At 40.9% G+C, this 268,562-nt stretch overlaps 3 protein-coding genes and 1 long non-coding RNA gene across 11 annotated transcripts; 1 reads left to right on the top strand and 3 right to left on the bottom strand.

The window, feature by feature from the left end:
• Positions 1-30,661: 30,661 nt before the first annotated feature.
• Positions 30,662-42,435, bottom strand: LOC142078836 (uncharacterized). Its single transcript, XR_012672361.1, has 3 exons — positions 42,357-42,435; positions 32,935-33,295; positions 30,662-32,390 (listed from the first exon to the last, which is right to left on the bottom strand). It is a non-coding gene; the product is annotated as an uncharacterized LOC142078836 (long non-coding RNA).
• GREB1L (GREB1 like retinoic acid receptor coactivator) lies at positions 42,103-190,856 on the top strand. The gene is made up of 33 exons (XM_075142009.1): positions 42,103-42,682; positions 108,585-108,688; positions 125,140-125,299; positions 125,524-125,721; positions 134,343-134,519; positions 137,260-137,436; positions 142,973-143,107; positions 145,034-145,171; positions 145,495-145,614; positions 147,354-147,491; positions 149,248-149,433; positions 154,186-154,512; positions 155,363-155,491; positions 156,055-156,189; positions 158,750-158,947; positions 160,834-161,014; positions 162,334-162,526; positions 163,944-164,077; positions 166,273-166,612; positions 170,770-170,885; positions 171,248-171,492; positions 172,543-173,105; positions 173,596-173,698; positions 177,363-177,518; positions 177,714-177,853; positions 179,582-179,743; positions 180,070-180,274; positions 180,979-181,144; positions 182,103-182,330; positions 183,765-183,906; positions 185,006-185,206; positions 186,398-186,536; positions 188,069-190,856. The coding sequence occupies exons 3-33, from the start codon at positions 125,143-125,145 to the stop codon at positions 188,230-188,232; spliced, it is 5,793 nt and encodes a 1,930-aa protein (XP_074998110.1). The 5' UTR covers positions 42,103-42,682; positions 108,585-108,688; positions 125,140-125,142; the 3' UTR covers positions 188,233-190,856.
• Positions 190,857-191,811: 955 nt separating this feature from the next.
• On the bottom strand, positions 191,812-226,454 carry ESCO1 (establishment of sister chromatid cohesion N-acetyltransferase 1). Of its 7 annotated transcripts, none has more exons than XR_012672358.1 (13): positions 226,124-226,454; positions 223,359-223,462; positions 222,957-223,155; positions 221,003-222,374; positions 220,238-220,349; positions 218,839-218,902; positions 216,474-216,588; positions 206,704-206,835; positions 199,726-199,848; positions 199,041-199,130; positions 196,473-196,616; positions 195,366-195,553; positions 191,812-192,818 (listed from the first exon to the last, which is right to left on the bottom strand). XR_012672358.1 is itself a non-coding variant. In XM_075142006.1 (12 exons), exons 3-12 carry the CDS (start codon positions 223,151-223,153, stop codon positions 192,671-192,673), a joined length of 2,562 nt encoding a protein of 853 aa, XP_074998107.1. In that variant the 5' UTR covers positions 223,154-223,155; positions 223,359-223,462; positions 226,124-226,454; the 3' UTR covers positions 191,812-192,670. The 7 variants fall into 7 exon arrangements, 3 of the variants coding, with proteins under 3 accessions (XP_074998107.1, XP_074998108.1, XP_074998109.1); XR_012672357.1 differs by lacking the exon at positions 199,726-199,848 and adding an exon at positions 193,624-194,523 and having other exon boundaries at positions 192,732-192,818; XM_075142006.1 differs by lacking the exon at positions 199,726-199,848.
• A 6,162-nt stretch (positions 226,455-232,616) lies between these two features.
• On the bottom strand, positions 232,617-258,421 carry ABHD3 (abhydrolase domain containing 3, phospholipase). Of its 2 annotated transcripts, XM_075142003.1 has the most exons (9): positions 258,098-258,421; positions 256,281-256,444; positions 253,575-253,757; positions 251,802-251,847; positions 248,827-248,939; positions 243,756-243,929; positions 243,039-243,087; positions 242,789-242,954; positions 232,617-234,763 (listed from the first exon to the last, which is right to left on the bottom strand). In XM_075142003.1, the coding sequence occupies exons 1-9, from the start codon at positions 258,242-258,244 to the stop codon at positions 234,585-234,587; spliced, it is 1,221 nt and encodes a 406-aa protein (XP_074998104.1). In that variant the 5' UTR covers positions 258,245-258,421; the 3' UTR covers positions 232,617-234,584. The 2 variants fall into 2 exon arrangements, with proteins under 2 accessions (XP_074998104.1, XP_074998105.1); XM_075142004.1 differs by lacking the exon at positions 243,756-243,929 and having other exon boundaries at positions 258,098-258,383.
• Between the last annotated feature and the right edge of the window lie 10,141 nt (positions 258,422-268,562).

The following is a 268,562-nucleotide window of genomic DNA, read 5'->3' as shown; positions in this document are numbered from 1 at the left end:
AGGAAAGGGCGGGAGGGGCTGCCGCGGCGGGAGCGAGTGGGCGGTGCGCGCCAGGCGGCCGCGGCGGTGCGCGGGGGGAGGGGGCGCGTTCGAAACGGCCGCGGCTCCGGTGGGGGCGGGGCGGGGCGGGTTTGACAGCCCGGCGGCGGCGCTGGGCCCTTCCGGGAGGGGGGTGGAGCGCGCCCCCCGTCCCCGTTGTCTCTGTGTTCCCCCTCACGGCCCCCCCCCGGCGGTTCCGGCGGGCGTTCCGCGCAGGCGGAGGTGTGCGCGGAGCCGACGGGCCAGCGTCTCGCTGGGGAAAGCGGCCGTTCCAGTCAGGGGTCGGGCGGCGGCGGGCCGAGGGAGGATGTTGCCCGCCGTACGTCTGCCCCGGCTCCCTGAAGGCGCCTCAGAGCTTCCCGTTCCTTCCTCTGTGGGAAACCGCGGACGGGCCCCCGCCACGGTGGCGGGCCCGGCTCTGCCGTCAGGCGGGCGAGCGTTGCACAACACGGGCCTCTGCTCGCTGCTGGGAGGGGACAGGTGCCTGCGAGCCTGTGCGGGTCACCCAGCTCAGGTGCCCAGGGAGCTTCTGGGGTCTCTCCATCCTTGGAGATCCTCAGCCGTCTGGACAAGGCCCTGGGCAGCTGGCTGTAGGTGGCCCTGCTTGAGCTGAGGAGCTGGAGAAGTTGAGCTCCAGAGGTCCCTTCCAGCCACAGTCACTCTGCGATCCTGTGTGCCCGGGAAAGGAGAGGCCACCTTCCCCAACACCAGAAGTCCAGAGCATTCCACTTTTGTCCTGACAAGAGCCGTGTGCAAGGTAGCACACCTAACTCAGAACGAATAGAGAGATGCAGCATTAAACATGTAACCCGTGCAGCGTGTCTTGGTGTTTCCAGTTTAAACCTTCCTCTCAAACTCCAGCAGGGACCGTTTCTTCAAATAAGGAAACTCCAGTAAAGTAATGATTTCAAATAATATTGGACAGAGGCCGCTGGTTCAGTTCTTTGACTTCCACTGCAGTTCCAGAAATGGCAATGGCATTTTTACAAAGATCTCTAAAAATTACGTAGAGAATGTCAAGTCATTAATCTCTGGTCACTGAACAGTTGCCAGTAGCAAACCTGAATCACTAGCACTATGAGTTATTCTCAAAGTCATGGTTAAGAAACACATGATCTATAGCCAAGTGCCAGGGCATTTGAGGTATTCGATCCTGGATATTCACTACTTGCCATCTTGCTTTATTCAGAGAAAAAAAGAAAAGGCATTCTACATTTTGCTGCTTCTTGCCCGCAGCTGCCTGCATCTTTGTTTTTGTTTTCTAATGAGAAGTATGTACGGCTAAAGCAAAAATACATGCTACAACAACGTTACACTCATGTTTACTTTCACTCGTTTTGTGCTGGCTATTACCACAGCCCTTTGATTCAGAGGGTTTGGTCGCTCTTGGAAATGCAGATGTTCCATTTCAACAACCACAGTCCAAAGAGAACATCTCGTGTACTCCGTAAGCCACAGTGTGTAGGCTTGGGATCGTTTTATATGTGATGCAGCAAGTGTTCCTAAAATACAAAGAAAATGCTTCTTACAGTCCTCATATTAAACAAGATGAAAACCATCATTAGAGATACAAAGCCTAATTCGCAGTGCTCTTGGGCACCTGGTTTAGGCATTAAAACGTATACAGGGATGATGCCAGGCCTCAGCAGGGTGATTCGAAGCACCTAGCTGTAAAGAATGCAAAATTCATGAGGCCTGTAATAGAGTAAGGAAGAGGAAGCCTAAAGTGACACAGTCCTGAGCCGTGTTCCACATGCTGCTTACATGTTTTATCTAATGTTTATGGGAAAACGTATAGGTTGTCTTGGAAATGCAAAACTTCTTCCATCCTCTCCAGGCCTCCTTGCAACAAAGCTACATGGGTCTTACTCTCACTTTCCCTTCGCAGCTTTGCATGGCTTTTTTCACAGCAAGCTTCAGCATTTTTCAACACAGTAAGTGGAGAGAAGCACCATCCCATTGTCTCGGCAACGTGGAGAATTCAGAGAGACACGAGAGCTGGGCGTCGGACAGGCCCTGACTCACACGTTTATTTGCTAGTGAAGGTTCTTGCCACTAGAACAGTACACCCGAGTACCTCTTCCAGTGTTTGTGGTGAGGGAAGCTGCTGTGTTTGTGCTCAGCTGCGTGCAAACTCAGTGTGTTTCAAACACGTCTGTCAGACGGGGCTTTTCTCACGACTATGGTGGAGTAAAAGCGCTTGTCTGTCTGTCTCAAATAGATCAGAATTTGTGTGGGAGGTATGTCACCCAGCTGTCTAGGAAACTGAGCACTGCTTTGAAAATGTAAAAGGGAGGCTTTGGTTACAAAGAGCAAAAAGGAAAATAAATTCTAATTTTAAAAGCAGTCATGGGTTAAGTGTCCGGTGTGATAGAGTGCTCATGCAACTTGAGAGTGTAATGTAATAGCTTCTAATCCAGTGAATGCTCATTCATGTGCTGATCGTGAAGCACATTTTCATGAACTTCAGTCAGACTATTGTACCTATGTGATTAGGAACTTGCATATTTCTAGCAGTGACCACTTAGAAATCATATGAAGTTCCATCCTACGTAACCAATCATAGTGCATTGAACACAATATTTTAGTTTTTTTTTTCCTTCATGATAACAAATAAACTAAAAATGGGTAATTTCTTCTTCCTGCATTTGTTGTGTCACGTATTTTGGAATTTAGCTAGCTTTTGTTGAGTGAAATGGAAATTAATCAACATATGCATGACCTGATAACATTGAGCTGATCAAGCATGCAAGCCTGAAAGATAATTTTTTCTCTGTTCAAAAGCATATAGTTTCTAATTCTTGAAAGTGTCTCTATGTAAACTCATGTCCATGGTTAGTAAACAAGCGAACTGATAATCCTTAATAAAACAACAATCATAGCCCTCATATCCATGTTGTCTTGCTTATTTTATAAGATATTTAAATGCTCTTGCTTTTAGTGTGATACAAATATGACAAATTGACATTGACAAGAGCTGATTGTTTGTCGGAGATTGCAATTTCCTATTAAATACAGAAAATCAGTAAACTATAGAATTACTACTCTGGCTTCCTATAAAACATTATACCATACTATACCATACTGTAAAAATCACATGTAATAGCATTTATCACGCAGATAGTATTCTTGTACATTAAAGTAATAAGACTGTGCATCCTAAGAGGTTTCAGTAGTGCCCGTTTCGGGAAATGAGCAAACAAGAACACGAGAGCAGCGCAATACTCGGCAAGTATTAGCTGGGCCCTCTCTGAGCAGGTGCTGTTACCCCCATCCTCTTGCGAAAAAGCTAAGAAAGATTAAGTGAAAGAGCTTGTAATAAAGTCAAAGGACATCGAGATTTTTTAGGTAGCTGAGTGTGCATCTTTAAAAGGCATGCACTCTCAGAATGAGAGAAGAGGCTAGGATACGCGAGTTTCTGATGTAACTACTGACTTCAGAAGAGTTACACAAGGCAGAAATGAGACTATATCCTGTTCACCATATTAGGCCAGGTTAGTAATGCGTGATCTACCTTCACGTTCAATTTCCTATTTAGTCAACATGAAACCTACTGCAGTTAAATCACATTATGTTAAGCCTGCCTTTGGTCCACTGCCCTCTCTCCTTGTTTGCCATGCAAAACTGGCTCGGGTTTGCCTCAGCTCTAGTCCTCTGGACACTTAATACTACAGGCCAGTATTGCTCGAAGCTCTGAGGTGAAGACTGTGGTCAACAAATCCAGTCCCTGGGCACAACATTTTACCATTGCTAAAGCTCATCTGTGCAACAGAAAGGCCTTTTGCAGGAGCTCCCTACTTCAGGCAAGGAATGATGGCTGCTCATGCAGACATATCTAAACTGACTTTAGGTAATGATAAAGTCACACCAACATAGATCTCGGTCTGCTTGCAAAATCTGGAAAAAAAAAAAGGGCTGCATTAGGTGATGAATGCTGGTGGCTATAGGTGGCTGATTTAAAGCCACAGTCACACTGTTGGCTGCAGTGCAGCCCCCTCACCTCCCTTGGGGGCTCAGCCACGCACTGAAAAAGCTCCTCAAGGAATTATAGACTGTAAGCTTGAGGTGCAAGGTGCTCTGAGTAGTGAGCACATTAAAATGCTCTGCCAATAGGAGGGAGAAAGCAAAGAAATGTGACAGATATTAGTCATACCATTTAGTACACTGAGAAAAGGCATGTTGGTTCTTCCAGGACGAGGCAAAATGTAGGAACTGAAACAGAATAGAAATAGAATAGAATAGAAATTACCTAGGCAATAAACAATTGCTAGCAAAAGAAGACAAATTTGGATGTAATTGATCAAAAGAGAATTTTGCATGGATATACTCAGCATCTGAGGATGCTGAAACAGTGCAACATATATATATACACACATATATAAATATGTATGTTTTTCATGCTTGTCACTAGCTTTAATAAAGATGTAAGGCTTCTGGCATATGACCTTGCATATTGCAGTGTATCCCAGCTTCTCGACAACGGGCAGCGCTGGAAGCCTGGGGAGAAACTGCTCCCACTGCCTGCGCATGGTGAGTGATGAATAAGAAATGGGGCACCCAGATCTTTGCTTCATTTTCTTGAATGAGCTAGAAATAGGCAAAAAAAATCACCTTTCAGAACTTTTGCAATGGCCCAGTTTGATGGAGAGGGTCGGGTCTGAAAACAAACTGTTGCAAGGGAGGAAGTAAACTGGATGGGATTGTCGGCCCCAGTGCAAACACAGATGCGTTTGCTGCCAGCAGACAAGGGCATAGTCATATAAACAGCGCAGTGTAGGCACTCCCCAAGTAACTTTTGCTGTATCTGGAAAGGAGGGGAGCTGTAAGCCCAGAGATAGCTAGCAATCCACTGGATAAATATCTGGTCACCATATGGCTCAGGCCAATATCAACCACGATTGCATATACAGTGCAGGCTCCCTTTGCTTTTATGCTTTAAAAGTGCAGAAAGAGAGCCTGTGACCAATGTATGGCAAAAGCTCACAAAGTGATTTGAAATCAAATCAAAACAAAATTCCACTGGAATGCTGAAAGCTTCATACCTCAGTAAGGACAATTTCCATGGCAAATACTATTTTCCCACTGAAGTCACTTGGTGGGTACAGAAAATGTTAAGATGCCAGAAATTCTTCTTTTACCCTGGGAAAAAGCTTTTTATTTTCACTATCCCGGAGCTTAAAAATGGCCCAAATACTTCTTGCTCGAAATCTTCAAAAACCCAAACAAACTCAACTCTAAGTCAAAGAAAAACCATGGAAAAATTTAGCCTGAAAAAACGAAGGTTTCAGAAAGTTAGGAGTATGTTAAAGCAGAAGCTAAAAATGAATCTCCTGATGGTATCATCCGTCAGGATATAAAACAGCGGGGAATTATTTGTGTCCTTTTATTTCCAGTATAAGTAGAGTGATTACCATCATTATAGACCTCTTCGTAGATTTAGCTATCATGAATCTGACTTTCTGCTCTGCTATTAATTTGTTAGCTATGAATCACCTACAGGAATAAGAATTTTTCTGCTTATTTCTCCAGTTCTTAACCCTAAGTGCTCTCTCCCAGAACAGATTTCTCCCACCCCACCTTACTCCTACTTCCCTCACATACACAGATCACATTTCCTGTGGTTGGATTAGTTTTGCAGTCCTTGCTCAAATAGTTGTTCTTCTGAAGACAAAAGTTAAAAGTAAACTGGGCTGAGTTTAAAAGTAAACTAGCTTTGATTCTCCTGGCTTTGGTTTTATGTATGTTGTCCTAAATATCTACACTCCCTGTAAATGCTTTGCTCTGCTGAAGACTATGTCAATCCATAAAAAGCCATGTTTCTATCTTGGGCCTGGGAAATATTTAACGGTTTCAGACTCTAACAGATAATTAACTTCTAAATGAGACATTTCATAACTTTTCTGGAATAAATGGAGCGGGCTTCATATGATCCTTCTCTGAGCAGAACGGTAGAAGTTGCAGTTCTGGACACTCACAGCGTAAAGTTTTGCAACACAAGTTATAGACAACTTCTTTTATATCATGAAGCTTCATGGGATTCTATATAGCTTGTGTCTTAAATTTAAGGCACTCAAATGGCACTAAATATGCAGTGTTTAAAAACCCATGTGTTTCATATGACTGTCTTCCAGATATTAAAAAAAAAAATTTTAAATGTTTAGTCACCAACAAATTCATTGCAACTGCAGGAATTATAAATCAGTCAACTTAGTCATTTTTGGTGGCTTTTAGTAACTAAATCACAGAAGCTGAATTACTGATTTTGTTCACACTCTGGATATTTTCAAATTCTTCTGTTAATCTCATGCCACTAGACAATAGACTAGCAGTTATTTTACACCAACACTACCACTGTTGTTATGTTTGTAGAGCTCTACTACTCTTAGAGCACCCCTGTAAGCTTTGAGAGAGTCTAGTGTTAGAGGATAGAGAGGATTTAGATTTGATTTTTATTATGATTCAGTTTTCATTCAGCCATAACAACCCAAAACCCACAAATGGAAGTTTTATAGATGTGATCACAGACAGAAAACTACGTGTATGAAAGTGTGAGCAAGCTCCTTCTCAGGTCTAGAACCAAAGGGTTAATCTCTTTCTTCTTCTCTGCCTCCCCTCCTCAAAGATAAAAGACACTAAACTTCCTACTTCTTGTTGCAAAATGCTATGCGGGTCTGTTGGGTAATTCAACTCTTAATACTTGGAAGGAGGCAATTTTATATCAGTTTTACCCCATTATTATGCTGATTACTTCAAGCGATACTGCCTTGAACTGGTTGGAAATGGAGAAGCCAGCCCACAAACTCCTAACTTGATGAGAGCAAAAATAACCTGTCAAAGGGACAAACTAAAGGCCAGGAACGGGCCTCTTGCTGAGATCCATTTCAAAAGTGTGTTAGACCCAAAGTAATACCCTCTCGATGGCGAGTTTTCAGGCAGAGGGAAAAAAAGAGCCAACTCTGCCTACTTGTCCACAGAGTCAAATACAGCCCGTCCACCAGGACGGGAGAATGGCAGGATCGTCCTAAGCTGGCTCTGAGCAAGCACCTGTGCCTGGCACAGGTTAGGAGAGCTTCCAGCGTAGCTGAGGGTGTAAGAAACTCTTTCTACAGCACGGAGCAGGATTTCAGCCCAGCAGAGAATCCGGCCCTGCAAACCCAGCGCAGTCTGCGCACAATGCAAAATCCACAGCAAACCCTGTGAGGGGTGTTACTAGACTTGCTGATGAATTGTGGGATTTCCCTCTAGATGTAACTGTGTGTTGAGTATGTGGGGTGGATGAGAGTGTGGATAAAAGGCATTATTATGAGCTTGGAAATATGGAGGATGCAAGTAGAAAGAAAAAAATTTACTAGAAACACTCTAAAATATTTATATGAGCTTGTTTTTGTGTGTCTTACATTTCATCTGTAATGTCGTCTTCTTTCTGGAATGACTGTGTCAGACAGAATTTTTTTTTTAGGGCAGAATTACATTTTAAATCCTCTGTCCAAACCTTGTGCTGCAATCTCCTGAAAATTCCTGTTTGCCCTTTTCTTCACAGTAGGTTTGTAATGACACTCCTAACATATCACAGTGCGCAGTAAGAATAGATGAGGCTGCTCTGTAAAGCACTGGATTAAAAAAAGTACAAGGTGATTGACTCATACATGGCCCGTGGCCATACGCATGCTTGCAAAATTGCTTCCGGCCGATGTTCTAGCACCTTTACCATAGAAACAAGAGGTAGCGTGGCAGGCAGAGCTGTCCCTCAGGAGTCTCATGAAATGAAAACATAGCTGTGAAAATGCGTATGCAAAAGGAGTGTTTGTCAAGAGTTACATTATTACACCTCTGCAATCACTTACTCCTCTTTGTGTGCTGAACTTTGGTGAAACTATGGAATAATTCAGAACTAGAATAAGTGCTTTTAAACAAATTACTGAAACTACAAGTACCATGTCCAAATTATTATGGAGTTTGGGTTTGCTTTAATGAAAATGTCTTTTGTTTACCTAATTTTATGTAGTTCCCAGCACTCTTTTGCGGTGACCATGCCATCATTTTATACTCCTACGAAGGTAGCAACATTATACTGCCTACACTGTAAAATGCCGCACCGCACTGGCAGATGTGATGGCGTAATCCAGCTGGCTGAAGTCACAGCGGTTGCATCCTCTCACCCCAAGCCTGAGTTGCCTGCTAGCCCCAGGATGTAAAACCAGAAGTTTGTCCTTTTGCCTGCAAATGTGCCTGCAGAAAAGGGACATACAACTCCGCACCTCCAGTCTTACCCGAGCTAGTTTCTAGCCAGCTAGCTGAGGTACCCACAGCGGCGAAATCGGCCTCACTAACCATCGTGTTGCTTGCCCAGGCCCCGAAGCCCGTGTTGCCGCAGCTTCGTGCAGCTGTTCTTCAGCCAGCTGGATTACGCCATCACATCTGCCGAGCGTGGTGCGGACGTGGTCTGAATTGCTGTGGGCATTTTACGGCACAAGCAGCATAGTGTTGCTGCCTTCGTATATGAATAAAATGATGGCGTGGCCACTGCAGAGGAGTGCTGGGAACTACTTCAGACTGGATAAACACAGGACTTTTTTCGCTGAAACAAACCCGGACTCTGTAATAGTTTGGATATGGTACTTGTAGTTTCAGTAATTTGAATATAGGAATTGCAAGTAGAAATCCATCCAATTATAAAAAATCATGCAATTATAACAGTCAGTGGTCACTGATGTTATCTGCACTGCGGGTAAATATGGCAAGAATGTCTTGTGGCCAATATTTCTACTATTTAATGACCACATGATTATTTTTGGTTAGCTGTTACTATTTCCTTCTTGACTCATTCCTAAAAGGCACTGAAACATCGCAGTCTTATCACTCAGACAGCAGTTACTGCAACCGTCTTTAAATCAGTTTTGCAAACCTGCATCCAGAGCATCTCCTACCAGAAGGGTGTGCGCTCTGCGTCTTGTCAACTTGAAATCCCCCCACTTTGTCTGAGTGAGCCATGAGATCCAGCCTTTCTTTCAGGCTCGTTGAGAGACCGAGTCCGAGGAAGAGCCATCTGCACTGGAGGTAATGCCACACCTCGGGAAAATGAGGAAAGAAACATTGGTCTTGTGCTGTGGGGGAGATGATCGGCTATTAGCCGCCATTCTTCTCAGCTGGGTGGAGGTTTTAATCCTCCCACCCCCGGCAGCCGGCAGATCATCTCACAGCAGTCATCTTTATAGCATCTGTGTGAATGTGGTGGGGTGCCATGTACTTCTGAGCACACGCTTTGTTACTGCCTTCTCATGTCCTGATCAGACTATTGCAAAACCCCGTACACAGACTCCCCAAAATGAGTCACGTCTGCCGGCATGGATGTCTGCCGGCACGGATGTCTGCAAGCCGCCTCTCTCTGCCCAGAGGTGCGGAGCTGTGTGGGAAGCATGGGAGAAGACCACCACAGCACAACAGCATATTTGTTAAAGAGAACGCCTTAGTGGAACAGAGAGGAGCTAGCAGGTTGTCGATTAGCTTCCAGGTAAAATTTAATGGGTTCGTTGTGACCTGCAAAGCCCTACATGCCAGCCTGGCTGCCACAGGGGCTGCCCCTCTGTGAAATACGTCCCCCCCTTGGATCTGCAGAGAGTTTGAAGCTGTGCTCTGGAAGGGTAATCCCCCAGAGGGACTCAGGATGCTGGAACGTGATCTGCTCTGCACCTCCAGGTCTCCAACCTTTCTTTGCTTGTGGCATAGTCTGATTTGTCTGGTTTTAGACCCCATCATCTGCGAGGCTTTTCCTGTACGTCAAATCCTACAGCGGGAGAAGGAGCTGCATTACTCATACATCGTTTCAAAACTGTGGGTAAACTGGATGGTTTCTTGCTCCCATAGACATATGACTTCATCCTCTCTGTCTTCCCAACTTCATGCACTAGCACGGCTAGATTTATAAGATGATCCTCTTTGCTTCAGAGGCAGATCCACGCTGCCTTATCACCAGCTGAACAAGAACTCCTTCCTTATCATCTGTTAAGTGGAAGGATCAGTGTGTGTTGAAGTGGAGCAGCTATGTGGTATCTCTTGTTTTCTACCTGTCAGTAAATTAACTGCATTCAGTTCAGTAACTTGTCTTTTCTTAATATGTTCTTTCATTTCTTGTTATTTAAACAGGAAAAAAATTGGTTGGTATGGCAAAATTCAAACCCTCTAAAGCATAGTAGGCTAATACAATAATGTCTTGATACTGAACAAGTGAAAAACATTTTCCATTAAATGACTCCTGAGCCTGCCACAGCACAGGTAACTGGGCAATTTACTCAGGTTATTCATGAGGAAGTTGTGATTAGCAGCATGCTATTAATTGCTGAAACCCTCTGGTTTGCTGCTATTGTCCATAAAGGATAAAAAAATCTTAGGCAGCCCAGTCCATTTCAAGCCCTACAATTTCCACTCACTAAATTACTAGGACCAAATCTATATTCAGAAATTGTTCCATCCTACTCCGAGTGCTTCCTTACTCTGTTTCCTAGCATCTCTTTCCAAGCCTGTATTGGACACTACCTTACATGCAGAAAATAACATCTGTAAGACTTATCTTGATTTTTTAAATGTTTATTCTCCTGTCATTGCTCAAAAAAACAAATTACAAAACTATGTACAAACTGATATTGAAAAATGGTAATGCAAATTTACACATCTTTCACACTCAATAGCTGTTTCTAGTACTCTGCCTTTGTCCTTAGGATTTAATTAAATCTCTCACAGAAAACAGAATTTGCTAGTACTTGACCTTTGTTTTCAGAGCCCCAAAACACAAAAGGCATTTAGAATCAATGACAATGCACAAAACACAACGCACTCCACTTAGCGCTCAGAGCAACACAATACTCATCCTTTATATGGAGAGACCCTGGGTTAAAAAAGGATTAAAATTAAGCCACAGTATTCTTTTCTAGGTCATCTCCTGGAGAATCACGACCGCTGCTTCAAGCTGATTATACGCTGTGCAGTCCACCAGCACATGACGCCCAGCGCTACTGCTCAAGTAATCTCTTTTTCTCGCTACATAAACTATATCACCCTCCACTTTCTATTTGCCTTCACTGGCTTCCTTCCTGTCTCTTAACTCCTCACTTCAAGCTCTGCTTAAAGACCAAACATAATCTCCCCGCTCCCATTTCTGCTCCCGCTTCCCCTTCCTCCCAGCACGGCCGCCCACAGCCAGCTTTGCTCCAGCAGCCTCTCCGCTCTTGTTTCCCAGCTGCTCTCTCCTGCGTCCTCTTAGCTTCTCTTTACACCACTTCCATCCGTCTCCTATGTGGCTTTTTGCAGAGATACTTACACTTTTTCTTTCTTTTCTCACACCGACTTCACTTTGACGTTAATGGCGGAGATTAGGTGGATTTGTGATGAACGGTCACTGAAGAAAAAGTGAGTAAAATTTTAATTCTTGCAAAACTCATTGAAACACACCAGAAAATTAACACTCTCAGCTAAAATGAAAACTGGTGGAAAGCTAATTAAGGGAAAGCATGATGTTCAGTGGCCTTGAACTGTGTAGAAAAAGGTCACTGAATGAGAAGCTACAGAGAATAATTTTGCTTCTGGTCATGTTAACAAGGTTCAGTAAGCCACACATAAAATATACTCCTTGAATTAGGAGCAGTTTCAAGCCTGAAACTCTTCTTAGCCCTTGCAGGGAGGCCCGTAGTAGGAGAAAGGTGTGCTCTTCCTATCGCCCCAGCCAGCCGGCCCCGCAACATTTCCTCCTGTTACTCTCTTAGTCATTTACCATCCCACCAGCCGCAAGGAAGCCCAGTCACAGCTTCTTCTTTCCCAGCCAGCGGCGGGCTACACCTCTCCCTGCTATTCATAGCTGGGGAAAGCTTGTCTGCTGCCTTGAGCAAAAAAGTGTCTTTCTTGTGTCTTCTAGAGCAGTGTCGCTCGGCACAGCTCGCAGCCCCAGGGTTCACAGCCTGGCTTTTAGCTTAACTAGAACCTGGGCATTACTTGTTTTTAATTTGCTGTGGGAGTGGAAGAAGCAACAAAGGCAAGCTAATATATTTGAGGGAAATACTTGAAATAATTTAAATTATATTGTAACTGTTGTTTTTGTCACCAGTATCCTGCAGAAGGATCGTCAGGTTTGCTTTGGCATTTTCAGAACCCCTGTAATACTGCTCACGACTTACACTGCCGAGGGGCCTCCTACATTTATGGCATCTGGGATCCCTGGTTCTGGCCCATACGGTACAAATCACATATTTTGAAGCCTTCTGTAGGAAAAGCGGATGTCCACAACTTACAAAAGCGAGTAAGGCTGGGGGAGATGCACTCCACAGACAGGGTGGCACTGGTCCCATTTCCTGTTGGTTAAACTGGAAAAGACTTTTTTTCAGAACAGATTATGCTCGTAGGTCATTTACACAAATTCCCATAATCTCTGCACTAAATCTAAGGACTCGCTGTGGCTTATGCGTATGTATGTAGGGTGGAATCCACCTCTGCCTCTGCTGGGGCCTCTCCAGCGGCTCCGCTGGCAGGAGCTGCTGCGAAGATGTGTGAATCACTAAGGTGTTCCCAATTTCTGCAGGCTGCCAGGCAAGTTGCAGTGCTGCAACCCCCTGCCTCCGGGACTCTCTCTTGCTCGTGGCCCTCTGCCGGGCTCGGCGCAAGCAGGGGCCTGATTCCGCAGATGGATGAAGGAGGGAAAGGCAGATGTTCTCCCGAAGGAAAAAAAAAAAAGGCGCGAACTCGAGACACATCCTGTACCGTGACTGCACATGCCTACAGAAAACGCTCCGCGTTACTCTGCTACAGAAGCTGCCTCTCCAGGGCGTGCTTTTCCTTTGATTTTCCTATGACCAGAAATAGCAAATAACAAATTGGGAGTCAAAACCTGTACCCACCCCTGAAGCCCTCTGCATTCAACAGAAACCAGTAAAAGGTTGTTTTTCTCCAGCATTTTTACAGTAATCTCTTAAACTATTTCCAGATTGCTTGAACCAAGAATAGCCAGAGAATGTCAAGTCCCCCAGTACCCTGGGCCGTACCCTTCATTTCTCTGAGAGGTACATTTCCAGGCAAGTATACAGGCCTCGACAACGACATCAGATGTTCAGATCAAAAAATGTTATGTCCAAGAGGTAGATAACTTCCCCCCCTGCCGTGTCCAGAAATAGGCAATATTCTACAATCCAGCTCCTCTGCTTCTTCCCATCACATACGCCAGTCACCCTTGTTTTCGTTACTCTGTCTTCGTCCAGAGTTTTGACCTCTGATTGACTTTGAAGTTTACATATGAGGAAAAACAGTCAGGCAGCTGCTAAAACAAGTGAGGAGAGATCAAACGGTTCCGAGAGAATTAAAAACAAACAACTTTTATCTTTTTCTTTTGTGTTTACCAATACGTTAACAGATCCAGATAGATGGAGAGATACACAAACGTGCATACATATATTTAAATGATAACGTAAAAAAATTACATTAAAAGAATATTGTTTAGATTAGCGCAGCCGAACATTGAAGGAGAAGGAAATTAGGAAAATTAGGAAATACCAGATTAAGATTGCTATGCTAATTTATTTCTGCCACTGGGTGTGATTATCCTGTGTTGTACAGAATGAGGCATGCATCCTGTGGGAAAGTCTAAAATATGACTGTGTCATGGAAGGGTTTGTAAGAAAACATATGCGCGTGGGGAGGGACAAAAAAAGATTACCCAGAGAGTCTTAAATCTGCTGTTTTCTAATGTATCGGGAACTGATGCTGTAGCTTACGTGACACTGTTTTAATGACTGGGGCATAGGGAATCGGATGTCCTAGCTTGTTTTTTAGGGAGAAAAAAGCTAGAGGAGGGCAGCCTCTAAGCGGCCTCTAAACCACTCATTCGTGACAAATATGGATGGAGAAACACAGATTCTTGCCATTCAGCTGTCATTGCAGGCATTTATTTCATCAGCTTTGGAGTGGAGGTATAATGTCAGGCAAAAGTAGGAGTTATGTGGTCCAGATCCTGGAGCTGGAAAACCGCTTAGTAGAAATCAGGCTTTGTTTCCTCTACCTTATTAAACCTTCCTAACCCTCTTCTCTATTAAATCCAGAAATTTCATCCTGCTTTTGCTGTACAGTTTCTCCTAATGCTTCATCACCTATTACGCTTTTAGTGTCAGTGAGAACTCGGGTCTTTAAAACAGTGATGTTGTCCAATTACTATATTGACAGACTGCCTTGACCTTTCCTGGAGAAACCAAGAAGAGAAAAGCAGTGGCAGTTCCCAACAGTTGCCATTTCAATGAATCTCACACAGAAATTCACAGAACACAGGAAAATTTTTGGCCCTGAGATGAATGGCTTTGACTTCCAAAGGCCTGCTGAAATGTTAAAGTTCCCAAAAGATGTTAAATTTCCCAAATACCTAAAAAAATATTTCTATAGATATCATACAAGTATGAATAATGATCTAAACCAGAATGCTTTTATTGAAAATAAAGCTCTACTTGCTTCCTTAGAAGCTTCCTTTTTTTGATTTAGTAAGATTACCCTGGCCTGTATAATCTGTACTCTGAAGTGCTCTGTAACTTGGGACAGAGACAAACCTGTCTGTGCGCTCTCCTGCCCCTTGATATTGCTTATACCGTTAAGATAATTTCCACAGTCAGCTAATTCAAATCTGCTTTCTTAAATGCTTAAATAGTGCTAAATTATAGGACGCAAATCCTACCAAATGACAAATCTCTGCGTGTCATTTTGCCTCTCTGCCGTAGATAAGCCATGATCTCTCATGCAGGTCATAGTAAATTATAAACGGCCAGTTTGTATAAATGGAAATACATTTTCCTGTAGTTTTTTTAATGCTGAATTTCACAGATTGTTAGGATAGGCTTTGTAGAGCAGAGTATCACTATAAACAGAAGTAGAATTATCTTTTCAGTATTAGCTTCACAGCTGAAGCAGTTTGCGTACAGCTATCTTCTCCATCTATCCCTTGGGCATAAAGGCAGTGAAAGAATTTCTAAAGAAGGGAAGGAAATTGCGTTGGTCAAGATCAAATTGCAAGCATGCATAATTTGACGTACTAATGACTGTCCACCAGATACCGCTGCAGGAGACTCGCCAAGATGTTAATTGTCCTCAGGACTGGAGTCTGATGCTTAAGAAACATCTCCTCAGTTTCGTTGTGGAATGAGAGTTATAACAGCTGCAAAGACTGCTTGTCTTAGTTGAATGTGCAGTAGTGAGCGGCATTGAGAGAAAACCCAATCTTAAATGAAAATCTCTGCTTGCAAACGGTAGCTATTGGTAGGGTTGCTGCAGAGGTAGGAAGTGTAACTCCATAGCTTCAGCATGTGGAGTCAGTACAAGGCTCCAAGATTAATTTTGCGGCTTGAAATTAACTCAGACTCTAGAGGAGCATGTAATTTTGTATAGCTCTTTCCACTTTTGACAATGTCAGGTTGTATCACAGCACAGTGAAGTCCTCCTTGTGTAAAACAACTCAAAGCTGCATTTCACGGTCTTTGCACCTGTGCTGGTTTTGGCTGGGGTAGAAATTTCCTTCATAGTAGCTAGTATGGAAAGGCTATGTTTTGGATTTGTGCTGGAAACAGTGCTGATAACACAGGGATGTTTTCGTTACTGCTGAGCAGTGCTTACACAGAGCCAAGGCCTTTTCTGCTCCTCACACCACCCCACCAGCGAGTGGGCTGGGGGTGCACAAGAAGTTGGGAGGGGACACAGCTGGGACAGCTGACCCCAACTGACCAGAGGGATATTCCACACCATATGATGTCACGCTCAGTATATAAAGCTGGGGGAAGAAGAAGGAAGGGGGGACGTTCAGAGTGATGGCGTTTGTCTTCCCAAGTAACCGCTACACATGATGGAGCCCTGCTGTCCTGGAGATGGCTGAACACCTGCCTGCCCACGGGAAGTGGTGAATGAATTCCTTGTTTTGCTCTGCTTGTGTGCGCGGCTTTTGCTTTGCCTGTTAAACTGTCTTTATTTCAACCCACGAGTTTTCTCATTTTTACTCTTCTGATTCTCTCCCCCAGCCCACCGGGGGGGGAGTGAGGGAGCAGCTGGGTGGGGCTTAGTTGCTGGCTGGGGTTAAACCACGACAGTCCTTTTTGGTGTCCAACGTGGGGCTTGAAGGGTTCGAGATAGCGACAGGTTTGATTGGAATATGCTGGATCGAATTTATAGCTATTATTGCTGTTTAGCTATTAATCGGCAGGTTCCTGTGCTTGCCATGGGGCTTCCTTGCCTCACTGTATATTAGAGTTTTGTGCTCGTTAGTGGCTGCTTTTTGCTTCCGCTGCTCGCTGTGCTGCTGCACTGCTGATCATCTCACTCTGCTGTGCCTGGGAACAGTTTGATAGCAGCAGTGGCCATGCGCCTGGGCTGGCCCGTGGCCTGGGCATCGCTGCTGTTTCTGTACTGCTGTACTGGGCAGGCTGGAACTCCAGTGTGAACTCCAGTCGAAGGGACCTGTGGATGAGTCCACGTGGGAGCAGGACACCCCGAGGCGTCTGTGGCCATGGTTATGTCTGTGCTGCAGCAGGTATACCTCTGAAGGGATTATGGCCCAAGGATTAGTCCACAATGGAGAAGGTACACCTCGAACCATCTGTGACTGTGCATGAGATCATGCTGGAGCATCTCAAAACGTGTGACCGTGGATAAGCCCACAACAGAGCAGGTACACCCCTGGAGGGACTGCAGGCATGGGTAAGGCCATGTTGGAGCAGGTTTACTTCTGAAAGGACTGTGGCTGTGGGTAGGGCCACTCTGGAGCAGGTATATCTCTGAAGGCATTGTGGCCCATGGAGAAGGCCACCCTGGAACAGGTGCACCTCAAAGCGACTGTGGCTGTGGATAAGTCTATGCTACAGCAGGTATATCCCTGGAGAGACTGTGGGTCATAGGTAACACTCCACTTGGAGAAGGGACCCCCCTAAGGGACTGCAGTCTGTGGATAAGTCCAAGCTGGAGCAGGGGCAAGGGGAGGAGTTCGTTGCAATATTGAACCCAATGGTCTGGTCCAAAGGGACCGGGGTGGAGATTGTAATGGAAATACCTTTAAATTGTTGTAACCCGGGATTTGATTTGCATGTTATAGGAATTACTATAGCAGGAACCACCTGAACCGATGGAGGACAAGCCTTACAAGAAGCAGCGCAAGCGCAGCAGTGACCCCACCTGAGCTGGCTTTGGTGCCCAGTAACTCCACGCAACACACCACCTCTCCTGACCTGAGTGACCACCATAACAGATGGAGCCCAAAGTCATGGACTAAATGAACTCAGTGGACACTTTGTGGGTATTTGTGGACATTTATGGACATTTTACAGACATTTCACAGGTCCATTAAATAGACTTCTGGTGAACAAAATATTTCTAAGCATAGGAAGACTCTTCTAATCTGACTTCTGCTTGGCAAGCTTGCTATTCATCATCCCAGTGCTGAGCAGCATACATGAGAAGAAATATTTCTCCATATAGTACACAAAAATGTCTCACCTCGATAGCTAGGATTTCATCACAGATATTAAGAAAACTCTGACCACACTAATTGCTATCTGCATAGATCTGCTGCTCATGGAGGAAGCAATAGCCTCATACCAGCCAAGTAATTGTTGTCCAGTTGGCGAATGATACGGCCTTTCTCGCTGGTATTTCTCCTTTCCACTGGACTGAGAAGAATCTTTCTAAACATATGTTAAAACATCTGATTTGTTGTAGATGTTATTGTGGAAATTGTACACATGGGCTTGGATTCGGCTTTTGGGTGAAGAAAGTTAGACTGCAGAGGGAATACTCAGAATTATCCAACAGTTATCACACATATGCTGGATTACAGAAGCATGTAGGTGATCAGCATTTCCCACGGGCACCAGTAAAAAGTCAAGTACTTTTCCTGTGACAATCTTAATTTCCTACCAATATTCTTCTGAAATAAAATCTGGTAGCTAATGTTCATCCACAGCCTATATCTATGATTGTTTCTGTTTCCTCTCTGTATAAAACGACGCATAAAAAAACGACCCAGGATGAGATACGTGAATTACTTTCTTTGCTGAAGATACTGTTATCTTTGCTATGATATTCCTAGACAGAGATCTTGGAAACAAATGTAAGATCAAATAACAATAAAAAATGTTGAGAAAAAATAAAGATATCAAAACAAGAATTACTGAACTGCAATGGTCAAAACCTGAATTTTCATCAGGAATACATCCAGATGCCTAAAAATAGCGTGCGCTTCAAAGCTCTGTGCATCTATCTAGATGATGAGAAGTAACAGTCATGTCACGGCCATTCCATAATTCCTGAAATCCTTGTGTATCTCCAAAGGATGCTGTCCAGCGATCTCAAACTGTTAAGCATTTTTCTCCAAAGCAAGAGAACCTGGCAGCAGCCTGGAGCTCAACCTGGAGTAGGCTGGATGAGTTGTGAGGTGGGAAGAGCAGCTGCTGATCCTGTTTTTGTTTCAACTGCTGCTTGCAAGGAGGTATTTATCCCGCTACACTTCACAGGCTGCTCCAACTTGCCATAAGGCTTTTCTTTCTTTCTGCAGCATTCAAAAGAGTCAGGACTGTAAATTGTCTTTTCGGATTACTCTCAATTGCATTCGCCTGCCGTATGCTATATAAGAGTACCCCGTAGTGACGGAGGAGCTCGGGGTGGCTTTATCGGCCAGGCGACGTTGCTGCGCCTGCCCTTCCCCGTGTGCACCCAGGCTGCTGCGTGCAGCCCCCCTTGGGGAGCACGTGCCAGGGAGCGGCTTCACCCCCCGCGCCAGGGCAGCTCTCGGGGCTCCCCTGCTGCAAGAGCAGGGAGGAACACCCCGCTCCCCCGCCTGCCGGGGGATGCACGGCCAGCGGAAAGCGCGACTGGTGAGGAGCCTACGCAGCAGGCAGGCCCTCTTCTAAGAGAAAAATCTCCCTGGACACTCGGAAACATTTGCCAGGGAAAATACTGACATTTATCTTTGGTACTGGTGCCAAGTTACATTTTGGCTTGCTTATGCTGAGGAACTTTCTGGCTTGGAGAGAGAAGAAAGCAGGTAGGCCACAAGGCTCCTCGCTGCCTTTTATTTTGCCCACCTCTGGGCTGCTGCCTTTCTCCTGACTCTGCAGCAATTCATGTGGGAGGGGGAAGAAGCGACCGTGGCAGCAAAGCACGGCAACGCACAACAGAAACTGGAAACAATAACCTGCGTATTGGGGCATGGTGACCAGCAACTCTGCCGGGAGCCAGGGATAATAGCCAGGGCACGGTAACCCACACTAACAGCTGGGAAAACTACTTGATGTGCTTCCAGGTTTGTTGGTCTGTCCTCCTCTTACACCTTCCCAGGGAAAGGTGTGGAGCTGCTGCTTGCTGTCAGCCTCGCCGTGCACCTCGAAAGAGTTTCTTCGTGTGCTGAATACTTGCCTCTGGGAGGTGAAGAATTTTGGTTTGCATAAATAGTTCATATTTTATTATTATAACTTACCCAATCATACATCGCATTCATTATTTATTTTATTATTACAAGGTGTTATGTAGTTTATGTAAATGTATTTGATTCTCTAACTCCGATTTGGACTGCTGGGAGGGACTTCCTAGGGAGGAAGAATCCTTATTTTGGGAAAGTATACATCCACCCTCAGAGGAATCACCAAAGGTTTGAAACCCAAATGCTGTCCTCCTGCACTGTACAAAGTGAGGAAAATGCCACTGTGATTATTCCCTTGGACTGAACTGAGGATGAGCAACAAAATCCGAGGAACATAGCCTGAAAAGGGGTGAATTTGTCTGCTCTCCCATCCTGGTCTCCTCTTTGCTCTCTCTTACAGAAGATGTTGGCTTGGGTCACTTTCTGTGTAGACAAGCTTCTTCTGAAGGGAGCTTAGCCTGGGACACTGGGGTGGCTGAGAACAACTGCTGAGCAAGAACTTTCAGCACTTTATTTTGAGCAAAATACTGTTTACCCCTTTCTCACTCATTTGCCTCTCCCATTTCCCTGTTTCTCACTGGAGGTGATGGCTGCCTGAGGCATGGGAGTACCAGCAGATCCCGCAGCTGCTACAGCTGACGGACCAGGAAGGGCACGCGAGCCCCACAGAGCGGCCACCGCACACCCAGGACCCTTGGAAATCTGCTCTCTTTGCTACATGGTCCTGTTACCGTGCCCAAAGTATCCCTGCCCAAAACCCCTTACACACAGGGAGATGCCATTGCATGGTCTGACCTTCTTCATGCACATATCCCACCCTGGCCGGGGCACTCTGTCATTTACTTCCAGGTGCCACTGCACAGCATGCTTATGCATAGCCAGAGCTGATCCCCTTCTTACCACCACCATGTCACTGCTTTGAGACAGGAGCAGAGGACCCATATGGATACCTGCAGAGGGAGGTCTCTGACTGTGGTTTCTGGTCCTAGCTGTGCTGGTGCCAGCACAAGTGTCCTTCGTTCATGGGAAAGCAGAGAAGGAAAAGGCTCAGCAACTAGACCTGTAGCTGCCTGTGCTCAGAAAGTCTCAGGGGCTCAACTGTGGGCACTCAGACTTGCCTTTCTCCGGGTGTCTGGCCCACTTCTGCTCGCCCACAGCTCTTTTTCAGTCTTGCCTGTCTTCTTTGCAGAGTAGACCGGGAGGCTTGGGCCAACTAGTCGTGCTTACACTGGGTGAAGTGGCATGGGCTCTGGTTCATCAGGACTGGTTTCTGCATATCTGCAAGGTTCCTTACTCATCACAGACACCACCACCCATGGTGAAATCCCAGGTCCTCACAGTGGACCGTGAGGGAAACTACAGCTTGCCACTGGCCAGGCCAGATTCCTCAGTGAGACACTTGATGCCAGCAAGAGCAGGAGAGCTCGGGAAGGGGAGCCCAGCTAAGCAGCCCTGGGCATGGCACACCCTTGTGAAGGTAACTCTGGCCTGCATGCACAAAGGATTCCGACTCCCCATGCGTGTGTTTTCTGATTCCTCCCCATTTTAAATCTGACATACAAGATTTGCTGGACCTGTCTATGCCGGCTTCATGGTGTACAGACAGTGGATCCAACCCACCTAGCATCAGACCTGTTGTGCACTGGTAGCTGCTGTCAGGGCCTGCCTTTCCAATTGGGAGCCGGACGCTTTTGTCTGTGGACTTGTACCTTAACGTGGCATTGGAGCCAATGTGCTGAGGGTTGTTTCTACTGCAAGAAGAAATTTGTGGTGGAGCCACTTTTCCCTTGAGTTAGTTACAAGACTGTTTCCTCGGATGCAGCAGAAGCCAAACAGCAGGAGGCAGTTCCTTTGCTTGTCCCCACCAGCTCCTGCCACCCAGAGCTCAGCTGAAGAGGCTCTTAATTTCAGTTTTCCTCAGAGACACGTTCCCTGGTTTCCTCCCAGACCACAGGATCGAATATACCCTTGTTGCTTTGTCTCACAGATTCTCCTGTCTTTTCTGCTTTTCTTTCACATGTTTCCAACGTGCACTGAACATTGGCCATAGTCGCTTCTTCTCTCTCACGTGTCTTGTATGTCTGCTCTGCTACGGGCATGGACATGCTCCTGTGTTTGGGATGGAGATTGCTGCTGTTTGTACGGTCTAGCTATATGGAGATCCCTTTTCATGGAACTGGCTGAAATGAGGGACAGCGGTTAGTCAAATACATAGCTATTTAAAGTATAAAATAGACAAGTTCTTTGAAAAAGCCCGCTCCTAACCGTCCCAGACTGCTCACCCAAAGCTAAAAGAAACTTTTGGCTTTGATCCCCATGTTCTGTTTCACATATAGGGATGACAATCCTTCACCTCACTAGTATATTAGAAAGATAAAGAAATATATGTGTATGTGAAGCTCCCAGGTATTGTAATAGTGAGAAGCATAGGAAAGCCTAGGAATAAGCTAGTATTTTGTCCTATGAAAATGGGGCTTGGGTCAGGGGAAAATCTGATGCAGAAAAACTCAGTTCTACCATAACGTTTTCTTTCTTTTCCTGCCAAACGTTCAGCCCACCTCCCGACATTGTGGGACACGGGGGAACGACGGGGGTAGAAGCGATTGCACCGCCTCCACCAGATTACAGCAGCAGAGATCCCCTATTCACCAGGGAGAATCTACTGTGGGAATCTCCAGTCGGTTTAAGTTCACGCTCTGCTTATGCGTGCATAAGCAGAGCAAACTTGGCAGGCTAAGCAGTCTGTCCCTTAGGAATATTGACAGATGAATGTAAACTCAATTACCTTGCTTTTTCATTCCAGTCGGGTTACTTGCGCTGTGTACTAAGTACATCAGCATCTGGAGTCACTTTGAACAACAGGAGAAAGCATTTTCCGGTGTCAGAAGCAGAATTTTGTACAGTATTTATAACTTGCAAAAAGTCAGGGGTTTGGCTGTGCTTTGTTTCCCACCATCCTGAAACAAACAAACAAACCAAAACCTGTGCAGAAGGTTCGTCATCTCCAAGGGTTGGGGTTTTTTTGGAGGTATAGCTAAATGGCTGATAGCCATTTTGCCTATGAGCCTGTAAAACTGAAAGATGTAAAACCAGCTCCTGAAATTTCCCTTACCATTCTCCCCACCACCACCATCTTCACTATCCATTAACCCGGCTCATTACTGAAAGCTGAAAACACAAAAGAAGTAAACATTAGTTAATGAGGTTTGCACCTGGGGGTGGTAAACAAAGCTGCTCTCCATGCCTGTGAGCTCTTGAAGGGAAACTCGCTGCTGTATGAAAGCAAATGTCAGCACAGAAAGGACAGGTCTGCCTGGGGCAGGGGGTGTGTGCAGAGAATGGGAAGAATATTTTCATTTTGCTGATTTCATAATTAGACAGGGAATGATGAGGAACAAAATCTTTCCTAAATTTGTCCCTCCAGTTAGAAAATACATATTTGCCTTACCTCTGTTTTCATTGTAGCTGGAAGCAGAAATTGATGCTAATCTGATTCCTTACTCCTCTGTAGTTTGGGATGTTTCAAATCCATATTTTTCATCCTCGGGTTTCATCTCAAATGGAGAGAACCGAGACTTTGTCTTGGACTTAAAGAATCAAGACTTTGTCTGAAATGCAATAATATGGTGCATGCTAAACAAAACAAGTCTTTGTGTACCATTGTTATCAAAACATAGCACGAGGAAATAGCTAGACATGGACTTTCCTTTGCTAGTTAACTGCTACTATAGATCTGTTGAAGTTCAACTCATTTTACTTTTAAATCCTATTGCAGTAGCTGAATGCTTTGGCAAAGAAAGAAACAGCCTGTAAGATGGTTCTTTACAAAATAGTAACGCACATGTTAAACGAGCACGTTTTCACCTTACCGTTTCCTTCATTCAATCCCCACTTCTCCGAATGTGACTTTCACTCCTGCGGCCAGGCGTGACCTCCCTCCCGCCTGCCCGCTGGAGCATCACCGGCGAGCAGGCAGGAGCCCTCCGGCAAACCGGCCCCTTCGGGAGCTGCGCCTCAGGGCCAGGCTCGCCCCTTCGGGCATCGCTCGCCAGAGTCAGCCCCGCTCTTGAAGATGCTGCTGTGAGTTGTGCAGTGGCAGAAACGTGCTTCGTGGTTTAATTTCCACGGCGGAGTCTGCTCTCTCTTTCGGTGCTTTCCCTTGCGCAGGGCTACGGTCTGAAGGAAAAGCAAGCTCTATAAAAGCAGACCTCCCTGGGCATACATTCAGGGATGGATTTGCTGCTTCTCTTCTGTGCTCAAATCAGGGTGAGGATTAACTCCACTGCAGACAATGGAGCCAAACCAACGCAAGTCAAAGGAGAATCAGACTGTAGCTCCAAGAAACATCTATTCCCATTACTTCCCAGACTTTTATTGCTGCAAATATATAAATCTTTGTATTAACCGACTTCAAAGATCATAAAGCCCTAATTGTGTATGCAGCCTACTAGTAACGCAGTGTGCTGCTGATGCATAAAACACACATAGATAGTACACAAATACACTCAGCCTGGGCTTAAATTTAGCTTCAACCACACAAAAGATATCTTTATAACTAAGAATGATGGGAAGAAAGATCTCATTCCAGACCAGATGAACAACTCATTTTTTCACTGATCCTGGATTTGGCGGATCTGACTTAAATGTGACCTAAGACATTTCTTAATGCTTTGGAAATTGCATCAACATACTTGGGTTGGAGATGCCACAGTCAGAAAAAAATGGGGATTCTATTTTTAAAATTCTGCTGTTCCTTTTTAAAATAGATCAGTGAAGCATAACTTTTCCTATAGCTGTAATTTTTCAGGCTAAGCAAACTCCAGTAATTTCAAAGGCAGTGGGAACAAGGGGTCACTTGGGGCCAGCCAGAAAAAAATTAACTCTCTGTTTTTTTCCAGTAAAGCTTTCGTCATGTTATTATTGTTGAAAAGAGTCAGCTTATAAATTAAAAGGTAAGCTTTTCCTTGCAATAAAGAACAAACTGAAAAAATATGTAGCAGTAGCGGTCTCGGAGGTGTACGAGAATATTAATGAGGGAAGAGAAACACCATCAGAAATTCAGCTATGTGTTTGCTCAGTACCTACCACTAGTGCAGGACTAGATTTTGCTAAATGACGACTGTCACTAGATAGCTGGTGTCAACAGGAGACTGCCAGGAGCTACAAACACCTTTCAGCAGCAGGAGGCTATGAGCCACGCAGTGCACAAGCTTTTCCTGACATTACCATCGGTGCTGAGAACTCCAAAGCCTTCCCCTAATAACACAGAGCTGAAAGTCTTCAGATTTAGAGGGAAAAAAGCCACGTTCCAGCAGCATGACCCCCTTGAATACTTAACACGAGTAGAACAGATCCTTGTTTCACGGTTGTTTTGTATCGGACAGCTAGACGTGTTTAGCTGAAGGATGGACTCCCGGCCTGAATTCACACCTTTGAGAATCGGCCATCCCACAGAAAAAGTCCCTCGGAGTAAAACTCTGCCCTTGCTTGACCTGTCAGCTGTAGCTCAGGTCTGCTGATTTCAACAGGGACTCAATTCACATTTATCTAAAAGTTATTGGCCATCCTCCTGGCAAGTCATAGGGTAGATTCATTTTTTTCAATACTTTTTGGGTATGGGAATGGCATTAAAAAACCCCAAACAAATCCCAAGTGGCTTCCAACTGGGTGAAGTAATAATAGTCTGGAACTGGAAAGGCTTGGCCTCTGTAGTTTGAGAGCCAAACTGGGGAAGCTGGGGTAGACATTCAGGCTTTGAAAACACCAGCTATCTTCTGTTTGTTTGTATCTACATTTACGTTGGGATAAACAGCTCTCAGCAGAAGAAAATGCAATTTGTTTAAGTATTTCAGCCAAAGGACAGCAATTATAACAATAAGACACTCCTTTCCCTACCTTCAAAGCATTTGCTAGTATCAACAGTGGACCTGAGACCAAGTCCTGAGGCTTAAATGTCTTCCAACTAAGCCAACTTGACACTTCAGAGAGCTGCTATTTGGGGTAGACACTGTGAAAAGTTACAAACATTTTTTAGCTAGAGCATTTTTGTCCCATTGATTACAGAACAGAAGTTACTTTGGTACACTGCAATGATGTTGCAAAGTCCTTTTTGAGAAATGAGTTTCTTCATGCTGTAATTTGGGCAGAGTGTGATCAGTAGACAGACTGGACACCAGTAAATCTTTAGTCTCAGGCCACCCGAATAGTTCAGCAGTGCCCTCTGAAATGTCCACGGTTCCTTAGTTGTCAAGAAATGGGTTGCCTGACTAAATCACTTAAATGTTTATATGATATTTTAACTTACACAGCACTGAGCATGCATTGTTTCTAGGAAAAAAACCCAGATGTAAGGATTTGAAGTAAAAAACCCCTTGGTGGTCTGGAAGCGTATACCAGGAAGGAATACCCTGTAGCTACAGCTTACAGTAGCTCCTCATGTTGGCCTTGACAAAACGAAAGGGAGCCTTCCCCACTGTTCCTGAGATTTCCACGAGTTGATCGCAACATGCAGAGTCCTTTGAGCAAAAATCTCTTCTACTTTCTAAACAACTGTCTGCAGTATACAAACTATTATAAAGAATAATTTTTAAAGGCTCAGTCAAATTTAAATTTATTACATGGTTTAAAAATGCTAAAGATAACTTTAAAAAAAGAACGGTGCGTTTGATTTATGCAGTGCCGTTTGATTAATGCAGTAATATATTTTGATCCTCATCAGGGTCTAAAGTGCATAGAGAGCATTTTTTCACCTTTCCATCTCAGTATAGATAATATAATTACAGCAGTGAGAGTCAGTGCAGAGAATTAAGGGACAAGACAGTTGATAGCATTTAATTCTGCTTTTGGCTCTTTGGCAGAGCTGCAGCAAGTAATTCCACTGGGTTTGACTCAGTTTTTCTGCCAGTGATACTTGAGCGCTTTTGTAAAAATCTGTGGTTGAAAAGTGCAATATAAAGGTTAATTGTTCATTTTGTGTCTGTTACTGGAAAAGCTCTCCTGCTAAAGGAAAAAAAAAAAGCAGTGCCTACCTCCTTTTTTCTTCCTTTAACTTTTCAAGTATTTCTAAATTTTCGTTTTGGGATTTTGTTTCTAAAAAAGCATCTTAAATATTGTGCCATCATTACATTTGTGAATGACCCTAACTGGTGCAATCAAGTAGCTCAATGCAGACTGTTTGTCACGTTCAAAGACTGCAGCTAGATCCTACATGACACACTTCCCTGAAAATCTAGTCACCTCAGGCAATGGCTATTTTGAATTGTATAATCTAAATAGCACCAGACCACCAGTCAGATGAGAAATATGCAAAGAAAAAAACCGAAGATATTTTAAGGAACTGTAGTTTGGGGACACGGTAAATTTGGCTTTCGGACTTCCAGTATCAGATCAGAAGTTTGCAGTCACATACTGTAAAACATTTTGGTAAAAAATCATTATTTTAGCTGAATTCTGTTTGAAACAATGTTAACTTTGTGCAGGTGGATCTTGGGCTTGTTCTGATGCTGTCAGAACAAGTTCCATCAGCCAGTTCTTGATTTCTTGTCATTTTTTCATCTCCAGGTCACTGTTGCTGGTCACTGGTGTCCTTTAACTGGAGATTCAAGTCACAGCCTCTTTAATCTCTGTGTTGCAGCTGCTCCCAGCTACCTACCTCACTTTGCCTCAGATGTCTTGCACGCTCTGCTTTCAACCTCTTCTTTTGCATCCACCCTTCACCTCCATCTTCGTATGCTGAAGATGGTGAAGCAGTGTGAGACGATCACAGAGCCAGAGCCGGGTTTGTATCAGTAAAGAGGCGTACTACGAGTCACGTGCACCCTTTGTATTTCCCTAGCCCTGTCTGCCAAAATCCAGCCTGGACCCAGCTGAGGAGCTGGACAGATGTTGGCAGAGTACGTCATGACGGAGTTTACAATGCCATTTCCATGCGGATATCACAGGGTGGACACCAAAGAGACTGCAGCGGTGCAGGGGCAAAGCTTTGAAGTGTGACTACAAAACGACTAGTGACAGGAACGGGTGGCCTGATGCAATAGCGTGCTGCTGGTTCCTGAGGAGACCTGCTTATCCAAAGTGGGTACATTGGCGACTTGAGGGCAGACTTCCCGTTGTTTGAGCCTAAAGGATCTCTCTTCAGAAAAAAAAGGGGGATTCAGGGGTGGTGAGTGGGCTGTCCTAGCAGATGCAGTCACAGGGGAGAAAGGTAGGTAGGCAGTGCCTTCTCTGTCCTTGGGTGTTGCTTACAGGAGGACTTCAAGGTGAAAAAAATTAAGTAATCTGCCTCTGGCCCAAGTAAGGAAGCCTGTTTGAGAGGTCTTTTCTGCTTGCATTTTTTTTTGTTTGTTTGTTTGCTTTACTTCTTTTGTGGGGTGCTCCAGTTTTCTGGGCACGTTGCCAGGGGTTGTGTGCTTTGCCAAGCGGCAGCCTCGCGTTCTTGGGCAGACAACATCCTGGTTCCACCCTATCCTGAACGGGGTGTGCTCACACACCCGCACGTACCGTCAAGCACACTTTATTTCAGACAGACGTTTGGTGAACAGAAGTTAGGCTAAATCTGCATTTTTCCCATGAACTGACCTTAGTTAGCATACCGGCAGCTATAAAAGCGAGCTGTAGCTTGACATAGCAGTGTTGTATCCTTTGGGGAGATCCCAGGCAAAGAGATGCTCCCCAAGACGTGCACAGGCTCTTTCCACGGTCAGGTTCACAATATCTCCTCAGGCAGCATTTGCTGTTGCTATATTGTGGCATACTTTGACTTGAATGACAAGTGACTTCAACCGATTAAAAATGATGTGGATCACTGTCACATTCTCCAGCAGGGCAGAGGTTTCACCTGCGGACCATCGCCCACAGACATTTACTATCACCAGGGCTGGCCTGGACAGGGAAGGAAAAGACTAGCGATGCGAGGGTCTAAACAGAAAGGAAAATGTTTACTTACCTGTGTAGTGGAGGAGAAAATAAGAACTGCTTAAATTTTACAACAGTGCCCCAGGACAGGGATGTATAATTCAGGGGAAAGATGGCAAGTTTGCAGCGGTGAAAGCCAGGGAGGAGGAAAAGGCAGCTGGGGCAGCGAGGAAGGACTCAGCTCAGCAAACACGCACCTCCCCAGAGCAGAGCCCTGTCCCAGGGCAGCCGTGAGCAGCGGCCAGGTTGCTCCTGCAGCCCCTGCTGCACTCACACATCCTTGCGTACACCCTAAGCTTCTTCAGGGCAGTGAAACTCACTCCCAGGAACGCCACGGGTCTCCTCATCCCTAGCAGAAGCGGTGCCACCTTTGCCAGGCGGCAGCTGGGTCTCCGAGGCTCCCGGGGAGACGGCAGCCCACGGCAGAGCCGCCCGCAGCCCGGTGATTTGGGCGCCCGGCCTCTCGCCCCCCGCGGCACAGGCAGCCGGTCTCCGGACTGCCAGAAGAGGCCGGCAGCGGGACACGCTGGGCGCCCCCCGCTGCCCCAGGGCAGGCGGGCGCGGCGGGGCAGGGCGGGCGCGCAGGCGCCGCTAGGCGGCACTGCGGCTGCGCGGGTGCCGCGGCGGGCGCGGGCGGGCGGCGCTGCCGAGGGGCGGTGTCGGGGCAGAGCTGTCGCTCGGCTGGTGCCTTGTGTCCTTAGGAGGCAGGGGCGCTTGTGGGCAGCTGCGGAAATCTATAAAAAAAAAGTTCTATATTAAAAAAAAAAAAAAAATCATGCTTTTAGGCGCAGAGGAAAGGTTTCGTGCGAGGATGAGGTCCTTGGCGCTGCTCGCGTGTGGAGGTGAATCCCCGATGACCCCCTCCCTTGCCCCGGGGCCCCGGGCCGCGGGGGTGCCGCCGGGCTCGGCAGGCACCGCCGAGGGATCCCCCCCGGCTCCCAAGGGCCGCCCCTTGCAGCGCTGCAGGAACGCTTTAATGCGCCTCCCACGGTGAGGCTGTGCTGAGGGGTGTGAAGCGCTCTGGGGGGGAAATAAAGGTTTCCACGGGAAGGGGCGGATGGCAGGCGGCGCACGGGAGAAGGGCTGCCTTGCTGGCAGCCGGGAGAAGGCTGCTGTCATGTAGAACCACAGAAGCGCAAGGACGCTGCAGAGATGAAGAGCAGCAGGAACATGGATAATAACAGTTTTAGAAGAATGCAGGTTTAAAATTACAGGAACAAGGTGATTTTAATAATGTATTAATGTTGCTATATAGGAACAGCACAAATGCCATCAGTGATGTAGGCAGCTGAGCAGCTTCAACATCACTGTGCTCTAGTTAGGAAACGCTTCAAGGGGATTTGTTAAGACTCTCCGTTTTGACTCAAGCTTGCCTGGGATTTTTGCCTATGCACAGTATAAACCGTAAGATGAACAAAGGTTGGCAGTGGACTTCTTTTAGGAATTTGAGTAAATACTCCAGTTCTGCATTTGAGGGAAAAAAGCCAGTGGTCTTTCCTCCTGCTGCGGAGGAAACAGTAGGTGCCTCAAAAGGCTCTAAACAACAGCCACTGACACCAGACATCTTAACATCAGGAAAAGTGTATTGTTAGCATTCCAAAACTTTCTAGGAGCTGACTGAAGAGTACTTTGAGTCACTAAAACTCACTTGCAGAAGAACTGGAAGTCCAGGGGATCTCCAGGGGATGGGAAGGAAGTTCACGTTGGAACAGTATTTTGAAAGGTATACAGCACAACCCGGACAATTCAGGCTGTGAACTTCGGTCCAGCCCGCAGCCTGACTGGCTATGGGCCTGATGGAAGTCCATAGCCTGAAATGCGTGCTGCCCAAAATGACTGTGTTAATACATACCAAAATAAAAGGAAGTACGTTATTTATGCCAACTGACATGGAGTTACAGAAAGTAGATTTTGCTGAGATAATCTTCTTTTTCAGAAGAGTAAGACCTTAATTCATAAAGACAGTTATTTTCATATAAAACTACTATAAAGCATGAGGCTTTAGTTTCACATAGTTCTTTGATCAAGAGGTTATAGCAAATTAATATACCAGATAGTTCAAAATCCAGTGGTTAACTCAATTGTTAGTCTCAATGCTAAACAATCATTGTTCAGTATCATTCATTGTTCAGGGGTGTTCACTGGTGGAGCTCCACCTGGATTGTCTCCTGGCTATTTCCCGTTTTGATCTGTGATACAGAAGAAAACATAAACTCATCGTATTGCAACAGACCAGAGGAACAGAAATGAAAATAGGTCACTGATGTAATCAGGTGGTAAACAGAAAGCAAGCATATAATGTATTACTTTATTACAGGTAAACTTTATTACAGCTATATATCTAAGCACAGAGAATGAAGGCCACAGCAGTAAGATGAGAAACTGTACTTCGAAGCGGTGGCTCTGGAAAAGACTTAGAAAAGAGGGGCACAGCAGCTGAACAGAAAGGGGTAATGTAATCTTTACATGTACAGACAGCAGAGTCGGGCTAATGAAGTTATGCTGTTGGGATTTGGTACTAATCTTGCCGTCATGCTGAAATGCTGAGTCTAGTTCTCTTAGGCTGCGGTTAGGGAGGATGTTGCCACATTAGTGGGGGGGAGAGGTTGGTATCATTTTGCTGTGTTAGACCCAGAGCACATGAGAAGGAGCTCCTAATGCTCCAGGGAGTTCACCTATACAAGAAAATGGTGTAACATAGCGACCAACATGATAAAATTTGTGAAAGCAGAGCTTTTCATATCTGAAAGATTGATTTCTGACAGTTATCAGGGATTACTTTCCTGGAACTGAAACCGTTCAATATAATTAAATTTTTCTTATAGATGGAAGTAAGTACCTTTGAAGTCAAGGTTTGCATGCTTCTCCCCTGTGACTGGAGACAAAATTACATCCCCTAGCATAGTTATCTTAAACATGGAAAATCTTACACTTTTCTGAGGATAAATGCGAGACTTTCTTTTACTGAACTTCTGAAAATACCAGACTAAATGACTTGATGGAGTTTCCTCCATTCAGGAGAGATAATTTATTTTGTCCCTCTGGCACCTCTTGGAAAGGAGGTGCAGAAAGAAAGGGTTTAGCATGTACATGAGTTGTGCAACCAGCTCTCAATGCTAGTTATATTACCTTCCATTAATTCAGAACTCTTGCTCGGTTTGCTACAGGGACTCAATTCAAGCATCTTGGAAACAAAATCTGGCAAGAACAAGAATTCATGCTTTTTCCAAGGGTTTCTTCAACCTCAAGCACTCCTCCTTCCACCCTCATATTTTGCTGTTACACTGCTTTCCTGCAGAGCAGCTAACGCCAATCCTTGCATGTGTCCCTGTGTGTGGGTTTATGTGTATGCACGCTACCTGCATCTTAACACCTCACCACTGTATTATTTTTTTCATCTTAGCTACAGCAGCACAGCCTATGTTACTGGGAAGTTAAAAGTACCTAAAAATGTCCATTATTTTTTACTGAGCCAGTATGCAGTTGCTTACTGATGATAGAAAAAAGGAACCCCTGGAGAGCACCTGCTCCAGCCCCCTGCTCAGAAGGGGGCCGAGTTAGCACATGCTGCTCAGGGTCTTTTCCAGTCAAGTTGTAAATATGCCCAAGGATGGAGATTCCTCAGTCCCTCTGGGCAACCAGTGCTTGAAAGGCTTTTTTCTCCTAACGTTGTGGTGGAATTTCCCTTCTTGTTCCCCGATAGGCAAGTGTCAACTGGTGTTTACAGGAGAAGGCAGTATACTTGATGGCAATGCGATGAAGGACAAACTTCTTTGCAGGGAGGTGGCATTTAACATTCTTCAGTGTGCCCTTGGTCTAACTGGTTGCTCAGCAACTTGTCTCCAGTGAAACCAGATAAGATTTGAGCAGCAACATTGTTCTTCGAGTCATCGAGCAGTTAAACGACCAGGTAGTTGACCAAAGTGTTTGATGAAGTCAAAGTAGACTCTCTTTCGATCAGTACTGTCGTGGTTTAACCCCAGCCGGCCACTGAGCACCACACAGCCGCTCGCTCACCCCCTCGCTGGGTGGGATGGGGGAGAGAATCAGAAGGGTAAAAGTGAGAAAAACTCGTGGGTTGAGATAAAGACAGTTTAATAGGGAAAGCAAAAGTCGCGCACGCAAGCAAAGCAAAACAAGGAATTAATTCACCACTTTCCATCGGCAGGCAGGTGTTCAGCCATCGCCAGGAAAGCAGGGCTCCCTCACACGTAATGGTTACTTGGGAAGACAAACGCCATCACTCTGAACGCCCCCCCCCTCCTTCTTCTTCACCCAGCCTTATATGCTGAGCATGACGTCATATGGTGTGGAATAGCCTATTGGCCAGCTGGGCCAGCCGTCCTGGCCACGCTCCCTCCCAGTCCCCTGCACATCTGGCAGGGCATGGGAAGATGAAAAGTCCTTGACTAGCCTAAACATTACCTAGCAACAACCAAAACATCAGTGTGTCATCAACATTATTCTCACACTACATCCAAAACACAGCACTATACCAGTTAATAGGAAGAAAATCAACTCCATCCCAGCCAAAACCAGGACAGTACTTTAGTGATCATTGTGTTTACCTGTCTCCATTTCATGTCTGTCTTCTCATGCCAATTTTAGTAATTACTGGTTCCCTCTCTAGTAGCATCTCTTGAAGGATGTTATAAACTACCCCTAGTATCCGTCTGCTTTCAACTCCGACTTGCTGATAGCACTGGACTCCTTCCTCAAGTCTTCCATTCACAAGTGATATGCTTTTCCTCCCACCCTCAACTTCATTTGGAATTGAAAAGCTCAAAGTCTTGTGATTTTCAAGTTTCCTTTTGCATAACGTTCAAGTTCCTGATGCTGATGATCACGGCAGATGTAGATAGGACCCAAGCACCAAAAGTGTACATGTCTCGCAACACTCAAAGTTCCCGCCACAGCTGGAGCCACCATCTGTAAGACACCACACAGTACATTTGGTACTTCAGGAAAAGTGTTACTCTCACGCGGTCCCTTGAAGAGGTTCCTGCTGAGCCAGACAGCAGTATGCCTTCTTTTAATTTTGGTGTGCCAAGAGGAATCTTCTGACTTTCAACTACAAAATGTCACATAAAACTGAATTTACCTATAAGGAAACTCCTTCCTCAAGGGCTAAGGGAAAATAAAAAAAGCAAGCAAGGGTGGGTGGAGATACCATATGTGTAGGATTACTGATCTGAAAATGCTACTGCTATGGAAGCAGAAGTCCAGTTTCTGTGGCCTAATATTTTATTTCAAGTTCATAGATTGCTAAGTGTCATGAGTGAACGTAGTAAGAGACTTAGCTGGCTTTTTGTTACTCCAGATGAACAAAACCCCTTGTAAACAAACTAGAAAACCCAGAGGGATTTGTTTTGCATAACCTGGACCTACCCTTTCTCTGGAGCTGCTGGGACATGGACCATTCTATACAAGAAACACATAATAATGGAAATGAGTAGAGATTAACTATTTTTATGTTAAAAATAACCCACAGCATTAATGAGTCCAGTTTTTGTAGCCCTCGGGATTTTCTTCCTCTTTTTGGCTGACTGGACAGCAACTGGTTTTGGAATTGTTTCTAACCAGCAGTGCAAACAGGCAGGTTTCCTTCCCTCCTGACAGCAATCACAATCCTGTCTGTTTAACTGGCAGGAGGTACCGAGAAACCTGTACAAAAAAAACAGTATGTAAATAAAACATGACCTGAAACCTCACATTGCAGTCATGAAGATCTAACCCTGTCTGAGTTGGGACTGGGGACTATATATTGGCTGTTGCGGGTTCCAAGGGAAAGCGATGCAGGGGGTTAGTGCAGCAGCAGCCTTCCCTGCTGACCAATCCAAGTCCTGCTGACCAAATCCCAGCCCAGACTGCTTTCACAATGCAAGTAGGGGCCCTCCACTGATTCCCTTTCACTGATGCTACCAGAAGACCCACAGAAATGCAAAAGCTGTACAACAAGCAAACATAACTCCCTGGGCGTTTGGTAGTGCCATGTGCTTGAGAGACAGTAACATAGTGAAAGACAGCAAATGATACTGATCTTGACAAAACAACCAACTTCCCTGACACCCAGATGAATGTAACTCAGTATTAAAACCGGTAGTTTTACAAGACATTAACCTAAATTAATCTCCCAGGAAAGTTACACGCAGAGAAAGAAAAAGAAGAGAGGTAGTTAGACAAAAGTATTTGCAATTAATACATTATACCTCATAAACAAATCTGGTTTTGCAAGGAGGTTTGTAGGCATATAGATCCTGCAGCATTTAACTTGGTGGGTTTTTTTTTCCTTTTCTTTGAGAAACAAGAGAAACAGCTGGGACATGAGTAGCTAAAATATTCTGTGTCTGCACACCTGCAGAGTGCAGGGGACATGAGTAGCTAAAATATTCTGTGTCTGCACACCTGCAGAGTGCAGGTTAAGACAGCTCAACACCAAGACCCTAGAAGCTGCCTAAGAGAGGCGTGGCGGCTCTTAGACATGTTTCTGAAGCTCTGTGGGAAACCTTTGCTGTGGAAAAGCCAGCTGGCAGGTCACACCCTACAGTACACACCTACCTTCCTTTCTGTGCTTCGAGAGAAGTGAGCCAAGCTGTCTCTGCATTCACATACATCCATAAATTCTTTTGGAGAAGATGGGGAATTTATAAATACGGGAGTAGATAGCTCTGTAGCCTCGGAGATTTACCTCCGCAAGATTAAGAGAGAGATCTGCTGTTGACAGCACTTGAGCCCCTTAAGATACAGTAAATGCTGGACTAACTTCACTTAGCAGCTAAGCTTTTCATTAGGATAAAGTCTGGTCTACCATGATGTGTGGGGACCTGGTAGGAAAACTGGGAGGGGAATGAGTGTTAGTTCTGGCAGCTACACAAGCCTGGGGAATTTACCGTAAGCTGCTTTAAGTAGGAATTCTGTCTGTGTAAAGGGAACAGTGACAAAACCAAGAATGGTTAGGGCTTGTGCAGTCTTATCCACCTCACCTCAAAAATATTTTCCATCTGTAAAAACCCCAAAAGCTCAAACACATCTATGACTTTGTGGCAAAAACAAAACAAAGTCACAAACCAAGATGAAAGTTTGATACCCTAGATAGATAAACCTCCATAGATTCTAGTAGTGAAAAATGCAAAGCAATTTTTAAAACACTAAAAATGCCTTGCACTAAGGCCATGGGTAGGTACTGTAATTGTGAAATGTCTGTTTTTCACCTTTAAAATGCCAAATTTCTATGGCTTGTCTCCAGTATGGATTCAGGGCCATTTTCTCTGCTATTGTTAATATTCTTCTTAGTTCATGGGCAGCACCTCTTATGAAGAGCAAATGACTATTTAATAAAAGGCAGCAAAAATAAAGTAGCAAGTGAACTCGCTGCCATTCCCCAGCTGGATTCAGAATAAATATCCCAACATCAGCCAGCACTGACATCGTGACTTCTATGAGATTCGCTGCTCTTACTGATAACAGCTATAGGAAACATTGCAAATTTGGAATTTAAAAAACCTTTACCATTGAGCTTCACTCATCAAACCACGGCAGTGCCATGAAAAAAAACATCTTTGTAAGCTCTAAATTTAATTGCTTATATGAAACGGCCATTTGTCCTTTTCCTGCATATGACTAACAAGCCAGGGGACTTACAATGCCTGTGAGTGGTTCTGTTATGCATGTCAAATGGAGAACAGCGGGGGGAATTTTTTTATATCCCTGTAGTAAGTGATCGGGTGACCACAAGGAGAGGGACTGCATTCACCCCATATTGGTGGTGTATAGGTGTGCAGTCTCATCTAGGTCTCTAAGCTCCTTCAAAAGTCAGTGAGAATGAGGGGAGAGGGGTTGCCTTTTGAAGGTGTTTATTTAAGAATGAGATGAAACTGCCTGCTGGAGCTGCCAAGTTATTTTCACTGTCTTTAAAGATTGATTAGAGCTCAAGATTTAGACAGCGTAAAGTTAGGCAAGACTACCTCCTCTGTAAGTAAGCCCTATTTAAATGGATTATTTCACTCTAGGCTATAAAATAGTTTATTAGATTATGTGTTTGGCAATGGAGACATGTCATTTAGGGGTAATGGATCTAAGTTTCAGTGGTGTCTCTGAGGAGGCAACGCAGGGGATGGTGAAAGAGCCAGAGTACAGCTGAGTATTTTATAGACTAGTCAGTACTATGCATACTTTTCCATTTTGTTGAGGTGTTTTTTTGTATGGTATTGCCCTTTGAAAACATTTAAACAGAAGGTAATACTCCTTTTTATTATACACAATTATCTAAGTAGCCATGGCAAAATTCTTTTTTTATAATATCTCCTCATGAACAACAGACTAACCTATATCTAGATATCCCTAGGGGAAAAAAAAAGTCTTCAGATCTATGGACCTCATGAGTGTCCTACCCATGCTTTCAAAGATACATGGAAATTCTTTATAATCTAGTTAAAGTGAACAAATCCAACTACAATCAGAAAACTCTTCTTGAATCATTTAAAGCCATCAGTTACCATGCTTTTAATTTTTAAAATGATTTTAACTTCTTAAAATGCTTTTTAACTTTTAAAAATGATGGCGTATTAATAACATTTTGTTGTATAGTAAAAAATCAGAACATATCTTCCCATTGAAAGAGGTCAAAATGCATTGTGCTAATTCCATGGTGTATAAAAACCAGGCTCAATCGTAAAACCCAAATTCACACTGTATGGTTCATTTCAATCAGCCACAGTCTAAAGTAATACACAGGTTAGTTACTAAAAAGGATTCCACTGAAAGATTAGTGAATTTTGAAAACGAATTATGAAATCAAAATTTATACAAGGAAAAAAACCATAAAAACTATGTAGAGGCTCAACTTTGACAAACGCTAGCTTACCGAGTTTTCCTCAAGACAGAACTTACTTTTTCAGAGTAGCTCTGCTAGTACTAAAAAGGGATAGTCCTTTTGCACTGCCTAGTCTGAAACAAAATTGAATTTCACAAATTATTTAGAAAATTATAAAGAGAAACACTGTTACAGACTGTCTCATGCAGCACAGTTATACAGGTGCCAAAAGTTCTTCCTGTTCAAAGAATACCTTTGATTTAGGCAGGGTAATGCATTTTCCCTTTTGCTGGCATAGAGTCTACTGTTAAGGGCATGTTCTTAGCAAAGGAAATGGCATCCCACTGTGTCTTGCATGGTAGATGGGGTACAGTTGCCAACCTGTTAACAAGAGCTGACGTTGCAATACCAAGTTATAGAAACTTCTAAAAAAATTGACAATCTAGCTATGGTTTCTACAGTCAGGGCAACTGAGATTCTAGTGATTAGCTCTGGGACTTTTATACAACCGCCTGTTTATGTTTGTGAAATGATTATCTCATAACAGTGGTCAGTCTGAAAAATCCAATCAAAATAAAGAAGGAATAGAGAGTATACGTGTCCCACTGACTATGTGCTACTGCTGAACTTCCAGGAAAGCCTGATGATTGGTTGCTCAATTTCTATGGAGTGAGTAATGGAAAGATAAAGCAAGTATGTTCTTATTAGTTGTAAGAAACACTCTGTCTCCTTCATCTTACTGTGCACTATAAATTTCTTTGTGTAGGAGGTGTGCTAAATATTAATGCTAAAACTACTGATGCCAAAATATGTATTTTAAGAATATTTCAGTAAAAGAATAGAGGTAAGAAAGCTTAGATATAATGACATAATGACATTGGAATTACAACAGTGTTTGAGCATCAGGAGATCTGAATTCAGTTCCTAGCTCTACCCTCAGTTGCATTAACAACATTTAATTTTACGTACTTCAGCTCCCCACCTCCAGCACTGCTTCCTGTTTCATCCTATCTACCCATTTCATCCATTTAGAATAAACGTTTTTTAGGGAATAGCTCTTAAGTATTTGAATAGTACTCATTTCATAGGTGCCTCGACGTTAAACAGACCCAATACAACTTTACAGTATTACAACTAGAGCAAGAATAATTCACATCACAATAATAAAGGGATAAAGGTATAATGAATCATAAAAGACCACTGGTGATTCATGCAGAAGGATGAAAGTTATTTAGAAGGCTCATACCAAAATTACCCATCAGGATGGTGGGATTCGCTTTAGCCCCAACAAAGGAAGTCAAAGCAAAGTTTGCAATCAGCTTATAACGACGGCAAGACCAGGTCTGTGGAATTCAGACACTTCATTCAGGCGAAGTTTAATATCAAAGGTTTGGTAGCTTGGATCAAATAAAACATTCATACTAATGTTTCTAGGATAGAAATTACTGGTTTTAGTATGTATGAAATCGATAGTTCATGAATAACAAGAATTAAAGCAGAGAGTTCCCTTGTGTGGCTATTTATTTGTTTGTTTATGTTTTTTGAAACCTGATTTCTGAGGTTGGATACATCAAATTATCAGTGAATATTTAAATGTAACAGGCATGACAAATATAAATACAAGCTCTAGTTCAGAGAATGATCTAGGATGAACTGAGTACCTTCACTTTCAGGAAAAAAAAAGGTTGAAATCTGTTTGCCCTCATGGCTAGGAAGGGGGGAACTATCCACAGTATTTAGAACACTATATCCAGAAGGATCGTATTCCTATTGCTCTCAAAACCAGAAAATAGGAAGAAAGTGAAGAGATACCTAAAGGCAGGGGGAGGGGGAAATGCAATCCATTATGAAGGCTCAGGACTGAAGGATACCTATCAACCTCTGTGGTTCCACTGGGGGCCCATCAATCTTTGCACAAACTGTAGTGTCGTATTATGTTCTTACACAGTCCTTTATAACAGAAAATAATATTGGTGATGGTATCTTGCCTTGTGAATATGAGAATGGCCAAAACTCAAACCCTGAACGACAATTTTCTTCTATGTTGCCTAGTCAGGGATCAGAAAATGCTGCCTGCTAAACCAGGTGCTTTTTTGATGCTGCCTCTTTACCTCAGTATTAATTGACCTTGCTTCCCAAAGCGAGCCTCTAATTGCTGTGTGACTGCATGTCTGCTGTCAATATTCCTAATGACTGACTCCAATTTCTTACTGCTTGAAGTTGCACTTTCTTGTTCCCTCAGACGTTCTTTTGTTCTCAATGCCTGTAAGTTCCCCAAACTGTGTGGTCTCTCCTTTATTTCACTCCAGCAGCTGCTTTGGCATTCTGCCTCTTCTGTTTCAGATACATGAGTGGCTCCGCACATTCGTGTTGTGAATATCATGGCTTCAAACCCTGAAAGACTTTATGTCCCAAAACATTCTTGTTACAGATTTTATCCTGCCATCTGATGTGCAATATGGCCCGCAGGTGGTACAGATGAAACCACCCTACAAGCTGTAAATGTTGATAGTCAAAATAGAAAGTTAGAAGAAAATGATGAATGTTTCTTCCTTTTCAAAAAAGCAAAACAAAAAAAAGTCCAAATAAGAAAGAGTTACTGCATTAAAGCTACCAGAATAATTCTCACTCATTCAGTAGATACCTCTAAGTAAAATTACACAGTTTGAAATGTCAAGGTAAATCTGGACTGAAATTACTGGATCAACTTAGATATAATTAAGTATCTAAGTTAGAATGATCATACGCTATAGCAGGTATTCTACAGGCGCCTTGATATGCTTTCAAGTCTCTCATGAACTTTTAACAGTAACAATAAAGTCACTGTCTAAATCTGTCCAGGTCGCATGGCAACATTATCCTAAGGGACTGACACTGATATTGCTTAATTCCATTACATTTTGCAAAGTATCAACAGCACAATTGACATATACAGCATACAAGCAGACATATTAGCATGGCAGCCTAAACTCTTTTGCAGCTATCTACTTCCAAGTTTCCAGAAAAATTAAGCGTACAACTTAGAACAGGCAAAGTAGCAAAGCTTTAGAACTTGATCCTAAAGCCTGATCTGACTTGGCAAAGTCTCTTAAATTCTGCTTCAGCTAAATTTTTAGCTATCTATTTTTAAGGGTCATATTATTAGCAACTTTATAAATACACAGCTACCAAGACAGTTAGGCTAATGGAGGTAGCATGTCTTCAGGTAATCCACAGCTGAAGCCCAGCTCTAAGCAATTCAAGTCCTGTCAAAGATCAACTGATTTAGCTATTCACATAAAACTTACATAATCTCAGGATCAAAGTAGCCAATGAAAAACTAGTTGCAAAGCTTTATTTGGGAAGTACCTTGTTTTCTGAGAACAACAGTGTCATGAGAATATATGTAAGAAAAGTTTTGGAGCTCATGGCTATAGCCATGGGCTAAGAAGTACCAAAGTACTACAAAGAAGTGCCAAAGAAGTTGGTAGGAAACCAACTTCCTTTGGTATTTCTTGCCTTTATATTTCTTTCTTATAGAAATATAAACTCATATGGATGCAAAAAAGGCAGTGATGTATATATTTTCTATATATATATTGCATAATCTGAGATGGCTTGAAGATTCTTTCCTGGCAAGTTTGCTATGAAGACTGCATAACGATATGCCCCAACCTTTGGTCTCTAACTTATTTACACAGACACTCGCACCCATTACTACACTTTTGCATCCCATTCAATGAAATGAAGTGCAAATCAGCATGTCATAAAACATCATTGCTCAAATTAAAGTAAACCAAAACAGAACCAATAGTGAAAACCTCCTTAGTGCCTATCAGAAAGAGTGTGATTAATGCAGAAAAAGGCTAACTTTGTTGAATGTTCAAAACCATCTACATTATCTATTAGACAGACCTCCGTTTCTCATTTCTGAACCGAGCAGCATTACTGCAGTGCCACATCATTGCTGTGCCATCTCTACTTTCTCCAAGAGACAGGGACAGTTTTTTCCCTTCCACTTTCTGATGGAAAGTCTCATTATCTCCGGTAATGAGAACACTCACTAGGATGCTAGAACTTAATATTTTAACCAGCAAATACAAAAGAAAAGGACATGAGAAAAGTACCGGACATCATCTTTTTCTCAATGTCACACAGCAGCAGGTTCCTGTCAAAGAAAACAAACACTACCATTTTTTTCGTCACTATCACTTTTTTCTCAGCTATTGAGGCAGAAAGATAGGACACTGTGTAAGACTGATCCCTCTAGTCCTGAGAGAAGAAAAAAGTTTTTTGAAAGGCTCTCAAGAAATATGCCCTTTGAAAAGCAAAAAGTGAAAAAGAGACGAGATGGTTCATATGGTAGCTTAATCAATCAGAGGTAAAGGGAAGAAAATGCAAAATCATTTTTCCCCAGTTCAATGGATATTTACCCTCAGAGCACCCTGCTGTATTTCTAGTCTCCTTCCCACACTCCTGCTGAGTCCGACCTTCATCTTTACACACACTAAGAATCCAAACCTGCTGCTTCCCCACACAAACTCGCGCTCCATTTACAGCTTTTAAATGTTCCAGATCCTTCTGTTTCCATCCCCTCCAACGCACTCAGATCCCCTCATCTCTACCCGCCTTGCATTGAGCCCTGTTCAATTTAATCTCCGACACAACGCCCTTCTCTAGTCCATCTCCAGCGTCCTCCTACCATGCTAAGCCCTTTCAGCTTCTACTTTACCGCTCTTGGACTAGCTCCATTGCTAACTAAACGCAAAACAAAAGGTAACCCCTCCAACTTTAAACTCTGCCCACAGCCCTGACTGGCCCGCACCGCAGATGGCACCCCCAGTGCCATCTTCTGCCTCCCCCAGCCACTGAGCCACGCTGGATTTCTGACAGGGTTTTGATGCTTCCCAGCTCCCTCCTTGGCTCCCCTCCGTGCAGGACCTCGTCCCTTCACTCCCAGACTGGGAGCACCGCAGCTCGCCCTCTCCTCACCGAGCCTCGGCCGCCATGTCCCAGGCCTCACTGCCCTCCGCCTGCCTCCTCCACTAACCCGTATCTACCACAGCGCCCGTTCCCGACCCATCACCTCAGTCCCCGGCAGGACGCGGCCGCCCCCCTTCCCAACCCCGCCGTCCTGGGGCCTCGCCCGGCTCGGGGAGGCCGTTCCTCAGCCCTGCCGCCCGTTGGACACCCCCTCACCTGAGCGCGGCTCCCCCGCGGCCACCGCCCGGTCCCCTCACCGGCCGCCCCCCGACCCCTCTCCCGCCCCGCTGTCAGAGCAGGAGGGGCGGCACCTGCGGGTCCGCCCCATTCTCCTCCCCTCGCCTCCCCTCCCCTCCTCCCGCCGGAGAGAGAGAGACCGAGACCCGGAGAGAAACGGCGGCACCGAGGGCGCCGGGCGGGACTGCCGAACGCAGTTGCTCGGTGTGAGTGGCGGGAGGGGGGAAATTAAAAAAAAAAAAAAAAAAAAAAAAGAAGTGAGGAGGGGAAGGAGAGCGCTTCAACTTCTCTCTCTGCCCATCAAGGTAAGGGAGCGGCGGGGGGCGCGGGGCTCTCCTTCGCCTTCTCGCCGGTTTCTGGGGAGGGCACAAAGGTAGCGGGTCTGGGCGGCAGCAGGGCGGCAGCGGCGCCCCGCTCTTTGGGTCGCGCTCGGTGTCAGTCAACCGCAGAGCGCAGCACCGGGGGTGGCGGCGGGGGGCTGCGGGCTGCCAGCGGCGCGGCTGGCTGCGGCTGGTGCCACCGGCGGGCTGCCGGTGTCCTCGCCGGTGCTCCCCCGGGTGGGCTCCAGCCCTTTGTTACCATCGTTTTGGACCGGGGGAGAAATGACACCGCTCCGACGGGGCAAGGCGGGGGCGGGAGGGCCCTGGCCGGGCGGCTGCGGGAGCAAAGCCGCCCCTGCGTGCAGGCGGGCGGCAGGCAGCAAAGCCCCGGGGAGCGGGTGGGCGCGGGGGGGTGCAGGTGGTTCTGCTGGAGAGCGGGCGGGCTGGCGGTGAGCTCCCCCCGCCCCGCGCTGCCATGCGGGCGGCCGCCGGCAGGGGGCTCGGCTGCCTCGCCCTCCGCGCCCGGGGGAGGCTTCGCCTGAGGGGGGGGAGCGCCGGCGATGTGCGGCCTGGGGGGGTGGGGGGTTGTTTGGGGGGCATTTCTGGGCATGTGCAGGCTGGTTTTGAGGAGGGGAGGACTGGGCGCCGGGTCTCCTTCCCGGAGACCTTCCTTCTCATTCTCCTGGGCCCCCCCGCCTGTCCCTGTCGGGGAGGGGCGGCGGTGTCCCCTGGAGACGCGGCAGCCCAACGGGCAGTAACGGTCGGGCTGGCGGGCACCGAGGGCAGGCTGCCGTGGCGGGCCCTGTCACAGGCGGCCCTTCGGTGACTCCCTTCACCGTGGTGACGACCGATCGACAGGACTTGTTTGCTGGTGGGAAGTAAAGGTAGAGGAGGAGGAACCGGCTCCGACGGACCTAGCGCCGGCTCTCCCGGGCAGCTGACAGGTTTATAAAGGGGCGCCCCGCCGCCCTCGGCAGCCGTTAGGTACCGGCGGGATTCGGCCCTTCCCGCCCCAGCGCTTCCCCTGGCTTTCCTGAAGTTTCCGAAAGATGAAAACTCTGTTTAAACCATAGGATTTCGGCCAACCCAGAGGGTGGGCCAAGTGTTGCAGTTTGTTGAGGCCCCAAGCCTGCAAATATTTATCCATATTCTGAAATTTAAGAATTATCAATGGTCAGATGTGCTTAAAGTGCAGGAGACTTTTTAAGTTACCTGGTGGAAAAATATTTCCCGTGTCTACTGCTTGTCAGTATGTTTGCTTTAAATACACTGAAGATGTGACCTTTTTTACATAATTTCATTTGGCTTTCTTTGAATTGGTGACTCTTACGACTTTTCCACTGAATGATATTTTAAGTATTATTGAAATGATATTTCATATTCTTCATACTTCATGGATACCTTGTTACAAAGAGCTTTTTAAAAGATTGAAATAAAAGGCTGCTGAAGAAGAAAGTGCTGTCTTTTGTTTCTTGACTAGGAATAACAAGCATAATTTTCTTGTACAATTATTACTGTTGTTTAGAGCTGAGAGTGAAGCGAGTAGGTGCATATTTCAGTTGCGGATATAGTTATATATGTGACCTCTGAGAGGACAGCTAAAGCTTTCTGCACTTTTAAATACTGTAATGCACACTTTAGTTTGGTTTTTGTTAAGGGATATGCCCTCTAAAGAAAAACAAGGGTGGGTCTTCTATTGATTGAAAAGCTTATTGTATATGCACTAGTGGGTTTAAAAAAAATTTCTTTGAAAATATTAAACTTTATCCTGAAGAATTTGCTTGTGAGTAGGACAAAAGCACTTATGGAGCTGGTGGATTAACTTTTTAAATACCTCTTTAAAAGGAAAAAGGATTGTGTGAGGATTCTCAGAGCTGTTGAGAAACATTTATTTATTTGTCGTTTTAACACTTGTGGATTTCGAACATATGCATACTTTTTCTCATATATTCTCAAGTATTTCCAAAAAAATGCTCCAGAAAGTCAATGAATAATGTTCAGTGTGTGCCTACCTGTTTAAAGGGTTGGGCTCCAAACCCTGAAGCTTTAATTATACATCTGTTAATACAGATAACAAATACAGTGTATGTTTTTGTTTATTATTGGTAGTGTTGTGCAAAACGAATTTTTGGCTAAGGTGTTTAACAGAAAAAGAATTTAGTTATAAAAACAAATATGTACACACCAGGAATTTTTATTATTTGGGTTTGGCTGTAGATAATGTAACGATCAGAAATAGTGATGATTTTTTGGTAAGGCAGTTTTTAAGCCCAGGCAGTTTTTAAGTTTTTATTTCCTGCTAAAGGAAATAAGTAGTAATAGGCAACCTGATTACTGAGCTTTTACTGGAATCATTAAAATATGTGACGTTTCTTAAGATCTCATGAGGACATCACAGATGAAAGGAGGGGTGATCTGACTGTGTGAAAAGTTTGTCTAGAATTCAAAAAAGCATGTTTGGTTCAAGGTCTTCTTAAACACATAACTATTGGCATTGATATTTGGCAGTTTAACAAGTCACATCCAAAGTATTTTGCAGATACAAGGAAGAAGAAAACTTGGTAGTGTAATTTAGGAGACTCTAAGTAGTCACTATGGGATATAGGGGATGAAGCTATTTTTAAGGGAAATCTGGAAAAATCTCTGTACCGTAAAGTCTATTGTATTATGAATGCTGGGCTGTTCATTCAGTGTAAAACTAGACTCAGTATAATGTCAAAAATATACTCTAGGAAATCTTACTAATGATAGCTAAAAAAAAAAGATCGAATGCATTTCTCTATAATTTTCAGTGTTTCTAGGAAATTTTCAGTGGGCATAGAACTGTAAAGATTTTACTTCCAGTGGTGTAACCTTTTGTAGTATCTTTTATATTAAGCATTTTAGAGTGGTTTTTAAAAGTGCTTTTATGCTTTGTATGGTTCTGTACCATATGTTTTGTATTTAATTCTTTGAATGACCACTGAAGTGCAGCCAACTTTGGGTGAATGTGGCAACTGTTAACTAGCGCTTAGCAACAGTGCACAATAATCAAGACGGGAAGTGAAGAAGAATACCATGTCTAATTGAAACTACAGGGGGCATTTAGGTAGGTAGGATGTAATTAACAAAACCTGGAGCTTGGGCATGATATTAAGGCATTGCATCTTTACTCTTGTAAAAAGGTTTTCACAATCATTAATGTAAAAAACATTTCAGATTTTTGGTTTTATACTTCAGATGGATAGCCTCTTTGAGACATAGGTGTTTTGCCTATTCTTGCATAATAATTTCTCGCACATAATGCAAAAGACACATTTTCCTTTGCTTCTAAAATGGAATTGTGAAAAGGAGGACTGTTGGGAAGACTGACATATGAAAGAGTAATAAGCCTTGACATTTTGACAATGATGTCTTTTAGACAATTAGTCCCGTGAACTAGTGTTCATTAGATATAGTAAGTGATTAAGATATCTCTTAATATTCTGAAACAGATTACAGTGGCAGTCATAAAACAACTCTAAACTTTTACAATTAATGTGTTGTTATTTTCTCTAAGAATCATTGACTTTCCTCAAATCCTGTCTTGTCATGACATTCCTTAAAGTGTTGTGGAAAGTGTTGCTTGTAAGAATATTTGTTCAAAACACTTTTGCCTAATATAGTCTCAGTTTAATTTTTTAAAAATTCCAAACCTGATAATTTTGTTTCATGCTGTATTCTGTCTAGAGATTTATTCATGGATCAATTTTATGTCTTGTATATCCTGAGCACATCTTGTTTCTAAGAACTCTGAAAATATCCTCATATTTTCTCATACGAGAGAAATAGTAAATGAATTTTCAGTGAATCATTACAGAGGCTCATTTGCAACTCTGAGCCTGGCTAGTATAGCCTCCGTTAATGGATTCGAACTTGCAGGTAGGTAGTGAAGATGACCCAAAATTAAGGAGCCATGCTGTGAAGGTGCTTATAGTGGTGAACTATCTGGTAGCAGTAGGCTCATAATATTTTAATAGAATAATTAATGTTTTTATAATCCAAAAGAAAAACCACAGAATATCTCTTGGAGGAACTTGTGGATGACAGAAATTTGGAACAGTGTTTATTCACAATGGGAACAGCCAAATTCTGTACACTGCTGTGGTTCGCTTGGAAGTATCAAATAGAAGTATGAAGTTCCTTATAGAAATGGTGCTAAAATGTAATTATTTTTGGTTTGGGTGACTCCTGAATCCATGTCAGCTAATTTCTGTTGTCTTGCTATGTTACATGGTAATATCACGGCTTCTGTGAAATTCTTTTGCGAGGCCATAGAGAGGCCATAGAGAATTGTGTAAATGACTACTTTCATTGAAGTGTATTTAATGTAATTCTCATTGAGTTTGCATTTTAAGTTCCATGGTACTTCAGAGGTTTAATTAAAAAACCCCATATACCTGATCTGAAGGTCTTACATCATGTATTGTCAAATGCTTTGGTTAATTTGCATTTAATCAATGTTTAGATTTTTTTATTGCAGTTCTACTACAATAACTAATAGAATTTTCATACAATATAAAAGATTGGAAGAACTGTATGTTGTGACATAAAATGACCACAAGAGTAAGATGGTAGGGAGCAGCCTGAGTCAGTATGACAAGATCTGATAGAAACGGTCAATTAATATTCCCTGTGTAAGGTTTTAGAGAGGTTATTCTGAAGTATTTTTTCAAACTAATGGAGCTATGAACAGCAGAACAGTGTGGGCAGACTTAAGATACTGTTACTTAAGAGATTACCCAACACCTGTTGTAGTGGTTCCATGGACAAGCCTGGAGTGACTAGTTTTATAAAATGCTGCACAAAGATCCTCCTGTTCTCTATCATAGTCTGTAATTAGCTCTTTTCAAGACTGTTGATGTGATCTGAGCAGAGCACTTTGAGGCAAGTGAAGAAGTTAGTTAATGTAACTGTGGTCTGAAATGCACTCTATTAATACTGTTCTTTTTCTTCTTTCTTTAAATGAAGACTCATCTGTGCATCTCACCAAAAGTAATAGGACTTCCGTGGAACGCACAGTGTGAAGTTGTTAAGGTTAATTAGATGGCTGACTATTTTAAACTGATGCATTTAGGGTGGCAAATGCAACTGAACATTTTGCTAGTACCTCTGTCTTTTTGCACTGAATTGTGCTGCATCTCCCTCCGCAGCACCAATTTTTCTGTTGAATGGAGTGTACACCACCACCATTTCAGATAAATCAGCAGCCTTCTTTGGAAGACAGTTTAGGCTGCTGTTTTTCTCTAGAACCATGCAGCATTTAAATTTGGCTTCATAAAGAAGTGTTAGTGTGCATATGGAACGTTTTCCCTCTAACTTTCTACATCGTTGAGAGATATTAGGCTTCCCCTCTGCTTCTTTTTATAATGCTACCTCCAACTTCAAAACTTGCTTTCTTGTAGACTCTCAGGTCTCTAGACATAAGGAAACCTAAGGAGACATTTTCTGGGAGTTTGATAGTTAAATTATGCTTTTAATTTGGTGGGATTTTTTTCCCCCTGTTAATTCCAGTTGTTTTTTAAAAGATAGAGTTCATATGCAATTCTAATGCCAGTGCTCAGTAAGACTATGTATATCCTGAGTTGTATAGTCCCTTCCTTCTTGTGTTATCAGTTGAGAGCAATTAGTATAAGTGTTTGGAAATTGCTGCATGCCTGATCCTCCACAATCTTCTTAGTAAAGAGGAAATGACCACTTTTTAAAAACTGACATGTGGCACAGCGTCCTCGGTTTAGTGAGATCCGAGCTCTTTGCAGCTTCCTCCATTTTACCCACTTTTAAGAGCTGTTGTGGTAAGGAAGTTCACCTGCTTTTGACGCTGTAAGGAATCTAGGCGACTACCTCTTTACACTGGAGTCACTGGTGAAGTAGGGATGTTCACAGCAGAGTTTTATAAGCATTACTGTTGCATACCCATGTTACTGATGTCTCAGGATGAAGAGCATACGTGGCAAAACCTTGTCTTGATGGCTGTCAGTTTGGGATTTGTGGAGAGCCAAGTGCTCCTTTCCCTGTCCCAGGAGCCTTGTGTCCTTCCACTGTTGGTATAGTACTTTGTTGCTATTAGTTCTCTGCTTACTGTCTCCTTGGGGATAAGGTGTTGGTTGTAGTATGGTGTTTCACAGCGTACGATTGCATCTCAGTCTTGCCATTCAGGAGATCATGCCATCTACTTTTACTGCTTTTGTTCCTGCCTCACTGACCATCTCTCTGTGGCTTGTCAGGAAGCCCCCCTGAATTCTGTGTTCCTTTAGAGCCTTAGGTGGCTTTATTCTCCTGTCCTTTCACGCTTTCAGTCCACTTTGAGAACAGCTGTTTCATAAGGGAAGCTTAATCTTGTAATTTCTTTAAACCACTTATATAGAATCAAATTCTTAGTGCAGCTAGGTGATTCCTTCGAGAAGACTGGGAATTAGGTCTTGATTTTTACAGCTACAATGCCCTTCACTGCATCAAGAAAAGGGAAACAGCTTCCTGCCAATCATGCTGTATGTGACATTTAAGAATATGGTGGTTTCCTAGTCTTGTAAAAAACACTTTAAAAAATCTATTTGAATACATGAAATGTTAAGACATTGTTGTTATTACTCTTTCTAATCTTAATCTCTTAGAGAGAAATTTCTGGCTGTGGGAAGAAGAAATTAGGTGGGTTAGGCAAGTGATCCATACCAGCTCACAGATAATTTTGAAGAAAACATAAGGGGAGGGGGGGAAAAGGGCAAAGCCATCCGAGAAGACTTTAATGCCTCGGAGAGAGACACACAGAACTACTGACGGCATATTTAAAAGCAGAAGTTCAGAGTGAAAAATACGCATGTCCTCACAGTCCCAATTGCAGCAGTTTCAGCAAATTTTGAAGGTTAGCTCTTGCCAGTTTTTTTTTTATGAGGAGAGTCAGATCTCAGCTTCCAAGCCTGTCAAGGAGGGGGAAGATGACTTGCCTGCCAGATTGTTATTTCACCTTCTTCCTCCAGGTCCATAATCATGATTCTAGCAGATGTGGGAGGCAAGCTGGATTTCAAGGGCATCAAGATTAAAACGTTAGTTGTCGCAAGCTTTTGTCAAGAGCTATGGAGTCTTTCCTAATGAAACAGGAGGACATCTAAACATACAGATTTTTTTTGGTTTTTAGCATTAACTCAGTAATACCTTAATATTACTAAGTTCTTATTATGTGCCTGAGAGTGTTTTGGGTGCTACATGGAAAATGCGTGGGCAGTTGCCCCCTCCAGAAGTCCTCTAAGCTGTAGACTTGACAAACTAGGGAGGATAGTGTGTGTGTGTGCATATGAATGAAAGAGAAAAGGATATGAATTAGAAATTCTGGGGTCTAATATCATAATGGTCCAATGTCTTAATGGGTCATAGGATTCTTTTTCTTTAATGATTGCTTGGCTGAGATGGCTTATACTGGTCTAAACTCTAACATTGTATTCACAGTTTGCCTTTAAATGTGTGTATGACTAGACCAGGAGTTCTTAGTGTGTAGTAAATATGCCACTAGTAATGTTATTCAAAACAGTATGCCTCAGAAGCTCTTAAACAAAAACTACCACCAAAAAACCACTTTAATTTTGAACAGCAGATGTGACCTTGTGGCAGAAAAGCCTGAGGAAAAAAAAAAAAGCATTCTTCTGGCTGCTCTCAGCTATCGTAATGAACAGTGTTTGCTTGCTGACTGTCCAGCATGGTTGTTTTATTGAGAGATGCCTTGTGCCTGATGGCTGTGCAGATGGATGCTCAATTTTCATCTGCAGCACAGCTGGCTGGCTTTCTGTCAGGCTTGGCTTTGGGGTGATTCCAGTTGTGATGTGGATTTGGTGTAGAAAGAGGGAGGCTGTGCTTGTGATAGGGGTTAAGCACCCCCCTACACAGTGCAGTGTAGGTTTTCAGCTCCATTTGCTGTCACTGTAGTAAATCCATTTCTGATTATGTGCTAAGGCCAGACAGATTAACTGCCGAGTTGAACTTGTGAAGTTGCATGTGTGTGTGTTGCCAGAGTTCCTCCTGTTGAAAAAGGCAAATCTATATAACCTGTAGGTTCAGAACAGCTGAAAATTCATCCTAACATTGTTGCTTTGATGTCTGTTAAAGGGAAAGAAAAGGTTTGCTTTTGATCACCATGTTTAAAGGATGCTGTCCCAGCAGTGTAATGAATGAGAATTGGATCTGGGACTTACTTTCAGTAAAATACAGTATATTCTTCCAGATGCTTTTTAATTGAATTGTCCTGTGAAAATGGGCTCAACTTTGAATTCAGTAACATGCAGTTCAGGGTCTTAGGGCTGAAAAAGAGAGAAGAATGCAACAGATGCTGCATAGTTTTGATACTTCTGATGTCTGATGATACTGATATCTCTAAGCTTGTGTTCTCTATTCTGATTCACTATATAAACAAGTACAGCATGAACCTCAATGTATAACCTTGACACATGACTAGATCTTTGCTTTGTAGTTCATTAGTAGTTTGTCCAAATTGCAAAAACTCCATATTGGGAAACAGATGAAGTATTTGCATTGATAAAACAGTTAATTTTCTTTGAGAAAAACTGTATTTTGTGCCTCGGACTTTTTATTTTTAAGAAATGGACCTTCAATTCTTGTTTCATTGTAGTCTAGCTGAGAATAACTGAGAACCTCACATCTAAATTTGACAGGTTAATAAGTCAAAACTATTGATGGAGCTCAGCCATGCACCAAAATACATCAGAACAGTGTTTTACTTTAACAGGATTTCTGATGTGGCCCTGCCTTGAGTGTGAGGATGGACTGGTAGACCTTCAGAGATCCCTTCCAACCCGAATTATTCTGTGATTCTGTTGTTTGTTGTAAAGTGGGGTATTACAAAACCCATAAAACTAGGCAGTATTACCTATTGGTAAGATACAGCTTCCTGAAACAATTCACCAGGCCCGAGGGCATTGCAAACATACTCAAGGAATAGGCTACTGGCAGCATGAACAGTTTTGGTAACCCGCTTTCCACTGTCGTCTTTCTGGCCGTTTTTCTGCTGTGTGCGAGATGTGCTTTCTGTATGTCATCAGAAATACGTGCTGATTGCGTACCCAGTCACACAAATCAACGGAGAGACACAGTGAGTTCTGTTACTGGCAGCTGTCTGCAGGTCTTGACATGTTACTGGATGGCAACCCAGAAATGGTCTGATGATCGAGGCATCGCTGGGCATATGTTAATAGGAAGGCTGCAAAACTTGAGTGATTCCGTAAGAGGTTGTTTGGCCTGTCCAGGATGGAAGATTGAGCATCAAAGGGTAATAATGATACCTGATGGATTGACTTTGATGCATTGTCTAAAATCAGTCTTTCTAGATTAATGGTCATAATCAAACATTCTACTCTAAGGAAACTTAAAATAAGCCCAGTACTATTAATTTTAAACCTTTTCAGGACTAAAAGAAAGCATGCATAAAAAGGAGATATTTGTTTATGTTATTTCAATCAATCACTTCACTATTTTGTTAATTGGTGAGGTATGGGAATTGCTGTTCTCAATTACACGCCCTTGTGCATCTTTCTGATAACTGAGTTGTATGTGTGTCGATACGTTTTATTTTTCTGGACGTGTTGATGCTTATGTGATGGCTCAGTATGTGGGTTGCGGTTTCCCTCTAGCTGCCATATTTCTAGCTGAACATAGTCCATATGTAGAGGAAAAACAGCCAAGTGTGGAAAGAAGGGGGTTGTGCTTTTTAGTTCCAATTATGAAAAGAGGAATGGAAGCTGGACGACAACATACCTTTTCCTGCTCCAAACAATTATCTGAATAAACCGTGGGAAGTTGAGGTTTATTATATAAAAAACACAGCAGGGGGGGAAGAAGAACTAGAAACTGGCAACTAGAGATTGGATGTTCTTTGAGAAACTCAATTATAGGAAGAAGTTGACTGGCAAGTTAACAAGGGCCAGAAAGCAGAACTGTTTTATGATTCATAACTAATCCTTTGCCCCAAGGATAGAAAATGAGGCCAGTGCCTGGAAGAAGGCTGGCCTTAGGATGAATTCATTAAAACAGTTCTGTCCTCCCTGTTCCAAAGGGCAGCTCATGCTGAGAGGAACTGATAAATTTCTCATTAAAAAATGCTTGTTGAAAATGAGGTCTATCCTGTGTGTTGTCACAGTGCCTTTCTGATCTGGAATAAATCACATAAACTGTGTTTCTTTCAGCCAGCGTGCAGAGATAAGAGAATACACTGGTGAATTTTCTTGTGTCCATACTGTCGTTATGTGTGCCAGGAAAAATAGCCCCAAACTATGAATACATAAGGAGAAAATAGTTTAAGAGTGATGGCCTCTTTTGAAATGGGTTGATGTCAAACTGTTAAGTGCAATGTCACCATATAGCCATATGAAGGATAATATTCAGATTGTGATTATCTTTGTTTTGGAAATGAGGCTTGCAATGATCTGTCTGCAGTCATTGCTGGCTTACCTATCCCTAATGTTTTGTAATTCCTTCTCTGTTTCTACAGCTAGACTTATTTTTACTTAACAGAGCTTTTAACTGATGATCACTGTTACTTATCATTCTATTCCTCTTCCCATCCTTTATTGGAGAGAAGCACTATTATGATTTTAATAAGATTTTTGTATTCGATTGATCTTTGGATTCCACTTCTGCTACTACTGAATTACTTGCTATTGAGAAAAAATGTTTTTGTAACTTTAGCTTAAGCTTCATACATCTGACCAGGGCAGGTCAGAGGTAACTGAGGATTGTTCTTGTGTTCTGAACTTGGCCAGTTGCTATTATGTTCCATGGCAAAAAAGATGGGGATTTGTTTGGATCATCTGCAGACACACGCTTTATTTTGCTGGAGAATGGCTTAATTCAAGGTAAAGAGTCAAGTTAAACTTAATATAATAATAGATTGAGTTAGAAGACCTAGAGTTATAAACTAGCAGTTTGAGAGCTAGAGAATCCAAAGAAAATCTGTTGTGACTCTTTTTAAGAATGAGATACTGGAAAGCAGGCTCCTTAGACCTCACTTCATAGAAAGAATCATAGAATTATGAGGGAGATTTGACGTAAACTTGTGTCCTTTTACATTTCGACAAAAACATGCAGCGTGTCTGGGGATTCCACCTTGGCCAAGTTTCTTTGGTCACTGAAGAAAAGCATACTTGGCATACTTAAGTGGGGATAAGGAAACAACCTTTCTTTCCCCTTTTAAGTGGTTATCTCTCTCTTATCATGGCAGAGCAGCATAAAGGACATATATTTGTGAATGTAAGAGAAAAAGCCTCTTCTAAAACTGTGAAAAACGCTTATGCAAAACTACAATGTAGGTTTTTTTTCCCCATACGATGGATTATGTACTAGCACGTGAAGAGTATGGGGCTTCTGTTGCCACAGTATATTTCACACCATTTGCACTGATGTTGAAAAGAAAAGAAACTGTCGCTGTTCATAATTAATTTAATATGCTATAGCCAAATTGCTAACATGCATTAGAGAAAAATTGTAAATTTTTCGTGTCTTATTTAGCCAAATTCTGAATGTGTTAGAAAAACGGGTATATCTGTTCCTGGATAACTCTGGGATAACTATCATTGCCTGCCTGATCAGAGAGCCTAGTTTCAGTGAAGAAGCGGATTTCAGCTACAGGGCTCTCACTAAGCTGTGAACAGGCAAGGAAAAACAGCTGTAAAAATGTTGATGTTGGCCATGAATTTACATGAATAACAACTTGCTTTCATTTGAATGCTTGGGATGATATTACAACGTGGACTTGGGTCTGCAGAAGATCTGGTTTTACTTCCGAATTCTGCCATGGAGGGAAGACCCATGGCTTTTCCGCACCTCAGTTTCCCTATCTCTAAAACAAGGATGGTGGTCATCCTGGGAGTTTTTTAAGCACTGTATTATGGTATGATTATCCATTACAATCTTCTATGGCTGAGCCTAGAGGGTCCTTAATTCAAGTCTCCTGTCAGGACCTTGGGCTGCTGAGCTTCACGCTTCTGTCAGTAAGCTTTAGACATAGTAGACCAAATTGTGTTCTTGGCATACATACAAACAGTTATTTATTTGGCTTTTGTGTTCAAACCTTCTGTTTAATTTCAATTAACTTAATTTTAATTCATTTAATTTAAACGTCTCAGTCTCCGGTTTCCCTGCGAGATCTGGTTGCCATGTGCGGAGAGCCGGGGCAGCGTCTCCACCGAGATGGCTTTGTGGTGAAATGGATTCGAAAGTCCAAGGCCCTTTGCCTGCAAAGCAGCCCACAGCCGGGGCTGTTTACCCATGGTAGTGGTGCTAACCGGTACCTGCGTGGGTATTAAAGGAGTATATGAAATACCCAGTGAAAATAGGCTAGGCTGTATCTTGCATAACGTCTTCAGCTGGCTAAAGCAAGCGGTAGTTGAGGAGGGAGTAAATAAAGCGTGTGCAGGCCACATGCTGTCACAACCTTTCCCCTCCCCCCATACCCCTTCTGTTTTTTGTTTTTCTTTATTTGGCCATATGTTTTAGTAGTCTAAGTATGTGTTAGTGGTAATCCGGGCTCTGCGCTTTTAAAGGATGATTACCCAGTTTGTTGCTGAAGTGAGACTTTTTCTTCCCCATTTAATTTTTGTGAGGGTCATAATTGTAAACCTTTTTTTTTTTTTTTAAGTTTTATTGCAGATTACTCTTTGTGTGACTAAATTTAACTACATCTCTTTTTGTGGCCAGCCGGCCTGTTACCAGTTTGTATGATAGAGGGTCAAACAAACCGGTTTGTTCTCTGGATGCTAATCTGAATTTCAGAGCCGCTGTCCTTTACCCCCTGGCTCTCTGCTCCCCTCCCCCTCCTCCCTGCTCTCCGCACACAGCCACATCGGGTCTCTTTCTCCCCTCCACCCCCCCTTCCCCTTCTTTCCTCCCCTGGTCCAGCAGAAAAGTAAATGTTGATTATCTTTTCCTACTCATCCCTTACCCCGAATAGTTGATTCTGACTTAGGGTGGTCGATGTACTAGAGAATTAATGCTCTGAATATTCAAATGATTTGAAAGTCTGCTGGTCTGTATGCTACATTAAAGATACTGTGGTGCTTTTTGGGGATTAAATTTTATGGATTTTTATGGGTTAAAGCAGGTACAGGGTTTTATGATGACTTTTAAAAAAAGGTCACCTCTCTTGTCAGAGTGTGATCAGGGTCATGTCGGTTTTATATAGAACAATCATCAGGAATTGTGCTCCTCGGGGGAGTAATTTCTCAGGTCTCCAGTGAACCTTGGCCAAACACGGAGGGGTTACTAACTAGCATTGAACCCCTGCTTGTAAGCCACCTTCATGGTAGCTCTCATGGCATGGTTACAGTTAGGCACCTTCTTGCCTAAAAAAAGGAAAAGTGGCTAGCGGGCACACAGAAACGTGTTGTCATTGAACAGAATAAACCCTCATACCTGTTATTTAAAAAATAAACAACCCACAAACATACCGCCCTAGTAGATTGAAATGTTTGTGTCTCGGGGAGGAGGGGAATAACACATAGGAAAAGATTTATGCCTTCCTTTGGGCTGTTGCTTGGTAACAGAAAATGCCTCTTAAGCCTATTTTTGGAGAGGGGAGGGGTGAAACTTGATTCAGTGACCATCTGTCCCGAGCTGGTTGATTTCCTGTTGAGCTCTCCTTTGTTTCTGTCAAACAATTGATTGTTACCCTTTACAGATAAGAATACTGTTGGTGACATTGCCCTGAATCAGCAGGTTGGCTTGTGGCAACCACAAAACAGACCTATTAATTTTTAAATTTTTTTTTTTTTAAATGTCTAAGGGGTTTTGGTTCTTCCAAGGCCACTAACTGTGGTTTTGCTGGGGTTTATTTATCTGTGTTGTGGTTTTGGTTTTTTTTTTTTTTCCTATTGGGGAGTGCCCATCAGTACAGTAGGCAAGTGTAGTAAATGTAATTGAAGCATTTTTTAAAGAGGATGCAATAATGCCCTTTTTTTAGTCTGAAATTGTTGGGGGAAAAAGCAGCCATGGTTTTGGGCACGTTAAGCCTTTTGGCAGCGGGGGGAGGGAGCAGAAGTTAATTAAAGTCACTATTGAAGAAATCCCCTCTGTTTCTGTGAAAACAAAACCCAGATTCTTAATTGCAAATGGAATATTTGCTATTGTTCTTGCTTAACTGTCAGAAAATCATTGGGAGTACCTCCCAATGTTTGCTTAGTAGTAGGGTGCTGGATAGATTTGAACTCCGATTAGATTATTTTTAAGTCATCTGCTTTATTTATATTGTAGAAGCCTATATTTTTCCCTTAGTTTTATGCATGCAGGGTACAAGGGGCATGCACACGCAAATATGTGCTTGTCCTCTGTAGCTGCCATTATTTGTTAAGCATTCCAATACTATTTTCTTCCCTGCCCTGAATTTCAGCATTCAGAGAGGAGGTACGTAGTTCCAGGTATCTGCTGAAGAAAAAGAAAGGCGCGTGTGTGTCTAGAGGAGACAGGTAATATCTGCAAAAAGAGTGAAGTCCCTCAGTGCAATAGGACAATGATAGTCACTGTTATTTCCTTCAGTTAGTGAAACTCTTACCTGGAGTATTTCCATGATGCTGCATTACAGAGGAGGGCGGGAAGAAGAGAGCTTCAGTACAAATGTCTTGGCATCTTACAGGTCTTTGCTTGTTTGAGTTTAGCCTACTTATCACTCAGTAGATGAAATTTGGAGATAATTCCCAAAAGTCACTTCATAGAGTGGAAGGTGTTAGAAAAGTTAATTTCCCTTTCTCTTCTATTTTTCCCACATGCTCTCCAGGTTGCTTTCCATAGGTAGAAGAGGTGTAGTCTGCAGCTCTTCAACATGGTCCTGGATGTATGTTGGATTCAGCTCTTTTTGAAGCTGGTGGCAAGGTGCCTACTGAACATAGATATAGTGGATGTTGGGTCAGGTGTGCTTGTGAGATTTCTTTACTTTCTTTATAAAGCATGTGGTAATTAAAAATCTGTGATTTGGCTTAATAAGGAAGGTTTATATCAAACTATGTGAATGAGCCTGTGTGACAGCACTGTGGCTTGCTAGTTGATTAGCCCTTGCATCCTCCTTCTTTGTTGCCCATTTCCTCACCCCTCGCTCGGCCTTTCCCCCTATTCTGCTGCTGTTTGTTTGGCATACACTGGGATCTGGAGAGGAACTCATCCACTTGAAAAACAACTTCTTTTTCCAGGTTACTTTTTAGGTGGATCAATTCCTTTATCCAGTTTACCAGTAAGTAACACACCAAGCTTGGCCAGTGCAGTGGAACATGTGGGGGTGGAAGCAATCAGTACTGAGTAGAATTTTTTTTGTCTGGCGTTTTTTGTTTGTGGTTTTTTTTTTTACCCATTAATACCAATATACTGTGAGGTGTTTTTAAACATGCATCCTCTGTAGATCCTACTTTGGGATTAGTTTGGAAATTTTGTAAACTGGATGGGTGTGCAGATATCACTTCTGTAAAATTAATTGAACATGCATATGTGCTACTTTTTGCCCTTTTGGTAGAAAGCGATAGGTACCACCAACATGCCTTTCGGGTATTTTCAGTCTGTCTTGAAATTACACTGAGATCAAAAAAAACATTTGTAGAACTAGTGCCACCTAGGTTGATGTTTGGGGCCAGGGAATTTAATCTTGGCAGTGAAGAAACTGTTCTGAACTGGCTTGAGAACTGATTCCATTTTTTTCTTCCTGCTGAACTGAGTTTCTGCGAGGAAAAAAAAAAAAGAATGGGGGAATTTTATTTCAGGCTTGAAAACTCTGTTCTAGATATTCGGAATTCTGTGTCTGGCATAGAGAAATTGATGAGTGGTTGTTCTGATCCAGATTTTTGCTGCTGTTCCCTTAAAAGGGCATTACTAAGCTCAAATTGTAGGGAACTGACAGAAAGTCCAGTTCTCCCAGCATCTGGGGTGAGCAGCTGAGTCCATGGCCTGTGCAGATGACAGAGCAGTTAGAGTACAGGCCTGCACTTATCTTCGTGCTTTCTCGGGTCAGGGTCGTACTGCATGTCTCCCATTAAAACAGATCTGATGAGTCCTCTGTTTCCAAATAAAAGCAGCTACAGATCTGCCAGTCAGAAGGCACAGTGCCTGTGGCTTACCTTACATACAGGAGGACAGTAATTCTAGAAAGGGAACTAGGTAGAAGGCTGGCATCTGCTTACATGCACTTTCTCATGTTGCTGTTGCAAAGATGGAATTTATGTATATTTTTTGCCTTCTCCTGAATGCAGTCAACCAGAGCAATGCTATTCAACATCAGAGTGTTCTGCAGGGGTTTTCTTCTGGGGGGAGAACACAGAGGTAGGGTCATGGTCAGCTGCTTTTCCATAGTGGGTGAGTTCATGTGTCCTCCTCACCTATGTCATTGTTACAATGTTCCTATTGCAGCTCTGACTCAGCCTCCATTTACAGAGGTGGTAGCAGTGCCGTCCTTAATACGACTTTGAGAAATCTTCCTCTCCTGTGATAAAAAGGCCTGTTTGTGGTTTGCAGGAGAGAGTTTGGACACTGTAGCAATGACTTCCTGCTGTAAGAAGAATGGTGCTATTCTTTCCTCACCAGTTCCAAAACCATGTGCATCAAAGGTGAAAGTGCCAAGGTTCCCTTCTCCTTGGAAGGTATGGCTGTCAGTACCACTGACAGGCTTTCCAGAGAGGAAGCAACAAAACAAAGGTTTTTAGGGAGCCTTTTGTTTCTGACAAGTGGCTTTCTGCTGAAGCTTAACTTTGGAAAGAAAAGCCACATGTTCTCAATGGAGATATGTGGCCAACTACTTCATAGTCCATCACAGCCCTCTTCTGTGTTAGAAGCTATTCCCCAGGTAAACACTCGCCTTTAGAAGAGGTCCCAGCCTTGGGCATGCTGGACTGTGCTTATCCTCTAGTCTTGCTTTACATTGGCTTGGCTACTGACTGAGCTGCTCCACTTAGACCACTTCTGGAAGCTTTATTTATTTTTAACTCTCTGAAAGTGCATGGTAGCAAAATAGTCATCATGATCAGTTCTGCCCTGTAGTTTTCTGGTCATCTAACATGCCTCTTGGATAATAGCTGTGGGTGGTGGGACTGCTTAGTAGTTGGCAGCAGTCTCTGTAAGAGGTTGACATTTCTGGGACTGCTTATAACTGCTGCTTTAGTCACTTTTTCATCTTTTACAGTGAGGGAGCAAGATCCATGGAGAAGCTTCATGGGGGTTAGATGGAATCAACTGATTTAAGTTAACTTCAGTTGCTTTTCTGCTTCTTCACAGTAGAGTCATTCTGGGTGTAGGTACTGCTGGGAGAGAATCTGCCTTCTTCCTTGCTGGAGGAACCTTTTCAAGGGCTGGCCAAGCAGTGGCAAGCAAGCTGACCTGGCTATGCCAGGCCAGGCAGAAACAGTGTGTGTGAAACCAGTCTGAAGGCATGAAGCAACATGTGGTAGATTAGACAGAAGCTTGGAAAGAAATAGAATTTCTGGTGATTTATGCAAACTTATACCTCGTTCTAATAATATGATTCTGAATATGGTTTGTATGCTAAAGAAATTAATTTAAATAAATATTTTGGGAAGCTTTTTTTTTCCCCCTCAGAATTTATGGTTTCCTCTGACGGCTGGATAAAATGTGCTCTTTTATAACCTGCTGGCTCATTGCTGTTGTGGATGCGCTTACCATTGTAGAGATGAGCCTGTTTCTGGACACCTGATTGCACTCAGGAGTGGGGAATAGCAACTGCTTTCTACATATATAAATACAAAATGTGTGAATGAATAATGCAAGAGGTATTCTTCCATACATAATGACTAATTGGATTTAATTTAGATACTCTTTTTGATTTAACTTGGAGGTTGCAGTTGCCTGGAGAAATACTGCTGATTTGCCCTATGAGCAGATGAACCGATCTGTTAAAGTGGGCTTTGAGGGTGTAACTTTGGTGTTTATTAATGACCTTTAACATGATCCTGACATTCATATAGCACGGTGTAAAAAAGAGAATCAGGACTATTGCATGTAAAATGGAGGTTGCCACTGTGTGGTACTGCTTTATATACATGTGTAAATGACTGCAGAAGACTGCAAATAAACGGAAGCAGTAGCCCCTACATGTATCAATGGTGTCCTCAAATGGCAATTTCTGTGAATGGAAAAGAAATACCTTATCAGTTGAAAGAGAAGTGAGCAAATGTAAGGCAAGGTAAGACCAGTGTCTCTGAACGACTGTTACCTTCCAGACTTTTTGATGCAAAGATTTTTGTCATCACATGATGACCACGTAGGCCATTATTTCTACTTCTTTTTTTCTCTTGCTGAGCAAAAATATGTTCCTTTCCTTCCCCTCCCTTTTTCTCGCTCTCCAACACCACTATCCTTTATCATTGTATCTAGAAAGTTGATCAGGCTTTTAGAGAAAACTTAGTTTTGATTAATAGGCAGATGTTTTGGTTGGCTATATTGCTGTGTATTTGTAATTTGTAGTTGACTGCAGAATTCGCGGGTGAGGAGAGTAGCTGACTTTCTCTAGCTTTCTGAACAGGCCTGGTTTGTACTCGGTGGGGAGGAAACTGTGTAAAGTTCAAGGAGCATTTAGGTGTCTAGGGGCTGGGTCTAACATAATCCAGATGGTTGGGTTTCTTGCTCATTTTTCTAACGTTTTTGCCTGGAGCTTTTTTTTTTTCAGATTGTTTTCCCAAGTGACCAGATAGCAGCAAAGAGCAAGGGGATGGAGCTGGAATTAAGCTGGCTAAAGCCAGCGGTTGGGAGATCTTTGTTCTGTTCTGTCTTGGCCACAAGCTTCCCAACAGACCTCAGTGGGGGTGGGGGCAAGGATCTCAATTCTTTATCTTCTGTATTTTCTTTTCCCCCTTCATGAGTAAAATGGAAATATAGTGTTACTTAAATGAGCAGCTAAATTCTTCTTAGTGTTGGTATTGAATTAACATATACCTTAAAGCCTGTAAATAAACTGTGGGTTTACAGAAATGTCCGGGGTGGATATGTTGGCTTTTTATTTTTCTTGCAGTATGTTTGTTTAAAGTGAATTATCTATTAAGTCCAAGGAAAGTGGCTCTTCATTTTACTCTTCTCTTTGGAATGCGATTTATTAGTGATATCCAGAGGGGTCAGCAGCATAAATAATGTTTGTTTCGAGGCTTGTTGGGTGCAAAGACGGGGGGGGGTTCACAGTGAAGAGAGCTGTTTTGTTTGGTGTGGCTAATCAGGAGTGAGGCTGGAATTGCTCATAGCTGTCATTCAGGTTTTGTTTCAAAGTCCAAGGACCTACTGGGAAAAACAAAAAGCTAATGAAAGCTGACTGTATTTCAACCCAAACCCTGTGGAATCCAAAATGATGTCCTGACACTCCGAGTATTCTTATTCTCCTGCATTCCCATGGTTACTAAGGTAACAGGTTTTTAGAGGCTTTACATCTTCATTGTCAAGTATTTGCTACACTTATTGTTGCTGTTTGCAGATTAGGGCAATTTAAACAATGCCTTTTGAAATGGGGACCAAAAAATACAAAAAGAAATATAGTAGAAATAGATGTAATGAATCAATTACCCTCTCTTGTTTAAATTTTCAGTGCTACTTCTCAGAAGCTACATACAAAATGTCATACTGTGTGGGGATTTTAGGCATGGAGAAATGCTTTTTTTTTTAAGGTGTGTTCATTACAGGACTCTTTGAATACAGATGTGAAGAGTACCACATGTGACTTACTGCCTTTTCCAACCAACAGAACTGTCGTGAAGAAACTTAAGTTCATATTTGCATCAGAGTGTTGCTTTTCTGCTTATAATACATCTGAGGCAGTTACCTGAATCTTGTAAGCTGTGTTACTTTTGCATTACTGTGTCTGTGAAACTATACTTTAAAAATTAAGCAGCCAGGGAAAAATACAAAAATACTTTTTCTAAAAAAGTTTAACTACATGCAGAACTCTGTAGCCAAACATGAGTTATTGATACTCCTCTGTGTCCATTTAGCTCAAGCAGAAATATGCTTGTTCACATCTTCCCTGGAAAACTAGATTGTGGAGGAGGTGGTCAGGCTTGCAAATGTGTCTCCAAGAAGAGAGAACTAAAATTGATTTAGTTTCTGCTGGCTTCTTGAAAGTTCGTGCGTTGCTGCAGCAAGCATCTTCTGCATCTGTGGTAGGAGAGCTGTTTGTTTAAAAAATTGGTGCAAATGTTAACTCTTGAAACCAGTGAGGACTTTACATCACACTGATTTGTGGGTTGACTGTTAGATGAGTAATTTTAAACTTCTTGGGTCATAGTTTTCTTTCTGTAAAATAAGGATAATGCCCAGATATGAGTTTGGAAAGAAAACTGTAGCTCTTAATCTGTGCATATGAAGTGCTATGGGAGGTTTTGATGCTGTATATGTAAGATTACATGCTCAGATCATGACATGCAAAAGATAAGGTTGGAACTCTTCCTATTAGTGATTTCCCAATGTTTCAGTTAAGGTACAGTTTTAGTTATATAATTAAATAGTTTTAATAGTTTAATGACAATTAAAATAATTTAATAGTTTTGATTATATATGTGCTTTAATTTAAAAAGCATAGAATTCATTGCACTGATACACAGCCAACTAGTGCTATGATTGTATATTTATAACATAGTTTAAATAACTGCTATTTTTGTAAAAAAGATGAAGTTTAAATCTTTATTGTTTCATTGGTGTTTTTCAGTATGGTTTCTTTTTTACCCCCTCCACTCTCCTTGCCTCCTAATCGGTTTTTTGCTCTTTGCCTGCTGCAGTTTAAAAGCTTTTAAAGCATCAGAGTTTGTTAGCACCTTGCTGTAGAGCTGCTTACAGCTGATGTTGCTAGAAAGACAGTGTGAACAGAGTTGGAAGAGGGAGGGAGGGGAAACGCTAAAACTGTTGTTAAAGTTCTTTTAGATTAAAACATATTACTTCATACACATTAAATCATTCACATTTCTGATCTTTCTCATTGCTAGTAACTGAGTTTGTTGCATCTTTTCATGTAACAAACTGAGCTGCTTATTATATATTCATGTATGCAACCTGTGCTCATCTGTAATTCTGCAGCTGGCAGTAGCATTTCTGACCCTGCATAAAAGCCCTTGTTTAAACTAAGTTTCGTTAAAACAAAACCTCTTTTCAAACCGTACTATCTACATGTCAGAATAAGAAATCCTACAGAGTAATTTTCTAGGAACAGACAACATTTTTCCTGTGACTGAATCAGTGTTTTTAATTTGTCGACTCTTCTCCCTTTATAATAAAGCTGCTTCAGAGTAATCACCTTAAAGATTAGAGTTTCTGTGAGACTGAACGTGTGAAGTGGGCTTGGGATCGAGTTTGGGATGCAGTTTGTTTTGTAGCTTTCCATGCTGCTGTCTCGGACATCACAGCTGTTTTAATGCTGACTTGTGCACGGTCTGAAGCAGAAGGCCTTGTTGAGCGCCATTTTATTACAGTTTTGCAGATGCTGCTGACGATGGTTTGTGCTTAGCTGGGCAAGTAGTTACCCATGTTTGGTTACAACCGTCACTACCCTCAATGTCAGAATGAGGTAACTTTCTTGAGGTAGATGAGACTTAGGAGGCTGGTGTGCAGATACTCTTAAGTACAGAGCAGATTATCCTAGAAAAAGGGAGGTGACAGATAGGTGGCTGACACCGGAGGGGTGAAGCTGAATGCAGACTGAATTATTCCCTGTGACGAAGGACAGAAGGTGCTTGGCAAGCATCTCTCATAAAGCATCATTTTGAAGTGTTTGTAGGGAGACCTTTAATTTGATTAAGTCATTTCCTTAATAGTTCTACACGTGTGGTTTTTACATTGCCCTGGACAAAGGTGTGATTTGACATCAAAATGTCTGTGAACATTTAGCTTTATAATAAGCTATTTATAACACAAATTAAATCTTTCTGGTAAATAAAAAAAGCTGAACAAAAGAATGTGAATATGAGAAATATGTATACATCTGTGAGATTCCAGAAGGAACGGACATCTTCTTTCCATCTCATTTAAAGGTATGTATAGTGCATGATAGAAATAAGGCATGCAACTCAAAAAAAAAAAATTATACTATGTGCCATGGCATTAGAATTATTAAAATTTTAATTTTTGTGTTCATGGTTTTTTTTTAAATTTGTTTAAACCTATTGTCACATTTGCAGGGTGGCTTTTATTTAAATTTCTTGAAAGTTTTATAAAGAGAGGAAAGATAAAGAGAGGGGAAAAGAAATTCTTTATACCTTGTGAAGCTTTTGAGATCCAAAGCTACCGGTATTCAACATGCAGCAGTTGTAAGCTTACTAGGAGAGCTTGTAAATTCCTTAGTTGGGGGGGAAAAAAAAAAGTCACCGGAGTGTTAAGATGATAAGGACAGACTTGAATGCAGGGGGGTCCACAAGAACTTGCCTTTTTTTTAAAAAAAAAATGGAAAATTCATATTGCTGTTTTACAAACTTGGAATAATCATTGAAAGTTAATGTGGCAGGAAGCTGTAATGACCCCTTGACAGAATTTTTCCATGCTGTAATAAGTACCTTCCTTCCCTGCTGGAGAAGGGATGAATGTTCACCCATATCCATCTCTGGTGTACGAGCCCCTCAGAGGAGACCGGAGGGGATCTCCACCATAGGGCATGGGGAGGATGTCTGCATGCTTTGTGTATGCTCTGGCATTCCAAATATAGCCAAATATAATATAAAAGCATTTGGGTGGACCTCAAGGGATCCTTGCACTTTGTGAAGGGATCCTTGCACCTTGTGAATGAAAACCAGCCTTCCTCCTTCCCTCTTCTGCTCCCCCATCCAAAAGACAGGAGCAAGTCTTAAGCAAAAATGGATTTTTTTTAACCCATTTTTTTCTTATTTCTACCTCTTCTGGGTTTTTCAAGTAATCTTTTTGTATTTAACAGTAGACTTCATTTACTTTTTTTTTTTGTTTAACAGTAATTTTATGTTCTAATCAAACTGCATCGTTAATTGCTCATCAGGCAGAGGAAATAAATGGAGAAATGCAGAACTGGAAGCATAAAACTGTAATAGAATCAGAATTAGCAGCTGTTTCTTACTGCACCTCAGAGGGTACTTCAGGCTCGCGGGCTTAGATCAACATGTCCAGTGGAGGCAGATATTGTTTGTTTCACATCTGGGAAATGCAAGCTTACCTGATGGTTTGTAAAAGCAATCAAAAAAAGAAAATGTCTAGCAACAGAGAGAAACTGATCTTCATAAAATTAATGAGTATAGAGAACCCGTGTTTAGGCAATAAGAGTAGGTAAACAGTGAGTGTGCGCAATTTAAATTAGGCTGACGGAAATACTGGTTTTATTTCTGGGAAAAAAACGGAGTAGGGAAAAAGAAGCAAATTTATGAATGAAATGCTTCTTGAAAATATGCAAAGAGAATCTGAGCAGTTAAAACTCCTTACTCCATATCCTGGATTTTTATTGTTGTATGTGTTACCCTGTTTTGAGCTGTTCTAGGAAGAAAGTTGGTAGGTGAAAGGTAGAGGGGATCCCATGGCTGAGGCTGAACCGCGAGTTTAAGCAGGCCAGCCTGCAGCAGGTGGACACCGTGCTGCTGCCCCTGTGTGGGGTGCCCGGCACAATTCTGCTGCTCTCTTACCGTGCTGGCAGCAGGGGGGCCGCTGGGGCAGGCAGGGTCTTCTCTTGCTGTCCCTGCTCTTTTGTTTGGGATAGGGAGCTAGGTTTAGCCTAAGGGCTTTGCTTGTTGTGCTTGATTCTGTCATGTACAGAAATTAAAGAGTTGTTATCTGAGGAGATTTCATTAGTTTTTATGAGAAGTATGCGACTTTACTTTTTGGAGAAAATGGAGTTGCCCAGAGCCAGAACCTACACATTTACTTAGGCCAGTTGTCAATGCAGCAATGCTGCCTTGGGCCTTGTATGCAAACAGTCTTCAAACACAACACAAAGCAACATCCATTTATTATGTGGAAGTTATAGTCTGAATAAAAAAAAACAGTAATAGAAACCCTATTTGGCTCAGCATAAATTCACAGCAAATCTTATACGCAGTTAAATGGAAGAGCTTTCCTTTATCTAGAAATCTGTGGCCTGTGTTTAAAGCAAGTGTGACCTTGCCATCCCAACAAATACAGTATTTAAACTCAACAAGAGGCAAGGAGAATCGATATGTTACAAAAGGCAAATGTTACGTATGTGGTAAGCATCTTGTAATATATTGCAGGGGCCAGATAAGCTTCAATAATGTATATTTCATTAGGGTATGAGACTGAATTTGACACAAAGTATTTTGGACTGGGAAATCCTGAGGACAGAATTCTTCACTTCTTCATGCTGCCCTGTTCTGCTTCCTGACTACGTCTGTCACATTTTAAAATGGTGCCAATATCTTCTGTTAAGGTTCTCATTGCCTAGTTTCTAAGCAATTACACACAATAACTGGCACTTCAGCCAGTTGCCTTTGGAAAAAGAGTGAGAAAGGATAGTTATGCTAAAAATGGGTGTTTAAATAACAAACAAACAAAAAGCTACTTATTTCTGTTTGAGATTTTTCTTTGCTAAGCTTCAGCTTTGATTTCTTTCCATATTAGATTGATAGGTTGGGTAGTGCCCACAAGTATTCCAGGTGTGGCTCTTAAAAGACACAATTTCCATTTCTGTTTATGAAAGTTGCAATAAATCATATACTAGCATATTTAATACAGAGTCTAAGTGTGCTAGCTAAAGAGCTTGTTCTGCTCTTCTTTCCATATAGGAATTACTTGACTAGCCCAAGTAATTTCCATATAGGAATTACTTGACTGCTTTTCTGTCAACTTTTTAGATTCCATTTTAAATTCCTTCTGAAAACTTCTTTTTCATGATAATCTTAAGAAAGGAGTCTATCCAATGGAAACCTTTCTCTTCAAAATAAGTGTTTTGGACAAACTGAAACATGTTAATGCAATCATAAGAAACTTATACTTTCACATGAGGCATTAAGTATGTGTTCTTCCCTTCAACACGCTGATCACTGATTACATTGTAGAAGATTCTACTACGAGCTTCATGTGTACGTGTAATGTTTCTGTATATATCTATCCAGAGCTATGTAAGTAGCGGTGCCAACCTTGACTGAATGAGAACAGAATTTTGCAACATTGAGGGCTTTTTTTTTTTGTTGTTAAAAAACATTGTGGGGTTTTTTTTAAATGGAAGATGTTTGAATGCCCTTATTTATAAACAGCAGTCAGAGGATTTAGTTATTACATGCCTTTTTAGATCTTTCAACAGTAAGATACTACTCTTCAGTGCGGTAGAGCATATTTACCTGGGTAAGATCCAGGGGTGGTTGAGCACCAGAGAAAACAGTTGTAGATCAAATGCCAAATCTCTTGAATTGTGTTTTTTACACATAGTTTGGCTGTTTAAAAAAAAATTAAAGTTAAACTTTGAGTTGACTCAGCTGTTTGCATTCTTACTTATTGTGTACATTTCTGTGGTTCTCTTAAGAGACACTGAAGACTGAAAGTATGGGTAAAACCAAGATGATGATTTAATTGCTGGAATGTTTAGGGTGCTCCTCATTCAAATAAGGGAATAACTTTTATTCGTTGTGGGTAAAACCAACCTAATGCTTTAGCAGATGTATAATTTCTAGAGAAATAGCCACTATGAAACTTATATGGGTTATAAATTTGCATAATCTGAAACTGAAGAAGATCTAAATTCTAGTAAGTTCCTGTTTGTGATACTTCAAAAGAACTATTCACATGAGAAAAGGCTGTTTGCCTGAGCCATTAGGCAGCCTAGCAATTTATTCCCATCGACAAAGATGACTAATGAAGAGGCACAGACATTGCAGGATCAAGCTATAAACTTCATTCCTGGCACACTGGCAGCTCTTCAAAAGATGTCTTTTGTTGACAAACAAGAAAGCTCTTGCAGCGTAAATAAGTGTTGTGTCTTGCAGCTCACATTGAACAAAGATGGAATGAAATGTAAGAATATTCTTTGTTTTTGATGAAGCGGTTTTCTGTAATGGGAGAGCAGAACATAGAAATGATTCAAGAACCCTTTTGAGGCTGCAAGATTTTATTGACTTCATATTTTCTTAAAGCAGCCTGTGCTGAACACCATTTGCTATCAGAAACAGTGATTGAATAAGACGGAGGTTTCTCCTCAATAACAGTGCATAAATGAGGGATTGATAATAAACTGTACAAACCTGTTCTTTTGTTTCTCATCCACTTTCCTTCCTATAAACTGACTTCATGGAATTTCCACACACAGCCCTTGTAATGAGACAGTCTGGGGTCTGACAAGCTGGAGAGCAGCTTTCCTTTTCACCCTGAACATGATCAAGCAGAGGCACGGGTTGCCCAGGGTGGCTGTGCAGTCTGCCTCCGTGGAGGTTTTCAAGGCTTGACTGGGCAAAACCTTGAGCAGCCAGGTCTGCTCTCACAGCTGACCTTGCTGTTAGTAGGAGGTTGGCATAGAGACCTTCCGACATCCATCCCTACCTGAATTATTCTGTGATTCTAAGAATAAGCAACAAGTAAACCTGTTTGACGTGATTAAATGCAAATCTTCCAGTGTAAAAGGCAGTTTTACACTTTTCAACAAGAGCAAAATCCTGTTCCATTATATTGATCTTCACTGAACCAATTAGTGTATGTGCTCCTACTTGAGCCACTTGTACTCTTTATTTGTCTACAAAATGTATATAAGACAGCTGTATGGTAAATTGTGCTTGGAGGGTGTTGCAGTTCTGCAAGCAATGATGTTGGATCTTCAGTATAGTAATGCTGAAGTGGATTAGAGAGTTTGAATGACCCACCCTGTTATCTGTGGAACAGCATTTCTGTGGATTGTCAATGATCTTTGTAAAGTATTAAAGTTTCAGAAAAATTCTTAAAGAATGTCTATATTATCAACATGGCAGCTCTCAAATGTGGGTGGAGAAACTGTAGGCCATGCAAGTATAGATCTAAAGTAAATCATTCATTGAGTAACCTCTTCTTTGACATTTAGTGCTTTAATAGAAAAGTGATTATAACATGTCTCATTTATTCAAACTGTCCAAACTGAATGTATCTAATGATAATTAAATAGGCAATTTTTGTAATATTTGCATTAGCCTATGAATCTTTCTCATCATTAAGTATATGGAGTGCTACAGCCTCTGGTTAGATAGGTATTGGTTGAATACTCTTAAGGGAGAAAATTTGCTGGTTTTCAGCTCAGTAGTGCTATAGTAGCATGAAACAAAGGCCAAACAAGTACAAAAGATTGGTTGCCCCTAACTTTGGTTTGTAGCAAGGGATACAGTGGAAACCAGAAGGCCAAAGGGGTTGTCTTCCATCTGTGCTGAAGATGCAAAGTCATGCTATCTAAAGGAAAAGAAAGATGACATTGCCCTTTAGCCTGGGTTTAATGTAGGTCAGTTGGGTCACCAGATGACATGACTTTAATGGCCAAACTGCTTTTAACAATTGCCTTGGGCAGTGTTTAATTTCACTGATCTTTGCCAGCCTTCAGGAGAAGAGAGAGGAAAAATCCACCTTATCTTCTGGTTTTCACACAGTGTGCGCTCTGCTGCCCCTCTGATCTTTTATGACTGGTCAGTATAGAGCAACATGTGCCTATGTGATTATCCACATACGAAAAGTGTCATTTACTTCCAGATTGCTCACAGCCCATCAGACCAGGTTGATTTTTTTGTTGTTGGGGTTTTTCTTGTTTTTTCTTTAAACCTCAGTTTCTTGCTGCTGAAGATCTCAGGGACTGAACAGACAGATAAATTATATTCACATCATCTTTGTAATTGCTTGTAATTTGTTCTTCCTGAAAAATAACAATTACTTAATTCTTTACTTACAGATATCTGTATAAATCTGTATTTATATTGTAATGATTTAATCCTTTTTTGTACTGAAATTTCTCGAATGAAACCTATTACCGAGTACACATTTTCTAGTACTGGATGAAGACAATATATAGTTAAGTGCAACATTGGTTTGTATTAAATTTCAGGTTGGGTTGATGAAAAGGTTTGTTGGCATTCTTGGGCTGTTTGACTTCCATCTGCAGAATTTCTAGTCTGCTTAAGTTGACCTATGATATATTGTCACTCTTTCACATGCAATATCTTCCTTCTCATTGTGAAGCACTGTTACTGAATCAATCACATACCTTAATAACAGAAGAGGAAGGATAGAGCTGAATTCCGATTGTCCTACTTCGTTACCATCCTGGTGATGGACTGGGATAGTAATACAGGGAATATACAATGTTGGTTTTTAGAATTTCTTCAGTATATATCTTAGGAAGTGTGTGCACGTGTGTCAGTTTTGTATAGGTGCTCTGAATGGGCTATTGCTCAGAAACAATGTCTTGAGGTTGTAATGGAGACTGCTATTAACATGCTAGCTTAATGGTCCATAATGGTGGGGAAAAAAGACAAAAAAAAGGAAATGTTAAGAGTCATTAGGGAAAAAAAAAAAAGGAGACCAAAGCAAAAAACATGATTCTGCGATGAACATGCATCTTTAGCATATCTGCATCTTGAAGGTCATGAGCAGTTTGTTTCCTTCCTCTCTTTTCTGCAATAATAGATACTGAAATTGGAAAAAATACAGAGAAAGCAGTAAGAGAGATCAAAGATGTGGAACAACTATTACTATGTAAGGAAAAACTACATTGCCTAGGCTTCGGCCTGGGAATAAGACAGCTGAGGTCCATAAAATACCGTGGAGCAGAAGGCGATAGCTGTTCATGTCTTCTGTGGAAAAAGAACTGAGGAGCATCAAATGAAATTAGCAGGCCATGCTGAATGCAAACAAAAGGAGATAACTGCAAGTGTGAGGTGGGTTGTGGCACTCCTTCCTCAGGACACAGGCGTGCTGAAAGCTTAAGTGGTTTCTAAAGCAGCTGGATAAATTTATGGTTGCTGTTAAATGAGCCTTGAGCTGCAGATCAGTGGAGGTTGGGAGAATATTTTGGATAATTACTACTACAGGAATGTCACAGGGTTTGTATTCGTCTCTGAGTATCTGCTGTTGGCCACTGTGTGACTTGGGGAAGGAGGCTTGTGGTCTGACATGCCATGTCTGCTTTTAGGTTGTTCTGACCACCTCATTGTTTTTTGATTGTGTGGGTCACTGCGTTGGGCGAGGTGGGCTGCGGAAAGTGTTCCAGGTCTGTTCTTTGCTCGCAGTGTGTTTTCTGCAGGCAGTGAGCCAGATGAAAGCAGCGTATAGTTTTCTTTTCTGCACCATGTTGGTTTTCTAGGTAATAAAACTAAGTATTACAAGCAATTCCAGGAGTGCCAGAACTAAAGAAGCCTAGTTTCCTAAAGATTTGGATTTCTTCATTGATAAACTCTGATTTAAAATGTTTTCTGTATTTAGGATGTGGTCAGAATCAGCCCTTCCCGTGGCTTCTTTTTGTACTGCCTTTACCCGTAGCTGAGACACAGTCAAATGTCCTGCCTAACTGCCTAGGTTTCCTCATGAATATTGAGGGGACAAAATATCTTCCAGACCTCTGTACCTCTGTCTCATTTGTATGGAATTGTGGTTTAAGAGATACTTGACAGAAAACATGGTAACATGAGCCACATTTCCCTCAGAAACCAGACAAAAAGAAATAGTACAAAATAAATACAAATAATACAAATAAAACAAATAATCCTTCATCTTGCCCCAAAGTAGTAATAATATAGTCGAAAAAAGTCCTGTGAATGTTAAAAATAGATTTATTTTAATCTTTCTAAAGTTTTAAGTGTAATAGAGGTTAGCTTCCAATGCGCATGGCTGCGCACAGAACAGTGGGGTATGAGTGTGACATCCAATTTTTCTTACATTATTTAGTAACTGACACACATGCTGTGTTCTTGCTGGTTGTTAACAGCACGTGAATTATGAGGCCAAAGAGGTCTTCCTCATGACAATGGCTAATGTTTGTAGAAATGCAAAGGTCATGATCATGACTACTTTTTTTTAATGCCAACTGGATACCGATGACAATTACTGAACTAGACACATCTTAAAGGGTCAGTTTATTGACTTACCTTCCCTGCTTTGTGAGTGGTGATGGAGTCAATGCAACCGTCTTGAGTTCTGTGCTGTGCCAGTTTAAGTGAGTTTGGCCTTGGATATTTTTCCTTGATATTTCTGTGAAAAACAGGAGCACTGGTTCACTAGTTTTATTTTTCTGTGAGGTACTGCTCAATTAGCAATATTATTACCATCTTTAAAAGAGAAAAGAAAATCAACTTCTTGAAACACATTTTGTGCTTTTGGGATAACTTTCATTTCCTTCTAACCTGTAGTTTAAACTTTAGTGGGGCAAAAAATTGATGGTTTTCCAGACCATATGTATGAACAGTGTCAGCAGTATATTTTGAAAAGGTAAACTTTTTTATCAAATTTGAATAAAGATCTCTTGAGTTAAGCCTAGGCCGTTCAAAGCTCTTTACTTACCTTTGGCTGACAATACGTGAATGTATGTTTTGTTTTTTTTTCAGGCATAATGTGTTTGGAGGGAATTGCAGCTGTAGGGAGCGTGGCCATGGGTTGTAGCTTTTCTCTCCCAGCTCAGGTGTTCAGAATTGCATGTCCATGAACTTTGAATTGGTTCTGAACGAGTCCCTCTGTGGTACAGTCATTTTACATCTGTTTATAAGTGTGTGTGCTGGACAGAGTGGGATTTTGGAAGTCTGCATGTCAGTGTGTTTTAGCCACCCCTTATAAAGACTAAAAATTAGAAATGGAGAAGAGAAAGCCATTATTTGGCTTTTTGGAAACATAGTTTCCAATTACTGCACTGGGTGATTTCTGGAGTAGTAAAACACTAGGCTAGTATTTTGAGAGAGGGAGTGCAGGTCACACACACATCAGAAAGCTGAGTTACAGCTGGGGTGGATACAGCATTAGGAAATATCTTTCTTAATAGCCTGGGAAGACAAGAGGCATTAGATGACCTAATCTTTTTCATCTGAAATTTTTGCTCTTGTGACTTCATTTTCCTAGTTGTTGAGGCTAAGTGTGGAGGTCGTCTTTTTTTTTTTCTTTTATACAGTAAAGTTTCATCAGTGTAGAGCTGGTTAGTTCGAACCTGCCTGAATCTGTAGCCTTCTCGTGCGGGGATGGTAGGTAGAATTTAATTTTATCATCTGTCAAAACTGTTGATTTATTACTAAAAAGATGAACTTTGCTTTATGGTGAGAATCTTTGTCTCAAAAGAGACTGGAAATTACGCAGTAAATGACTTCGTGTTTGGTAATAGCAAATTCGTATGAACTTTGTCTTAAGTTAAAGGAGTTGGTTTAAAGCCAGTTGTAGCAATGCAATAGTCGAGTGTAAGCTTAAAAGTTCTTGTCTGAGTCCTCTTGGGAGCTGGGAGTAGTGGTGGCAAGATGAAGGTTAAAAGTCTTATCGAGGTTAAAATTCGCAATGAAAGAAGAGTGACTTTTAGAAACAAATGAGAGGAAACAGCAAACACTTTTGGACAAAGTCGTGTTTTTTTTTTTTTTAAAAAAAGTAACTATAGGTGAAGCTGGTAATGTATTCTACTGAGATTTGCAAGTAATTTTTGTTACACGCTTTAGTGTTCCAGTGCTTTACCAGACTTCAGTCATTTGTGTGAAACTTGGGCTTGCTGAACAGCTGTTGCAGACTACTCTGTCCTCTTATTTCAATCGAAGTAGTCGTCAGTTTTTTGGCATCAGGCATACAGAAGGAGCAATTGCTTTGTTTGCAGAAGGGAAAATATTAGAAAAACATTGTTCTTGCCTGCCTTTTTTTTTTAACATTCTTGGGCTCTAATTACTTTGTGCTTGGCGGGAGTAGATTTAATCTTGAGTTTGCATCTTTGCTGTACCTTCACAAGTCAGCCAAAGCTATCTGCATTAAAAGCCAAAACTTCTAGTTTATTCGTGCTCAGAAACTTGCTAGCACTTCCCTTGGGACTCCATTACAGCCCGCGGCTGTACAACCTTTAGTTTTACCCCTGGCCCTTACAAGCTGTCTGAAGGTCAGGCACTGAAACTGAGGAGGTTTGTAGGGTTGGTTTTGTGTGTATGACTGTGTGACTTTACTGGTTGGATTTAGGCAACGTGCAGGTGGAAGCTACTTCACTTAGATGGTGAGGAAATGGAAATAGTCATGGGGGGAGTAAAACAAGGAGGCTGAGGAAGATAAGGGAGCTTGGAGTGAAGGCTGTAGAAAAAAATGAGAAGGAGATTGGTCTGGCCATAGAGGAATCTGAGAGTTTGGAAACTAAAGGGGAAGTGCATGTTAGAAGAAACCAAGATTGGCTTGGTGAGGAGGAAGAGTGTGGGAATCAGAATAAGAAACGGAAGTGAAGGAGCCATTGAAGGCAAAGCTGGGCAATGACACTGAGAATATGTTGGCAAGGAGCCCAAGAACTGCTGAGGTGAGGGAATAAAGATGTGGTGAAACCAAGTGCTTCTGACAAATTCAGATACAAACATGGGATCTGGTTTGGTAAGGAGCCTTTGGATGATGGGAGAGAGCTGCTGGGCTGGGAGAAGACTCAGGACTGGGATAAGGATCCTATGGGATGACTGGGACTGGCTAGTGAAAGGGACAGGACTGGAGTTAGACAAACCAGTTGGGAGAGGAGGCGGGAGGGTTAGATCAGAATAATATGTTTCTAAAGCAGTTTGTCCATTGTAATGCCTAAAACAGAATCAAAAGGTTTTTTTTTAACCTTGCTGTTCTTCTGCTGTCAGTAAATCTCTTAAATCTATTGATTGACAATGTCTTGCCTCATTGCTGGTGGCCCGCATGGAGCACCATGACCTGAAGGAGGAACTCCAAAGAACTTTGCCACTTCCATTTGCGAAGCGGACGTGGGACAAGTGAGCACCACAGTGCTCTGGCTATTCTATAGGAATACTGGCAGTGCTGCTTGACTTCTGCTTGTTTTTGTGAAAATAGACCATCAGCCAACAACCCCTCCCCCCCCCATCTGGGGCTTAAATATGCCCACAAGTACTCTGTGATCACTGCTGTGGCTAGGACATTGGTGGGTTTGGCTTAGTGGCTGGGTCAGGCTGCTGCTGGGATAGAAGCAGGTCACGGTCAGGGTTGGGAAAACCCAAGGTCAGAGACCAAAGAAGTACAGATGCATTAATTTTGAGGGCAAGGCAGGGGTGCGGAAGCCAGGCTGTGATGTGGAACGTGGGAAGTGCTGGCATGCCAGAGTAAGCATCAAAGCCCGTAGTCTGGGCTGAGGTAGAAGCTGGACTCAGACTCGGTACCAGAACAGAGGAATGCCGGGAAAGGAGCCTGGTGAAGCAGAATGGTTGGGAATGAGTCCCCGGGTGTCAGGAAACAGGATCAGGGATTAAGGCTAGAAATTGCAGCATAACACAGGGTTTTAGGAAAATTGGCAAGCTCCCAGAAAACCTTCTGTAAAGACGTACCTGCCGCTTTCTGTTTGTATGGCTGAATTTGGGGCTGCTGCCTGGTCGGCCAGGAGAGTGGGGAACTCCTTTCAGTCATGCATAAAAAAGGTTGAATCAAAGCATAGTCATGTAAGTGGAGATAACTGTTAGTGTTTTTTCTTAACTTATTGCAGATGCCTAGGTTTCACTCTGTAAGGGGAGTGTGCTACAAATGTGTTTGTACTGTGTGGTGGTACCCTCGTGTTGTCCCAGGTATGGCAGGTACACTGGCACAGAGGGAAGAAAAACGTCATTACGCTGAAATCGCATTCTGAACTCTGATTTTACAAAGTTTAATGAAGAAGGTCCTGATAGCACTGTTTGGAGAGTAAAATTAGTTCTCTGAGAAAGAGCTAAGGCCCTAAATTATTATAATTATACACTCAACTATTTCGGAAAATGAGAGTTCTTAACTTTTCATTGAGGAAAAGAAAAAAGTGTGTGTGAAAGCTGGTCTGAAGTGTTTAAAAAAAAAATGTTATTAGTGAGCTTTCATGTAGGTGAAACCAATCTCACTTATGAAGGCTAGCTAGCCCCTCACTTTCATGGCTGTAATAACATTCATTTGATCCTGGCTGCTGGCAACAGAAAGTAGCTTTAGTGTGGGCTGGGCTCATCTGTGGTGGCATGTAGGGTGATACCAGGTATCACTGAGGGGAAAATTCATATCTAGGTATCTAGGCTGTCATATTTTTACCACCACTAGCACAGTCAGTGGACCAGAGTCCTGGCTGGTAGATGCACCTGCTCCAGTTTAGCCGTGATGGAGTGAGTGTAGGATTTTGAATCTGGACTTCCATGGGACTTCGGCTCCAACAAGTCAGGTGACTTGCACTGTCTTGTGTAAGGTGGAAACTCAGTAAGAACTAAGCTCAAAGACTTGTATAAATAAATACTGATTTACAGTTTCTGAGCTATGGTGAATTCTCTTGAAATATTCAGTGTTAATCTGTGGTGGGTGTATGGAAGAGGAGGAAGGGTGAACAGAAGTGCCTCAACATTCCTTTAGACTGTCCTAATATATAAGGTTCAGAGGATTCAGGTATTTCAGAGGATTTTCCCAGTGGTTTGCACACTAGACCTTGGGTCACAGGAGATGCATAATCATGTAATTTGATTTTAATTTGGTTTTCCATCCCTTGAACAGAATTACTGTCATTGGATGTTTGTTTGCCTGTTTTCTTTAATTTTGAGACACGTATGAGGTGCTTTCCTACACTTTGTTTCACAAGACTAGATGATATGGACTTTAAAATCTTGTGGGTTTAGCATGAGATTACCTTAAAAACGTATTCTCTCGCTGGTACGTCAAATTGAATCCGAGAAGCATTTCTATGTTAAATACAGTAAAATTAATTGAGGGAATATTTGAAAATAAAACCATTTCTTCCTTTCTTTTCTCCTGCCTTCACCCAACCTTACTCCTAGCACCCTAGGAGTAGCCTTTTCGTGTATAAAGCTTCATTCTTCTTTCAGGACTGGTATTTAGTCATATCCTTATATATGATGTTGGCAAGCTGTGAAGAGGCACATCAAAAATTGCAATTTTTATTTATCTTTGTTCTACCCAGTGCGTTCATCCTGCCTGTTTTTGGTGGAGAGAGCACAGTGTTGCACAGGATGGGATGGGGAAAGGAAACAGGGCTAAGGGAAAATGCAGCACTTGACTTCATAACATTTGCTTTTTCATTTTAAAGCTTGAATTTTTATTTCATGTTTTGTAAACACAGGATTTGGATTCTCCTTTACTTTTTCTGAGTGTTCCTCTATTTCCTAGACTGTAGAAAAGTGCTGTTTATTAGGAAGCAGTCATAGACAATGATAGCAAATTTTTTGGGCCTCCACCCACGACGCAGTATAAGGTTCCACTGATTGTAAAATTTACTGAAATATTCAACATTACTTAGGAGAACTGCCAATCCACAAATTTCTTAAGTATGAAGACATGTAGTTGGTGAGACTGTTATTTGTTGTCTGCCCCCCCCCCCCCCGCTTTGGTTTACCAATAACTCTGATTCTCTTGAAAATTTTCTTCCTTCCCCACCCAACAACGGCTTTACAGCTGACAAAAATAAGCTATTTCCTAACCTTATCCTCTACCTACGGAGGTCATAAAAATTGCTAATGCAAATGCTGTTACCTTCTGTTGTGTGATTCTAATAGGAAACGGATCACTGCAATTTATGGGGTACTTACCCTTTTCGGTACATGATGAATGGCTCACTTCAAATGATGTTTCCTCATTGATTTCCTACTATTTATCACCAGAAATGACAGAGCAGGAAGAACAGCATTTAAACATGAAGTTGATTTTGAAGATGACATCTTTTCACTACAGTGTGAATTCATGGCAATATAGCATTTGCTGTAGTAGAGGAGGAAAAGACATGAAGTCGGTTCTTTAACTTTAAATTGCTCTTCAGATTAGGTATCTCTAAACCCACTTTTTGTTACGCTATATTGGCTTACTCTCCTGTCCTTCGGTAGGGAGAGTGAAGGGCTTACTCTGTGTAGGGTTTTCATCACTCTGCCTATTTCTTGCCATGTTCTTGAAACAAGTACATGTGTTATTTATCTGTCGTTAGTCACTTTGTCTATGTTGTCAAGTTTTTGGGGATATTTACATTTCCTTCATGGAAGAATCTATGTGCAAGTAAATTCTGTATGATATTTAGCAAGTGACTCTGAAATAATCGTATTTCTGTGGTGTTGTTTTATTTGGCTACATGACAGTAGATGAAGAATTAGAAGAATCCCTTTTAACCTGCTCAGTTTCTCTCTGGTTGGGCTGGATTGACTACAAAATGGAAATGGTCGCTTTAGTTTCTGCAGTGTCCATAGGGTCTTTTTCTCTCTGTGTTGCTATGTGAATCACTGGGCAAGACCACATATAAGCAAGGTAGATCAGGAGCATATATAATCCCTCAAAATATAGTAGTTTTTAAATTGACTTGAGTAGAAAATTGAGGCATTCCCTCGCAAAATAGGATAACTTGTTTCAATTTAGAAGGATATTACAGTTTTGCTGCTTAGAAAACTGGCTTAAATTTCATTGACTTGACAGTCTTTGAATACTTCAAACAGTTATAGCTCTGCAATAAATAAAATTGTTTCATCATCTTTAAATGTTAGTGTTTAAACTTTTTTGCATTCTTCATTTTCACAGATCCAATGTTAGCTAACTTGCAAGAAAAAATGAGGCTATGTAGGTTAGAAAAAAGTGTGGCGTTTCAAAAGTCACTTTGATAACTACTACTGCAATTAGGTGTACTTTTAAATGGATATAAACTGATTTTTGGAAAAAAAAAATGCACTACATGAAACTGTTGAGGTGAAAGGTGCCTATTCCAGAGAACTGGTAATAATTCTGTTTTAATTTTCACTTTGTAACAGCATAGCTGTCAAACATTTTCTTCCATTATTTATCGCTTCTTGAGATTTGTGATTATAACTTTGCTGTTTTCTCTCTTATTGTTACGTACTTACAGATTTGTTTAGTTTCAAGCCACGATGCAAAGAATGCAAGTGAAGAATAAAGTCTGCAGCCTGTCAAGCCTGTCAAGTGCAGTTTTCATTTCTTTCTCTTTTTCTGAAAACCATTTTGTGTAAACCTATGAACAATCTATCAGGCTGCATGTAGAAGACTGGAAAGAAATAATTCATATTGTCCACTTCCATTGCTAAGCATTACAGAATTGGTCTTCAAATACCTCTAGCGTAAACATGCTGGTTGTCGTATGAAAAAAAGCAAATACTATCATACCTCTCTGCTCATTTGCACTGAAATGGGCTTCATATAAAGCACAAATTTAAACAAAAAAGCATTTTTCTGTAAAACCATCACTTCCAACTGTCCTTTCCAAAATTAATGTTATCAAGTGTTACGTACTTAACTTCGCCTGCTTTCTGCCATCCCGCTGCAGTTACTTTGAAAAGAAGGACTCTGAGATTTGTGTGAGATGCCTCACACAAAACAACAACAAAAGTAGTTAACAGCCTTGCAGAACATGAGATTATATGTTTAATTCATGCACTGGGGTAAATGTTGTCCTATAAAGGGTTGCCTCAATTCCCATAGTGTTCAAGTGGAGCCACCACAGTTAGTGACTAATCTATGATCCCTTTGGAAGGGGATGTTAATTGGGCGGACACTGAGTAATGGGTAATTGTGTAAAGAATAGCTGCAGCTTAGATCTGTGTAGTATTGGAACTCACCAGATAATTGAAAACGTATCTTTGAAACCCAAAAATATTATCCAACTTGTTAGAAGGCAAGGAACAAACTATATATTTTTACCTTTGGTATGTGTAAGGATATGAGTGGAGAAGGGGAAAGAAAAAATACAGTTGGTTTTCTCTGCTGTACTTCATCTCCGTGAAAAACAATCATAATTCATTTCAACTTATCTGCTTTTCTTTGTAACTTAGTGTTTGGTGTACATGCTTGAGTGGCAGAGAACAAAATGTACTTTTTGAAGATAAGAAATGTTTTAAATGTTCATGATGAGAACAGCATGCACTGAACAAGCACAAATCATTCAGACACCTCTTTAAATTTCAGATATTGAATTTAAGTGACTTAAAATTGGGCTGAAGTAATAATATAAAAATATACAGAACCTTTTTTTTCCTAAATCCAGCTTTTAGAATTTATATTCTTATTGTACATCAAACAGCTGTTGATGGCAAGTCTCTTAAGTGGCTGGCCCAAATCTGAGTTTAACAGTATTTTGGGATGAACTGTTCCCAGTCTTTGCTCTTCTAAACCAGCCTCATCTCTGGCAATGGTAGAAATGTCTGTATGTACAGTCTTGGCTTTTGCTCTTGCTGGTGGCCTGGCCTGCATTGAAAATCTCAGGTCTAGAGATCCTGATGTTCTGGTGCAGCTAGAGAAGAGCATCTGAATCCTAATAGTGACAGAGCCGTGTTGGGCATGTTTGTAAGGTCAGAACAACGTTGGTTTTGAATAGTGCGTGTTGCTGGAAGATCTGTCAGTCTGGAAATTTCAAAACAAGTGCAATTGCAATAGAATTTTGACAGAATTTTAATAAAGTTACAATTGCTACATAAGTGTTCAAACCTATTTCACTTTTATCTTTACCTGTTTATTATCTGCCTCACATTGTTAATATGTGAACGTAAGAACTGATTACAAAAGATCTGATGTAGGTTTGTGAAGTATTTTAGCATTGCTACCCAATTCTTTCATTACCTTTGCAGTAACATTTGACAGAGCTTCTGTAGACCTCACTGAAAAATATCTACCTGAATTATTAAAATTATGTATGACTAAGAGTAGTGGAAAGATTCTTGTGGGAGCTTTGGATATGATGGACCCTTTCCTTTATTCAAATAATCTATAGTAATCATCTTAAATTATAAATCATAGTTTGTAGAGAACTTTAAGAAACATTTGTATTGTATTACTGTTTGTCTTTTAGAGGATAGATGAGAGAGACTCTTGTAATTGAGAGGAATCATGTTTTCATCATCAGTAATTTTACTAGGAGGGTTTTTTTGGTGTGGTGTGGGGTTTTTTTTTGTGGGGAGAGAAATTAAATGGGTCATTTAACAAGGCTGTGTTATCTGTAAATACCATTATACTTTACTATTGGTCGTGGTTGAAAGTCTTATGTTACTGTAGTCTAAAAAGCACTGTTTTTTTTTCATTGAAGCTGAATGTTTGAACAGAGGTTTCTGTTGTAAATGAGAATTGCTTGTTGCTTTGAGTTCCAAAAAGACAGATTTCATTTAATCCATGCTAGCTGTGTACCACAGAGAAGAGCACTCCACTGGGCTTCCTTTTGGAGGTGCCAAGTTCTGCATTGCCAGAAGGTGCAGCTGTGTCTGTAAGCAAAAAGTCAGAGGAACTGCAGTGGAGAGTGTTTCCCTCCAGTTTGTTACTCACTACCTAGTGCTGTTAAATAAATATTGAATAAAACTGTTACATGTACAGGGTTTTTATCTGTTTATCCTATGCCTTGTGTTTTCTTTCTTTGTTGTTTGCTGCTGCATCTGAAGCAAGTGTTAGTTGTTTGTTGTTTAGTAACTTCCATCTTCCCAATTTTTTTTGTGGAAAGTAAAAACTTCAGGCATGTAAATGAGTTGGCAAAGAAAAAAAAAGTTTCACAACCTGTCATGAAACGTCTTCATCACTGTCACTCACCTCCAGGACAGAAATACATGTCGTTTCCAAAAAAGCAAACTAACAAGTATTTGCATGTTTAGCGCTCAGAGACATGACTTCTATTTCTGTGCATCAGAACTGTAATCTTACACTCTATGAAATTCTCTGCTTGGGTAATGTTCATAACAGCTTCTTGTTCATCAGTGTACCGATGGAAAGTCACTTCCTTTGCACTGAGACGGGATACAATTTATAGTGTCCTACAAACAACTGACTGGTGAAAACCCCCTCAGAGGGTCAGCGTAGAGAAGACATCAGTCAAAATACTCTTTTTTCAGTACTCCAAAAGTTGTGCAGTTTTGGGCTGGAGCTTCTCTGCCGGTATCAGTTTTCCCTTTAATGCCCTTCCAGAGACTGACATACCACTGCATTAAAGGCCACCTATAGCTCCTGGTGCAAACAGGACTACACCTCCCTCTATCTGCTACTTAGACATCAGGCGGGGAAGAAGCACTTGATCTGGTTAAAACTTGTCCTGGTGCTGTAAATGATGACTGACTTAGAACCCTAAGCAAGCCAGTAAGTACTAGTGGAGGTTGTTAGTAAAGAGGGAAGCAAATTTTCTGTCCATAGTTTTTTTTTTTCTTCTCTGGAATTATTTCATTGCCCAACTGCCCTTTGGTATCCTCTTGCATGCTTTAATATATGAAGAATATACCTCATTGTGTTATAGGGAGAGATTCTGTTTGGACCTGACCAGGCTGGCAGTTGTTGGGGTGGTGTTTCTGCTGGAGCTCCTTGCTTTGGCTAGTCTAAGCGGTAGTGGGGCACTGCTGCAGTACATTACTGCTGTTTTGCTGGACTGTGTCTTGTAGGCATCTCCAGCTGGTAGCAGCTATCCTTCATTCAGCTCTCTGTCACGCGGTATAGGCACACCTCATGCCATACCTAAATGCTTCTGCTGATTAAAAATGATTGTGCCGTACCTTGGATGAACTTGTACTGAGGAAGCCTGACTGCTGCTGAGCCAACGTAGATTGGGATCACTGGCATTAACCATCTGAGATATTTTCTAGCAGAAGGATCAGATTAGCAAATAATATTGTCACTGGGGAATACTTTTTTATCAGTCCCAGAGATGAACTATGCCAAATACATCCCTAGCATGGCCCTGAAATTATTCTCGTATCAAATATCATGGCATTTGTTTACAAGCCAAATGGGCCTCATCTTTCCAAAAAGATTCCTCATTTCTAGTGAAGAACACCTTGCACCCAAACTCTGCTAGCTGACGACTAAGTGCCCAGGAGGTACTTAGCATGGAGGGGAAAATGTTTTGTGCTTGCTGTTGTGACAATTATTGCCAGCAAAAAAACGTCCACAGTTCTGTGCTCCATGAATTTGCTCTAAATGAATGTGCATATACTAACAATCTTTTATTTAATATATGCAGGGGGAAACCATCAGTAACAAATATACTGCCTTCTTTTAAAGTAGCAGTTTACTGTAAGGAATTTAATGTCCTGATATATCCTACCATCAAACAGAAAAAGCATGAACGTGGTATTTCTTAATACGATTCTTCTGCGGTGCAGCGCAAAGGTACCCAAGCTTGACTGTTTAGAGAAAGGCTGGACTTAGAAAGACACCGGACCCAAGATAGCGAGAAGCTCCATGTGAGCTATCCAGTCCACTGCTCAGAATGCGCTGCCTGCAGAGCTGCCTGCAGCTGTGGGTGGGCTCTTTCTGGTTCTCAAGCTGCCTCCTGCCTCGGATATCTTTACTCTGTATGTGCTGGGAAGATACAGCCTAGTTTGGGCTGTACGTTAGCTGCGTGCTATGTTAACAAAAGAAACGGTTTCAAAGGCACAGCTTATCTTTGCACGAGCTGCTACAGGCCCCAGTGCTCTACCATTCTACCACTGGTGGGAAACTACTTTTTTGCTTTCAGGCATGTAATGCAAAATTCAGCAGTCAGATACTGAAATTTTCATATTTGTTGTTAAACTTCACCTCTGACTGACAGACCTCTAGCTTGCTTTTGGTCTTTGCGAATAGGAGGGGGAATACAGACCTGTCAGATGAACAGTACTAGCGATTCTTGCACAGTTGAAGGCTCATTGAAAATAATTCTTTGCAGTCCTCCAGTGATCTTTAATGCACTTGTCCAATTCCTGTGGTCCAGTAATACTCTATATTGTGGCAGTAAACACTTGATAAATTCTTGCCACTGACTTGACAACCCAGAGAGGGAGTGCTCAGCTGAGGAGTACAGAGCTTTTATGGACAGAAAGCTCTGTGATCTCCTTCACTCTGGGGAGCTCACCTTTGGCTGTCGTGGACATTTGCAGGATTACAGCTTACCATTTATTTGTCTACCTTTTTTTTTTTTTTTCCCCTAGTTTTGACTCAGCATTCCCAGTCTTAAGAAAATGTCATGCCAACAGTGTAGGACTGCAATCCAGGAAAAAAAATGCCATTATTTCTGACAGCAAACAAGGTGGCTTGGGTATGAAGGAAGGCAGCTTTTTTGATAGCTCATACTGGGGGAGAGGGCAAGAAAGAAGGAGGCAGTCTTGCGTTTATTTTTACATCCCTTAAACCAAGATCTGCATTAGGGGTGCTTGATATTGGGATTAGAGAATAACCTCAAATTTTGCACCCTGAGATCCCCATATTCCTTCTGTTTCCCATATCCTTGTGTTCCCCAGCCCTTTGTTCATGCTCACCTTTTCTCCAGACTCAGATTGCCCAGCCTTGCTGTCCTGTGTCCTATCAACCTGATCTAGTCCCTCTCAACTTAGAAAGTCCCCTTTCCTGTTTAGCAACATACAGCAGAGACCCCCCTCGCTTCTCCCGCCTATGCCCCTTTTGCCTCCCAAACGGCATCCTCTCTGCTTTTAGCTGCCGGTCTTTGCACTTGGATGGGCCATTCACCCGTGCCGGTGTTCCCCATCTCTGCCCCATCCCTCCTGTTGGCCTGTTCCCCTGTTGGTTCCTGCAGCCCGTCCCCTTGGCTGGCTTGGGAAAGTGCGTGAGGAAAGGTAGGAAACTGCAGGTGGCTGTTCCTGTTGCTGCCTTAACATCTGCAGCATAAAACGTCAGTAAAGAGATACAGAGATCTTTCTCCAGGTTGTGGCCTACAGTCGTCTTGCAGAAAGAACATGTGGTTTTTTACTTTTGCTCTGACATAAACAATATTTAACTTACAGACTGTTCCAACCTGGTTGGTATCCCTTGAAATTTCATGCAATTTATGGAAAGAACACTGTGTTCACTTTCTGAACAGCTAATTTTCTGAATTGATTTTATACAGCATAGAGATAAATACGGCTAGATTTTCTGGTGTAGCTGAATGAAAGAAGACTGCTTGTTGCCACCAAGGACGAGGATAAGGCTGAGGTACTTAACACCTTCTTTGCCTCAGTCTTTAATAGTCAGAGCAGTTATCCTCAGGGTACTCAGCCCCCTGAGCTGGAAGACAGGGACAGCGAGCAGGATAAACCCCCCATAATCCAAGAGGAAGAAGTTAATGACTCGCTACGCCACCTGGATGTTCACAAGTCTATGGGGCCGGATGGGATCCACCTGAGGGTACTGAGGGAGCTGGCAGAGGAGCTTGCCACTCTCCATCATTTATCAGCAATCCCGGTTAACAGGGGAGGTCCCGGACGACTGGAGGCTTGCCAATGTGACGCCCATCTACAAGAAGGGCCGGAAGGAGGATCCGGGGAACTACAGGCCGGTCAGCCTGACCTCGGTGCCAGGGAAGATCATGGAGTGGTTTGTTTTGAGGGCACTCACAAGGCATGCCCAGGACAACCAGGGGATCAGGCCCAGCCAGCACGGGTTCATGGAAGGCAGGTCCTGCTTGACCAACCTGATCTCCTTCTATGAGCAGATGACCCACCAGTGGATGAGGGAAAGGCCGTGGATGTGGTCTGCCTGGACTTCAGTAAAGCCTTTGACACTGTCTCCCACAGCATTCTCCTAGCGAAGCTGGTGGCTCACGGCTTAGACAGGTGCACTCTTTGCTGGGTAAAAAACTGGCTGGATGGCCGAGCCCGAGGGTTGTGGTGAACGGAGTTAAATCCAGTTGGCGGCCGGTCACGAGCGGTGTTCCCCAGGGTTCAGTTTTGGGGCTGGTCCTGTTCAATATCTTTATCAATGATCTGGACGAGGGGATCGAGTGCTCCCTCAGTAAGTTTGCAGACGACACCAAGTTGGGCGGGAGTGTTGATCTGCTCAAGGGTAGGAAGGCTCTGCAGGGGGACCTGGACAGGCTGGATCAATGGGCTGAGGCCAACTGTATGAGGTTCAACAAGGCCAAGTGCCGGGTCCTGCACTTGGGCCACAACAACCCCATGCAACGCTACAGGCTTGGGGAAGAGTGGCTGGAAAGCTGCCCAGAGGAAAAGGACCTGGGGGTGCTGATTGACAGCTGGCTGAACATGAGCCGGCAGTGTGCCCAGGTGCCCAACAGCATCCTGGCCTGTATCAGAAATAGTGTGGCCAGCAGGAGCAGGGAGGTGATGGTGCCCCTGTACTCGGCACTGGTGAGGCCGCACCTCCAATCCTGTGTTCAGTTTTGGGCCCCTCACTACAAGAAGGACATGGAGGTGCTGGAGCGTGTCCAGAGGAGGGCAACGAAGCTGGTGAAGGGCCTGGAGCACAAGCCTTATGAGGAGCGGCTGACGGAACTGGGACTGTTTAGTCTGGAGAAGAGGAGGCTGAGGGGAGACCTCATCGCGGTCTACAACTACCTGAAAGGAGGTTGTAGCGAGGTGGGTGTTGGTCTCTTCTCCCAAGTAACAAGCGATAGGATGAGAGGAAATGGCCTCAAGTTGCGCCAGGGGAGGTTTAGACTGGACATTAGGAAAAATTTCTTTACTGAAAGAGTGGTCAGGCCTTGGAACAGGCTGCCCAGGGAAGTGGTTGAGTCACCATCCCTGGAAGTATTTAAAAGACGTGTAGATGAGGCGCTTAGGGACATGGTTTAGTGGGCATGGTGGTGTTGGGTTGACAGTTGGACTCGATGATCTTAGAGGTCTTTTCCAACCTTAATGATTCGGTGATTCTATGAGAACTGATCCGGGCCAGATAGCGTGGACAGTTATTTTTGTGGAGGGGTAAGTCCTGAACGAAGCAGTCAAGGTCAGAGTGGCATAGCTAAACCCAGGGGTTAGTGAGCTCCTGGGACTTGGATGAAGCTGCCTTTCTCGGCAACCTCAGTAAGAGAACACACAGACTCTTGTACGCTTTTGCTTCGGTTGTTACATTGGTGAGACAGGTCTGTACAGATTGTGGCCTGATTTATATCTGAAATAGGTCACTAAGAACTGAGTCAGACTTGCCCTGGCTGGGAACAGTTCCTAGAGTGCCATGTCCTGTTCTTCTCTGACCTGGACTGCTTTCCTCCATGACCAGCAGTTATCAAAGAATTACAGCTTTAAAAGGAGTGACTAATACAATTTCCCCTCTGTCAGTGCAGAAAAGAATTTAAACTAGGTTTGAAGGGGGAAGGGGATAAAACCAGGCTTATTAGAGATGAGCCTAGGGGTGGCACGCCAATGTTGGGGGCGAAATTGGTAGCCCAACTTAAGTGCATCTACACCAATGCACGCAGCATGGGCGGCAAACAGGAGGAGCTGGAAGCCATTGTGCGGCGGGATAGCTACAACTCAGTCGCCATCACAGAAACATGGTGGGATGAGTCTCACGATTGGAGTGCTGCAATGAATGATTGTAAGCTGTTCAGAAGGGACAGGCGAGGAAGGAGAGGTGGTGGTGTGACTCTGTATGTTAGGGAGTGTTTTGATTGTATAGAGCTCAACGATTGTGATGATAAGGTTGAGTGCTTATGTGTAAGGATGAGGGGGAAGGCCAACAAGGCAGATATCCTGCTGGGATTCTGTTATAGACCACCTAACCAGGATGAAGAGGCAGATGAAGCGTTCTACCAGAGGCTGGCAGAAGTCTCACAATCACTAGCCCTTGTTCTCATGGGGGACTTTAACTTTCCGGACATCTGCTGGAAATATAACACGGCAGAGAGGAAACAGTCGAGGAGGTTCCTGGAGTATGTGGAAGATAACTTCCTGGCACAGCTGTAAGTGAGCCTACCAGGGGAGGTGCCTCGCTTGACCTGCTGTTCACAAACAGAGAAGGACTGGTGGGAGATGTGGTGGTCGGAGGCCGGCTTGGGCTTAGCAACCATGAAATGATAGAATTCTCGATTCTTGGTGAAGTAAGGAGGGGGGCCAGCAAAACCGCTACCATGGACTTCTGGAGGGCAGGCTTTGGCATGCTCAGGACACTGGTTGAGAGAGTCCCTTGGGAGACAGTCCTGAAGGACAAAGGGGTCCAGGAAGGCTGGACATTCTTCAAGAAGGAAGTCTTAAAGGCGCAGGAGCGGGCTGTCCCCATGTGCCGCAAGAAGAACGGGCGGGGAAGGTGACTGGCCTGGCTGAATGGGGAGCTCTGGCTGGGACTCAGGAAAAAAAGGAGAGTTTACCACCTTTGGAAGAAGGGGCAGGCAACTCAAGAAGAGTACAGGGATCTCGCTAGGTCATGCAGAGAGAAAATTAGAAAGGCCAAAGCCCAGCTAGAACTCAATCTGGCCACTGTTGTAAGAGATAACAAAAAATGTTTTTACAAATATATTAGCGACAAAAAGAGAGCCAAGGAGAATCTCCGTCTTTTATTGGATGCGGGGGGGAACATTGCCACCAAGGACAAGGATAAGGCTGAGGTACTCAATGCCTTCTTTGCCTCAGTCTTCAATACTCAGACCAGTCATCCTCAGGGTATTCAGCTCCCTGAGCTGGAAGACAGGGACGGAGAGCAGGATAAACCCCCCATAATCCAAGAGGAACCAGTTAATGACCTGCTACGTCACCTGGACGCTCACAAGTCTATGGGGCCGGATGGGATCCACCCGAGGGTACTGAGGGAGCTGGCGGAGGAGCTTGCCAAGCCGCTCTCCATCATTTACCAGCAGTCCTGGTTAACAGGGGAGGAGGTCGCGGACGACTGGAGGCTTGCCAATGTGACACCCATCTACAAGAAGGGCCAGAAGGAGGATCCGGGGAACTACAGGCCGGTCAGCCTGACCTCGGTGCCAGGGAAGATTATGGAGTGGTTTGTCTTGAGGGCGCTCACAAGGCATGTCCAGGACAACCAGGGGATCAGGCCCAGCCAGCACGGGTTCATGGAAGGCAGGTCCTGCTTGACCAACCTGATCTCCTTCTACAACCAGGTGACCCGCCAGTGGATGAGGAAAAGGCTGTTGATGTGGTCTACCTGGACTTCAGTAAAGCCTTTGACACTGTCTCCCACAGCATTCTCCTAGAGAAGCTGGTGGCTCACGGCTTAGACAGGTGCACTCTTCGCTGGGTAAAAAACTGGCTGGACGGCCGAGCCCAGAGAGTTGTGGTGAACGGAGTTAAATCCAGTTGGCGGCTGGTCATGAGCGGTGTTCCCCAGGGCTCAGTACTGGGGCCGGTCTTGTTCAATATCTTTATCAATGATATCTAATACGAAATGGGTAAGGAGACCCTCCCGTTGAGTCACGAGATTCAGAGTAGACCCCCTTGCTTTCTAAACTTTCTAAATGATGGAGTCTACGTGCAGCTAGATCCACTCCTAGTCCCAGACTTGGTCAACAATTTATGTCTAAGGGATTATGTGTTTAGCAGCAGTCTAAGGTTCATTCACAGTTTAAGATAGATTTTAACAGACTATATTTGCTAGCAGGTACCTCCATCAATTCACATGCACACAGACACAAAGATAGATAAATATACAAAGGTGTACCTGTTAAAAATTCCCCTCGAGTTCAGTGAAATATTCACATCAAATGTCTTGGCATTTCTCAACAGGCGAAGGGTTGAGCCTTAAGGAGTGTTTCAGCCCAGGTCCCGTGTCAGTTGGCGACAGTCCTCCGAATATCGCAAATTTGAGAGTTCGCGAGCTCTGAGAGGCATCCCACTCGGAGGGAGATGCCAGCTGCAGCCCGCTGCAGTCCAGGAGAGCTCAAAGGGTCTCACTTAGGAGTAGTGTTTATAGGGTCGCAAGATGATTGGCTTTAGTCATCCATAAATTTCCATCCTGGCCACAGTCCAAGGTGGTAGTTACTAAAATTCTCAAGGTTTCAGTAACAATGATATTGTTCCACTTGAGCTACGATTCAGATAAGGGTATCAGGGGGTGACACCTGGGCCAGGCAGTAGGGGCACGTTTCCAGCCTCAGCCATGCAGAGTTTCTGATATGGTCAAGGGGTGCTCAACCGCCTGACTTGGTACACCAAGGCCAAGGTTTCACGGGAATTTCTGAGATCAACAAGCGGCCCACGAGAGGGTGCGGGGAATGCACCACTACAACATATAATTATGCCCAAATCTTTTTCTTATCTTTTTTTGAGAAGGTGAGGGAGATGAGTGCAGAGGAACTACAAGATACATATAAATATATATAATGTGTATATAATAAAAATATGTATCTATATATGAGAAAAGAGCGTTTTGCATATTAAACCCCTGTTTTTGAGAAGTATGCAGAATCTTCTTTTTTACATCAGGACATTTATGCTGGGTTACACCAAATCAGTATCAAAGGTAGTTACTAGCATGGAGTTTGGGTTGGTTTGTAGTAGATAGTATCTTCCTTTTACAACGCATTTTGTAATGTTTTCCCCTTGAAAACTGAAATTCCTCACGATCTTCACAAGTAAATATGTTAGAACTTGGGGGAGGTAGGGGAAGAGGAGGAAATTTCAACTGCATTATAAGAAAAATGATTTTATTTCAATTAATTAGGAATACCAAGCAGGCCAATGATGGGGAGAGAAGGAAAGGAGACCTGGGTGTATGATCCTGCTCACAAGGGAGAATGAAAATGGAAGCAACCATAATTCAATTCAGAAAGCATAGTACGTGCCATTAAAATTTCTACTCTTTCAGTGTGCAATAATGCTCTGTCTCTACGATTTGTCTGGATTTTAAATCAGATCAGCATAATTAGCTAACTTTACTTATTAGCTTGAGCTGACTCTAGTGGTACAATGGTTGAATTGGTTGCCATTATATTTGTTTAACTGCTGTAAAGTAAGTTTCTAACAATAGGTTCCTACACTTAAATAGCACTGGTACCCTATCAGTCAGTCAGACCTTTCCCTCCTGCTGTCTGCTCTGATAGACAGGTCTGCTGATGTGGGGACTCTGGAAGAAGAGATCAGGAAGAAGGGATGATGGATAAAGACCATCTTCTGTCTTGAGAGGAAATCAGAAAAATCCTTTCTTTGACTATCAACAAGCTGCTTTGTCAAGGTGTCAGAAGATTAATTATCCTCATGCGAGAGGCGAGAGCAACTGTTTTCCCCCCTGGTTTTGGTGTAATGGGGTGGCATTCTTCTGAACTGTGGCAGAGAATTGCAAAGGAAGAGGCTTAAGAGATTTCAGTCCCCTAACATTACTGTCCCGTAAGTGTTTGTAAAGCTCTTAGGCATACATCCGTGATACTGTGAGGTTCTGCCAGTAATCGATTAATCAAAGTATTTGTTTCAAGTGCAGTAAGGACTTGATCCCATGAAACGTTTGGTGCCAACCGCTGTTAAAGTCTGTCAGCATTATGGGTAGTAAGTGTATATGAAGATCAAACTTTCAATGAAAAGAGATGCAGAAAACCTTTCCATAGCATAATGATGAATGTGAAAAAATGTAACCATTCATTAGTTTTTGAAGTTTATAAATCAGTAAAAGGGAAAATCTCCAGGAAGTGTTTGTGGAGTATTTTTGATTGGAGCTGAGCAACTCTGGTTAATATTTTGTTTTATCCATTTTGCTTGCATACATTCCATTGTATGTTTATGAATAAAGTAAGTGTAAAGTATAATAAAAAAATGAATGGTCTTACATTTTGAACTAATCTTTTGGGGAATAAATAAAATGTGCTAACTTGAATTCTGAACAGAACAGGTTTAGGTAAAAAAGAAAAAGTGGTTTTTTTCTTTCTTTTTTTTTTAAAAATCAGAGACTTGAAGAAAAACACTGCTTAAAATACAAGGCCATTTTGACTATGTCACTTGATATATTAAGCGAGTCTCTTCAAAAGCTCTTTAAATCTTGCACACACTGTGTCATTAAAAGACTCCTTCCATTTGGTGTGATCTGTGACTCAGTCCCGTGCTCAGATGAAGGAGACCATTTTTGTAATCTGTTGATTTGATGTAATTTTTTTTTTTCTTGAAAGGGTAAAGTCTTGAGTTAATAAAAGGGAATTGGAGAGTTAAAGAGCCACATAACTTTTTTAGTTGGGTTTCTGTGGAATAGTTTTTCTGGTTTTAATGTTTGCAATGCTAAACTATGAACAGTGGTGTATTTTTTTTTTTGTGCTGCTGTGCAGCCTTCCTTCAGATTAATATCACTTTAAGATGTGTTGAACTCTAATACGCCATAGTTGAAATTGTAACAAAACCAAACATTTAAAACATGGATGTGCCTGACCTTGAAATGCTGCTGATAAAAGCTAATGCTGTTAAATTGCATGCCAAATTAACCCTCATTTCCAAATGCTTTGTGTGTACGTTTCCTGTAGGATAGGCTTTGATCCTACCAAGCAACACTTGTTTTACAGTCAGTTATTTTTTAATGAAGGAAAATCAAGGAACAAGTTTCAATGCCTGATTTCAGCGGTGGTGAAATGAAATGTTTTCCTTTGCATCCTTCTACCACTGTGCTTTGTCTACTGTATCAAATGCCTGACATAATACAGTGTTTTGGCGTAGAGGTAATACTGATTTTCAGCTTAAAACCTTATTTTCACATGTGTAAACCTTATCAAGGATTACAAGTTCACTTGAGAAAGGCACTGTTGAGAAAGGCAAACTGGATAATGGACTGGACAAGGAATAATTTTCTGAAGCAGTTGGTTTTTTTAAAGTCTTATTGAGGCTTAGCATCAGTAAAGATGGGTTTTAATCTAAATCAAGAGGAAAAATGTTGCTTGCCTTACAAATACTTTTTTTTTTAAGCATTCAGGTTCATATTATTTTAGCAGTTGTCCATTTTGGAGCACACTTGGTACTGTTTTGTGTTTGTTTTCAATTCAGAAGTTGCATTGCAGGAGCATCTGCCTGCGCAATCTATGGGTTTTTCATTTGCATCTTTTGTATGCGATTTAATAGGATATAATCATGTGCCTTTCTGGACCGGCGGGCCTGTGTAATGCTGGTGGTGTAAACTCCCACTGAAATCAGACAACAGACATGAGCAGAAACTGCTCACATACAGATACCGGCTTTTGCTTGTTCTTGTCTGCTGAAGACCTCGAGTGTTTTCATTTTAAAATGAAAGTGCATCTTTTTATCCTCTGACAAATGATCCACCGTCTGCATAAATTCATTTGAAGGGGACATTATCTTCCTGTGTGAACTTTGGTGGGAAGTGCTTGCAGGCCATAAAGTGAATCATCAGTCTCCCTGGGCTGGAGCTGAAATCTCGGCCTGTCTCCCTGACATCTCCTCCGGGATGTTTAGCTCCCGGTCCTCCCTCCCGTGTCCCTTCTCTGTCACTGTGCCTGGGCTGCCTCTGTCACCCGGACCCGTCCCTGCGGCCGCCCATCTGGGCCAGGCCTGTGTCTGGCAGGTCCTTCCTGCATAATGTCTCTGACACGGCGGTTTTGCTCTTTCATTTGGAGAGGGAAAAAATCACTGTCCAGGCTTTCACTTCCCATCTTCACTACGTCAAGACCGTGTTCGCAGGCCTGGACAAATGTAGCCTTGTGCCTGGTCTGTGTGAAAATTGTTCTCTGAGGCTGTCACCTTGATTGTATTACCTTTCTTTTTGCATTCCTCTGCCAGTGTTTTCTTGTCTTTATAGCATTGGACCTAAGCTCTTTATCTTCTCTTTCAAGGCCCTCAAATCACTGAGGGTTTTTTCTCTCCATTATCTGCCCCTTGTGTCTCCTTGTTATTGAGATGTCAGCCCCGGGACCCATTCAGGCTGCCGTGCCTAATGGGGCAGACGCAGCTGACCTTGATCTAGGGCCAGGCCAGCACTGGTGAGCCCTGCCGGGTCCCAGCTCACTTGCGCGGGCTCGCTTGTGGGGTGCTTTCGCATCTGCTGAGGCATTTTGGCTCCAGGGGTGGGAGCGTGATTGCACGGAGCCAGCCCAGCCAGCTGTTGAGCCGGGGTGATGAGCCTCCTCTGAGCGAGAGGTGGCCGGTGGCTCTACAGGCACCAGCTCTGCTCTGGGTGGCCTTTTCTTCACCCTGGCTCAGGCCTGGCCTTGTTGCTTTCAGGCAGAGCTGCTTCAGTGTCTCTGCTCTCCAGAGTCGGATTTTTCTGTTATCCGGTGTATTCCAGCACCCGTTCCTCTGGGTACGGGGGGGTGACTGTATTCCCTTGTGCGCCATATTGTCTCATGTGGATGCCTTGGAAAGGAGCTGATCTGTAGGTCAGGGTAGCATCTTTCCTAGTATATATACTGCCAGCTCCGAAGTCATAAAGCATTAATAACGCGTTTAAAAAGTTTAATGTGCTTTACATATGTACTTTGGTACAGGTGTTTGACCATTTTACAGACTCAGGGGCGTGAGGAGGTGTGAAGAGCTGGGAGTGAGCGAGTTCAGAGTGAGAAGACTCTGGATTTTCCAAAGGCTTTGTTTTGTTTGTTTGTTTGCTTGTGAGTTTTTAAAGCAGCATCCTCTTTCCACTCTAAATACAAGAATTAATGTTACTTCAGCACAGTAAACCTTGATGCCCCCTTGTTTCTTTATGCAAGCCCACATTGCTTCCATGAAGGACCCTGGGTTTGCCTACAGGAAAATGCAGAGGCAAGGTTTCCAGCTTGTGCCTAATGGTGGGGATTGGCAGCGGCGTGAGTGGAAGCGAGGGGAGGCCTTCCCTCCGGAGCAGCAGCAGATGCGGCTCGTGGGCGAGCGGATTGCTCATGGCAGCGCTGAAGTGCTGGTTGAGAGGAGGGGCGTCTGGAGGTCGAGTCCAGCTCCTGCTCTTAACAGGACTGTTGCCAGCCCTTGTGTTAAAATTCATGTTAGAGGAGGAAGAAAAAGGTGATAGGGTATAACCAAAGATATTATTGTATTATAGCTGAAGGAACCTTAGGAAATGCTAATAGCGAGAGGAGGAGATGAAAGGTTTGTTGTTGCCACTTTTAGCAGCATTTCTCTGAGAATTTAAGAGAAAATGAATTCTGCTGAAGTGACCTTTTTTCACCTCTTACTGGCTCTTGAAAAGCCTGTGCTCCCTGAGCCATCCACACAAACACTTACCCAAATAATGAAAAATCCAAGTGCACATGCTCCAAGGGATAGTTAAGCATCACTAAAAAAAAATTCTCATCACTGCTATTATGTTAGAGGGCAGTAGTTCCTAAGAAAAAATTATTTTTTTCCATTTTAATAACTTCAAAATGCTCTCAATCTATCCAGAAGGAAAATGTGATAATTCCTAAATAACTAACTAGAAGCTTTTTGAAGCCAGGAATGTCTTTGTTGCTCTCCTTTTGCATACGTTTTCCTGTGACTAAGGATTTTTTTGAAACTTAAAAATAATATTTAGAAAGAGATAAAATATCTGATCTTGCTAAGTCCTGTACTTTTCTGTAGAAATACAGGGTAATTGAAGATGCTGTTTTTTCATTGTAAAATTGAGTGTACAACAGATAAAATGTGAGCGTCAAAAGAGGCTGTTCTGGAAAGGAAGTGAACTTGAGAAAAATGGTCAACTTAACAGGAATTTTTTTTAGCCTTCCTTTTAGCACAGAGTGTTCTTGTTACACTTGCTGACCCAGTTGTTTCACTGTTATTTCAGAGCGTACTTACTTTCTCTTTGATTTTTTTTTCTTTCTATATTCTTGGAGAAGGAGTAATGTGCAACATTTGCCTGATACCTGTCATTAGATCAAACAGTCACATCTCTGCCTTCCTAAATGAGGCTATTTCCATATAATACTATTTCTTACGTTTTTTGAAAAAGGCGGTGTTTTTCTGCTTTGGCAGATTAACAGCTGTGAATGGCATCTTGCAATAAAATCAGCATTTTGGCGCTGTCCCTGTTGGGTCTTTTGTATTTACGGGGGAGGAATCCCTGATCAGTGGGTTGTTTTCTGTGCAAACACTGGGAGAATGCTGGGACCAACAAGGTTGAGCTGACCTTACGTGCTGGCCTGTTCCCTGCCGCTGACTGTCATGTTTCAAAGGTTAAACTAACTGTGGATGAAATGTAATCAGTAGTATGCTGGATCCTTTCCAGATCACACTGGAGGAGTGCAATAACCAGTATTGTTAGCTTTGGGAGAGCAAGAGACAGAGGTCATTACCTGTGTGTGTCTGAGCATGAGGAACCAACTGCGTTTCCTGCTACCTCCCACGTATGTTTATTTAAATCTTATCTGGAATTGTTATCCTGCTGGCCCCTGCTTTTAAAAAAAAATGGCTGTTTATTCTTAATACACTGTAATTTTCATCTTTCTGTTGATTTCTCAGAGTTTCTGTGAGATCTCAAACCCTGTCATTAGATGGGATCTGGATCAATACTTGGGAAAACAGAAAAGGCTGGAAGAAAGAATTGCTGCGTTTTTAGATGACAGCCAAAAATAGGCCAGGGTAAACCAGACGGTATTCTTAAGGCAGAGACATACTGCACCAGCAGAGGAAAGATGATCTTGGTAAAGTTTCCTTCCTTTGCTAGCAAGTAACTAGGAAAAGAGCTGGTGCAGTAGGAAGCTGGCGAGGGACAGAGAGCAAGCGTGGGAGGAGGAGGTGGAACAGAAGCACCGAAGCGAAGATAGCATCTCTGAGAATTGATTTCCTGTTTCTTTCTATACTCAACAACTCATTTTCCCCAACTCCATCTCTCGTTTGTGCAGTACTTTCAGTCCTCTGCATTCAGATCTGCAGCAGGAGTCTGTTCCCAGCATCAGATAAAAAGGCTTTCTGGAAGGCACCAGAAAGCGAGTAGCATATGGTGGGGAAGTACTGCTTATTGTCACGTTAGGGATTTCAAAGGTGACAGGCGGTGAAGCCGGTATCTTTTCTGCCTATTTAGCTTTTACACAACCTGTTCTCTGAAACTGCCTCTACAATAACAATAGACTTAAGTGGGGAAGAAAAAATTGTCTTCCTTCTGATTTCTGTGGAAAGATTCCTACTCTATCAAAGCGTGTTGTTTTCTTTATAGATCAGCGTATGGGTACGGCCTTAAAAACCAGTACGTTTAGCAGCAATGGAGACTTTTCCCTGGAAAGAAGAGGGGGGCAGAGGGGGACTTCCATTTCAGAGCAAGTCAGACTTAATAGACCTGTAGAGAGGATTAGATTATTTTAATATATGTCTTTGAATACATTCCTGATTGTTATAATTAACAGCTGGGAATATGAATGCCTTTTCTTTTCCAGGATCTCTCTGTATGGGTTTTTCAGTTTATGTATTTTGTGGTAGTTTCTAAAGAAGCCCTGGCAAGGACAGGGGTCTGTATCGGTTTATAAGAAGGTCAGCTCTGTCCTGAGGAGCTCAGTGTAATTTGGTTCTGATGTCAAGAGAAGCAAATGCCTTTATCCTCCTTAGCCCACCTTTACCAGAGTCTCTCAGGATCGTAATCACAAACAGAGAGAGCTCCTTATCAGTGTTTCCATCTGTTGCCCCGCTCATGTACTTCAAGAGTAGAATGATCTTTTCCTTATTCCCGAGTCTTCATGAGATCTCATTTCTACTTCAATGTGTGTGAGAGAGAACAAGGCATTCTCTTCCTATTTACTTTTCTTATGAAGTTCTTATTTTTGAAAGGCCTTTTCTTTCCTTGACGAATTCTTTTTCTTCCTCTCCATGCCAGAGCACTGGAGATGTGGAAGAACTGAGTAAAAGCACTAGCAACTGTCTTATCCTTGTGAAACTTGAGTAGTATTCTTTCCCAGTCCTGTGTCTTTCACCTGGCACTTTGTCTACGCTAGATCTCTTTTTAATTGTTCAAAGAGCAGCTTGGTTTCTCCACCAACCTTAAGGTAAAATGCTTCGATATCCACTTCCGTAAATGTTCCTGAACTTTTAGCATGCCAAGCAGTGTCTGGATTAGGCATAATTTCTGTATGAATGGTTTCTACTCTACTGGGATAACTATCCTAATGTCTGGTATTTGTGGCCCAAAATTTTGCTCAAGTATATCACTTCAGGGAGCTCTGTGGGCATTGTGGAAGTCTTTATTTGGAGGGCTTTACAACAAAAGCAGTTTTAATGTGAGAGAGGTTGTAGAACCAAACTGCAGTCATAGAGGATGTAGATCAGCATGATCTACATCAGTGAAGATGCCCTGATCTCTTTGTGGTTTTCCTATCAGGTCTATAAGGAGCCCATCAGTTTTCCGGTGTATGTGGGGGTCTTCATTCTAGTGACCTTCTGCCAGCTCTGCTGAGTAACCTTGGGAACAAGAAACCAGTTTCCTCCACTTCCCAGGTGTTCAGTCAGCTGCCCAGAACTGGGTCCATGGCAATCACAGCTGAGGGAAGACTTGGGAGTCAGGTGCTTGCCCGTATGTAAAAATAATTAGAATTCCTCAAAGAGATAAAGGCTTTTAACATTAGCATTTTTAGGAAGATCTGGCCACACTGTGTCTTTCTGCACAAGCAACAGCAGTTAAGCAGCAAATCCTGACGGAGTTTCTGTTTTGCTGGAATATCTTAGGGATGAGGGAACCCTGGGCAACACAACTTGAAATAGCCTTGCTTGGAAAAGCCCTTGGTAACTGAAATACAGGGTCTGCTTGGATTAAATATTTGAAGATTTTTTAGTATTCTGAACTGATCAGCTTGCCTTTTTGTTTAGAGTGCTCTGACATTTTTATTAGAAAGAGACTGTGAAAAGTCACTAATGGTAAACTACTGTCCATGACTACCAAGCAAAGATCATGTTGTTTTCTCTCTGCAGTATAAAGGCCAACTGCATTGAAGTGGATCATTTTATGTGATTACTAGCTGCATTCATCTTCGTATTCAGACCAGCTGATGGCTATAAATACAAACACTTAAGTGTTTCTCTGAATGGTGATAGGCTGAATCTCTGAACTTCAATTTATTTTTCCTTCTCCTCAGTACAAGGGTTCAAGGTGAGCGTGATGTACAACAATCTCATGCTTCCCCTCCAGGTAGATTTACATAGCACATATGTGTGCACATTATGGCCACAAGTAATTTTTCTTTTTAAAATCTGCTTCCTTCTTGACTATGTTCCTTACACCTTTCACTGCATTTTCCTTCTGTGAATTTATGAAGGCATGTTTATGCCTGAGTGCTATTTTGGATAAGAAGATATCTTTAAAAGAACAATAATAGAAGAGGGGCTTCTATTCTGTCTATCTTCTGTCCATCCACCTTCTTTGTCTCCCAGGTCACGTATGCAGCAAGAATACTAGGAGCAGCATGGATACCGTGGTGATACTCCAGAGCAGAACAGTTTGGAACCAGGGGAAAACCACACGTGCACAATATCTACTGTATACCATTGGACTGCTTTTACTCTTGGGTTTGTCCTGATGTCAATATGTTGGTACAGATGTCCTCGGAGGACGTCCATATTGTATGACGAGCTGTCTGCATTATGTCTTTCCCCTTTCAGATGTGTTTAATGGCTTTGTATTTTGGCAAAAATCACCAGGTAGCAGAAGGTGTTTGCAAGCCTTTCATTGAGCCTTGATAGCAGGATTTCCATGTCAATGCATACCACATATTTTTATCTGGACACAGCCATAGGTTGTCCTATTATGCTGTCCCTCTTAGGCTCTGGTGAGCTGTTTTTCTGGGTATATGTTCTCTGCACTTGTCGCTGAGAAGAATCAGTTAGCTGTGGATGCATATGCTTGTGAAATCCCATCCCTACTGAAGCTAACAGATTTAGTTGCTATATGTGTACAAAAACTGGGTAAGAAATGTTGTGTTAAAGGAAGGCCTGTTTCCTCATTGTGTGTCAGGTTTCTGTATTTTGTGCTAGCAATGGGAGATGCAAAGAGCACAGTTAGCAAGCTGAAATGTTTTCTGTGTGCCACAGCGTTCCTCAGAATTTTCTTCTAGCTCATGGATATTTCATAGCAGGGCAATTTACTATCTTGTGAAGAAAGAAAAAGACCTGTTTTGGCTATGAGTGTATAGAATTCTTCACTGTATAAGACAAAATTGTGGCAAATTTTCCAATTTTAGCCCGGAAAGTTTTGACTTCTCTCTCTCTAGTGTCTACATATTCTTACGGTTTTCTGTGTCTCAACTTTGCCGTTTGGTCCTCGTGATTAAAGTATGCCTAGATGTGTTTCAGGATAAAAATCCTGTGTTAAGCTTCTGGTAAGGAATATAACATGACTCCTTCCTTTTCTGTGTTGAGAGTGAGTGAGTGAGACACACATGGGAGGAGATGGGGACTGGGGAGAGAAGGCAACCTTCTCGTGTAATTACGTGAGAATATTTGTGGTATGTGCGTTCTTTGCAGGAGACTTTCAAATACAGATAAAACTAATGAATCTTCTGTTCGTCAAGCCTAGCAATACATGTTAAGTCTTCTAACTGAAATCTGTGCAACAGATTTAAAAATCATTATTAGGCCTTTAAAATGTCACAAAAATTCAAAGGCAAAGAGGCCAGTTTGCCTCTTTAAATTATACTGCATTCAGGGATGCGTTATTCCAGGAGCTTGTCCAAGTCGCTGCACTGTCACAGCTTCACTGCTTCAAATGTCACTTCAAGTAGGAGCAGTTTTTATAACTACACAGTAAACTCAAGATGGCTTAATGGAAATTATTTCTTCATGTGTCAAAATGACCCCTTTGTTTCTCATTTTACTCTTTTGTTGCCTGCAGCTAATCTGCTTTTTGGGTTATCAGATCCAAGCATCTTACAATGCTGACTCTAGCAGTGGCATTCAGCTGGAATGCTGCCTTTTGTTTACTGGTTTCACCAGGCCTCCAGTGCTTTCTTTGGTCATCTGGTGGCTCCACTAATGTGATTTGCACTCCCAGGCTCTGCAGGTAGTCATGGGCTTTTATAAGGGAATTAGAGGAAGGCCTACCACCCTGGTTGCTAATGAATCCACAGGGTATTTCTTGTTTCTGTTTTGTTTTTCCAGCTCTTTTTTTTTTTTTTTTTGGAAAGCAGACCGCAATCTGTTTGCAGTTTTATGGAATTTTTCTCCGCTCTGCTCAGACTTACCTGGCTGTGGTGACATTCATTTTGCTTTAAATAGAATTACCAAATCCTTTTGATCAGAATGTGCATTTGGGGTTTTCTCAGGATGTGTAAATAAATAGAGAAAAATAGATGGCTACACAAATATTCAAAACTTCTTCATTACAATAAATAATATATGAAAATTGTTCCTTTATGAAAATTCTTTCTATTAAAATAGCAAATGTTAGCATACGTAGGGAAGTTGAAGTGTTTTGCTAATGAGAGGCTGCAGCTGGAATTGTAAAATATTGCAAGCACACCAAAAGTAGATGCAAGTTTAGAAACACCCTCAGTGTAGCCCTACAATTTTGAGTCAGTGAGGACATAGTCAAGTAAATATTCTACTACAGTTTTTGCAAAAGTACACATATCTGTAGTTATACTGGAGATTTTTTTTTTATATGAAAAGAGTATACTCAAAAGAGAATATATGCTCAAAACATCCTGTACTCTTTTTCTAAAGTAGAGGAGAGTTTCAGACTCTGAGGAGTTAAGTTGAGTAGAATGTCAGATGCTGAGTAAGATGCCATTCCTTCTTATATCCACAACCTCTTATTTAAGTATCCTTGTGGATTTGAGTGGGGACTAATAGAGTGATTAGGGTTTTTTTCAGATTAGCCCTGCAGTTTTGTTAGGGTTGGTATTTGGCTTGCACAAAACCAAGCACAATGTCAATGTTTTTAAAGCTTCCCACCAGTCTAATTAAGACTCGACCTACAGTGGCAAGATCTGCATATTTTTATCTTTTCATAAAATATTTTTCATCCATTTCTGTTGTTTTAGAATGGAAGATACCAAATCTGTGATAAAAGCAAAATCTGAAAAGGACTTTGGAAATAAATAGGCCCTTTCCATGCAAAAATAGATAATATTGAAACTATTCTTATTGTTATTTACCTTGAGAGCAAGTCTATCTGTTTATCCAAGTCTGAAGAATTTAGACTGATAAGAGTTGTGTCACTGATACGTGGTTTATAGGGTTGGGTCTTAAGAGTAGAAGAAAGCTTTAGAAAAACTGAAGTACATAGGCATGTTTCAGTGCCCTCGCTTTGTGCTGTTCTGCGACGTTGATGCTGTAGAATTTATCTGTGATGTCTGGAGGAGGTGTATGTTTCATTTATATATGCGTGTGCCTATATTTTTAACACATTAACTGAATATCGGAGCATTAATTTCTGTTCAAAGAATGTCAGTAAAGTTGTTGAGTTGGTGTTTCTACTACATGATTTTTCCTGAAGTAGAAACACCAACTCAACAACTTTACTGACATTCTTTGAACAGAAGTTAATGCTCTGATGTTCAATTAACATTTTTAATAGTGGACATATAAAGCAAGAGTATATTGATTGAGTTTTACTACGCTGACAGCAGCGCTGAAGGTCCTTGTGACCCAGAAGTTTGTGACCCTTGAAATCTCCATTTTTCTTCTATTGGTAATGTATCTTTAGGTACAGAGGACTGAAAAATGCATCCTGTGTGACCTAACACATTGATTATCTACAAATGGAAAATTATTTTGGGCTTACTGCTAAAAATGTATTTGATACTAGTAAATATAAGGGATAGGCTTAAATTATATTCTTAAACAAATGTTCCCTCAGCACAAATTCACTAAGGCAACAGCTGATTCTTACAGGTATGAATAAGATCTGCTATATTTTTCTTTAAAATGCTGTTTTCAGATGCTTGGCCATTTTGCTGATGAGCTCCATCAGCTTGGATGCCAGTGAGCGGAAGTCAAAATTTTTCTTTATAAATGGTACTTGCATCCGATCGAAGGAGATGAGTGAGGAACTGGGCAGAGTTATTTCTAAAAATGGTAAATATCCAAGGTTCCTGAAAACGAGCCTGTAACACACACCAGCAGGCAGATTTTACAGCTCTGTCCAGAGCACAGAAGGAAGATAAATCATGGCCATCCCCCTCTCATTTTTGAAATGGTTCAACCCTGGGGTTTAGCTGAAGGACTTAAGGAGTTTTTGAAGTGCAAATAGACTGGTGAAGGGTAAACCTTTTCAGAGTTTCATTTAGATGGATTTTTTTTTTTCCTATGTGGATTTCTGGCACCAGCTGAGATCTGGAAGGCCACAGGATTTTTTTGTTTTTGATCAATCAAGCAAGCAGAACTTGCCGTGGGGGTGTACATTCTCTGCATACATATTGATCCTATTGTGTTTAAAAGTAGTTAATTTAATCGGGGCTTTTTGAAACCTTCCCTGGTCATTAATGGAGCTGTCATTTCAAGGTCATGTTTCAGTGTCAATTACTTAATGGTAATGACAAAAGTTACCTGTAAGTTTAATATCAATATTTCAGTTATTCTACGTTAAAATTGCATTGAATGAGAACTAATTTTACATACATGCATGTAAAAATGTTCAGTTTCAGTTGAAAAATGTTGCTTTCATTAAATGAGAGATTTTCAAAGCAGTCTGGTGTTAACTAAACACATTGACACCAACAGTTGTGTTACTATTCAGCGCTGTTCGGATCAGTACCCTTGGCCTGCCCTGTTGCATAAGGGAGTTTGACTCCAAGAACCTATTTTACACCTTGTCTCTTCTAGCAAAATGGTTGTAATGTCAGAATTTTTATTCAGGGCTCTTTCTAGTAGTTTTGACCTTTTACCTCACGCTTTGTCATGTTTAAAAGCAGCAGCATGCAGAAGATGGATTGCATATTAACTATAAACACTTCTCTCTACTGTGATAAATATTTAGAGATACAACATGTAAGGACTGCCTATATGATAAGATGCCCATTTGAGTGCAGAGTATAGATTTTAGAAGGCAGGATACAGTTTACTACTTTTTTGTCCATATCTGATGCCAAGATCTTCAAGTATTTAAGGTGAAAGCATTATATATTTTCAAGATTTTTCCTGTGAGGATGTTAACTGCAGACTTTGTTATTTGCTTCTTTGATTTGATTGGGTTGGAAGGAGCTTCAGAAAGTTATCCTGGACATGGTGACATTCAAGGTACAATAGAGTTGGTGGCGAAAATGGGATTCAGATACCATGGCAGCATGTGCCTGTAAATCTCTCAAACTCGGTTTTCTCATTGCTTTTCTTCCCGGTAGTTGCGGCATGCCTTAAGCCCTATCGCTTGCTGAGGATTGGGTTCCAGAGCGATGCGGACTGAGCAGGCTGGGATGTGAGGTGGAAAGCAGAGTCTTGCATACAACTCTTTCAATCATGTACCAATAATTATCTTCTGTAGAGTTTCCTATGTGTAAGTGTGTTCCCCAATTGAATGGGATTTTATTAAAGATTTCCGTGCCAGATGACTCCGTGGCTCAGAATGGGAGAGGAATTCTAAAGGTGGTGTGGGCTCCAGAGTTGGGATCCTCTTTCGGAAGGACCAAACTCGACTGGTTGTTAGTTTAATTTCCGTATATTGGATGTCTAAAATGCTACTGCATGGCATACTATGGGAAAATCACCTATATTAAAAAACGATGTATTTATACCTTACTTCTGTATTTACAGTGTGGTGGTTTGATGTTGGCCGTGCTATGAGAGCGCAATAGAAAGATTCCAGATCACGTAAAATCGTAACTAATCACAAATTAATAAATATGGCTAAATACAATTAATAAATAAGGCTAAAGAAGTGAATATTGTGATTTTTCCCTGACTTTACGCTAAACAGAAGACGTTTGGACCGGAAGATCTTGGTCTTTGTTTTACAACTATAGCTTTTATGTCAGTTAAACTCACATGCTGTCAATCTCATGTACTGTAATGATGGTTATTTGGGTGTTTGAAAACTGAACATGAGATGCTGTTTAAAGCTTTGCTGAGAGAGAAGGGAATTCTTTGCATCTCACTGCGGAGAAGGGATTCCCAGCATTTGTGGCGTCACTTTTGCGAGTGTGTCACTGGGAGATGCTAATATGACCTTTCCTTTGTTAAGTAAGAGATTTCTAGCACCACCCAGGACTTCTCTCTCTTCAACAAGTCCTGTTCCACTGACCGGATAGAGGATTTTGGGCATATTTCAAGTCAGCAGTTTTCGCTTCGGTCTTATTAGGCATAGAGCGCAGATCTTCGTTTAGAAACAGACATCGTTCTGTAGACGGGTATGTGGGTGGTGGCTGGAAAATCTTATCATTCTAATTTAAAATTTTTTCTAAATGGTGTGTGCTCAAATGTCAAAACACTGGGGGGCTGTTATTTGCAACTTACAGATTTATCAAACAGCCGTGACACTAAAATAATCTTACTTTGGTTACAGTATGCATTCATCAAGGGCACAGGCTTGCACGATGATTCTGAATTCCTGTAGAATTTAACTGAGCAACAGCTGGTCTGTAGGATGTGTAGATTTTAACAAGGTAATGTTTGTGTTTTGGCGAAGGACTTGTGTGACATGCTGCTGAAACTGTTCCAAAGTGCCTTCTTCCTCCATTCAAGTCGGTAGGGATCCTGAGACAGTTTTTGTGTGAAATTTCTCCACACTGTCTGCGCCTTTTGATTTTATCATAGGTAAATTCTACAAAATTCTTCCATGGGGTGTTAGGGAAAAGAAAGAAAATAAAAAGGCCATCAACACCACTAACTACATCTACAAGAGAAAGAATACTTTTTTTGGCCTTTAATTGTGTCAGATTCCTTTTCTCCGCAATTGTTTTTCTTTTTTTTTTTTTTCACTTGAGAGAGGTTTATGGTGCTGTGTCTGTCAGGATAACCCTGTCTTAGGGTTGAAGTTGTATTTCTCCCTGAGTTCCTAGAGGTGATGTTATCTTTTGTTCACTCAGCAGTATGGTCATTCCTAAGAGTATCTGTCACTTTAGGCATTGTAAGATGGATGAGTCTCAAGTGAACTGCTGGTTGAAGCAAATGGTGAAAATAAGAAAAGACAAGGGGGTTGGGGGTCTTCAGAGGGGACAGACAACAAGGAAGCACTGTTAGAAATCAAAAGTAAGCCAGGCGGTAGTGGAAGAAAGAGCCAAGATGGATCACATGTTAGCAGATCCCAGTCGTGGAAACGAAGATTGGTGGTTGATGAATTCTGAAGAGATCTTCTGCGTCTTGACAAAAATAGCGCTGATTTGTTTCCTACTTCATTTGCGAATAAGGGAGGATCAGAAGGAGGAACATCGGATGAAGAAATTGTATTTTTGTCACATTGTGTTGCAAGGTTGGGACAAATTAATGCTGCCAATAATCAGAAAAAGGGTTACTGATATTTTGTGTGTCTTAAATATTGTGTGAGAATCTGTCAGGACTGAGTGGGCACGTAACAGTATAAAACCAAAACAGCGTATTGGCAGTTTGGCTTTTGGAAAAAAACAGTAAACTTAAAATTTGTAGCCATTTGTGTTTCAGAAGGTACTTAATGTTTTTAAAAGAGGGAATATTCACTACAGTATGTCTGATTTAGCTGGCCTAATTGAATTGGACATTTTACAGAAAGAAAATGATGTAAAAAACCCACACCCCAAGAAAAACCCCAAGAAAACTCCCCCCGAGCCACTGACAAGCAAATCCATACCCCTCCCCGCTAAGCTGAGCAAAGGTCTGTGTTTGGAAAAGCAGCTGTCTAAGGGCACTTACAGCCTAGTGTGTGTCAAGGTTTGAGAAGGGTCCAGGAGGATCTTGGCTTGAAAAATTATTTTGTCACACTATTGGCATTGGTCCATAAGGGGAAGCACTGGTTGAAAGGCGAAGAAATTAAGACGATTAGAAGCTTTAAAGCTTCACAAATGGTAGAGTATCTCTCTTCTCAATGGATGTAAATAATAGATGAAAGACTGAGAGTGACAACAAAGGATCAGGGCGTTTAAGAGAATGTGTGTAGCCTGAATAGAGGTCTGTGGCCTAGGGCCAAAGGTCTTAGCTTTGAGTGTAATTAGAAGAAAATACAAAAATGTCATTACTAGCAGGTGAAATGTTCAGCACGTGTCCGAAAAATAGCAATTTCAGAGCCAGGAGCTGTTGGAATTGGATTACTGATGTTCTGCAATCATTGAAGTCTCTGCAGAGTCCTACAGTTTGGTCAGGAGCTGCGTGTTAACCTTGTTGGCCATCAGTGATGGATTCACTGTTAGCATGGCGGGGATGCACAGCGCAGGGTAGCATCAGTGGTCCCTGGCAATAGAGTTGTTTAATGTCTTTCTTCAGAACACGACAATGCTACCCAAAACTTTTCCTGAGTGAGAGGTGAGGGTTATAGCTGCTCTCTTAAATAGGCTGATTTTTAAAAATGGGAGGAGGGGGAGGAAGCTTAAATTGCTTTTATTGCAATTTTTGCTTTTATTTATATTGTTTTTAATTTTCAAACCTGGCTTTTGAATTCTAGGTGTACAGCTGAAAGAGTCGTGTTCATTCTGGTTTTGACACCAGGCCCAGGGCTGTGGTCCCAGCTTTAAGCCTAAAATCCCAGTTGTGAGCAACAGGGAAAATTCCTCTAAATCTTTTGGCAAAATACTGTCCATTTCTATTGAGAAACCAAACCAGCTTGTGTGCCTAAGAAAGACTTGTCAAAGTCCAGTCAATGATAACTTAATTTAAAGCTTTTCCTGATGTTAGTTACTGTTCTGCACAGCCCTAGGTATTTTAGGAGCAACTCTTCTTCCTGTTGCTTGCTGCACCATTATTGCCATTCTTTGGGGTATTTCAGGTGTATTCTCTTTTATAAACTGCAATTTCTATTAGAAATGTTTTCACTTAAATACCTTTATGGGATGTCAGGTAGGAGAGCAACCACCTAATTCTGACTTCATTTTGAACATTGATCACCAGTTTAGCGTAGATAACTGCTCACTTTTTAAACCAATAGTAGACTAATTACTTCTACGTTGTCATCTATTTTTTATGTTTCTGTGACAATTAGTTTTCTTATATTGACGTGCTAAGTTCCTAATATTTCATATAGCGACTTCAGTGCCAAAAATATGCAGATTCTGTGACAAGCTTGTACTTCTGGTAGAATGCAGAGAAGCAGCCATGCAGCTTCAACCAAGTATGCTTTTTGAAGTGGTCAGCCCTCCTTTCCCCACCCCGGTTCAGTTTTCACCCTAGACCAGGTTTAGATAGGCAGGTTTTGTTGGCTTGTTATAAACTATATGCTGGCATGAGTCATTCTAATTTTTTTCTTCCTTCTTATTTTTCAGGTGTTCAGGAGTTTTAAACAACTTCGCAGCAAGGCTTTACAAACTCTTAGCTGCATCCTTTAATCATGACTGCATTTCAAATAGGTTAAAAGGAATCTGAGAAGGTACCGTACTTTCCTTTCCTAATAGGCAATACATGGTATGTTTGTGTTCAGCATCTGTGCTTTCATTTCCATTGACTGCATTTTAGGAACAGTGTGGACGATTTTATTTTTGCTTCGGGCATGTACAAATGTCTAAGTTCTTCAAAAATCTTGAAATCCAGTTCATATAATTAAACAGCCTTCACCAAAGAGGGCTTCCATTTTTTTCTTATATATCCACAATGAGGTCAACTTCATTATTTAATGACAGTTCTTTTGAAGCTGTAACAATTTTCCTGTGCTGTTTTACTTAGAAGCACTGCAAATACCTCAGCAACTAGCTAAATATATGTTTTCTGCACTTGGAGGGTGGATGTTTGTTTGTTTGTTTGTCCTCTCAAAGGGTTTAAAACAAATGGGAAGAAGAATGCAGATCTTTGTAATGATGGGGATAGATTTGTGCTTCCAACTGAGATTCTCACACTTCTTTTTTTTCTGACTTCTTAAAGGGGGGAGGCTTCTCTCAGTATACAATATTGGGCTCGCATAGTTTCTTGTTGCATTTAAATAGCCAGCGTACCCAGAAGGCTGAAGATCTATTCCTGCTTTATGACCTGTTGTATCCCTGGGGCAAGGGCAGCGCTGAGCACAGCAAGGGGGTCATGGCCACAGCCCACGTTATGAGCAGTGCTGGCGGGTTCCCAAAACCTGTCTGCAGGAACGTTTTGCTTGGCAACATCTGGAACATGGTAGAAGTCTGAAAGAGGGGGGAACCTCTAGGATTTTGCTTCGCCAGGTGCTAGGAGGAAGCAACATTAGCCTTTTTGATGGGGGAGAGGCAGATTCTGTGGCCCTGAAGTTAGGCTAAACAATTGCGGAGGTCAAAGGACAGCTGAGTGCGGTCAATGAGACACCCTGGGGTGTATTTTGTTACTTAGTAAAAGGAGCAGCATCCTAAAACCCTAAAGGATTCTCTTGAAAATCTGTGTTGTGAAAAGGTTTTATGAGTCTGATGGCAAAAAGTGCTGATTTAGCTAAGGAATGCTTGCTTTTGTCTAAATGAAAGGCTAATCCTTACCAAACGTTGGCAGCTATTATAGTGCAGTCAATGCAGGTCTGAAAGGACAGTTAGAGTAGAAGTGTAATTTGGGATCCCAAATGTTTATCATTTTAATGGTTCTGTAACTGAAAAGATTTCTGAACTTTCACCTTTGATCCTAAAATTTATATAATGAGCAAAATATTTGAAAAAGTAAAAACCTTCATTATAAATTAAAAAACTTTGTTCCTTAAGGAGCTGCGCCTGCCCAGTTCCACTATATCCCCTGACGAATTTGCTTTAGATTATCAGGACACTGCCTAGTTTAAACTATAATTTCTTTCAATCTGCTAACACTTATTAATTGGTTGAAAAAAATGTGGGTTTTTTCTGGTCTTGAGCAGTTTTTGCTGTTCTTGTTTCAATGCTCACAAAATAAAATTAAAGAATAATTTTTGAGTAATTAATTCCTATGATTTGATTAGCATTATCTTTCTTTAAGGCAACAGCTTATTAACACTTAACATTTGTCATAGAAACAGATAAGAAATCAATGTCAGAGCCAAGACCTTGTAAATAACCCAAAAGGAAATGTAATAATGGCTGTCTCCACCAGAGAGGTGGTGGGGGAAGGACCAGGCATGTGGCAGAAAAGGTTCAGTGCTTTTTGTTTTCCTTTGGAAGGGGGGGCTGCTGCAAGACACAACCCGGGGCCTCCGACTCTTTGGCCCTACTGTCTTACATAAACACTCATTGTCGACTTAGGAGGAAAAAGATACTCGGGAGCCAGCGGTGGTGGCATTTTTATAGTGACTAACCTGGTGTTTCATCGTGATCTTTAGAAGAATACCATAAGAAGAGTGAAAAAGAATGAATTGCATAATTTTCAAGGGGAAAAAAATGAGCAGAGAAGTTGAGAAGTAATTTTTTTTTTTTTTGAAAGAAACGTGCTTGCAAAATACAGCTCTCCAAAGAGCTTAATTTTTAAACTCTTTAGAAGTACTCTATACAGATGCTTAGCATTGATTTATGTCAAGGTTAAGGCACCTTTAAACAAATAAAGTTGGGTATGGATAAACTTACTAAAATACAAATCACCTATTAAACACAGAAGATGTTTGTATAGCATTCAGGTTGCTACAAAACTGACACGTCTTGAAATTCTCCTGATAACCCCTTCTAAACTCATCAGGAAATGATAGCATGTGTGTTTGAGGGGTACACAAGGGAGTGGCCACGTGGGATAGAGATGGAAGGTCAGGCCTTAACTTTGACTTTCTAGGCTTCAGCTTCGTGCTTTTACAATAAGGCAATAACAAATGAAGAAAGGATTAAGGTGATTTATTTATCAATGAGATTGGACTGGCTTTTGCTGTAGGAACTCGATGAGATGTCTGAGTCTGTTTTCAGCTTTATCCCTATAAACAATGAATATCACATTTTACACATATCTATATGGAATTAAGGGCTATATAAGATAAACTGTATAATAAAACTGCTTAGGGAAATACATATTTGAGCTATAATGCTTAATTTTGTTTGTAACCCTAGAATTTAATTACTCAAAGTATGTAAAATGGAGGTATATGGATTATTAAGATTTTTTCTCATCTACTGGAGAAAAGTGTTCTGTGTCTATAAAGTATTTAGTAGGCGTTTTTTTTTCAAGTGGATTTTAGTCCACAGTGAGAATTTTATACATAATATTTATATTCTACTGTGGCAGCAGTCACAGAAAAATATTATGAGCACTAATTTCTTGAGTGTCAGTGTTTACTGGAAGTTTTATATGCATGCCTTCAAGAATGCATAGAACTTGTGAATTTTCTGTGTTATTGAATCACTAAGCCATAATAGCAGCTTTGGGAATCAAGATTGCCTCTGCTAGCATGTTTATGTTGCCGGTAGATTAAGTCTGGCCTGTAAACATCATTAAGACTTTCCCTTTTGGGAGGAAAACAAGTAGAGAAGCACATTTAATGTCTCCAACAAATAATGGTGTGTTTTATTATAATTTTTTCTTCTTCCAAGACATAAAGACTCCATACACAATTTATCGTAGTGAATGATGAGTTGCATCACAGAACAAATATAAGCATTAGAAATAGAAAATTGTTTTCTTCTCCTATTAAGTGTTAATAGTATGTAATTTTGAATTTTTGCATTTCTGTCTTAAGTAAAGATAAAGGTTTTTCTTTGCCAGACCTAAATGACATTATAAAAATGGACATTTATCCCACAAATACTTACTGGTATTCCCAAGTATTTAGAAAAGGTAGCTTGCATGTCAAAGCTTTTCTCTTTAGGTGTATCTCTGGATGTGATGTTAATGTTTTGTTCTGTCGATTGCCCGTTTGTTGCAAATTTCATCTTAACTGAAATCTGGGATGTTGCAGAAGGCCCAGTAGTGGTGTGCATCTTTGATCTCAAACAGGCGTTGCCTCTGGTAATTTCAGAGATTCTGGACAGACCTTTGTTTATTTTACAGAAGAATTTGTGGTATTCTGGGGAGGGGAGAAAGTAGAGTCAGTTTTGACACATGACGAACACATGTTGCGTAAAAAAAGGAAAAGGAAGAACTCTACAAAGCACTCTGCACTTTGAAGTTCATTTCCACTAAAAATCAATACAAGAAATTTATTGGTTTTTTAACTAGAAATTCTATGAGTAATTTAGACACTTTTTCCCAGCAGCAGAGAAGTTGCAAAAAATGTCCACACGATATTAAACTTGACATTACTTGTAGGTTTAAGCTGATTGCTATGGTTTTGACCTATGCAGGATTTTCTTGTCCGTTCAGTGCATTGCTTTTTGCATAGAAATAGCCATGAAGGAAGCTGGCTTTTCTGGGGTTTTTGCCTCTGCATCACAGGCTACAAGTGACTGCAGAAGAACGATGTTAGATATGCCTAGATCTAGAGACTGCATGGGAGCTTCAGATAAGAAAAGATTTGTTTGTTCCTTTCTAAAACATATTCCGAGTTCAGATGAGAGAAACATGATCATTTTGACCTGTTCGAAAATGGTATTTTCAGAAGAGCTGCACAGGAATGTGCTCTGAGTAGACTTTATAAACATTTTGACATAACCTCTCTGCAAAAGAAGAGGGGCTTGTTTCCACCTTTGGTGGCTCCTTTTTAGGGATGATGGTTTCCAAGCCTTGTAAAAAACAAGACCTCTTTTTCAGACTTGTCTTGTTTTCAGACAGGGCTCTAGGGAGGAAAACAGTCATTTTTTGGAGTTGAGGAACCAACAACCCACCTAACCTTCTTCTATCCAGGTGTGTTACTGAAGGCAAGTTTGATTACTTAAGCCTTTCTTCATTACTCCTTGATTTAATTTTACTTTTTAATCTAGAAATCTGTGTTAGGGATTTGTTTAATAATCTTCCTGGAGAGGGAAAGGAACAAAACTTGATGATGCTTTTGGCAGGATTATGCACTTTACAGATGAAGGAGATGTGGGAAATGCCCCACGTGAGGCTCTTGGGTGCAGGGTGTTCTCCTTTGTACAGTGTCACAGACATGCTCTGGCTGCAGAGACTGTCTCTTTTTTTAGGTGGTAACCCTGAACTTACTTTCAGGCTGCATATTTGAAGAATTGCCACGCTACATCTCCAACTCTGCCAGCTTCAGGGGGGAAAAAAGGATTGCTAACAGCAAAAGAAAGGTTGAAGTTTACAAAGTCCTACTCCAGTGCTTCATTTTAGTCTGTTATAGCTGTCACAAACCAGAACATGCACCAGATAGGATGAATACTGTGGAAAAAGAAAATACTGAGTGGATGTCCTGAAGAATTGTGTCATCTCTGTTTGGAAAGTTTTCAAAGCCAATGTAATCTGTATTACCATTATGCCTATTAGAATCATAGAATAGTTTGGATTGGAAGGGACCTTTAAAGGCCATCTAGTCCAAGCCCTCTGCCGTGGGCAGGGACATCTTCAACTAGATCAGGTTGCTCAGAGCCCCGTCCAACCTGGCCTTGAATGTTTCCAGGGATGGGGCATCTACCACCTCTCTGGGCAACCTCTGCCAGTGTTTCACCACCCTCACTGTAAAAAATTTCTGCCTTATATCTTGTCTAAATCTACCCTCTTTTAGTTTAAAACCATTCCCCCTTGTCCTGTCGCTACAGGCCCTGCTAAAAAGTCTGTCCCCATCTTTCTTATAAGCCCCCTTTAAGTACTGAAAGGCTGCAATAAGGTCTCCCCGAAACCTTCTCTTCTCCAGGCTGAACAACCCCAACTCTCTCAGCCTTTCTTCATAGGAGAGGCGTTCCATCCCCCTGATCATTTTTGTGGCCCTCCTCTGGACCCACTCCAACAGGTCCATGTCTTTCTTGTGCTGAGGGCTTCAGAGCTGGACGCAGGACTCCAGGTGGGGTCTCACCAGAGCAGAGTAGAGGGGCAGAATCATCTCCTTCGACCTGCTGGCCACGCTGCTTTTGATGCAGCCCAGGATACGGTTGGCCTTTCGGGCCTCGAGTGCACATTGCTGGTTCATGTCCAGCTTTTCATCCACCAGTACCCCCAAGTCCTTCTCGGCAGGGCTGCTCTCAATCCCTTCATCCCCCAGCCTGTATTGATACTGGGAGTTGCCCCGACCCAGGTGCAGGACCTTGCACTGGCCTTGTTGAACCTCATGAGGTTCACACGGGCCCACTTCTCGAGCTTGTGCAAGACCCTCTGGATGGCATCCCGTCCCTCAGGCATGTCGACCGCACCACTCAGCTTGGTGTTGTCTGCAAACTTGCTGAGGGTGCACTCGATCCCACTGTCTATGTCATTGATGAAGATACTAAACAGTACCAGTCCCAATATGGATCCCTGCGGGACACCACTCGTCACTGCTCTCCATCTGGACATTGAGCCATTGACCACTACCCTCTGGATGCGACCATCCAACCAATTCCTCACCCACCGGACAGTCCATCCATCAAATCCATATCTTTCCAGTTTAGAGAGAAGGGTGTTGTGGGGGACCGTGTCAAAGGCCTTACAGGGGTCCAGATAGACGACATCTGTAGCTCTTCCCACGTCCACTGATGTAGTCACTCCATCATAGAAGGCCACTAGGTTGGTCAGGCAGGACTTGCCCTTGGTGAAGCCGTGCTGGCTGTCTCGAATCACCTGCCTGTCCTCCATGTGCCTTAGCATAGCTTCCAGGGGGATCCGTTCCATATCTTCCCAGGCACAGAGGTGAGACTATCTTTCTTACTCAGAAAGATATTTTTTTAGTAGTGTCAGTTAGTATGTGTTGTTAGAATTAAGAATTTTCAGAACAAGTAATGTCTCTGCAAGATGAATAGCAATTAGTTTATATTGCTTGGCAATAAAAATTTCTTTGTCTCCCTTCCTTAGTAGCACTTGCACATGAGAAAATTTCTAAAAAAAAAAAAAAAAAGACAGAAAAGAGCATGGGGAAAAACACTTTTACTGCAGATGTAGATACCTAGGCTGATTTTTATTAAGGATTTTTCTGTTTAATGCTTGTACTATACAATCTGATGTTGAGATGTGTCTGAATGGATTACATTTTAGCTTCTATTTTCTGTATCTTAGTAGTGAATTTTTATGCTGCTTTTCTATCAAATAGTGTCATCTTGGTTAGCAGTCTTAAAAAATGTCAAGCAATGTGTATGCATAAGTTCCTATACAAACGGTAGCTTGTGCATACAATAAATAAATAGCATAAGCTATGATGTTTAAAACTTAGATTTTTGCAGCCTAGTGGCCTAAGGATTTGCAATAATTTACATACATGGTTTGCTAAGCCATAGTCCACAGTCCTACTCCATAGTCCTGTTGAAGACAATAAAACAACACCAGGCAGGTGAATATGTACTTACAGGATTGAGGTCTGATCATGAGAAGTGGTGTAGAGAGGATGTGCAGGAAAAAAATGAGTGAGAATTACAAACAAGTTGAGCAAACTCAATGATTGGAAACGACATTAATATCGTTAGCTTCATATGGTGGTCTTCGTTAGTCCAGTTGTGTTGAAGAGTTGATCACAAACTTTATTGATAAGGCATTCAAAGGATGCTTGGGACTGTAGGTGTAGTGCTCAGCTTCTATGTAAGCAGGCCACATATGCTTAATAGATCATCATCCCTTTCGTTTTCACGAGTAGTGCAAGTTGAGATGCCATTATTAATGCTCCTTTTTATGTCATTATATGGCTCTTTTGAAACACTGGTAATTTTCACTTTCTCAGGATAGAAGCAACCCCTCAGGGGAAAAAATTACATAGTGCATGACAGTAAGCAATTGGTGATAGTTATCAGCATTAAAATTGTTGACAAATATGGACTTGTGTTTCGTATTTAGAAAGATGTAAAAATAAAAAGACTGTTCACTGAGCTTCCCAGTCATGGAAATTAAAGAAGTCCACATACAATTTTTTTTAAATGGTGTGATATTAGACAGTGTTCCATTGAAATAAACATTAACTCTCCAGCTTTACAGCTTTAAATTAATTAACTGATGCATTTGAGAAGATACAGTTTACATTATAGATTATTTTAAACTATATAAACACATTTTATGTCTCTAATAGTTCTGAATAGTTGTTTTAATTAGTAATTACTAAATATAGTTGTTAGCTAATAACTTACAATAAGATCTGTATATTACTAGCAGAATAGGTATTGTCAGTGAATGACTGTACACTTAGGTATATGAAAAGTATATAAAAATAACAATGTTTCAATAACAATCTGTTAGGTTTGGGAACAGGTACCAATTTTGCACACATGATTTGGGGAACAAATTTGGACTCGGAAAAACATTTCAGTAAGCAGCAAAATGCTACATGCAGTTACAGTTATTTAAATAGTTATTACATTAATTACTTAGATACTACATTAGTTTTATCTTCTGTGTTATTAGCGGTGGTAGCTGAAAGGATTCAAACATGTAAATAGTCTGATTGTGCTAACACACTAAGTTGTTAGGAGAATAAATCGTAATTCATGTCTGCAACTGATTGCAAAATCAAAATTACACAGCAAAAATATGCCTTGATCTTAGAGCTGGGATCAAGCACCATTACTGATTTGGTTGTATTGCACGGGCATTAATAATGTGGTTAATAGTCCTATTGATTTAGTGGAGAGAACATAAATGGGGAAAGCTATGTATGAGCATGCTTATTTTAAGGAAGCAGGCTGAGATTTTCAAAAGTGCTCCTTAGTGATTTGTTTGTGCTGCCTCTGCAATGAATGTGTGAGCATCCAAGTGTGAGCACATACGCCTTCTAAAATAATGAAGTCTTTTAACATTACCAAAACTTCAAAAGGTAGGTTTGTAGGGTGATAACCTTTTTTCACCTGAAGGTTTTTCTGTTGAAAGAAAAGAGAAAATGTGCCTCTTCTGTTGAAGGTCCATAGAAATGTTCCATTCCCTATGTACATTGTGAAAGATCCCAGTAGCATAAAAGGATTTGCTCCACCTTCTGCAAATTAATTTTAAAAACCCTAGAAAATCTTCACAGTAACTTATCTACTAATTTTGTAACATCATTTAAAAGGGCTCTAAAGGCCTTGCAGTCAGAATAGGTTAAATCAACATAATTAACTCCTGAAAGCTTCTATATTATGAAGGATATAGACCTATTGATGTAAAGTTCATACTCCACTATATAATGTTCTCATTCTCGGTTATATACTACTGAGCATTTCTTTTTTTATTACTGACAACTACATTTTTATTAACTCTTCTACTCTTTTATAGCCTTTATGGTCAAATTTGTTGTCATTTGACTTCCTGTCATTTTCCACAACCCTGTATCATCGATCTTTCCATGAAACACCAGGGGATGCAATGGGAGAAGACTAAAAAGGATATATTTTTTTCTTAATATTATGAACACAAAATATGGTTTATTTATGGTTTCTAATTAAGTTCCTTTTTCCACAGTAGGAAGGCAGAGGAGGAATAATTAGGAAAATGATATATTTGCAAAAGCTTGGGGGTGAGGAGAGTGTTGTGTGACAGATGTGTGTGGGTGGATGAGAGTGCAAAAGACACAGTAAAAATGTACGAGTGCATGCAAGTGCTAACAGAACATATAGTGCCTATTTGTATATGAGCATTTGCGTGCGTAAGCAGTCTTTGCACAAAAGCCGTGCATTTACAACAGATGTCAAAAGATGTTCTGTGATTCCAAGCACCCCGCCAAATGGTTATCAGCTACTGTTTTACTCCATTAATGTTCAAGTCTCTTTATAGTACTTTTTCATGTAGTTTTCCATATTCAGGCAGGCATATATTGCCTTAAATGCTTCTAGCATAGCATCGTTTATTCACAGAAACTAGTCCTCCATAATTTTTGCATATTGTGGAGTGACTGTAGGTGAATTCAATAAATTAAGTAGTGAGATGAGTTGTTTTCTTTCATCTGCTTGTTGCATCTGTTTACTGAGGAAATGGCATCAAATGAAATTTGGCACATCCTTAATCCTTAAATCATCTCGGTCTTCACTAGAGGAATGTGTTGAGCATCCCCAGTGCACCGACTGCACCAATTTTTCTCTCGCTATGCCGTAGGAGTTCAGCCTACCTGGAATGCGACATTTCTTTTCTGAGTGGGAGCCATAACCTAGAGAAAAGTAAAGCCAGTGCGAAGTCTGTACAGTTCTTGTCACAAAGCTTCATGTGCAGAAATTTTGCAAAATGACTTCTGGCTCCAGTTTGGGGATAAGAAGAACTGATTGTCGTTGGGTTTATGTAGTTTGATTCTAACTACACAGACTTAACTCTGAAACAGTATTGTAAAACTTCAGAATTATAAAATATTACATCTAAAGATTCTGGGAGAGTTTTATCAGAACATTTGAAAGATGAAGAAAAATGCAAGATGTTAGGCAATAAACGCAAGTGCTGAACTTAAAATTACTGAACTACAATTTTGTAAATCTTGACTTGAGCTTAACTTGCATTGGCTTCTGTAACATTGCACTTCGCAATAGATTCTATGTTTGATTGCAGTTGTAAACCCCTCTTTATGTGTACAGCTGAGTAAATAATGCTGTTAAAAGGAACTAAAGAGACATTTCAAATTTTAAGTAAAAGAGATGAGATGGAGTTTCAGTTTCTATTTCTTGGTGGTTTTCCTTTTTGAGCGTCAGTGTTACATCACTGTTGAAGTGTAAACTCTCAAATCACTGAATTTTTAAAAACGCAATTCAGACTTAATTTTTGCTGTATTTGGGGGTGATTTGAAGTTGACGGCTTCATGCGTGTAAGTTCAACTTACTAACACCATCCTGAATTCAGGTGTGAATTTTACCTTTAGTATGTTTATTGTTTTGTGAACTGTGCCTGAAGACTATGAGGATAGTCTTGGGGTGGAAGGGATGGAGCAGTAAGGGCATAGCAGTGTCCATATTAGCACCACTTGTGATTTGCTTTTTGTTTCACGTTTGTTTCACAGCTGCCCTGTTCCACCATCCTGCATGTAGCTCTGTTGTGTATCCATTTGTCTGTCTCTGTCCAAGGAATTGTCCAAATTTATCTGGACAAATGTCCAAATTTATTGGGTAATCTGATGCACTACTCCAAGTACAGATACTACTAATTGAGCAATAGGAGGAAGAACCTTGTCAGGAAAAAAATAGGCGTTCTTGATCTTTCCCATTCCTCTTACACAGTAGTGGCAGCATCAGACTGAAAGACTAGATTCTAAATGGTATTGGATACTATCAATATTTTCTTCAAAATAAAATTAAAAGTGAAAGGAAACTCCACTGTAAACAGAGTCAATACAAACTAATCATTCATTTTTCCTGAAAGAGTTTGTGAATGAATTATTTGTCTGTTACTTGCTCTGTAAGATCGTAAACTCTTTTACAGTTGAGTTTGAATATCCCTAACCAAGACAAAAGCAGGGTGAGGATCTCGGGATCTTGAAAGGCCTGTGGGGGGAAAAAAGGATCTTGCAAAGGTTATGAGATAAGGGGTCTGTTCATGAGACTACTCTGCCTTGCACTCTTGTATTGAGTCACACAAAAGTCTTTCCCCACTGAATGCTACGGTTAATGCTGGGTATATACTTTTGACTTCGAAATCTACGCTTTTAATTAGCGTATATATTTGTTATTGTTGTTATTAACTGTCATCCTTTCTGCTGTATGCATATTCACGATACATCCTAATGATGCTCTAATGGGAAAAAGTAGTACTCCCAGCACATCAATAAGAATGATGTAAATAATAGAAAATGCTAGCTGTACCTGAAACAACCAGTTCCCAAACAATTCTACAGCATAAATAGATGCCTGGTCTCTCTTTGACTAAGATAACCCTCTGAGATACAGCAACTGTGCTGGGCCTGGTAGTGCCTTTGTGAAGGAACTTGCTTTCTTTTCCTTTGAAGAGAAACTTTCCTGTGGGGTTAGGCCAGATCAGAAGCCAGATTATGTGTTTTGGAGAACACAATTACATCATTAGGTTAAACACAAAGTAAGGACTTGATAGAGCCGACTTAATGGAGGGTGTTTGCATCAGATTCATCATTCGCTATCAGGTAATTGTGAAATTGCTTTAAGCCATAACAACAACACTCACCCCCTCCCTCATCCTCCAGTTCAGTTCCTCTCCTTTAAAGTCTCTGGGGTCATGACCCACCTGGAGGCCAAATATGTGGTATCTGGTGTACTGAATGATCTGATTATATTTTTACTAGCAGAGCCTTCAACTCAATGTGCAGTTCTACTCCAAAGAGCTATTGGGTAACAATCCACTTTCCAGAGGTTACTTTTTTTTGGTATGTGAAGGACCATAGTCACCTATTTTTCTAACTAAAAGTGGGTAGAGTTTTCTGTACTTAAACACTGCAAGTCTTCTGGAGCAGTAAAGAAGCTGGGCTCTGGTTCTTCTTGAAGATTCAGTGTATTGTTTCTGCACAGATCTTTTGAAATCTGGATGACAGCATAGGACAAGATTATTTGATTGAACTGACAAGACTTTCTTGCAAGTTCAGCTTCCGGAGTTGAAAGAGTCATCAGAATTTCCCTGGGTCCTTCACCGCACAGTTAAGCGATGCGGAGCTAAACTCAATCATCGCTGAAATTTTCTTTATGTTACTTCCATTTCTGTCTGCCTTGATTGGAAGCTCCCGTCAATTGTAGTTTTGTTTTCTGTAATGAATGCCCATATTTACTTTTTTATTAAAAATATAGCATTAATACTTACTCACCTGTGGTCAGGTTAGTGGAATTTCATGATTGCCTTGTTCATGTCTCTTTGTAAGGACCGAGATTGAGATGTGAGGGCTGCCTTCCAGCTCTGTTGTTAAGGCAGCTCTCAAACTCCAGCAAATCTCACAGTTAATCCTCCAGTTCAGTGATGGGCCACTGCAAAGAAGACTTGAAGTAGGCTTAGGAAATCTGCTTTGAAGAAGCATAGCAGCAGTGGAGATGTGTTGGGTAGTAATCATGATGCCTTGGTATCTGGATCTTTGCAGAGAAGTACCCTGAGAGTGATAGAGCCTGGAGGTGCAGGTAATCTGAATTTTTCTCCTTTTATTTCATGTTTTGCTGCACATTTCATTTTGAAATTATTCCGTTTTAATTGTGTCTTCTGGTCTCTTTATAGTAAGTTTTAAGGACATGAAATAAAAATTGTCTGTCTGAGTAGAGTGGCAAAGTTGGTGAGGTAAAGCGGGGAAGCCTGGAGAGTGGCTGTTGTCAAACTGAACCTTCTGCCTTGGCAGGGTGGTGGGGGAGGAGAATGTATAGCAGCAAATTTTAATATACATATATACTCTGCATAATGCAGATATTAATATCCTGCAAAGTCCAATCCAAAACAGAACTCAAAAAGTTGCTAAGAGAAGAAGGCAACTTATGAATTACACTGGTATCCAGTGGTGCAGGTAAAAGGAAAGGTGAGGTTTGGAATACTGTATTACAGATGTACAAATTGCTCGTTGCTGGGAATCTGCTGAGCTAGCTGCGGTTAGTGTGTATGTCGATATGGAAGGAATTATTCACTCCCAAATCAAACCTCCTGCCCATTAGAAACCTCTCAGTACACCCAAGTAAGCTCTGGCGTAGTCGGTGCAGTATGGCTGGGTACAGGACGGTGAGTGTGAGGGTGAGCACTGAGGTATCAGTGTTGACAGGAGGAAAACAGGCCTGTGAGATTGGGAAGGAACTCCTCAGTCAAGTCCAGCTCCGTTTTCTCTCAGGCACTGTGTCAGGTATTCTCAGTTGCACTCAGCCTGGGACTGTCTTTCCCACATCCCCCTGAGCTCACTGACGCTACATCAGATGTGCAGAATTTTAGGGAACACTTAATTTCACTCTAGAAAGCAACAAGGGTTTTTTTGTTTATTTGTTTTATTTTTACCAAATGGCCTCATATAGGAATGTAGGATAGACATATTATTTGGATAACTTTTTTTAACAATGAGCATTAATTTAGTTACATTAAATCATTGGTTTTGGTCACATTTAAATGCAGATATGGCAGATACATGTCTTAACAACAGAAATGTTTTTTTCCTCTTTTATCCTTCCCTTCAAATTCCACCAACTTATTTTTCCTCCAGACTCTTTGCTGCCTCCTGAGCCCCGCTCCGCCACGCATTCAACGCAGGCTGTGCTCCTGCAGCCTCCTCTGCCGCTGCTGTGGTGGGCTCGCTGTGAGCTGCCTCCCATTTACATTGGGAGGAGGAAAACGAAGCGCTTCCTAACTGCACTAGGCGTTTAGGGGTAGAATCAAAAGCAGAAACACTAAGGCATTAATACCTTGAATTGGTGCTCCTGGCTTTTGGGCAGGCTGGATCAGGATGGCACAACCCCAACCAGCCAGCAGCTCACTGTCGGAGGGTCTCACCAGCTCCTCTCCCCTGCAGAGGGAGAGCCTCCTGCTCCTCCCGCCCCTGCTCTCCCCCGTCAGCTCCCTTGAACTCCAAATGACGCCCAGCTGTCCTAATGGCCTCGGGCGGTGTTAGGAAATCAGCTGCCCAGTGCTGGCTCCCTGGCGCTGGTCTCTGGGGCTCCCAGCCCAGCAGGACCCCGGCCACTCTGCCCTCTGGTACCTCCGCCTGCCCCGTCTTGCACAAGCACGTCGCCGACAAGCCTTCCTGCTCCCCTTCCATGCTGCAGAGACCAGTGCTCACACACGTTGTGGTTCCTAAGCTTTCCTTTACTTGGTGCTTCCAACTGCAATCTTGTTTTCTCTTGACAAACTGGAAACGTCCTCCTAACGTTAACCAACCTTCTCAGGTAAATCCACGACAATTGCCATCCATAAGTCTCTCTGTATAGATTCCAGGGAGGCAAATTAAATAGGCTTGGCTCGCCAGCATTTTTGCTGTGTGCATGCTATATTTTATTAATAGTTTCCCGTCAAAATGGAAATAGTTGGCATAGATTGTATACAACATATAGATTGTAGAAAACATGGAGGATGAGCAAACTTCAGATAGATGATGTGCTGTGGGAATTGCAAATATTCTCATTCTTAAAGATTGGTTCATTTTTATTATGGTATTTTAACTAAAGTCTTTTCATTTGAATACATTCCTGAAATCCTACCTTAAGTACATCGTACCTGGCATAGAATTCCACAGCACAGAAATGAAATTTTATGGTATGCAATTTAATGATGTAATAGTTTGTCATGATTTCACTGACATTTATGGAAATATCACTGATTTCAGTAAAACCAGGATTTCAGTCACTTAGCTGTTTTTTATCAATTCTTTGTTCAAAGGCACCTGACAGGGTTTATTGTACTACAACCTTAAAGATGCTTCAGTGTAACTTTTTCCCTCACTTTGTAGTTTTATGTTTGTACACACTCCCTGCCATTCCAAATTTAATGATAACTTACAGAATGAAAAAGAAAATCTACTTGTCTTAAATATTTTATTGCTGAACTACCTGAATGTGTCATGTTAAGAAATTGTGTTTATATTGTCTCTGGTTGGGGTAGGGAAATGCTGTTGCCCCAAAATTTATTAAAAGCGGGTCTAAGTCAGAGATGTGGAGTTCTTAGCCCAAAGTTGTATAAAGTCTCTAACTGAACTGAGCTTCTCTCCCAGGTTGGAGGTGAGTAATTAGATAAACTTCATGCCTATGTATTCCAGTAGTGTAGTAATATTTAGCTCCTAGATATTTGTCTATACCAGCAGATCTCAAATGCTGCTGTAAGTGGCTGTCATCATTATTGGTCTTTTGCAGGTGGCCCTGAGGACCTTGAGCAACCCAGTGATAAAGCAGGAGTAGAATTGTAGGTTTTCTAAATGCCAACTTATCTTCTTGGCCAAGGTCTCTTCCTGGTCATAGGGCTAGGTGACATCTAGTGAAGGGAAGTACAAAGATAAAGTTATAAGGTTTTGTACTTTTCTATCTATTGATTTAACTGGGGAAAAGTTATCTCTGTTGAAATAAAATTCTTCAAAAATGCAGTCTTGTATTCAGAATATTGGAAAATGTTAGATTGCTGTTTCTGTGGAACAAATGTCATATGGTATAACGATCCAGCAAAGTGGAAAATTTCATGTTTCAGTGAGTCTCCCTCAGCTCATTGTAAAACTTCCATGGCCATCCTGCTACTAAATGTTTACATTTGAGAGTCTGTATCCTAATGCGGGGAGCACAAATATAACAGGCTGTGAGCTGTATAATGTCACCCAAGGAGAAGTAATGGTCTGTTTGTGCTTGAATATTTCATAAAGTTCATAAATTCACCATTGTTATAAACATAAATGTTAATTGTCAAAGCAGTATGGTTTGGCTGTTATTTATTTCTCTCTTTTTTTACTTACATCTTCTGTTGTAAGAGTATGATTAGACAATTTGAATTATATGGATCAGACTACATGTAAATCATAGTGTTACATTGAAGATAAGAGGTAAAGACCCTGAAAAGACAGAGAACTTACGTTCCGCATAATTTCAGTTAATATTAGCAAGACCAAAAATTCAAGTTATTGGATGTGTCTGTGTATTATTTCTCTGCAAATGATGGCATACTGACAAGTAAAATTATGTTAACACAGTTAGACAACTAGCGATGAAGCCAAACCTGACGTTTTTAATTTTCTGTGTTATGTACCCTTCTGTAGTCTACTCTGAAAATCCTAAAAAATACGGTAATAATGATTTTAGCTGCCCTTCATTAAATTCTACACCAGGCAGGTTCTTGAGGCTGTTGAGAGGCCATGTATGCAGAAGACACAAAGCAGCGTGTTGGAAATGTGCTAAAAGCTGTTATTGAAGCAAGAGGACACAGTCTACCAGATTGAGAGAGAAATGTGAACATGTAGTACTAGTTAGAGGTGTTATTTTCATAGCATACTTTCTTACTAACTTTATGTCGCTGTCATGGTGAATGTTAATAAGACCTCAGTCTTCATTGTAAATGGTCTGCATATGCATTTTCCCACCCCCTTATCAGATGTTTTCTTTGTGTTTTTAGATCATGGGGAATTCATATGCAGGGCAACTAAAATCTGCCCGTTTTGAAGAAGCTCTTCATAACTCTATAGAAGCTTCTCTGAGATGTAGCAGCGTTGTCCCACGGCCAATCTTCTCACAGCTGTACCTGGATCCTGACCAGCCTCCTTTCTTGCCGGAAGGTAACCATGAAAGTATGGCACATTTCAATTGTTGTTTTTCTGTGTGAGAAAAGGGTGGGATATGTTTCATTAAAACAATAAAAAGCCACACAGCAGTTCATTGCGTGACACAAAATCTGAATCTTGGGCCTCATTAAGGAGAAAGAATGGCATGCTGCTTATTTTACAAGGAGCTAAATGCAAGTACTGATGAAAAGTTTGGTTTATTTTTTATTCTTGCTCAGATGTGAAGCCAAAGGTAGAAGAGTTGGATAAAGAGTTAGTACATCGCTATTCACAAAATGGAAACTTGGACTTTTCTACCAACCAAACTGTTAATGAAATGGAAGATGAAGAGGAGGATGAAGACATGTCAGATTCAAGTAGTCCACCAATCCCGTATTCACAAAAACCTGCCCCGGAAGGGTCTTGCACTACTGATGGTTGGTGTCCATTCTTTTACATGTGTGATCTTTACAACTAGAATGCATAGTCTCTATAGTTAGAAACTTTTGAGCTAGGAAGTCTGGAAATACAGTTTATAGGCAAAGCCTTAAATCTGAGAAAATACGGAATAAGAGGACTTGTTTCAGGACATAAAATGTAATGCATTATTTGAAAGCAGGGTCTAAGACTTGCTGTGGCACTTTATTAGTTTCTGAAAGCCCCTTGTTTTCTTTGGTCATCACTGGTTTACTGTCCTCAAAGAAGTTGCATAAGTCAGCATCAGTACGGCTGGTTCTCAATCTATCCCTAAATTATTCTCAGAAATGTTGGCAAAGCTGGATTTAGTTGCTTCCATGGGCAGAAGGAAGAGTTTGGAGAGAGAAAATGGAGGTGTTCCTTCTGCTGCCAAGGGGATAAGGGGGATGGTAGTGGAAGCTTGTCTGCTTTGTCTTTGCCACCTGCCTGCTGGCCATTACTAGTTTACCCTGAGCTGTCCTTATGGTTAGTCTAAATAAGCAAAGTTGTTGACAGTACTATTTTTGTTTGTTTCTAAATGTGTTAAAGAAAGGGTCAGATCATTATGAATATATCTATTGGAACAAGTAAACTTGATGTAATTGGTTCATCTTATCTCATAATTGTGCTATTCTGAAGATTTAACTTCCTTGAAGAGGGAAGATCTATTCATATTTATTAGATACGCTTCTCTTAAAAACAACTTCCACCCCCCTCAAACCCTTGGAAACAAACAACCCTTCCCACCAGATCCAAAAACCATTCTTGACGTTTTGTTCAATATCTTCCTGAATTGTGGGCTTCCTTGTGCAGAGATCATAAAAAGTTGTAATTTGTAGAATGGTTTTGTTCCTTATTGTAGTGTATGGTTATATGCAGTGATAGAAGTAAGCACTAATGACTGCTAATCCTTCGACATTTTGGGCGGGTAATTGGTGGCAAATGTTGATGGTTTTGCCTTTACCCCTTCTGAATGCAGCTTATATGAGCGTGATTAATCTCCATAACAATATACCTCCAGTTCCCTGTAATACAAAGAATAGAAAGGCTGGCTGCTATGGGAAGCTGGGGAATATTCTTGGCAGAATTCCTTATTCACACAGAATTGTGTTTGCTATCCTTTGGAGGTTTGTAAATTGGTAGGAGCAGAGAAGGAGAAAGTATAAAATGATGTATTCCTAGGAAGGTATTCTCAATTGAAGACAAGTATCAGTAAAGGCTGCAAAATCTGTGGAGAGCACGAGCAGTTCTGATCACTTCTGTTAAAGAAATGTAAAATAAACTGGGCAGGATGCAGAGGAGAACCAACAGGATGGTAAGAGGAAGGAGTTCTGTCTAACGAGGCTCTTTGCCTACCAGGACAAAAGCTGAGATGGCGTATGCTTACACCTTGTAAGTATATCAAGGATAAAACACTAAGGAGGGAGAAGAGCCGGTCATACCAACAGGGCCCTGCAGAAGTGTAATGGATGCATAAAATGGTTGTGAATGCATTCAGGGTAAAGGTTTAGGTTTCTTTAGCTATTGGTGACGCGGTTCTGGACCAGCCTGCCAGTAGTGGGAGTGGGGCTCAAAACCTTATCTGGCTCCAAGGCCACCATTCATTCGATGGTGAAAGAGCTTTTTATATGACATCAGGAGATCTTTCTGAGTCTCACTCGCATGTTGTGGTGATTTCTGGTTGCGCTTGCACGCCCAGACAGAAATGTTACTTAAATGTCTATGTCTTTACTTGAGAGGTGACCTTTCATCCACGTGCGAGCTGTTCCATGTTTGCCAGTGCCTTTGCCGCCTCTGCTCAGGATTGCTTCATAAGGCTGCCCTGCCTGATGTGACACTACAAGGAGGTGCTCGGCTGTCAAGTGCTCACTGCAATGCAGACCTCTATGCTGTGGCTGCACATTGCATGTCACAAGGTTATGCCTAGTTACGCTATAGTTACATAATATATCTAATTATGTATACATGTAGGCATTATGTATACATATAAGGTAATATGTACCTATATACAATAAAAGGTATTATGTTTTTCAGTATGTCCTGGAAAAAGGTTACCTTCCAGGGGCAGTTCTGTGTTTTGATTTTTATCTGGAAGTCTTTTATGATCAGAGCACCCTAGAAGAAAGTTTCCTGTGTTACATCCGCAGAATTTTAGGATTGTTCATTAGTCTTTGTCAGGTTTACCATTCTGAATTTACAAAATCTGTTTTGCTCTTCGATGTTGATCTCAAGGAGCTAACTTAAGAGAGCAGTAGTTTTGTATCTGGAAAAGGAAAGGAAAATACATTTTTTTAAATACTGCTAATGATCTGTTAGGACAGTTTTACAGAAGTGTTTAAAAGACCCAGGTTCCCAAACATTCATGCTGCACCGTATGCAGTATCTCAGCAAGATATTAATCTGATAGCTCGTCTTTCATCTCATGAATATGCCTTTCCAGAGATGTAAGACAGGATCACTGCCTTTGTTTACATCCCTTATCTTAGTTATTTAATTACAAAGATAAATAACATTAGGAAAATGTTAAATAATACTAATAGACTAATTGAAGTCACTGTAAGCATTTGGATGCTTTAAACTAAGCATGTGTTTAATTACTTATCCAAGAGCAAAATATCGGTACTAGAACCTGCAGTTCATAGCTCTGCTTGCTGTAAAACCCATCTCCCACTTTTTAGCACAGATGGGGTGAAACCTTTTTCCCTTTTAAGGTATTTGTGCTGTTTGCTTTTCCTGAATTCAGGATTTATGCCATAACCATCGTATTATTTTCTGTGGTGAATTGTTCTTTTATTCAGATGGCTGAGTTGTCAGTCACATGGGTGCAGAAAGTAGATCTTAATGCCTTTATTCATCAGTTAAAAAAATAAGTGCCTCACAAGTGACAGTTTGTTGGATGTTCCTTCTTAGCTGGCCATAATATTAGATCCCTTAACTTTCCTGTTAGCCCATTGGAAAGAGCAAAGGCATCTGCCATTGATCCTTACTATTAGTCATAAAAGTAAAGACTTTGTAATCAAGAAGAATAATGGTATTTGGGGGATTCACTTATTTTCAGGGGCTGCTCAGCACAAACATTGGTACCTAACTTACCCGTTCCGTGAAAATAAGGTCTTCGTTTTCATACAGGTACCTCAAATATGCGACAAAATAATACGAGAAGCTGTTCTGAACCACTTGTTTGCTGTAGCTTTAAAAGAGGCTATTTCTAATTTGTGGAATAGCATTTTATGCAAGCTGTGGGAAACACAATAGTAGCACCTTTCTTTTGTTAGTAAATCCTCAATTTACCTGATGCTTAAAGAAGGGCCAAGGTAGTTTCAGAAGCAATTAGGTAAGCAGGTACTTAACACCTGATCAGTTACTGTGAAGTTACAATAGCAAGTGACAGTGACCGGTAATTCACATGTAATTCTTGGAAGCTAATTCCTTATGCAAATACCCCATTTATTGCAGTACAACAAGGGGCTAGTACCCCACATTGAAACTACTTATTACTGGTGGAGAAGGGGAAAATATATACAAATTTCATTTTTAAGACGATTCCAGCACTTCTAGGTGTTGACAGTTGCGGGGATACATTTTCATTTTCAGGAAGATGGGACTGGATTAATTTAAATGAAGTGATGTTGGAGAATGCAAATGTGCTTCTCAGAAGCAAAAACTAATGAATCTTCTTTCAAAGAAATGCAGATAATGTCTGTAAAAGCTATTCATTATTCTTTTTTGTGACTGCTCTTGGTATTTACAAATCTCTAATCAGAATATAAATGCCTGTTCTTTATTTAAAACAAAGCTGAGGTCCTGTGGGAAGATTATTTTTTTAATGGAACAGCTCAGCTGTGTGCTTTTACTTTTTATAATTACACATTATATTTCATAAAGAGAAGCTGGTTTGTTTTAGTGGCTCATGGGTTTTCTCCTTTTTATACTTAGATGTTCGTACATAGGTAAATGTGACACTGAAGTGCCATTCTTTTTTCTTAAGATTTATATGTGTTAGTGCTGCTTGACATAGAAATTTAGGTGCAAACTCAATTATAAATCAATAATTAATAATAAATGTAAATTGATTTTGCACGTTCTAAATCTTAAACATGGGCAGCACAGGTTCTGCTTGTACAGAGACATCATGTCTTGTCTTTCCTAATATGGAAATGGTTCTCTCTCTCAGATAATTAAATATCAATGCAAAATCATGCAAAACAGAAGAAAAAGGTTTGGGGTCTCTGTGTTGCTTGCTAGTTAGAAACATACAATTCTATATATATAAATATAGCAGAGAAAGGGGTTAATCCCTCCTTCCTCTCCCCACACACAGTTAATTGCTTCCAAATTAATGTTTCTCACATGGAATTTTCTCATTCAGTTTAAAAAAGCAGCAGGAACTTAAAGCTCGAAGAGTGATTTGCAGCCCCAAAAGCCAAGGGAAAGAAGGATAATGAAGGGCTCTTGAACATACCATCTGCTTGTCTTTGAAGGAAAATTCAAGACTTTCACTGCACAGAAGCAGATTTGCATTCTCTCCATACCTCCTGGTCGAAGTGAGCCCCAGCTGTACCTGGCCAAGCTCCGCGGCCCTCCCTGGCTCTCTTGTTGCAGCTGTTGAATAAACAAGAGAAGAGCCCCCGGAGGCTCTGAGGGTCTGGCTGTGCTGCCCCCTCTTGCCGCACACCCATCGGGATCCCTTTCCCCTCTGCAGAAGGGGAGACAGAGGAAACGTTTTAGCGTCAGCCCTGTTACTTGTCTCGCTCCCTCAGAAAACGAGGTTTCGGCAGCTGCCTGTGAGCTCTGCTGCCCATCTGTCGGGAGGCTGGTAGCTGCTTTCTGCCACTTTTGGCAGAGAGGTAGAGATCCTAAAGAAATTGAATTTCAGCAAGATTTCAGGGGCTGGTTGGATGACATCGGTGTCCCCAAACTAATGTCCCCTGGAGCAGAAAAGTAATTATAGCTCTCCGCTTACACAGCCTAAACATTACAGAGGCATGTGCTGGCCAGCCAGCCTACACATACATACCTCTGATCCAGAGATGTCGCCAACCAAAGCAGAGGAGGATGCCGGAGGAGATTGTGCAAGGAGGAAGAAGGGGAACGTGGAAGGGATCTGAGAGCACTTTGGGTGGAGACGATACAGGGAGTAAATCTTAGGTACTGTTGGCAGATTAGGCAGGATACAGCATTTCTACAGTACAGTCCTACATATCCTAAATGGTGGGAAATATTAAATACATTCAGATCAACAGTCTCTCAGGTAAGAGGCTGCTGTTGCCTATCATAGCAGGCTGAGATACATCAGTTTGTTTCAACAGGTACTGCTAAGATGTGCAAGTAATGCTTATAAACTTGTTAAGGTGATGTGATGTTGTGGTGGGTTTCCTGCACCTTCTCCCCTGGGGACTCATGCAGAATGGTGATGTGCAGCTGCTCAAAGTGTGGCTGAAGTTGTTTTGCTCCTAGCCTGGATGATAGCAGAGTCTTTGCTTCCGTTTCAGATGTTGTGGAGTGCTGGAGCATTGCTTCATCTCACTGGGACATCAAAACCCTGCAGGAGCCAAAGAGGCTTTAAGTTTCTCATATGATCTTCAGCCCTCTCAATGTCGTGTGCTCTTTCTGAAAGCAAGTCTATATTGTAACGTAACTGTTAACAACATTGACAACCAAAATCCTGCTTTCTTCGGTGTCCTAGTATTGCTATTACTAACAATTAATTCAGAAGCCTCTTTTTAGTCACTGTTTGTGCTTCTGGCATTTCCTGAAAATTTTTAGGTAGGCTAAAGAGTAATTGTGTAAAAGCACAGGTTTAAATCTGTCTTGAAATCTTACCGAACTTGCTGTTTCATAATCCTTATCTACAGATTTCCTGTTTGCCTGCATTGTCAGCAGTGGGTAATTTTTCTATTTTAAATCTAGATATAGAATGGTATTTTCTAAGCATGTCAGCTACTCAGATTTCACTGAATGCCTAAATATTTAAGGCCAGTTTTGAAAATTCTGGACATAGTACCCAAATGGCATAAACATTTGAATAGGCAAATTCTGTTTTGAATGTAAGGGAGTTTTGTTCCTATGTTTATCTGCAACTCTTTCTTTCTAAATTACATTGAAAAGTCTAGATAATACTTAGCTTGGTACCTAGCCTTTCATTTGATTAGGATCAATATGTTTCTAAGGAATACACCTTAAAAAGAGTTTAACATACTAAAATCAAATTGCATCTAATTGGAAAAGAATAAATTTTGCTTTAAATATGCAGTTTTAATGCTTTTCCCCTAAAACATAGGTTCCTTCTTATTGGTAAGTTATCACTAAAATCCGCTGATTTGTAAATAAAAACTTTAGGCACTTCGTTTTAATTTGTTGGCTGGAAGAAGGTGTGTGAGGGGTGAATCCAAGCTAGCTTTTAGCTCGAGTGAGCTGCTGCTGGAACTGAGCTGATTGAGAGACTGAAGAAACTATTCAGCCAAGAACTGGTTCTGCAGATTGTGGGTGTAGGCACAAGACTGAACCTGTGTTGGACCCTGTTTTCAGCAAGCTGCTGCTTGCCAGGAAGTTCATGCTAACTGACTCTGTGCATTCCACTTTGCGCATGCTCTTTGCCTGGTACAGTTCTGACATAAAAACAAAAAACAACATTAGCTTTCACTATCTTTGCTGAAGTTTTAAACTATGGGTTTTAGTGCAGTAGGTAAGAGTGCAGACACAGATATTAGTCACGGCTGAAGTGGCTGTTGGTTAAGCTGTGATCACATTGTGTTTCCAGATGCTTAGTCAGTGTCTTTCTCCAGTGGTTTGACTTTTCTTTACAATTTCTGTAACAACTGTGGACTACTTGAATAATATTTTAAATTAAGTATAAGTAATATATATTAATAACTGAAGTCTTGCTAGATAGTACAGTAATTTCAAATTTAGTTTGATGTGTTTGTTTTTAACAATAAAGTTAAAACAGGACACATGATGATTTTTATTTTCTTTCTTTTGAAATATTGATTCATGCAGATGCATGCACGTGTTGTCTATGTTGTGATATTTCTATGGCTGTAGTGAAAGAGAGATGGTCAATGGATAAATGTGTGATGTCTTTGGACATCCTGAAATAGGAGGGGTTTCCACCAGCTGCTGCTGGGAGAGGTGTGAGGCCAGAACATAGCACTGATCTTGCAGCTGGAGGAGTGAGAATTGGAGGGGAACACAACATAATAGTCTGGTTCTTCATAAAACTTGGTAGTGCTTTCATTGACTTCTGCCTGAGGGAAATCAGAAATTCTGGTGTGATCGTATCCTTTCCTGTGGAGGAAGCCACACGACTGTTGCTTTCTCTCACATCTGTCATTTCCTTGCTTGAAAGTAGAAGTTGCTCAAGAATAATAATATGATGGAGCTGTACTAAAAAGCGACGGGTGATTGTGACCCCTGTAAGTCCAGTGCTGAAGCTAATGGAAGAGTCTTTGAATGTTGTTAATTTACTTAGTCAAAAGTCAATTTAAAAATTTACCTAGTCAAAAGAATTTAATTTGGTTTTGGTATGAGCAAAAGATTGGACCAGATCGACCTCCAGAGGCCCTGTAATTGCTCTGTGATTCGAAGTGCCCTAAACTGTCCCATCCAACCTTTTGAAAATCCCCACTGTGGCTGCTTGGTGGGCGGCTGCCGAGCTCACCCTGAATCCTGAGCTCTCAAGAGCCCCGTTGCGGTGCCCGGCCACAGCTCTGGGCTGCCCTGTCTTGCTTTTTCGTGTGTCCCAGCCTGCCACCTGCTCACTGCAGGACATGGAACAGCAGAAGCTCACTCCAGGCCCCGGTTTTGCCCACTTCTGCTGCTGGCTTTGGCCTTACATTGACCAGCAGCACAAGAACAAACGTTATGTTCTTATTTTGTGTGCATGTGTGTATTTCAGTAGGAAAAAAACTAATTGGAGACTTGAAGTCATGCAGTCCATTGAGATTTCAAAAGACTTAATTGGAGACATACAGAAAACATGCTGTACATCTCTAAAACCAGTGAATTAATCTTTTGCTTGCTGGAATTCCTAAAATGTATAGACAAGTTAAAAATTAGATTTCAAAATATTTTTCCTTTAGTAGTCAATACTAAACTTCAGTCATCAATTTTTATCATTTCTTTGTATTATTTAGTGATGTTTATGTACCAATGCCAGCCTGTTACAAGCAACAAAGACAAAATTGGTTCTCCTGAAAAGACTGTAAAGTAAAATTCAGCAAAGAAAAAATATTCTTTGGGATGTTTTAAGAGGTGTTTTCTGTTACAAAATCACAAACTTTCCTTCTTATTTTGAATGTTTTTGAAAAATTGAGTTTCTGAGCCATTTGATGTCTAGTCTTTAGAGACTGACTTCTCTTCTCTGCCTGAATGTGTTCAGGATCTGTTTGAAATAATGTTTATTTATTATCTCTGAAACCCTGAGCTAGTAGATCTGATGAGATGCTATCTCAATTTCCTCTATTCCCCTTGAAAAGGATATATTAAAACCCCAGTTACAGCATCAAGTTGTGAAGCCCCGTTTGCTTTTGGAACTGATAAAAAGAAGAAAATGAAACAAAATCTTTTGAAGATTTATCATTTGTTTTGGTTTGTTTTGTAGGTTTTTGTCAAGCAGGCAAGGATTTACGGTTAGTATCTCTGTGCATGGAGCAAATTGATATCCCAGCAGGCTTCCTGTTAGTAGGAGCCAAATCTCCCAACCTTCCTGAGCACATTCTAGTCTGCGCTGTTGACAAGCGGTTTTTGCCAGATGATCATGGAAAAAATGCACTTTTAGGTAAGAGATTTTTTTTTTCTTCGTGTCATAATAATTCAGAGAAAAAGGTCAGTTCAAAATTATCTAAAGTCATTTCAGCTAATGACCTTCTATTAAAAATATGTTGAGGACAGGCTTGTTTTTATTAAATTAAATCCGTAGCTGAACCTGCCTTAAAAGCCCATTTTAAAACAAGTCCCTGATTCCACAATTAATCACAATTGAAGCTGTGTGGGCAGAAGTCAGTTGTAGCCCTGGCATTCTAAATGTGAACTATCCACATATTCTTCATCTCTGTTGATGCTTACAGCATTTTCATTTAAGAAGAAGTATGCTCATGCAACTGTAGAAGATGAGCTATCTATTTTTCTGTGGATTAAGGGACAAATTCTGCCCTTGGCTCCACCAGGAACATTGTTCTCAATAGGAGCTCTGAGGGCAGTTTGCCTCTCAAAATCTAATACATAGGGAAAAAAAAAAAAACATTTATGTCATAATTGGTTACATTTATGAGCTTTAAAATTTTAATACAAGAATGCTTCTTGGTGATTGAAGACAGGCATATGTGCACCTAGATTTCCTGCCTGGCTCACAACTGGTACACATTTTAACAGGCTAGTAAAAGTGATTTAATGTATTTTGGCTCCTTTAGCCTGTTTTGAATTTACTCTCTCATTTCTTCCTCCAGTCATTGTGCTGCCTAGAATATATTCAGAAAGACCTTTCAACAGGGAAGAACTTACAATAAAGCATAAATACCCTGATTTAACCACACTGTTTAAACTGTGGTCCAGATTAGCAATATTTTGCATCTCTATTGAAAACACCTCCTTTTTGTACTTATGAGCTTTAATGATATTTCTCCCTTAAACCCATTTAATGCGCTACTACACACTGTAAACCTTTGGACCTGAGGCAGAAATCCCACTGGCCTGAGTTAGATGGGAGCTGTGGTATGATGTGCCCTTGCTGGGTGCAGTTGGGGACGTGGGATCGTGGGGTACTCTGGTGTATACTGCCATCCTCAGAGGAGCTGCTCCCCCACTGAAGGGGGGAAGTGTCAAGAGTTGATCAATAAGAACTATCTGATAGACAGATGGTGTTTAGTCTGATTAAATGTAGTACTACTTGTCTTTGTTGGTAAGCCTTCCTTCCTCCCGCCCCCCCAGTTTTGTATCCGTCCATCATCTCTGATATCATCTGATAATGAGCCTAGTGACTCACAACTCTGCTCTGGCATTGCTGATGTTGCATAGCTAAGTGCCTCTAGGCCTGTGTAACTGGTACCTATGGGCAAAGAATTGGCTCGGTAGCTCTGTGAGACCCTGATGACTGTAAATGACAACTATGGAGATGCACCAATAGTTCCTGTGGGTTGCAAGGAAGAAGGGAAGCACTGTTCCCAGGAGAAACAGGATGAAGAAATCTACTTCTTGGCATCCTCAGCAACATGATGGTAAAAGATGATAATGAGGCACAGTAAGGCTAAAGACAATGGCCTAATTAATAAGAGTTTTATGGAAAAATGCATTTTGTCAAAAAGACTGAATATCTTTTTCAGAAAACTACAAATTTGGCTGACAGGTGAGTGTAGGAACCAGTATTCTCGGAGGTGCTTGGCATTGTGGAAAATAATGATACTAGTGAGGATGAGAAATTGGTTCTGTTACAGATCTTGAACTGATGGAATGGAAAAAAACAAAAATAAAGCATTTCTATTAGGTAGTCATCAGCCAAGCACTATTAGAAATCATTATTGATGTTCCAGAAAGAATATAAAATATTTTTTCATTAAGGGTTTAAAGTGATTCAGAGGAGTGGCAAATAAACCAGAGGAGTTTAATTGTTCAACGTTAGATAATAGAGGGCTTATTCAAACAAGGATTTTAAAGTAGGCCCATTTTAGAACATGCCCTGTGCTTTGTCCTAGGAGATGTTAGACCGCTGCCATCTATGTGCAAAGATTGCCATTAACATAGTTGTGAATGGCTCTGGAAATAAGGGTGCATATAATCCTCAGTCTGGACCCTGTCCTCCAGACCTCAACTCAAAATTTCACCTCCTTCTGTGAAACCATGTTGGAAACATTGCAGAAAAGCAGTCTTCTGCCATTATTCCTCAAAATGTTACTTTCATGAAAGGTTGTAGGTTTTTAAAAAACATTCTGAAGCACTCCTAACTTTTGCCATGACAATCTTGACATTAAATGATTGCTTTTAAGACCTTAATAAGCTGTAAGGTCCAGCTTACTTGGAAAGTGCCTTGTATAAGGAGTCTCAGAGAAAATTCAGTAGATATTAAGGTTAATTTTAGCCACATGAAGTTGTAGTGGCTATTATGGGTTAGGCACTGTTTTGAGAGAGGGAAGCATGCAGCTTGGGTCCTATGTTTTTTAAATGTAGAAATGTAGAAGTAAAATAGGCAACCTCATAGAAATTTCCTAGCTTGGCATAATAGCTTCCCCCTCCAAGTAGTTGTTCGTTTCTGCACTGTGTAGAGTGGAAAATTGGTGGTAGGATTTTGGCATAAGTTAATATGACCTAGAAAGATAGAAGAGTTTCAGAAAAGCTAAGACTAAAACCTGCCTGTGTTTGGCTGCTTCCTGACACACGTGTGCTGAGCAGGGCATCTACAGAAGCTGTCTGGCTGGAGGCCTCCATTCACTCTGAACTTAATGTGCAGGTAGGTTAAAATGGCCTTTTCCTAGCTGATAGCACAAGTCATTTAATCTGTGTGTATACCTTCTGCTTCATTCTTCCAGGATTTTCTGGGAATTGTATAGGCTGTGGAGAAAGAGGATTTCGATACTTCACAGAGTTTTCCAATCATATCAACTTGAAATTAACCACTCAGCCAAAGAAGCAGAAGCACTTAAAGTACTACCTAGTAAGAAGCTCCCAAGGTGTACTGTCAAAGGGACCCCTTATTTGCTGGAAAGGTAATTAAGATGCCCATTCACTTAGGAGGTTTTTTTATATTAGTGTGATGTTGAATGAAAAATTGAAAGTTGCTGTTGAAAAATGTGTGCATTCAGAAGTAACTGTGGAAGATTAATTTCTTTACTGCTTGAAGGAAAAATTCCAACTGATTTCAATAAAGTCTAGATTTTGCCAAAGAGGTTCATTTAAGTCCTAATAGTAACCATGCAGTCGTAAATGGTCTTCCTTCATCTCCCTATGCTTTCAGTGCAGCCCTATGGCTGCACATACCCTTCTTGGGATGTGCAGCCACCTTGGTAGAAGAAATAAGGTTGCTCAGTCTGCTGATTTTTTCCTGTGCCTGAAGCAAGATGACTCACAGCCAGGGCTCCGGCATTGGCTTTCCACTAATACTCATCTTAGCAGGTGCAATTCAATCTGTCTAATGTCTGAGGATAGCTAACTCGCCATAAGATTAGGAAAGCTCAGGTCGCTGATCTCAGGGAAAGAGGAGAAATCTTGCATACTCTTGCCATTTACGGTGTGTTTTACACTTGCGCTTACCCTCTATCGGAGCAGCCTGTGCAGTATTGTTATGTGCTAAAGAGATGACATTTGTGACCCCAAGGCAAGGTAGCCATGGGGTCTGTTATTGGAGGATGCAGGTTTTTGGAGCTAAACCCATGCAAAGACTCAAGAAGAGAATAGTTTACCTACTTTCTGTCTACTAAGTTGGTATATATGCAGACTGCTTGTCTTCCTCAGCCATGATCTCACTCAGTAAAGACAGAGTTTGATCTGGTGCCTCTTGCCAAAGAGGATGATGTGAGGAGAGGAGAAGCTCCACAGGAGGACTGACACACATCTGAAGAGTCACATCCTCATGTGAATGGCAGCATGACACCAGAGAGAGATGGTTATCACCGAGCTGTATGAGTGATTATAGTACTGTACCAGTTAGTGGTTCAAAGGGATCCTGGCTTCAGCTGCTTTTCTCAGTTACGAGTATAATTAACTACTGCTTTAGAGTGGATATGTTTTTCAGCAGCGTTTTTCACAAAAACTACAGAAAGATTTAAGTTGGTAGTGTCTTTTTGAAGTTCCAAATACAGAAAAAGGAAACCTTATTTTAATTTTGGAATCCTTTTTCTGAAACCCCTTCCTGATGCTCATGCAGTTGGGGTTGGTGCGTTCCTGGTAAATGCTGTCAGGGACATGTCAATGCACATGTGGAAGAGGCAGATACAGGGGTTGCTTTTGGTTATATGCTGATTGCAAGTGTTTTGAGCACCCATGAAAGTTTAGAAAATCGACCAAGAATCGACCTCATGGGCATTATTTTGATAGGCTCTATCCCCATATTGCTACCATCCATCTGGTAACCCTTCAGCCTTTACTTACGTTAAAGGTCTAATTAGAAGAAGAGAAATGCATTTAAACACCCCCTTCTCTTCAAACAAAACCTGATTAGATCTCGGTTTTAAAAATGGATCTCAGTTTTAAAAATGTGCGATTTTTAAGGTGAGTTTCTCCTCCCTCAACTCAGTTTTCATCCAGACAGACACTTACAGCACTGAGATCTCCCTGAGGTTTTGTGGAGGCATACTAAGAGAATCTGGGTTTCAGCATGATTTCTCCTTTTAAAGGGCAACATATGACGGTTTCTATAAAGGTTGTGCCACAGAAGTCACTGAGTGTTTCCTGGGATATGTCCAATACCTTCAAATCTCTTGGAAGCTGCGAACGGAGGGCTCTTGCCATTTTGCAGCATCTGGTCTGTATTTGCCTGGCCCTCTGAGTGGCCCCCAGGGAGGTTTTCTTAATTAGAAGACAAAGTTGACTAAACTGCAAGAGCCGTATTTTCGTTGAATGCTGCCATTTGCTGCTGTTTGTTGTACGTGCTGTGTGTATGCTTTTAACATTTTGTCACCTTTCGCCACCGTGTTGCTGAACTTTCCTACTGGAAGGCAGGCCTTGTTAATATGTACTGTAGCTGCTTCGTTTGCAGAATGTAGAAGCAGGCAATCATCTGCTGCTAGCCTCTCTGCTAAACCAAATTCTTCGGTGTCACCGTCCACGACCCCAGAGGGTGGATCAGCTAATGGATACAAATCAGGGTTCACTCAGACAGGTAGGAGCTGAAAGTGCTATAAAGATAACCATTGGGGGTGGTAAGTTACCCCAGATATTGGTGGTTCAGGGATGCTGTAAATAACTGGGTATTTACCTCAAGCCGTGTATAGATTACAGCAGGGAGGATGCCTTTCAAAATTTGCTTTGTGAAAGATTAAGACCCAGGTGAGGCTGGAGGTTAGCTTAGTCCTCATAAGAATAGTCGATTAAAAAGTATTAAAAGATCTTTTGATTCATTTAATTGATTCTGTGTCTCCCTGTGTTTGTTTCATTTAATTTTTTGTGGATCTCAAAAGACTTGAATTACACATTTATAGGGAGGTGTTTACTTAGTATATAGGCTAGGTTATTTGTCTTGAAAAGGAAAATAATCTCCTTTTGGGGTTAGGGGGGCAGCTTTTATTTATTTGCTTGCTTATTTATTTATTTATTTAAATTTTATTTCACACAAAGGTGTACTTAGAATAGCAATTTCCCCATAGACATACAGTGGTTTTGTTTTATGTGAGCTAGCATGCATCTCATAACTGTTCTAGAAAGTTATTAATGACATACTTAAACAAGGAGAAACTATAAAAATCAAATGGACATTGGCTGATAAAGAAGCAGCGTCTTAATTTCATTTATTTATTTATTTATTGCAAATAGGCAAGGTGCTTTTTTTTGAGCTTTTTTTCTCATTGCTTATTGTGGCTTCATCTATGCTGTTATATGTTTTTATGTCTGTTTGTGCTATTTCTTGAAAAATTAAAAACAAGAGAAAATTTTCTGTTCGTTGTTGTAATTGGTTGATATGTACGTACCAGAACATATATTTCTCTAGAGGAGTATGAAATGCAGATGAAAAAAAATACTTCTTCCACTGACAAAGTATGTTAAAAGGAATAATAAATAAAAGCTGAACATATGCATTCTTATGAAATTGTAGTCATTGATCAGTATGTTCAGAGACACTTTGCCCAGGTGGTCACCCCTGTCTCTGTTTACGAAGCTGTATGCTTTAGGCTTTGGTGAAAATGAAATGAGTGTGTTGTTTAAACATCTGCATTTCATTGCACGATCCATTGGCTTCCAGATCCTGGCATGAGAACTGTGCAGATGCATGAGAACCTATTTCTTTGAAACAAGAAGTGATGCAGTATTTACACAGCTTTGTCTTCTATTGTACCTGCCAAGTTAATAGATACACCTTTTATATACTGCTTTCTCCTTATCACTCCATGCGATTTTCAGTCTGCTTGGTGTTTCTGTGTGTCACTGTTTGTACTCTTAGGTCACAGCTGTCAAAACCTTTTCATCTCCTTCTACTGTTATCTTCCAGTGAAGATAATGCCACATGCATACATATGAATCCCCTGTGCCCGGGAGAAGGGGGGAGGGCACCTTTTTTTGGTGGCGGGAATTCTAATGTGTCACCTGTGATGGAGGTCTGACTTCTCCCCTAGGCTCTGCATAGCTGTACTTTGAGATGAATTCTCAGTTGTTTTAAAACGGGAGTACTTATTAGCAAGTTACTTTCTGAAATTGTTTTCAGTTTATTGTCGACTCATACCCATTTTTTCCTTTTAAAGTTGTGTGAATATTTCTGTTTTCCGCCCTCGTAAGTGAGCAGTTCAGTTGCCAAGTTCTGGAAGACACCTGTAGGTAGAGAGTTATGGGCACACACAGGGTGCTGCACTGAAATGGTGATTTCGTGATAGAAATTAGAGCGCAAGAGAATTTTGAAATACCATAGTTAAAGCTGACAGTGTGGTGTGGCCATGACATTGCAGTCAGGTGTCGGGTCCCCCTTTCAAAATGACGTGGGAAGATGCAGTTCCATTGCAGAGGAGAGGTGACTGGCAACGCAAAAATGGCTGAAATCTTGAACAGAATCAAAAAAATCAATTTTAGGCAGGCGAGCGGGAAGACTTCAATTCAGGTGTTAAAAGGTTGTTAAGCAACTAGAAACAGGGTTTTACAATAGAAAGATGAACAATTTTAATAACTAGTAGTACTACAAGTTCTGCTTAGGTACCAGTGTGATGTTTAAACATATACCAGCCACATCTGTGTTTGTAGATAAAATTTCAAGAAAATATATTAGAACTAGAGAGAAGAAAAAAAACCCCAAAGCTTCTGGAGAGCTTACTTTAAGGAAAGCTTTAACACTACATATTTGCTACATCATATTTAATGAGAGACCAGGGTTTTCCTCCAAAGCCTGGTGGTCTATTTTGTTAGCCATTCAGCATATTTTCTGTGAACATGGACAAGGTTTTCTGGTGGAGCAGCAGCAGCAGAGGCTTCTGTGTTTGTTCCCCATCCCAGTTACTCCGTCTGGCAAAGCAGACTCTCCTCCCCACCCTCCTTCACCAAATGGTGTGTGGCCTGAGGGTGAATGTATTTGGCAGATCAAGTTGGTCTTTGCCTTCTGTTTTCTTTCCCTGGCTGTTTTACTAGGACATCTGTAGGTGAACTTAGCCTACTTTGCCTACTTGTCGCAAACTGCTTTCAGGACAAACGCTGAGTTAATATTCTTTCACCCCAGTTATAAGAATTCGGATTTTTCACTGTATCGGCATCCTAATGTCAAATTTTTCTTGAAGTAAATTGCAGATATTAAATGTGTGATGTTAAACTAGGGACCTACATGCTGAGAGGTTTGGAATCAGTTCTGATTTACAGTTTTATACTGGGCAAGTATTAGAATTTGTTTGTTCTTCAGTTTATCCATCTATAAAGTAGGGCTAATATTTTTCAGCCTTGGTAAAATGCTCTAAGGAGTTGCTGTTCATTAATTCATGCAAAGAGTTTGGGCTCAGATACTCTTCATTTCTTACCCAGACTTATAAATGGGCATACACTTTTCATAGCTTTATATACAGTAGTCCTGTAAGGAGATTATGTATTTGGTATTTTTTTCTGCCCTAAGCCAAGCTCAGCTATGTCTGACAGAGGTTTGATAATTTGTTCTCGAAAATCTCAGCTGACGGAGATTTTAGGCAACTTATTCCAGTGCTTATTCCCTACATTTGCCGAGGGCAAGTCACGTAAGCTCTTTGCCTTAGCTTTCTCATCTGTAACATGTGACAGCTGTGTTTACTTGCCTATCCCACAGGGGTATTTTCAGGAGCAATGAGATAGCCCATTCTACAGTTAAAATATGTTTCGAGTGTATGTGAATACAAAATATTGTGAAAGAGATCAATCAGTGGATTATGAGATTCTATAGAAATGCCCAGTTAAATGTTTGTTACAACTCCTAAAAGATACCGATACATGATGATTTCTTAGGAGTGTAAAAAAATTGTTTGCTTTGTATGCGGAGATGAGTTTAGATAAATGTGTATGACCGTTCATGTATATGTAATACAAATTATATATGCACATACATAGATATAATTTTTAATCATTACTTAATGAAACAACTTCTTTTGTCAGATTCTTCAGTATTCAGTCCAGCAAAATCATCTTCTGCTGTTAACTTAAGTGGAACTCAAGACCCATCCCGGAACAAGAACATTGTGAAACCTCTGGCTCTGTCAGTACAGCTCGTAGGAAAGGCATTTGCTGCAGGTACAACTTTGTTTTCCAGGATAGCTGAGAGCCAAGGGAATTATCAGCTTAACAGCCAAGAAATAAGGGAGTCATATTTTTGGTGGGAAAAGGAAAGAAAAATATTCACTACACTAGCATTCTCCAAAACTCTCATATTCTTGCATTCCTCTGCACAGAAATTTTCCATGGCCATTACCGTCCCCAAACTGAGCCACACCTTGGCTTTCAACTTTCACATTCTGGTAAAAGTGCATGTCATATCCCTCTTTGCACTTCGTAAGATACCTGAGAGAGCATAAAAGTCACCTCTTGACATGACACACTGATTCTTTCCTCAGTAACTGAGAGCTGCGTGTTGTTCTGCATTTGTAACAGGTATAGTTCCTCCAGATACATTTAATGGAATTTAGTCTCATTTAAAGGAGTTTTAATACCTGTGCTGTTTTAAGTGTTTATTTCTGTATTGTGTGTTTAATAAATTAGAACCCTCAACTGTGGCCTCTAAATCCCTCACTGGTACTCTGTTGTGATATTCTGATTGCTTATTGCTTTAGCTGGTTAGTCCTTTAAGCAGTGGAAAAAAAATTATCACACTTATTACGGAGAAGTATGCTTGAATAAGAAAAAATATAAATTTATTTGTTTTATATATGCACATGAGCATTACAGTTTATACATGATGTATTACATCTGCTATTTTATACAATATATATTGTTATATATACATAATATTATTATATTGTATCTAATGAATCATTAACAGTTCTTTTTGTAAAATACCCTTTTCCCCTCCATACTTGTGTAAGAAAGAGAATTTATCATGCACTGAAATTACTTCCCACCATTTCAACCACTTCTGTAACTGACCCATGTCTGCCATATCTGTCCATACCAAATCATTGACTCAGAGTACAAATGGGGAGCTTACAATGGGCAAGTGATATTATTAAAATTTTGCTAATAGGCAACCTGAGAATCTTGTGCCTGAATTTATTTTGATGACTGCGGCTGGAGAGTTCCACATTACATTGTTTTAAGCCAAATACCCGCTTCTCAAACTCTTTCTGTTGCAGCTGACATCAGCAAACGGCTGCACCATCTCTTGCTGTTGCTCCTGGTATATGATCCTGGGAGCGAAATCCGTGTGGAGCTGGCAGATATGGCAAGGAGCTGTAGTCCCCACTGGGCTCAATGTCTGCTCTATGCAGTTTATGGCATTTTTTTTTTCCTCTGCAAAAATTAGGCTCTGAAAAAGAGTAAGAAAGAGCTCAGAAGCGTGAGGATAACTTCTTGTGATCCTCCGTTGTAGTTTCATTTTGTGATCTGGCTATAGTGCGTCCTGCCAGGGTGTCAGACCTGCTGGGACCAGAGGATTGTCTTAGGCAGAGGTAGCAAAATTAAGCATAGTTTGCCTCAGTAATGCTCAGAGCGTGTATACTTTACAGCAAACTGTCCTGTCTTCTCTGCCCTCTCTCCCTTGCTAAAGCTTTATATTAGAGCCCTGTAGTGAATTACTGTGTAATGGCATATGGACAACTGGCAGAAAAATATATAGGTGCACCAGAGAGGCTTAGAAATCTTTACAAACTGAACTAATTATGTGCATTTTTTTAAATTTTCAGTGTCTAAAAAAATGTGTCACAAACTTCCCAATATTTTTTTTTGTGTGTAAATTTCTATTTTATTTTAGTGGGGTTTGTTTTGGTTTTTTTCTTCCACCTACCCTCCCCACCCTGAAATCTGGAGACCTGTTTCAAGGTTAGGATTTTGCAGCCTGTGCCCAGATTATTCTCTGCCAAGTACACTTCATGCTTTCCCTGGAGTATGTTTCTTTCAGTCACGCATCTTGCCCTGTTCTTTTGTGTCTGCATGCGGCCGTATTATTTTGTTTGCTTGTCTTCAAGATTGTCTCAAGCCATACACTCTGTATTTTATTATACTCAGCTCCTCTTTCACTGCGTGCCACTGATGTTGCTAATGGAAATGCTAATGGAGGAAGAAATAATATATTGAGTTCTACAGTCTCTCGGCCAATGCCTCACTCGACATCTCCAAGCCCTGGCTGTGCAGCTGGAGACCAAGGTAAAGAAAACCTCTGTTCTTTTATTTTAAGCTGCAGTGGCTGTTGAGCCTGAAATTTGTAATTTTGTTGTTCTTCACATCATTGCTGTTTCTGCAATTCAGTCTTTACAGATCCATTTGGTTTTTGGCATGACCATTAATGATAATGCTGTACTTTTTAACACAGGTAACAACATTTTTCACATCATAGTCTGGCTTCATGTAAATCTAGGTGTAAACCTCTGACGCTCTGTGGCGTCAGCTCAACACCAATGTGAAATGGAAATGTGGGCTGGAATCTGGGGAGGATGGAGTTTAGAATTAGTTTTTGCTTTCCTTCTCAGCATCAATGTCCAGTTCTGGACCACCAAAGAAACGTCACCGGGGATGGTCTCCTGGGTCCCCAGTGCCTCCTCCTGGTTTAGCGGTACCTGTTCCTACAATTCGGCCTTCAACAAGAACAGGTAAAACTTGAATCGTACAGATTTCATTTGTAAAAAGCTGTACTCAGCCAGACCAGTAGCCCTGTGCTGCTTCTCTTAAGTGTGGCACAGAAAACATAACTAAGCTTGTTGAAGTAGTTAAGGATAGCATGGAGAGTTTTTCAGATGCCCCAGAAAAACACACATAATTATTGCCATAATCTAAGATGGGACAATGGGAAAGTAAAATTATTGGGGGGGAGAGAGAGGAAAGGAGGAGGAGAGTAATATTAATAAGGATCCAGAGCTATCTAAGCCCCCCAGATGTAACTCAGTTCTTCTAAAATTGTGCAGGTGCATGGATATATGAACATATTTGAAGGATTTCCGTTAGCCTTCACCTTGAATGTTGTGTCTCAGTCTGGTGTGGCACACTACAGAAACAGTACACTCAGTTCCTGCACAGGAAAAAGGGCTTTGCATAATTTTGGCCTAACAAAGGACACTGATGTCCACTAGGTCATCTTCAGTTAAAACATAAAGTTTGTGAGACCAAATGTCTGTTGTGCATGGAAAAGCTTTAAGAGGGATATGTAACATCATGATATGAGGCAGGATTAATACAAGTATGTGTGAATACTCATCCATGTAGGTACCTCTTTATACATAGCTATCAACAAAACTGTTCACTATTTAAGCACTTTTCAGTTGTGGGATTCAGAATACTTTGTAAAGGGGAATAAGCAATTATTTATTCCTGTCTCTATAGAGTGGGAGAATAAATATAGAAGGAAGAAAAAAAACAGTTGTCAACATGCACAATATATTTTTAACTCTGCTTTGGAGGGCTTGATTTTGAGATGTTTTGCAATTGATTTTCAGAGTTATTCATCACGGGCAGAAGGGTTACACGGTAGTGCAGGCCTGCCTACTTAAGCAGCTCAAATCAAGCGCAGCTTTTGTATATTTCTAGCGTCAGAGACCTGCTGAAGATACGTTATATAAGGCACTCTCCTCCCTTTTGTTGAGTTTGTCTCCACAGATCCACTACCTCTGCTGTGCACTCCATTCTCCATGAGTCTTTCATAGTGTTTTTTTTCTATTGGATAAACAATTCCACTGCTGAAACATGCATGCATGCCTTCATTCATGCTGCCTATGATGCTTTTCTGTTGATGGCATTGTTTGAAAAATCTGTTACAAACCACCAAGTGAAGCCTGAGAAACTTCTGAAGCAGCCCCCATGCTGAAACCTGATTACAGATTACAAAATTCTTGCACTTTGTTTCTTTTTATTTGTGAAAGCTGCTTTTGCTCTTTCATGAGTAAAGCCTAATTTTTATCCGTGTAGCAGCTGTCTACGGACAACTTTGAGATTTTGGCCTGTATTTGTTTTTCTTATCTACATATATTCTACGTCAGAAGTCAGAGCAGCCTCTTCCCTTGTATTGAGAGGCAGTATTGAGAGGTAGCCTCCATCTTAGAGGTGGCCTTTTGGCTGAGTACTTGGCTTTGTTTGAAGATGCATATTCAAACCTGTGTTTTCCTCTCTCATTCCCACCAACAATACAGCGGTCAGAAAAAGTTTTATTTTAGGGGTGGGGCTACAGGAGGATATAGGCTCTTAATTTAAATTACTTAAAACTATAGCAGGAAATGCAGAGACCTTTTGAATTTTATTACAGTTAGTGATCTGCAGTAATTTTTTTTATTTGTTCATACGGCCAAATCACAGTATGAGCCTTTTAGTAATGGAAGTTTCTCTTTTCTTTATTTTATAGAGCCTCTTTTGTCAGTCCCAGTTCCTCAATCCATGTTAACTGGAATTTTACAGCCTCAACCCATCCCAGCAGGGGAGACTGTAATAGTTCCTGAAAACCTGCTGAATAACTCGGGAGTCAGACCAGTGATTCTGATAGGTAAGTCTTACACTGGGGAATCAAATGCTGTGTTTTGAATAAATGCATGCTCCCCTAGGAGAAAGGGGTTTTGATTTCTTTTTGTTGGTTCTGGCATTCAGTACAATACGAAGTCAGTTTGTCACGGATAGTTTGCTTTAGTTGCTCAACACTTAAAATTGGAAGTTAAGCGATTTCTGGAGAACCTGATTTGCAAACGGGTCACAACCAGGTCAAATTTATACAAAACCTCTGGCCAAACTGAAGGTTTGTACAAATAAGATTTTTGTAAAATCCAAGAATAGAAATATTTCCATGTAATGAAAATAGCTTTCCAGTGTAAACAACTTACAAAACAAGCAAATATTTCCTGCAGCATTTATAGTCCAGATCTTGAAGCCCAGGGATTCTGCATGAGAACAGAAAATTTATTTGAACTGACTAATCAGAAGTGAATCATACTAACTTTTTGTCTTTTGTAGTCCATGCTTCCTGAGAGCAACTGAGATAAACTATCAGGCTTTCAAAATCCGTTAGCTTTATAAAGTACATTGTTAACCCTTAGAAAGACTTTGCTTTTACTTTAGAAGTATGACTCATAATATCCCTTTCAAGCTGAGCTACTTGGGCATACGATATAACAAAGATGGGTCGGCTAGTACTGCCAAAATTTTTTTGGCTCTTTAAATCTCTTTTCAGTCCAGCGTCATACAGATGGTTGTATAAAGTAGCCTCAGTGTTAAGAGAACATGCCTATGAATACAATCCATGGAATAATTTATCATTCCTGAAGAAATGGAGAGGGTCTCCAAGTCGTCACTGGCACGGATAATCCTAACACACACAATTCTCAGAGAATTAACAGGGCCGTGTACTAGTAAAACCATCAAGGATAGGGTTACACTTCTTCTGGTTTGTTTTGCTTAGTGTTGTTTTCTAGAAGCCTATTCTAAAGCTCCAGCATGGTGCTCTAACGGTTTTCAGAGAAACACTTCCTTATTAAAGATGAGGGTGCCTACAGTCATCAGCTTAAGTGCAAATTGAATGCGGTCCTTAGGCTCTTGGAGAGTTGCCAGTGAAGTCCTCAGTTAGGCTAAATGTTAGTGGCCCTGAGAAACAGCGTCCTATTAATAGTACAGAACCAGATGTACCCAGACAGATGGGTTTGGCAAAATCTGTGTGGAATTTTTTTTAAAACGAAAAGTTTCTCAAAGAAAAGAGGAGTTAGCCTGTGCTCATGTGCTTTACCTTACAGAACAGCATGTTAGTTGTTGATGTTTATTTAAACTGTTTATGAAAACAGATTGGAAACATGGCAAAAAAGTTAAATCAATCACAGCAATACCACGGTGGCTGAATCAATGCTAATGTGACTTATGCTGCTTTTATAATGTTAAGATCAATGTACTTTTGCTTCCATTGGTTTTTCTTTTTTGTACACTATATTACGGAGAATCTGTATTTAAAGGTCAGGGTAAGACCGGAATAGATAATATTCTTATTTGTATTTGGATAACAATAATTCTTATCCTGCTGATATGCGGTTATTGTTAGTTTTTGCAAATGTATGTGATCACTTGTTGTAAAATACAGCAAAGGATCACTGGCCTATCTTATGTATTTTGTAAGCAATTATAATGCCAAAAACAGTCACTGATAAAGTATATTTTGCAAGATAACATTAAGGAGACGTTTGGAAATGTATACATTGTGCAAGATTTCATGTAGTGGCATATTTTGTGAATTTCTGGGAGTTTTTTTGTTTCTTTTATCAAAGGTTATGGCACTTTACCTTATTTCTATGGAAATGTCGGTGATATTGTTGTAAGTCCCTTGCTGGTAAATTGCTACAAGATTCCACAGCTGGAAAACAAGGATTTGGATCTCTTGGGTTTGACCAGCAGTCAGCTGCTAAGTGTGGAAAATATGATACTTTTAACTATTCAGTATCTTGTCCAACTAGGTAAGCAATTTGTCATAAGCATTTGTTTTTATTTGTGACTGTCCTTTTTTCTCCCCACCCTCTTCATGTCCATTTCAGAGCCAATTTTCTGGCTATTTTTGTGCCTGGAAGAGGTGAGTGGCTCCATCTAGTGTGTGTGACTTTGCTACTTTGTTCATCAGACTGAAGAAGTGAAGTGAATTTAAAGGCTGATACTGCTTCTGCTCTCCATATGGGGATTGACCAGGTCACCTTTGTGAAAATGGATTTGCAATGCAGATAACTCATTTGCTTAGGGTATCAAACCATCAGTTATCACAGCTCTTTCTAAGGACAGTCAGTCTGTTTTATTCAGTTTTGTGACAAATGCTGGCAGATGTGTGATGGTCATCATTGTTTTGGTGACAGCACCGTTTACATGAAAACCACATTTGTTATTCAGACTAAGGCAAGTGATTCAGTGAATTTCTCATTCTTGTAAATGTTTTTGAAATGGACTCTTTACAAGTTTGAGAGCAAACCACATTTTCTTTCTCTTATTGCAGGTCCAGACATTTTTCCCTACCTTAAGAGTAAAAAGCAGCAGTGTTAATTAACAGTAAGGTTTTAGAAGTTAAAGAATAATGCAGGATAGTGTTGGGAAACTTCTCACAGCGGTCTCAGTCTTCACTTTTGTATTTGAAAAGATGCTGCTTATCATAGAGGAGTGTGAAATGACCTTTGTGAAGAGCACACTGCTTTTCCTGTGCTGGGTTTCGGCTAGGGCATCTGTAATACATAATGGTATGAAATATGCAAATGTTTCAAAAGAAGCACAACTGGTGATAACCCTATAATTTGGGGAGTAAATGTGCTCTGTGCAGGTTTCACCCATGGAATCATGGGTTCTTATGCTTTGCTATTGTTCCTTGATGCAGTACTGTTACAGGCAGGGAAGAGGCCATCTTCTGTGTTGTAATACTCTCCAAGTGACCTGTTTGCTTTAGTTATCATTCTCTGCTTCAATAGTCCATTGGACGCCGTGTTAGAACTGACAGAGAGTTTCTTTATTTCTTTACAGGCTGAATGTTTTTCTGTTGCCCTTCTCTCAGTGGGCTTAAATTTGTTATTTGAGGTTTTCGTCTTCATTGGAAAGTTTGTAGAGTCTGCATGTTAAAACCAACTGCTTCACACAGTTCTGGATTGATAGAGGCAACTTGCAAATTTCCTTCAGAGAAACATGTAGCCAGCTGATACAGCATGTCCAATTAAAAATAAACTATTTATTGAAACTTATTGAGTCAGTGAACCACACTCCATGAGCAAATGCAACCTTTAGATTGATGCAGCAAGTCCATGCTTGCTGCAAACTAGAGGAGGCTTTATGCAAAGCTTCTGGAGCTGAGCTGAGCTGCGTCTAGTAAGCACCGTGCCTTCAGCATAAAGCAGTTCCCCTGTTAGCAGGTGTTCAGTTTGGCTGTTGTTCTTAGCTGTGCAAAGCCGAATAGTTTTCCATTTGGCCTTATGTGGAGATGGGTGCCAGCACTGTAAGATGAAAGAGCCTAATGAGGAGAAAAGTAAAAACATTCTGCAAAGCATGGGGATCAAAACATGTTGCTGGTTTGAATATTGCTACAAATTTAAAACTGTTGGAATTGTGACAGTTGCACTGAACTGTAGCCTTTATCCCATTTTGTAAAATCAAAGCAGATTAAAGATGATTGGAGGGCAGCCAGCTTCAAAAGTTTTTGACGAGGAGAAGGGACACACATAAATTAACAGTTTATTCATGTAAGCCTCTTTTCTTCTTGAGAAAGTAGGACTAAAAAGTTATTCTTTTTTCTGGAGTATATTGTGAAAGAGTAAGATAAAGGCAAAGATAAAAAACCAGACAGAAGAATGAAATAGATACTGAGTCTTGCCTAATTTTTTCAGATCTCACCACTTGTACAAAATATGTTTGCAGATGGCTGTGATCGCAGATCATAAGAATATTATTTATGGAAGTGTTCCTTTTTTGATAAAAGGTATATCTGAGAATTCCTTTCAGTTTTCCTGTGAGATTATGACAACATTATTAATTGTAGGATAATGCTGTTGTGTTTTCAGAAATTAGCTGAGCAATCTCAGAATATTACAAATCAAAGCAAACAAAATAAGTGCATTTCTGACGCTTTCATTTTAAACCTACTATGAAGACTATACACAGTTAAAGCTGTGATTGTGAGGCATAGCATTGCTATAAATAAATTCCACTGACTATGATAAAGGAATAAGTAAAAAAAGATCAAGAGATGTGTTTGATTTCAGTGGTTTTTTAAAGTCTGTCTCCTGTACTTATTCAGATTTCACATTTGTTATCTTTGACAGCATTCATAGTGAAGTATTCTTAAGCTTTGTTTTTATACCTCAAAATGCCCATATTTGCAGTATGGGTTACATTCTATCATTTGTAATAGTCTGCTTTTTACTATTGCACTACGGTTTCTACAAACACAATTTCATCCTACGCAGTGCTAAGGTCTGTGTTTTGGTTTTTCAGCTGGAGGAGATTTCTGGACCTTCTGTTAACTACCTGTTTAGAATTATAACACCGTTCTCCCTTCTTCCTTGCTGTGGTACATTTGAATCGCTTTGACTATGTGTATGCCGTGACACCCAGAGGTGTTTTGTAGCTTCAATATCTGAATACACATCCAGACTCAAGGCAGGAACAAGCTTCTGTCTTCAGTGGAAGGGATATTCAGAAGCTCAAAGCAAGAGGTTATTCCAGCAGTTCTCCTGGTCTTAGATGGTTGGAGGAGTAGTTCTCTGTGGGATGCACCGAGAAGTGTGTCTACCCAGAAACGGGTGGCATTTGAACATGTTGTCTTAAACTGTAGGTGCTTTTGGAAGCATAACTATGTTAATAAGGTCTTTTTCAGATATTAATATTTCATGGTATTATTTATTTTGCAGTTTTGTTTTCTGAAGTCAAGATGATCCTTTGCGTACTCATTTCTGTAGAGAAGCTTCCAAATATTCCCTTTTAACCTTGACAGATTCCTGTATATGTATTTATGAAACTAGTGACAATCAAAATCAATATCTATCATTTTGTCTTCCATCTCATCTGATATTAGTTCCGTTATTTTCCTGGATAGTTGTGGAGAAAGACTGGCATGAGCCAAGTATTAAACACTTCACTAATTTAAAAATATTTCCACATCAGTGCCTTTCTGATAACTAATTATTTTTTAAAGTTTTTCTCTTATAAATCATCTGAATGAAATCCTGCATGTTCTCATACAAAAGTCTCTCCATTTGTACAATTATTTTCATTTTCTTGGATTCATGATGACCCCTGGGTCTAGAGCCTGTCTCTTAAGTAACCTCCCTCAATCAGCAAAAGCTTGCTTTTATTTTTTTTAGTGTATAACATCTTTTTTGTTGTGGTTGATATGTTGTAGATGGACTTTATTTCTGCAGAAGCAGATTTATCTCTCTGTCAATAAATGTCTGTTTTTTCTGTTTTGAGATCTTCAAAGACCTAGAATGCATGATGCTTTCTTAGAAGGGAAAAGAAAATATATTTCCAAAAAAGAGAATTATAGAAAGAGAATTATGCCCGTGCTGTGTTAAATTAGACTCATCAGAACTTTCTGATTTGCATGAAAAATGAAAACAGCCTTGCATTTACAAGTCTATAGTTGTCCTGCCATCCTACGGTAATTGGATGGTGACACTCTCCATATGTTACTTCTCAAAAAGGCAAAATGACAACAGGCAGCACTTTTTACAGATTCTGTATTATAGGTTATTTACCCACTCCTGCCCTGCTTCTCACACAACCTTTCTGTTTCCTTTTTTTCACTGCCCTTTCTGCTTGTTGTCTTTGGCCCTGAAAGAAAACATAAAACCAAAACCAGCATTTCACCTATCTCTGGTATTTAAACCCCCACTTTTTGTCATAGAAAAGCAAGCTGCTGAAGCGTGAAGCTATCTCTTTTGGCACTGACATGAGATCTTGGCAATTCAAGCTATGGTTACTTTTTACTCTGCGTTCATGAATATTTTTTCTGTTCCTAAGTATCTTTGACAATGAGACAAATCTTACTGAGCAAAATGTTAACTGAAGCTGAGTTGAGGGACTGATGCTAAGATAGGGTAGCTTATATTTCTATTTTCCAATTCAAGTTCGCAATACAGTTTGCAAAGTCTGGGGAATGTAGATCTAAAGTTGCATATACCTCTTTACATTAGAAGTTTGAGGATTTGCTAAATTAATCTAATTTAACTAAAGTAAAAGAAGAGGTTAAACATGTTTATTTACACCCATGCTTAGTTTACTAGTATGCATGATGAGAAAAAGCAAAACGAAGACCACTTGACAGGCTTTGTCATACTGCATGGCTGTGATTAGACTGCGAGGATAAGCATTTGGGTTTTCTGTGGTAAAAACATATGGAGGCTACATGATTAATCCTTCTGTTCCAGGCAAAAGGCACATATTTTCCCACTCCCTTGTTGGTCTCACCAGTTTCTGAAGGTGGAAAAGCTAGGAGTGACATGGAATACCTCACTGTTAAAAAAAAAAAAAAGGAGATGAAAGGAGATGATGGGAGAGAGAGGCTTCTGATATGAAAAACCAAGAATAAGCCATGTGGGTAGATATCCACTGAGTAGCGAGTGGGTTTTGTAAATGTAAAAGATATGGTGAAGGAGCTTGTCAGATCAAGACAGACATGATTATTCCTGGTTCAATAATATTTTGATATGAGATACTGTTCTTCTGTTTGTTTGTTTTCAATGTAGGTCCTGACCAGATACCCCTGAGGGAAGAATTTGAGCAGATCATGTTGAAAGCTATGCAGGAGTTTACTCTGAGAGAGCGATCCTTGCAAATGAGCGCGCAGTGTATCTCTGTGTCACCAGGTCAACTCCCTTGGCTTGCTAGGTTAATTGCTAGTGTGTCCCGGGACCTCGTGCATGTCGTTGTTACCCAGAATTCGCTGGCAGAGGGCATCTCCGAGACCTTGAGGTCTCTCAATGAAATGAAACATCAGCAAAAGCTACCAGACTATGTGGTTGCCATTTGTGCATCAAAGATAAGAGGAAATGAATTCTGCGTAGTAGTCCTAGGTGAGTATATTTGCAGTACGCTTCGAATACCAATGCAATTTTGCTGAATTAATTTTCTCAAGTCATTGTTCCAGTTTTTAAATCCCTTCTGTTCTTTTTATTCTCCTTTGTATTGTTACACTGCAATGTCACAGTTTACTATTCCTCCATCGAGACTTGGGGTACCAATGTCCATGAGGATCTAGAAAAATAGCTGTATGCTAGTCATTACTACTCCTTGAGAGAGTAGTACTTTACTCTTTGTGTGGCTACCTTAGAAAATATCTTGAAGTGACCCAGTAACAAAATAGTCGGTTTGTCTTCCTTGGTTTTGTGTAACAGCTGTGCTATTTCACATGGCAATATTGGATTGACCACTGCAGACCACTGTGAAACAGAACGTGCTGTCGATCCTTTTTACCATGCTGATTTTCAAATTCCGCATTGGTGACTGGCTGCGATGTTTTGTGTGTGCATGAGTGTGGCTGGATGGAAGGTGAATTTTGACTAGTCATCTTTCCTCTGTAGGCAGATAAATCAGTAATGTCAATTTTTTACCTTTTTTCACACTAGGGATAATTACTGTTTCATATTTACTCAGAATCCTCCATTCTAGCTAAGGTACAGATACTTATTTTTCACCCAAGTGTGCAAAACTATGGGCAACAGCTTGCAAAGGATGTGCTAAACCGATATAACTAATTCTCCCATCACTAGCAAAATGGACTTGAGACTGCTCTCCCAGTCTACTGGGTAAAGGCAGTGGAGATCCATGACTGAAGATCGTGCCCCACCCTTCTAGGATGAAAAGGTTGTGTTGATAGTACACTGTATTAAAGATTGCTCTTGCTTTTTTCCCCGTCTTCTCCAGGTCAATATCAATCTAGGGCACTTGCAGAAAGCATGCTTACCACCAGTGAATTTTTAAAAGAGATCAGTTATGAGCTCATCACAGGGAAAGTTAGTTTCCTGGCATCGCATTTCAAAAATACATCTTTAGGTGAGTGATCCTAAGAAACAGAAGTTCTAGCCATTTCTTTAGGATTGGTGTGTCTCCTGTTCAGCAGTTAAAGCGCACATGAATACAGAGGCATTCTTTCCTTCTCTCCATTCACTGTGTGTAAAGGAGTGCTCGTCTCCTTCACCCGTGCAGTGCAAGTTACTCATCTGTGGCAAAACATTTTTAAGACTGTTTATACTGCCGAATGTGACGGCAGGGCACCTGTAAGTGCATGAGTCTTTTCTTGTTTGTGCTTTTAGCACAAGTTTTAGAGGTTGTTTTATAGTGTGTGTTTCTTTGTAACCATCAGATGTCACCGCTAGTTGTAAAGGCACAGAGCTGAAATTATTCAGCTGTGGTTTCTTTTTTTGGAATTCATTCAACTGGCAAATCAGTAAATAAAAGAGAAAAATATTCTCCCTCCCTCTCTTCCCTGCATCTCCAGCCCCTTGCACCTTCGCAGATTCGACATCAGCTATGTGAGAAGATGTGTGTATGTAATGTTCTACATCATTTGTCTGAAACGGCTTCCAGATAATTTGGTGTTGCTAATTCTTATCTAGGTGATGATTTGGACAAGCTGCTGGAGAAAATGCTACAGCAGCGAGGGGAAAGTGTCATTATTCCTTTTAATGGCGATGTTAGCGAGTGTGTGTCATCTCAGGAGGCAATTGCCATGGTTTCTACGCAAGAACCAGGTAATTTTTTTTTATGTGCAAGATGTGAAATAAGTGAGTAGTTTGTTAAATGTCAAAATGTGTGTGCCTCAGAAGAGTCTGAGGGCACAGCTGTGGTCAGTGTGCCAACCTTCAGATATTAATACTGCCAGCTGAATGTAGCGATACAGCAGTCTCTCAGGCAGAAAATCTCTGTAGTAACCTTCAGCAACGTTTTTTCCCCTATGTTTTATAATTCCTAAGCTAAAATATGTGATCTTCTGTTCTGCACTAAGCAGAGTACAGAAGATGTTTCTTTTTAACATTGGCAGCGTGGACTCATCTCACCCTTTCGCACCTAGAAAAGGAATGTAACCTTGGCTTAAGGCAGAGGGGAACTATGTTCTCGTTCTGATCTCCCCAGGTGTACTCCTGTATCTTAACTTTTGATATTCCTCGCTTTCCACATGTAAAATGGTAATAATATGTAGTACACACTTGTGCCCTGAGGCTTAAACTTTGAGGGAAAGTGTTTTAAGATCTTGGGCTGAACGTGCTAGGCAAGTGTAATCTATAATTTGCTTATTTGAGATGTGTCTTACTCAGCATAACGTGATGAGATACTTAGGTGCAAAAGATGAGCTAGGATTGCCTAAAAATGCTAATTATCATTTTCTCATTTTGGAATTCTTTCATTATTCAGAGTTTTAACCATACTTTCCTTTTCGTATGACAGTAATGGTAAAAGATACATTGAGCTGCTGTGAACACTGAGATTCTTTTAGGTCTAGTATCAAAGCAAATTCAATCTCCAATAAAGCTTTTTCCCTGTGAAAGAAAGGTATGCTCTTGACTCACGTTAGTTAGCTTAAATTAATCAGCTCAGCATTAGATCTGAATGAAAGCAAGGTGGTTTATAGTCTCCACATGGATCAGAAGATCCAGTTAGGAAGGCTGCCACGTACTTTGTTCTGGCATCCCCAGAAGGACAAGTCTTGAGCTTCCTCACAGGATTAATTTGAAGGGAGAACGATCTTTTGATTCTGTTATTTTTTTTTGTTCTGGCTATGTAGTGATGTGCAGCAGTACTTTTTTAAACCTTCATGTTTTCTCAAACAATTATTCTGAGCTAGTTTTGTCTTTAAAATATGGCTGTACAATGACTGAAGCTACTGGGAATCTGCCTGAATCAAAAAAAAGGAGAGGTAAATCTCCTAGGCAGTGAGAGGGACCTTTCTCCCAAAGTAGATCTACTGAAATGAACACTGAGGCAGGTTTGAGCAGGAGGTAAGCACACACACTCGAATACACGTGTGTTTATATAAAACTAACATACTGGGTTTTCGCCCCAGACACCTTCCAATTTTCATGCAAATTGAAAGATTTTATAAAGTGGTTTATTACTTAAAGAAGCAATGATATTCTTGTGTATTAAATTTGCAGTAGATAATATTGTTTATTCTTTGTTTAAGGAATTTGCCCTAGGTAATATTTATAATAAGCAGTCCACTAATCAGAATTTAATTTGTAGTAGAAAAACTGACATAAACAAAAACTGTAATGGCATTATAGGATTTAATATGGTAATCTGCAAGTTGAAAATATTCAGGGGCTAGTGAAACATGGATTGCTGGGCATGGAATTTACCTACTGGAAATACTAAAATATAGGAACATGCTTTTTCTTTAACGAAACATGAATGCTCTGGTACATGTCTATGGAGGGCAAAGCTCCAGTCCCCCAGTTCTCTGCAGCTAGTGTTATATTGACATTTATTAAGTTCATGTAAATCTGAGACTAAAATTTTGTTAAAAATCAAGAAACCTCCAAAGAAATAAATTACACCCCCCCAAATAATTGAGATTTATTGCCTAGGTGTATTGCTCATCTTCCCTTCACAGCGTATATTACTATCAGTCAGTATATAGACATATGGCTATCTCAATCATGACTTAGAGTGGGGCTCAGTACTTCAGAGCAAGGATGATGTACAAATGAACTCCCAACTGTCCTGTTAGAGTCTTTTTGGCAGGATTACCAACACAGGCTCAGTTTCCTCAGATTAATAGGTGTGCTGGCTCTCATCCCATCGTGCCCTGAGCACAGCATCCTCGGCACCTATGTGATGGTGTGATGAAGGGATGCTCCTGAAGAACTGCAAGTTTCAGGAAGAGATTAGAGCTATGCGTATATATATATGTATATATGCACACACACACACATTTTTTTAATATACATATATGTATACATGCATGCATATTATGTATGTGTTGGTTCATTTAACAGAATGCATTTCACTATGTTGGCATTGAGGTTTCCTTGGGTTACACTGTGAAAAATCCTCAAAACATTTAGGGCATTTAAAAAATGAGCAATGCGGTACTTAAGGTCTGATATGTAATCGTATTTTGATCAAAAAAAGAAAGTTGACATTTGTGATCTGCACCCAGCTGTCCAGAGTGTTGGGATTTATTCTGGTGAGTGATTTTTTTTCTGGTAATAGAGGGTAGGCTGTTTGGAGGGTCATGCTTGTTGGGGGGGTGGGAAAGTAAACATGTTTCTTGTTGTGTTTTGTTTTCTTTTTCAAACAAACACGCTCTAGATTTGGATGTTGATACCTTCCAAATTTACCAGCCACAGCTTACAGTTGCCAGAAAGCTCTTGTCCCAGGTTTGTGCTATAGCAGACAGTGGCAATCAGAGCCTGGATCTGGGCCACTTCAGCAAAGTAGACTTCATCGTTATAGTTCCCCGTTCAGAAGTCCTGGTGCAGCAGACCCTTCAACGGATTCGACAATCAGGTAAAAGGGAGGGGAGGGAAAAGAGACTGTTAAACCAAGCTATGTGATGTTATTAAATCATATCTGGTATAAATGGAGAAGTAAGTTGCTGCAACACGTATTTTGCATGTCCAATATTAGCTCCAGTAGTTGGTATCATTGATGAATTCTAAATATCTTCCTTTCATAAATTGGGCCCAAGCTGTGCCATGTAAGTGTCAAAAGAAATTGCCATATTCATGCAGGTCTGAGGAATGTGTGACCTGGAGAAGCATTCAAGTGTCAAGAGAGGGAGTGGATGAGCAAATGTGGCTGTTCCGATCTTTCATCCCCTAGAGTTGAAGTGCCATTTGTTCTCGGTACACATTTGTGCATACGCTCTCATATGTATTAGCACAGACGTATGTGCAGGAAGCTCTCTTATTAGGTAGATAAATGCCTGAGTAATACATGCACATTGGCACACAATAATTGCCATATGATTCAGATGGCGAGTTTTCTTGTCTGGAGTTCTGTGTCTGACCATGGCCAGTACCAAATGTTTCGAGAGGAAGAAGAAAGCTTCAGAGGACAGGTTATGGAATATGTCCCCCTTGAGAATGACCTCTGTTATCCACTCTGTTAGTGACTGACATGTATCCAGAAAAGCATAAGAGTTTCTCTGTGGAGAAAATTACTAATAGAACTAAGGACTATCTATAGATGTTTTGTCCTTTTTAACTCTTGATCTCCGATATCTGGGAGTAATGAAGCCCTTAGGATAGTTGTGTATTTAGGATTTTTTTTTAATCAGTTGAACATTTTTTTTTCTGCCTTCAGCTTTGTCTAATAATACCTTGCATTTGCATTGAAAAACATGAATATGAGCTTCTGGTGTAATGCGTCTATGAGTGACTTTGGGTAGATGTTGGCATTTTTTCCTCTTATTTTCTACTCTGAACTAAACAGTCCCACACTTTTTGATTATGCAGATATGCCCTGATATTGCTTAATATTGTGGTCCATCTCTGTATTTTTCTCCTCTGTTTTGCACTATTTTATTAGTAAAATGAAAAGAATAAAATAGGTTACTAGAAGTACGTGTTTCTTTTCCTTTCTAACACAACTTTATGGGTTTTTTTGTTCCATTCCTTATTTCTTCAGACATTGTATTTACTTAACTTGCTGCCAGACGCTAAACCAGAGGTTTTCTGATATCTGATAACAGGGTTTCACATTTTTTTTATTTTATTTTTTTAAATGAACGGTTTTTACTTTACTTTTTTAAATAATTTTTTAAAATCATTAAGACCCTGGCAAATACATAGTTGACCCACATTTCACAGTGGCTTATTGCTACTTCTTTAATTCAAATGGTGTTCAAAGCCATGTACATTACGTCATGCCTACTTTATGAATATGATGGCAATCTATCATTACAAAGACTGCTAGAGAGTAGTTGTATTGACACTAACGTTGAAGAAGGGCATGAAAAAAATGACATGTAGCGAGAGTCAGTTTTATATAAATTTATGATTTTTGCAAAGGAAAGGTCAGGATAACTTTTTCTGACTCGAGCAGGATTAATATGTTAGCTAAATATGGGCAAGTTTGGTCTAGGATCATGGAGCATAGCCAACTAAGAGCTGCTCTGGAAATTTTTGTAGAGGTCTGATTTTTTTTTTTGATAATGTGAGAAGTCTTTGAAAGGTCTTCAGGCACTTTTTGAAGGAAATCAAGAAGCCAAGAAGCAAATTTCCATCCCCATTGTGAGAGAAAATGCATTTAGATACTCCTCTTCTTACTAGGGCATATCAGAGATTTGGCTAAGTCCTGATATTGGCGGACAAGTGGCAACCTTCCGTTGACACTTCATTTTTGGATGCACGCAAAGGAAAAGATTTTTGTTGTATTCTTCTTTCTGACAGGTGTCCTTGTGGACTTGGGCCTAGAAGATAATGGAACGGCGTATCAGAAAGCCGAGAAATATGTGGTTCGGCTAGACAATGAGATTCAAACAAAATTTGAAGTTTTCATGAGACGAGTGAAGCAGAATCCCTATACACTGTTTGTGCTGGTTCATGACAATGCCCACGTGGATTTAACAAGGTAGCTGCTTCAATCTGCCAAAGGAAAACCATCCTCTCCCAGTATTTTTCAGTTGGGTTTTTCAAAAGACTTACCAGATACCCAATGCTTTCTCTACGCCTAAGGCATTTTGTGCCTCAAAATCAGAAATAATCTTTTTTGCTTGCCCATGATATTTGTTAACTAATGCTGATTCAGCTAAAGATAGGTGAGACTAGTTTCAGATTTTTGGATCTCTAACAAGACTGTTTGTAGGGGTAAGTGCTATGGTACTGAAGTCCAGGAAAAAGGGCTGAATTTTGCAACTTTCTTTGCTCTTCTTGTCTTTCTTCCTATTCTCCTTCTTCTTCTCTACTCAAACCCAAGTCTCTCCCACGTTCACAATCCACTCATGTTTTAATTCATGTTTTTATCCTTGATGATAGTGTTGTTTTTAATATAAGAAGGCTTACAGACATTTAACTCTTTGCATCATCTGAAAAATGTCCTAGCTACTGTAAGGAAAGGATTTAAAAAACAGCTGTGTTGAATTTGGTCAGTGTTAGGTCTAAACAGAACAACATATACACACGTGTGCAGAAACATTTCTTCACACTGAATCATAACTTTACTATGGAAAAAGAAGGAAATAAGTAAAGCTAATTATTCTGCTCTTATTCCATGGGTAAACTGAGGAGAATAATCTTAATGTGATATAGATATGGTGCATAACGCTGTGGGATTAATTTGAATATCAGAGTTGTAATAAACAAAAAAAATCCTTGAAGGACAGCTGAAAATAGATAAAAGCAACATTCTTCCTACCTTATCACCACCATCACATTTTTGTTACTGTCTTTGCTGTACACTGAATTTGGAATTCCTGAATATTCTGGAGGTGAAGGTAACTCCAGGAAATGGAAATCAGAACATCAGGAGGCTATCAGGTTCCCCAGTCTTTTAGGAGAATGTTTCAGGCTGGAAAATCCACTGGATTTTGTAAAATCGTTACTGTATCCTAACCCCACAGCTCATGGAACAGTTTCTCAGTGAGAGGGATTTCATCAGCTTTGGCTTATTTTTGGTTTCCTCCATCTGATGCTCTTTTAAATTGGCACACTAATTCACCTTCTCACTGTCAGCAGATTTTGGTCCTCTGTTTAGTAGGGGTTTTTTCCCGTTGCCTGATGCTAGTCACAGAAAACACTGAAATAGTTTTGACATCTTTCACCTTTCCAAAGAGTTTTTTGAGTTGTGCTTCTCAGTGCCATGGTCATTTGGAGATTTTTCTGCAGGAAGAGAATAATCTGTTGAATCTCAGGATGTCAGTAAGGCAATTCTTTGCATTCTTATTTCTGCAGTGCCATTTCAACTTCCCTGTCACATGGTGAGCCTAGTCATGGTCTGGCTGATAGAGTTATTAATTGCAGGGAGGTTCTTGAAGCATTCAACCTCCTTGTCCTTCAGGTCAGCTCTTTTCCTTATGCCTTGCAAACGCAGCAGTCCAGGATCAGCTCTAGCAATGAGGTACATTGGATACAATTTGACACTGTGGTAAGTGTTTAATTGTTAATTTTAACTGTGAATTTTAATGGGGACTTCACACCGAACAGAATCTAGCAGATGTGTATTAAAGAAAAATGACAGGAGGGAGTTTGTTCTCTCAGGCTCCAGGTGCACAGCCCTGGGATGCTGATGGTAGAGGCAACATTGACATTTAGGCCCAGGAACTACACATTTTTCTTTGTCTCATGTAATATGAGAAATTACGTTCTACGCTCTGGGCAGACAAAGCTATGTAGACATGCCATAAAGCTCTGGAGCTGACCTTCCATTTTCAAGCAGTCTGACTTTTGACTCTAAGTTATATGTCACATAGCCTGTCAAGTCTGTTCATTACTTCTCTGGTCCTAATAAAAGTTGTGTGCTAGGTTACCAAGTTATGGTGTAGTAGATGCCATCATTGTGCAGAGAAGAGGTGAGAAAGGTCTGTTGGACATTCAGCACCATTAGCTTTTTTCCCCATTTCAGCCTGCTGATTCTGAGGATGTTTTGGCAAAACCTGCTTAAAAATAACCTTTTCTCCTATTCCTTGTTTGGTATATTTATATCAAGTTCGACTTTACTTTGTTTACTGGTTTCTGTAAAGTGTCTTAAAGTGATAGCTGTAAAAAATAGTTAAAGTCAAATAAACAGAACAGTGAAAATGAGGGATTGAATGCATATTCAAAGTTTGCATTTTGGTTAATATAAGCCATTGTGGTGACCTTTTGTAAAATGATCTAGACAATTTTTTATTTCCCAAAAGTAAAAAAATCAACAACTTTCAGTCTTATGATTAAAAAAAAAACCCCACAAAAAAAGGGGAGACTGTATGTGATTAATTACGTTCCTAGTGATTACTGGTGATGTAAATGCACTGGAGACCATGCTGTGCTTCCAGCAAAGGCCTCATGAAATTTGAGGCAGCAAATATTCTGCCTTTCTGATTGCTGTCTGGAGATTTACATTCCAGCAAAGAAATGATCAGTTGCTGATTGCCATTAGAAATGTGTAGAATCTGACAGTCAAGAAGAATTTTGGAAATTAATAATCCTTCTGCTTTCAGGTTCCGCTTTAAATAGAAATGAGGTCACAGTTGACAGTAGATACAAAGCCAGAGACAGGGAGTCAGAAAATAATTAGCAGTATTCTAGAACCCCCTGCAATCACAAGTAGAAGATATATTGAAAAATTTGCAAGGACCTACACCTGTCTTTCCTAGCCGTAGACAAATAATAAGTTAAATAAAAAAACAATTTACATCTTATTGTATTCTTTGAAACAAACAAATAGCATCACTGAGGGAGAATGAATGAAAAGAAAGGATACTTTGCTTTGGAAAATACTTTCCACTTATTTTTTAAATGACAAAAGAAATTTAAATTAGTTCCAGATTTCCTTATGTTTTTGCTATGTCTGTATGGAACAGGATGACGCAGCAAGCGAAGACAAGCTGTACTTTGGTTTGAATGAATACAGCAAATCCCTCCAATGGGGAGTCACAAGTCCTCTTTTGAGATGTGATGAAACCTTTGAAAAAATGGTCAACACACTTTTAGAAAGGTAAATAGTAACATGGGAGCTTGGGATTCTGCTTAATTGGGATCTTAAGGATACAGATATATTTATGAGCCCCGTCACACAGGGATGAAGACATGATGACCTTTGATGTTGATCTTGGAATCTGTGAAGTATGTGCAATTTTTGTTTTTGTAATGAATTTAATGCTGTTAAAGAAGGAGGAGATATCCTTCATTTGTTTGTAGAAGAGATTAGGCCCATTCAGCAGCAGTCCAGGCTCAGCTGTGCTATTCTCTTCTTTTGGCTTAGCCCCCACTAAGCTAAGAAGGTACCAGAGGTTTCATACCTCACCGTTTGCGGTGTCTCTGCTGAGACTGCCAACAAATTTTTCAGTGGTGGCTCAGGTGAGTGACATTATTTCAAAAACGTCATTTTTATTATTTCATTAGCTGGCTATGGTTTTGGTTCCTGCAGCTCAGAGCCTGAAAGTGGCTTGTTAGTACACTGCAGCTGCCGGAACAAGCTACCTTCATAGTACATATTCAAGATATAATTAAATGTGCACATTACAGGAGTAAAGGCAATACTGTGGTTTCCAGCGATGTGGAAATCTATTCTGTGTATCAGCAGGACAGATCCCTTATAACAGTTCAAGCTATAGTTCTCTGTATTTTAATATTTACTAGAATAGGATTGTTCTGTCTTCAGTACTGTTTTTCCTACTTTATTTAGATTTATTTAGATTCATTTGATCTAAATGTATCTATATTTATTAAGTAAAATACAATATCAAATGTATTAAATTAGCAACATTAAATGAATAATTAAGTACACCATTAATCCTTAATCTTTATTATTATCTGCAAATATTTAAGTAATGAATGTTATAAATAATAATAAGGTTAGTTAATCTTAATAGGTCAGTTCTTTAAGCTTCTCATAGTCTTTCTGGCCAAGTCCAATGGAAGAGATAGTGGCCACTGTTGCTCTCTTTCTGTTCTTAAAATGTGGATGGGGAAGAGGGTGAAGGAGGATTAATGCATGTGTAAATACTGTCCTGATATGAGGTTAGGATAAGACTAGAAATTGATGAGAGGGGAACCTGTACCTTGGAGCCAGGATATGCTTTTGCATCACAGTTTATTGATTTAGTCTCCGTTTTCAAGAAACTGGGTTATTGCGTCTGGGTGGATGCACCATACAAGCTTACAAGCCTGAAAACATTGCAGACATTTTGGTATTATAAGAAAGGCTCCATTTGTCTTAGTAGCAAAAATGCAGTGGGTGCTTTTATGGGAGGAGGATTAAAAAGTGTTATAAAAATGTATTGATTTAATGACTGGCTTATGGTTTACAGAGCGAGCTACTGTACCTACCGGTTAAAGACAGACACAAAACTTTATTCAAATGGATCCCATATCGTCTATTAAATTACTCAAGAAAGAGACCAGAGAAATTTGGAGCTTTTAGTTGTTTTAGCCATTTGGACTTCTGTGGCGCAAGACTAGCACGCAAGGCATAATAGCGTAGTTTTTTTCTGTATTATGGTGGTGAGTGAACTCGTTGAGAATGTCTAGAAATGGAGTGCTTTTTTGCTTGAGTAGGTTTTGAATTTTTTTTCGTAGCATTTTACTTTGTGAGTTCCTATCTGTTGTCACTGCATATAGCTGTAATGAGAGAGAAAGAAACATTGGCTATGCAAATTAAAAGTCAAAATGGAAGTTCAGATTTGGCTCAGGGCCAACAATGCCTATTGGTAAGTTAACTTTCTGGTGGGAGGGTGAGAGATGTGAAATTGTGAAGTACTTCTCCCACAAGCCACTTGAAGCAGTGATGATCCTCCAAGTTCATAGAAGAAAAAAGCTTGTGGACAGCAAACTAATTATTAGCCTGTGCTCTTGGAGTGAACCGGATCTTAGATGACCCGTATCTCCATCAAGTTAAAAATCTTTAGCTGAAATTCTGGCTCAAATGAAGGTAACAGAAGTTCATAATTCCTGTTACTTGAGCGCGGGACTTCGGTCTCTATCTTCTGCATTTGGAGCATGTTGTATGGATTTCCTTAAAACACATTAGATTTTCTGCAAAATTATTGTCCATGAAAATCAAAGGTTTCATTCTTTGAGCACTACTGAAAAAAATGGGCACTTCTTTACCACACAGTCCTGGTTTTTGGCTAATTTTCAGACATTACTGTGATTTTGCATGTGCTAACGCAGAACTGTATCTCCTCAAAGGTACCCCCGGCTGCACAGCATGGTGATTCGCTGCTACCTTCTCATTCAGCAGTATTCCCAAGCTCTGATGGCTCTCACGACCATGGCCTCACTAAGAGATCACAGCACACCCGAGACGCTCAGCATAATGGATGACCTTATCACTTCTCCAGGAAAGGATAAGAATGGCTGCGGCCACATGCTCGTCATTAGGGTGCCGTCTGTGCAGCTAGCCATGCTGGCCAAGGAGAGGTTACAAGAAGTAAGAGACAAGTTAGGTCTGCAGTATCGTTTTGAGATCCTCCTTGGGAATCCTGCCTCAGAGCTTATTGTGGCAAAACACTTTGTGACACGGTTGAAGGTTAGCAGAAACTAAATATTTGTTTGTATGCCCATTGTAGTCATCTGACTGTCGTACATGTTTTGTGTTTATTCCCACATGTTTATAGGTTAATTATTCTATAGGGAAAGGGTGCATGTTCTGTATCTGTCTCCATGGAAGTATACTGTACTTTTGATAAGCATAAATGATTTAGAAACTCAGAAAAAACCTGAATTGTTACTGGTCCATGAAGTCAAACACCGGATGTTACCTCAGTTCTTAAAGTTGAATAACAGCATGAGTCAGATAGGATTCGTCTCTGAATCTCTGAAAGCAGAGCTCAGATCTCCTTAGATAAACTAATTCTTTCCACCAACTTATCTGTCTGTCTAGTGTATCTGTTGTCTGCTCTGTTCATCCATCTTCTGCCCTTCTGATAACTGGTAAAGTATGCTATTTGTCATAGACTTCTTTTCTCAAACCACTGCATGCTGAAAGCCTCTTCTACCCAGCATATACGCACCAGGCTAAACTTTTGCATGGATTTATAAGAGCGTGGTTCAACTAGCCAAATCCACTTCCTGAATTAACCTCACTACATTAAACAAAGGGAAATGGATTGCCTGCCTTAGGTACCAGCCTGAAAGTAATTCCGGTTATCTGTCCCGATCCCTGCTCTAAGTCTCACGGAGAGATTCGTTTTCTGTTTCTTCTATGAGTTATACAGTGTATTCAAAACCACACAGAAAAGGAATGAATTTTGTGAGCCTTTCTTAAAGAGCTTGCCTACAACCAAAAGCAGGTAAAATGTCCTTTAAAGAAGCTGCCACCTCTGCTTCTCAAACCTTGTCTGCAGCAGGAGAGGGAAGAGAGGAAAGTAGTAGTCGTGAAGGAGAAAACGACATGTGAGATAGCAGCTCTGTGCTGCTGGTTTTTTTGGCTAGGCATTGATTCCAACCTTAAATCATTCTCGAATCGGATCCTGTGAGGGCTTCTTTATGGCCCTTTGCCATAAAGAGTTGCAGCCCTTACACATTGCTGGAGCAGCCTGTGAGACCTTTAGTGCAGGTTAGGATTGAGTGTAAAGCAGGTGAATATCCATGTAGCCATTAATTTGGAATAGAGGAATTTCATCAGGCAAAGAATGAAAAAACTTCTAAATAATTCTTCTTATTCCTCTCGTCCACAACATAAGATGTTTTTTTGGAGTAAACAAAGCTGTAGGATTCTGGACTTGTTTCCTTCCTTGCAGGTGACTAGAAAAACCCCACTCAATTCTGAAACATGCATATGAAGGGAGTGAGGAGAGGAATTCAGTTGCCCAAAGATAAGCCTGTAGTGTCTTTTTAGGTGGGTTATCTCGGTGGCACTCCAGAATGATGAAGGTCGCCTGTGAGTCTTGGGCTGGGCTGCCGTACCTCCTACTCTGGTGCCTGGGATAATGCGGGGTATCTGAAATGGTGTGAGCATATGTTTGGACAATTGATTCCCTTTATAAAATTCATCAGCCATGCTACCATTGTGTCTAGTCTATTGCAGACAATTTTGATTTAGTCTCCGTGCTGCTTGGCTTTTCTCCTGATGTTAGGTGGAGTAGTGAAGCTGGAGGACTAGAGCAAGTGGGGAACTGATAGCTGCCTGCTTCCACTATGAGTACCTAGGCCCTTTTTTTTGGGGCGGGGAGAGCAATATGAGGCTACTGAGTGCCTTCTGGTGAGGCTGAGGCTCAAAATGCTGGTCCCACCAGCAACGGCTGTTGGTTGCAGGGAGGATGAGACTTCATCGTGACCATTTTCAGGGGCAGGGAGGGAAACTTTATAGCTGTTAGTGACCTCAGTTGAAAAGTTTGACTTAACTTAGCCTCTCCCTAAGGGAGCGTTAGCAGTGTGTCTGTGCCGCAGCAGGGCAGGGAGGGTGGGCAGCTGTCTCTGCAGTGCTGGTAGCTGGACCATTCCCCTCTGTCAGACAAGCCGTCTGGCCAGCCAGGTCAGTCCTCTCCATCAGGGAGCCAGGCTTCAAGGGGGGTGGCACACGCAGAAGTGCAGAATGAAAGAAGAGGTGGAAAATAATTTAAATAACTATTTTGTTGACAAGGCATGCTGTCACGGCATACCCTTTAAGTGTAAGGAGAATCAAACCGTTTGGGAGGCATTCTGAGGTGAGAAGCCCAGAGGGCTGCAGCTCTCTGCCCCTCCTGAGTAAGACGGTCAAGAAATGTATCTTCTGTATGCAAGTTTACAGCTCAAAGCCCCAGACACTTGGGCTTCTTTTTAGGTCCTTAGGCTAGCAGAAAGAAAATCAGCTTTGTATCTGTCTTCCCCTATTTCCTTTTCTAGCCATGCACTTTTGCAGAAACTTCCGTCATTGGAGAGGCAGGATAACACACAGTCAGACTAACCCTGCCGAGCCAGAAAATATCTCTCTGCTGCCGAGGCTGCTTTACTGAGCCAGTAGACAATGTTAGGTAGTTGGAGAAATAATTTTTTTCTGTGAACGTGTTATACAGAGGATGCTGAAATCAGCAGGGGAAAGAAATCAGGACTAGGGAAAGAGAATAGAGCCATAGTAGAAAAGGGGAATATTACTCCAAATCATGCTCTTCTAAACTAAGAAAAAAAGAATCATAGGTTTTTTTCAGTGGAAATTTTCAAAAGGTCAAATGGCACACTGTGTCACTGATCTGCTAGTGAGTCCTCCTTTTCAATCCACTTTATCTGCTTGAGAAGATTGCTCATAAAAGTTGGCCTTTCTGGGGAAGAGGAAGGGTAAGGAGAGAAGAGGTCAAAAGTACAGGTTGAGACTAAAAGAACCAAGAGGGAATTCAAGATAGGGTTCTTCTTGGAAGGTATGTTTTCCACAAAGCTTGCATAAGTCTTGTTGCTCTGTAAAGAGAGCTGTGTCTTGTTGTCTTGCACATCTGTGCTGAGAAGAGTTTTATATATATATATATTATTTTTAATGGACAATTTGAGTGGTTGGGCTTGGTGCCATGACTCAGCAAACTAGATTCTGTGCCTCAGCTAGGTAAGAGTCTTCTCCAGAACTGATTTTGTCCATTATTAATATGAAAGAAGGAAAACCCTTTTGCAGCAGGGTGATATGCTGTAGCTCAAATATTTGATGATTCTGTAACCATTAGGGCTTAATTTCCTTGTCTGGAGAGACTTTAACATCTAATCAGCATGGAAATGTAACATCTCAGGGTTATATAGAAAGAGCTTCTCTGCTGATCTCCTGTCTTGACTGGTCAGTGATCTAAGAGGCTGTGTTGTCAGTTTTCCTGTCAGTACCCATAATGTATTGACAGGAATGGCTGGATATGAACCTGCATTTTTGCATTTCAGCTTTATAATACAATTGCAGTGTTTGTAGAGATAGAATGGCTTGTTTCCTTTCTAAGTGATAGTTTCTGAGTCTTTCAGCTTTACTTCCGTTTAGCAGTTGCTGTAGGGTGCTCATGCCTGTCTTGATTAAATACTGCCGATATCACCTGGAAGTCTGGGCACTGTGCAACACAGCAAGAAAGATGCTATTGCTCAAGATAAAGAAATGTTTTTAGGAGGCTGCATCCAACACAGAGGATGGACTCAGGCAAGTTCAGTAAGCTCTGCTGAACCAAGGGGACTGAAGGGTGTAAGGACATGGGACTGACGCGACCAGCCTTTCCAGTGTTAAGGGAAAATGGTACTGTTTTGTGGTCTTGGGCCTTGGTAGACTGTAGGGAAGGAGTCCTTTCATGTGGGATTACCTCCAGTGAAAGGGAATTTTTTTTTCTTTCATATAATCTTTCATTTTATAGAATAGTTAAGGAAATATTTGAGGATCATGGAATCATTTTCATACTCCACTTGAACATCTTACTTGAGCTTTACATTAATTTCAAAGAACTTTTATCTGTGCTGGCTTGAAACCAAAGGCATCAACTACATTTTTCTTTGGCAAACCACACTAATACCACACCAGATGTATGTTTCCAGCATTGAATAACATATGATATGCATCCTTTTTCTGTGCATTTAATGCTTGGCTAATACTTCACTACCAGAAAAAATGCATGCCTGTACCTAAGGTCTCCTTCCTGTTGGCTGTTGAGTAAGCAAACTCTGTATACAAAGAAAAAGCAGGAACTGAAAAAAAAACAGGTGAAAGTTTAGAAGGTGTCATTTAGGTGTGACTGGAAGTTTCTCTGTTCACAGGCTTGGAGGGGAAATGAGCAGGACGACTGGATCCCTCGCACCTATCAGGATTTGGAAGGTCTACCTTGCATTGTTATTCTAACTGGCAAGGACCCTCTAGGAGAAACTTTCCCCAGGTGCTGTTATTACTCTTGCATTATAGCTGTTCTCTAACAAGTTTAGATAAGTTGGGGGGGTGGATAAGTGGTTTGATATCATCTAGCTATTTTTTCACAAAAAAGTGTATTTTAGACTTTATTTGGGAACAGTTTAAAATTTTGGAAAGTGCGGTTTGTGAAAAGTAAAGCTACTGTACTGTGTGGGTCAATGAATGTCTGTGCAAAGTACCAAGGAGCGTAACTTATGTGCTGAATATTTTAAATTCATTTTATATTTACTGGCTAATAAAATTGTTCATGAATAAGCACTTAAAGATAGGGAGTATTCTTCAAAGTCAGAGAAAACAAAACTTTCTTTTTTCTTGGGTTGGGTTTTCTAGGTCTTTGAAATACTGTGACCTTCGACTAATTGACTCAAGCTACTTAACTCGGACCGCATTAGAGCAAGAAGTAGGCCTGGCATGCTGCTATGTCTCGAAAGAGGCAATTCGAGGGCCTATTGTAGCTCTTGACCTTAGTGAGAAGGAGCATGAGAAGGCTAATGGTAGCGAGAATGACTCTGATGAGCTGTTGATAGACTTGGACCGACCCCAGAGTAATAGCAGTGCTGTCACTGGAACCTCAGGTCAGTTACCCTGCTGTTGCTCTGAAAAACAAGTCTTCATTCCTAAGTCATTGGAATTTGAATGCAAACATTGAGATGTTTAGTCAAATGTGGGTTGCTTAGCTGTATCCTGCTGCAAGCTAGGCAATGAAATGTTAGTAGCAGATTCTTTCCACAGTGAGCAATTTTCCTGTGTATAGCTAAAAGGGGATGGTGTTGCAATGGGAGGATGGTATGCCATGGCTAAGGGTCCCTTGTGATTTTTATTTTTAAACTTACATTTCACATTTGTTGCTAGTTTTGTCTGGTGGATCCTGAAAAGATCTTAAAAATCAGAGTAGAAATGGATAGTATAAAATTTTAGGAATAGAAGAATGCTCTGTAACTGGGGGGGTGTCTATGAGTGAGGATGGATATTTGCCTCCTTGCCAAGACCAACAGAATGGCTGGGTCTTGCCCTACCTCTTCAGGCTTCAATGGAGCCTCATCTTCCACCAAACCTTCCCTTTCTTGGATTTCTCAGGCACTTCTGGGTCCTTCCCTTTGTTTCCCTATAGTTTGAGCTGGACAGCTCAACTGACCACCAGCTGAACTGAACCTTTGCCATACACCAGATCTTCCTGTATACACTGACTAAACCTGACTGGTACGGAGGAGGGAGCATAGCCCAGTTCACGTGAAAGTTGCAGTGAAACGAATGCTCTGTTCTCCATAGAAAGGAAGGTCAAATTGATCTGTGATGTATACAGTGGTGTGTTGTACTTGAATTTCAGAAGGTTGTACCATCAAATTTCAAATCCCAGATGGGAAATGATAGTTAACATACAGAGATTGGGATTGGGACACCTGTGTTTGGCTCTGAACCCTAGCAGAAGGGCCGTTGCCTCTCCAGCAAGAGGGACAGATGGATCTCAATGATTTCTTTTTAAATGGTGAAACACTGACCTAAGCCACAGCAGCACTCATTGAACAGAAGTATTTGTACATTAGGATTGTCGCATAGATCAAACGAGTTCATGATTTTCTTATGTCGGCCAGTACCTGTTCATTGCCTGCTCTTTGATTCCCCAGGTTCCCTGGCTGACAATGGCGTGAGCTCCTCGAGTGCTGCAGACAAGTCTCAGAAGCAAGCACCATCGCTTAACTTTCAGACTGTGGCGCACAGCTCAGTAGATGAGGGAACTTACCCCAGTTTCACAGCTGGAGAGACCCTGAAGCAAGAATGCGACTCCCTGGGTAATCAGATGGCGAGCAGCACCACTTCGAAATTATCATCACTGTCTTCAGTCTCCCAGGCATTTCGGTGGCCTGCCCATTCGGCCAAAGACAGCAAGGCCCTCCGTGCTGCGCTGCCACGCATCGTCATCCTGTCGAAAGCTGCCTACTGTCTCCTGAGCTCGCAGAAAAATGGGAATTTGCCTTCCTCCTCTTCCCTCCTGCCTCATGCTGACGTGTCTTGGCTGAGCTCTCTGAGGCCTCTGCTTCACAAGGACATGAACAGTGAAGAGCAGTCTCTCTACTACAGGCAGTGGACGACAGCCCGACAGCACCACGCGGACTTCAGCAATCAGGGTGAGACGTCTGGCTCGAGGAGTTTTCACCCCAGGCGGCTGCTTTTGACAGGACCACCGCAAGTAAGAGAACAGTTCCTTCCTCTTGCCTTATTAGCAGGATGAGAGGACCGATGATGAGGACTGCAGATCGTACTGAAAAGGCCCCCTGCAAGGTTGCACACAGGTGTTTCGAGGTCAAAAATCAGTCAAATTTTAAGGTTAAGTCCATGCTGGAAGTGGTAAGGAGAGGAAGGGTGATGCTGTATGTCCTGTTTTAGCCTAAATGAACTACGTATGGATGGCACTGGGCATAAAATTGCCATGAGCTTATCAGTAGAGAAGCAGTTATCGCTGCCGACCTCCCTGCGTACAAAAGCGATACAGGCTGTGGGCCAGGTTTTGCTCACAGATCAATTTTGTAATACTGTTCACCATAAGGGGAAATACTACATCTTGTTATGTTTTCACGCAGAGCTAGAATGGGGTAAGCCCAAAGGCATTTATCTGAAATGTATCCTTCCTTCATATTTGTCTGAGTTGGGATTTGGATTTTTTTCCATCTCTGGCTCAGGTGGGAAAGACTGGCTCATACTTGCAGTTCCTAAGGATTCTCTTCCGCATGCTGATCAGGTTGCTGGAAGTAGATGTGTACGATGAAGAAGAGATTAATGCCAGTAAGTATTTAGTCGTCATTCTTAATATGCATTATAAAGAGCCTCTGTTATGTGTTATTCAGCAGTGACAAATTTTTAGGCTCACGGAAAGACTATAAATTACACCTACCACTTGTCCTGTCCATTAGTGTGTACTAGACTTACTGTAAGTGTCTGCATATATTTAAATATAGATGAATAAAAATGTAAATTTTATATTGGGCTTAGCTGAGAACTATTAAATGTGTTTTGGATTAACATATTTGGATAGCACTAAAATGAAAGTGAACACAAAACTGTAAATGGGCAACATCTGCCCATGTTATCTCTCCTTGCTAGTTTTTAAACACTGGCTGCTTTTAAGCAGACAAGACATTTAAGAACATTTTGTTTCTGGCTGAAACATCACTATTATTTATGTTTAAGTATAAATTAGGTACCAATTTTCAGTAAGACTGCCTTCTGTCTGCAGTTTACAGATCTTATGCTGAGGAAAAAGGGCAGTGGGAGCCCCTTTGGATTTGCCCTCGTTTGTCAGATCTCACAGATCCATTAACTGCTGTGGCAGGACTTTGCCTTGAGACGCACAAACCCTTTTAAAAATGAGTCCTCTTCTGGGTGTTCTTTACATAACTCTGTGGTTTTGTAGTGAAGATAACTCCATGATGCATAAATCTCATGACCTATTACACTGGCATCCTGAAAATGTAGTTGTTGTCAAACCTTTGAAAAGACTAATATGTATTTCTGCTCAGAAAGTGCTATTAAATGAAAAAAAGAAAATGTATTTTCCATTGATTTGGAGCTTTGGGGGCTGTTGTTCTCTCATTATTTGAACTAAAGTAGCCCAGAAACTTAGGATGAAATATCAAAATATAAGAGAAGTTCTGCGTCATGCCGTCTGGCCCGCTGTGATCACAGCAACGTGTCACACCCCTGCCAGGAATGCGTGGAACTACATTAGAAGAGCAGTTTGGGTTTGTTGGGGTTTTTGGTTGTGGCTTTTTTGCTCCCACTACTTCTATTGGAATGCTTTTCCAGAGCCCTAGTGCTCTGATGATTGAAAATATTATTTTATTCTCCAACCCAAAGGTGTTCCTGTCCCAGTTATAAACATTCTCTTTGGGACCAAAGAAAATATTAATTTAAATCAAAATGCTTTTTCTCTTCTTTGATTTTTGCTTCTACGGTGTAGTCAGGCAGCAATCTTACCCCCTCTCAGCATTCATCTAGGTACCCTGGATCTTCTTACAGGATCCTCACAGATGACAGGCTCTTTATCCTCCTTATCGGTTTAGTAGCTCTTGCCTGCACATCTATTTTCAATTTATCCTTCTGGTACATGGGTGACCAGAACTGAATGAGATATTCTGCAGGATGTTTAACCAGCCCACTGTACAACAGCTTGTGCGTTTCCCTGCCCCCACTGAAAGCCCCATGATTGATGAAACCTATGATTGCACTTGTCTTTTCCTTTCTCCCATTTCACTGGCACTGATACGTAGCTTGTACTCGTGGGTTCCTCTGCAACTCAGTCATTTCCAACCGAGGTGCTCCCAACCTGCTGCAGAAATGCTTGTTATTAGTCCTTGATTGTACAGATGACTTGTATTTTTTTCTGTTAAATATCATCCAGTTTCTGTTGTTACAGTTTTCGAAGGCATTGAATTCTTTCTGGATGATCTTCGATTCCTTCTCCATATTGACAATGACTCTTAGAGTGTGCCACCAGCAAACTTAAGCCCATGTTTTTTTGAGTTGGTGACATTAGTGAAAATATTAAACAGTATGCCCCTCTACTGATCTTTTAACTTCACTGGTAATCTCCACCTGCCTTAATGCTTACGATGTTACATGCTGCCATCTTCTGTTTAATCAACTTGTTCAATTTATAGACCATTCACTGTCTCTATTTTCTTCAGCTGTATTAATAATTTGTCATATAGTATCATATCAAATACTTTACGTAAGTCCAGAAGGAAAAGATGCATTTCATTTCCTTTCTTTAGAGAAATAGATATATCATAGCTGTATAATGAAAGTAACACAGGTTTTCTTTGGTCAACTCATGTTGCATTTTATTACATTTTTCATTAACTTCAACATCTTTAATTATTTTCTTCACCCTCCCCAAGTTTTGAATATTACCAAAGTCAAAGTAATGGACCCAGAGCTCCGTAGATTACTGTATCTCCTCTTAAATGGTGATAATATATGCGCTATGCTTGCATTGAAATCAGGCTCCTGCCTGATTTCACATACCTGTTCTTTCAGAAAACTGGCATGGAGATTGTTCTTTCTCTCTGTTTTGAGTGTGTATCAAGCTTTTAAAGTTTTGTTTCCATCTGGGCTTATAGTAAACCTTTTACTCCCTTGAAAACATAATCGTCAAAGTAAAAAGAACATTTTAAAAAAATTTAATTTATATAGTTGAGGTGATATAGCAAAGAAAATTGTTATTTGTTTTCATGCACTTTTCTGAGGTCTACCTCAGCTTGACATTTGGCAAAGCTTATTTTATCTCACACTTCTTGTCATTTAAGATAAAACTTCATTTGCTGTTGAGCTTTTTCCATTCCTCTTGGACTTTGTTCATTCTTAGTGTCCTTTTTGATGTAGACCCTCTGAAGTCCCTTCCTCTAGGTGTTCTTGTTTTGCTTGGTACGCTGGTTACTGGTTGTTTGGCAACTGTGATTCCAAGAAGTCCAAATCTTATTCGTAGGCAAGTCCCTGGTTTTCTCAGGCCAGCTGACTTACAGAGCCAGCTTTCTCAGGATTTGTCTATATGGACGAACTAATATACCTCACCTGACCAGCGGCATATGTGAATTCGAGCATGACACAGTGCCAGTGAGGTTAATGGCCTCCAAACTGCTGCTGGCTCATATCCTATTGGGTCAGTCTGGGTAGGATAAGCATGTGCTTGTCTGTAGACCCAACCTTCGTTTCATCTGAGTTTGCTGTTCTGAAATCAATAGCCTCAGTTACACACCTACTTTTGTGTGTTCTTCCATCTCATTTTAAACTGAATTGACCCATGTTCAAGCTGCAGTCCAAGGTTGTTGTCTTTGGCCAACGTTCCCGTTACTTACACTGGATTTTCTACCTTACACTTTCCTCTGTTGGATCAAAGCAAAGAAGTTCCAGTTGATTCTTGCTGGCTGCATCCCATTCTCTAACAGGAGTGTGTCTTTTACTGCCTTTATCATGTACCATCAGCTACTAGTTCATCAATTTATACAGCCCCTTTCTCCCTGCTTTCATCCTTCTGCCTTTGGATACTTTTGCTTCTCATTTACCCAATGCTCCTCATTTTGTATACTAAAGACAGAACCACAGAGAGGCTCGAGACTCCACCTGTATCTTCTGCACAAATAGGACTGTTCATTTGAGCATTTTCTGCATAAATCAGAGTGAATTATACCTCAGCAGCTTGATGAGAGGCAGAGCAGAAAGATACCTATAAGGCTCCTTTGCTTGTATACATTTTCCAAATTGCCATTTCTTTGAAAATGTGGTGTGTGGCTAATAATTTTGATTTTGGTAATATTTATGACATTCAAAGAGGTCTCTTTTTGTGTGTGTGCACCTGTGTGGGTTCCTGTGCAACTGTAAATCAGCAAACATCACGTAAACGCCATTCAGTGGGTATCTGATACTGCTTACCTGAAGTGTGTTGTTGCAGGTCATACAGAAAACAGTGAAATTACTCATTCTAGCAATGACCACTGGCCAGATATTGAGATCTTCAGCAAAATGTCTTTTGACCTAAATGTACATGACCCCAAGTATAGAACTATAAGTCCCGTATACACGGAACAACTGTCAAGAGTAAAACAAGGTAAGTAGAGTTTTTTAGGACTACTTTCCTACAAAGAATCAGGTTTTACTGGTTTGATTGAACACATGAGTTCACAAAAGCCTTTAATCTTCAAAATGAAATGAAAAAAACAATTTGTGTGTTCTTTACAATTGTTACTGGGATCACAGTCTTTGTTTTTAACATTCATAAAATTCCTGTTTTCTTTATGCACAGAAACAAGCAAAGAAACAAAATCAGAGGAACCTAAGAAAAGGGAGACTGTGTCCATGATGTTGACTAAATATGCAGCTTACAATACGTTCCATCACTGTGAGCAGTGCCATCAGTATATGGACATTAATCCTGCTGCACAGGTTGGTGTCAAGTCCAAGGGTAAACCGCATCCTTGATTTTTCTGTGGTCTCTCCAGGTGTACCGCTCTGGTCTCAGGACTCATGCTTTCACCTTCCCTGAGATGGAATTGTTTAATTCTTCCATTCTCAGGGGAGATACTGAGCTGCAGACCGGGGAGCATCAACTGTGTCTGCTGCATTCTGCATGAGCAGTTCTCCTCTCCAGCTGCCTCTGACAAAGGGTGAATATTGTGACTAGTTGTCTCAAGCCAAAGCATTATTCAGCCCGCCCAGAGGGTTCGCAGCATCTCATGGGAGAGGACTGTAAAATTAAGAGAGGTGCTTCTCTTACCTAAATGCCAGCCATCCGCGCCTGTGATGGGAGACTGGAAGGCCTGCTTCTGCCTCCCTTTGTATGTAACTGTGCATGCTTCTTAGCGGTAGCTTATGAGTCACTAGACAAAAATGGTCATTTTTAACTGTTTAGTTAAAAAACTTTTAATCTCTAAAACAAACAGTTATGCTCGCAGGAGACTGGCAGGTAAGATTATTGCTGGTTAATAGCTCAGACATTATTTCTTCACCACCACCAATAGTTTACGTGGAGGTTTCTTATCTCAAATAGTTCTTTCCTTGCTTGCTAATCTTTTCCAACAGCTTGCTGTTAACCTAACACAGCATAGACACACTGACCTGGCAATGTACAATGTCAGTTACCTCGGAGCAGCACCAGCAGGTCTGATTTAAACCTCATGCTTCATTAAGTACATCGACACAAGCAAATCCTCCTAAAGGACATCTGTTGTTCCCTCCACTCATCTTTGTGCATGTGGTCAAACATAACGACTAGTAATAAATATAAATATCTACTTGTATGTGCAAGTGTGAGTTGTGTATATAGAATTATGATAATAGAACTGGAGAAATTACACATCCAAAGGGGAGTCATTGGATAGCAGGCATTATGAAGGGAGAGAGATTCTTCAGTGCTTTAACAGAACCTAAATAAAGCCCCTTTCATTTTTCATCTTTACTTAGGCTAATTATTTAAATTCTTTAGTAAAGATTATAGAAAGGTGACTGCTAAGAGTAAATGATTTGACCTGGTAGTAAGACAGATGCTTCTGTAGGATGAAATCTTATCAGATATGTGGGCACTTTGTATACACGTACACGGTTCAGTGAAGCGCTGTGCAAACTTAAGCTCACCCAAATTCTTCATAGCCTTGTTAATGGTGTGGTCTGCCTTGGTCACCTAGCTGCTTAGAAGAGTATTGCCACAGGAAAAATACCATACTAATGCAGCCATGCTGCTGCTGAGATGTCTGAATGGCAGTGCATTCTGCTGTGCAGGCGCACCCACATGCTACACTGCTCTTTGAATCTTTTAGGAAAATTTATTTGGACAGTTTGTTTCCTAGTATATATATTTTTCACTTCACCTTATAAACATTGATAAATAATTTCCAGCTCAAATGGACTTTAGAAGAGTCCAGCTGGGCCAAAGATCATTACTGGTACAGAAAGCTGATGGTTTTAATAACAAGGCAAGTTACATGCCTAAGTAATGTGGCTTATGGTAGAGGAAAATGAGAATATAATAGAGTTAACTTCAGTTACTGAAAGAGAATCTTTTGAATGTTCTTCTCTGGTGCCTTCCAGTATTGTGACTGCAAGAGCAGGTTGCCATATACTCCTTATGGGTTACCTGCTTGCAAATCTTTCTTCCACTTTGTTCGTTGTATGCAGATATCTGACTCCACTCTGCATGCGTTCACGTTTTCATCCTCGATGCTAGGAGAAGAGGTTCAACTGCATTTTATAATCCCGAAGTCCAAAGAGAACCATTTTGTCTTCAGCAAGCAGGGAAAACATCTAGAAAGCATGCGTCTCCCACTCGTTTCTGACAAGGTGCGTGTGCTGCTCTTATCCATCTGCTGACTACATATGCTGAATGCAGTCAACTTGACATACGTTTGCAAATCAGTGGTGGTTGGCTGGGGTTTTTTTCTGTTTTCTTTTTGTTTTAAAGTCCTTTGCGTAATTCTTGCCTGACTGTCCTTAGAACTGGAGTTTTTGAGGACATCATCCCTTTTTGCATTCCTAGTGTCCAGTTCATATGTGTTGCAATGATCAATAATCTTAAAATCCAGTATAAACAATAAACAAATAAAAATCCATATCAGGAATAACCTGCTTTTTACCTAATGTTGCCAAAATATCTCCTGTTCCAGCAGAATTTGAATGCAGTCAAGAGTCCTATCTTCACTCCATCAAGTGGACGTCATGAACATGGCCTCTTGAACCTCTACCATGCCATGGAAGGCATCAGCCACCTTCACCTCCTTGTAGTCAAGGAGTATGAAATGCCACTCTACCGTAAATACTGGCCCAACCACATCATGCTCGTCCTGCCAGGCATGTTCAACAATGCTGGCGTTGGTAAGAAACTCCATCAATGCATTGCTGTGAAGATATCAAAATCCATGTTGGACAACGTGGATCATGTTGTTGAAGGAAACATTGCAGCAGCTCCTCACATTCCTGCTGTGATAATAGCAGCAATATCTGTGCAAAATACAGTGATGTGTAAGAACTGCTGTTAGGGACGTGGAATATATGTTTGTATTGATCACTGCTTTCTCAGTTTAAAATCTGATGTTTTATAGGCCATATTCACTCATTTTACTCAGCCCTGCTGTATGAATGTTCATTCTAGACATTTTACACATGATTTTTCAAATTGCAACTTTTTTAGTTAGCTGAAGCTAAATATTAACTGCAGCTGAACACTGGGGGCTTGAACTTTGGACTTCAGTTTCATGGATGCTGAGTTTTTCCTGCAAGAAGTTTTAAGTAGCTTCAGTTTTAGAATCTCAGCCCCTTCTTCGTTCAACTGACTTTATTAATGCCCACAAAATCATGTTGTGCAGAGTCTCTTAAAAGGTCCAGTCTTCTTGGTATCTGCCTTTTAGATTTACTCACACTGAAAAAGGGACATATTGATTTCTTTTTGAACTAAGATGTTATGAGCGCTAAGTTCATAAAGGGTAATGACTGCAGGCGTTCATGTAGCCTTTCTCTGGGAAGAGAGATAGTCTAATACAGATCTCTTTAAGTATGTCGTCTTTATGGTATTTTCTCAGGTGCTGCCAGGTTTCTTATTAAGGAACTTTCCTACCACAATCTAGAACTGGAACGAAACCGCTTGGAGGAACTGGGCGTCAAGCGCCAGTGCGTGTGGCCATTCATCGTGGTCATGGATGACTCCTGTGTCCTGTGGAACATGCACAGCGTCCACGAACAGTCGAGGTGAGTAACCACCCAGCGCTGGGGTGCCTGCACTGATCCAGCACAGGCAGCAGCACACCGGCGACTTAGGCTCATCTCTAGCATCTGACAGGGTATGAAAGACCAGACGAATTGCAAAGTTGGGCGGCTGGAGCTACTGGTAACGTACTCAAAATATTGCTAAGGAAAAGCAGGTTTCGGCAGTGGGTTCGATATAATAACACCAGGCTGCCTGTCCAAAGGGCCTCGCAGAGGTCATTATTCTCTCAATTATTATTCAGATAGCCCAGGAACTGTGCACTTGGACATTAGATACATCGTCTAAAATGCAGAAAACCAGCTCTTTCACTCAGAGCAGTAGGAAGTCTGTAGATTTGTCTTGTTGACCACCAACATCCAACCTCCTGCTGTTGAACACTTCTTCCTGGCTCTACCCTTACATCCGTGTCCCACAGTCAGTACCATCAATAAACCTCTGCTTGTGCTTGTTCTTTGCCTAAAGCCACTCTTGCTTTTAGTGACTATTTGAGTGATTTCTCAATATGTTACTTCCCCGATTTGTTTTGATTCAATTTATGTTTCTCAATGAAAACAGTTTGTTTTGGGAACTTTAGCTTTTTAGAAGGCATTAAGCTCTTGCTCTTCTCAGCGCTTATGCTGTCCATTACGGAGAAAATAGCCTTCCAGAAACGGTGCATAAGGCGATTCCTTTTCCCTTTCTAAATTGCTGTGTAAGACCTTATTCTGCTGAAAGGCCCATTTTCTTATAATGACTAAATTGATGGGATAAGATTAGTTGGCTGTTGTTTAAAAAGTCTGCATTTATGTATATATTTTTAGAGCATCTAGAGTAAACACGCTCAATTGTAATGGAATTTCTTGGTCCTTTGTATACACATATATGTATAGATATATGCAGTGTATGTTACATAAAAATAATAAGCCATGTTTGTACGTTGTGTATGATTACGTTTTTCAGCCAGTCCCTGGAGCCTGGGGGTTCCAGCAAGAATGTGTCTTTGAAGAGTGTCCTCCAACACATTGAAGCCACCCCCAAAATTGTTCATTATGCAATACTGGGTGTTCAGAAATGGAACAGCAGGCTGAATGCCAGGAAACCAAAGGCTCCATTCTCCAGGTGCCACGTGCGTGATTTTGTACTGCTCAACATAGACCTGACCCAGAATGTGCAATATGATCTAAACAGGTAGGCAATATATGTATGTGGTAAAATAATACGCTGGCATGATAAGAATCTTGTCACCATATTTCTAAATGCTGTCGAGATAAAGAGAAACATCCTGTCTAAGGTAACAAGCACAAAATCACAAAAATAAACCAGGGCGATATATGTTGCATCTGAATGAATAAGGCATCAGCCAAAAGAACTGGGGGAGACAGACCACAAGGCAAGGGCAAGGGAGGGCTACAGAGGACTGGAAAGGTGGGGGGAAAGAAGAAACTTCAGGAGAAATAAGTAACCGCAAGACCAAAACTAGAAGAAAGAAACCAAAATTACATCAGTGTCAGGAAGAGTGTGGAGCCTCCAGAGTGCCTCTGTAAGAGGCAGGAGCCTCTTGCATGATTAAGAACAAGAGTATAGGTAATGGCTGAGCCATTGCTATGTCAAATGCTATGAGGAGGTAGGAGGGATGCCTTGTATTTCCTTCAGAGTCAGTTGTCCTCCCTGTTGCCACATGGGTTTGCAGTAAAAACAGATGAATAAATAACTTTCCACTATTTCCTTCCTTTTTTCCCCCTCCTCCTCACCTAACTCCATCCTAAAGTGTTTGCAATAAAGCACTGTTACCACGGGGCTCTACCTCTAGTTGTCATCACAGACTGAAGCAATATCCAATTCCCCCTGTCCCTGGCCAAGTGAGTTTGGAATAAACCCTGTCTCTGCTAGCCACAGACTGGCCCTGGGGCATCTCACCCTGGTCTCCTGCTGTTGGGTTCAGGGATCCTGTGTATTTGAGTGAGGAATTGTAGCCTGTCTGTGGAAGCTGGGGTCTGGTGTGGCTTCCAGAGCTCTTGATTTCACATTCTCTGGCTGGTTGAATCATGAGATAGGGATCAGCCCACAGAAGCGAGCAATTACATCGTAAATAGCGCAGGATAAACGTTACTTCTCAGCTACTTTGTCTCCCCTAGCCAGATTTGTCAAAGCTACGTTTATCCCCTGATTCCAGTTCATCAAAAAACACGTCATATAGAACTGGCTTGTTCAAAAGTGGAGGTTGGTCATTGCAGAGCTTCTCTCAGTTCTAAAATATACATAACAAACGAACTAAGAAGAAGAAAAAAAGAGGAAAGGGTGGGGAAGAAATGATTGATGCCAGTATATGACGAGGATGAGAGGGCTAACCAGACTTGGTATGGGGAAGAAACATACAGACGCACTGAAAAGTGAAGACTTGTTTGGTCTTAAGGTGACCAGAAGTTGCTTTCCTACACCAGGAGCACATTGAAGGAATGAGTCTTCAGAGCTGTGTAAAGAGTTTGTATAGGCACCATATCAGATGGTCTCCAAAAATCTCTGCTGAGCCCATTCTGGTGCATTTCAGCAGCGGGTGTGTGAATGCTTGCCCACGCACAGCAGCCACACAGCTGGTTTAGTGATGTTGTGTTTAATGTCCAGGTATTTCTGTGAAGATGTAGATTTTAATCTGCGGACAAACAGCAGCGGCCTGCTCATCTGCCGCTTCAACAACTTCAGTGTCATGAAGAAGCATATTCAGGTTGGAGGACAAAAGGACTTTGTCGTTAAGCCAAAAATCATGGTGAGTGTAGATATATGCTCCATCATACGTAAAGGGTAAAATCAGATCTATTTCCCCTAGAAATAATGAATTCTCTAGCCTTTTAGATTTATTTAGTGCTTATTTTATATTTATGGCCTACTCCGTGGTAGGGCTGCCACATCAGAAATAGAAAATAATAAATATTTTGCTAATTATAAATTATTAACAATAATTCTCCTAATCTATTAGAAGATGGACTGGGATTGGAAAGAGTTTGGTCTAGCTGTTCACTGCTATCTCTGACAGAGGAAGAATTTGTAGACATACACTTATCGAAAGCAGGCCAGTTGTACTGGACTAGTTTTAATAACTTTAACACAGCCACTGGTTTCCAGTGTTTGCTGGTTTGTGATGACTTTCAGTCCTTGCACTTGCTGACAAAAAAAGACCTGAGGAAAGGCACGGAAAATTGCAACCTTCTGAAATCCACCCAGGAAATCCAAGTATTTAGAAAAATGGTGTGGGGATACCAAATATTTTATACAGAGTATGTCACACCCATGCTGGCTTTAAATGGAGGTATATTTCAGAGAGCTGGTTTTAATCTAGGAATCTTACCATTTGTTTTCCTGATGGTTTTAAACACATCCCACACCGTCCCTCTTTTAAAAAATCACCTCTGTATTTCAGGTTTAACTGACTAAACCCTGGATTTGAGTATTTTGGGAAGTCATTTTCTGAATTTTCCTTTTCTTGTGGTTGCAGTGGAATCTGTAGTGATGGACTGGCCTAGGAGAAAATTCTATAGAAAACATTTTCTGTGGATGACTCCACACAAGGAAGATGTCATTTCCTATACTGTCCAGGAGTAAGGCAGGATGAAGGACATTGTGACAATTTGAACTCCCTATTTTATGTCCCTTCTTTAGGCAAGCAAATATCTACAGAAGTACTTAGCAACCACAGAACAAGTAATTCATTTATTTCTGTACTGTGGTGCTATGTCAAAATCGAGTGGGGATTTTTGATTCTTTCCCCCAGCTTTCCCTCTCTTCCTGCCCTGTCACGGTGATCCCTTCCCCAGCTAGAGGAACTCCTGCAGAGAAGATAAAAGGGGCTCCTCTTGGTTTCATTGCAGGTTTCAGACAGCCTGGCACCAATAATGCCTCTTCAGTACGTCTGTGCCCCTGACAGTGAGCATACATTGTTGGCAGCCCCGTCTCAGTTCCTGCTGGAGAAATTCCTTCAACACGCGACGTACAAACTCTTCCCGAAGGCCATTCATAACTTCAAGAACCCAATATTGGCCATTGACTGCTACCTGAACATCGGGCTTGAGGTACAAAATATTTGCGGGGATAATGGGGATGAGTAAATGCAAACCTTTACTTCATCCTTCTTGTGTTGAAAAGCCCTTCTTTTATGAACCCTCAGCATCAAGGGTAGCGTTTGAAGACTTTGGTCTCAAACAGTGAGACTCTGCTGTTGGAGCGAAAGGACCAACTCCACTGGAGGAGCTGGTGGTAGAGCCTCCTGGTTGGCTGGTGTGGGTAGAGGCCGGAGGTCTGTGATGGATTGATGTGATTTGCAAAGGAATTGGGCATCTCTGTCTGAAATAATATTTCCTATGAAGCAAAAACCCAAAAGTGATGCCATTCTTGACAGAACTTGGTGTGCTGCATAGTCTGTACCAAAACTATCTACAAAATTTTTTAGATACAGCTTTTTATTATCTGTGTTTGATTTGTCCTTGCAAAAAACTTGTTTTGGCTGAGAGAGTTTCTGATACGACCCTTGTCTGGTGGCTTGCTTCACTGATGGACAAAGCTCATCCTTTTAGGTGCTTTTCTTTTTATGAACCTAGGTTTCTAGGGAAACTAGGTTTTTACAAGTATGTCTTAGACGTCTGTAGGTAGGGAGATCAAAATTTTTGAACCCGTTGGTCAGTTTGAACTGGGTCTCAAACAGGGTGAAAGTCTAACAAGGGTTTTGTTCTGACAAATTTTATGGAGGTCAGTGGCAAGATAGAGAAGAAACCCTTTGGTACAGAACAGCCATCACGGCAGTGAAGCACAGGAGAGCCCCAGTGCTGGGAACTGCTTCGTTGATGCTTGCAGTCAGCAAGAGAAGACATGCGCCAGCGCAGAGGAGCTCAAGCTTCAGCAGTTTCAGTACTCATGGAATTGCTTACTGTGTTTTTGACAAATGTATCCTTATTAGAACAGCCTAAATAATCTTAACAGGCATTATAAGCAGGTAATTCGTAGAGAAGCAGAAGATCAAACTGAATTACGGAGAGCCCTGAAATAACGTATTGCAGACTCGGTGACCAAATCTGAATCTAGAAGTCTGTCCCCTGTGTTATTTCCTAGGGGAAGTTTGCTCAGTGCTGCATTCTTGTTGGATTGTATTTTTACCGGCACCAGCTGACTCGCCTGTTATCACCAAGTTATATTCCATTCCACTTAAAGTCATAGTTAGACATTTTCTAACACAGAATTGCTTCCTTTCTTCTCCCCTTCTGTTTCAGGTTGCTATATGCTATATTAGTTCCCGCCCACACTCAGTCAACGTCAACTGCGAAGGGGTGTTCTTCAGCGGACTTCTGCTCTATCTCTGTGACTCCTTCGTTGGTGCAGACCTCCTCAGGCGGTTCAGGTTTCTGAAAGGTAATCTCATTGCTCTGCTGGGCACCCCGCGTGCTTTCCTGCCAAGTAACAGCAGGGAGGAAAAGGGAAAGGTAGAGCTTCATTAAACAGCTCCATTATTTTCACAGTTAGTGCTGCCACTGTTTTCAAAAGAAATAGATGGGAGTGTTTCTTTTGGAAGCGTATAAAACTTCTGTTCCTGTTGGTAATAAGTGCAAGTAATTGAACCTTCGCTAAGGTTTGATAAATTACATTCATTACATTATTTTCAAGTGACATCAAATGGAAATAGGTGCAGAAAAACAAGGATACATGGAAATCAGTCAGTGAATCGTGCAGTCAGCAACTTGAGAGTTTCGAGCATAGCTGTTACTGATGAAGACGAGAAATTCTACTCTAGTAATCTGTCTATAATGGCAATAAATATTCAGTACTGTAGACCGGGGCAGCTCTTAGCCAGAGGATGATGGGGTCTACCCTCACCAGAACTTTATAAACCTTGTTAAAACCTTTCTTCATAATTTTATCTTAATACTAACAAATAGCAGATTTGCTTAATAACAAATTGCCATAGGTATTCAGTAATGCTAAAGTGCGTTACAGAGCTCAGTGCATTTGTGGTGGCACGGCTGAACCATTTCCCTCTCGTGAGGACGGTGCACGTGCCGGCGGCCCCCGAGCCAGTCCCAAGAACCGCGTTTTGGAGTTTGCTCCTGCAGCGTTTGGGCCCCCAGCGCAGGGGCAGTGCAGGAAGGCGCAGCCGTCGTGCGGCAGCCGCGGTGGGGATGGTGCTGCCATCGCCAAGCCCCCGGGAGCTGATGCGGGCTGAATGCAGCCAGAGGGCCCGCTTTGTTTGTTGTTTCTTGGGTGAGGGGCGGTTTCTTCACAAAAACGGGCGGTGGATGGCGGGTAGGAAGGGCCTTCCCCTGCTCGAATCAAGCAGAGGAGGGATCTGAGCCTGAACTTTCCGGGTGTCGGGTGTGTGGGCTGCAGCACAGAACAGAGAAAGCCCTGAAGGTGTCCAACTCTCCTGCTCATAAAATGACTACGCAGTCTGGTAACACCAGGTGGAAGGAAGCTTGCAAGTTTGTTCAGCCACAGAAATTAGGGATTTGGTTTATTATTCCTCGAACAGTGCTTTACCAAGGGGAGCTGTCATACTTAAGGGAAGTTATAGCAGTCAGGAGTCAGTTGTGGGACTGGCTGTGGTTTGGCTTAGTAGAGTTTCATCATTGACCTTGTACAAACCCAAATGTCCCATGAAACAAAAAAAAAGTAGGCTTTATTCTTTTGGCATAATTATCGGTAGTGGTTTAAGGATCTTGGATTCAAGTTAACGTTTTCTCTGCTAGGGTTGATGATACTAACACCAGTCAGGCAGCAATGTCCTGTGATACAGAGCAGACCCCACACCACCCTTGCTTCTCCCTGTCCACGCCTTCCTGCTTTTCCTATCTAGCAGCAGAGATTTCTTTAAAATATCTTCGGAAAATGAATGAAGGAAATAGAGTTGTTATTGTACCCTGAGAATCTAACATGCTTTTCAATTGAAGGTGCTACCCTGTGTGTCATATGTCAAGACAGAAGCTCGTTACGGCAGACAATAGTCCGGTTGGAGTTGGAGGATGAGTGGCAGTTCCGACTTCGGGATGAGTTTCAAACTGCTAACAGTAGTGACGACAAACCACTCTATTTTCTTACTGGACGCCATATATAAGCTTCGCTAAGACACCGCTAACAAAGAGAAAAAAACTTTTTTTTTTTTAAAAAAAGTACAATCACTGTGGAGCAAAGTGCAACCGATATTTATCTAGACTGCTCTAAAGGATTCCCCACAATTCTGAAGTAGGCTTTATTCCTAGGGATAAAATTACCACATCAGTTATGATTTACAGGATCCTGGATTCCAGTTATTTTCACATCAGCCACAACCGCCGACGCTAATCACACAGCCAGCCAAGCTGTAGGATCTAGGAAGAGGACGAAATTTGGTTGAAGAAGAATTCTTTTTATATTCAGCTGAGCTAGGGGAAGAAGCTGCTCTCAGCAGCTGCTGGCTTGAATGTGTTACATGAAATGCAACCCAGCAGGTGGAATTCATTGAAGATATGTGGAGGAGAGCCCACCGTGTCTCTTCAGCTCTGTACTGTGGTACAGGAATACTCAGGGGTTTGAAACTACAATGTAACGTAGATATTTGTATTAAAAGGAATAGTCTTGTTCTCTGTGCAGTGTTAGTTTAAAATTTGTAATTGTGTATGTATCGAAACTGTCTTTGGCAAAATTTCCACAGGTGTTCAAAGTTTACTACTTAAACCTGAACAAATCAGCAAACGCGTGGCAGGCACTGTGCACCCGGGTTCTCCTCGCACCCTTCTTTCACCCCATCAGGTACCTCCTCCTCGGCACCAGGGACACAGCAAAAGCCTTCTCATAGATGCTCTCTCCTCGGTTAGAGGGCAGAGTAGCTTGCCAACACCTGCAGTTTCTCACTCTCGTCAGAGTTTTGAAAACCTGTGGTCCGTCCTCCTTCGCGTGTGGGAACGAGTCCTGCCGTACGTCCGATGCCTTTGTGGTGGGCCGGATGCAGCTTGCTCCCGGTGTCCTTTTCACTCAACTCCAGTCGGCTGCAGAGCTGAGATTAGGTCTGTCAAGTCACTCCCGCGTGTGAATCAACATCCCAAAAACGTGCAGGTTGGCAATGCTGCCTGAGCTGGATTTGAGAGGAAAAACCACGTGTCCAAGTGGAAGAGGAGGTGCTTTACACTAGCGCCAGGGGGGAGCGGGGGAGAAGTCCCAGGGAGCTGGGACTGCTGAGGAGAGGCTCCGTCCAGAAGCAAAGAGCTCTGAATGCGTCACCTAACACTGTCAGCCCTTTGTTTTGATTAACCTCTGTAAATATTGGTCGTAGCGGTAGTCGCACATTGTTCTACTTACGAGCATATGACTGATCCTTGTTAAGTTGTTCCGGAATAACTCGGTGCAGTAGCTTTTGGTTGTCAGGGTTAAATCGTAGCGGTACTCTGTTCTACTCGTGCAGTTAGCGTGGGTTACCCCACTGAGGTTTCCATTAAAAAAAAAAAAAAAAAAAATCTTCCTGCACATCGTGACCCCTTTATTAAAAAGAAAAATGCAGCATGTTCTTAAAAGCGATTCAGGAATATCAATTTACTCCCAAAAAAGCAATGAAATTAACACATCGTTATACTTGACCTGCAACTCATTAGAGAAGGACCTGCCAAAGCTGCATTTTATTTTTACGCATAGTGTTAATGAAGCAACTTTTTTTTATCTTGTGAAGAGAGATGTTTACAGATGAAAAAACATAATATATTCGACAGAGGCTAAAGGAAAATGGTTTGCATATGTCTGTGTTAATGTAGCTTAACTCTGATGCTGTAAATTTAGCAAATTTCAGATGAACAACCCATTTCTGTAAATGTTTTTTATTTTCCTTCAGACACAACCTGCCTTATCTATTTTAACACTTGGAAGAAGTAGGGATATAAAAGATGCTTCTTGAAGCTTTTGATACACACCTGAATGTAGTTCTGGTTTTGCCAGAAGGGCTTAAGGCCGACCCCGAGTCGTAGCGTGGTGTGGACGTTTCAGGTATTACGTGTTCAAAAATGGTTTCCTTTTCGTTTGTGTATTTGATGTTTGCACTAAGTTCTTAAAATCCCAGGTGCTGAGACTACTATGAGGAGTTAGCCCTCTGGTGAAGCAGTGCGAAATTGTCCTGAAGGTTGAGAATGCAGTCAGAAAGTCAGCGTATTTGCCTGCCTTTACCAAGTAATAGTAAACCCATTTCCTTAACTCTCCCCCCTGCGGAAGCAGGGAGTTTCGGTAACCAAACTCTGGCCAGAGCATACACTGAAGCAGCGCGGAGGCCTAGGCCTGTCCCGCCGAACACTTCAGCTGGCCGCCTGCGAATTCCGGGGAAGGAGACCGTTGCTTGACATCGAGATTATTGCTGTTCCGTTTTGGTTTTAAGCCTCACCACCAAGGCCATTCTTATGAATGTATTAAATTGGCCAGCATTATATTTTACCTGTAGAAGTTCTTGTCTATTCACAGGTTAAATCTGAATGTAAACTAAGATTTAAAGAATCATATGCAGATGCTTTTTTGCTTAACTTATGTAATTGCTTTTTGTGACTTTTGGAAGAGGGTTAAAAATGTTGCTTTCCTAGTGTAAAGTTTTCTTAACCAAAAACTTGGTGAATTTAGCTTCACTAGTCAGTCTACCTCATGTTATTGTTTATGAACGGGAACTGTCTGAAGTTGTGGCTATGGTATGTTTATAATGTGCTTTCATTAAATTTGAATATATTAAGTTACCATTTAGGACTGCCTCTCTTAATGGTACTTTCCACAGGATGCTGCTGCGCTCTCTCTTCGCGCCCAACAGTGCTTGCCCCAGAGAAACCCGCCCACCTCACGCTGCTGCGTGAGTCCCGCCCCCTGATTTTCTAAAGAGTTATGTGGTGCGCGGCCAGTGTGAGAGACCTCCCAGCCTGGGTAACTGCCATCACCTTTCAAACAGACAAGGGGCAGGAGGCACACAAGCCTCAAACACCAACTTTTAGCCCCCTGGAGTATAAGTGGTTGAAAACGGGGCTCGGTCTGGCCGCACTGCAGTAGCGCTCAGGCAACAACTTCCGAGCAGCACAAGTACCTCGGCACTTCTTGCCTTCCGAGCCCACCTTTGCATTTCCTGTGAACCTGCACCGCCTCTGTGACACAGCCCTTTACAGGCTGCTCACAATCCCCTTGAAAATTACAAGTCGCAGCTTGGAAACAACGGCCTCGACAGAGCAGAAGGCACCACCGTTCAGCTACTCCAGTTGTAAGTACTCTGAGTAACGTTTCAGAGGTGGTGCGAGTACTTTGCTTTAGCTCTAGACCAAGGTAAGGACAGCACAATACAAACAACTGTCTCCTAACTGCACATCAGTTCCAAAATTAAAACAAACCCTACGTTTAAATTTAATTAAATTTTCCCCATCTTATGTTAGGGCTTTAAGCTATTACTCAAGGCTGAAGGCATCACCTTACTGTATAGACCCTGTACCAGGATGGCATTGATCCGGAGCCTTTGGGGAACTGGTCCTTGGGGTGTGACGCAAACGCGTTGTCACAAAGGGAACTCTGACCCCTAGCAGGTACGAGCGCAGCGACTGTGTTCTCCAGAGACTGCTTCAAAACACACTGCCGTCAGCCACTACCGTAATATTTCACACGCAAAAGTATGAACTACGCTAAAGATTCATTCACACTTAGTACCAATACAGAGTAACTTTAAAAAAGCTATCAAGTATTTTATTTTTAATCTATCTACATTATGTACAGATCAAGAAAGGCCACAGCAGTTTTTCAACATACAAACCCTTTAAAAGAGGAGAGATTTATGAAGGAGTGACAAGTATCAAAGTGAAGTCCACTAACAAAGGTATATACTCAGTACAGTACTTGAAGAACGACGACGAGTACACCAGTCCTCGGGGGTTTCATTCCGCCTTTTCCTCTACAACTCCTCTGGGGGAGAAGGGGACGGGGTGGAACAAGCTTCCGATGCTGCTGACGCTTGGCAGGCTCCTTACGCCTGGTAGCGCACAGAACGCGTCCTGGAAGCCACCGCACAGCCCGTGAGGGCTGTTACCCACGACGACTGCACCGCAACGCTTCTTGCCTCAACACAGTTGAGCTTGGCCTTGAACTCCGTCAAGCAAGCAACCGTTAACGGCCTCACCCAGCTGCCGGCACTGGCGATAGGAGATCAGCGTTACAGTACCGAGAAGCACTGGTATATCACCACGTTAAGAACTTCAGCCTGTCCTCGTCAGTGAGACTAGAGTCTTTGCATTAGTTTACAGTCCACTATGAACAATTTTCTGCTGCATGTAAACATGACTAACTAGATAAAATACAATCAAACTTTTGTAAAAGTTAATAAAATATCTTTCTTTTAAAAAAACAAAGTTAGCCTATTACTGCATTGTTTACAATTTTAATAAAATAGTACAACCTTTCGGTTGTTACCAGTCCTGAGTTCACTGTAATAAAAATGGCCCTGGCTTCTGCTGAAGGTCTGCACCCACTTGGTACCTTTTGGCAGAAGTCTCCCAATAAAAATGGAATTCCTTCGGGACCAGTTAAGTCTGGTGCTGTCCATTGAGGAAGTTGTATACCAGGAACTGGCCGGTGCCACAGTACTGTGTCGCAAAGAGTTTTCCATCAGGAGTGGGGTCAGAGAAAGCGATTTCTTCTTTACTTAAGTATGAGCCATATATGAAGTTGCTCCTGTTTAAAAGGAGAGAGAAAAGAAAAGAAAAAAAAAAAAAATTACCCTCAGGGAATCAGGCAAGAATATTTATGCTATTAGGCCATAAATGATTAATTAGCGGTAAGGACGTTCAAAAGGAAGAAGCGCTATTAGGAGGAGATAGCTCTATTTATATAATGTATCTCCTTCCAAACGGCAAGGAGGATCACTTGTTCTGGGAGGGGTTTTATATGGTATTTTAGAAGAAATGTTCATACAGAGCAATTGCCTGCGAGTTGCATCAAGAGTTCAATTTCAGAGTTTAAAAAAAAGCTTGAATTCATTCCAACTATTTCTTCATAGAAAGGAGACTGCTGGGACTATGACGACAATCACTAGGAATGAAAACATAAGCTACAAACAAGTGAGGGTGCTTACAGAGGGGGCTGAAAGGACCTGATGAAATTTCAAATTCCTGGTTTGAAAAAAACATTTGACATTTGGATGAGAGCACATCTTGGATTAATTTAGAACATCTAAGAACACAACCTCAAGGCATAATTCATAAGTGATGCACTCTCAGTAATGACTATTTGAAAAGGAAGATTCAATGTGCTTAACTTCATGAAAATATTTTATCTATGTTTTATTCTTATTTGAAGAAAGAGGAGAGAATCAAGGGATACCATTGTACTCTTCTGGATGGCTGTGTGAGCAAATTCAGAAAATTGATCTCAAGCTTTAAAACCTCAATCAGGGGAAGGAGGAGGTAACGTTTACCCTTGGAAACAGAAGACACTCCCATTAAAGTTAAGTTTTTTAATTCCTATAAAATAAACTTGCATGTACTTGCAGAGCAAGTATGAACTTCGATCATACGGACATCTCCATTAAATCTTGAGGAAAAGACAACAGGAACAAAATCCTTTTTAATTATTACCAGCTTTATTCCCTTCTCTTTAGTGTATTTAGGAAGATGATTTTGCAAGGTTCTTAAGACCATCTGACCTGGTTTTTGTGACTCCAGGTCAGCTGTGAAAGCTCGAATGAAACCGGGCAGACATTCTCAAAATGGACTTAAAAGTCTGCTAGGATGCCTTCAGCATTTTGAAGTCAGGATTTAGCTGGCTACCAGAATCATCCCGTTCAAACTACTTTTTGCTACGAAGACACGTAGGTTGAAGTTTCACTGGCAGTTGAGCAGATCTAACTGCTTACTGCCATCAAAAAGCAAGTCTCACTCCTTTCCCTTGCCTTCTGCAACTCTCTGGGCTCCCTTGTTTACACCAACTCTAGAGCTCATCAGACCCTTTCTACAAACCAGCTGAGCACCAGAATAACACAAAGCTCTTTCTGGTGAACCTGTTTTCTACTAACGAAGCAATGACCTAATGGAAGGCCAAGCAAGCACCAGAGCACAGCAAAAGGTAAGATGCAGTGCACAGCTAAGAGGAAAACTGAGACCTCTTCTCCTTAGCTGCAATGAACCATTAAAATTGATTCTAAAGATCCTTCAGAGCTGTAACTGAGGGAGCAACTCCAACATTGCTTTGGGGAAGAAATCTTTCCTTTAGAAATAGTTTCTAGGAAGCTACTGAATACACAATTAAAGATCAGCCAAAAATATAACCAAATCATCAAGTTAATATGCTTATCTGAATACACCTTTACAGTCGATAGTTCAGACAGAATGTGATCCGGTAAGAACTTTCTAGTTGCTCCACCAGCCAGGCAAGATGCATTCTGCAGAGCAGAATAGCTTTGCTAGGCTCTCCAAATACGCAAGAGGGCGAGCACTGGCAGACACAGCAGTACCTGTGCCACAAACTCTAACAAGATGGGGCTAGTCAGGCACCTAGCACAAATCTGACGGCCCAGCAGTGATAAGATTTGGGTAGTTCTTGGCATTACTCAGAACAGGCATATAAACTTCTAGGAAATGTCACTGGAAGAAACCTAAGGTTTGGAGATTCAACATTTTTAACATTTATCTAAACAGTAGCACGGGTGTTTGAGTCCTTTTATGGATCTAGCACTTAGCATTCAGCTGAATATACTCATCACTAGCTACTAAAGCTCCATGGAAATTGAAAGTATCTCATAAGGCTCAGTGAAGCAAAAGTAAAGGCTGAGTAAAGCAAAAAAAAAATTCAGTTGGAAGCCAGCAGACTATATCAAATAGTTCGGTGCACTCTTCTCTCCCCCCTTCTACCTCTAAGGCATGGACATTCAGCCAATGGTCAGGTCCCAGGCCTTAACACTTGGGTAATCTCACACTTTAACCAAAGACAGTCTCATTTCCTTCACTCATAATTACCTCAGAGGAATTTACCCAAGCAAGTCTGCTAGGGTGACTCATTATAATTGCACTTAGCAAAAAGATTTCTGTTAAAGACAAGTTATTGCAGAATACTAACGTTAGTTATTGAACTCCACATAATACTGGAACTGTCAACTGTGCTCAAATCTACATCCCCACTATCACCAGTAGCTTAAAAATACAAGCTTGAGACACACAACGCAATAAATGTCTTGGACTGAGTTCTATCTAAACACATGTAACCGAGGAACTTTTTTTGGATTACCTAAGACACTCTATCATCCGAGAAGCAATCTTCTTTCGACGCATCATGCTGAATACCCATATTCGACTAATGCCACAAATAGCAGGTTCTGGAGAAGTTGAACAGCACCATGCTTTCTGTCTTTCAAATATGACTTTCTCATTTTCTGAACTGACTTCTGGAACCTTCTCTTCTATAACTCTGTAGCCCTGCAGGTGATGTAAAAAAATATTTGTCGATTTATAAAAGCATCACTAATGACTGAAGAAAATAATTCTTGTGTAATTTATTTCAGTTAAACATACTTATTTGCTAAAATGCCTTACCAAAAAGACCGCGTATTTGTGTCTCATTTAACTTCTCTTAACAGTTTCAAAATTGGAACAGATGATAAAAAACTAAACCAAAAACCCCTCTAAAGCTTATCTGATTTAAAATAACAGCAACAAATAATCCAATTCTTATTTCCACCTGTATTAAAGCATTTGCGTCAATTTCTCTGACTTTGACTAAGACTGTTTTGCTTCTTGTCTGCTACTCCCCAGGGACGGTAGAAAACACCACAATTTACAAGCGAACAGACAGAATATGCAACAAAGTTCTGACATCTATTTTCAGTACTGCAACTGGCAGTACGGCTTCTTGTCCTGCTCTCCACTGCACAATTCTGCCCTCTGCCTCCATATGCTGTGGAGCTGTTTGGCCCCGCAGTGATTCAACTCAATCCTACAGAGTACCCACTTTTTCATTCATGTCAGATTTCTGTCGGGCAGGGAGTTGAACCTGCTCATCAACGAGCAAGAGGAGAGTCAGAGCTAGCATAAGAATAGGAGAGGAAGAAAAATTCCACCCTTCAGCCATGGCAAGTTCTTAGATGAGCAGGTCTGAGCCAAGTATGACACCATACATGTGTCTCAGCTCAATGTCAACTATACAAAAATGAGTAACTACATTTCAGAATGGTCTACCAGCAAAAGTCTCTTCCTCTGTGGAAAAGGCATACACGGAATACTTATTTGCTAAATGGCAAGACTTAAACTCCAAGGTAATTCTATAGTTTCAGAATGTCTGAAGAACACAGTCACTAAGCACTCACACAGATTGCCTTTCTCCAATTCAACCACTTACCCACTGGATATGTTCTGCAATTAAACAGCCGATAACTTTTTTGTCATTAGAAATAAAAAGAAGAGTTTTAGTTCTAGAGTAACACATGAGCGGAGCTTGCTGAAATCCCAAGTCATTGTCTACCATTTCTCTAATTTCTTCAACCTGTCAAAATAAGTTTAAATACTGTATAAGAAACACATGTAAATAGATATTTGTATGAATTTGCATAAAAATTACAGATTTGCAAAAATGCACTAAGGTATCTAGAACACTGAAAGCTATTTCAGAAGTTAAGAATTATCCTAAGTAACGTGCAACACATCAGTCCACATAAAAGTTGCTTAAATAATACTTCGCTGGAAATAGGAAGAGTAGAGACCTCTAAATCAGCTTCCATTAAGTCCAAACTTCAATTAGTCACAGGCTAGAGAGAACACAGATAATCAAAGTGTGGACTCTGATATTCTAGAAGTAAATGAGATCTATGTCAAAAGTTAAACTAGCTTAGTTGAACGTTTTCTGTCTGTTACTTTTAAAGTCTTGACAGAACTAACCCATTAAGGGTTTTGAGCAGATGATAGCAAGCACAGTGCCAAGGCAGCTAGAAAACGTATGCATTTGTTGTAAAGGAATGAATAACTGTCATCTCTTTCCTCAAGCTTTCTGCTCTTCCATTACCTTTGCAAAGAGTAACTGAAACTAAAAATAAAATTTTGTTTAATATCAGCAAGTTTAGAAGAACTATATAAACTCCAGCATGAATGTAAACAAAAGCTTATGCATGAGCTGAGATTTTACTGAGGGATTCTTGTACCTACAAGAAAGAGCCTCTATCATCCCTCTATCATCTCATATGAGACAGAAATAAGGTGGCCTTTCCTATGTGGTGCATTAAACGGCACAAGCTTCTTTAATGCACATTGTAGTTACATTAGTAAAGCAAAACTAGAATTATTGATGCTATGAATATATGAAGTTAGTACTGATCAAATGAAAATTGTGTTAAAAAATGCTTTTAAAATAAGTTTTAAAAGGCATGGTATTAGATACTCTCTACTTTCTCATCTAACCTTCAGGTACCAGTCTTTTAATGACAAGTCCAATTAGCCAATTTGAAACACTGAGTAACCATTCTTGAAGCCAGTCATCCACAGTGGTGACAGCTGTAGATTCTCTCAAATTTAATCACACAGAACTACAGAGAACTCTATCCTAAATGACTTCATTTGCTACAGTCTTCCTTTCCTCTGCACCACTTAGGTATTTTAAGTAATTTTTTCTTCAGCCATTTCAGTAAAAAATCAATGTGCAATGAATGTACTAAAATTAAGATAATACCACCAGAGAAACAAAACTTAATAAATAAACTTATCTTCATTAAATATTGTAAAAAGAAAATTTGTAGTTTCTTTTCAATTCAGTAACTTAAAAAATTCTGTGTTAGGCTAAAGAAAACCCACTACAGTCACGCCATCAGAAAGAGCCGTCTTGGGCATCAATTCAGCCTCCAGAGGTCCCTTCCAACCTCAACCATTCTGTGATCCTGCAATGGTGGTACTGTAAAAAATTAGTCACAGCAAATCCCCAGCTAAACAGAATCAGTGCCATACTACTGAAAAAACAAATGTAATGACATATTAAGACGTATGAACACAGGCTAGCCAGCAAGACACCAAAGTACCCTGCTGCTCTAAGTCTCCTCTAGTGTACTGTGTCCAGTTTTAGATAAAGAATTTCAAAAGAGACATGAGATATAGCACAAATGGAAATAATCTAGAGGACAGTATGACAATGATCAGAGCTCTATAAAACATTCTTTAGGAGTATAAACTAAAAAACAGAAAACGGCACATCCTGTCAATCTTCTTCAGGTGAAACGATCAGAGTTTTTTCAGGCACAAAAAAGCTGTTGCAAAGAGGAAAAGCAGGATGTTTTCTACAGCTATGGCAGTATGATTTGCACGAATGAGCTTAAATTTCAGTACAGACATTCTGTTGGATGTTCAGGGAAAACATCCTAATGTTGCGGATAGCGAAGCACGGTAACAGAGTCTGGAGAGGTTAGAAAAACCTCCAGTGGTAGAAGTTCTAGAAAGTTGTCAGATGCATCAACCAGAGCTGATCCTGCTTTGGACATGGGAATGGACTACGTGACTTTGAGGCCACTCTCCACCTAAATCTGGTTTTATCCAAAAATTGTTTAGAGAATGGTGCCATATTCATGCTGTGTAATATTGTCAATATATTTCAGGTTTTTAAAATATAGTAGGAAGTTTATATTACGTAAAATATCTGGCAGGCATTCAGCAAGTATATTAAAAAAATGTAAAAAATCAGTTGGTTGATGCTGTTCTCAGCCCTGCCTTCCACTCCTGCTCAGACCCACCCTCTCTATGAAGAGAGCAGCAATGCGTAAGAGTGAGATGTCTGACCTGCTTGTGGAAAAAGCTACAGAACCACTGCAGTTTTGATTCCAACTTCAACTGCTCATACATAAATTACACAAACTTTCTATGAACATTCTCATTACTTATATTAAAATATCAAACAAGGTAAGATATAGAAGTCCAGTCCTTGTCACCATACCTTTTTAAGTGCATACTTTGGGTCATCAGGAAGAACCATTATTATCTTTCCATCAGGATATTCAGCCAAAATTCTCTCCTTTTTCCAACCCTAAATAAAACAAACACTTATCTAAACCATACACAAGATGTACTTTTACAAACAGAAACTGCACGTTATTGTTCTAGACACTGAACTTATGGAGAGACTTCACACTACTTAGCAGTTGCTTTGCTAGAGAAGGAAACTTCAGCTAGCTTTTTAAAATGAGCACGACAGCTATAATATGATCTTATTTATACAATAATTTATACAATAGCCTAACTATATCTAGAAACAATTTGTGAAAGTGTCTTATAATTTCCCAACTAGATTTTTTTCCCCCAGGACTGCAGTGCAAACTGAATTTTAAAATAGAAGTAGCAAACGCAGCTCACATAACTGATTTCCAAACCTACATAATATTTATTTTCCGAAGTCCAGTGAATGGGAAAAACCCTAAGTTTTAATAAAAGATTTCTTTTTAACATAGTTACCTCCACAAATACACACTCAGTTTTAAAGTTTGGCATGCGAAAGACCTCCAGGAGGTTCTAAGTGAACTGATTGGCATGCAGTTGCCCAAAATGTAAGGAATAGTTTATTTTGTTACTGATCATAACTGTTAAAGCCACAAGAAGGATACTAGAAAAAACTTTATAACTACCTTCTAAGAATCTAATAGGTAAGGAGGCTACGTTGTGTGTATCTGAAGTATAAACATACTCAAAAAAATAGAGGTAATTAACTCTTCTTCAGATCCACACTCGTGGTGAATAATGAGCAGTACCTGCATGGAAAAAAACAAAACAAAAAAGCCACTTAAATCTAGTAAGATGGGACTGGTAGATATTAGAACTCAGGTTGCTTTGATGGGACCTAAAAATACTGAATGCAGAAGTAACTTTCAGCCACTAAAAAGGCTGATCTACAAGTCTTACTCAAAGCAACTTTAAATAAAAAAGCCTTTGAAGAAACAATACTGATGGAATAATTCTCATTGAAATCTGTACCTTTCCATAAAATAACGTTCAACTAAAGACCAAACAATGGAAATTGGCACTGAATGAATGCCATATATACTACCATAAAAAAATGACAAACTTAAGTGTTATAATACTTGAGCTGTATGTCATTTTAATCATTCTGATTTTACTCGCTTATCCCAAACAAGACATGAAGAGAATGATTTTAGAAATTTATCTACTTGCTGGTAGCCCTAGAACTATTTAAGTGTGAGTTTAGCACCCAGCATGGCAATGGTTGCAACACAGACACCATTTCAATCCTGCCTGCTTTTTTTCTCAGTACTAGTAGCACTAAACACCAACACAAATGAAGATCCTATTTGAATTTATATATATTATAGTCTGAATACACAGGGCACTAAACAGCAGTGTCACAATATTGAGGTAAGCAGAGAAGTGCAATTTGTGGGATTGTGACATGCCTTTTGAGACTGCTAGAAAGGTGTTGAAAAATTCAGGCAAGGATTACTATGCTCCAATCTCAAATACCATCCTCTCTCCATTTTTTGTCTTTTGCTGCCTTTTGCCTACCTGTTTGCCCTGCAAAAGCTTTCTATAGCCTATTGTAAACCAACCGTTACCACAACTCAGCAGATAAATGCAATGTGGTTGATAATCCTACCATTACAGCATCCAGAATGTTTCAGGCCTAATGCAGAAAATTCAACTCTAAATTTTAGGTTAAGATATTTTGTTATAACATAATAGTCAGGTATTTCCAACAAAATGAAATCTGATGGAAGAAAATGTTTCTGAACAGCTTACTGCTGTTATACTTTTAAGCAACAGTGTATTAGCAGAAGTCTAAAAATAATCCCATAAAAATGCAATAATTGACTCTCTAATACTTAGAACTCATTATTTTCATTACTGTCCACCTATTAATTTTCTTTAGTGATTAGTACAACATGGTGACTAATCACATTCACGGGAGAGGTAGTTTCTAAATTGAAGCATTTTGGAATCATCTTTTAGATGAAGCTTTCCAAAAAGTTTCTGCAAACTCTAAGCTCATCCAAGATTTTTAGTTCATCTGGTTTACATCAGAGAGGACATTTTAAAGTCACATTCCTTTGTTATTGAAGCAGCTCTAAGAATTTCAAAAAGTGAAACTAACATTTCACATAAGCATCTGCATCTTCAGTATTCTTATTGTTCAGTCTTGGTAAGGAGTGAACTGTGCTTCCTTTAAACCAGACAAACGGAAGTAATGCACAAGATGGGTCACAGCTCTTTCCTATTCTAACATTAAAGCTGTTAAGGAAAATGTGCTATAGCTTCAACTGGGACTGATCCTGTTAGATATCTACAATACACAAAATATGCTTTAATACCAGTATCTTGCATGTGGTCTGAAGATGATTTCCCTTAACACACCTATTAATGTGGGTTTTTTTAACAAAACCCCACTACTTTAACACTATTGAAACACCTTGCAGACTGTTGTATTTTGTTTCAATCACTGAGAAGTAAAGTAGCACTCCTTAACTCAGACAGATGGCAAGAACACCTTACTACAGTAAGAAACAAAAGCATTATGTCTGCAATATAATTTCTAATATTCTTCTGCGATGTCAGAAAATTTGCTTTTCCTTTCCTTTTAACTGACATTACTTTAGGGCATCAAGACTTATTTACTGTTGAATGAGATGCCCAAGCATTGATTACACATTGCTTGTGATGACCAAAGAACTTAAAAGGAAAGCTATTGTTCCCACCCGGATACATGTTCTGCCAGGCCTGGAGTAAAAAAAACATGATTATCCCACTCCTCCCTGATACTGGAAGTCTATGATAAACAACGTATTACCTATAGCCAGCAGCAGCAAGGCACATATCACCTAATCACCACAGTTGGGCAGACTGGTGCTGTACAGAGCCCCATTGGTGTGCAGTAACTGTTGCAATGCCCTCCTCCCCTCCATGTTACGGCTATTTATCCTACAGGTATTTTTAGTAGTTTGAGAACATAAGGCAACTCTGCGATGAACAGCTAACTTTTTAACCTACCTCTAACTTTTCCTCCCAATTCAAACAAGATTCAAGATTGCTTCTGCTTGCTTATTAAGGTGCAATGGCAATAGAATTACAAAAGAAAGAAATCATTCAAAAAAGTGCAATACAGACAAGCAGTTGCTACTGCATTGTGAAATAGTACGGACAGTAATTACAACTACGCTGTGTAGTACATTGCTTTCACTGGATATTATACATGTATATAATGAATGATGTAGAATACAGTTGGAAAGATGGCTCCAATATTAATAACACTGTAGCTGAAATGATCAGCACTCAATTTCACATGAACCATGTTCTGCTCATGGTTTAAAATAGTATCTGATGTAGATTTGCCTTTAAAAAATGAAAGTTAGAAGACACAACAGACTGCTTCCCAGGCATGTCCTCGTGTTTTAAAAGTTCTTATGTAAGAGCAGGAAATGGGACAGCAAACCTGGTATTTTTCTATATGTGTCAGTTCTGGCTTATCTGTACTCCCTATTTCCCAAATGAATACAAATACATGAAAGTCGGTGGTAGTTTTTTCTTATACCGTTTTTTCCTCAAAAATACTGAGGTAGTAAGGAAAATGTGGTTAATACTGTTTAATTCTTTCATACTTGTGAAATTTTCTCCTAATAATCAAGCATAGTATGAAATTTTGTGCCCTTTTACCCTTGATAGTTTGTAGCAGGGAAATGTCTACTGCATTCTTCTTCCTGACTCTTTCATCAAGTTACAGATATTCTGCCTCTCTTTCCCACGAGTTTAATATTGAGAATGAAGTTTTGACTGTAGAATACATTAAGACCCTTGGATATAAGTATCAAACACTACCCTCTGTTAAAACTAAGATTCTTACAGAAGAGAGCTAATGGTAAGAACTTTATTTGAAATATTATTAAGTTTTATATTGTACAGATGTATCACTTTTGGAATTAATGCAAATCAAGACAATGCAAATCTTTCTAAGATGACATGAAGTTCATCATCATCTTCAGTCCCGACATTCTACTAACCTTGGGCTCCAAGAACTCAAAAGTTTTTTTTTGTTTTTTTTTTTTTAAATCTGAAAAGCGTAAGAACCTCACAGATGGGCTTGGATGCAATTACAGCAGAATAGCTATTTAAAACTTATCAGATTAGACATTAGCCCAAATAACAGCTTCTTCCACTTTCTTCAGCTCAAGGTATTCTTAACTAAGAGGATGAGCTTGAAATACAAACACATTAACTGCATTTACATTAGGCACCTGAATCCACAGGCATTTCCTAACTTAAGTATTTGGCTTTGCAACTTAAAACATCACTAAAAATAATGTCTTGCTCTTAGAAAAATTTTGCAGAAATACTAAATTGATACTATGTGGTATCACAGAGAGGATACACAATTGATATCGTGTGGTATCACAGCTAGAGGATTTTATTAAACTGAACCACATATCCATCCCACAGTTATCCAAACCACTGGAGTTAACACTTGATGTTATATGTCATCACTCAATGCATGCACATGCTAGAATGGTGTATTTTTTCTGGAGACTTTCAGATGTCTGAAACCAGAAGGATAGTGAGATAGATTCCTACATTTGTCTGCAGTAGGGGACATCTCCCTCACTAATCTATTCCTACTCCAGTACTATCCTTGACCACCTTATCTTCTTGCTTATTCAATTTGCATGCTCCTATTAACAGCAAATGGCACCCTTCAGAAAACCTGTATCAGTCCTTGCCAATCTTCTGTTCCCAAATTCAGAAAATGTCATTAAACTTGTCAAGCTTTCTCTCTCCACACAAGGCCTGCAATTTTCTTACTGTCTCTATCAGCCATCCATTACAAAACAAGTATCCCAATACCATCTCCTTGTTAGCCTGCCCTACTTCTGGGGGCATCATGGAATTTCTAGAGACCCAAGAAGAAATTTTTACTAGAAGAAACAAGATAGGCCTTAAAAAAAAACAAAAAAAAATTATAATTTGTTGAAGACGGTAAATAATTTATTATTTACATGCAAACTATCTTCTGGTTACTCGGTACTTTTAAAAAATCCACAAAGCAGCTGCATGCAGGTGGGCAAGACGCTAACAATAAAGTCCTTTTTCACAGTTCATAGCAAGAAGCTCTAGCATGATAATGTATACAGTCTTTCTTTTCGTGATTCTGTGACATGAATTACCAATAGAACCACTAGGCATGTAACGAGAGACACTCAAAAGGGAGAAAAACTGAGAAAAGTCTTCTCAAGTCAGACTGGGACTGCATCATATGGCATGAAGAATGTGAGTGACAAGAGAATGAAAAATGCTTCTAAGATACCTTAGAATGGCCTCCAAATCAACAATAATGCCAAATACATTAACTACATAAAAAAGAATATCTGGAGAGCTAATAAAGTAACATACCAAGGTCAACAAAGACCAGATGTTCCTGGACCAGAAAGTCTAACCAAGAAGTTACCAAGACTTTCTCTAGTATAATGTTTTTTAATCCCATGATGCTACTGTCCAGTTAACACTTTCTGTCAGGGAAAGGAAGGTAGTTATAGTTTCAACATAGTAACTACATACAAATATCTGGAAACCAAGCACATCACACCTCCAAGTCATCCTCCCAACAATCTCCACTAGAAACCTCCTAGCAAAACTAAGGTAACTAGCAATCATTCTTCTGGCATTTCTGGACAACTAAGAATTAACAAGTAGAGATTTGGTGTACTAATTCACTGGCAAGAAGGCTTATCTAAAACTCAAATTATTTTCTAAGAGGAGGTGAGGATGTTTCTATCACAGACATTACCAAAATACAATCAACCAAGAACCACTGACTACAAGTCAAATGACTAGTGTTAAAGACTTATCTATTTAGCATGGCAAAAGTTACTTACCCATGCAGAAAACAGTGTCAATCAAATTGTTATGAGGAAAAAAAAATTAGAGGGGAATTTAAGATAAGACTCCTTCCCTCGCCTCTTACCCTACAGTTTCTGTTATAGAATAATGATTTAAATCATTGCTCTATAGCCATCTACAATGTCACAAAACACAACTAGAGTCTTAAAAGATTTCAGAGATAGAACTGCTTACTCACTGAACTGACAATGCAAATAATTTGCTTGAGTACATGTTGTGTGAAGTTTTAAAAAGATGCCTAGCAACTGAGAAAACAATAGGGAAAAGTTTTTCTCAGATTAAAAGCATACCTAACTTTATACACAGTTATTTACAACTGATGTAAGGCAGTCTGCCCTTTCACTTTCATGTTAATCATGTTATTACTCTAGACATACATACAAGTGAGAAATTTCAGCACTTTCAACCTCCACAATATTCAAACTTCAGTACAGCTTCCTACCTACATGAACATAGCAGCTTTAAATAACTATTGAACTCATCTGCCAGCTTCTGTCCAAAAGAACTAACATCATCTTCTTTAAATTACGTTTACATCTTTGGTAACATTCAAGATCTGAAAGTACTGGGGGGGATGGGGGTGGGAAAAGGACAAACGGGAATAAAATGGGGAAACGTATTATACGCTGCCATTATAATGTACTGCATTCCATCACACTTTCTACCCAGTCTCACCCTACAACGTAGCTAATGTGTATCAGATCTTTCAAGATGTCTGGATTATTCAGCAAAAACCAACCAAGAACAGAACAAATACCAGAACTATTTACCAGATGATTTCAAACACTTCAGCTATGAAGATATATCTTTATATTTGTAAACAGTGGGATAAAATTGAGCTTTAGATTTAAGAGTAGCCCAACAGCCATTTGGTACCTACATGAAATGAATTGGTGGCCTCAGTTCAGTTATCCTGGAGGTCTTATCTACTCGAGTGTAGAGTACTGAAGGTAACATGTGTGATAAAGAAAATAGACTTTGTGGATTCTATTCTGGATTTCAGACATGTGAACAGATACTTCCTGTAAGTCTTGCAATATCAGTTAGTGTGAAGTAGCTAGCTGATTTTACAATATACTTTAAATTGTACAAAATTTTTCAAATCTGAGCTTTAATATGAGAGAGATACTCAGATACAGCACATATAATGAAGTTATGAAGTAATAGTTTGGACTTTATATTTAAAGACTACAATCACACTATAAATTCAGTAAAGTTTCAATATACTATGAAGTTGTATCAGCTAGATTCCTAGGCAGTCTCTCTTCAAATTACACGTGATTACAAAAAAGTAATTTAGAAGTCATCTAAGATCACACAATTACAAAAACAGTACAATCAGCTCTTTATCTGACTATTAAGCCAACCATTGCAAACACCAGTTGTACTGAAACCTATATTTAGCACTCTCAGAACCATGGCATTCCTTTGTCTTCCTATCACCACCCCACACCCCCCCAAAGATTAAGGAATTGTAACAGAAAGAATACAATGGCAATGAAACACCACTATCCTACTAAATACTTTTATACATTGCATATAAAATGTCTACCATGGCTCTTAAACACATTTATTTCCCGAAGTGGATTATTCATGGCCTACTGTGATACTAATCTATTAAAACATGATTTAATGTAATATGAATTGTAACTAGTACACAGCAAATAAAAGATAATTCTTATGTCTTTAAAAAGATAAGGTTTTCTTACCACATATTTTACAGCACTTATGAACTGGTTATGAAAGAGCAGATGTTGAGTTTCATCCTCTGGATTTGATGCAGTGTAAAGCATTCCACAAATATTACAGGAAATAGCACCAAATCTCTTCTGTCCTGCATCCTATTTAAAAAAAAAAAGGAAAAAAAAAAAGGTATTTGTCAATTGCAAGCACAGTAAATACAGTTCAACAGAACTTTCATCTAATCAGACGTGCCTTTTATAACTTATCTTCTGGAAACCCAACACAGAGGGTAAAATGGAGTGAAACAAGAGAAAACAAGTACAGAATTTAGAATTCCATCTTTCAAAAACCCACACAGCCTCAAAAGGGACAGGCATCAATCACAGAGCAAACTCTACCCAACATTAAAATTAGCTCCCCTCCCATTAGTTTTGAACAAATGACTTCTCTTTTATGATATACAAAGAACAGAGAATTCTTCCTTCATTACCCTATTTGCAGTAAATATAATCATCTTCCACAAAGAAAATTCCCACATTCAGCCCCACGCTATTTTGTTTTCCCTACAGTCCTGCTGCTGACTGCCTTTTGGTTGTGAGTTGCTTTGAGGTGGGCCAAAGGTGAGCCATTTTCCTGAATGTTTGGAAGGATATTATAAAAAACAAAAGTTACAGAAATAATCATTAAGATCAGCAATACATCTGCAACAGCTGATGACTACCTTTTAGGTTTTTACGAAAACCAAGTATTTCAAGGCAATCAAATAGTATTATGGTTTTTTACCCCTCTCTTCATTGATTAAAAGCCTCATTTAATATACTCTCAGGACTGAAGTCTTAACTCTTAATTGGAAACAGCTAACTATGATGTTTGACATGCTATCTTAATTGCACAGGGTTCATAACTTATTTTTCAGACACTGCATAGCAGCTACAATACAAATGGAAGATCATACCATTTCACTCATGACCCTTTAGGTTATCCTTCTACTCCATAACCAACCATTATCAAACTAAGGTACTCAGTATCTATTGCTTTGCTATTTATTCATTAAAACAGTGTTATTAATTTGGAAGTATGCGCAGATTAAGGAGTCAGTCCCTAATAAAGAGTGAAGTGTCAGGTGCAGGGGGTGCCTTTTCCAAAGAGCAAAATAATACCAGTTAGATTGAAGTCTCTAGCCAAAAAGGCATGTTTTAAGTTATGGTTTAATGCTCAAATACGTTATTTTTTTTCCTCTAATTGCATTTGGAAATTGAGTTTATGTAAGCAGCAATAAATGTCACTCTTAATCTATTTTAACATATATCACAAGCAATAGAGAAATAAAAAGTTATTTTATACTCTAAAATAGGATACTATATAAGCAAACAAAGACTTGAGGGTGTTTTTTAAAAGGAAATTGATCTGTTTGCCCAAATTGAAAATGCACAATTTGCAAGAAAACAGATCACCTGAACTTAATTTTGTTTTCTAAGAGCTGAAAATATTCATAGTAAAAAAACCTACTTTACAGAAGAAAGCATTTTGCAACAAACACAGCAAAAGTGTTTACGAATAATTTCTTACTCCTTCCGTCTTCAAAGGTACGTTTAAGTACGTCTAAAAGCTAGATGACAGCTCAGTTTTCCACGCAACAGCAACTTATTTCAAGCAGTCATTAGTGAAATCTAAAATGTAGGTATCAGTTTCTTTCCAAGAAGAGACTAAAGGTACAACCAGCCAGGCAAACTCAGAGTTGAACTTCTCTTTAAGAGCACATATACAGAGCTCAGCCAAAAGAAAGAAGCTGAATCTGAGAAGTCATTGCTTTAATGATACATCAATTTATACATTCCTACTGTATACAGAAGGAGAAACAGGAATACACTAATTTTCTGAAGGAAAAAGGAAAGATGAACCCTGAGGTTATATTTGCAAAGTCAGAATAAGATGAGGCATCTAAAGGTGTAAAAACTGAATTGAACACATTTTATTTTAACTGCAGACCTCCTTTAAAGCAGCAATATAGTTCCAAACAAGGTACCCATCTGGCCACCAAAATACACTGCATTTCAAGGGTTTATACATGAAAGATGAAAAAAGGCAGTTCAGCAGGAAAGACGATGTATGGCGATTATCTTAAGATGAACCAATTGAACCGAACTTAGTAATTCCTATCTTGAAGATGGAGAATATATCCCCTATATCTCCGGTAGGATAAGTGAAGAGGAAGTCTACTCTGATGCTTGGAATATACTTCAAAAAAATAAGACATGTAAATTAGAAAATCAGCTACATAAAGCAACTCTTAAAATATTTAGCACATATCAGTACTGCGGTAAGTTTCATGAAACAATTTCTGTTCAAATGATCAAGAAGCTAAAGGTATTTAAGCTAAGATATCTATTAGTTTACTACCAAAAATCTCAAGCCAAAAACAAAAGCCTAGCTATGTAGGAAGTCATCAAAAAATTTGGGGCAAGGATATCCTCAAAGTTGTCAGGCTCCTTAGCTCATCCCACTTTGCCTTGTAAATACATATGCTGTTTTGCAAGTCTCCAGGAATAGATTATTTCCCTGGAATAGTACTGCCATATTGTATTTTACAGTTTGACTTTCTTGGATGTTGCTGGTACCAGTGGGTTTGAGTTTTTTAGGGGGATTTTTTGCTTGGTTTTTGTTTTTTAAGGATTTCACTGATATTACTATTTTTACACGCATTCAGTCATATCAATGGGCTACACACACAGGTTAACATTAAAAACTTGTTATGTGAATATCAGAAAAAACACACTGTAGTATCTAAAGCAATCTTTTGAATGCTGTAGCCCTAACAAGTGTTGACTATACTTTTTAGCAAATATTTTACAGTATCCTGAGGGTAGTAAAGAAGATAGCTTTTTTGTGTAACTGAAGTACTATTTCAAAGCTGCACCACAGGATATAACGCTTCAGACAAAAAAAAAAAAAAAAAAAGCAGCTTTGTAAATCCAATCCAGACTACAACAAGAAAACCAGGACATGCAAAATAAACTCAGGAATCATGAAGAATGCATTTTTGTACTTTAACAAAACACCTACACAATCTGACTATTTTTAACCTGATGTCATTGCATAAGCAAAAGCGGAAAAGGCATGCATCAAGAAGGAAAAAGTGCTCACAAACAATAATACTGCATTAAACATTGCCAGTCCTTCCTAATGGGGAGGGAGGAACAAAAAAAACAAAAAAACACAACCAAACAAAAAAAGGCAAGAACACCTTATGCACCACATACGAGAGTAAATAAAAACTTAACACTGGGATTTGGGGAGGGAAAAAAAAAAATTCTTCTCAGCAAACATCAGGTACTGGGTACTAGAGAACAAACTGTCGACTTGTCACATCTAGAAAAAGATGTAAGAAGTTTGACTCTCAGAACTTAGAGAAATGTTTTTCAAAGCAGTGTTTAAGAAAACGTGGGGTTGCAGGCAGAAAAATGTGTTACTCTATTTAAAACTCAACTTTCTAAACAGTAACAATAAAGAGCAGGGATACTTTCACTTCCTAAGCAAATTCTGCATGTGTAGATGGCAATTAAGCATTCCCGACATCTCACACAATCCTCTAATATAGGCACAGGATATACGAGACCCAGTGTTTCAAGGCTAACTGTAACTGAACATTGCAACAACGCTGTCTTAATCTCCAGAAGAGTTTCTTAATTCTGTGTTAGACAGAAAGAAAAGTCTTACCAATATCTTCTTTGAGAAGGTGCATGTCTGCTGATCCTCCATATGTGGAATAAGGAGCCCTGCAAGCAAAAAAGGCATTTGGTGCCTCTGTAGAAGATGAAAAGGGGCCCTTTTTTTTTTCTTTTTTTTTTTTTTCCCTCTCTCTTCAGGCACAGATTAGGTCACCTCCTTCTTGATTACCTAGTGTTAGTTAGAGGAAGATTATTTTTTCCTCTAGCCTTTTCACAGAACAAAGAATAAAATGCAGCCATAAAAACAGGCAGGCTGGAAAGGAAATACAAGAAGAGCAGGAAGGAACAACACAAAGATTTTTGGGCTCTCCACAGAAAATGAAAAGGTCAAAGAATGCTATTTCAACGAAAGATGCATTCAAGACTGAAGCTGGTGGGTAGATCCCCTTGCTGACCAGGAGGATCAGAAGACATGACCCAACTTAGAAACAAGTTTCACTTCAAATGAGGACTGTGGAATTTAACAAAAATAACCAAACCAACCAACCAAAAAAAACACCCCATCACCAGTACCCATCTTTCTGAAAAGCTATTTTAGCCAAAGGATATAAATCAACTTAAAACTTTCAGAACTGTAATGCATCTAAATTTTATTTAACATTTTTGAAAAATGAAAACGGAGGGTCATTATACATGTATACATTATACAAGAAATTATGTCCTCACTAGTCATTAGCTAAAGCAATATGAAAAAAATACAAAGTTAAACAAATCTGCACAATATTTACAATGGATAATTAATCCATTAATAATGGATAATTAATTAATTAATGGATAATTAATTCTCAAACCATATAAAAACGTAATTCAAGTAGATTACAGAGAGTGTTCTGATGTGTACTGGTTTTGGCTGGGATAAGCTTAATTTCCCTCACAGCAGCTGCTATGGTGCTTTTTTAGATTTGTGACCAAAACAGTGTTGATAACACAGGGATGTTTTAGCTATTCCTGCACAGTACTTACACAGTGTCAAGGCCTTTTCTGGTTTTCACGCTGCTGTGCCAGCCAGTCGGCTGGGGGTGCACAAGAAGTTGGGAGGGGACACAGCTGGGACAGCTGACCCCAACTGACCAGAGGGATATCCCATACCATATGACGTCATGCTGAGCAATAAAAACTGAGGAAAAGAGGGAGGAAGGGAGGGATGGTTGGAGTAACAGCATTTGTCTTCCCAATGGTTACACATGATGGTGTTCAGCTTTTGCTTTGCCTATTAAACTGTCCTTATCTCAACCCATGAGTTTTCTCCCCCATCCAACTTGAGGGGAGTGAGCGAGCAGCTGCACGGTACTTAGCTGCCTGCGAGGGTTAACCCACAACACAATGTTAGTAGCCTTGGTGGTTTAATTCCTGCATCAGGTGCCCAGCTAATCTGACAAAACATTCTCATGCTCAGGACAAAGGACACCAAACACAACCCACCTGAATTTGCTAGAGAAAGCTGGGTTGCTGTGGTGAAGTAGAAATGGGAACGAGTGATAATAAGAAAGGATGGCCATTGCTGCCCCCTAAAAGCAGAGCTGTCCCAAAGGGTAAAGATTTGTGTGGGAAGAAAGGAAGAGTGACTGCTCTCAACTACCAAACTCCCTCCCCAGTCACTTATGCAGTAACCACTGCTTTTTTTTTTTACTGGGATTACAGGAAAGAAAAGAGGCAGTACTTAACGAATGTGAACAACAAAAGATTGCCCAAAAGCCATTCTCCAATTCTTCAGAGAAATTGCCAGCCGGACTATACCAGTTTAAGGAAGAAAACAGCAACTTTAAATGATAGCTATGCAACTTTCTTCAGGCTCATAAGAAATCATTTTTACACTTATTATTTCCACTGAGGATTCTGTTTTCAGCTTAAACCAAAACATTTCTTTCATATATTACCTATTTCAGTCAAACAGGAAACCATGTTCAAGTTTAACCAAAATATATGTAAGGAAAAATTCAAGTATGATATCCAAATATGTAAATTGAATTAGTTTGCACATTACTTTCATATATAGCACTAATTCAAATCTCAGAATCAAAAGCATCTTCCATCAAGCAATCCTGATCCATGCATTTGCTGATGCTTATAAAGATCACCTACATTTAATCATGTTTGCTTGCATCTAGGCATTAACTCAGATCTCTAGAAAGGCAGAAAATTCTCTGTAACTCTATAATGTCTTTTTATCACTTCAGTGATTTGTTTTCACTGTTTATTCTTTTTACACGTTCTTCCCTAAAATTGATGAGTATCATTTTCAAAAGACTAGCTTCATTTTCAAAGGAACACATCTCCTTAGTAGCATAAATGGAAGAAGTACCCCTGTACCTCATAGGTCATTATTTAGAACATTCCTTTGCAGCATTAATGTTTTTATCAATTCCTATTCTTATGGTCAAAATTTTGTCCTAGATCTGGCAGGCAAGCAGAATTTTTACAAGAAGCGAACAACTGACTTTCCTTCTCTTGGATGTAAAGCATATCTCATTTTATGAAAATTGAAAACATATGTTTTGCACATTTGTATTTCTTTCCATTTCAGAAGTTAAAGGAACAGCTGATTTCATATTCAAATTCTCATATTTGCACATTAGATTCCAGTACTTAGAAAGTAAAAAACAATTTTAGTGCATTATTCTGTAGAACTTCCAAGATGGAGCTTCACGTAACCTGTCAACCTACCAACTGAACATTTACATGAAGTGTAAGAAGGTACAGTTCACAAATATTCAGAACAGACTACTTCTCTAAACACCAAGTCATGGATTTGGAACATAACATATTTTTAGCCTCAATCTTAATTTCTTTCCTCCAGAAAAACAGATCATGCTTTCCGAGGTCTGAACCTAAATCTTTGCACATTACTTTGAACACCATTGTTTCCTGTCACTGTTTGTTTTACGAAGTTTGTTGCAGCATTAGATTCCTTGCTGTTTTCAGCTGAAGTTCTACATTCTGAAGAGACTTGCTTTTTAAGATGTGTGACAGCAAGCAAATCTGAAGAAAACAGAAACAACTCATCTTTTGTCTTAATTGTACCTCTACAAAATGAAGATAACTTTATGTTTGAAACATAAATAAATAACTAGATGATGTGTACCAAGAAAGAGAATGGTGCAAGTACAGCTACTAAATATTTCTTCTACAAATGGAAGTTATATTTTTTTACTTCTGTTACAGTCAAATAGCCTTAAAGCTTGTTAAAGATTATGTTACTTAAGAAAAATAGAAAATGAATCTATTCATTATAGCAATCATATGGGAGAAGAAGGAAGGTAAGATATAGCTTTAAGGATTAAATATAAAAAAATAAAGCATATTGTGGAAAACAAAGACTAGTTTTACCATAACACCTCTCTAAATATAGCTCAGGAAATGAAAAGGTTGGAATACACAGACAGTATGTAACATCCCAAACTCTGAGCCTCAGATACTGTAAAGACAATTAAAAGGACAGATATCAAACTTAAATACAAAAGACTAGGAAAATTCGATAGCAAAAAAACAGCAAAACAAAGATAATGTATCATGTGGTGAGTCAAACTAAGCCTAACTAGTTTTTCCCCTTTGGTTACAAAAAGGAAAAAAGGATTCTGTACATACATTAAGATGGACTGGCTTCACAGATCTCCCAAAGAATCAGATTTCATAGTAGAGAGCCCAAAATTGCACCTTTCAGGCATCTGATTTTTTTAAAAAGTGTAACAAAGTGCAAGTTGAATGTTCCTAGCAAACAATAAAAGCATGACTTCCCAACTTTGCTCAAGGTAAAGAAGAATAATGAAACTGCTTCTCTTAACACAGCACCAGAAACTTGAAATAAAAATGATTTATAGCTATTAACTATAAAATTCTTCACAGACACTATAAATGCTAATTTAAGTGATTTGGCTGTGTGTAGTAAGACTGCTGTCTGTATAGGAGAAATTTCAACCTGAACGGCTTTTAAAGCAAATGAATCTTTTCTCTGTTCTCAGAGGATCACCACAGAAGTATACCTTTGAAAATATTTCCTAAAAAAAAAAAACCAAACCAAAACAAACAAACAAAAAAAGTCCTGCCATTCAGAATCAACATTTAAGAAATTCACCATGGTTTTGCAAACAACACTATTAATTACAAAATGTACCTTATTTTATTACATGCATTTAATCCCCAATCTTTTGAATATCTGTACGAGCAAAGTCTGGTACTTTAGCAGTCAATTTAGCGATTTTTCCCCTCTAGATGCTAGCACAAATTATTCTAGACATAACTATGTCTTGTCTCCACAGTAACTAATGTCAAGGATAGTATTTTACAAAATGGTTTAACAAATATTTGGGTTCCTCTATATTTTTTGACAATGCGAAAAGCAGCTGTGTCCCCCACCCCCCAAAAGAATAAGAGAGCAATACCTTACCTAATGCTTTCTTGGTAAAGAAAACTACAAGCATTATCAAAATGCACTTTCAACACAATAAAAAGCCTACTCTGAACTCAATGAAATCAAAGTGAATTAGATTTGTATGAAGTGCTGAAATATATTAGATATTATGAAGCTGTTACTTTGACATTTAAAAATTAAATACAGTGCTCACTTGCATTTTCCAGAAATACACATAGAAAACAAGAAACTAGGTCTCTCCCATTTTCCCTACTGTTCTTCACTGATGACCCATTCTTTATATTCTAAAATTTTGCTAGTTAAATAACTTAAAATTTTTACTGTTGAATACCTAGGGAAAAAATATTATTCTCCTAATTTGGGCTGAGAACAAGAATACTACCAGCATAGTCTGTAAATTGCAAAAAATCTCTTTGTATGAGCACTGTAGAGGAGAGCTACACAACCTCTCTTCAGTAGCTAACCAAGAAGTTATGTATTTCTTTTTGTCAAAGATCCTAACAACTCTTCTATTACTGTATGAGCAAAAATTAAGTTAGCTTTACTGAAATGAAGAGGAATATTCTTATAGTCCTTTTAACAAAGATATTTAATTATACATTCTAACTTTGTTGATAAAATGAGTTTAAAAGAGGCAACAGCTGAAATACTTCGTAAATGTTAGATATGGTTCACTTATCATCCTGTGACTAGGCATTCAAGTGCCTAGATTTGTATCCCTTTAGGCAAATGAAGGATATGTTCATCAATTTAGTTCTCAGAAGTTTTGATTTTAAAATATTTCAGTATGCATATACGAGAGTGTTCAGAATTCACCTGGTTGTATTTTAGTTAATATTTTCATGTGTATAATCCACGTATTACATGAAAAAACTGCAATTTAGCAAGACCACCAGTTATATGTGAGAGGGGTTAATTTCATAAGCAGCTTACTACAGAGTCCTCCTTCCTAATGGCCTGTATTCCTCTCCCTCTGTAGCTTCCCAGCTCCAGCCTTTCATTTCTCAAGGATTATCTGATGTGTAGATTATTAAAAACACAAAACTAAACACAATCAAAACCTCCAATTGTTTCACTATCAAGTTGTGTGATTCTACAAGATAGAAACGACTGTGCATCACTCTCTTCCTTCTCATTTTGCATTTTCTAGTTTTAAAAAAGATACCTGCATTTGGTAGCTAATAGCAAATAAGGGTAAGAACAAATAACCAAACTAGTATTGCTGCTTAAATATTATGGTGAAAATGAGTGTATCCACAGGAAAATCTAAGTTTGTCTCAGAACAATGGACATTTGAATGATGTAGGAATAAATCTGTTGATATTAATTTTGCACACAATCTGCCAGATGCACCTCGCCCTATAATTGTGAAATTTGAAGAAACTGAGATTTTGCACATAAGTAAAGGCAAGTTCATTCTCCCTAAAACAACTGTATTTACTGAACAGCCATTCTATTAAAAAATACAGAAATTTGTTTTAACAAGAATCAGCTTTAAACGTTAAGTCTGTCTGCCACCATTTTTTCCATCAATACTGACTGACAATCTAGTAAGGTTCTACTTTCACAAATCATTTCAATGGCAACAGTAGTACGTATAAGTAATGATTTTTAGACAAGTTCATAAAAACACAGCACTGCAAATTCAACAGTAATTTCTTCGAGAAGCTATAAGCCTTACTAAAAGGGTATTACTTACTATGATCAGCTGCTTATCACTATCTTTTCCTGCTTCTTTTAGCTTCTGAATATGTTCCTCAGATGGTAGGAAGTTACTGCATTTTGATGCTAATGAAGGATTTGACAATGGGACCCTTGAAATATAAATATATTTCATGTTAAAAAAGGGACTGCTTATACATGTCATCCTAGATACTCAAAGCCGTTGTGATTAGTATAACTAAACTTCAACGAGATGCAAATCCAAGCTGATTACCCAAAACACAGTCCTATATATTTTAATTTGTAATTCAAATGGAAAAATAAGGAAATAAAAGGATTAACCAAAAAATACAGTTTGTGACTGTATTTTTTTTCATGAAAAATAAGAATTTTTTTTCATGAAAATTTTTTTCATGAAGAATATTTTTTTCATGAAAAATAAATAAAATATTAATTTATAATCAAATGGGGTAGGTTAGTCACAACCATTAACACAAGCATTTAACTGAGGCATTTTCAGAGTGTGACTGATGGTGCCTAATGCTATGTATTTCCTACATAAGGTTTAGGTTTCTAGTTTTAGGTATCACACATCAGGCTGCTAAAGTAGACCATGTAAATATTCCCACAAATATAAGTGGGCAGTATAAAACAGATGTCATAAATCTGTCAAATTCAATTCAAACCTATTCTCTTCCAATGGCTGGCAGTGAAGGGAGGGAGAAGAGAACCTGAGGAATAAATGGATGGATATCACTGGAATCTCTCTCACTCTAAGTTTCTCTCACTTTAAGTTTCCCCTTGTCATGACTGAAAGAAACACTTGGAAAGTACTATAATACATCAATAACAAAGTTATGAACCTGCTACTATATTCAGGGAAAAAATAACATTAATTCCAGGTTTGGATAAAACTTGTGGAGATCACCAAAGCAAAACACACACAAAAATACCCGTACTTCAACCAGGTATTTACATATTCTCTGTTTCTGAGCGAACTAAGGATATAGGGCCAAACACTTAATTGTAGCAGCTGCTACATGTAGCTATAGTACATGTAGTAGGTTAATAAAATTTTATTTTATTCAAAAATAAAAACTCTTGCCAGATGTTTTTAAAACAGCATTTTTTGTGCTAAATCAGAGCTAATTTTTTTATTCCTGTCATGTGCCTCAAAATTTGCATTAAGTAGCTACTTCAAGGTTTGCCTTTTCCCGCTGCAACCTTTTCTTACAAAGCCCTGAAGAGAGCTACACTGTAGATATGCATGTTACTCTATGTTATGGCAGGAGTACCACAGAAAGAATGATGGCTTAAATCTTGGATAGCATATGGAAAGCAGGGTAAGAAAGCTCTCACAAGAAAAATAATATCCAAATAATAGTAAAGCAATATGGGCTTGTTCAGCTAATAAAGTTAGTAAAGTTGAGTAGATACCATAAAGCTGTTTGGCAGTTGAGAATAAAAATATGAACAATCAAAGTTATTGTAATATTTATTGAAAAATCTAAAAACATTAATTTAGCTAGTTTTACATCTACCTTACCGCCCATCTTCTGTGAAATTCCATAGTAGTAGAGTTTTTCAACATGTACAAAAGGGCTGGTTAGTCAGAATTGTTAATCTGGCCTCAGATAGATGTACTGAAAATGTACTGCATCATTTCTTCTTGTCTCCATTATGAATATAGAAAACAGTATCAATATACTAACCACTGTGCCAACTATGTTGCTGTTGAAGGTATCAGGTAGAAGAAATTATTGTCTTTAACTTGTAATTGGCTAAAACCAGACACTATGTCAGAATTGTTCAAAAACTACAACAGTCAACATTATCAAGGATAAAACGTAAATTTGAACTGTTAGTAGTAAGAACAATTTAGTTAGTAGTAAGAACAAGAATCATTTTTTATATGGCAGCTGACACCTTCATTTCACAGCAATCACAAAACAATCCCAAATTAAATCCTCTCTTCCCCACCTAAAAAGATTTCATATATACATACATTTCATATAATTTAAGGATTAGAAAAATCTTCCAGAAGTAACTGAAATAATTCAGTAAGTGAAAATCATGTGATAAACCCTTCCTGTACTCTCTGGTTATCATCTGATTTGAGGAAGAGACCATTAGAAATGTTTCGCCAACTCTGTTAAATTTTACTTTTTAAAATAAATGTGCAGTTACAAATACCTTGTTTAATAATTTTCTTAACAAAATAAAAACATCCCTTAATAACTGGGAAAAATGAAAGTCCATTTTTATAACGGACAAGTCACTTATTTGAAACTGAAAGTTGAGGCTGGGAGACAACAGAACACTTAGTCTTATAATAAAACCTCTCTATGGAAGGTTACTGTATGGAAGGTTACTATAATTTCATAATGTATTAAATACTATACCTGTTCTCAGTTTCAGAAGTTTGATTTGTAAATGAAGTTTGCTTCAACTGCTTGGGAGCCAAACCTACAATTAATCAAAGATTGTAACTTCATTATAAAGTTTTTAGTTGCAAAGGAAATTTGAGCTACACAAATAGTGATTTGCAAAAACATATTCAAGACAATGTTGCAATTTGTTCATGGCCAATAAAAAAAAGATACAACCTCGAGGTAGTATTCAGATGTTTCTCCATACATACTTAAAAAAATATGCAATTTTCTTCAACATTTCCACAGCAGTTCTGCAGAGCAGTTTGCCTGCAGCTAAACAAGGCCAGTAGTGAAACTACATAGGAGTTTAAATCTGTTTATACCGACACCCATATAAATAGCTCTATGTATAGTATTAGAATCATAAATGTATAGTATGCCCCCACCCAAGGTGTGTTCTGTAACACTTAAGGAAAAGAAACAATCAAGAAGGGCAAAAGAAAGAAAAAACATTTTTTTACATTCTCTAACAGTACAGTTAGAGTATTTTGCCCTTCAAAAATATCCTACAATGGCAGGAAAAAAAAAAAGTATTTAGTAAAGCTAAATAGTTAAACAGTGCACTCAAAATCAGGTTCAGATTAAAAAACAAACAAACAAAAAAAACCCAAACAAAAACAAAACTCAAACCAAACCAAAAATCGAAAAGCAAAAGGATGAAATATTAAGAGGGAAGTTAATGAAGAGATATGTTAGTGATCCATCGATAATATTTCTTAGTCAAATGTACTTGAGTCAAAATATTCACATCACACTCATCATAAGGTTTGACAAATTGCATTCACAGGCGGATAAATGAAGACTGGGAAATAAAAACTCAATTAATAATTTGGTCAAGATCAAGTAGAACAATTTAGGAGAAAGAAATGCAGATACTTATTCAAAGGAAGTGGTAACCAACACAGAATCCTTAATAGAAACCGATCCAAGAGAAGAACCCAATTGAAATATGGAAGTTTTACTACTTTATTACATGGAAAAGGAAAGGATTTGGTTGGGGTTTTTTCCATTTGTTTGGTTGTTTTTTTAAAAAGTTGTCACTTAACTTTTACTCAAATGAAGCCTATTTAAGCATTAAAATATCCATGCATAAAGCATAAACATGCACTAAAAGCAGAGCTGGGCAGAAAAACAGACACCTCTCTTTCCCACTACACAGCCCAGAGATAAAAGGACATTTGCTGCTACTAAAGTGGCTGTGGGTGTGACACACAAAGAAATATGAAAACCCTGGTGAACAGTTCCAACTCCAGAAGTTCAGTTCTGCACCAATTGTGCCTTATTCTGTGAAACACTCCTCTGAAAGGAAGACTTATGCTTCTCATATAACTGGTCAGAAGAAGAGTTAAAATTAGTAGTAAACAGTTACCTTGAGGTTCACTTTCTCTGGATCCTTTTTTTAATTGTTTTGGTGGTTTAGGAGCTGTAACGTACTTTACTGGAGAACTTTCTGGACTTGATTCCAAATGTAATCGAAAGTTCTAGACAAAACAGAAAACATTAAATAAAAACCCCGAACTATTTAATGCCTCTAACCTGTTAACAAAAGCACTCAGTTAACGAAGTATGAACATCTTGAATACAGCACCGTTTTCTGATTCCTACATTATTTTAAGCAAACAAAACACAACTGATTAGCTAGTCCATATGGAATTTTGTGGTATAAATTTTGCAATAATCTTTTTCATTTTATATATAAGCTTGTAAAATACTTCCTGTAGAACACCTTTGTCCTTAAAATCTTAAATTTTAATAGAAGCTCATTCAGATAAAGAACACTTTTTTCCCTCTCACCTCTTTTAATACAGCTTTTCAGAACAGAACAGCTATGCAAGCTTAAGTCCTCAAAAAGTATCCATATGAATCTGCACAACCTCTGGCACCAGCAGGAAATGTTATCGATCAACATTTAGTTAACAACAGAACTTAGGAGAGTGGAACAGATTCATTTTCCAGTTTACTATCATCCAGTCTATGACAATGCACCAGTAACGGATCTTTAATACATTTGAAAATTTTAAGTTACTGTAAAATAAAGTCATTGTTAAAACAAACTTTATGAGCATGGCATTCTGAGAAAACAGAACAGATTTAGAACACCCTCCCACCATACACCATAATTAAAATGACTTACCTCATCTGGTCTTGGCTCACATAAATGTTTTGTCAAATTACGCAACAAACCATTTTCTGCACCTCTCTTTGTGGGCTGTTTTATTTCTAATGTCACTTCTTTAGCGCCGGCTCTTTCAGATGAAGGATCTGATTTCTCCTGCACACAAGTTGCACTTTCATTCTCAGAGAGTCCTGTTATTGACAGCTTGTCTTGTGCCTTCGAAAGCTCTGCTTCCGTAGCTATTTGACTTGCATCTGAAACTTCAGGGTAATCTTTTAACAAAGAAAGCTTGGGGGCATTTGCAGAATTTAAGTTACTTTGCTTCATGTTACTAGCTTTCAGTAATTTAATTTTGGTCCATTTAGAGTTTTTGTTTGAGGAGTTATTTCTACCATTCAGAGTGCATTTGACAGGCATTCCTTTTTTGCTAGGGAAAAAACGTTTGCATTGAGTACTTTGACTAGGTTCTTTCTGAGTAAGCATTTCACTTTGTTGAAGCTGTATGTCGGCATGCTTTTCTTCTGTTTTGCTATACTCAGCATTAGGGGAATCTTTTTTCACCTCTACTGTATCTGACTCAATCTCACCTGCGATTTCTTCACAAAGTTCAAGGATGCTTACTCTTTTGGATTTCACATCATTCTCTGGTTGATCAGCCACATTTGTTTCACTTACAGACGGCTGTGAAATCTTTTTTGGTTTTGTACTGTTTTTTACGTTCTGATGCATTTGTTGCTTTTCCTTAGTTACTGTCTTAGAATTTGGCTTAAGAGAATCTGTTTCCACTTTCTTTGTGTTGCTAGGAATAAGAGATACAGGGCCTGTTTGGTCTTTCTTAACTTCCTCAAGACTCTCATCAGGACATAATGATGACGCTTGAAGGTTGTGTTGAAAGCTGTCGGAATTATCATTTTTATTGTCTGCTTTACATTTTTTCTCTTTCAGAGAGCTGGTCACTTCTACATGTGTTTCTTTATCCTCATTTGTGTTGTTTGGCTTTATTTTTGTGTTTTTCTGTTCCGTTTTCTCTCCAGCAGATTTAAGTACTTTTGCTGCAACACTGTGAGCGTGTCTTTTTGCCTGGCTACTTTGTTTAACTTCCAAAGCTTTTTCTTCTTTGACTTCTCTGTTGCGCAGGGATCTTGCTGGTACATGTACATGTGTTAACTGCTGCAGTCTCTGTGATCTCCTCATTACTGGCTCATCTGGCACAATTATGCATTTTGACTTAGGAATTTCTTGCACAGATTTCTTCTGGCATACCTCCTTATTTTTTGTAGATTTAGGCTGCTGTTGGACCTTTTTGTCAGGTATTGCTTTATTATTCGAGTTCAATCCTGATGATCTCGTAGTCATGCGCATTCCTAGTTCAGGTTCATTGGTGTTGTCACTGAAAGATTCAAATAATTATTTTTTCAGCATCCAGACAGTAGAATTTGTCATAAAACTCTTCTCATTCCTACTAGCCTCTGTCTCTAACTTTTTTTTCCTGTAATTTTTTAACACGCTAGATCTAACATCCTCAATACTTTTAGAAGAATTTTCTCTAGAATCGTTCTAAAAAGACTTCACTTCCACCTGGTTACTCTTAAGAGTAGTACTTTATGTTTTTTATGCATGGCAAGACTGAACTATGAACCCCAGATAAATGCTTTTTAACATCTCTAGCAGTTTTTAAGTGTTGACACTTGTGGCTTTCAAATGAAGTATTAGCTTATATAGTATTAGATTCATTTTCGCTTCAGAACCTTTTTTGGAGGAAGTCTTTCTGGATTTCGAGACACTAACATGATTCCAAAGAAAAATCATGTAACAGATATTATACTTAATGATTTAAGGCTGATCTTCCCACTAATACTATTTAACTATTTAGCTGTATCTTTAACTCAAATTCATTCTGCTTAGACTGTTTCTGCACTAATTTAGTCTAGGAAGATAACCTAGAACAATTACTTATTGTTTTGTCACTGACCTGTTTGATCTGACAGAGGTTTTGAGCACAGTCTTCTCCTGCACTGCACACTGATTAGGCTTTGATTTATTTGAGACATGTTTTGTATCTGACACCTCTTTTTCCTTCTTCACCGAAGAGGGTTTGCTGTTCTTGTCCAGCTTCGGACGTTTAGCAGAAGGCTCTACTAACATAGACTTCCTTTTCTGAGCTGCCATTTCTGTAAAACACAATAATTGATCCAGCTTTTAGAGTCTCTGTCAACTTTGTTACAGTGTCAGTTAATATAAACAAAGATTTGCCCGTTTTACAAAATAAAGTAACAGATATTCGCTTTTCCTTTTAGAGGCAGACCATGCTAACTGTGATTAGAAAGCAAATCATCAAAGCAATCTCAAATCAAATTACATTTATTTTACTTACAGGTTTTTACAAGAGGCAATCGATGTTTAAGCCAAAGTAACTTATCAAGGTGTGCCAAGAGCATTCCTTATGTATATGCTTACGAACAGGACGTTTCATGCCACCTACAAAAAATATAAAACGTTCATGCAGTAAGCACTTTATTAACTTCCTTGTCAGACTCTGCATTTGGCATTCCCACCCTCTTCCATCCCTTCAAACAATGCTTAGCTTTAACGTTTCTTTGATAATCAATTAAAAAAAAAAAACCTACAAATTTTATCTCCATATCCAACAATGTTTGGCAATTTGCTGTCTTAAGCATTACCCTTTTACCTTTCGAAAGGTGGCAGATATAGTACCATTTGAAAAGAAGTTTCTCAGCCTTTCGCATTTTTCCAGAAAACAGTATGCTGCTCTCTTTCATAGCCCGCAAAAAAGTGGGCTTGCTGTCAATCCTGTACCTCATGGCAACAGTGAATAAATACACTACACTCTACTAAGTTTTGTGGCTGCGACTACAGAACTTCACAGACATCAGCAACCACCTATAGCTGTTCCTTTTAAGATGACTTAAGCTACAAATCAGAGACAGAAAGCCTAGAAAGTAACATTATTTGAGACATTTGCCTTGGGCAGTTAAAGATAATGTCTTCATGAGAACTGAAATGATGTTAACGACGCAGAAGTTAATCTGCACAAGAGTCTGAAAATTAGCAGAGATCCTCAGTAAAAGGTCTTCACAGATTCGGTTGATCATACCTTTCACACCTATTTGTGGCTTCTGAAACTTTTAAGTTCTTTTATTCAAAGACACTGTTTTTGTATTGTGGCATAAGTAATAATTGTTCCGCAAAGTTTCACTAATATCTTTTCAAAATTAAGTTTACTGGAAGACTCAGTGCTCAGAACTTCCATATCACCTCTTTAGGTCAAGAATTATCTATTAATTTTTGCCATTGACAGGCCGACAAAGAAATATTTCTGTAACAAAATTACATTACTTTTTAAACCTTAAGTAATCTGATGTTAAATTTGTCAGATTTTAAGGTCAAACAGGAACTTTAAGTTACCAGTTGCTTTCATTTCATTACAACTATAGTAAGCCTTCCCACATTGACAAATGCATGCCTTCCTCTAACAATTTGAAAGACACTTACATTAAGCTCCTTTTAATAATTATTCATTATCCAAAAGGAAAAAGTGAAGAGCTGTACTTTTTCTTTTCTTTCAGACTTCAAATTGTCCTTAACCCCATTTCCATTTATCCACTCTTTTATGAAGACACTCCTAACAACACAAGGCTGACAATGCTGAAATTCCAGACACCAGTGCTGTCTGCTGACTTTCTCCTTTAAAGAAGCTGCATGACCAGCGACTCATATTTGAAATAGAATGAAAGAACAGACTAAGGGAAGAAATCTCTAATAGCACTCTTCGTAGTGCTATTTCCATGTCTCTCCCTAAGGAGTAGGTAACAGAATTCGTATGCCTTACTTCTAATGGCTCATGAGCTCTGTGACACTTAGCAAGCCCAGGGGTTTCCACTAGTCAAAGATTATCTATCAGAGCCGCAGTATAGCCACTCACACTGAAAATAAGAGCTCTAGTTTCTGAGTAAGTCTTTGGTCTTATATTCTCTTAGTTTAGAGCACAGCATTGACACTCAGAATTTGAGAGCACCATGACATCACTGTATACACCTAGACCTTCTTGGTTTTTTCCAGACATATACAGACATCACTGTCACTCTCAGCCACATGACATGGCATACTCAAGAAAGACTTTCAAGTACAAAACAGAAAATATAACCCTTCCCTCACTGGTATTGCTTCTCAGGACACTGACGAATACACTCTCCTCCCACAAAGAGAACTAAGTCTTTAATAGTCATTTCTTTCCTACTAAATCTTTGCACAGCGGAGCAAGGACTTTTCCAGATGCTCAAGAATTGGCAGTTTCTGCCCTGAAGAAGTCCCCTCTAGTAAAAGCCAGATTATGGAAAGAAGGGAAGACACAGAAGTATGAGAACAAACTACACAACAATCAAAGGTTTTGATGCAAGAAGTAGAGGAAAAACAGAGGCACGCAACTCCCACACCCTCAGGTCCTTACAGCAGGGGCAAGCCCTCGGTCTCTGCTGAGACTAGGGGCCCACCTGCTTGACAGGGCGCTGGCGTCTGACGCGCGAGCCTCCCCCACTGACTGCCACAACAGAACCTAGCAACCCCCGCGCCTTAACCCCCGGCTGAGACCCCACGACGGAACTCAAGAGGAAGGAAGAAAAGGGAAGGCCTCCATGCGTGGCCCAGTGTCATCCGCCTCAGCGCCCCGTCGTGACAACCCTTCTGGAGCCGGGCCTGGCAGGGAGCCCCTAAACCCGGCCAAGCGTTCCTCAGGCCAAGGCAAGCGCCACCGAGGGGCAAGGCGAGGGCTGCGGAGAAGCAGCCGTACACCGCAGGGCGCCCCCAGCTCCCACTCGCGAGGAGTCGGCGAGAGGGTTTCGCCCGCTCGCTCCTACCGCGATCGCGGAGACAGCAGCGGCGGCCGCAAGCAGGCCCGGGCCCGGGCCGCAGTCGGCGAGACAGGCCCGAGGAGGAGACACCGGCCTTTCGGCCCCGAGGCGGGGGCAGGCGGCACCTCTCCGCGCGAGGACGGGCTACCGGTCACGGAGCTGGGGGGCGAAAGGCTGACGGGAGCCGTTGGCACAGGGGGCTGCGGGGGGGGGGTGGGGGGGGAACTTCCTCTCCCCGCGCTCCCCGCCCTGGCGCGAGGCGGCCGCTTACCTCGCGCGAGTGTCAGCGACGTGCCGGCAGCGCGAGCCGCCGTCCTCGCCCGGCTCGCCAGCTGCGGGGGGGGGGGGGGGGAGGGAGAGGGAGGAGGGGTGAAGAGAGGGCGGGGCGGACGCGCGATGGTGGGTGGAGCGCGCACGCGCGCGGGGCCGCGGCGGGTGGGTGAGCGAGCGAGCGAGCGGAGGCGCACGGAGGCGCGCGCAGGCTGCGGCATCGATGTCAGCGCGGCTCGCGCCCCCTCTCTGTCCCCCTGCGAAGCGGCGGCGGCCAGCCCGAGCCCCAGACCTGCTCACATCCGGGCACCGGGGCAGCCCCGCCCCGCCCCGCCCCGCCTGCCGCCGCTCGAGCCACCCCCCGCCGGAGACGGGGCACTTCCGGCGGGCGATGTCGCTTGCGCATGCGCAGCGGGCGCGGCAGACGCTCCGGGCTGTGCGAGGGGGCGCTGCGGGAGCGTTGGGCCGGGTGGCCGCTGCCTGCTGCGGGGCATCGGGCCCGCCGCACCGCCCAGCCCCTCGCCCTCAGGACCTCCCCGCGGCACTCGCTGCCGGTGGGGCGGGAAATCTGCCCCACCGCCTCAGCGGGTGCCCGGCGCTGCCCCCGTCCCGTCTGGGCTGGCGGCGTTATTCCGGCGGCTCAGCCCGCTCGCACCGGCTCGGGCCCGGGTTGGTTGTTAAGGGCCCGTCCTCTGCTGTTAGGCTCCTCGCCTGCCAGAAACGAGGGGGAAAGCAGCACCGCGTGCTGACAGGCCGGTGGTGACGAAGTGAGTGACGTGGTGGCTCGCAGTGTGGCAGTGACACTTCATGACTGGCACGACTAAATGCGAAATGAAAAATCTCCCCAAGTCATACGCTTCCTGGTAATGGTGTTGGAGCAGTGTGTGGCTGCAGCAGCATTTCCTAAGAGTGTGTGTGGGCCGCTGATGGCAAATACGTTTGGAAATCCCTCTAAAGATTGATTTTGGTGCTGTTTTGGAAGTGATCTCCGCGCTCACAGCACCTTTGGAAACTTCTCTATGGGTTTATTTTGGGGTTACTGGGCATTTCCTGCTGATCAGTTTTGCTTCAGGTGCACAGACACCAGCAGGTTTTCTGAACATAGATGCAGCATTGTGCCGGTGTACGTGGCTTTAGCGTAAAAGCAGGACAGATGCTTGTCTGTGTCTTGAAGACTAAACTAAAGAGCCTTGCTGGATGTGTCCTGGTCCAGTGCAGTTCCACTTCTCCCTCCAGAGCAATGAGTTTACTCGGTGAACTGCTTTTCTGAGTCCAGTGAGGTTTGCTTTCCCAAGTTTGGTAGTAACCCTGCAGATGGCAGCTAGCTGTTTTAAAAGTTGTGTCTGCGCTGTGTTTCACAACTCGTTTTGTAGCATAACCATGTATATGTGATTTTTTCCACTTTCTGGGATATTTCAGTTCTTAATACTCTAGGTAATGGATTTGTACCTCATGTAACCTTACGATGTGGCTTCATTGCCTCATGATATTTCCAGGTCTGAGCCTATGTCTACATTGGCAAGTAATAAGAGAAGTTCTGAGTGAGAGAAGGGAAGCTGAGGATCTGACATCCACACCACTGATGTGCCAGTCCAGACCAGCGTTAGTCTAGTTCTGTGAATGCAGTGACCGCTAGGGTTGGGACACGTTAGGCATATTCTGGGGGTGTATCTCTGGGTTTGGTTTCCTTCAGAAGGAATCCATTATGCACGCTCCAAGACCCTGCATGACAAGTGGAAGCAATCAGAACGTTTCCTTCAAAAGTGTGCTGATCCTACCTAGAATATTAAGGTAGCGATACCTCCTGTGTACGTAGTGCATTCCAACTATATTACCAGGCTAGGGCTAACTTGACGTACCTGAAATGCATGTAGTATGTGTGTCAGGATCTCAACATTAGGTAGCTTTGCTGTGCCTGTCCACTCCTATCAGTAAGTCCTACTTGTTAATACAGACAGTCTCATCTTATTTGACTGCAAATTTACATGGTGATGTGTATACATCACTACATCAGAATGACTGGAGAACAGCATGATGAACCTTGGCATTAGCCAACCAATAAGCGACCGTGAAAGACTTTAGAAGAAAATTTTTTGAATGGCAGCATGTGACAGGGTTTCTCTTAGAGATTTCTGATTTCTGGTTACAGTTTGCTGATCTAACAGACAGAGACCACACAAGTAATTTAGTACTTGGAAGCTACACAGCATAGACGTTCTGCAAATATTCTTTTGTTAATGTTTGAAGTATTTAAAAAGTGGTTATTTTGATTTTTATAATAAACTTTTTAGGTCTTTTTTTATAATCTTCCAAACATTCTATTGATTTCTATAGTTATTACATTTATGGGATTAATTTTTGGAAATCGCAGTCAAGTTGATGAGTAGTGTAAAAAATTTTATATATAGATCAAATTACCTGGAAATATTTTGTTCCGCCTGTAAATTTTTTGTCTCTTTATTAACTGAAACAAGGAACTGCCTGCCTTGATAAGTCCTCTTTCTGGACACACTTCATTGAAGCATAGTTTGTCCTAGACAAATGAAAATTTTCAGCAGCTGCAGTTTTTTAAAAAGCTGATAGGAGGAGATGTTATTTATAACTCCCTGTAACAGCTCCTCTTTAATGCATGGTAATCTGCTGTGACTTTACAATGAACGCAGCAACATGTGGTCTCCTGCTCTCCTACAGTAACCTGCAGAATTCTTTCCGGGTGAAGGATACTTTAATCACTGGGTTGCCTGTAAATTTCCTGGAGGGTGATAAAAGCATTTCTTTATGTTACCGCTACCTTTGTAAATTTAACATGGTGTTTTGCCATCCCTCTTTCTTAGGAACATGAAGCAAGTAAAGCTAGATTTTCTGACATCCTTCCATGGAATAGTAATTTGCTGTATATCAGGGAAGTAGTAAAGAAACAGGCATTCTTATAAAGCATTAAATTCCAAAACTTGGAAAAACTCAATTCATGGGATAGGAGAATATGAGTAAATTCCCAGTTTTCCACAGAAGGTGGCAGCATTTTGAATCACTGATGTCAGTGTGAACTTGCTAGCAAATGTCACTTTGCTGAAAGAACACAAACTTTACTGAAATTTTCTCTCCTCAGTAGTTGTGGTGAATATGAACAGGAGTGCTTGGGCACAGATTTGCTGTACAACTAGGGGACCTGAGGACGGAGGAGGAACTGCATTCACATAGGTGGAGTATATGGATAGGACAGATTTAACCCCAAAAGGATTTCATGTTAATTTAGCCTTGTTTACCACTACTGTAATGCTGCTGGAGTGCCTTTTGACTGCAGCCAAGTGAAAAATGACTTGCTTCTAGGTTATGCCTTTTTTCACAGGAGCAATAACTCAGCTGATACATGGATCATCGCAGTAATAGCAGAGAGCGCCCTGTTGAGCTACAGCTTCGTGAGATGCGGTGACCCTGTGTAACAGCTGACTGTCACCAAAAAGGGGAAGCCTCTCCCACTATTTTCTCCTCTTTCTTTCCCCACTCTCAGCACTGTGCTCCAACTCCTTACCTCATGCCACCCACCCTCTAGCACCTGAGGGACCCCTCTAAGCAAGCAAATTTGACTCACTGAGCTAGCGAAAAATCAACCCAGTGGGAAAACTGGATCATATTCTGCCAGGGCAAGAAAGGCTGAGGACCATATGACTGGAATCCGGGAGGATAAGAAAAGGCAGGGGAGGAGGAGCAAGCCTTTCCCTTTTGGCATGAGGGAGCTGTTAACATTGGCAGCTGCTTGTGAAACTGCAGCCTTGGGGCGGGCTACGTAGTTAGAGGATTGAGCTCTTGATCCCAAGCTCAATCACAGCAGTCGTGCTAGCACACAGACCTTGCAGCCCCATTTGACATGCTAACACACTTCCAACCTGCCCTACTGCTTATCAGACATCTTGTCTGATCCAGGAGGCGGTGATTGACAACCAAGAGGCAGTAGCTGCTTAAACCTCTCAGCTATAATTAACCCTGCAAGCACTCCTAGTGCATCAGAAGAATGCCTCAGACAGGTTAGCTAAGGCCACATGTGAAGCTGGTTTAAACTAGTGGTTTTCTAATCGCTAAATGTATAGATCCTTTAAGGGACTGGAGGAGCAGCTGAGGCAGCATAGGGCCCTGATTTCCATCTATTCAGCAGATTCAAAAAGTCCCTCTACCCTCATCCAGGAAGAAGGGAGAGGCTGATTTTTGCGTCTCCAGTAGAAAGAAGGAGACAGGAAAATTGGATCCCTTGGAGGAAGAGGTGTTTGCCCATGAAGAACCGTGGCTGGCTGTTGTGGCTGCTGGTGTGTTTGGCAGATTTTTCCTTTTCTTCTGTTGGAATGAAAATTAAAAAAAAAGCATGGCTGGGATATTCTACAGCAGATTGGCTGCAGGAGTTATTTTGCTGCTGGTAAGAAGCGCTGCTAACCTATTGTGGGGAGGGGATCCAGCATGCATGCTGGAGGTGTGTGGAAAGCCCCCAGGGAGATTCTCCTGGGCTTTTTTATACCTTCCTCTTTCTTCTTGATTGCCTTGAGCATTATAAGGCTCTTTTTGACCATCCTGGGATGAGAACCACAGCATGTGGCTCAGGCTGAAGGGTGCCTGTGTGTGACAGCAACTCAGTGACTCAGGGAACGAATGTTTCCTCTTTTTTTCATAGGGTGATGGTGCATTGAGCTGAAGCAGCCTGGGGAGAGCACGGTGTGCTTGCTGATGAGGACCACGTGCAGGGCTAAAAGTTCTCTTTCTGGCAGGTCTGAGTTGTTGGTGTGACCCAGGTAGCTGTAGGAGTTGCAGGTGAAAGAGGCAGTACCCTGATGAAATTCCTGCATAGATGGCACATGGGACAACAGGGATTGGAGGGTGCCCTGACTGTCCAGAGTTAAAGAGCTTTACAGGGGATCTAGCTAGGAAAGGAGGGGGCCCATGTTGAAAATGGGGGGAGAGGGGGGGTGTCAGGAGTCAGAGTAGGGTTTTTTTGTTTTGTTTTGGTGTTTTTCTTTTTGCAGGGAGGCAGGAAAAAAATGGGCTGGGACTTGCCCATTTTGCTCGCATTGCTGAATGTGAGATTTTTTCAGGGGTAGAGGGAGCAGGGATAGAAAGGACTGTAGATAGCTACATCTGGAGGGAAGGCTGGCAATTAGTTTGCAGAGATTTGGGGCCAGGCCAGTCAGTGGCTATATATATAGGTGAGTGGTGCATAGGGGTCCAGTTACAGAAAAAGGGCAGGGGCCCGGTCTGAAACATTTGGGAGCTGCTCCATTCTGTTGACGTAAAGGGTGGAAACAGTTGACTACTAGATCTCAGTTGGAAATGGCAACTTGCAGCAGGGAGGAGGTAAAGGAGAAGCTTCTGAAGTGTGATACTCGGTGCCATGCTGACAGGACCATGGTGACCTGCCTGGAGTCACCAGCGCTTTGTTGACATTTTCTTGACACCGGCTCCTGTAGAGTTGTAGACTGTTCTCCATAGCCCATTCTGCTAAGTCTTGTAAACTGTGCTGTTGCATGTTCTGTTTTCTAAAAAGAGCATTAATCCTTCTTCTGTTCACTGTGAAATGTATATCATGGGTTAGTTTCTCTGCATTCATAGAACCATATTTTTCTATTTGAAACTTTCAGTTTTTCTAGGTCTATTTGGCAAGAGTAGACATAATAAATTACACCTTAAAATCTTGGTCTTCATGACCTGCTACTAAGACAGCTAAGGTCACAGATGGTTCCTGGGTGACTGAAGGCCTCACAGATAAAAACAACAGTACCTTGCATTGACTCCAAGAGCAAATTGAGAAGAGGTGGATGTTCTGGAGCATGGATGTAATATGTAATGTTTTGAGCAGGGGGATTGGACTAGACAATCTCTAGAGGTCCGCTCCAACTTCAACTACTATGTGATTCTGAACTAGGGAGGAAGTTTTCTTTAAGGGGTGTCTGCAGCCTTTGTGACTTGGAATTTCATTTTCATTATACTCCATCTTTCCAGTAATGAGTACATTGATAACTAACGATTTTCTCCCACCTCCAACATTTCATAGTCCTGTTGCTGTCTGGATACTCTGATCACATGAAAAGCCAAATATAGACCCTATGAATTCACGCTGTTTTGAATAGAGGGCACATTCTGGAGTCAGTATTTTGAGTCACTGGTGAAACTGTGTACAAGGTACAAAGATATTACATAGCAAAAATGTTTATGGCACTTCTTGCTAGCTTGTGTACCCCCTGCAAGAACTGCGATAAGTGTCTGCATTATATGTTTCAGAAAATCTAGCTAGGAAAGCTTGAAGATATCCATAGTAAAATTTGATTGTTGCCACTTTGCACACTGTGCTTGGAACAACGCATTTTCCCTAATGGGGTGTAAGGAAAAACACTCTACATTTGCGGGAAAAAAAACCCCAACTTTATAGACATTTGCTAGACATAGCTTTAAAGAGAAATGTGTCATGGGATTGGACCTAAATGAAATAAGACAGTGCAAAGAGACAGAAATTCTGCCATTAATCATGTTACTTTTATTTAAACAGTAAGGTGTGCTTTTAATGTAGGTGGTTTTATTTTTATTAATACTCAATGCTGAGTTTTGATCAGTACTGTACCCAAACAATTTTACAAATATAATGCTCAATACACTGTTTATTGCTCATTGTTTTGGTATGAACATAAAAGCTGGAAATGAATGTAAGAATAAATAAGGCACCCTACTAATATGCTGATTTCATGTATTGTAGTGCACAAATTTCCATTTTGCTTTTACAAGTCACTTTTGTCATTTTCCTTATTAGAGAGAAAATAACTTAGATTTTATTATTTGGGCAAGGACCAATACTTGTCTGAAAAGTCAAAACTTGAAAGCACTTTCTCATTTTTTTAATTTAACCTTCCAACTTACAAAACTAGCTTTCGTAGAGCATGTCCCAATTTCTTTTTCTAAAGACAAAAAGTATTTTTGTTCTTCCTTTGCTGTTACTAGGAAACATGCCTTGCAAGAGAACTGTTCACGTACTGCTTGAGACAAAAGACCTGACTTGCTTTTTTATCCGCGTTTTCTTCTTGTACTGACCCCACTCAAAAGATAAAAATAAAAATGCAAAGGCATCTTTCCTGACTTATCTCGTGTGGCTCGGCCCAAATCAGTGACCAGCACAAGGCGGGAGCTCCACAGAAGCTGGTTAAAAGCTTTTTTTTTTAATTTCAGTATGCCCTAAATTAGAACTTCCCAATAGTTTCAAAATACATACTGTCCAACTGTCCTTTTTCCTCAAAGGTCCATGTTGGCGCTCTCTTGTTTCAGGGCTGAGGAGAACAGTGATGCCCTGGTCAGCCTCACAAACTAGTAAGCCACTAGGGCAGAAACCTGTTTGCGAAGGCTTCAATGATTTGACAAACTATTGCCGAAGTGCTGACAAATGATCAAATAAACGAACCAGAGAGACGGGGCTCCAACCTCCCACCTCAGCTCCCCGCTTTCTTTAAACAGTTTGTTACATTCTTTTTAGAAATTATCTGAAACAATAGCAGAGACAAAGGGTTCGGATCTTTTTTTTTTTTAATTTAAAGCAGATTATATCATAATTTCCTGATGTTCTAATGTTTATTCTTTAAAACTGAAATGTTCTTGCAGGGTAATATAAACATAACAGATAGAATCATCGAGTTTACCAGTTATATGAAGTAATGTATGACATTATCTATGACAATCAATGTATGACAATCTATGACAACACCCAGCTTTACATGAACTTTGAAATGCAAGATGTCTTTTAATTACTTAAGTTATTACAGTACTGTTTTAAAGGAATCTTTTGGTTACATGTAAACACTATAAATTAGCTGTTTAAAAAATAATCATGTAAGACAAATATGGCATTGACATGGTTTAAAAAACAATAACTAGCCCTAAATCTGAATACTCTCAGGGTAGAACAGCAAAAGCAGATATCAATCTAATGCTATGGAATAACATGCTGAAATTTTGACTTATTTGATGAACCAGTGCTTCTTTGTGTTCCCTCCTTTTGTTTTCATATTTTAAGATTTTCACCGTCAGTGCCCTAAGGAATGGGCCAACTTGTACTATGTGTGACAGGATAATATGTGGTATTTTGAGTGTTGCCTTTCTAATATTAAGAGCCATCTAAATTAAGTTTCCTAAATATGTACTGTTTTAAATTAAAATCCTGAGGAATTATAATCTGTTTACTTGATGATTTTGGTTAAGTGCAATTTGATGTATGCAGAATACTGTTTCATTTCAGGTCGTTCTTAGTAAGGCATATTAAAAACAAATACAAAAGTGACAACATAACATTTAGTTTCTTGCTACAAAATCTTAGGCAAAAAATATTTTTGCATGTAGTAATGGACTTTATCCATTTGCTGGCTTACAGGAGTTAAAATTTGTGCATTAAGCTTAACTGCCCTTGTCAGAATGTGCTACTGTGCTATAATAGTGGTCCAAAGCTACATGCTAAAGATTTTGTCTCCATGCTCAAACATAGCTTGCACAAACTGCTTGAAGACTCTGTCCATGTAAGTGCACTTCTTTGGCCATATTCCTTCCAGAAAACCAATATGGCCTCCGCACGAAGTCAGAACCAAAGCAACGTTTGCATTTTGTTTGGCAGTTTCTACTGGTATAGCTAAAAGGGGGGAAAAAAATGTTTTAAGTCCTTATCCTTCTATGAAATGCCAGCCACTGAATAATTTCTCTTAAATGTTTCTCATGTAATACATTTGTAAACATGCACAATATTAACATATGCTTAAATGCACCACAGGATGTAGAACCATAGCTGTGTTAAAAAACATTTCTCTCTTCATCATTAACTCACCTTATCTCTGTGATTTTTCTGGCTGCTGTAAAAGCTTCAGAAATCATTGGGCTTCATCTTTCTTTCAGTCCCACTGATGGAACAGCACCCGTGTTAATGCATACTTACGATTCGGTATAAATAGTGTAAGTGAAAGGAAAATCAAGCCTGTAATTTTTAACCTGTGTTGCAATATTCAACTTTGGAAGAACTGAGGAACTAGGACCTTATTTGTGAATCCTATTCTTTTTGTAGGAGACTCCAAACACAAAACCTTTAATGTCACAATAAGGTTTTGTCTTTAAGATATCCTATCAGCTAATATTAAAGATAATCCTAGGTTGTTATCATTATTATATCAGATTTGCCATTAATTGCACCTGCATGTTTAGACCACACCATGCAAACACACTGGGAGAGGGTTCCTGCCCTGAGGAGCTCAATCTAAATACGCACGGTAAACAGAATAAGAGGAAGGGCAAACAATTGCATATGGACACAGAAAGCTGTCCCGTGTCATCCAGTAGGTTAGTGGTTCTTTACCAAATAGTGACTGCTAGAAAATTATTTATTTAATTTAGAATTTAGATTATTAGACCAGATATAACAAGGATTTTTCTTTTGCTGGGTCAGCTCCCTGATCTGGTTCCCCATGTTAATGCCAATATATGAATGACCGCAGGCACAGTCAGATGAGGACTGCGGTGAGGTGGCCCTTTCAGTGACAGCCTACAGCTAGCTTGAAGTCATCAGTGAACTACACCCGAGACGTGCGCTGACCTTAGAATGTGCAGAAGGGGAGGCTTCAGTGCCTCTTATTTTTAATATGCATAGATGTGTAGCTTAATCAATGCTATCACCTGGGCAGTTCCCTTTGTGAAAGAAAATAAAGGTCAGTTAGTGCAGACTGAGCACAGAGAAAGCATATGACTTTACAAATGGTATTTCACTGTGTTGGGATGACACTATTATCACATGAACTGGTTGACACAACAGTGGAGCCTTATGGAGCTGTGGTGTTTGCACTCTTGATATAAAAATTAAGTTATTTAAGCAAATTCCTCTGGAGTTTTAAGTATGCTAAATATACTCCTGAACAAACAGAAGTATCAATACACTTCAGTAAAGAATGCGTTTTGAAGTTCCAGTTTTCAAATAATAAACTTCATGGAAAGGAAAAAAAATAAAATTCATACAGATTTTTTGATTATTCAGGATTGACAGAAAAAACATCAGCAAAAGACAACATGCTCTGTCCAGACAGAAGGGAGTAGTAGGAATTTCACTGTATTGTCTAAAAAAGGTTATGATTCCACAAGAAAATAAATCTGATTTTAGGTCATACACTGCTAAAGTGAAAATGCCTTGGTACTACAACACAAAGCAGCGAGTCATTCGCAGGATTTCTATTGCTGCCTTATTTATTAAAAAGTATTTTTGAAGAGAGACTTCTAATCAGGTTCACTTTTTGGGGGATTCAGTTGTCCACATCCCTTTCTGACTGAACTTCCTTCAGAGACACCCCTCACTCACTCCTATTTCTAGGAGCCTGCTTTCCTTTACCCCTTTATACATTTGCTGTCTCAAAGGTCATTGCCCCTGCATATCACTACCTTCTTTTTAGCTGAGTTCCTTACTTTCGAGTGCTGGCAGACTCCTTGATGTGTGCTTCAGATGCCAATTTGCCTTCATTTTCAGCAATTAGAGTAACAGCATGGCACCGGTTCCTTAGCCAAAGGACCCCCAGCCAGAGTACGTCACTCAAGATCTTGAATGCAATGACTGTGGTGAACAGATGCACAACTTAAAATAGATCAGGGCAGAAGCACTGGACCTGCAGAGTCAGGGGAGCAGTCTGTGCCTCAGAGGTCCTTACTAGCAGTGCCAGAACGATGTGCTTTGTTCCGCTCCAGAGCCTCAGCGTGGATGCTAAACCAACTATATCCATAGCAGGGTTAGTGTCTTTTACGAATGTTGTGTTATAAGGTTCCTGCCCATAATGTAAGGTACTTGATTGTGCCCTGAATGGAGCACAGACTGAGCTCCAGAGAGCAACAGGGATTCTCTTGCAGAGTACGTGAGATTCTTTGCTACTCAGTGCTATTCATTTCTTTCACTCTTTTCCTCCTTTCAAAGTTGCATGAATCTAAGTAGTTTATAGATTCCAGCATTTAGTAAGTGATTTTGATTCTTTACTAGGTGGAAGAAACCATGCTTCTCACTGTCTCTGCAAAAAGTCCTTGACTTTTCCTTTGTTCAGCTGGAAAATTGAAAATACTATATGCAGTATCTGGGCCTTTTAAAGCAATACTGAGGCAAGACTAAAAAGAAAGTCAATGAAATAAAAGCCTAGGGCCTGCCAGCCTTGACTGGGAAATAGCACAGGCTGAAAACAAGAGATACAGAAAACAATGTGTTATTTCTTGCAATCCAGCACATGCATCATTTTCAGACTCCAGACTCAGCAAGCACTCATCTGGAGTTTTGCCTCAGTTAATCTGCCCAGCAGTCTCTGATCTGGCTCCTTTGGATTCTGTGGATGAACACATTGCCGTGTACAACTATCGTGCCTACAATTCATGTCAGCTTCTGCCGACTGCATGGGAATTTGCCCACTTACCTGTACCAAGCCATCTGCTCCTCTTCCCTCTAGTAGCGCCTGGGCCATGTTAAACAGAATCCCGATAGTGAAGTGGGGATCAGATTCAAGCCTGAGTCTCCCATTCCTGCTTCAGGCAATGAATCACACTTTCCATGGCCATTCTGCAGCTGTCTCCCTGGTCACTGAGGGGACTAATGGATAGGCTTATATGCAAAGGTATGGGGAGGAGCGTGAGGAGAGACACACTTGATCTCCAGGAATCAGAGACAACATGAGAACTCCATCGATCCTAACGGATTCAGGATCAGCTACATACTGGCCTGAACACACCTCTTGACTAGCTAAGATTGTGTAAAAACATGACGGCTGTTCACTTTGTCAGACTACTGTCAAAGGATAGAGAGAAATACCCTTTCTTGCCGAGAAAGCGTTTTCCTGGGCATGTGGAAGGGAGATGACAATAAATGTCTCCTCTGCTGTGCCAACCCAGCTGGGGAAGCCCTTAAGGCCAAAGCTCACCGTGACCTCTGCATACCTGTCATTCAGAGATTGCCAGTGTAATGATACCTCCCAAATCAGTTTGCTGGTGGTTAATTATTCATTCCCAAACTGACTGGCAATACTGTAGTAGGTGCCATGTGCCACCTGCCTCCAAACAGCTACAGCAGCTCTCTCCTAGAAGCCTACCAGCACTAGGATGTGGGTTATCTTCTGTGCCAGGTAGGTGCAAGCCATAGGTCTTCACGAATGTCATCTTCCCCATCCTGAAGTTCTCCCTATTCTAACTAACATGCATTTACAGCAGAATTCTGTCACAGATGATCGCTGTTGTCACAAGCTGCAGCACTGTGCTGAATATGCAGTCGTTTGCTTCCATCTGCAATGGCGATTTTTAGTAGGTGCCAAGTTTGACCTGCTGTTACCTCTCTGCTCTTACCTCCCCTGTGGTGAACAGGAGAGCCTGCCCTTGGCATAGTCAGTCTTGATACAGTTGGGTCACCACTGGTATGACTTCTTCCCGGCAGAGTTTCTTGCTCTGCAGCTTCTCAGGAGAAAATTGAAAATGTTGTGTTGCTCTCCAGTGCCAAAATGCTTGGCAGTGGTGTGGTACTTTTCTTAAGGCTGTTTCTAGGGACCGTTAGCCATCCACAAATAAACCCACAATGCAGTAGAGCAAATTCTGCAATGTGAAGGGCAGATGAATGGAACACTGGATGTGATGCACTCTAGGATATAGGATGGCATGCCAAAAGATACTACTGTTCATTTTTGTGAACATGTAACCTTGTACTTAAGTTTCTACTGACCAAAATCTGTACTGCTGTTTCATGCAGCAGGCACAGACCTGTTATTTGTGATCACAGAACCACAATGCAAATACGTATGTCCAGAATTACCTTCTTAAAATCAATGTGTTGTAGTTTTTTTTCAAAAAGTATTTTTTAAAAAAGAACAATAGAAAAACATACATGTGAAGCAGCATCAGCTTAAATAAGTCATTGCTGTCAGGCTATCTGTTCATTGTTTGGTTGATTTCTTCCTTAAACTCTCTCTCTCTCTGTCTCTTTCCTTAAACTCTTACCCTAATTGTTATCCGTCTGGCCATTCCTTGGCCATTTGGTCCCTCCAGACAACTTTGTTCAACTGCACTGTTTACATAATAGGATGCAAAATAACACCTAAGAGCAATTACTCCAAGTTTGCATTCAGAGGGACGGAAAAGGTTCAGAGAGTTCAATAAAAAGTATAACTGAGCTTCAGACATTTGGCCCAGTGGATCAGGAGGGACCTGGCATGATATCTAGCTTCAAGGGCAGGCTTTCAGCTTGGGCACAACACACACCAGCAACAATTAGCTAAGCATTAGTACAGTGAAATTTAAGTCAGATGCCTAATACGCTGCCTAAAGTCTTTGAGGAGAATAATGCCACTTCATGAAAAGTTAAACATGATACTGATAATGAATGCTATCATTCCATCTTCTTGATTTATTTTTGACACTTACAAAATAAAAGGGCTTGACTTGGTTATATTACATATTTCCTGAAGCAATGGCTCATTTAAATTAGTTATGGTGAGAGAAGTGTCATGCAACGAAGAAAGCATTTGTTTTCATTAGTTAGTATTATGCAATATAAGAACTGCATTCCAGAATTAAGCTACAGATACATCAGCTGCCAAGCTCGAACTTTAAACAGCAACATTAAGGAAGGACTGCAAATTAATTGTTTCTTCCTAATACTGGATTGAGATCAAAGGGCACATTTTCACAATATATTCAAAAATAATTGTTGGGAAGTACGAAGTGTACCAAAAAGCTACATGAGAAGAAACGATCAGGTAGTAAGAGGCAACAGAGACAGCATCTGCACTTTTTAAGGGAAGTCTCTCTTTAGGTCCGTATTGTGTAGTGACAAAGCAGACTTGGGGTTTGTATCCCCCAAGCTCTGTTATAGGAAGACAGATTGGCTGGGTTTATAAAGGACACTTAAACACAAAGGAATTCTGGCACAGCTTTCTCCCTCATGAGTTTCCTAGGTCTGTTCCCCAGCTGTCGGAAACTACAGCTATCTACAACACAGGTAGAAGGTAGCTTAAAAGCTGGTAGGTATTACTGGGAGAGATGACGCATGAAATAACCAGTCCCCAAAGTGAATAAAAGGCTGGGGTCTGGACGAGAAAAAAATTTGTGGCTTTGAATCCATTATACAGTTGTGAGTGGAAACTGCCTCTGGTTGCCACAGGCTTACACGTGTCCACACACTTTTACATCAGAAAAAACAAGCCAGTTACCAGAATAAAGTCACCTCTCAGAGTAACACCAGCCCGTTATGTTTGCTAACATAAAACAGCCTGCAAAAGCGTCAAGATTAATGAATTCCAGTAACTAATGGCAGCAGCCATAATTTCTAGGCTGCTAATCAGGGTGCCCTGTGCCTCCTGCCAGTGCAACTTTTCACATTGAGGGTGCATAGCACAAACAAAAAAGGAGCCAAGGATAGACACACATAACAGAGTCATGCTATTAGCTGTAAATCAACATTGTCCTGGTGGCCCTTTCTGAGGTGAACTTGTCACCACAAGGACAATGGTTTACAGCCAACAGCATTACGCTGTGAACAAGGAATAAATGAATGCCTAACCACCCAAACATTTTCATGGAGAAGGGCTGGTTAGGGTCAGAGTTTAAGAGAGGATGGACAGTCATTACAACAGACTCTAACACTTCTTGTTTCAGAAGTGTTGGTGCTCTACCTCATGCCCCTCTATACTGCAAGACTTCTAATGCATTCTAATGATAGGTTTGATACCTAAATCTGACACAAGAGACCATCCCTATAATCCACTGTTCACCAAGTTGTTGTGTTTCTTTTAAAAATCAGCTTCAAGGGAGGAGAGATGTGCCACAGCTGTACTCTAGGGGACTCAATCTTTTGGCTAGTCAAACTACACAATCACAGAACCGTTGAGGCTGTAAGAGACCTCTTGAGATCATCTAGTCCAACCCCCCTGCTCAAGCAGGGTTACCTAGAGCAGGTTGCCCAGGACTGTGTCCAATCAGTTTTGAGTATCTCCATAGACAGAGACCCTACAACCTCCCTATGCCAGTGTTTGACCACTCTCATAATAAAAAAGTATTTTCTTGTGTTCAGATTGAATTTCACGGGGTCAAGGTCGATGGTTCGCTCTTGAGAGCTGGAGGTTGTATTCTAAAATGAAGACACAAGGGGATGGAGTATCTGCACTAGCTTTAATCTACTAATAAAGGTCCCAGTCCCAGTGATAATAGGCTGGAAAAGGTTAACAAATCCTCTGGGGACAGAAGCACACTGTCTGGTTCACTGCTGTTACTTGTGCTAACTAGCTAGCTTCCTCCTGCCACAGTTACTACTTCACTTTAGAACAGAAACCACAGACTGAATTAGAGCTAAACATAGAGATGAAGCCATTGTTCCCTCTCTAAGATACTTAGTGGCAGAAGCATAGCACAGCAGACCACCCACCTTGCGGTACTATGGGAAAAGTCACCCCTAGGGTCATAAGACCCATAAAAATTTATCTTCAGAATCACTAGCCAGATTTTATATTTGGACACAGATTTTAGGGTCACAGCCCCATCCATTCTCATTTTCAGGGCATTATACACTTACAACAGAAACAGCAACTGGCCACTTTCAAGGAAAAAAAAAAAATCCCACAGAGACTAGTAAATACAAAGGGACTAACTCTGTCTCAGAAAGTCCCTGAACTGCAAATTATTAAAGGTGGATGCAGTATTCTGTAAGAATATTGCTATGTTTGCCCAGATCTTTTTCTCTTTTTTTAAGCCTCTGTTTTGGCCAATGTAAGGGATAGGTCATTTGGCTAATCCAGAGTCACCATTTTTTCCCTCATATTAGGTGGCTGTCACCTCTTTCTACTGTTCATGCATAGCATGGATGCTTTTTGTTCAAGAGGAGAAGAAATCAAACTGTTTTTTTCTAGTGCACTCTACTGGAGCGGCCCTTTTGTCTTCATGTCACGTTTGTCTCTAACAGGTCTTCGAATATACATAGTAATGTAAGTGTGTGCATGTTTCTGTATGTGTTGTACATCTGTGCACAGATAAACAGTACACACATACACAGAGTCTCTTCCAATTCCTTCGTTCTTCTGTTTGCTGTTCTAATCTGTTTGCCTACTGACTTTGGTTTCATGACTCATTCTACAAGAATCTCACTTGACTTGTGGTGGCAGAAGAAAACTTCCCTGAAATAAATCGAGTGTATAAACTTCATATTTGAAGGTGTCAGGTGTTCACTGCTGAAGACCGTCCCCTCAACCAGCTGTTCATTATAGTGGTTTTCCTCTACATTACATTAGCTTTTGTTCTCCCTCTCTTCTCAGACACTATAACCAATACACAGACCGCAGGAACAAGTGTATCTTTTCAAGACAGTTAGCAACAGGGTTTTGATCTTCAGATCAAAAGCAGAATGTTCATAATGATCACATGTTCGGCAGAAAATGATTGCCACCCCATGTGCTTCTGCATTCTGTACTAATCAGGTCTCTCCATCATCAGCTGTTTTATGTGCGTCTTACACTGTAAGTAAATTGCAGGACTGATCCATCCCTGGAGGTTTTGATCCTATGTAGAAGAAACATTCAAACACACCTCCACGCATAGTCTGAGTTAATTCTCAGACCTATGTAGTTTGTCTTAATGGTTGCATATACAAATAAATAGATTTTAAAAAGCCTAAACTTACCATGACCTGGTGAGAAAACATCATCCAGAGAGTTTAGGCATAACACTGGAATTCCTACTGACTTCAGCTTGCGACATGGGCTAGCATCTTCATAGTAATCATCAATTGTACGGTAGCCAAACATGACTGAAGTGAACTGCTTGTCAAATTCTCTAACAGTTCTAGCCTGAAGTACAGAATTCAAATAGGGAACTATGTAAGCATTTGGAAAACAGCATCCAGCTAAAGCAAAAGTAACATTTTCACATACCTTCATCACGAGATCCATATCAAATAATTTCTCCAACATTTGTCGATGCCTAAAAAGAAAGAGAGAAAAATTGGAGGGCTTGGTTTTTGTTATATAAACAGGTGTAGAAGTCCTCTGCTTTACAGATACATTTATAGAAATAACTCCCTAACAAGAACATGCTTGTTTTTAATTTTCTGTCATATTAAAAATCTGTCTGGAATCCAAGAGCAGAAGAAAAGAATTGTTCATTCATATGCAGGCACATCCAGCAACATAGTAAAAATCTACATAAGCCATGAGAAAGATGCCAAAGATAAGAGAACTAAATATTTGGGAATACAAAATACACCCTGATTTTATAAAGCAGAGGATGAACTAGTCCTTTCCATGCTTTTCCAGTCAACACCAACTTAAAAGAATTAGTATATATACATATATACTCAAAGTCAATATGTGCATGTCTAAAAAATTAAAAAATACATTCACTTCATAATGCATATATATAGAAGTACGTTGGTCTTGTGACTAGTCCCCTGAGGAGCAGAGAAATTTAGTCACATTGATGACAATCTTTCTTGCAAAGGTCCTCTTGATTTCAAAACTCACAGAAGAATGCACACAGAACAGCTATGTGAAGTGTTGTTACAGCATTAATTTTGCCAATATTATTATACCTGCTGTAGATCTCATGCTAACATCCTTCCACCTTGCTAAATAGTTCAGAAGGCAACTCACCTGCTGATAGAGGATTGTAGACAAGTAGTCAAGTAATAGTTGAAAAGAAGCCAGTTTAGTGGCTTCTCCAGAGATTCTACAGATTCAAAAACATTCCAACCCGCAGAGAAAATTGCAGCTGCCATTAAAGGAGTGTCTCTGCCAGTTTTGCCCAGGTAATTTAAAAGAAGCATGCTACAAACAGAAATGAAAAACAGAAACATATATACTATCAAATTGTTTGCTTCAATTTAAAGCAAATATAACAATCAGCCACCTTTTTGTCTGTTTTTCAGTTGTTTCTTGTATCAACCCTACAGTTGTGCCTAATACTTCTAAAAGGTAGTCAATGTAATCAACATATGACTCATGAAGTTTGCTTTCTCCCTCTACTGTCAGAGAGGAACTGAGCGCACTGTGTCGGATGTGGCTAGGAGTGCATTTAGAAATAAACAGAGATATACTAGCCTTATTTATATCACTAAAAGGGAGGAAAAGGTGAAATAAATGTATCTTACTCATGGAACAGGTATTCCCAAGTTGTTAGTAAGTTTTACCATTTTACAAGCTCTTGGTCTTCCTGATCTAATAAATATGATCAGTGTGCCTGACAAATGCAAGCTGCCCCTGGCACGCCTGCCTCACTATGAAGCTGTCTTTTGAGTTGAAGGTAATGCCTTTACCCCACCTCACACATACAAGACAACACAGCTGTTTTTTAGCACAAAGTATGTAAAGAATGAAGTGTTGGATAATGAATATAACTAGTGAAACAAAATTATGAGCCGAATAAATGGCTTAAGTCTTGCCTTTCTGACCAATTGCAACTTACAGTCTCTACTGCTAATGTATAGTTGAGTTGAAAAAAGGGGAGAGTTCACCAGTACCTGACCCTTCAAGTGTAGAAAAATTAAAGTAGCAGGAAGAGAGTAAAAGAAAAATACTAAGAGAAAAGGGGTAAGTCTTACTTTACTGCCTGAGGCTCCGAAGTTTATAACCAGCATTTTAATACCAAGCCTTTAACTCAAAACATTACAAGTTCTACAACTTAATATAGCTCCCTGGACCACCAATACTCTGTACCTTGGCTTCATCTACCATACTTCAGGAGACAGCAACCTTTCGCAAAGACATCGTGAACCAGCCTGCCGTCACAGAGACTTTATCCCCGTGCACTACCTACCAGGTCATAAGACAGCAGTGCAAAAGGGAAACCAGTCTTTGGTATTACCAAAGACTTGCCAGTCGGTAGGAACCCAGCAGCTCACACAGCTGAACCAATGAGGAAAGTCACCTGTGGCACATATAGGAGTTAGGTAGCATATCTTCCCTCTCACCCACAGAAGAGGAGGAACCTATGAGTCACCAGTTTATATACTGTAAGAACATTGAACCATAAACCAATTTAAAAAAAGTTGCAGTAGCAGAATAAGCCACCTCTCTAACAGAATTCACAGAATATATGTGGTAGAGAGAAGGTTCAGAAATCTTTAAGTTAGAAAACAAAGTCCCCTTCCAGAATAATACATACTGAAGATCAGTAGAACAAGTGGGCTTTCATTTACATTTACAGCTTTGTGAAGTGAATGGTTACTTTTCCTCTTCATTGGGCAAATGTGTCCTGTATAGATTAACCGGCTATTCAGAAAATTTTGAAAAGAGAGAGATAATAAAAACTATTGTAAGATTAAGACAAGTGGATGATTTTCACAATATGCCCCTGGTGAGATCTCTGCTCCTGCTTAATTTTAAACATGCAAGTGTTCCAATTAATTTTGAAGCATGGAAACAGTCCCCATGTGGATGATTAGAGACTCTTCCAGTTTTCTGTACATTAAGCATATGCTTTCTCTTTGTGGTTCAGGACTTTAAAAACATGTTGGAAAGAGGAAGGTGGAACATCTTGCCTAAAATCACCCAGTGGTGGTGGTGGTGAGGCAAAAGCCAGGAACACAACACAGATCCCCTGTGCCATACTAACAGACTTCGCCACTATTTAGGATACCATAACTAGGTTAAGCCAAGGACAGAAATGACACTAAGGGCTGAACTGGTCTTTTGTACCACTCACAGAACGGCTAGCTTCTACTGCACCTTCAGCCCTGAAATCTGATTCTCCACCTACTATACCCCGGCCCTCTTAGTTCTAGTGTAATGGTGCACCACACATGAAGTTACCCATGAAGAACTACTTTAAGTCTGTATCTTGTCATTGAAACAAGCCTCTACTGCAAATGCTTCTTTGGCTTTCACCATTTCCAATGAAATATGTTTTTGCAATACATCATGTTATTTCATGTTTTGTATGCAAAAAAGTCTGAGCTGGGGAGAGATAGCATGCCAAGTGAGACAAGAGCCAACAGGTTCGCTAACCTTGTGAAGAAGAGTTTTAAACTAGGTTTGTCAAGGGATGGAGGACAAAGCCTGAAGAGAAGCAAAGGCCTGGCAGGCGCTGATGAAACACCCAAGGGATAGCATAATGGGGGAGGCTCTCACACTTCCCTGAGAAAGCAGCATGACTGCGGACCATCTCATGTGCCAGTACATGCACGAACACACAGCATGGGAAAAATAGAAGGAATTAGAAGTCTGTGCATAGTCACAGAACAAGTTTATTGGATCACACAGACAGGGAGGACTCGCAGGCAGACAAGACTATGCTATGATGGATGCAAACAGACGCTTCATGAAGGCCTTGAAGGCAAGGAGGAGGGTTTGCACCTTAGACAAAGGAGACATTTAAATGCACAGAACTTTTCCCTGGTGCAGAGGGAGCAACAATTCAGAGCTAATAGATCAAAATCATCTGGGACGCTAACAAAGGGCATATCATGGTGGGTGTCTGCTACAGACCTCCTGATCAAGAGGAGGAATTAGAGAATCCGTGTCTTTGGACAGCTAAAAGAAACTTCATAATCACCAGGCACAGGGAACTGTAACCATCCCAACATCAATTGCCACAGCAAGGCACAAGCAGACCAGATTTCTGGAGAGTATTGAGGGCAATCTTTTGATACACAATCAATGACCCAAATGTTCTATGGACCTGCTACTCACATGTAAGGAAGAACCCGTCAGGTACGGGAAGGTGCAAAACAGTCTTGGCCGCTGAGAGTATCAGATGGTGGATTTTTAAGATCAAAAGTGCGTGGGGAAGGTAAGCAGCAGAAATACAGTACTGGAGAGAGTTGGCTTTAATTTGGTCAGGGATCTGGTTGGCAGGATCCCATGTGAGATGGCCCTGATGGGCAAAGGGGTCTGGGAGAACTGTTTGACCTTAAGGCTAACTGAATGTAAAGTACAAGTGTGGTACATTCTGATGTGCAGGAAGTTAAGCAAGAGTGGGAGAAGACCAGAAACAAAAAAACTCCTGACTGAGTTCAGGAAGGAAGTATCCTGAAGGTAGAAGGGGGGTGGGCTGTCTGGGAGAAACAGTCATTGCCCAAGCATGCAGGGATGCAGTTAGGAAAACTAAAGTTCAGCTGGGGTTGGAACTAGCAAGGGATATGCAGGACAACAAGAAAAAGGCTTCTGCAACAAGAAAGGCTTCTGTAAGTACATTGGTACAAAAAAAGGCTCAGAACAAACAACATCCACTCCTTTCGCCTCATCAGTGAAGCCAGTCATCTCATCATAGAAGGCAATCAGATCACTTGGGCATGCTTTGTCCTTGATGAATCCAGTCACCTTCTTATCCTTCATATGCTTGGAAATGGCTTCCAGAGGATCTTCCCAAAGAACTGGGGTTAGGCTGACCAGCCTTTATTCCCTCCTGGGACCACTATTCAACAGAACAGGGAACCTAGTGACAAAGGATTTGTAAAAAGCAGAGGCTACCTGTCTTCCCTGTCTTTTCTGCTGAGGTCCATTCTCAGGCCTACTAGGTCCCTGTGCCTAGTGGCAGAGTATGGGAGAATGAAGTATTACACGTGGCAGAGGAAGATCAAGTTAGGGCCCAGTTATGCAAACTGGGCATAAACATGTCAATGGGACCAGGTGAGGTGCACCAAAGCTCCAGAGGGAGGCAGCCAATGTCATTATGAGACTGCTCTCTATGACTTTTGAAAGGTTGCAGCAACTGTGGGATATTCCTGATGCCTGGAAAAAAAGGCACCCATCTACAAGAATGGCAAGGAGGAGGAAATGCAGGCTGGTCAGCCTAACCTCAGTGCTTTGCAAATATCCTCTGGAAGCCATTTCCAAGCATGTAAAGGTAAAGAAGGTGACTGATAACAGCCAGCATGGATTTACCAAGGACAAAGCATGCCTGGGCGACCTGATTGCCTTCTATGATGAGCTGACTGTCTTTGTTGATTAGGGGAAAGGAGTGGATGTTGCTTATTTTGACTTTAGCCAGGCTTTTGACAGCCTTCCAAGCTTGCAGGTCAAATTGTGGGTAGCAGCTGGTGAACTGGAAGACAGGGCTGCCATTCTGAGGGACCTCAACAGGCTGGAAAAATGGGCTGGCAGAAACCTCATGAAGTTCAACAAAGGCAAAAGCAAAGTCCTGCACCTAAGACAGGTTAATGACTAGATAGAGAGCAGCTGAAAGAGCAAGGCTTAGTACCACATGTATCAACCCATACTGGTTTCAACAACAATACTACTTGCTTCTGAGCCAGACAGAGCAGATACCCACATCTCTTCCAGCTTAACCTACCCACACACTGCAGAACCCAAACAGAGTGAAGATAAATCTTGTAATTTCCAGAGGTTACTAAGAAACATGGCATGTTAGCTCTAGTTCCTACTTGTTATCCCTCTGTTCCAAAGACGGCCTCCATAGTTTCCAAAGATTGTATTGCCCATGTGTTTGGCTGTCAATCTGTCTGTCAGTGTTTCCTGTCTTTCTCCACCCCCCTCAATTTTTGAACGTTGGCCAATTTCGACCTTCCCTGACACAGAGCTAAAAGCCTTAAAGATACGAAGTTTCTGAAAGTCTTCTGAATATTGACTGTTGGAGACAGAACCCAAGTTACTTGCAGTTCAGTAAGTACGGCAGGTATTGCAGAGTAAGGATTTACAGTCAGGCTACAACCGTCTCATTTTACGACCATAGTTAAGCTGAGACTTGCGGTACGTAACACCTTACCCTCCCATAGAAACACCGGCTGCCATGAACGGAGCTGCGGGGTGCAAGCTGTGTACGTGGTGAATAACGGCCTCTAAATCCTCTGTGTTAGCTGCACAGTAAGTCCGTGGTGTCTGTAAGGAGTCAGAGGGAAAAATGCCATCATAAGCTTTTGTATTATCCTTTAAGGACAAAGCAAACTGAACAGTGGGTCATTTATATAACGAGATAAATTTAGCATTTATCATGAAGCTGCCGAAATGGCAAATATAAACCCAGAGCGTTCCATGAGGAGGTGGAGGAAGGAGTTATACTTGTTATCATTACAAAATAAAACAGGTGACAAATATCTTCAGTGTCTGCAGCCCCCAGGTCATCAGATGAAATCTGAACACAAAGCCACGAGCTAAACTAGACAGAACTAGATCAGAACTAAATAGGCACCGATATTTTTAAAATACCCCGAGGAAATGAAAACACATCATAAAGGCTGCAATTTACAGAACAGAAAGTTTTAATGACGATTTTACCATCTTCACGCACATTCAAATGCAAAAGAAAATATTAGATTTCAAGTTCTGTCAGCTAGCATTTGAAAAGTAGCCAATATTTAGATTCTGCACACAATACGAGCAAATAAATAGATAGATAAATTCACCAGTGCCATTTACCTAAAATACTAAATACATTTACTAAAATACTCTATTAACTAAAGCAATGAAACACCCATATTATCCCTTCTCTATCTACCATCAGCATCTCTTCACATCTTTAATTGGGACTTGGAATGACTTCCACTGGCATCACCGGGATTTGGGTAACCCCTTCCCTGCTTACTTGAAGGATAAGCACAGCTTTTGAGCCTCACCTGCACAGACAACTGCTACAGGCCAGAATCTGGGGGACTATCTGGAGCGGCATACCTTTTAGGTACAGTAAGAATCACAGTAAAATAAGTTTTTTCTAATGGTGTTCTCTAGATTTCATCTACAGCACGAGAGAGCTTTTAACTATAGAGTTGCTACTAAAAGTGTTAGTGGCCTTGACTTAACTATAGGTTGTGGCTGGCCTGCCAAAATTCAGTATAAACTGAATGTAAAAATACTTAGTTATGAGTTAATTGAAGTTATTTGTTGCCTGAAGGAAGAATGTTTTTTAAGGTGGTTTTTTTTTAAATTGCTTTCAGTTATACAGCCTGGATATTTGTGGGCAATTTTAACAAGTTTAATTAGATGAAACTAATTACTTAAAATACATTTAACAAGAATATTGAAATGTTGAAGTCAAAGATAAAAAAAAAGGCAAGAAAAGCTAAATCTGGATAATTAAAACTGAAGACGGTCTTAATTTCCATTTATGTTGCATTTCCAGTTCTCATCCACATGAATCACTCTTCACTGTTTTACACCCTATTAATTATAAACAGTGTGAATGTGTTTTATTTTAATTAAATTGTCAAGTTTACAAGGAAAAATAAATTATTTTTGGTAACTAGAGTCTAATGTATTCTAAGTGAAAGTGTATTTGATTAAAAGTTTATAAAACTAGAGAGATATGTTGCATTTTAATTCCAGTTAATTCCTGACACTTTAATGTCTATCTATCTACTCATTGTATGAAGATATTTTCAAACACCATCTTAGCTCACATTGGCTGTGGTCAATCTAATATTTAATTATTCCATAACAATAATTCACAGTAACTTTCAATAACAAACAAGAACAGCATTTAAAAACTGATCTTTAAAATAATTATTGTTTGGTGTAAATTTGAATCTGTCTTTACAGAGACTAGAAAAAGAACTACTTGCATGACTGATTTCTACTGTGGTGCTCAACTATGCTTCAAACTCATTAACTAGGGATTTTATATTAAAATGTAGAAACCCCTTTGCAGAAAATGTGATAATTTCAGCTGGTTTGCTTTGCAGTAAGATCTTATAAAGCTTAAAGATGTAAATCCGATTATGGTAAAATACACACAATGCATCCAAACAAGAGATCTTTTCTCTTAACAATTCAGAAATTCATCAATAAGGACTTTGTGTATCTCAAAACTGCTTTGTAGATCCATCTCCAAAAGTATGCAGAAAACTACTCTTAACATGGCAATATTTGCATTGAAATGCTTTATCTGATTATGGGAAAACATTCTGAGCTTTTTAAAGTTTGAAACCAGGGGATTAAAAAATGCAAAACAATACCAAGTATTATGCACATTCATTCCAGCTGCAGAACTGTCAACAAAACGCACACGAAGAAACAAAGCTTATTCAGCAATATTTCATCATGCCTTGTCCCTAGCTGCAGAAAACGTTTAGCTTCACGACTTTGTCATTTGTGGAACTGCCAGTTATTTCTAAGCAAACATGATACGTCTGTCCCAAACACAAAAAATGTCTTTTGTAGCTGAGTTTGTGTCATAATTGCTGAGAAAAATACAAGAACACATTTAACTTTTTGGATATGGCTATCCATAAAAATCTGGTTCATTAATTCAATAACATACATTATGGATCAATTTTAGTGGCACAACTTTTTAACCATATGAAAATCTAGTTTAAACTCATATTGGCCACTGGGAGAGTAATTATGACTGCTTATATTTGGATTTGTATGTTAAAACTACGGAAGAAAATTGCATTGATTGAACAGAATTTCTTGGATATGTGCATTTTAGATACTATAGTATTTTTGGAAAGAAAAGTATAAGGATTGTTCATTTTAATGTTACAGATATTAATAATTTAAATAATTTCCTAAAATGAAATGTTCACAAAAATTGTGTGTTGACCAGTTGACCTCTCTGAGTTTTAAAATAAAAGAGGAATATTATTGGCACATGATTGATCTGCCAGATGACTAGACTCTCTTCTCTGCATTTTCAACATATGCTGTGAGTTTCTCTCATTTAAATCCAGCCGTACAAATAGACATGAGTGATTCCATATATACCACTTATAAGTGAGAGAGGTTTATCTTAGAAGTCATCCTTACCAAAAGATCCTCACCAGCAATTCCTCGATTGTTAAAAACCACGCATCTAAAAATTGAGACAGTAAATTCAATTATACACATTGTTCATTCCACTTAAAAAGACAAACACACAAAAAAAATGAAAATGCATAAAGAAAAACGAGCCAGTTCTATGAGTAAATTCAGCACATAAATATTCACAGTCCTACAGATCCTAAAGGCTGACCTGTGTGGAACAACCTTTATACCAAAACGGAGTTCGCTGAGGTCAGTGGGACTCTATGTGAGCTCTGTGACGTGCCGGTCAAGGTCAGATTGCAGGATGAGAGCCCCAGGGTTTGCCTGAAGATGGTACACGCATCTTGTCCTGCCTGCACCCTGAGCTGGCCAAAGACGAGCCGTAAGCTCTGCCAGTGCAGGGCTGAGCCTCAAGCAGTGCTCTGAAGGAGAACGTCAGAGATCCACGTGTAGACATCCTCCAAAGCTACGTAATTGTATTAAATAGCAAGAAGTGAGCCCAATCAAAATTATAACGGCAGCTGCATCTAAGTTGCAGGTTCTTGGGCATAGGATTTTTTTTTTTACCTGGTGTAGCAGAAGTTTCTGTTCTTTCTATGCTGGTGGGAGTCTCTGAATTTTCTAGCAGTATTACCGTGATTTAAGGATCTATGCTTTCTTAATAAATCTTACTTTTCTATTACTCTTCTACCATCTCACTGTAATAATTTTGTTAAATAATATATACATATTTTAGATGGGTTAAAGGCATGAAAAATTACTTACTTTGGTGTTTTTCTCAAATGTTGCTGTTTAAAAACAAAATTATAGCATTCTGTTGAAATCTGACCTAAAGCTCTCCTTTTTAATGCTATACCTTCTTTTCTTAGGTGATCAAATGCAGATATTTCTTTCAGGAATACTTACAAAATTAATAGCAAGAAGTTGTTGATTTGAGGGCTTTCCTCCTCTGATATTTGTAACTGGTAAGTTTTAAAGTTATTTTAAAAGTACTTTGAACAGTTAAAGTGCTACTTTACTTTCATAATTTAGTAAAGCAGTTATCCAAACCTCCAAACAGAGAAGAGATAGCCAGACATGTAGATAAAAGCTCACATATACATATTTGAAGAAGTTATTATAGTCAGTACCAGAAGCCAATCTGCAAAGACAAAATTTAATATTCCAAATACAGATCCTGGAACAATGACAACTTATTTTAAAGCACAGCAGCAGCAATATGATTACATAAAGGAATCTACTCATCGAATAATTCACTTATTTTACCCAACTCTGACCAGAAGCCTTTAACAACAAAACTAAATTAAGCAGTGACAATTAACCACCACCAGTAAGAGTAGGCCAGCTCTCCTTTCTGCACTCACGAATTTGAGGCTGCTGAATTTTGGCATTCAGAAGCTGACCTCCTCTGAGGCCTGCGGCCAGCAACCCATCCACACAAGTCTTCTTGGAGCTGAATACAAACCCCTTCTCTAGAAAGTGTAAAGGCAACACAGATACTGATATTATAATTTAAGAAGCAGCAGCAAAGGCCTGTGCAGACTTGGCTGGCTTTCACTGCAATCTCTGGGGCACATCTGTAGATACTAAAACAGCCCTTCCAAAGGTACTGCCTGTTACATAATTCTACTATTATTATTATTACTACCAATACTTTCTTACACAAACTAATGTCTTTAGATCTCATTTGCCTTAGGAAGGCATCTTATACATATACATACTTATATCTGATCTTATTAGAAGCAGGAAAATACTAGCAATGAAATACAACAGCACCTATATCCCAGCGTGTCGCTTTGATGGATCATATGAAGAATGTAGGATTCCTTGCTCGTTCCTGTCAGGCCAGGCAATAACAGAACTGTGGGTCTTGTGCTGGCATCCGGATAATATAAGCTGTCACTATTATCAAACCAATCCAATGAAATCTGTCCTCCATCTGCTGTTTTAATGAGCTCACTGAAAGGCACATTTCAAGACAACACTGATTAGGTCGAAAAATACATGCATACTATTAAGAATGCTTACAGTGTACAAATTACCAGGTATGAATTCTGCATTTTTAATTATGTTTTAATACTCAAAGTGCCACCTAACTAGGTATGTTTGCGTGTTTACCATTCAGAAAGAGCCATGCCTACAGCTGACATGAGTTAGCACAGTCAATTTGTGGAGTAATTCCCGTTCACAGTAAATGAAGAGCTGGCCTTTCATGAATTGCTGCTGATGTACTGGAAGCTTGTAACTAATGTGATTTTTGGCATTGCCTTCTCTTTTATATAGGCTTGTGTACTGCAGATTTCCTTTGGATCATCTGACAATCTTCTGATAGCACACTGGGCAATGTGTTAAACATTTATGACATTTTTTCTCTTTATCCAAAGAAGCAGCATGTATAATGGATGGCACTTCGTTACGTTTTAAACACACGGAACATAGACACACACTACTATATCTTTCCCCCTGTATCTCCACAAACTTTGCTAGAATGCACTCTTAAACCATATATCTTAAGAATGCAACAAATACTATAATATCCCAAGAAGATAAGCATGCATTAAACAATGACAAGAAGGTTTCATTCTTTTTTTAGAAACATATAGCATCTTCCCTCTTCCTGGCAATGAAGACATTGTACGAGAGAGTTGGTGTAGGAACTACCAAAATGTAAGCCTACCTTGCATTTGATTTTTCATTTGAAAGTCTTGATAGCACCTACTCCAGATTTTAAAGCTCATCAGCCTTGTTGGACTCATTAGCTCAGCTTTGCCCTTTTTCAGTAATGGAAAGTAGATGCAATGCTGGTGTGTACTGCCAACACAATCTCAAATGGTGCAAAATAAGCATTGCCCCATGGAACTATGTTTCTTCCCTCACAAACCTTGAAACAGAGAGTATACAAGAAGGGCTAGAAAAAGTGGACATGGCCATACCACTGAAATGTTTCCTAGTTACTAAAACTAAGGGAAGCTGCTAAGTGCTAAATCTATTCTACCATGCAAACAGAGCTGAAACAACTTGTGCTGCATCCAGGTTCCGGCACATAAAAGTACTTCTCCTTAGGTCTTGTGCCAAAAGCCTCCTTTGCCAGACTAAGTCTCATTTCTGTGTGAGAGAGCTCAGCTGAGGACAAACAATAAATATAAGGTTTTTTCCTCTTAGAATTTAGGCATCAAAGAACACAACATAAACCTCACAGGTAAAAGTTACTCTGAAAATCCCAGAAGTTTTATATGCTCAAAACAAGGCTGAATATGGCCATGCTATGGTGAAGGTAGAACATGTTGGTTCAATGGACAGATACAGTGATTGCATGACCTTCGCAAAATGGTGGCATTCAAACACCGGAATATTTGATACGCCAGATGACTGTGCTGCCATCCAAAGGGACCTCAACAGGCTGGTGAAATGGGTTGACAGGAACTTAATGAAGTTCAATGAGAGGAAGTGCAAAGTCCTGCACCCGGGAAGGAACAACCCCATGCACCAGTACAGGCTGGGGGCTGACCGTCTGGAAAGCAGCTTGGCAGAAAAGGATGTGGGGGTCCTGGTGGACACCACGTTGAACATGAGCCAACAATGCACCCTCACAGGAAAGAAGGCCAACAGTCTCCTGGGCTGCATTAGGAGGAGCATTGCCAGCAGGTCGAGGGAGGTGATCCTTCCCCTCTATTCAGCACTGGTGAGGCCATACCTGGAGTGCTGTGTCCAGTTCTGAGCTCCACAGTACAAAGGAGACATGGAGATACTGGAGAGAGTCCAGCAAAAGGCCCCAAAGATAATGAAGGCACTGGACCATCTCTCCTATGAGGAAAGGCTGAGAGAGCTGGGACTGCTCATCTTGGAGAAGAAAATGCTCAGGGGGATCTTATCTACACGTTTAAATATCTGAAGGGAGGGTGCAAAGAGGACGGAGCCAGGCTTTTGGCAGTGGTGGCCATTGACAGGACAAGAGGCAATAAGCACAACCTGAAACACAGGAGGTTTCCTCTGAACATCAGGAAACACTTTTTCACTGTGAGGGTGACAGAGCACTGGCACATGTTGCCCCGGAAAGTTGTGGAGTCGCCATCCTTAGGGATATTCAAAAGCCGTCCGGACACGGTCCGGGGCAACTGACTCTAGGTGGCCCTGCTTGAGCAGGGGAGGGTTGGACAAGGTGACCTCCAGAGGTCCTTTCCTACCTCAACCATTGTGTGATCCTGTGAACGTATGACCACATCAGTTCCTATATTGTCACCAATATTTCAGTGCTCCAAAACTCTCTGAGCTAACATAGGGCCATTTGGGAACCTTGACCTTTTAAACCTACTGTATATTGAATCCAGGATAGAGATGGTTCCAAGTCTATAATGGAGTTGTAAAGGCAGGCATAAAGCAAAAAAATGGGCACAAGCTTGAGCAACGACGGTAGCTGTGACACAGTCAGAGTAAGGTAACCTGGCTGCCAAATCGATTACTTTCCAGAAGAAAGGCACTTACTTCCTGTACTGTACTTGGGGTCTAGAGGTGATAAAGGGACGCAGGAGTGTCTGCACCCGACCTTCCCAGCACCAAATTGTGGGATAGTAAGTTTCTGTCACAACAGGGCAATATTCCTCCAGAAAGCGGCAGAAACGGTCATTGCTGGCCACCAGCTGGGGTTTCTAGGAAGAGAGACTACAGTCAGGCATGGGCATTCATATAAAACAAACTAACAAAGAAAGAAAGAAATGAAGGCTTGTTTAAATCCCCTCCCAGTAAACTGATTTCTTTCATATAATCATTTGTAATGCTTTTTCCTTTCACGGTAAAAAGATGAGTAAATGAAAACCAAAGGAAATGCCAAAATGCCCAACTGAAAAATGAAACCCACTAAACATAATGGATTCCTTACCTATTTCTAATAACATGCTATTCTAGCTCTACTTTTTCCAGCATTGTATCTTTCACTGACAAATCAAAACCACACCATCTCACAGTAGGTGAGCAAGATTTTACAGAATCAATTTTCTTGCACCGCACAGAAATGACGCTTAATCTGTGTACTTTGACTGTGCACCTGCAGTACCTATTTTAACCTGGTAGGACACTCCTCCTCCCATCTCATACTACGGTACACAGCTGCATTGGTTACTCATCTCCAATAATGCTCTGCATACAGAGTTTTTTCTTACAGCTTCTGTTTGTATACCAATTAAGGTGGAAATCCCTGTGTACCAAACATCTCATGTTTTAGCAACCACATTTCTTAAACTTCTCTTTTACACTGACTCTCCAACACGCAAGTGTTAATAAGACAATAACAGATGCTTTGAAGAAAACTGTTATGCAGTGGTGGTGGCACATCCTTCTGACCTTTCATTTTTCTCCTCTGACCAAAATCAAGTACCCTCTTCTCGATGAAGAGGAAGGCTATGTTCTCAGCGGTTCAGTGAAGGACTGTGGCAACACACGTCTTCAACAGTCATAAATCTTTTGATACGCGTATTTTCAGTTGATTAAGCTTTCAACGAGGAGCTCTCACCAAGGGGCCAATTTAGATCAGATCAGGCTCACTGCATCCAAGTAATTTGTGAATGCCTCATTTACCTGTGAAACCACCACTAACGAGAAGATGTACAAGAGTGTCTTAGCCCCCCAAAACACTCTCATAGCAGCTCCAAAGGTGTTAACGATGTTACTGAAGACAGACGCAGGGGCAGCAAACTACTTTATCGCCTGCCCTGCCAGTAAACCAGCGAACAGGTCGGGGTTTTGTTGCAGAGGGAGGGCTGCTGACCTCCCTTTCCAAACCGTCGCCCCCAGCCAAGCTCTCCCCCTGGTACAGCGGCATTTCGGGGACGCCTCAGGCCAGAGCTCCTTCCCCTCCCAGGCCAGGCACGACCAGACGGGCTCTCCCTCAGGCCGCCCGGCCCCCGGGGGCGACCGGCGGGCCCCAGCGGAGGAAACGCCTCAGCGGTTCCCCCGTGGTCCCAGCGGCCCCGGCGGGCGGCGGGGGAGCTGCGCGCCCCGGCACGGCCGCGGAGACGGGCCTGTGCGGGGGACGAGCGGGTTTTCGGCCAGCCGGGTCCCCGGAGCGGCACCTCCAGAGGAAGGTGGCGGGGGATGGGGGGTGTAAGGACGAGGCGGGCGCTGCGCCCTCCCTTCCTCCCGCCCAGCCATTTCAGGTGCCGACGCTCCCCTCGCCAGAAGGGTGCCGGCTGCCTCCCCTAAGGGGGGCAGGTGGAGGTGACCTTCGCGGGACGGTCCCCGCCAGGACGGTCCCCCCTTGGCGGGACACCTGCGGAGCCCGCCCGCCCCGCCGCCCTCCCGCTCACCTTGGCGATGCTGCTGAGGTAGTAGCAGGCGTAGGCGACGCCGAAGCCCAGCACCAGGGACAAGCCCACGCCGGAGCCGAAAAGCCCCACGCGGACCTGGCTCTCCAGGTAGAGGGAGAGCTCCCTGGTCAGCACCTGCCAGTCCATCGCACACGCGGGGCGGCAAGGCAGGGCAGCGCAGCGCACCCCGGCTGCCGCGGCCGAGCCCACCCCGGCGCGGAGGAAGGAGGAGGAGAAGGAGGAGCTGCCGCCCCTCTCCCGCTGCCGCTGCCCGCGGACCGCTCCGCGCTACAGCGCCGCCGGCGGCATCCCCGCACCGCCTCCGGCCCGCCCCCGTCCCGGCCGCCGAGGCCTGCGGGGCGCGGGCCGGGGCCGGCTTGGAGGTCGGGGCCGGGCTCGGCGCGGAGAGAAGGGCTGCGGGCGGGCCGGCCTCCTCCCGCAAGCGGGCCGCCGAGCCGGGCCGCGCCGCGCCGCGGCGGCCACAGCCTCGCCCGCAAGGGAGGAAATCCTGAGCGAAGCGGCGGGGCGCGGCCCTGGGCGGCCTGGGGCACCTCAGCCGGCCGGCCGGCGGGGCCGGCTCCTCCGCCGCACGGCCGCCGGCACCGCCCGCCTCACGGCAGGTGCCTTCCTGGGGCGCCTTCGGTGTCACCTTACCCCTGCGCTTTCCCGCAGGCAGGGCGTGTGGGGTCAGATAGGAAAGGGACCCGTCCAAAACCGTGAGGAGCAGCTGATGCAGGCGTGTGGAAACTCAGTCCCTCCTGGACAGGCAGCGTGTCCCCTTCCCAAACCCTATTATTTGTACAGGACACAAGTGCTGTATCTTCCTGTATCCTCCGTACAGGAGGAAGAGGGGACACCAGCGCTTCCAGATGCAGCATTGGTTAATCAGCAATATCTGCCTAAATATTTTAAGTGAGACTGAAGTGTGCAACTGCTTTTCCACTTCTCCGTTGCTGTTACAAGGTGTTAGTGAGGATCAGAGAGGTGTAGATGTATGCTCTAACTCCCAAGAGAAATTCTGCCCGCTCCCTTTTCAGCTGTATGGATTGCTGCATGGAGACCCTCACGTGTTTGCTAACTCAGATGCTTCCCCCTTCAGCTTCAGAAAAAGACACACAGTGTCTGCGTCTTTTCCTTGGCAAAGTCCTAGGAGCACAGCTGATAACACAAAGATCCTGGAGCCGAGCATCTGCTATTTGAGATGCGTGCATGCACCACGGGACACAGAAATACTTACCTTCTCCTTATTTTATGCCTCAGCTCCATGAACTGGTGAGAGAAGAGACATACTTTGCTCGGTGAGACTCTTCACTTCTTACTTTATCCGTGTTTTCTTGCTATATCCAAATTTCAAAATCTAATTCAATTGGGGATCATAACCAAAAAAAGAATGTAAGAGCAGAAAATGCGATGTGGCCTATTTCAATTGCTTCTTCTTACTCAGACAGGTCTTACCAGAGAGATTCTTCTCTGGGCCCAACTTTTTCTTTCTCACCATGAAATAGTGGTGCAAGCTCTTGGATATTGAGGCACAGCTTAATTTAGAGAAATACTGAAAGGGACTTTAGCTTTCCGTACTGTAGAGAAAAGTGTTACCATGTTCATACTGTGTGATCAAACACTCTGCTTTGGTGCAGCGACAGTGGATTCCAGTCCTGCTTTGACAACTATTATGAAAACCCATTGTAACATCTAAAGACTTTGCAATCAAATGGTTGTTTCTGATTTTGTTGCTAATTTGGATATGGGATTTGGAAACATCAAGCATGTTTTACTGTTCAATCTGACAAGCAGAAATCTTCTACTTCTCACCTTCTTCTCAAGTAAAAGCAGTTTGTACAATTTTAAGAATATTTCATTAAAGAATCAGAATGATAGAAGTATGCAAAGTGATTAATTGATATTGTATTAAGAAAGGTAAACTAATAAAAGTGTATTGCAATGTTCTGAAGATATTTAAAAATACCTATTCTTCCTATCCAGTCAGCTGTCCAAAGCTTCCAGAGACACGGCGGCAGCACTACTGCAGCCGTTGAAAAGAGTATGGGAATTGGTAAGCAGAGGCTAGGAAGGATCTGGGGTTTGTTTCTTTTCCGCACAGCCGTTACAGAAAAAGGAAACTGAATGGGTGGAAGGCTTCCTCTGCTTCTGCTTATGGAGAACAGCCACACCCAGGTCTTGGTCCTGACTTGCTGGGGATGTATTTTCTACACCCCAGATAAAACGATTTATCATGGAGGAACGCTCCAGTGTGAGCAGCTGGGGTACATAGCTTAGTTCTGAGAACATGTAGGCTTCATTAATAACGTGAACTTAGGAATCTTTGGAGACACTAATTTGGCTGAACTGAGGACTAGACTTTAAGATGCAGAGGAACCTGCAGCTTCCGAAGAAGGAAACTGGTTGTTGCTTGCAGCAGACTGTTCTCCTGCATTCAAGTCCTATCCCCATTAAGCTGAAGAATCCTCGAGCCACCCAAAAACTAAAGAAAAGAAAAATCCCAAATGGCTGAGAAAGAAGAGGACACAGCGTGTGTCCATGGGGCTAGAAGGCTTATAAATGCATATACACACGTTTGACCAAAAAGCGGAAGGCTCTTGATGGTTAGAGCAACCCTTCCGAGGCATACAAAACCAGCAGTTTAATGACTTGATCAACTGTCTAGAGAGGTTGAATGCACGAAATAAGATCCAGACACAAAGGTTGATGAGGTTTATCTGGTCTTTGACCACTACCCTGTGTTCATTACTCATGGGAGTATTAACAATGTCAGGCATATATGACATGCCCTAGGCAAACTGCAACAAATTACATGAACTGAGAAGGGTTTTTTGTTACTGTGTAGGCATGTTGCTACACTGTCAATAGCAATAATGTTAATAACTTCCTTCTGTTTTGAGCAATCCCCATCAGATCCTCCAGTTTCAGTGTGGGGTTTTTTTAAGTCCTTAAAAGGTTATCCTTTGGCCTACAATGCATTTTGCAGAGCTGAAAAAGAAAATGCTGTATTCTGCTCATATTACAACCACTTCCAAGCGATTTAGTGATTGCAGATTTTGTGTGTGGGAAGAAAACAAGGTGGTCACTATGGTGTTTTGAACTCTTACCGCATTTTTTCAGAGGAAGACAGTGCTACATTCCCAGAGAGACTTGCTATTTGCACTATGCTCTCTGCTCTCTAAGTGCTTCATAAAATGATTGCATTAACCCAGATCTAATGGATTATAGATTAGGCAGAAAGGAAAGGGCACAGGATTGTTCTTTTGTATTGTCTCCCAATTTATTTTGCTTAAGCAATAGATAATAATTTACAGAAGCAATTGGTTAGTCACAGCTTGATTTACATTTTTAACTAGGAGGCTACACTAGAGCTACGTTGTCTGTATTTTATTTTTAGTTAGGGGAGGTAGTTCTGTGATCATTTGGGGTTTGGGGGGGAGTTATTTTGTTGTTACTGATGTTCCAGTAGACAATTGCAAGCTGGTCCCAGCACAGTTCTCTGTAGCTCCACTCTTGGGATTGATTTCAATAGGCAGTACAGCACCTCTGAGGAGGGGCAAAGTGACTTTTAACCTCAGAGTTTTAAATTCAAGGTTCTGTTTGTTTATATTCTTTTAACATTTGTTTAACTTTAGCATTCATCTAAATAGGAAAAATATCTTTGTGTCAGCCTGACCTATCTTGGGAATATTTAAAAAGCTCCAAGTCCATGTATAAAACATCTGAGAAGTTTTCCATCAACGCAGGGAAGAGGGCACTCCCTGTTCCTGATATTTATTATCAACAGGGGAATGGGAGAAAAAAAGTGCATTTGAAAAATTCAAGTCAGCATTTCTCAAGCCTTCCTCATGCATATTATAGATTTTTCTTTCCTTAAAGTGTGAATGAAGTAGGGAAATAATGAAGTCAATGTAAATGTTCTATGTTGGAGGCTCTTCAAATTTCAGAAGAAAAAGCCAGGCTGTGATTACTTTTGTACTCTCGGTACTCAGAAAAAATCAATGATTGTGGCATTAGGAACAGCTGCTTTTGTTTGTCCCCTTCTTGAGCTTTGCTACTCTTACTGTTATCTCCATATTCCCATGCATCCATGGGAATTTTCTTTTTCTTTCTTCCACGCTGCTTCTCTTCATTCCCTCAAGAAGTATTTCTCAGCCCTTTCCAGTGGTAAGGAACATAGGATTCAAAAGGAATGTCTTGTATCATTGATGTAACTTTCTTTAACTATGTTTCCTTCAACTAAAATGTGAGTATTTCAGTTCAGCAGGTGTAGCAGGTATCCTGATTACAAATGCAACCACATAATTTAGTATTTTTTCGCTCTCTGTTTAGGTGGTTAAAGATACCTTCAACAGCTGCTGCAACATGAAGACTGCCCAATATTTGTGTCCCTCGGAATGACTCTTGCAGGATCTAGTCTACATGAAACCAGTTCCCTGAATTTGAATACAGCTGGCAAACTGCTAAATACAGGTTCGTGGTTAGCAGAGGATCAGACCAGTTTGACTCATCATGATGTAAATAATGGTGATGAAACTTTGTTTTGTGTCGTTTAAAATGCTCACAGAAGAATTAAAATAAAGGTTAAAATTCTGTGATATATAGCTGAGTATAATTCTCAGAAATGTGAATTAACTTAAAATAGATTGTTTTGTTCAGAAACCGAAGATGACAGTCCATGGCATGCTGAAAACTGAGAGTATGAGATAGTACAGTATAAAATAAATTGAAAGCAAGCAAATATATTGAGGGCATTTCTCTTAATCAAATTTTTTTTTCATTAAAAATGTTATCAGAAGCTGCTACAGAACGTGGAGAATTTTCATAAGAGTACAGTAGAGCTGGATGTTGAATCTAGGTTAAATTTCCTCCTGGCTCCAAGGAACCCTTATTGTAGCTTAAAGTGAAATATTTTCATTTTTATTTACCTATTTTCATTCCTTTATAAACACTTCAAAGTGGATAAAAACTTGCATCTTGTATTTCAAACACAAACCCAAAGCATTTTAGAATGCTTTATAATAGTGGAAAAAAACCCCCAACAACTTCCGTATACATTTGGTAAACTCTTGTTCTACCTATATCAACAGTATGGTTCCAGCTGAATTCAGTGGAGTCAGAAATATGTCCAATGAATCTTTTTCCTTTAGGCAACTTCTTAGATCTTCTTTAGCATGTTAATAGTGAAAAATATTTATAAGCATTAGACATAATCTTAAATGAGATGTATATTAAAAATGTTTACTTTATGCAAAGCATATAGCCTTGTTTAGCAACAGACTTTTCCTGTTATTTTTGAAAATTTCTAGCTGTGTTTTTAATAAATACAGATTTCAACAAGTCTATCAGAGTGTACTGGAAATCTTACTTCTTAGAATTTAGGATTACATAATGTTGTGACTGGGACTATTTTCTTATGACAAAACATACAATGTTTATATTCTGCTTCAGTTACTCAATGTTTGTTACTATTTTAGCAGATTATTAAAATTAACATAGATATAATTCAGTGCTTAAGTCGTCTTTCAGGCATTGCTTAGTGCATATTGAGTGCCTTTGTAATACAAGAAAGACCTGTACTTGACTGTAAGCACACGATTAGTCCCATTGATTGCAACAAAAATTATCATGCACGTAAATTAGGAACATTCTTAAAATATCTTGATGACCCATGGAGACAGTTTATTTTCCTATCAGTCTAAAAATATGATCTAGCTGGTTCTGACTACATCTGAGAATTTCAAGTAAGTACTTTCTTTATAGTCTTTACAATCAGGAAATTTAATACCAGGAAGAAATTAACCGCTCCTTCCAACGTATCATCTCATTTAAAAATAATCTATGAATAAAACACCAATATATGGTTAAACATTTGGAAATATCAGGTAAGTATACATTTTTTAATCCTCTGAGGTATGCTGAAATAGGAGAATTTGTATAGATGTGCAAACACAAGTACATGGTATTGTAGTGTGTATGCCCTAGATTGCTACAGAATTTTTACTTATTTTATTTTGTCTTTGAATATTTAAAACTTCAAGCTTAACCTCAGACGTATGTTGTTTTCTCTCCACTCAAAACAGTTCAGCCTTGTAAAACTTAAAACCGTAACCAAGAGAGAAGATTCCAGGATGCTCCTGCTAGGGAAAGATAATCTTCTTTATCCTAGAACACTTTTTTCAACATGTTGAAGTTTTTAGCCAGATACAGAAAAGAAGTCCTTCTTTTTAGCAGATCTCCATGGGATCTTGTTTCACAGCAGGAAAATGAAGTGACATATTTATAATCTGTTCTCTGCTCAGCTGTTTTTCCTTCCTAGAAAAGAGGTAGCAGATAGAACTCTGTAGGGAAAGAAACAGCAGCATGGACACTGTGGGTTAATATACGTGTTCTAGTTAACAGTTTCACAGAGGATGCCAGTAGCACGATAAAAACCAAACCCACCAAAGCAATTTGCTGTTTTGCATGACAGCTTGCTCACTATCTGGCATTAAAAACCATTTTAATCTGCAGAAACTAGGAAAAAAATCAATGCAAATTATTCCTGACATTTCTGAAAATTGAGGAAGAAATTGGATTGTGTTATGGATGATGAATCTGGTAAAGCAGTGGAAATACAGTGCAACAAGTTAACAGGATAGGTGTGTTTTAGCACCACGGGATGGCAGCAGAGGCTGAGGAATTAGGGTTTTTTCTACATTGAACTATGGATAAACAGGATGTGGTCTAAAGTTCCTAACTGGTTCTTCAGGTTCTAGAAAATATACATTATGTATATTTTCACTTAAAAAGATGTGGCATGTTCACCAGACCAGAAGTTTCCGTGGAGAGTGATTGCATGCCAGAATTTTTTTGTTTTTTTAAATTACATTTGGGCCAAATTTTTTTTCAGTAAAACAGTAGTTTTCATCTCATTTGCCAATATTTCCATCTTTCTTCCTCAGTTAGTTGAGTTAGTTCCACCCAGAAGAGTAGGTATATTTCGATAAAAGCAAGGCAGTTGCTTACTTTTTCCTAATTCCTTTTCCTAATACTTTTGTCCACAGGAAAAAAAATGCATTATAAAAACCCCTTTTGGAGAAAAACAGAAAATAAAAATCTAGAATGCCTTCAATTTTTAAGAGGAGGACTGAGAAAACTGCTTGTTCTAATATAGAGTCTTGAACTGAGGAGGCACAATTTTTGGACTCAGATTGGTATAAATTAATAAGCTCTACCTTTGTATTTTAAAAAGAAAACTACAATCTGCTCATTATATGTAAACTAGATGCTCTTTTTCAACTCCTAGGAAGCTATTTATATACATATCCTTCATATGACAAATTCTGAGAACTCAGGATTTGTGCAAGATAGAATCATAGAATCATTAAGGTTGGAAAAGACCTCTAAGATCATCGAGTCCAAACTTCAACCCAACACCACCTGCCCACTACACCATGTCCCTAAGCGCCACATCTACACGTCTTTTAAATACTTCCAGGGATGGGGACTCAACCACTTCCCTGGGCAGCCTGTTCCAAGGCCTGACCACTCTTTCAGTAAAGAAATTTCTCCTAATCTCCAGCCTAAACCTCCCTTGGCACAACTTGAGGCCATTTCCTCTCGTCCTATCGCTTGTTACTTGGGAGAAGAGACCAACCCCCACCTCGCTACAACCTCCTTTCAGGTAGTTGTAGAGCACGATGAGGTCTCCCCTCAGCCTCCTCTTCTCCAGACTAAACAACCCCAGTTCCCTCAGCCCCTCCTCATAAGACTTGTGCTCCAGGCCCTTCACCAGCTTCGTTGCCCTTCTCTGGACACACTCCAGCACCTCCATGTCCTTCTTGTAGTGAGGGGCCCAAAGCTGAACACAGGATTCGAGGTGCGGCCTCACCAGGGCCGAGTACAGGGGCACCATCACCTCCCTGCTCCTGCTGGCCACTCTATTTCTGATACAGGCCAGGATGCCGTTGGCCTTCTTGGCCACCTGAGCACACTGCCGGCTCATGTTCAGCTGGCTGTTAACCAGTACCCCCAGGTCCTTTTCCTCTGGGCAGCTTTCCAGCCACTCTTCCCCAAGCCTGTAGCGTTGCCTGGGGTTGTTGTGGCCGAAGTGCAGGACCCGGCACTTGGCCTTGTTGAACCCCATACAATTGGCCTCGGCCCATCGATCCAGCCTGTCCAGGTCCCTCTGCAGAGCCTTCCTACCCTCGAGCAGATCAACACTCCCGCCCAGCTTGGTGTCGTCTGCAAACTTACTGAGGGAGCACTCGATCCCCTCGTCCAGATCATTGATAAAGATATTGAACAGGACCGGCCCCAGTACTGAGCCCTGGGGAACACCGCTCATGACCGGCCGCCAACTGGATTTAACTCTGTTCACCACAACTCTCTGGGCTCGGCCGTCCAGCCAGTTTTTTACCCAGCAAAGAGTGCACCTGTCTAGGCCGTGAGCCGCCAGCTTCTCTAGGAGAATGCTGTGGGAGACAGTGTCAAAGGCTTTACTGAAGTCCAAGTAGACCACATCCACAGCCTTTCCCTCATCCACTGGCGGGTCACCTGGTCATAGAAGGAGATCAGGTTGGTCAAGCAGGACCTGCCTTCCATGAACCCGTGCTGGCTGGGCCTGATCCCCTGGTTGTCCCGGACGTGGCTCGTGAGCGCCCTCAAAACAAACCACTCCATGATCTTCCCCGGCACCGAGGTCAGGCTGACCGGCCTGTAGTTCCCCGGATCCTCCTTCCGGCCCTTCTTGTAGATGGGTGTCACATTGGCAAGCCTCCAGTCGTCTGGGACCTCCCCAGTTAACCAGGACGACTGGTAAATGATGGAGAGCGGCTCGGCAAGCTCCTCCGCCAGCTCCCTCAGTACCCTTGGGTGGATCCCATCCGGCCCCATAGACTTGTGAGCGTCCAGGTGACGTAGCAGGTCATTAACTTCTTCCTCTTGAATTATGGGGGGTTTATCCTGCTCGCTGTCCCTGTCTTCCAGCTCAGGGGGCTAAGTACCCTGAGGATGACTGCTCTGACTATTAAAGACTGAGGCAACGAAGGCATTGAGTACCTCAGCCTTATCCTCGTCCTTGGTGACATCGTTCCCCCCCGCATCCAATAGAGGATGGAGATTCTCCTTGGCTCTCCTTTTGTCATTAACATACTTATAAAAGCATTTTTTGTTGTCTTTCACAACAGTGGCCAGGTTGAGTTCTAGCTGGGCTTTGCCTTTCTAATTTCCTCTCTGCACGACCTAACGAGATCCCTGTACTCTTCCTGAGTTGCCTGCCCCTTCTTCCAAAGGTGATAAACTCTCCTTTTTTTCCTGAGTCCCAGCCAGAGCTCCCCCTCAAACAAAACCTCAAAACTCCATGAGTTAATAATTGTCTTTCCAAGAAGTTGGGATTTTTTTCTTCTAAACCATATAAAAGTAGGCTTTTCGCATAGGATTCTCTCCTGCAATAGGCACAGTCTTCTTTCTGCATTGCGTGTTCCAGATCCTACATTGCAAGTTCAGCTTTAATCAAACAAGACAGTCCAGAAAAACTTCTATCAAAGTCTCTATTCAATCCATGCAAATACTTATATTAGGATTCGCTGCTGGTGCGTAACATTTTGCAGAACCGAAAGGCAAGCAGGCAGAGTTTAAGCAAATGGCTCTCTGGAATGGCTTAGATGAACAGGGGTGTAGGCTGAATGACCTCCAAAGTCCTATTTCCTGTGACTCTATGAGGGTTGTCTTGAGGGTTGCTTTACGCTCTAGGAGGGTAGCAGCTGCTCTTACAAAAAGCAAATACGCTCTCCAACAATAACAAGGAGTTTAAAGGGATGTCATTAGCTTATGCACAGCAGTGAATTCTGCATAAACAAGAGGTCTTCTCTCATGGCCCCTCGGTGGATTGCTCTAATATGGCAGGAAGCAGTGAGGAAGACCATAATCACCAGCTGGAGGATGGTGTGACTCAGCAATGTACGTAATTTTGGGTAGCCAGAAGGGAACTCGTTCTGTAGTTCTTTTTGTGCATCCAGATTCCTGCACTGAATGCATATTAATGACTCTTAGCAATTACTGGCAAGTATGCCTAAAGCACTGTGGATTCCCTTCCTCCAGCCTGTGATTTAACTGCTCTGTCATGACTACCTGAGGTATTCAAAGCCAGCACTGCCTTAGAAGGCAGGCAGCAGTCGTTAATTACAGCAGCACTGTTCAGGTAAATAAGGCCTTTGGCAGATAAGCTTTGGTTGCTCCTGCTGCAGCAGTTTAAGGCAGTACTGCTCTGCCAGTCTGCTCTGGTGGTCTCCTCCCGTAACGGGGATGGCAGAAAAGAACATAGGTCCCACACCTCTGCTGGCGCTAGCTTTGAGGAGGCTTACAAGAGGGTATGATTTCTAGATTGTAGACCCAAAAAGTAAAGAAACAAACCTTCTGCTAACTCCAGCAGCAAGATTTTAGATGGCATTTTTCTCCACAATTTGAGGCCTGATAGATTAAA

Source organism: Calonectris borealis, chromosome 2, assembly GCF_964195595.1.
Source record: "Calonectris borealis chromosome 2, bCalBor7.hap1.2, whole genome shotgun sequence".
Lineage (NCBI taxonomy): Eukaryota > Metazoa > Chordata > Aves > Procellariiformes > Procellariidae > Calonectris > Calonectris borealis.
The sequence above is the reverse complement of the archived record's forward strand: the minus strand, read 5'-3'. Positions and strand labels throughout refer to the sequence as shown.

What these genes read in the sequence shown, in the direction of transcription:
- GREB1L (XM_075142009.1), top strand. Translation starts at nt 125,143, where the DNA reads ATGGGGAATTCATATGCAGGGCAACTAAAATCTGCCCGTTTTGAAGAA. An exon ending in ATTCTGCGTAGTAGTCCTAG is followed by an intron (nt 154,513 to 155,362) that starts GTGAGTATATTT and finishes CGTCTTCTCCAG; the next exon opens with GTCAATATCAATCTAGGGCA. An exon ending in CTAGGAGAAACTTTCCCCAG is followed by an intron (nt 170,886 to 171,247) that starts GTGCTGTTATTA and finishes TGGGTTTTCTAG; the next exon opens with GTCTTTGAAATACTGTGACC.
- ABHD3 (XM_075142003.1), bottom strand. Translation starts at nt 258,244, where the DNA reads ATGGACTGGCAGGTGCTGACCAGGGAGCTCTCCCTCTACCTGGAGAGC. An exon ending in ACCTCAGCAGCATCGCCAAG is followed by an intron (nt 256,445 to 258,097) that starts GTGAGCGGGAGG and finishes CTCTCTTCCTAG; the next exon opens with AAACCCCAGCTGGTGGCCAG. An exon ending in CTACAATCCTCTATCAGCAG is followed by an intron (nt 243,088 to 243,755) that starts GTGAGTTGCCTT and finishes CTTTCTTTTTAG; the next exon opens with GCATCGACAAATGTTGGAGA.
- ESCO1 (XM_075142006.1), bottom strand. Translation starts at nt 223,153, where the DNA reads ATGGCAGCTCAGAAAAGGAAGTCTATGTTAGTAGAGCCTTCTGCTAAA. An exon ending in GTGAGCCAAGACCAGATGAG is followed by an intron (nt 220,350 to 221,002) that starts GTAAGTCATTTT and finishes TGTTTTGTCTAG; the next exon opens with AACTTTCGATTACATTTGGA. An exon ending in GTGATAAGCAGCTGATCATA is followed by an intron (nt 206,836 to 216,473) that starts GTAAGTAATACC and finishes TTTTTTAAATAG; the next exon opens with GATGCAGGACAGAAGAGATT.